Below are 288,358 nucleotides of genomic sequence, written 5' to 3' on the forward strand. Positions count from 1 at the left end.
ACACTGGGCAGCCCTGTCTGCTGTGCTTCCAGTAAGACATTCTGTCCAGAGAGTGGCCAGGCAGTCAGGCCACTGTCTGTCAACAGAGCAGATCGCTCCATTGATCTGCTTGGCAGTCTGGCCACAATCTGTCGACAGAAGTTTTGTTGGAAGATATCTTCCAACAGAATCTTCTGTCAACAGATCAGCTAGTGTAGACATGGCCTGTGAATCTACACTTACTATGCATTGCAAGCTGAGAGAAAAATGTGGGTAAAGTCTCTACATGTTATATTCTGTGATATCAGGAGTGAAATTCTGGCTGTACTGAAGGCAATGGAGTCATGCTTTCAGCCCAGTCGCTGGAAAGTTCTGTGGCCATAATACTTTTACTTCAAAGGCAGTTGATTTGACTTTTTTGTAATTTGAATTGTCCATAATGACAACATAATTATTCATGGTGTGCTGTGCTATTTTCCTTATGCAATTTCATAGGTAGTGTGAGCATAACTTTTTGGTTACATTGAAACCATACTTTTATTTCTAAACTGAACATTTAAATTTTCAGTTACTTTTGTTCAATTGTTTCACAATTAGTTGTCAGGATTATGTGTAAAAGGTATGTTACAACTTTAGAGATGAGCTAAGATATGAAAACAAAGTTCTTAATAAATATTGACAGATATTACTAAAATACACTGACTTTGTTAAACTCATATAAGCTTCAAAAGAATGCTGGGGAAGTGCTGGTAGTTTCTAGAACTGAAATTTGCTATTTTTTTTGCAGTCATAGGTTGAATTCTGGGAAATAAAATCATCCTAAGGTGAAGTAAATAACATATCTACACTTGTAGAGTCACACTACTACCATTGCTGTTGTCTGATTCCTGTGGTGAGTTTGACTATTATCAGACACCCATCAGACAAACTCTCCTTTCTTCTTATCAGCTCAGTGTAGCGAACAAAAATGAAAATGATCAATCTGATACCTCCTGAATTGGTATGAAAGGACTGATATGCATTAATAGTTAGTGGGAAACCAAACGTATAAAGATGATTTAAGAAATGTGAACTTTGTGCTTTTTGATATTGTCCAGGCACAAGAGCTTATATTGCTCTTTCTGCATATCTGTCCATCTAATTGCCTCTGTTATTCATCCATGTCTCCTGTTGTGCAGATGAACAGGAAACTGTTTGTTCTGTGTCTAGGTCATGTATTAAACTAACCTGAGCACAATTTATGGCACTTGCTGGGCTTGCCAATTTACAGACATCACTGACACCTACCAGTTCAATATTTTTCCATACACTTCAACAATTTACTGTCATGTGCATGCCTACCATTAGAATTGGTAGCAAATATGTTAGTCAGTGTATAAAAAGACTATATTCTGTAAGTGCTGGACTGACATGAAATATAGTGTACTAGCTATAATTTACAGGTAAAAAATAAAACTGCTTTGCTAAGAGGACAGTGTCTTTAAATCACTTCTCATATAAAGCAGGTGAATGAGGGCTAATTATCTGAATAGTTTTATTTTCTTTATAGGAAAGAGATTAAAAATCTAAAGCTGAAACATCATACAGTGAAGAAAGGAGAAATATAAAAGAATTAAATTAAAAACTACTAGAGATGTTCGATTTCCTTATGTCAGGCAAGTCCTTAAATTTCATCCCAACAACAATAGAATGGTCAAGCTGATGCACAGTAGAAAAGTTAATGGGAAGTTCAGCTTAAATAATTGTGTGAAGTTAGCACAAACTTCACAAGAAGAGACTCCAAAGAGACAGTGGAGTGCTTAAAGGTTGATTCATCATTGTAAATCTTCAATAACTCTGTGTTGGATTAGACCTTTCAATAGTGTAGTAAGCAAAATATTATGCAGTAAGCCAAAGACAATAATTCTGCACCAGGGACGAAAACTGCATATGATTCCTAATTGTTTAAGGTTCGATGAACACATGGTTGTAAGGCCCCTATAAGAGGGGCTTCATGAGAATTAAGATTAGCTTCCCACAGCAAACTTCCAGTGTACACTTAAAAGAAAACAAGCCATTGCAAAAGCTGGACTGGAGGTGTATGGCGTAGAGCTGAGCAAATACTGCAGTTTCCCATAAATGTTATTGTAGATGTTTAAAAGACTTCTGCCTCTATTATATTTACTCAGATAGACAATCCTTCCAGACACCCACGGACATTCTGAGATTATTTAAGTTTAAAGCAGCTGTTGCAGAATATGTTTGAAAAGTGATTTGAGCCTGACTTTGAATGTTTATGGGCAGGCATTTGTTATCAGTGAGTGTTCACCTTTGAAACCTCAACCTGTCACAAGGTTTGCTATTCACCACTGAAGTACCTCCTTGTGACTCATCAGGAATTAGCTCATAACCAGTCCAATGACCCCTCCTTTGGTTTCTCACTCCATGGCACTTCTCTTTGTCTTTCTCGTCAGGTAATTCCCTCTTCAACACCCAGTTCCTTTTCATGGATCAGTCCTCCAGTCTGGTCACTATTGGTCTCCTATTCCACGGTATCAAACTTCCATTGGACAACTATCTCAGGCAATCTTCTCATCCACTGCCCAGTCTGTGCCTCTTCCCTAGTGGCTGGTGAGGGAACCTGGGTGCACCCACTACTTATTTTTCCTGTCCAGTGATCCTACATCCAGCAACAAAAGTCTGCACACTCCCCGAAGTCTTGTTATTGTCACCCTGGACTACTTCAGACTCTACCAGGCTCTCTATCCTTATTTGGAAACACTCTACCCTAGATTCCAGGGCTTTCATTTCACCCTTTTTCTTGCTAAGCCGGACTGTCAACCTTCAGTGCTTCATCCCTCTTCTTATACATCACTTCCAAATTTTATACCACCTCAGTCTGTCCCTGCCCATGGGCTTCATTATCTCTTCTAGCTTACCAACCCTGACTCTTCCCCAAGGGTAGCCTGTCTGAGAGTTAACTGGTCCTTTATACCCACTCAGGTCTTGTGCAAGGTAGTTGCCCATCACACATCTGTTAGCCGAGGGTTGGGGTGAGATACCATGTGTGCCCTCACTTCATCTGAGTCTTTAACTGATAAAACAGACAGTCCCTTCGCAGCGGGCAGCCAGGGGTGGCTGACAGATGCCCCAAGGTTTTAACACCCAAGTCTTTAACTGCTAGGACAAAGTCTCTTCGCAGTGGGCAGCCAGGGAGGCTGACGGGTGCCCCAAGAGTCTGCTCTGTGGAGGCAGCACGACTCAGCGCTCAGCACTCAGTATGCCTCATCAGTGACCAGGCTAAAACAGCTGAAAAGCAGCTGAGTTCTTTGTTTTGTGTTCGGTTTGCACAGTAACAGGAAGAGTCAGGTTAAAAACTTAAACAGTTACTTATTTATTGACTAAGGAACTTAACTCTTATGATTACAAGGTTACAGGGTTTATACTTAGTTGCAAGATTACAAGGTTTGTACTTCCCTTCTTTAGCTACCAATAGCTAGCATATAACAATTCATAGATCTATTATTAAATGTGCACAAAAGCAAAAGCAATACACTGAACAGGTCTTATTTCTCACCCCCGCATTACCAAACATGGCATGACCAGTGTTTTTGCTCAATCCCTTGGGAAGAAGCAATATGAGGAAAAGGGCATCCCCTGGGACTTTGGGAGTCAAAGACCCTCCTGACCAGCAGGTAGAGGTAATTGGAGCTCAGTTAGAGGGGCTGCCAGGCCCTACTTTATACCCATTGGGTCAAGTACGCTCTTCCTTATCTCAAAAGATGCCAACTGAATTAGATCGTCTCATGACACTAGTTCTCACAGGGAGTTCAAGGATCTAGTTCACACCTGTGAGGTGGAGATAATTTTAGGACATTCTTTCTTTATGGGCCGGAGGTTTCCTTATCTGGGACATTTGTGTAGGTGGATCACCTGATGGTACTAGCCAAGGGCAGCCCAAGACCCCGGCTGTCTGTTAGCCCATTTGTCTCTTGTTGTCTGGTTTCGGCCCATTTATGGTCGTTATGTTCCTGTTTGCTCTGGAGCATCAAAACACTGTGCCTGAGATAAGCACATTTGCACTCCTGGGCATTCCAGGGCTGAGCTGTTTCTTTTAACCCTGTGGTGCTCTGAAAAACCTAGGAGAGACAAGATGGAGTAGAGCAAAAAGGGGGGACTCTGTCTGGCTACAACACCCTCACCCTCCATAGGGAAACAAATGTAGCATATGAACTATACACCACATTTTTTTATTATTGTAAAAGGGCACTGCTCCATTTACTTCAATGCTGTTCAATGGAGTATATTAACCAAAAACTTGACCCTATGGCTGGGTCTACTCTAACATCATCTTCTGGAAGAGCCGGGGCTTTTTTGGGAGATCCCATGGAGCATCTACACACAAAACTCATTCTTTTGAAAGTGAATCCAGATCAGGAAGAGCACATTTCAAAAGATCATTTCAAAAAAACACGTGTAGACACTCCATGGGCTGTTATTTAGAAATAGGAGTCCTCCATGGGGTCATCCATCTGGCAAGCAAAGATGCCCGGGCCAGCAGTAGCAGAGCTCTATGCTCCCTTCTTCCTGCCCCTGACACCACCTGACACCCTCCGCCAGCCCCTTTGGTGCCACCCTACTCCCCCGCCATCCTGTCTGCCCCTGCCAAACCTGAGTTCATCAAAGACCTCTCATGGCCCTACCTTCTAATGCCCTTGGCCCTATCCCAGCCCTGCTGGGGATGCTGAACCCAGAGTGGGAGGGGATCTCAGGGCCAATGGGGCTTGTGGCCCTCCACCTCCACCATGGACTAATGCTCCCCATCCCCTGCTCCCCTCCAGCTTGAGGTACCCCCCTCCCCAGAACCCACCAATGTGTATAGTTAGCCCCTGTTCCCCACTGTATATAGTTGGTTGCACATATTATAGTTTTCAACATGTTCATTAATTATACTAAACAGTTTTTTATTGTTTTATTATCTCTGTGCTCATGGTGGGGTGGTGGTGAGGAGTGGATGTGTTCGGGGTCATGGTGGGGGGAACAGTGAGGGGTGGGTGTGTGGGGGAGCCTGTGTGGGGTATCTGGGGGGAGGATCACTGGGGCTCATGAGCAACGATCTCATGGATGACCTCCCTAATGTGTACATGGTCCCAGTGGGCCTGGTGTCTTGGGGCAGTGGTGGGCTGTTCACAGCCAGGCCACAACAGGCCCCCACCCTCTGGGGGACACTGTGCAGCCCAACCTCCAGGCTTCTTAGTAGGCACCTAAACTGGCCCTTCAGGTGCCCCAGTGCATGCTCCACCATGTTGCAGACCTTGTTGCGCTGACTGTTAAATAGCTCCTGTGTGGGGTCCATGTGCCCAGTGTGGGGGTCCATGGGTGAGGCCAGCAGGGTGGGGGGTAGGCAGTGTCCACCACCATGCATAGAGACATAGTGACATCCCCAGCTGGTAGCTCCCACTGGGGGATATAGACTCCTGCCTCCCTGTGCCAGCAGAGGTCAGAATTCTAGAACACATGCACATTGTGAGCTCAGCCTGACCAGCCCACGTAGATGTCCATGAACCATCCTTTAGAGTCCACCAGGGCCTATGTACCAGCCTTTGCTGTGGTCCAGGGCATGGGTGGGGATGTGCATCCCATCCACGACACTGAAGCAGTTCAGAAATCTGACCATGGCAAATCCTGCAGTGGTTACATCCAGATCCCCCCATGTATATGGCACTGCTTTGATGGCCCTGGTGGCCTGCATGGGATGAACAGCACATGCACTCATGAGTGTGTGAAGGGGTGCACCCAGCCCCCTCCTTCTGTGCACCCTCCTGTCCCCCTCCCCTTCTTTTCCCCTGCCGGCGAGGATCCACCTTGCTGAGGAGCTCCCTCCCACCTCCCCATGGTGGGTGTCTGACCCGACCTGAGCATTCCTTACATCCTTCAGGACTGCCTTGATAGTGGCCTTGCCCACCCCGATCTGGTGCCCCATAGACCAGTTGTTGTTTGGGGTGACCAGCTTCCACACCACAATTGCGACCCACTTCTCTTGGAGGAGATTGAGCCACATATGGGTATCCTGGTGTCTGAAGGTGGCGGTGAGCCAGTTGCAGAGCTCCAGGAAGGCCTACTTACTCATCTGAAAATTGTGGCGCCATCTGGCATCTTCCCACTCCCCCATCATGAGCTGGTCCCACCAGTATGAGCTGCGGGGATGGCTCCAGAGGCACTGAGGCAGCTGGAGTAGGTGCCAGTGGGGTCCTGGGGAGAAGGGCTCCATGGCTTCACTGGGGGGCTCACCCACTGGAGGAAGTGGAGGGCAGCCATGACCACCTTGGTTGGCAGGCTGACTATGGTGGCAATGATGTCTAGGTCTGGGGATTCATGTGGCTGTGGCCATCTGGTTCCTGTACTGGCTCAGCTTTGCTGCAAATAGCTCAGCATGCCTCAGCAACGTGTGCAGGGAGGGCGTGTTTGGGCAGGGCCCTTTAAGGGAGTGGCTGACCAGGCCCCTGGATGGGCTTGCTGGCCACACAGCCCCATCTGTGGCATTTTCTGCTCTGTTCTTTCAAAAGAGCGGTCGGGGCTGTGTGGTTGCTCTATTTTGAAAGAACAGATAGATCTTGCAAAGGAGTGGATTGGTTTTTCAATCCACTTTTTATATGTGCAGGAGTATATCCTCTGGAAGAGCAGCTTTTGAAAAGTCACTGTAATGTGGATGCATCTTATGTGTTTAAACAAAATTCCTCAGTTTTTCAGTTAGAATATTGGCTACTTGCAATGACTTGCTGGTCAAGGCCAACAGAACAAGAATCATTTGTGAACATTACCTAAGAAATAATTTTGAATCAATAAATTTGAGAAATAAATCACTCTTTTACCAGGCAATTTAAAATAAAAAAGAAAAGGAATTTAATCTATCAAATATATGATTCATTAGAAATTATTGCCTTGGCTGCATTTGGAAACCATAGCTAGATATTCCAAATGCTGATCTGCATTAAATGTCCTGGAGGAAGGCATAGGCATTGAAGACTTGACAAAAAGGTAATTCAACAGGAATATATTGCTGAAGTATTAGTTTGTCAAATCTTCACTGCTGAAAAAGCTAGGTTAATCCATTTAATGTTCTCCATTCATGAATAAGACATCATCATAATATGAAACATTCCCTTGCAGGTGTAATCATAAACTGTTCAGATCTAGAAGCACGTTGAAATCAAGTATTTCCATCAAGTTTCAGTCTGCACTTACATATAGTTTATTATTTATTTTATCATAGGCTGCTAGCATGGTTAATATTAAAAATTTCAAACAAGAGAGGCTATTGCAAATGATGCAGACAGAAGTAGCCCTATCAAGGCAGACTAAAATATACTTCCATCAACTGACATCTTATGATTTTTTAAGGTCAAGGAACCCAGGTCACCAACAGGAGGAAATGAACCTGTGATCTTCAGAGCTAAAACCATTGTGCTTTACCACGTGAACTAAAGGCCAGCTGGCTTTCAACCAACTCTGTAGAGCAGAGACTTCACTGTCCCTTGTCAGTGATCTCAGTGACTCTGGGTTACACTTTGCACTTCAAAGCTCATGCTGTCACTGCACTTCATAGTACATATTTTTTACATATATTGTATTGCCTGTGAGAGGATACAGGCCAGTATTTTGTCTCAAAGGCCTTTCTCAGGGACGCTGGCACTTATTCTGGTGAAGACAATACAACATCTGTAAAAAGAAGAGACGTAAAAATGTCTTTTGGTCCATGAGGTACTGCATTGCAATGAATATATTTTGAAGACCAATGTCAATGAAGCTTTTATGTTTAATCCTCTGTGGGGTTTGAGTTGGTTCTAATTTGTTTTCCTTTATGTAGTCCATGTATAATAGCCGCAGAAAAACCTGGTAATTTATGACATGTTGCTTTCTCCTCTAAGTAGGTACTTAAAAGCCCCAGTCCACCACATTATTACCTGAGCACCTTTATGGACAAATACCATTTATATGCCCTTAGTTGGAAACAATAGCATCACCTCTTCTATGTGAATGTGGAGCTGAAATTTTATTAGTGGGTAGAGAAGATAAAATATATTTATATCTTGAGTCACAACATATAGGACATATAGTTTATCCATTACCAGCAGCAAATCATCCATGATTGACCCCATGTGCATTACCATACGCAGAAATGGTAGGTATCAGAATAGTTAGACTTGGAGAGAAACTCAAGAGTATAGGTCTTTATGTGCATTATCGATAATGTTCATCTACCGTGCTGCATTTCAAAGAGAGAATACTTCACTTTTAATGGTCTAACCTAGATATAGAACTAAGCTGGATGTTTATTTTAATTAATTTACTTTAACAATGGGGAAATAGGAATGTGGATCAAATTCAGAAGCCCATCATTCATGAGGTTCCAACTGATTTCACTTGAAGTTTCAAAGGTGGGAAGCTTGCAGGGCCAGACCATTGGTTGCTAACTGGCTACATTTTAATTTCTTCCCCTCATTCCATTTGTAAAAATCAATGGGGAATTAATAGTGTCACTATAATGTATTATATTAAACAAAAACACTAACTAATTTTTCTACTGAATTATTGTTGCTGAAAAGAAAATGTTTTAGGACATAAAGTCCTCATGTGAAATCTCAGTGCAGTGTGAGATTTTTGAGAACACTCCCAGAAGTCAAAAAAACATGACATTTCAGAAGTTGTTGTTAATGGTTTCTACTTCAACATTATGAACAGTTATTTCACATGTGATGAAAACCTTGGGAGGTGATGATGACTGTCAAGTTCTGAAATACTTAATTAAAATCGGATGCTTTCTCATTAACATTCTCCAGATCCTGTTATAAGACATATGGGTACAGAAAATATATATCATTTGAAGCTGACATGGAATTAAAGGATAGGGCTTGGAATTAATAGAAGTAAAAGCATAAACTCTTCTGCAGGAGATAATTGTGATATTATAGTTCAGATTATTTATGAAAATATGCTTCCGATATGGTTATGACATAACCACACGGGAATGTTAAACAAGATGGTTCACATAAAATATTCTTGGAAAGGTTTTGATTTACTGATTGTGATTATCCAATTTGTGCGCCTGTATTATTTCTCTGTCTGAAGTAAGGAATATTTGTCATGTATCTGTATTTCAAATGGTCTACTTTGGGTGTTACCAACGCTAGCCCTTCAGGTGCAACAATGAAAAAACCAGGAAGGGTTGAGGACCCACTAGCCCAGACAATGGACTAACCTAGTCTCCTTGTAGGTGCTCCAGTCATCCTGCAAATAATGGTTTCCGTAGGTCTGCAGATACAGGGGTTTGAGTTATCTGGTATTAGACACCTCCTTTTTGGAATGCCAGTGTTTTCACACTGAAATATGAAAGGGTTCAAACCTTACACAACAGCCAAAGCAGGCAGGGGAGTGACATCTCCATGATTCTCCTCTGCTTTCCCACAGACACTGGAAAACACCTGGAAGCAAGAGCTGAACTGGGGAGAAGAGCTGGGCCCTAGCTGGGCTGGCCTTCATCTTGAGGAATAATCCCGGCCGTTTCAAGATGAAGGCTAGTGCAGCTGCCTTTCAAGGCTTTCTGTAATTTGCCTGGAACACTATCAAGGGTGAGGAATTACTACTTGTAACGAATTTCTTTAGTGACTCAAGCTTCATTTGTGTGCTTTGTTCTATTTGCTTAGCAACCTCCTTTGTTCTGTGTGCTACTTCTTGAACCAATTAAAATCCACCTTTGTCATTGATAAAATTATTTCATGTTTATGTTATAACCCCATTTGTACCATTCATAATTGGGGTGTGGGATAAGAGGGAGTGCAGGCCTTCTTCTGTATTGATGGAGGGGGCAAATTTCATATAACTTTGGGGAAGTGGACACCTGAGCACTGGAGCAAATCACCTAAGATGAGCCTTCCCAGAGCTGATCTCAGTGTCTGTGTTGTTTAGCAGACAGATGCAGCTATAGGCAACATGTTGGGGTGCCCAGGAGGTCACATGCCCCCCCCCAGTGTTGTGCCATCCCACGGGAAGAGGTGGGTGCGGGTCTGAGCAGGAGCAGGGAAATTATGGGGCCTGGGTGGATCGGGGTGGGAGGGGGAAAGGGAGATGCATGAAAGGGGAAGGTTTGGGGTAGGGGAACTTAGCCAGTGTGTCCCCCCATCTCCATAATCCCTGCGTGTGCTAGAGGAGGTTTAAAAGCCTGGCTCAGCAAGATAGGGCGCTCAGGCCGGTAGAACAGGTGGGCTCCGTGTTATCTCAGTACATCAAGTGGCATTCCACGTGGAGCAGCCCATGTCATTAATAAGCTACATTTCCATGTAGAAGGATAGTTTATTACTTAAACAGTATGTACAAATTCTAAACATGAAAATACTGAGTGACAGAATGTCAGACTCTATTTACAATTACATTTTTTTACAAAATGTTTTTACAAGAAGTATTTTTGTTCTAAATAACATAACAGACACACACACAGACAAATCAACCCTTCTGTATTACATATATAAATAAATATTGACTTTAAATGACAGTTATAGGAACGTAATTTCTACAGCCAATTTGGGCAACAGATAAGTAGTTCTGTCATCTCTGCACTACAATATGATTAAGTACAAAGGAAAAATAATTTTACATATAGACCTCTGTTAATTACTTTGTAAATTATACCTTACTAATATATTCAGTAGAGGTAAGAGAGTCATTACACTTCATGCCGATAACTGAACAATGAGTTTGGGCATGCAAAACCATATATAATCATCATCCACTTCTGCAGGTATTCATTTACATTTTTAAATAAATTCTTATTTATTTATTTAAACTACATGCAATAGCTTATTAGCATCAGATTCTGGGTTACAATGCACAAATTTGTATAACAGTATTTAAAGTAATGGATGTTCACAAGTACCAATAATAAAAAAGTTGTCATATACTTGGCATACAGGGCAAGAAAAGGAATTAATAAATAAGTCAACGTCACAACAACCTTTACATATACATAGGACAAAAATAATTTTAAAGGGTGTTGTATAAGAGATTCAAAATGGTCTGGGACTTATGCTGACTTCTTTATGGAGCTGATTTAGGACAGCACTTAAAGGCGTGCTGAAGCCAATTCCTATTCAAGACAGAAGTTCAGCACATGTTTAACTTAAACATGTGCTTATGTTCTATTAACATGAAAACAGTTAAGCTTGTGCTGAATTTCTGTCCCGAAGAGCAATGCTTTCCTGAAGCAGGGCCTCTATATCCAAAACTCTCACTGATATCAGTCAGAGTCCTGAGTATGAAAGGAATTCAGATTTTAGGCCTATGGAGTATTTCAGCCTCTATCCTGCTTCCACTGAAGGCAATGGTAAAACTCCCATTCATGGTGCAAGAACACACAGTGGCTGTGTCTGCACTAGCCAAAAACTTCGCAATGGCCATGCAAATGGCTATTTTGAAGTTTACTAATGAAGCGCTGAAATACACATTCAGCGCCTCATTAGCATGCGGACGGCCATGCCACTTCAAAACTGTTGCGGCTCTCCGCTGCGCGGCTCATCCAGACAGGGCTCCTTTTCGAAAGGACCCCAGCTACTTCTAAGTCCCTTTATTCCCTAAGGGGACTTCGAAGTAGGTGGGGTCCTTTCGAAAAGGAGCCCTGTCTGGACGAGCCACGTGGCAGCAAACCACATCAATTTCAAAGTGCTGCAGCCGCCCGCATGCTAATGAGGCACTGAATATGTACTTCAGCACTTCATTAGTAAACTTCAAAATGGCCATTTGCATGGCCATTTTGAAGTTTTTGGCTCGTGTAGACATAGCCAGTGTATCTTTGATTTTATGTGTGATCTCGTCAGGTACTCATGCCATCTGCCAGTTCCTGCATAATACCCTCAACTCCAGATGAATGCCACTAATGTTGAGTGTGTTTAAAGGTCTTGCAGTTCAGCTCTTTAATATGTAAGAAATTCTTATTCCCTTCAGAAATATTCCCAGGCTGTGTCTACACTACAAAAATAACTTCAAAGTTGCAGACTTCGAAGCTGAACGTCCACAGACACCCTTCTACGAAGTTAAATTTCGAAATAGGACTCTACTCCATTCCCAGGAATAGGGTAAGGACTTTGAAGTTGGGCTCCCTTTTGAAGCAAAGAAAAATGTGTGTAGACTCTCTGCAGGCTACTTCGAAGTAGCGCCTAACTTCAAACTTAACTTTGAAGTTAGTTCCTAGTGTAGATGCACCCCCATTGAATACCATAATGCACCTATTAGTATGGCATGGCCCTTCTCATTTTAAGTTTAAAAATCAAAGTATTTTGTAGTCCTTATTCTGTTCTATGAAAGTCTCAACAATGAACTGTCATAAGAAAAACAAATCTCATTCTTAAACAGTATTCAGTGTAAAAATAGTTTAAAATGTGTTAAAAAATTTAGAGCAAAAATGGCATAATCCTACATTTTACCATTAAGAAAAAATACAACAAACAGCATGTTGTCCAGGATTTAACTGATCAATCAATCAGAATAGTCTGCTAAGTAACTTAGTAATATATAGGTGTGAATGTGCAGCATCCTTAGAAATATCCCACTACCTACATTAGATCTTTGTCAATGAGAAACTGAGAAAAACTGACAAAAATTATCTTTAACTAAAAATCTCAAGCAGTGATTTGAAACTGTACTGATGAACGTAAGGTAAGTATGATTTAACTGGTCAGATTAGGTTAATTGTAATATACCCTGTACGCTTCAGGAAATCAATATTTATGAATTATGCACTAGCTCCCTCCTCCTCAAGGTGCCTAACTCCCACTGAGTCTCAACAAAAAGTCTTTGAATAGATGATGTTAATTTCAAATAACCATATGAAAATGGCTTATATGTAAGAACAAATGAAATATAATCCATTGCTCCATTTGTTGATAGTTTGGTTGACTCTTATGACTTCACGATGATTTATTCCAATGACATTATTATATAGCTGAATGTCGAGTTGAGAAACTGAATATTTAAGACCAAGATTAAAGTGTTAATCCTCTCTTCATAAATCATATCTCCTAGACAGAGCCAAATCTTGCTCTCCTAATTCAGGCAAAATTCAATAACAGTCTTCATTGACAGGTTTGTCTGAGTTAGGCTGATTGATACTACAATAAATAATTTATTTTTATAAATACATAAAACCATCCAGACTATTTTACAAATGTTTTAACAAACCTTAGTCTGATCCTGAAATGTCCAATTAAGAAGAGGTACCGAATCAAACAAGCTGCTCAGACCATTTGGAGGAATATGGCACTCCACTCAACAATCAAATCCTAGTATAAAATAATCAAGAGCTGTTAGTTTCCAGGTTCTGACTTCTTGAACTAAGCTTTGTCATTGACACTGATATTGACATTCAGAGACAAATTCTGCATTCAGTTACAACAAAGTGAATTCAGCATAAATTCACTAGCATCAGTCAATTTATTCTCATTTTTTTCCAGAATTATTGAGAGTAGAGTATGGCCAAAAGATTTAGGCTGAAGTTTTCAAAGGAGTCTAAGGGAATGAGGTGCCACAATCTAACCCACGGAGCACTTTCTTAACCTTACTTATGTCCTCTGTCATTTACATGTATAAATGGTGCCGTGCATTTGGTACTATTCAAATTGCATAGACTTAGTAATTTCTTTCAGATATGCATACCGAGACTTCAGATGACTGAAAAGAGTCGACCTTCTGTCCTTTACAGTTCCCAGCAAAACTTTCATTCATTATGTAATAGGGAAGAGACGTAGTAAATGAGTTGTGATTTTCTGTACTCCCAGAGCACCAACAGCACTTATTACTATATGAAGTAGCTATCCAGCGCACAAGGCCTGTAGCCCTAAATACAAATTTGGGAAGTTACTTGCTCCATGCATATATGTATTTAAAAGATATCAAAAAATAGAAAAAGAATGGTGGAATTAATATAATAATTTGTGAGTTGTCTTTTCTCTACAAAAATTCAAGTGTTGCAAAAACTTAATGAACAAACTAGTCAGAAATTCTGATTTGGTTCTTGACTCTAGGTAGCATGTAGGTGTTTGAATTTCTTCTGTGCTTTGCTATGTTGAGAATAATAATACTCTTTCAATTTCAAGCACAGATTAAGTTAGCTTGTTAACTGGTTTTCTGCAGAATATTTATTGTCGTTGTTACACTCAGTATTTCCTGCGCTAGGGTATCTTGGGAAGAAGTGGCATACAGATTATCTGTAATCTGGTTTCTGTGGGTTGGTTTGTTTTTGAGGCACTTGCTGTTGGAGGATTCCATAAGGTGACATCTGTTTTATTTTTTTACAGAAATCATAAGATGTGGCTTCCTTTGTTAAAGATGTGCAATGTAATCTGCAACATGAGAATTCAGAGGCCGCAATTTTTTAGACAAGAGGGTGCATCAACAGAATTATTTGTATGGGCAGAGTGTATACAGAGCCCTCTCCAGCATTTTGATTGTAAATCCATGCTGTTTCTGTTTTCTATTAAAGGCTGTCTCTCTGTGTGGCAAATTACTCTGCCTGTTTATGTTTCACAATACGGTCATCTGCACTCCCATATGGTTTAAAAACAAGGTACCCTTCACGCCTGCATTTGAAAAATGCATTCAAATAAATTACAAGCCAATGACTTCCAGATACCAGTGTACTGTCACATAACTCAGGGTACTGTGCATATAGGCAGCACATCCATTCTGCTGTTCAAAAGATCCTTGGGGAAAACAGACAAGCACATCAAAGAAGCTCCGAAGTAGCACTACACCTAATCATATAACATGTGCCATGGAATTTCCAGGTCTAAAATTTGAACATTCACTACTACATAGTACTTTTAGAGTGATGATACAGGGTTTCCTTCAAAATAGAAAAAAAACAGTTGGGAATTTTTCAAAGGCATGTGTCCAGCTGCTACAGAACATCAGTGGAAGTTAGGCACCTATCTGCCATTTGTTCCTTTGCAAATGTGCCGTGTTAATGCAGTTTGTTGAGAAAAATTCATGGTACCATTTCCACACCAAATATAAACGTATGGGATAAGGAAATACATCAGCTACTATGACGTACATTTTTGTTGCTCAGTTAATAGTAGTTTCTGTTGTAAAGTGAATTGGGCATGTCCATTATTGTTACCTATTTGGTAGTACACTTATTTTAGGTAAGTAGGGATCTCCTCTAACGGAACACTGTATTACAATATGGGCTTAGCTAGTGTAAATTGTCACAAGTCTGCTGAGTTCTAATGAGAGATGTTAGTTTATCCCAGCAGAAGATCTGGCCTCTGGCTTTCAAAGCGAAATATGCATAAACAAATCTCATATTGTTGTAAAGGTTAGGAGAGCAAAACCCTCTGTTATTCATTGCATCTTTCCAATCTACATTAAATCTAGGAAACAATTATTACAACAAACATACATTTGATTTTTCTCAGCTGTATTGAATTGGATGCAATTTTCAGTTAGCAGAATAGGCGTCAGTACTGTCATGAGAACTGCTGCACATTTCATCCTGGCACTGGTACAAATACTATTCTTCACGCCTAAACGATGTCGAAATAGCTATAAATCATACAAGATGGTAACATCCACTGGAAATAAAATGATTCATTGCTCCCATAGATGTGAACTTTCCTGGTCTTCTGGTGGGAGCTCAGTTTTTCTCTCGGTTATTTGTTTAATTGTGTGAAGCAGTTTAGTATTTTAGTATTTTTCTGGGGCTGGCTTGTAGTGATGTGGATGGTGCTGTTTCAGATGAGGTCCTAAGTAAATAAGAAAGGAAATTCAGCACTTTTAACCTTTGGTGTGTGTGTGATACAATAATTAACCCCAATCCATGTAGTAGCTGAACCCCTCACAATCTGCAAATTTTATCCATCACAACATTCCTATAAGGCAAGACAAGGCTGTAATCCCCTTTTATGGGCAGGACATGAGAAACAAAGATGCTTGCAGCTTGCATAGAGTATTTAGGTAACACAGCAAGACTTGAATCTAGGCCTCTTATTAGCCAAGATGCCATTGTAACCACTGGACCTTACATCATCTCAGCTGAATAAGTGCATCAATTCAACAATTGCACACAAGGTCTTGAACCTGCAAAGAACTTGCTGGCACTGACAAAGGCTTTCACACAGCCCACTTGACTTCAAAAGCATTCTTCAAAGGTGAGAGCATCCAAATAGGTCAATTTATTTTGTCGATCAGGACTAATTTGTTGGACAGCTCTTGGTTTCCTGTAAACTTACTATTGTACTATTCCAAATGCCTAAAAATAGCATTTTGTTGTAATCAGCATCTTAAAACCTAACTGCATAGAAGTGTTAGCAAAAATAAATCTAGGCAGCATTTCCTGTCCAATGAATAACATAATTTAAAAAAAAAACAATGAGGGGTCCTGTGGCACCTTAAAGTCTAGCAAATTTATTTGGGCATAAGCTTTTCTGGGCTTTATCAGAATCATGAAGTCACCTGGTGCCACAGGACTCCTTGGTGTTTTTACTGAAGCAGATTAACATGGCCACCCCAATGAACCTTCTTATAATTTCTGTTTATATTGTGCAGTTAATTTTCAGTACTAACAGAAACGACTTGCAATGGTGAGAAGGAAATAGCCACAGTCATATATAACTTTGATAAATCAATATCAAATACCCTATTACTCAAGGCTTTGACTGGAAACATTGACAAGAGCTACTTATGCTCTGCTGTTAAGTTTTCTTGGCTCTGAAGCTCTAAAATTATTACTATGGGTAACTCTTGGGAACTAATGGGACTACATGACTTGGTTGATAGTTCATAGGATTCAGAATCTGTCACCTCTAGACATTATTATTTATTTATTAATCACATATGAGTATAGTCACATTAGCTCCTCTGTGGCGGGAGGAGATAAAAAAGCAATGCAGTTTTGCTAGAAGAGACATGAAATCCTTCTAGGCCAAGCAGGGTGCTCATGGAATTATATACTTTCAGCCTATCAGCCCTCCACAAACCTAACATGAAATATACCCCATAAAATTAACATTCTCTGAAGCACCAATATTTTTTTTTTGTTTTGTAGCTGTCCCTTTAGTGGGGTTCTGGACACACTAGGCAGCAGGAGAGTCCTTAACAGCATGGCTGTATGCCTGCATTGTACTGAGACACATATGTAAGCAGCAGAGCAGGATCAAGGTGATACATGATATGCAGGTGGACGCACTGGGCAGATCTTCCCTGGAGTGTCCCCAGCTCCAGCTCTGAGAACAATGTCTTGGAAACTGAAGGGAATTTCTTGGCACTTCCAGCCTGGACCTTGGAAATTACTTCACATTCTTTTTCTTCAAAGTGACTTTGATGCTCACACAAGGTTCTCGATTGATCACATTTATGATTGAAGATGGAAAGAATGAGCAGTCTGGAGCAAAATTCCCATGCTGTTTGAGTAGCACTCCTCAACTCTGTCTGTTCCATTGCTATGGGAGATCATTACATTTTCATTTCTGTTCAGCTTTTTGGTATCTGTAATGAGACTGACAATGGCCATGGGACCTTTTTTTGGGGTGGGGTGGGGTGGGAGCAGGAGTTGAGGGGAAATCTGGACACATAGAATTTATGCATATTAAGCCATCTCAAAGCCAGGACACTAAAAGGCTTTGGATCACTTCCAATCTAGGCTGGATTTCAACATAACAAAGATGTCAAGACACTCCATACTCTAAACCTCCTCTCACTCTAACACCCCTAATTCCTAAATCCAAATAATCATTCAGTATAGGTTGAAATTCTCTAATCTGAAACTTTCTCATCCAGCAACATCCATAATCCAGTATGATTTTAGGTAGACAATCACTTATCATAGGAGTAGCCAAGTTTCCTATGGTCCCATGAAGTTTGTTTATAGACACCAGTCCTGTCTCTCAGTGTTCTATGCTGTTATTTAGCTGTAATTCACCCCTAAATGTCTTCCAAGAGCCCAGTAAGCACTGGAAATGTTGGTAATATTCTAGAAAATCTTGACCTGCTGTGGTCCAGCAAATTCTCTCATCTGGTAACAGTTGGGTCTGAGGGTGCCGGATGAGAGCATTTCAACCTGTATTTGCATTTCTCTCTACAACACCTCTGTATCCCAGCTTTTTGTTATCCATAGATTTCTCAGAAAGCACTGCACTGGGTGTGCCACACGTGTAGTTTCTTTGCTACATTACTTTGCAGTGGCCTCAACATAACCCTGATGTCCAGCAACAATATCACCAGAAAACTTAAACTGTCTTTTTGCAGTTTCTTTTTTTCCCAAAGAGCCATCAGAATTACAAAGGTTTTGGAAACTGATAATCTTAGCCCATTACATCAAAAAGGACAGGTTGTTTGTTTTTTATCTCTACCGATATCTGCGTATCCAGTCATTAGACATCATACCAGGATATCTGCCAGTGTCCCTTTGTTAACAGTTTGTGGTTCTGAATTTTGTTTTAATTTTTTACCAATGTTTCTGCTAACTCTTGGTGCAAATTTGCAGTGTTACATTAGAGGAAAGAAAGTGATTATACGAAACATTATCACTACTTATGCACCAAATGTTCTAAAATTACTTGATTCACCTACCCTTCGTACGCATTTATACATATATGAGGGAAATACAGCAAAAACTACACAGTAAATATACAGTGGATAGAATAATAAATTCATTCTTGTTTCAGAGCTAATAAATGTCCCAGCAGATTTCTCCATTTTAATCAGGGGGAATCTATAGTATTACTAAACAGTTTAAACTGCTTACTGTATGGAAGCTTACTTCAATAGATCCTTATTGCTTTGTTTTAATTGTTTCAATAGACAATATTTTAACTGGCTTTCTCTGCACTTACATTATTCCAACTATTTTTACGTCAGATTACAATGCTTACTGCGGGGTGATGGTGGCAGCAGGTCAGGTGTTCGAAAAGATTTGATTGTAGCTGGCCCCTCCCCACCTGTAGTCAGCACTTGCACTTCTAGGCGGTAAAGTGTTGATGGCCTTAGGTTGGGAACTGTCAGCACATAATGATCCTAAAAATATATATGAATGAAATAATTTTTTACAGCAACCAGAAGTAATAGACACAATTGCTCCATCTAGAAATTGTACATTAAGCAGATAGTTTCCTTTTCACTTAGATACTTTTAAAAATTGTGTTACAACTCTCAAAGATTTCTTTCTTAGTTTTTTATTACAAAGATGTCATCCATTTATTAAGTTCACTATTCTTTTAGTTTGGTTAGCATGTTCCTAAAGGGTTGGTATGCATAAATATTTGGCAGAGCAAGAATTTGAAATAAAACCTGTTCTCGGGCCTGGTCTACACCTAAAATCTTAGGTCATTCTAATGTTATTGACACCGATGGGAGAGGTTAAATGAGTTTGGCCCCCTTTGTTGATACAGCTAGGTCAGTGGAAGAACCCCCTTGGTCACTGTTGTGTCAGTACTAACGTGCTGCAGCTGCATCCCTGAAGCTGTAATGTTTCTAGGGTAAGCATACCGATAGAGTCCCCCTCTCTCTCAAAATATAGCTTTCCCTATATTTAAAATTTCACTTGCACATATTTGTGTTGCCACTTCCTAGTATTTCCAACTTCAATTTTCTACTTGGTTTCTTGAAAGTGTCAGTGCCATGAATACAGTTTATTTCTAGGTTTTATTTATTTTTGTATTAACCAATTCAACTTATTTCTCATAAAATGTTTTAGAGAAGCCAATTTCTGTCTTTAGATACCACCGATTTGTAAACTGATGCCAATTTTGAGTCAAGAGCCAGAGCCTCAGCTGATGATCTGGACCTGAGTCTGAATCCCATTTTTGAAATGGTGACAGTTGGAATATTAATTAACTTGGGCCAGACTTTTCACTGCTTTGCACCTTGTGTTATCATTTACACATGGACCAATATGTGCAGAGTAGGTGTAAAATGCTTCCAAAATAGAATGCACACTTGCAAATGACTCAAGACAATGTTCAAGGCAGTAAAGAATCAGCCCTTCAGTTCATCTTCTTCCCATGTCCATTTGGGGCGTTGAATCAGCTATCCACTGGACTAGTCCTGGGACATTAAACAAAGGGCTACAAACTAATCACTGCACAAACACAAAGTAAGCTCCATTGGACAGCTCCACTGAGCATTCCAGGACTTGGTGTACCAACTTCTTCTGGCAAGCCGTGAACAGAGCATTTGAAGTACGCTGAGCAATGGGATCACTGCCCTGGTCTAGCTCTCTGAAGTCAATGGAAAGACCAATGTCTCTACTGAGCTTTGGATCAAGCTCAGGACGCTTCTGCCTCTGGTACAGGTGGCAACACCTCTTGAATGGTCTCCCTCCTTCCTCCTGGTGCCACTACAGAAAAGGCTCCCTGATGGGAAAATGGGGAACAGTGCAAATTAAACTTTCTCCTGCCTTTAATCTAGTTCTGTTTTAAGGTATTATTAATTAACTGCCCCTTTAAGAGGAGTTGGGAGCCCTCGAGTTCCATCCAGATCCTGTTTCAGGTCCTTGAAATGTCTTTCTCTCCCCACTGACAGGTGCTTACAGGATTCTTGGAGTACATAAAAAAGAAAATTGTCTTCCCCTCTTTCTTCCCTTCTGTGAGAGGGGAGTCTGTGGGAAATTGAAGAGAAGTAAGGGTGACTGGATAGGAAGTAGGTGACCCCCATGGCCTGGAGTGGCAAGCTGCTCCACCCTACCCCTCCCAGGCCCTCCAGAGCCCACCCTTCCCCACTGTGGCCACTGTTGATCCCTGCACATCTCCTACTCCATGTGGCCCCTGGCTCTTGTCCCTTCTCAACCGCAGGGCAGATCCCCCAGCTTGTCCTAGACACAAAGCTCTGGAGAGCTGGCAGGAGGGGCATGGCCCCTGCCTGCCTGGGTGCTCTGGATATCCAGTGGGTGGCACAGCAGCAGCCTGTCCTGCTGCAAAGCTCTGGAGAAGTGGCTGGTGGGCATGGACCAGGGAGGCTTGGTCTGCATTGTGTACACCCCTGCCCAGCAAGGTGCCCTCTGCAGCTGAGCCACCAGCCACGGATCTGGGCAGCCAGAGTGGCCCCAAGGCACGATGTGGCCCCAGCCTGCCTGCCTCAGCCTCTGGCACTACATCATCATGACTAGGTAGATGATCTGAAGGACTCTGATGGGTGGGGCCAGGTGAGTCATTCTGGGATACCATTGCCTTCCTTCAGAGTATTACACTCACTGCCCATGGCAACCTGCGTTTCACAAAGTATTCCTGGGCCTCCTAGTCTAAACAAGGTCCATTCCCAACCCCTCCATGTCAGGCATGATGCTCTGAGATGGGGTTGTGTAGTTTTACAGTGCGTCTTGTTGATGTCTCCATTTCAGCAAGGTGGGATAGGGCATGGAAGGGAAGTGAGGGCAGGGAAAGGAAAGGGATCCTTCTTCCTGATACCCCAGTCCTTCTTGTAGCAGTGTTTCTCTTTTAAGCTCCTCCATTCCTTTCCCTCTGCCCTGTGTCCCCGTCTCCCAGATGTATCTTGTTGGCATTGAACGGGCCCAGAGAAATGTGGTAGTCTCTTCTTTGTCAGTATGAGGGTGTGTCCCTTTATAGCCTGGCACAAGTTTGCAGAAAAGGGAAAAGTGCTTTATTTTCCACAAAACACACATCCAGATGGAGCAGGAGGCAGGTTAATACAAAGTACAGAGAATTCTTGCATTCAGGTTAACCCCACTTGTTTTCCCATCCCAGAGAGCAAAGTTTCAGCAAATCCTTACTATCCTGTGAACAGAGCAGACTGATTCTCAGAAGAAAAATATCTTCTGCTGCCCAGATGATCTTTGCCTTCATTAAGGTGAATTGCAAATATGGTTGCTAATTTGCCAGCTGCACACATTACAATCTCTGATGTGTCATCAAAATGAGTTGTACTGGAAATGTATCCCAAACAACCCACTTCCTGTTCACACACAGTATACCTGCAGCACCAGTAAACACTGTGATGTCTGGCTAGCAGCTAAATCATGATAAAAAAAATACAAAATTAGCCATGCACACAAAAATTCAATCCCCCAGCAAGGAAAAGAAAACAAACTTACTGCTGGCAGTATCTGTGATTGGGAAATGATGCTGTTGGGTAAGCTGTTTTGTCGGCTCTCTGTAGTAACCTCTGCCCAGGTGACTTGAAAACCTGTCATGGGCTGGTGAAGATTTGCCTTCAACACCTTCCATGAAAAGTGACCAGTAATGTTTACATCCTGAACAATGAAAGAGGCAGATAGATTCTCGGGTTTGGCCAGCACTTTAGGGAGAACTGCTGCTGTAAAAATTTGAGGTGAAAGGATGAGTTACATTTTGAGGAACAGCAGAAATAGTGTTAATATTGCTTAAGATTCCAGGGTCACTCTGTTTCTTCACGTATCTGTGATATTTGTTCACATGCCTATGGTATATCTAGTTCACTCACAACTTTGTCAACTCTTTGCCATCTCTTTTCTTAACGTGTTTATCAATGCCTAGCTTGCTTCAGTTGGAATTCTGGTGAAAATTCAAACTTCAGAGCAAGTTCCTCAGAGTTTGGTAACCTATGATATTGGGGATAACCTATGATATCGGGGGTGCTGACTCAAAATGCAGGCTTCTCATGGACAAGCAACCAGTATTGCTTCGCCAGGGTCCCAGAACACAAGCTTGTCTCTCCTTGGTTGGGATTTCAGGAAAACTCATGGAAGGCAGGAGAACACTTTTCGTAGGGTAAACATAAACTTGATACTAACCTTATGATACTTCTCAAAAGGGAACAGTATATAACCTGATTTAGGAGAGTTTCAAAATAACTTCTTTGTATTTCATCTGGTAAAAGGTATATTATAGTCCCATGGCTTGATTCTTAACTGACTTGCATTTATTTGGTCACTTACCTGTGCAAAGTTGTATACAATTTGCCAAATCAAAATGGAAGCATTTTAAACTCACTTTTTACAGGTGTAAATATCTACACAAGGTACAGGCAATTCAAACTCTTGGTCTTAAGACTTGTCAGCAAAGGAAAGTAGTTTTTGGATATATTCTAGAGTGTGAATTTAAAGTCATAGGCCATGTCTACACTAGCCCAAAACTTCAAAATGGCCATGCAAATTGCCATTTAGAAGTTTACTAATGAAGCGCTGAAATGCATATTTAGCCCCTCATTAGCATGCGGGCAGCTGCGTCACTTCGAAATTGACGAGGCTCACCGCTGTGCGGCTCGTCCAGTCGGGGCTCCTTTTCGAAATGACCCCGGCTACTTCAAACTCCCCTTATTCTCATCTGCCCATAGGAATAAGGGGACTTCGAAGCAGCCGGGGTCCTTTCGAAAAGGAGCCTCCTCTGGACGAACTGCGTGGCGGCGAGCCGGATCAATTTCGAAGTGCCACGGCCGCCCACATGCTAATGAGGAGCTGAATATGTATTTCAGTGCTTCATTAGCAAACTTCGAAGTTTTTGGCTAGTGTAGACACGCCATAGAGTTATTCCATTATAATCCTCTTATGGATACTTAGACTGGTATTACAGCCTTTTTTATTGTGGGGTATTTTGCTGTAGCTTATTTGGAAAGGAAGTTAAGTTAAACCACAACTGGCCACTCTTAGAATAAGAGTGTTCACAATGTGGGTTATAAAGATATAACTAATAGTTATATAATTTTCTCTGTATAACTGATAAAACTTTCCTGAACAAACAAGCCCTTAAAAGAGTAGCAATATCAAGCATGATCCTGCCACAATTCATAACTGAATAATTACCTGAAATTCTTATGTAAGGCAGTGTTTACACTGCACCGCCCTTCCAGAAGGGGTATGCTACTGAGCAAGACGGAAGTTCAAATGAGGCATGGATTTACATGTCTCGCACCTTATTTGAATACCCTTGAGCAATCAAGCTTCCTGAAGAGCTTTTTCCGGAAGTAAAAACAGCTGTGTAGAACCCTTATTCCTCAAATGCTCTACAAGTTCCTCAGATTTGACTTACCGCCTTCATCAGGACAACTAATGTGCTTGTGGCTTTTTCCTTTAAGAGCAGAGCAAGGTGGAGTGGTAAAGAAAATACTTTCAGCCTTCAAATGACCTTTAGCTCTTGCTGGCTGAACGGTCACTTTATATTTACATGAAAATGACAGGTCCTGAAGAATTATGTAGTTTTCCTGGAACAAGAAAACCAGTATATGTTGTGAATAAACCTTTTTTAAAAAACATAATATTGCCATAAGCTTAAATGTTTTTGTTCTACGAAAAGTGTTTTTTTCTGTATGTGACTAGCACATGCAAATGTGCTTTTATTCAAGAACAAAGCAAATACTGCCTATGTTATTACTAATTTATAATCTGAAAACATTATTGTGGTGGTCAGACACTTTCTCCACTCTTATGCTGCACCTATGTCTTGCTGCTCCAAAGCAGATAACTTTAAACACAAGGAACAATCCTGTGGCAGGAAGGTAGTGGGAATGGCAGTGTGAGGGTGAAAAATGCTAATCCAATTAAATAAATGCAAGGAAGCTGATTTAAATTGAGATGAAAGACTGGCTTAGTCTACTTTTAAGAACTCCTTTTAACATGCATACAAATCCCAAAAAGGCCTTATATATATGCTGATAGAAATAAAGGGATTTCGAAGTTGGCAGGGTCCTTTCGAAAAGGACCCCCATCTGGATGAGCCACGCAGGAGTGAAATGTGGCAATTTCGAAGAGCCGCAGCCGGTGGCATGCTAATGAGGTGCTGAATATGCATTTCAGCGCCTCATTAGTAATCTTCGAAATGGTCATTTGCATGTACATTTCGAAGTTTGTGCCAGTGTAGACACAGCTGTAGAGTGATATCTTTAAAGTAACAACTAAATAAGAGCCCTGACCCCTTCGAAAGTCCATATATGTTTTTGTGCCATCAAGTTTAATAAGACACGTACTAGCTTCTGGTAAAATGTCCAAAGGTCACCTATGTGACAGTATTAGAGAGGTAACCATGTTAGTCTGTATCCACAAAGATGAGAAGTGCTGCGGCACCTTATAGACTAACAGATTTTTTGTCGCATAAGATTTCGTGGGCAAAGACCCGCTTCCTCAGATGCATGTCATCTCAGGAACTGGGTGTTTGTCCACAAAAGTTTATGCTCCAATAAATTTGTTAGTCTATAAGGTGTCACAGGACTTGTGTCTAAGTGACTCAGGATCCCATGTCACAGTCATTTTCAGTTCTTTATGTTGTTTAGGTGCTTCTGAAAATATTATACAGTAAGCCCTCGAAATGCACGATTTTGAGTTGTGCTTAACTTACATTAATGTGAGTTAAGTGCAACTCAAAATTCCAGTCCCCTGGCCCTGGCTCAACCGCCCTAGCCCTCTGTTCAATCCCCACCCGGCCCCATGCGGCCCGGGTTCAACCACTGCTCCCCAGCTCCAACTCCCCATGTCTGCGCTGCTCCAGTTCAGCCCCCTCAGCTCTGGTTCAACTCCCCCCACCCTAGTTCTACCCCTACCATGTGTGGCTCCGGTTTACCCCCACTCCTGGTTCAACCCCCCTGGCACCAGTTTAAACCCCTGCAGCCTGGCTCTGGCTCCATCTCACCCCCCCACACACACAGCTCCAGATCAACTCCACCCCCACGCCTCAGCTGCGTCTACACGCTATTTCGATGTGTGCTACTTTGACGTGTAGACGTTCCCTCGCTGCGCCTATTTCGATGTTGGGCTGAGCAACGTCGAAGTTGAACATCGACGTTGCCGGCCCTGGAGGACGTGTAGACGTTATTCATCGAAATAGACTATTTCGATGTTGGCTGCACGTGTAGACGTAGCCCTCCTGTGCAGCCCTAATCCAGAGCAGGCTTAAGCTCCCTGCCCCCTCCCATGGCCCCAACCCAATGCCAGGCTTAACCCTCCCCAACTGCCCTGCAGCTCTGCCCCAGCCCAGGACTTACCTTTCAAAAGGAGCTCCAGGTGCTCCTGTTGCTTCCCAAGTGTGTGTTCCACTGGGGAAAAAAGCCCCCACCCCCTCACTTACATGAAATTCCAGTTATGCATGTGTGTGCAGGACCACAACCCTTGCGCAACTTGAGGGACTACTGGGCTCTGTGTCTCAAATAGCTGAAGAGTGTTAAAGCTACACTAGGTCAATTTGCTTATATCTGACATGGAAGGTGCATTAGAGAGACAAAGTGAGTGAAGTAATATTTATTGGACCAACTTCTGTTTGTGGGAGACAAGCTTATGCACTTACACAGAAGTCTTCTTCAAGTCTGGGAAAAGAACTCACATCGTGTCACTGCTAAATGAAACAGATTGTTTATCATCAGTAGTTAACACATATTTCCAACATATTTTAATGGGCCTCTTCACCTTGAATGGACCCTTTAATATATGCGTGCACTAACTACAACGCTCCACTTCGTATTTAGCAGTCACACTCTGAGTTCATTTACTAGACCTGAAGAAGAGCTCTGTGTAAGCTCCAAAGTTTGTCTTTCTCACCAACAGAAGTCAGTCCAATAACAGACATTACCTCAGTCACCTTACCTCTTTAATATCCTGGGTCCAGCACAGGCACAGCAACACTGCATACATGAATAGTTCATAACTAATACACTGCTGGAACATGCTGGTGCAGTCCCTTTAGAACAGTGCTTGTAAACAAATCACCACTTTGATGCTGAAATACTTATCGGCACGAGTATGGATTGTAGAGCTGGGCTCCGTTTTGTCAGAGCACATTGCGCAAGTTACATCTGAAGTAGAATATTATGCTATCAGAAGCTGCATTTCCTGCTGAAGATTATTCAAGGGTCAAGTTGTGAACCTAGTAAACTCGAGGGGAGTTTTGCCATTGACGTCACTAAAAGCAGGATCAGACCAAAAGGAGTAAGTATTTTAATATCAGGCCCTTTGTAATCGTGTTTATTCAAGGTAGCTTCTTAACTATGATAGAATGATATTCTGGATCTCATTGTATTGATTGGTACTTCCTAATCAGCACAGGGTTTGCAAAATCAGATTAGATCATTCTGAAATAATTTATAGGAAAACCAAAGGATAAAAAAACAATACATAATGCAACAGCCAGTTGTGCAATGTTGTTCATGGAGGGGAAAAATATCTTCCCATACCACTTTTGGAAACAAATTTATTTAATTATTTTAGCTTTCCTTGACCTTAGCATGCACAACTCCACATGTGGTTTACTAGCACAAAATTATCTACCCTTTTTTTGAATCCATCTGACAGCAGTAAATTCCAACTATTCACTTTGATTTAGTCTAACTTTATTCGCTGTTGACTTCAGTGAGTTGTCGTCTTAGAATGGAACAGGGTAAAATAGAAAGGCAAATCAAGTTTTCTTACACTGAAGTTTCCTTCATTGTTCACTGACCAGAGTGTGGGGTGTCCATTTCAGTAATGTAATGTTTATATAGCATGTGACTTGAGCAGAGTAGCACTTGAGTGAATGATCCATTCAGTAGGAAGACATGGCACTTTTAAAATATAATTGGGATGAAGTATTTATTTACACAGAATCATTAATTTAGAAACTTTCTCTCTTTTACTGAGGTTCTTATACTTCACCACTTAAGGACTGTAGGGCCAGAATGGACCACTGTGAACATCTACTGTGATTTATGGCATACTACAGGCCAGAAGACTTCCTCAGATTTAATTTCAGCTTGCACTAGAACATATCTTTTTTCTCTCCAATCTTGATTTTAAAATTGCCAGTGATGGAGAATCAGTGTGATACCTTTGCATCTTCCAGAATTAGATGACCCATGCTCCAATCTGAGTACAAGGGTTTAAGTAGCTGTAAGTATCTTTCCTTGGAGGCGCTTTTCTTCTATTCTTAATCTCCTCAGGGGAAGCCTGGCATGTGGATCTTCTCTTTGTTTGAAAACAAATCTACCTGCTTATTTTATGGGATACTCAGCATTTGTATTGTGGTGGTTCTGAGCTGCTAATCATGGATCAGGTCCCATTTGTAGAAGATACTGTGTAAGCCCATATGCATTGTGCAAGCAGGTTTGCCTTGCAGTGTAATATGACCACTTCACATATTCATGTAAAGCATTTGAAAGCAGGACATTCATTTAGAACACCTTTCATGTTTGCTTAAATTAATAAATCCAAATATATCACTATTCTGCAGTGAAACAAGGAAAGCCCACTCCTACTCTACCTATGGCAGGTACACCACATGCTGCATTCTGTTACATACCACTTTCCTCTTCCTTTCCCCTCTTCCCCTGATCTTTGATGACTAAACCACCGCACATTAAGCAAGGGAGTGAATTTCAACTCACGTAGGTCAGGCCAGTTGCTTTTTCAGCCCCTTTAGTTTCATTGTGCACACAGGATTCTGGGAACCACTGGACGTGATATCGACTCAAGCTAGTGTCTAAACAAACAAAATAGCAATACAAAAAGGAAGAAAAAAACACACATTACAGTTATGCTTGAGCCTTCTGCAACTTTTTTGGATTTTCTGGATAGAAAACCAAGGGCTTTTAAGAACTTTGGAAAAGTCAGTTTTTTGCTGCTCATAAGCATTTAAAGTTCGCATGGATTTAGGTAACATTATACTTGTCAATAACTTAATCCACGTGTTAGCACAGTAAGGATGAGCTAAAATAATAACATGCAATTTTGCAGAACTGTGAATGTTAACAAGAGGGAGAAAAATTCCCCTAGGTTTATGGTGCCAAACATCTTGGAAATGATAGAAGTGAGTCAGTACCAACCGTCTGTAACTGTCAGAACGTTGCAGTGCTGCTGCATAGCGCTATTTGGTAAATTTGTGTATGGCCATGTCTGAAAATGTCTCTGAACCTTAAACTTTTAAAATGTATCATGAAATCACTTCCATATGTGGCTAAGTGAACGGCTAGTCACAGCTCTTAAGAACAACACTAAAGACTTGATCATGCTCCCATTGAAGCCAGTGGCAAATGTCCCATGACTTCAATAGTGCCGACTCTACAGCAGCAATTCCATAATTATCACAGTTTTTTTCCAGTATAAATTCCCTGACAGCTCCATGCAGAATTGTAGTGGCAAGCATAAAATTTATAACCACTCCCCTCAGTCCAGACTGCATGATAAAACAGATTAGAGTTAAACAAAAAACAATGAAGAATTAAACCAAGAAGCTCAACATGGTGGTACAAATATATCTTGTTGTTTTTCTGGAGTTTGTATTCATATTTCCATGTACAGCAAATATGCAATTAAACATCTATTATAGTAATTAACATGATGTGCCCGAGTTGCTCATGCCAACTGCATGATTATGGTTTACAGGAAGCGAAAAGAAATAGCTTTGATGGTTTTAGGGTTGATATGGCAATAGACTATTATGAGCAATTTGGAAGCGCAACGGAGGGATTACAAATTAAAAAACAATTTCTAAAGCAAGCACAAAAAGTATTTGTTAAGAAGACTGATTGGAAGTTTGCTCAAAATGGATTTGTGTAGCTGTTGTCTTCATAGAAACTATTATGCTGATGATTTTCATGATGGCTCTCAAAGCCCAAAGTTTTTCAGTAAGAAATAAATGAAGGTACATCCAACTGTGTTTTAATTATTTTCTGTCACATTCTTAAAAAATTGTAGGTGTTCTCACTTTCTTCTGTTGTGTCTTTGGCACTGCATGGCTCTGTCAGAGTTAGATACAAGCTCACATGGCCTCTTGCAAGGTCTCATCTGATTTCATCTGTAATGATTCATTCAATTATTGCCGATTCTCTGTTTGCTCCTGCTCCTGAGACAAACACATATGACATGCAGTCCATCACCTGGCACCCAAAGACCTGAAAACTCATTACGGCTACGTCTACACGTGCATGCTACATCGAAATAAGCTATTTCAATGTAGTGACGTCGAAATAGTCTATTTCGATGAATAACGTCTACACATCCTCCAGGGCTGGCAATGTCGACGTTCAACTTCGATGTTGGGCAGCACCACATCGAAATAGGCGCTGCGATGGAACGTCTACACACCAAAGTAGCACACATCGAAATAAGGGTGCCAGGAACAGCTGCAGACAGGGTCACAGGGCGGACTCAACAGCAAGCCACTCCCTTAAAGGGCCCCTCCCAGACACAGTTGCACTAAACAACACAAGATCCACAGAGCCGACAACTGGTTGCAGACCCTGTGCATGCAGCATGGATCCCCAGCTGCCGCAGCAGCAGCCAGAAGCCCTGGGCTAAGGGCTGCTGCACACGGTGACCATAGAGCCCCGCAGGGGCTGGAGAGAGAGTGTCTCTCAACCCCTCAGTTGATGGCCGCCATGACGGACCCTGCTATTTCAACGTTGCGGGATGCGGATCATCTACACGTGCCCTACTTCGACGTTCAACTTCGAAGTAGGGCGCTATTCCCATCCCCTCATGGGGTTAGCGACTTCGACGTCTCGCCGCCTAACGTCGATTTCAACTTCGAAATAGCGCCCAACACGTGTAGCCATGATGGGTGCTATTTCAAAGTTGGCTCCGCTACTTCGAAGTAGCGTGCACGTGTAGAGGCAGCCTACAAGTCCATTAACTATCTGAAGTTTCTGCTAAATAACTCTGTAGGGAATCTTCTTATTGGGCTTTGCTTATCTGAAAATCAGCAATTTATTCTTCTAAAGCATGGTTTTCCAAACTGGGGGGCATGCTTCCCTGGGGGATCATGAAGAAATTCTGGGGGCGGGGGGTGAGGTGACCCAGTCACCCCCACTTCATTCTCCCTACTCGAAGAAAGTGCCAGCCTTTGCTTCCAACTCTCAGCCCCTGCTATTTTGCGTGGGTGACCCAGTGCAGCTGCTATAAAAAGCAGGCTGCCAGCAAAGACCCACATGGAGCTAGCTGCCTCCTGCAAAGGAGTGTGGGTTGTGGGGGGAAGGAGGAGCATGAGGAGGGGTTAGATTGGAGGATGGGGAGCCTGGCTTGGGGGAGGGGAGGGAGATCGGGTAAGAGCAGAGGAGATGGTGGTGCCTGTCTTTGCGGGAGGGTAGGGGCATGGGCAGGCAGCTTGTGGGTCTCAGGCAGCTGGCCCTGGCTAGGACTGGTGGGTGGGCAGCTGGCCCCCGCAGCACAGGGGTCAGGCAGCTGACCTGCTGTTTTGGTGGGCAGCTCAGGCAGCTGGAGGGCGGGTGGCTGGCCCTAGCAGCTGGTGGGCGGGGTGGCTGGCTCTGGCAATGCAGGGATCAGGTGGGTGAGAGGCTGGATTGGGTGGCTCTGGTGGCTGGCCCATGGCTGAGGCAGCTGGCCAGCAGGGGCTGCACCAGGCACCCACAAGGAGCTGGGCCATTAGCCTGTCCGGTCCATAGTCAGTCTCCAGGCTGGGATGGGCAGGCACAGTGTCCAGCACCCCAGCCAGGGCTGCAGATGGTCTCTGCAGGGCCTGAGCCACACCTGCATCTCTAGGGCCACGCCAGTAGTCCATTCAGGATGGAGCTGGTGCCCATGGGGCCCATGCCATGTCCAGCATGGGGCTGGAACCAGCTGTCACAGCCTGTAGCTGGGCTGGTGTCAGTCCAGCAGGGGTCAAGGTCCAGCAGGGAGTAAGGGGGCCCCAGGTATGCAGGTAGTTGGCATGCAGCTCGGGGCGGGGTGGCCCAGCTCCATTGAGTCTGCTATCCACTATTTTCCAGAGAATTTTTCTGGCATCCTCATTCATAAATTGGTAGTCAATCCATTCAATGTTGATGTCGATACATTGCCAGCAGTATTGCAAGAACAAGCACTCGAAATAAAATATGATTCAAGTGCAACTCAAGCTTCAAGGAATTTTTGTATAAAATATTTCCCAATGTACTTGAAAGTTGGGGAAGAAGTGCTATGTATTATTCTTCCATTTTTGTAAACATACCCCTGTCAAAAAGGCTTTTCAAGTTAACTCATTGTAAAAGTGAAAAAAGAAATCGACTGGATATCAAAAACTATTTGTGTTGGGCACTTTCATCTTTCAAATCTAGGATTTGCCAACTTGTGAAGAAAATTCAGTGTCATCCTTCACATTAAATTCATTTGTTTCTGCTGTTCCTGAGGTTAAATTACATTTTTGTTAAATTTTGGGGGCAAAAAAAACTATTTGTGCTTTTTGTTAATTTTAAATAACATTTTTATATCGAGATTTTGTGTTTATCTTAAATTATTAATTGAATTTTTTGTTACGGGGGGGTTGGATGATGATAAAGAAGAGGAAGGGAGGTGTGAGGGTTTCTCAAAAATCCAAAGGGGGACATGATGCTGAAAAGTTTAGGAATCCCTGTTCTAAAGTATACCTTAGTCAAGGCAGACCACTTACAGATCCAGGCAAACTTTAAATTCAATGCATATCAAAGTATTGCTGTAGGCTCTGTCACAGACCGGCAGAGGCCAGGTTACTTGTTCACCGAGAACTGGAGAAGACCAGTGATACTTCAGATAGGCCACTCAACACCTCCATATGAACAACCAGTGAAAGATGGAGCTGGACTTGATTACTTCTCAAAGTCTCTGTTACCTCTACATTTCTATGTGTCTAGGATGCTTTTTTTAAGTATGCTAACTGGAACCAGGTTGGGGTTTAGCTAATCTTCAGCCTGAAAAAAAATCACATGAAATTAGGCTTTTAAAATAGTGTTTTCATGTATTTCCAGGTTTTGGCCAGGTAGGAGATTCTGTGGTAACGGTGGGGCTCCATCCCCACCTGTTATCTGATCTTTATACATACTCCGTCCAGAACCTTGTTCATTTCTTCCTTCCTGTTTATCCATGCAGGCAGTGTCAATCTTTTTTGTCACTCATTGGTAAGCTTCTGATGGTTGCACTACATGAGTCAGGAAGCTAAGAAGTGAACTGAAAGGACAGCCTTCCAAGAGGTCTCCTGCTGCTGGAGTCAAATGAGACTTTCGATTCGCTAGTGTGAAGAAAGTCTGTAATATCTTGAATTACTGCTCATATATTCTGTTGTTGCTGTTTTGCTTTGTTTTTTTTTTCACAACCCAGCAACAACCTGAACACTGAACCTTTAGACATAACTGCCACATCAAAACCCCAGTCCTTCATTTTTCATTTTTTTTATAAACAGGAAGTATTACTTCAAATACTTATTTTAACATACCTACAACCAGTCATTTTGTAACACATGAATAGTAATTTAAGGTTACTCACTTTATTTCAGTTTTAAAGGGTTTTTTCATTGAGCTGACTTTCTTAACTTTTTTCTCTTAGGGCTAAATGTTCTATGCCTTGTTTTTGGAGCATTTGTGGGGAAAAAAGAGGTCAGGCATTTTGACTACCAATACTGAAAGGAAATAAAAATAATAACAAATAATAATAAAAATAATAATAAGACGCAGCTACTTCGGAATAGCATTTCCAGGTCCAAAGCACAAGTTCAAAATAGTGCCATTGTAGCCCACTATGGCTTATTTTGAAATAGCACTATTCCATATTTTAGAGCCTATTTCGAAATAGGCATTATTCCTGGTAGAATGAGATTTGCCAGAATTGGAAAAATGCGCCTGCTATTTTGATTTTATTTCAAAATAGCATGTGCAATACTTGGTTGCTTGCAAAATTATTTTGAAATAAAAGATGTTATTTTGAAAAAAAAACTGCAGTATAGAAACAGCTTAAGTATCCATTGTTTGGGGTAGAAAACTGAAACATGGGAGGGTAAAACAGTTGCTGGGATAGCAATGCACTTATTCATATTTGGATGAATATTGTTGATTTGGCAGTGAAACAGATATAAAATATTATAGGATACATGCTTAGTAGCAACATCCCTTTTAAAATAACTACACCCCAATGAACATGAAAAGAAATAGGGTCTAGTGTTTCTGAGGTCGGAAATCTAAATGTAGTGAGAAACTTGTAAACTTTGAAAAAGTGCATTTACTTTTTATTTATTAGGGTGCTAACTGTGAGTGTAAATTTGGTAACTCTGAATTTTATCTGTAGGATGTGTGAGATTTGAAAACTTATTTCAAAATAAGCCAACCGCTATTTCGAAGTTATTTCAAAATAGTGGTTGTGTTGCTTTGTGTAGATGCTAGCAAAGTTCTTTAGAAATAAGGGCTATTATTTTGAAATAAATTTGCTGTGTAGACATACCCTGACTCTATCATTACCACAGATAATTTTTGCAAAAAGCCTATGTGTTATAACTTTTGAAATTAAAGAGAATAATAAAAAGACCACTGCCTTGCTACCTTGAATTGGGATGGATTTAAGCATGTGCTTCAGTGCTTTCCTAAATCAGTGTTCCACGCCCGTATCTAGGTACCTGAATAAAAGTGAGTTGACTTTCAGAGGTACAAAGCATTACAGCTCTCTGAAAACAAAAATATTTAAAAGTAATTTATGTCTTTTTTAAAAAAACAACAAAAAACAAAAATTAAAGACATATTTTTCTGGCAGGTGGTGGTCTATATATATCTGATACAATAACCAATGTTAACCCAAAAAGTTCATTTCTTTTAATTAAAAACCCAAACAAAAAATAGAAAATGATGAATGGAAAAAAAGATTTTTTTTTCTAATTTAAATTCCCAGTGCCAAATAACTAATATTTTTTCACATGGCTTACCAACCACCCTTAAACTCTACCAAAATTTGAGGCTGCATCAACTTCATTCAGTAGCATCAATATGGATTTATAGAATCTGAACATTAAGCCCTTGAGTTTGGAATGTTTTGCTTAAAGCACTAAAATCTTGTTGAAATAAGGCTAGAAGTGGGTAACTACAGACATAGCATACAGGAAACTCTCTAGTCCGGCCCTCTCTTGTCTAGCAAACTCAATAATGCGGCATGATTTTAGTTAGCTGGATGACCACTTTCATGTGTGTGGCCAAGTTTCCCACAATCCCATAAAGTTTACTTACAGCCACCAGTCCTGGTTCTCAGTGTTCTGTGCTATTGTTTAGCTGCAATTTACCACTAAATGGCTACGTCTACACGTGAAGCCTACTTCGAAGTAGCCTATTTCGATGTGGAGACAGAATAATGTCTACACGTCCTCCAGGGCTGGCGACGTTGATGTTGAACATCGACGTTGCGCAGCACCACATCGAAATAGGCGCAGCGAAGGAACGTCTACACGCCACAGTAGCACACATTGAAATAAGGTGCCAGGCACAGCTGCAGACAGGGTCACAGGGCGGACTCAACAGCAAGCCGCTCCCTTAAAGGGCCCCTCCCAGACGCACTTGCACTAAACAGCACAAGATACACAGAGCCGACAACGAGTTGCAGACCCTGTGCATGCAGCATGAATCCCCAGCTGCAGCAGCAGCAAGCAGAAGCCCTGGGCTAAGGGCTGCTGCACACGGTGACCACAGAGCCCCGCATGGGCTGGAGAGACAGCGTCTCTCAACCCCCCAGCTGATGGCCGCCATGGAGGACCCCACAATTTCGATGTTGCGGGACACGCAACGACTACACGGTCCCTACTTCGACGTTGAATGTCGAAGTAGGGCGCTATTCCTATCCCCCCATGGGGTTAGCGGCTTCAACGTCTCGCCGCCTAACGTCGATGTTAACATCGAAATAGCGCCCAACACGTGTAGCCGTGACGGGCACTATTTCGAAGTTAGTGCCGCTACTTCGAAGTAGCGTGCACGTGTAGACACAGCCAATGTCTTCTAAGAGCCCAGTAAACAGTGGAATTGTTGGTAACGTGCTAGACAATATTAACCTCCCATCGTCCAGCAAATTGTCTTTTCCGGCACCAGTATACGTATATTCTGCATCTGCTAAATCTCGTCATTTCCAAATAGTGTTTGATGCTCTTAGTTCAGTTTTGAAATGCTCGAAAAGCATTTTAGTTGATACTATACGATTACTTCTCAGCTGGGATTTTTTTGTTGCAATTATTCTCGAGTTTATTGTAAAATAAACAAAATAATAAGAAACCTTAACAAAATAAGTAATCTCTACCCCTTTGCTCTGCCAAGATACTTCCCATTTCTGTCCTGCTCAAAGTTTTCCTCCGGATGCCAGCTACGTGAACAATCTACTGAATGTGGTTTATTTTTTCTATCATGTTGTCACAGACGACTTCTTTCTTTTCCTCAAATCCTTTTTTTCCCATGGTACAGTGATTTTTTCACCTCTGAAGGCTGCCACTATGTTAATCTAGGAAACCAAAGTCCTCTGCATAGCTAGAATAGGTACTGGTAAGTAGCGGCAATATCACAGTCTCACCCTACCAAGCTAATGCACCTCACTCTTGTTCTGAGAGATCACCTATAAAGTTAAAAGAGTATTTATATTTAGTTCCTAGTACTTGACCTAGTGTGACCTGGTGGATAGAGCATTGGACAATTGGATAGAGCACTGACTTGCAAATACTGGCTTCTGCTACCAGCTGTGCTGTGGGACTGCTAGGTGACCTTGGGCAAATCAGTTCATTGTTATGTCCTCTAGCTTACCCGTCTATAAAAATAGGCTTAATGATACTAACTTCCTAGGTAGGGAACTTAGAGCTGTGTAGCTGAAAAGCATTATATATGAGGTTTATTATTATTATTACTATTACTAGTATTATTATTATTACTCTGTTTTGGGGATGTTTGTAGACACACACTGGTGCAAGAGTATCAATGAGTATCAACCATGAAACTGTAGCTCTCCATATGAGGACATTTATTTATGAGCAAATGGACTGTTCAACTTATTTAAAAGAGTGCAACCAACAAGACTTGACTACCACAATGAAGTTAGTGACAAGCTATGACTCATAGGGCTAGCCTCTTCTAAACTTTTACGTGAAGGTTACAGTTTCAGGAAAGTCAGTTTTGATGCTGGGGGAGAATTTGACCCATTATATAGTTCAAAGCAGATTTTTTTTAATGAGAAGAGGACAATCTAGGATTTAATTGCAATGAAAACTTTAGCTTCAGTTACAGGTGCCCATCCTCCCCTTCTACAGTAACACTGAACTGACTTCTGGCTGTGTCTACACACTACCAGTTAAATTTGAATTTAAGGCAGTTAGGTCGATATTACTAGGTGACTGTCTTCACTGAAAATACCATTAGCTTGATTTCAGGTGCAATAATCTTGAGATTACAAAATTGCAGTTACCTGACGGGTATAGCGTCAAACTGGAATTCAAAAGGTTGACTAAAGGCGTGAGTGGAAGTGCCACATCTTAAAATTGAATTTATTAGCCTCCAGACGTGTCCCATATGTAACCCACAATGTCCCACACTGCTCTGCTCTGGCTGCTGCTCTCCGGGTGCTCAGAAATTAGGTATCAGGAAGACCATGAATTTCAAAGCAGGAATCCTGTGGCTGTGAATTGATGTTTGTTTCAGAACCTGAGAAATGTTTCCTATGTGTCCTACAAAGCTATGCTTGCTGTACCTGGCTCCCAACTCCCTGCTATTAGCGGGAGCTGGGAAACTGACCAGGCCGATGGACTTCTGCCACTGGACTGCTCGAGCCGCACAGTGCCAGATGCCCATGGGTAGGCACCTACCCCCCAGGCGCCCTTGGTCACCTGCGACCAGGTGCGACCATCAGCAGGCTCCAGCAGCTTTTTCACCAAAGCCGGTGAGTGGCAGAGGTTAGGGTTTTCTTTGAAGAGAGTTGTTTTGGTTGGTTTGTTTTTTTTGAAGCGGGGAGTGCTTTGGGTATTTTGTGGGGATTGTTTTCAGGAGGTTGTTTTTTGGGGGAAGTTGTGGTAGGACTGGGCTGGGGGAGTCTGTTGGGAGGGGAGTAAACCCTCATATTTAAGGGACTATGGGGAAGAACGGACAGCCCTATTAGTCCAGTAAATGGAGGGTTTGCTGTAGTAGTGGCAGCTGGGAAATTGACCAGGACTGCTGTGCTATCAGTTTCTGAGATCCCCCAAACTGCTGGACCTGGGAAACTGACAGCTCTGCTGCTCCTGGCTCAGAATGAGAGACTGAGGTAAGGCTGCATCTACACTACCAGACAAATCTGATATTTAATAAATTTGAATATTTAACCTCAATACTATGAATTCAAATAAAGTGTCCACAAAACTTCTTGAAATTTGACCCACTTTTTCTCTATGTTGAATCTCCGTGTCCCCATTGCCCCATGCAAGTTAACCATGTGAGCAGTGCATTGTGGGTACCTATCCCACAGTGCCTTAGCCCTGGTTGCTTGTGGGTGTTTCATGTTGGAATCCCAGAATTCCAAGCACTATCCCAGAATTCACTGCATCACTAACCAAGTAAAAAAAGAACTGGAGATTGCACCATTTCCTGCTGCAGCATTCCAGCGCAAGCATGGATGCAAGACTGGGTCCAGTTCACAGCACAGATCATTTCAGCAACCACAGTGGCTGTCACACAATTTCTCCTTTAATTCCAGAGCTCAGTGATGCTTGTCTATCCTAGTGCTACTGCTGCTGCTGACGATGATGATGAGGAGGAGGAGGATTTGGAAGAGTTATTGTCCCAACTGCAGTCCAAGAACTCAGAGCTGGTGGCTGCCATGACTGTATTGCTGACAGTTGAGCAGCAGTTTTGGAGTCAAGAGACCAGCAAGCACTGGTGGGATCACATTGTTTTGGAGTCCTAGGATGACCAATAGTAGGTGCAGAACTTTCGCATGCACAAGTCCATCTTTATGGAACTTTGTGATGTGCTGGCACCTGCCCTGGAGCACAGCAATACCACAATGAGGCCAGCTTTAACGGTTCATAAGCTAGTGGCAATTGCACTGTGGAAGTCTGCAACCCCCAACAGTTACCAGTCAGTGGCAAAACCTACACAGAAGCCCTGGACCCCAGCAAGGAAAACTTTAATCACAGATTGAGCAGGCGCAGAATGATCATGGAATGCATCTTTAGACGTCTGAAAGTGAGGTTCAAGTTTAGTTGTTTATTGACCTGATTTGATGTTTTGAAGCTAATGTTCCCGCCATTATTAGAGCATGAATCAAGGCAGGACACTTTCCTGTCTATCTAGAATTCTGAAGCAGAGGCAATAGGCAGGACTTACTCTCAGATGTCTATACTGCCATCAACCAATAGCCATGCTCAGGCTGCAGCAATAAGGGACTCTTTAAGAAACAGCTTTATGACTGATCTGTAACACACATGCTACCTATCTATGTCTCTGCCTTAATGCCAATAAATCATACCATGCTGTAATGAATGAACGCTCTTACTTGGTGGGAGGGGTTAAGTTGCAGTAACTGGAATGCATACGGCGGACAGCTGTGCTTTCAGAGTGCCCCCCCCACCCCCGGCTCAACCAGCCCGGTTCCCTCAGCCTCACACCTGCTGTGGACCAAGGAGTTTCACTGGCCATCTGTGCCTTAGGCAGCACTCACCCTCATCTGATCCACCCAGTTAGCTCAGACGTGTGTCTGCTGCAGATCAAGGAGTTGCACTGGCCAACTGTGCCTTAGGCAGTGCTCACACTCCCCCCACCCATTTTGATTTCTATTCCCCCCCCACTCCTGCAGGACAAGAAATCACAGTGAGCTCAAAGGTATGATTTTATTTTGGGGGTAAGAGATGTTTAAGTGTCTGGGAAAAGGAGTCTTTTCAAGGGTGCTTGAAGAGCCTTTTGGAGTGGCCCTTGCGGCTGGAATGGCAAGGTAGTCTTGCCCTCCCTCCCTGTGTGTGGGGACCGCGATGATGGAGGGTGGGCACCTTCTCCTCAGGGGCCTCCAGCCAGCAGGCATCAGCTGATGTCTTGCTGGGTTGGGAGTTTCTCTGCAGCTGCAGCAGGGAGGACAGGATCTCCGTCTGCTCAGTAAAGTCCACTATAAGCTTTGCCATGACATCAGCCTGCTTCTCTGTGGCCTCATTCATCTTTGACAACTGCTGCTGCTGGAGATCAGGCATTCTCTCATTAAAGTTTACTTGACTCTGATGCCACTCAGCTGTACTGTGACGCCACTGAGCAGTGTCCTTTGTCAGGTTCTTGTGTTCTTCCTCAGTGTTTTCCATGTGCACAGGATCAGATCTTGTTTGCATTTCTTGCGTCTTCTGGTTTTCTCTGAAATGCTGGGCACTGTGTCTGGAAAATAAAGGTCAAAATTAAGATACTATTCACATAACATGCTTTGAAGTTCAATGAATGGCTTTTTCTGTGTGTTATCACTGAACATATGCTTTCGAAGGACACATGGGTTATTAAGGACGGGACAGTAAGCATGCATTTCACAATACCTCACTTGCCATCACTTATCCAGCACATTGTTTTGTGGGCATGGTAAGTTATAAGCAATTGTCCTCTTTTGGTGGGAATGGGAAGATCTGCAAAGCAGGGGCAGCTGCCAGGTGTCCTGGCTGGGTGTCCTGTGGTAGTGAAAAATGGATGTCTGAGTGTGGGGCCTCGATGAACAATACAAATAATGTAAAGAAAAAAATATCCAAAGAAAGGCTGGATGTAAAGGGACATGGGAGGGGAAAAGCACAGCAGAGGAATCCCATGCATGGCATGGGGAATTCCTGAAAACTGAAAACAAATGGTGCTTGGAAAGAGACATGGGAGGGGAAATGCCCAGAAGATCCCAGCAGCTGCGAGGCACCAGGGAGTCCTGGAAAATCAAAAAAAACATTGGGGGAAGGGGGATTGAGAGAGGAAATGCCCAGCAGAGCCCAGCAGCCGCAGGGCACCATGGGGACCCAGAAAAATGCAAAGAAATGCTGGGGGAAAGGGACATGGGATGGGAACAGCACAGAAGAGCCTGACAGCAGCATGGCACAGGGAAGTCATGAAAAATTAAAAGAAATGCTGGTTGGAAAGGGACATGGGAAGGGGAATGCCTGCAGAACCTGCAAAGCGCCTGGTGGGGTGGAAAACAGAGTGTCCACCAGCTGCTGCAGGCCAATGTAAAAAGGTGAAAAGCACGTTAAAAAAACCCAACCCTATAGCTATACCCACCCGCAAACTGCTTCTAGAATGCAGAATACATACTCACTCAAACCACTTCCTCCAGGGGCTTCAGGGACCAGGACAGAGGTGCCCGTCATGGAGGGGACTCCTGTGGAGGGTCCTGGCTTGGACAGAACCAGTTCCAGGTCAATGGTGAAGAGCACTGGACTGTCTGGAACAACTTCCTCTGTCCGTTGCTTGTTGCTCCTTTCCTCCTTTCCATTGCCCTCTTCCTGCAGGCTGCCCTGCTCCTCTGGGCTCACCTCAAACTCCATAATAGGGTCTCCACAAGTGTTGTGATTCAGTCTGGGCTCTGTGGTGGGATCGCTCCCTGTAAGCATGTGGAGCTGTTGATAATAGTGGCAGGCCCGTGGAGCCATCCCTGACCAACTGGTTGGCTTCCCAGGCAGGCCTGACAGAGTTCTTTAACTTTCACCTGGCATTGCATAGAGTCCCAGGAGTAGCCTCAGGAGCCCATCTCATGTGCCATCTGATCAAAGATGGCCACATTTCTCTTGACCTCCCAAAGTCTCTTCACTACAGATTAGTGTCCCCAAATGGCAATGAGATCAAGAATCTACTGGTGAATCCAAGCTGGGGCTCTCTTGTGAACCTAAGAAGTGCTAGTCTGATCACTACCCTGAGTGCTCATGATTGCAGTACAAGGCTACCAGTAATTGCTACTGATGTGGTGCAATGGCTACTGATGCAGTGTGACAAAATGGGCAAAGGGATTTTTTCATAATGGACGCCCTTTTTATTTCCAGGGCTGGGCTGCTGAATTCCAATTCAAATTTTAATTGAAATTCAAATTAATTCAATCAAAACTTCTCGGGCTTACTTTGACATTCTTCCTGAATGCTTAACAGCAGTGCACAATGAAGCAGCCATATTTGGAGAGTCACCATGTAGCTTTTTGGGATACATACGGGACACTTCTGGAGGCCAACGAATTTGAATTAAGAACATAGTGTTTTCACACTTGCCTTGATTCAAGATTTTAAACTTCAGAATAGATGCTATACCCATCCCGTAATATCAATATTTTGTAATCAGTATTATGGTTCAGTAAATTGCATTAATAATATTACGTGTGAAGACAGTCACATTTTAATATCAAGCTAAAATCTTCAAATTTTAATTTATCTCGTAGTGTAGACACAGCCATTTGAGGGTTTACTGTATATGCGAGCGCCAGGAAATTGACTAGTGCTTCTGCCCTGTCAGTTTCCCAGGCCCCCCAAGGAGCTGGACCTGGGAAACTGACAACACTGCTGCTCCTGGCTCAGAATGTAGAGCTGCGGGAACTGTGGGATAGGTTCCCACAATGCTCTGCTGCACCAGTTGATGTTTGATGATTTCAGTGTGGAAGCAAAGTGTTAAATTTGTTGGGAGCCCGTGGGAAGTCAGGATACTCAAAACTGAATTTAGAAAAACCTGCATTACAAAATTAAAGTTAATCGATTTGAATTTATCGTCCAGTGTAGACGTAACCTCAGTGTTTAGCAGAGAATTTGGAACAGCATGGTGTGATAATTCTCACTGAAATGTGCCTACATGTGCTTAAGAGAAAGATCAAAAGAAGATTATAAAACTAGAAATAGCAAGGCTTTTATTGGGGTTGCATGAAAAGATCTATGAGGAAATGTTCCAAGTGCAAGTAACAGATTTAAGCCAAGTTAGTATTTTAGCATATGATAAAACTGTTCAATTACATATTGTGTCTTTCATCACAAATGACGCCTACAGGCTGGACAAATAGAACTAGCTAAATATACAAACTGTGCTGCTAACAGGACTTTTATCAAAACTGAGCTAATTATTTACAGTGAATAATGTTACTCATAAATTTGGTACTTTTGGAGACAACCAGAGTGTAATTTCCTTTCATTTATTCTGTATTCAGAATTACTCAAATCATTTATTGTGTGTGTACCTTGCTCTATAGATTGATGGCAAATAGTTTTCTTCAAGCATTCCATATAATTTGAGATGTGTTGATTAGCTACATAAATGTCACAGTTTAGTTTCTGTCCCATATATGTCTCTGAGCACTTTGGCTTTGATTCAGCAAAGCACTTAAGCACGTGAGCAGTCCTGTTGACTTCAATAGTTAAGCATGAGTTTAAGTGGATCTTAGCCAGAATGCTTGGCCTCTGGCCAGATCACGTCATGGATGTGAATGCATCTTATTAGCAGGAGAAGGGCTTAAATGTGTCTCTAGGGCATGGCGCTCTTAGGAAGAAGGTAGAAGATAAACAAGACATGGGAAGTTAAACAATTCCTTTTCTGAATCACGCAGAACTATTCCAAGTCATTATTTCTTGAAAAAATTAGATGACACCAGGATTTATTGCCTGGATTAAACTTTCAAATTTAACTTCACATCACAAAATCACATTCATAACAAGTAGATGAAGTCTTAGTTGAAAGAAGCATGTCCAGAGACTTCTCTGGCTTACTTAAATTGCCTCTGTGGCAAGTCCTATAGCAAGAGATTGGAGAGCTGAACACATACGCTGTGGTGAGCAGTATTTCACAATCCTACACAGAATATACCACTTTCACAGAACTAGATGCTCACATGGTGATCTGCCCGGCGCCAAGAGCAATGCAATGTTCTGCTGTCCAAGGGGCAACCTAGGAGGGTAATTCTGAATTTCCAGTTCATGGACTCTCTTGACTTTCTGCCATTTGAGGGAAGGAGAAAAACAATGTCGGGTCTATCTCCACACAATATACAACCTTTGGCAAGCAAAGGCAGCTACATTGGGCTGGAGGGCGGAGGGTGTAGAGCCAAGGTTCTTCTTGCTGTTCCCCCTTTCCTGCCCAGGCTATATTTGGAGCATGCTTCCGCTCCCATGCCACTACCCATGAGATCAATAACCACACATCTTTTATCTTTGTGCACCATGGTAGCTGGGCCCTGCTTCAGCCTGAGTGAATATCAAGACACGCAAGCTTAGCATATCTTTTTCATAAGCATTTGAATAAGTAACCCTCAACTGCTGCAATTTCCCTAGAAAGCAAATAGGAAAAAGAGGCACAAACATAGATAAAGTTCAACTAAATACATGGGATTTATGTTGCTTCTCTTCCTCGACCTTTTTCTCCACTGCTAAAAAGCAGCTAAAGCTATGATGACCCACAGTGTAGCAACTACTTGACAGAATACAGTAATGTGATAAAATGGCTTAAGAAAGAGAGTGAAGAAACTGCAAATAGGCTGAATGTAATTACTGGTTTCTGAATATGACTAGAGTCCTACTGAGGTTAACAACACTCTTTCTGTGGGACTGTTAGGTCACATCTGCAGAGATCCCTGCTGCTATGCTGCTGCCAGCAGCAAGATACAAATGAGGGCTCTCGAAAATGCAAATAGACACTCATTTGCATATTTGTGCAAATAAACACTCATTTGGGCAGTCCCGGGAGATTGCCCTGCCACCAGAGGCTGCTGCAGGCAGAAAACAAGTAGTGTAGATGTGGTCGTGCTGGCAAACCCCCTCCTTTGTCGACAGCCCCTTATCCTTCGGAAAAAAAATAGGCATTAGGGGCTGCTGACAAAGGGGGTTTTGCTGGCAGACCCATGGCTACACAGCTTGTTTTCTCTGGAAGCAGCCTCTGCTGGCAGGGAACTCTTGCGTGACTGCAAATTAGCCATGGGAATTTGCAAATGAGAGTCTATTTGCATTTTTGTGAGCCCTCATTTGCATTACACTGCTGGCAGCAGTGCAGTAGCAGAGCTTTGTGTAGGTGTGGCCTTATAGACAACAAGTAAACACTCCTTTTTATGTCTCTTGTGAAATGTGAAACTTTTGCAAACATTATAAACTCTACTCTGAAATAAAGAGTAGAGTGAGAGGAAAAAGTGAATTTGTTCTAGTCACTGGCTGCATTTTCAGTGGCATTCACTGTGGAACATATTTCAGGACGAGGTCCTGATCATAACATTCTAACAGCACAAACTCTTTTCCTTAGGTGAGTGCCCTATACTGTCCTAAGGTTTCAGTGAGTTTGTGGGGGGCTCTCCATAAATATATTTGCATCCCTGAAAAAGTTTTGCTACTCCTCTGAACTTTTTTTCACCTCCTGTGTTATCCTAGGTATGTTTGCTTCTGCACTAACATTTTCGTGACAGTTTAGCAGTTTGTTCCTTTTCCCATCCAATGGAATAAGAAGAAAAGATTCCATTCCAAGCACTGGATTTTTTAATAGTTACGATTCTCATGACAGCTCTAAAAAACACTATCTTTAATAATCACTCATTCATACTGCACAATCTTAATGAACACCACGAACATTTGGCTGGCTATTAAACTTTGTTCAAATAAGCAGTTCTTTCAAAAGGTGATCTCTATTGTTTCCTGCTCTAGTAGGCTATGGTTACACTATACCACTCTGTCAACAGAAGTCATTGTCGGAAGAGATTTCCCGACAAAACTTCTGTTGACAGAGTGCGGCCACACACAAAAGCAAATCAGGACAGCTCTCTGCGCTGTCGACAGAGCAGCCGGACTGCCTGGCTGCTCTCTTGACAAAACAGGCACCCGGAAGCACAGCAGACAGGGCTGCCCATTGCTGTGGATGCCCAGGGGGCATTTACACAGCTGTTTTGTCCACAGAAATCTGTCAATGAAGTCATTATGTCCCAAAGTTTTGAGGCAGAACACTTCTGGAGAACGTGCTGAGTTTTGTCAACGTGCTCTTGACAAACCCCATTTTATGTATAAATGCGTGGCATGTTTTGTTGACAAAACCTCTGTTTTGTCAACAAAACTCTCTAGTGTAACCATAACCATATTGAATATTAGTGGTTATGTTTAAATTGGTAAAAATTTGATTCTGAACGCTCCAGCAATTTCAACAAGCGCCTCCCCTCCTCTCTCTCTCATGCATCATTTGGATAATAGCATGGTAACTCCCTTCCAAGAATGACATTAACGGAAAGTGTGCAATTTGAAGATGGACCGAAGCCACAAAGTGCATGTCCACATCTGGATGCATATTTCTCCCTTGATTAAGGTTGTTTGCATCCAGGGGTTTGGTGTGAGCCCATTGGTAGAGTTCATAAAACAATACATTGTACTGGGAGTTTTCTTTGTCAGTAAACACCACAGGCACCCCGCATTTTGTAATGGAAATTTTGACTTTTGTAGAGATTTACATGAGTTATTCAGGGCAACATTTTCAAAGGTGCCTAAAGATACAGACGGATGCTTTTGAAACTGCACTAGGCACATAACCTATATTGTTCAGGTGATTTTGAAAATCCACTAGGGACCAACTGTATTTTTAAGTCACAAATACATTTTAAAAATCTGCTCCTTGATGAGGTGGTTAGTTAACTAGTATTGATATCCAAGTCTTCAAATAAGTGAAATGTTAACATCTCCATGTGTAGCTTAACGCTGATTAGAAGAAATCACTTCATAGAAAGATCTGATCACGGTTAATTAGGGAAGAAAGTATATGAAAAAGTGAAAAAAATGTGAACTGTACAAACAGATGTTACTGAAGCAAAAAAAAAAAAAAAGATGATGTTTTTGGAAACATCCCAGTCTTTCTTCAACAGTAAAAAGAAACAAAACCAAATTCAGACAAACAGTTTGTTCATTGGTTAGCCAACATACAGTTTTTTTAATCATTGTTTAAATGAGTCTTTTCTAGAAAATATTTCCCAACTAATTTCACATTGTACATCTTGTCAGCAATCTTATACAACTCCACAGGATTGTAAATACACCCTGCATTACATTCATGACTCCTTATTTTTTTTTTATTTTAAATTTGCCCTGGGTTGTCTAAAATAGTCATTTAAAGTACACCTGAAGGAAATTGTGCTGTTGAAACTTATACTCAAAACAAATTATACTCTTGAAGCTGGTAACAATAGAGATAATGTGTAAGTGAAGTCAACAAGAATACTACACACAGGGACACAGATGCCAACTCCATGGAGCTAACATAGGTGAAAATAAGTGGGTGGGTGTTCAGCATTCACCAGCCACAGCTGTTTTGCTTCCCCTGCTTATGAGCTGATCGGGCTGGTACCACTGCCAAACAGCTACTGGAGGCTCTGGGAGTGGTTGGGGGAGTGGCAGGCCTCTAGGAGAGAGGGGAGTGGGGCTGTGAAGTGGTGGAGTGAAGGTGAGGCCTTGGGGAAGTGGCCCAGTAGGGCCTGGGTTTCAGGACAGAGTAGGGTGGAGCTGGGGTGGAGAACTCCCAGGAAAAAAGAAAAGTTGGTGCCTATGCTCAGGAGGGAAGTTAAATATGGGCATAAGCTTTGAAGGCTCAAGACCTATGCTCCTTCCCAGCTCCTTATGTCTTGGGGTGAGGTTCAGCCTCATGGAGTGATAGAGTGGAGTCTACAACACTACTTGAACCCTGCAGTGAGACTGTACAAGGAAGTGGCAGGTGAAACAATCATGCATGGAGCCTCTATATTCATGCTGAATATGTAGGCCTGGATGGCAGATTTGCTATGTAGGAATGACGGGAGGTTTGGGACAGCATTATGTGCAAGAGGTGCTTTTTCCATCTGCAGACACTAGTCGAACCCATTGTGGCCGTGAAGAGATTTTTTCTGTGGTCCTCCCCCTGTTCGGTGGTACTGAAGCACTCTCTCTCTCTCTCCCACTCCCTCTTTCTCCTTCACGCATACACATATTCCACAGGCATGGGGCCCCAGGTTTGTATAATTTTTGGCACTGCTCAAAACAGGTCAAAATCTTCCCACGTACACCTGCCTTGTCAACAGAAAGAGAGAGAGAGAGAGAGAGAGAGAGAGAATGAGAGAGAGGGAGAGAGAGAAAATGCTTTTTGTGTGCTGGTACTTGCACCTCTGCAGCTCTGCTGCAGGATTGGTTGTGGGTGGGGGATGGGGATCTGTTCTTTTTTTTTTTCACAAACAACGCACTCTATGTATAGATACAAATATGTTTTTAAACCAAAGTAAAAATAGACTATGTTTATCAGTTTCTCTATATTGAACAATACTGCCAGTGTAAGAAAAAATATTTGACTAAGAATATCAGCTTTATTAAAACTACTTATGTACTGGCACCTCAGCAGCACCAGACTTGGGACTGGCTGGGAGTTTGGGCCAGGGAGCTGGCTGAGTACAGGGTTTAACAGTTTCTCTATATTAAACAATATGACTATTGTAAGAAAATATATCAACTTTATTACAACTGCTTATGTATGACACACTGAATTTGAGTACATTGTCCCTGGCTATACACAACAACAGCACAGCTCTTCTAAACACATAAACAATTGCGCACCCTTGGATCAATAACCTACAAAAGCATATACTTTGTAATACTAAAATAAACTGTAGCTTCTTTGGTGAAGTTTTTCTAATTGCTTTCAGGTAAAATGAAAGAGTTTTGTATCTGACTGCACTGACTATGCAAACTTTGTATTTAAATAATTAAATGAGAAGTTAAGTGCAAATCGATAAGAAGTATTAACAGTATTTAAACCAGCAGCAAAGACATAACATGAAATGAATTACGTGATATACAATAATGAATGACAGTGACAGTCACATAAATAAAAAGAATGAAAGTGATAAAACTAATAATATATGCATACATTAAATGATTCTCAGCAGCATCTAAGTGTGGCATATGATCAGATACAGCATGAAAATGTACGACAAAATAGTTTAACATCCACCCAGACAAAATTTAAACTACCAAATGTATGTTAATATTATAAAGCATATGAATAGGGCATATCTATTCCAGAAGAAGTGCAATTTAACACTTACCATTCAGGAGACAGCAAACATTTTTCATCATTATTCAGTTCTTTGAAAGGAAGTCATCCAGATTCTTACAATGTCCAGTTCAGAGCTAGAGTTCTTATGAATGTGCAGAAATGCCAAGTGATTTAGTTTTTGTCCCAGTGTCTTTCACAAATATTTTTTTCAGCCTGCAGAGGCATCTGAATGATTGCTCAGAGGTGCAAGCTGTGGTCAGAATTGTGTAGAACGATTTCAGGAGAATTGTAAATTCTGACAACACGTCACTCAAACCTTTGTTCCAGGAGTTGCTTCACTTTGCTCACTGAATTAAGCTGGCACTTTCTTAATCTGAAAATATTACTCGACATCTTTAAATTAAGAGATAGACTCTCCATGTTAATGTCACCATGGAAAGCTTCGCTTTTCAGGACATCTTGTTTCAAGCCATTTACTGAATCAGTTATATACTTCTCCAGCTTTATTGAGAACGTAAATGGCAGTTTGGTAGAACCCAGTAAACTCCTCATAAATCTCCCTGTCTTCCCTAGAAAGCAACCTTAATGAAAAACGTAAAAAATATAATCTGACTCTTTTCTTGACAGATAGATGGTCTCATCCATTACAATGGCATAAAACTTAGAAGGCTTTATTTTAGCAACCTCGTTGCCATCATTTGGTTTATTATGTCATACAATGGCCTCTTGCATTTTTTGTGAATAAGCCACAATCTTAGTCCCTCTGAATCTGTACTGCATGGCAGCAAGAGCTGCATCAGATTTGAATCACTCTTGTTCTGTCCATATTGTACTATTCCTTGTTGATCTAGACACTGAACACCAGTAAAAAATGTGTGCTGTGGATTCTTAGCTGAGTGTGATTCTTTTCTGTAAATGGACAACATGGGTGCAGAAACATTTACCTGCAACTTCAGAGCAGCAGACTGCCTCACCACTTCCTTGTGACTGGAGGGGTTTTTGTGGGTATGAAACCCATGCATTACATATCTCCAGTATTGAAATCCAGTTGAAATGAACATTGGTTAAGTCTTGGCAGAAAATATTCAGATTTTTTTTCTCAGGACAGTTTTTGCAGACCAAGCAAAAAAGATTCTAATTCTCTATCATACTCCAACTGCTTAAAACTGATAGCCAAGATTGCTGAACACTCCTTTTCTTATCTTGCAGATTTCCCACATCTTTCTTCAATTTGCAAGCTGGGTGTCAAACTCAGGCTGCCACTTGATGAATTACCCTTTTCTTCTTTTTCTCCGGGACACTTTACTAAGAATTTCTCCCTTGATAATTATTTTTATTGGTCTTAGAAATTGAGAATTTGTTTCAGGGGTAACAGATCCAGCCACTCTGACTCACATTCAATGGACCCATTAACTTAACAGAACTGCTTGTATAAAGAAGGGTTGCCTGAGTAGGGTCTATGCCTGTTAGAAGCATTCTGGAAAGCATACTGGGAAGCATTCACATTAGTTTTAACTCTGCAGGGTGAGAAAGAGTTGTTACCGTCTACTCAAACCATCCCTTCATGTACCCTCTTATGCTAAAGGGAGCTAATTTTGTTTTCTAGTGGTCTGTTTGTAAAAGCTCTTGTGGCAGCTTTCTATTTGTTTTGTCATGCCCTGTGCATTTTTCTTCTCTGTTATTTAATAGAGTCTTCCCATTGAGTTGATTTATCTAACAGTGCAGGATAGATTCTTTGCCCCTCCCTGCTTCAATCCCAATCTAAGACATTCTTTGTTTTGCATTTCTGGCAAGCAGTCCCGCCAATGGGGGGCTGTAGGGGGTAGTCTAAGGGTGCAGTTGCCTCGGGGCCTGGCATTTCAAAGGGGCCCAGAGCTTCAGCTCCCACTACCACCGAAGTAGAAGCAGCAGCAGCCAGAGCTCTGGGCCCCTTTGAAACGTCATGGCAGTGCCATACACTGCTCCACGCGCAGCTCAGAGGGAGTATGGGAGGCATGGGCTTACTGTCCTAAGCCACGCCCTTTCTGCCTTTAGCCCTGCCTCTTCCAGGGGTGTGGATCCACCTCCTTCTCCCACCTTGCCCCGGGGCCTGCAGTGGCTGTTGGCCCTGCTTCTGACAAGCATTAAAGCAAAGAATTAAATCTAAAGCCAAGCACAGGCATTTTTTAAACATCTGTACTTTGAAGCAAAAGCAAGGGGTAAACAATTTAGCACTAAGTGGAAACACTGAGGAATTTGATAAAAAAAAGTTTAATTTGGCCCAAATGCATGATTCAGGCGTAATACTGATTGATTGGGAATTTGCCTAAGTAAGAATACCTGTCTTATCCCTAACTAAGGCCGTGTCTACACTAGCCAAAAACTTCAAAATGGCCACGCAAATGACCATTTCGAAGTTTACTAATGAAGCGCTGAAATACATATTTAGCGCCTCATTAGCATGTGGGCGGCCACGGCACTTTGAAACTGATGCGGCTCACCGCTGCACGGCTCGTCCAGATGGGGCTCCTTTTCGAAAGGACCCGGGCTACTTCAAAGTCCCCTTATTCCTGTCTGCTCATAGGAATAAGGGGACTTCGAAGTAGCTGGGGTCCTTTCGAAAAGGAGCCCCGTCTGGACGAGCTGCATGGCGGCGAGCCGCATCAATTTTGAAGTGCTGCAGCTGCCTGTATGCTAATGAGGCGCTGAATATGTATTTCAGGGCTTCATTAGTAAACTTCGAAATGGCCATTTGCATGGCCATTTAGAAGTTTTTGGCTAGTGTAGACGTAATCTAAGAGTGGCAAAAACATCAACAGCATTGCAGCAATAGATTTAGGGCACAGTACTAAATTACCTTTTGTTATTCTCACAGATGAGAAGTACGACAATAAGAGATGTGAATTTCTGTCGTACATCCAGAGCGGGGATTCTAAGGCTGGGTCTCGTAAACTTCAGGGGGTCGCAAGGTGGTGAGCTATCATCTCTATGGTGCTGACAACTCCGAGCCCCCATTAAACTAAATTATCCCCTCCCCACTTTTAGTATAGAAGTAGCTGCTCAGAGATGTGCTCTGTGAAAGGGGTTACAATACAAAAAGTTAGAAACCCACTGTTCTATAGAGAATAAAGTTCCTCTTTTGATTCCATGGGAAATATCTCATTTAAAATCCCTGTGGGTAATTTATATTGGAGGAACTTGAAAGCTTTTCAGCCAAAGTCCCAAACCTCAGCTTCTTAGTCACCAAACTGCTATGGAGGAGGGGAAAAAATGAGAAAACTTTTACTTTTGCAGTTTCAGCCTCAATTACTGCACACCGTTTTTTAAGGATCTTAATTGTCATAAGCAACTAATTCCTTTAGGCTAGGTATTCGGAGTTTGCATCCGTTCCTGGCAACAGGCTTTACGCCACGATTCTCCAGTTCCCAGCGCCAATGAATTAAAAGTGATTTGTTTGACTTGGTTCCACTGCGTTACATAAATAGCACATAATTTCTAATTTCACACAGTCAAGATGGCCAGAAAAATTCAGCCATGAGCAAGTTCTTCTTTTCATTGACAAAAGTTTAATTCATTCTGCTTATGGAATGTACAGTTTTTCTTTAATCCCAGCCCCGTGTCCAGCGGAGCAAATGAAAGGCATGTTTTTAGTTCTAACAAGAAACCATTTTATCTCTCTAATTAGTGTATATGTTTTGTGATAATTATGCTGGGCAAAAATGATGTGGGTTTGCACAATTTGAGGTGTGGCATTATTCCCGTTAACACACAGCCTGCAGTGCATGTATAATTACCATCATATAAAGACATCCTCCTTGAACAATATTGGAAAAAAAAAATAAAAAAAGATTTCTTCCAACACAGAAGTCCAGATCCTACATTGTTTGCATGTACTAAGTACAGTGACATTAATGGAACATTCAGAATCAGGTGTATATAGAAGAGAGAGTCAAGCCCAGAGAAATTAATCTTATGGCATTCACTCACATGCATATGTACAGATTGAACCTCTCTAGTCCGGATGGATGTTTCCTGTGTGGTGTTATGGTGAGTGTGGGGTCTGTGGGGATAGCTGCAACAGCATCATTATATTTCCTTGAAATCGTCCAGATTTTTGCAGCAAATGAGAGGGTATCTCTGTACCTGTGCCTTCAGAAAATGTCATGACATTCATAAACAACTTTTCAATACAACACCTCCATCTAGCACTTTCCTGGGGGACAACAGAAACCACGAGAAATCCAAACTTCAAAGACAAAACAGAAAGACCTGAAACAACCAAATTTTACATAAAAGGTGCTCAGAAACCACAGTCCTGGGGACCAGTCAAAATTCTTTAGATAGATAGATAGATAGATAGATGAAGACTAAACCCAGTTTCCAGAGAGAAATGCAAGGAAATGTCACCTGTCTGAGCTGTGATTGCCCTGCATCTGCACAAAATGATCTTGCTCATTGTGACCACACATACACAACCATGTCTTAGTGATTATCTCTATAATATATGAACAATATTTCACTGAATTTTTGAGAGATTTAATGTAATTATTTATTAATGATAAATGATTTCTTACAGATAAAGATACTCCTTATACCAATATTTTACATTTTATATAATTTTCACTTTTTTTCCGGTTCAAAAGATCCACAAAGCACCTTTCATAGCAGTGACTTCATCCTTCATCAAAACAGAGTCGTTTCTGGTTTAGAGCATGAGAGCTGGTCGATATAGTGCAAGCAGCACTTCATAACGACCAATGACAGTAAGTAAAGAAGAATAACACAACCACTTGCAACCACAATGGTAGATTTCTTTTCTTGTTATCTGGCCAAGACACTGGTACTAAGAGCAAGATTCTTGTTTAAAAAGTTATGCGGCCTCTAGTTTAGTGAATTTGTCATGCTACTTGATTAAAATGAAATGTTAACTGTTGAATATTAAAAAAAAGGCTCACTGACACAATGTAGACTTTTCAGGGGGAGTACAAAACTTCTGCTGTACACTTAGCCTTTAACTTTTCATTCCACCATGTGTTACATTTCATGTCTTTTAAGTGTAGATTTGCACCTGCTTTCTACAATGCTTTTCATTGTTATTTGTAGGAAAGTAGCAGTGGCCATTTAAGATCAAGCCACTATCAGAGCAGGCTCTGTCTAACTGCAAAAAAAAAACAAAAACCACAAGTCCCCACTCCCAAGGAACTTTCAATCTTATTTTAAAAACAACGACAAGCTACAATTACCAGAGCAAGGGCAAGCCACATACAGTTCGATAATCTTTCTGTGGACAGAATAAAGTCATTATTTATTGATTTTAAATACTAAGGTAGAAGACCTGAGGCACCAACTACACAGGAAACTTGAATCTCCTGTGGTGAAGAAGAAGGAGCTGTGATCATACTCACAAGTCAGGTGGATGATTTTAAACATTGCATTTTGAGAACCTGAATGGGAGCAGTGAGGATATTGTACAGCCAGAGAAGAGTAGGCTGCCATAGTCAAGACAGAAGATGATGAACCTTTTAATCATGAGCACAGAGTGGAACAGATCTTTGCAATGTCATTCAGAAATAACCACCAATCTTTGAAAGGGCCTAAATGAGAGGGGATGAGAGGGTAGTTTCAATGATGAACAGAAGAATCTTCAGTGTTCCTAAAATTGCTGGCAAAAGTCAAGAGGAAAAAGGGATCATTCATTCAGCAGGATTTGAATTCAAATCCTATATTTATTTTAATGCATTTTACATGATTATTAACTTGAGAGGCACATTTATAGCTAGCTACAAGGCAAAACCATGAATACTGTTAGCACATATTCAAGTAAATGTGTGTGGGGATATTGATTATTGTAGTAAAATGAAACAATGTGTAACAATCCCTCCTTGGTTCTGTAAGGCAGTGAAGACTAATCCCTTTGTGGCTTCCAAAGCTAATTAGACAATTAAATTTCATGACATTTGTGTTTTAGTAATGATGAAAGCATTACAAAAGTTGTGAGGCACTATATTCACTGAAATATATAAGGGATCATAAATATAAGGGATCATAAAACACATGAAACCAGCCCAGTGTTGAGATTTTTCTTGCTGTCAGGATTTATTCTTCACCCACATTTACTCCAGTGCCTCTTCCAGCACCTGTTGATTTGGATCATGGTGCATTGCCCTTGTTGGCAATCAGCATACCCCCAAATTTAGGTGGATGCAGGCCAGAAAATTGGCATAGACAGGGCTGCCAGGAAGCCCTATTGCCTCTCCATTTACATCCATTCCCTCATTTTACTGTCTTATCCTAATGTTAGGCCCAGTAATACAGACAGGTTCAGCTGACTTCAGTGGGCATGTCACACACTGACTGACTTTTGGCCTCAGCCAAAACTACTACCTACTTCAACTGGAGTTTTGCATAAGGCCAGATTCTGCTCCCCTCCATAAAGCCTTACAGAGGGCACATTAAGGAAGTGTGAAATGCTCCCCCATCCTTCTGACAGGGAGTAAAGTGCCAGAACCTCAGTTTAAGCTGAGAGACCATCTCCACAGTCCTGCTTTTTAATCATCTTCATCTCCCTGGGACTCTGACATCTGGCCAGGATGGAAGTCAGTGCCTGGCAGGGGTAAGACCCACTTGGGAAGCCCTGTAGCCTCCATCTGCTGTAAGCAAGGGGACTGGAACCCAAAAGCAGTCTTCAGCCCATGTTCCCACCCCCTGTGGCAAGGACCCTGGGATAGAGGATGGTCCAGTGCTTCCCACAGGAGTCAAGAATCCCTGGGCAGCTCTTACCAATTGGCTAGGGGGTGGAATATTAGGAGAAAGAGAAGGAATGGATGACTCAGCCATGAGGCAGGGCCAGGAATCATTGTTAGGGTGAAGTAAAGCCCACCTCCACCCCCACACCAGGAATAAGCCAGCACTGCTGGGAGCGGCATCCTTTATAGTGGGGAAGAGGATCACCTTATCAGCTCCCCCTGGGGTGCTCACGTTGACCAGAGGGCATGACAATCCAATTCTAAAAGTACAGGTTTGGGAGCCCCTGAGTGCAGGTGTTCCATACTTGTACTCCAGTTCCCTTGCCATTACTCCCAGCAAGTTTTGGTCACTAGTTTTAAGTCATCACTTTTATTCTCACATTGCCTAGCCCCCCCACCCCACATCTGTACCCTAAAGCTCCTCCTTATATGCCACCCCAGAGCACTGAGCAACACACTGGAGATGTGCCTTTGCTCCAGTGTTCTCTTACCTTCTGGGCTCCCCCTGGAGAACAAATTAGCAGAGGTTCCTCTGTATTTGGGCTTGCTAAGCAAATAGAAGATTTGAGGGGCAGAGCTGGTTGATGAGGTTCACTGTAAATATATCAGTGCCAGAGCTTCTCCACCTCTAAGATACAGGTTGAGCCTCTCTTGTCTGGTTCCCTCAGGACCTGACCATTGCTGGATGAGACAATTTGCCAGACTACGGAAGTCCAATATTTTCGAGCACATTACAAATACTTCCACTGCTTACAAGGCTTGTAGAAGACATTCAGGGGTAAATTACTGCTAAATAACAGCACTCAGAACACTGGCAGCCAGGACTGGTGGCTGTAAACAAACTTTCTGGGATCACAGGAAACTTGGCCACACCCATCATAAATTATCATCTGGCTAACTAAAATCATGCTGGATTATGGAGTTTGCAGGATGAAAGAGTTCCATATTGGAGTGGTTCAACCTGTAAAAGGAGTCATGGTTGTTCCTACTTAAATAGAGAGCTTTCAACAAACCTTCTGTCTTCTTCCAGTAGACTTTGACCTGAAGCTGATTGTCGTGAAAGAAAGGAGCTCCAATTTCAAGAAGACGAGCTGGTCTTCTTCTTTGAAAGGGTGGAAGAGGATCAGTTAATCCTTTACGGGTTTTCCCAGCTGGAGAGGCCTGTTCTTCTGCAACATACAACACCATTAGGACATGTGTTGGTTTAATATAGTGCAGCGTAAACACTGAAACATTGTGCTAATAGTGTTTGAGAGTCAGCAAGTGAAACAAATCATTCCCATTTTATTGCCCAAACTGTGTGAAAGAACAGTATTTTGTTTCTTTTAATGTAAGAATATTACCTAATTTTATATTCCCTTCCTTGAATGTTATACTGTATTTATACTTAGATTTAATTTAATAAAAGTATTTAATACTCAGTCCTGCCATGAGTGTGGAGAACTGTACCAGATGACCTCTTAAGGTCCTTTCCAGTCATACATTTCTCTGACTCTATAATCCTAACAGCAAGAAATGCTGATATTTGATACTTGGAAATTGTAATGGGCATTATGTGTAGGTGTAGTTTTGTATCTTTTCATATAGTTGTTAAATACACACAGATGCACAAATACAGTATTCACTATAACCTACAGCTTCTATGTTGAAAGACATATGCCTTTGATACACTGACACAGCTTACTAGTATTTGTCAGAATTTAGGCATACACTTTGAATATTACTCAGGCATCTCTAGTTTAAAAAGAGTAGTACTGAATACAGAAATTGAATAAGCACTGTCAATACCTGAAAGTTGTAGATTACAATTTAATGGGACAATGTTCACATCTGATTATGATATATTTAATTGCAGTGTTTGTATAGAAACTAAAGAGGCAGATGATCAAGATGCTGCTGAGGAATCAACAGTTTATTGCAAAGAAAGAAGAGACACAACTTCGATTGATTCCTTAAAGTAATTGGGTAAATCTAAATCTGAAGTTTCTGCCCTATTTACAATTAGCTTTAAATAAAGCACCAGTTACTTTACGTTCATCAAATAAGTTTTAGGGTCTAATTCCTTTCTTTAACCAGCTTGTTCATTGTTACCTTGCTCCTTTTATGAAAAATCAGGCTATCTCCAAATGTGGATAATTTTCTGCTTTACATACACACACAGATTTTGACAGTGTGACTTCATCGTGACATATGATAAGCAGGTTGTAATAAACATGGGACACATAGGGTGTGTTTTGGTTTCCACATGCATGTTCTGTTCGCCCTCTGTTGGTCTGTCCATTCTTGGGAACAAAGAGAGCCTTGGACAAGATGATCCCTACATATCTATCCCTTCAGAAAGAGGTATTCATGTTGTATGTTTCACAAGAATGAATAGAAGCAATGTGGAATGATGAGGTAATGTGTTGCTGAGTGTGGACAAACTCCAGTGAAGTCCATGAGAGTCTTTCCACTAATTTTAGTTACTTTATGCTACTGGGCTGTGGATAAAGTCCTTTGCTTTCTGTGGCTGATTATATAGCTGAAACAGTGGAACCAACAGTGATTTTCTAGATTACGGGACATGCTTAAATATAAAACATAGGAGAAATTTGGTTTGTTGTCCTGGAAAAGTTGCTGACAGTGTTTGTTTCAGCTGTGTTGGTCCCAAGATGTTAGAAAGACAAGGTGGATGAGGTAATATATATTAAACCAATGTCTGCCAGTAAAAGAAAGGGATGACTGTGACCATTCTGACTTTCTGTATAACACAGGCCACAGAATTCCTCCCAAATAATTCCTAGAGAATATATTTTAGAAAAAAAAATCCAATCTTGACATCTCATTTACCTCCTCTGAGGGAATTTCGAGAAGAACACTAGCAAACAACAGGAAGGGGAAATAATGCTGATAACCACATTATAGAAGCTTTGACTACCATGTACTTTGGAGTGGGCTGCAGTATGAGAATAAATGGCCTGGAATAGATATCATTTTTGGCATTTTACTTACTGATTACTTCATACTCCACAGCAACTGTGATATATAGCCCAATCGATACATTATTTATACTCAGCAAAAATCTCTCAGCTAAATTCACATTTAATGCAAAGTGTTGTTGCTCCATTGATGTTACTAATGACTAAATAACAGCTAACACAATCATAATATTCATGCAATATTTAGCTGTCATGAATATCCTCAGACACATGTACAAGGAAGTTGTTTGCACAATTGCTCATGAAAAGATGAATAAAAAGTTGTGAATCAAAGTGAATTTCATTAATCTGCGGTCTTCATGAAACCATAGGCTTTAATTAATTAAGTGAATATTCTTGAATATTTGTGTGCAAATATAGAAAGGTCACCTCTACTAAAGACAATGGCAGAGATTTGACACCTACCAAAAGTATAGCTCTGCCATGTAATTGGATCTTTAAAAAATCCTTAAAAAAAACCAGTCAATGCAATAGCCTAAAAATTCACCAAAGTAATACAAAACATATCATGAGTAACAAGAAACCAAAGATAAGGTAAATAGCAGACTTCACAGAAATATAATCCAGTCTATTTTTGGAAGCTATAGAGGGTAAAAGAGTCAAGGAGAGATTGGACTCTCCGAAAGAAACTGCAGCAGAGAATTTGAAGTTAGTTAGGGTGATGAGTGTTGAAGTGAACAGAAACTGATGAAAACGCGAAACTCACATATGCTGTTTAAGATAACTGGGCCTCTGATGGCAAAGGCTTTGTAAGTCAGAAATGATCTCTGCATTGGAGTCAGGAAGCAGCAAAGTGTCAGACGGTTAAAAGAGAAAAGTGAAGCAAACATTCCTTCTTCCCTTCCAATCCCCCTTAGCAACTCGACCTGCTAGTGAACTCAGCAGTGAAATTGCAGAGGTTCAGTGCAACAAACTGCAGGCTAGGGTTGCCACAATTTTGGAAAACTTATATGGGACAGGCAGCCCCAGCTGCGGGATCCTACTTAAGATTTCCAAAAAATGAGGCGGGGGGGGCCCATAGCCCCATGGCTGAGAGCTATCTGGGGTGTGCTCCCCCACAAGCAGCCGCAGCCTAGGGATCCCTAGCAGGGGTCAGGGAACTTTGCTGACAAGGAAATGTCCAGCAGGACATTTTGTATAAATATGGGACCCAGGACTTTCCAGGGAAATTCAGGCCTGTCCCTCACATTGAGAGATATCTGGCAACCCTAATCCAAGGGCTCTTTTGAGTGCTGGTCATGAAACAACACAGTGCTCAAAACAGTGAGCTAGATTCAGACATTAATAAAACCAGAGAAACCACTAAACAAAAAGGAGATGCTCCAGATATACAGCAATAGGAGAGAGCTCACATTCTGGAAGTCTAAGAACATGGTAAATAGGATCTTGATAAGAAGAAAATGGGTAACATCAGTACAGCAGTGCTGAACTTTCCAAGGAGTGGATATAAACTCAGACCACAGTCTAGTGATCACAACATCAAGATGAAACTCAAGAGAAAGTGTAAGATACAGTTTAAGAGAAGAAGAGACATGGCGAGGCTAGGCAAGGAAGAAATAGGGAATGTGTACAGAGCAGTGCTCAAAGAGAAGATTAGGAATGTGGACACAGAGAAAGACCTAGATAAAAGAATCAAAGGGATAGCCACAGCAATAGAAGAGGCAATTGAGCAGACTGTTCCAGAAGAAGAGAAGATCAATAAGAAGTGGGTTACGCAGGAGACATTGAAGTTGGTCAAAGAGAAGAGAGCACTGAAGATCAGGAAGTATGTTTCTGAGAGGGCAGAACATCAATATAAGGTGAAATGCAATGAGGTAAGGAAAGAAGCCAGAAAGGATAAGGTGAAATGAATGGAGAACCAGTGTGAAGATATAGAGAGGCTTTACAGCAAAGGCAAGACCAGGGAGGTGTATAAGATGATGAGAAATATTAATAGGAAGTGGCAGCCGAAGCAGATGGAGATCAAAGACAAGAACAAAGAGGTGCTCATCAAAAAGGAGAAGATTATGGAGCAATGGATGAGATATTGCATCAATCTATACAATTCATTGTTGGACCCAAGTGTCTCAGAGAGACTGATCAAAGAACTGAAAGAGGTATCTCCACTGAACATCAAGAGTGAGACCAATATAGTGAAGGAGGAAGTAAAAAGAACAGTGAAATGACTAAAGAACAGCAAGACCCCTGGAAATTATAAGATTATGGGAGAGATGATTAAATATGGTGGAGAAAGTATGATTCAGGAAAGACTGATTATGTATATAGTATGGAAAGAAAGGAAAGCACCTAAGAAATGGACAAGATCTGTGTTAGTGACAATGCACAAGAAAGGAAGTGCATTGGAGAGCAAGAACTAAAGAATGAGTGCCCTAACAAGTCATGAGGGGAAGGTGCTGATAATGATACTGACAGAGGGACTAAGATCACAGATAGAAGAACATGTAGCAAATGAGCAAGTGGGGTTCAGGAAAGATGGAAGTACCATACAGCAGATATTGGCGGTAAGACTCATAGCAGAGAAAGCTTGATGAAAGAACAAGAACATCTACACTTTCTTCTTCAATTTTCAGAAGGCATTCAACAGTGTAGATCAGAAAGTGACTTGGGCGGTGTTGGCGTCCTACAAAGTGGATAGCAGACTGATATGGTTGTTGAAGGATATCAGTGACAATGTGGTGGCAGCAGTGAGAATACGCGGAGAGTTGGGAAGTTGGTTTACAACGAGTAGAAGTAAAAGACAAGGAGATCCAATATCACAGAGAATCTTCATCACACACCTACAGAGAGCAATGGATAAGATCAAGGTATAGTTAGAAGGGATATGGGTGCATGGATAAGAATTAATACCTTGAGGTTTGTGGATAATATAGTTATCATGGGGGAAGATGAGGAGAACCTAGTGAAAATGGTGCAGGTGCTAAACAAGGAAGGGAAGAAGAATGTATTGATTATGAACACTGATAAATTGAAAATAATGGTTTGGAGATAAGGAAATAAGAAGGAAGATCAGTATAGATGGGACTGAACTAGAGAAAATACAGAAGTTCACGTATGTGGGAAGCAACAAAATGTATGATCGAGACTGTAAGAAGGAAATAGTGACTAGAATAGTGAAATCAAAATCAAGTTTGAAGGCAATGGATAAGATCTGAAAAAGCAAAATGGTTAGCTTAGGAATGAAGCTGAGCATCTTAAAAATGTGTGTATCCAGCAGCATGTTGTATGGATGTGAGACTTGGGTGATAATGAAAGATTAGAAGAGAAGAATATTGGCTTTCAAGAAGAGTTACTATAGAAAGATCCTGAGACTAAGATGGATTCAGAAGGTCACCAACAAGGAATTACATAGGAAGATACAGCTGAAAGAGAATCTACTGCAGAAGGTTGTGCAACGCAAGTTACAGCTATTCTCATCTATTTGCAGAATGAACAACAAATGAAAAATCAAGACCCTGGTATTTGGCACAGTGGACGGTTCAAATAGGAGAGGCAAACCCCACAGAGAATGCATAGATGATACAGTAGATTGGTGCAAAGCTCGTCTACAGAAACAAAGCTGCTCCACCCTGGACAGGGAAAGATGGAAGGAAATAATGAGAGAGGCATCAGACACCAATGGGCACTGAGCTCATGGTTGTTGATGTTGATGACTGAGTCCAAGGGCACATGAGTATCACAGCTGGTCATTGCAGTGCAACCCACTCTAGTGAGTCTAGGTGCATACAAGGGGCCAGCTGTGAGACCTGATTAACCAGTACTCTCAGATGTGATCTGGTCGTGTGTGTGTGTGTGTGTGTGTGTGTGTGTGTGTGTGTGTGTTCATCTGATTCTAGGGAGGGGGGAGGAACCCATTCCTGAGGAACCTAGATCCTGTCAGAAAGCTCCAAGGGGTGGGAACTGGCAGAAGGGAGCTCCATATGTGAACACAAATAACAAAAACAGCACTCTGAGCAAATGATCAGTCCCTGCCTCAGAAATGTATCCCTAAGACATGGGCATACCGCAAAGTAACAGACAAATGTGGTCAGAGCATTAGGCCATTGCAGTCCTGCATTCATGCTTTTGCTTTGAGACAAGTAACAGCTCTTCTTACCTTTGAACTACTGGTTTATGATCTGTCACTATAATCTGAATTACCAGTGAAAGATTTTGTTGACAAATTGTGGTCTGATTCTGCTCACACTGAATTCAATGGGAGGAAGACTGAGGCCTTCATTTCCAGTGCTTTGCTAACTTCATCCAGAGTCAGCCTTAGCATCTGCATATGCTTCAGTTTTGCCTTTTCTCATAATTTTATGTCAAGGCTCACAATATTTGTTGATTTTCTTTAAAAAGCCTTAGAACCATAGTGCGATGTGAGAATCTCTGCTTCCATTTAGAAGAAAAAAAAAAACTAAATCCACAAAGGCATTGATTTCAATGGCAGTTAAGTACCTGAATGCCTCTGATGATCACAATTTAAGTTACTAACCCTCATGATTAGGAAAAATTTAAAATATAAATATTAACAGCTTAAAATCCAGAAGGTAAAGAACAACTCCCCTTCCAGAAAATAATTATGATTAATCTAATGATTTTAAAATTAGTCTTATAATTTTTTACAGCCTGGCAAATTTTTAAAAGCTTGGGACTAGCAGTTCTGGAGTGTGCTGAACAATTTCTCAACCCTTCCCCACACCAGTCTTTATACATACCAAGCACAACTTTCTCATACTCACAGTAATGATACTTCTATAAACAGATGTGGGCTGAAGTCTTGGGCAAAGGTAGAAAAATAATCCTATTATTTGAGTATATCCAAATGTAATTGATCCATTCATATAAAATTGTGCGTGTGTGTGTGTGTCTGTGTTGCAGGAGTTGGGGGGAGGAGAAGAAAACCTAGTATATGTTCGCAGAATGGTTCAGCTATCTTAGCAATCAGAATACTCAGTCCTGGAATGTACAGTGATATAAGAGTTAGGAAAACTGTTACAGTGAAGTATCATTTTGCTTGTAATATGAAAGGAAAAGTAAACTGAAATGAATGAAAGATGGGAATGGCAAATATGGGTGAAATGGCAAGCTCTGGAAAATATTTATGTTCTAATCCTGAAAACTATTACTCTCATAAGCATTAGGGATTGTATATGGTTAGTCAGATGACACATCAGCCATTGGAAGGGCAGATTAATCTTGACCTTAACCTTAAACAAATTATTATTGAAAGAGTATTTAAATAAGATTGAGTACCACCATACAGCCCCTTGGGATTGAAAGAATTTTTCCACTGCATAGTTTAACATTTGAGTTTAGTTTAAGAAAGAACTTAATACCTCAAGACTCTATCTTAAAGATAGGTGTCATACATATGACAGGTTCAGAATTAACTTCTTGCCAGACAGGGATGCTGTTTTATAGTTTATTTTCTTACTAGGAGAATCAATTATTTGTCTGACTCCATGGCATACATAAATTTAGGCTAAAATCTGAATTTACAGGATACATGAAGTTGCCAACCTTTTAAAAACTTTTGCAAGGAAAAATTGTATGGTTAAGCCAGTGATCTGAGATTTGCTTCTTCTCTATTTATTGGAAGGTTTAATGTGTGTTTGTGAAAATTTTAGCACTGATTTAACACTATGGCCGTGTCTACTCTAGCCAAAAACTTTGAAAAGGCCATTCAAATGGCCATTTCGAAGTTTACTAATGAAGCGCTGAAATACATATTCAGAGCTTCATTAGCTTGTGGGCGGCCGTGGCACTTCGAAATTGACGCGGCTCGCCGCCATGCGGCTCGTCCCAACGGGGCTCCTTTTCAAAAGGACCCCGCCTACTTCGAAGTCCCCTTATTATAGGAATAAGGGGACTTCGAAGTAGGCGGGGTCCTTTTGAAAAGGAGCCCCGTTGGGACGAGCCGCACGGCGGCGAGCCGCGTCAATTTCGAAGTGCCGCGGCCACCCACATGTTAACGAAGCGCTGAATATGTATTTCAGTGCTTCATTAGTAAACTTCAAAATGGCCATTTGCATGGCCATTTCAAAGTTTGGGGCTAGTGTAAACATAGCCTATGGGCTGCATCTTGCAAATATACAAGTTCGAAGTGTTTATTTTTCTGTAATTTTCAAAATCAGCAAGGTATATATGAATTATTGTCCTGAATTTACAGATGTGGAAATGAAGACAGAAAAGTTAAGAGACTAAACGAAGATCACAGAGACATGCTTCAAAAGAGCTATCTATAATGGATGATTTTTTGAAATTGGAGAAATTATGAATTAAACCAGAGGATGCAAATACTTACTATGAATAGTTGCCTGAGTTGAGCTGAAATAGAGAGACACCTTGGGACTTTTTAGTCGTACTTGCCCCCAGTATGTTACTGCCTGTAGTTCCACCATGTAGTTGCTGTTGGGTTGCAGTCCTTCCAGAACCACATAATTCTGGGACTATAATGAAAGAGAACACATGCAGAACAGGGATGGGATTACTGAAACACTGATTCTTATTAAATTAAAAGCAGGACTGTTGTCTTAGGCACACAAAACTCTTGTTGGAATGAGAAAGAATTATTTATAAATTTCACTGGAACTTGACTTGCCTTCTTCTCTAGCTTTTATTTTGTGTTATTTTTCATTTGGCCTTCGTTTTGCGGTATTGATTTTAAAATGCTAAACTTAGTGATGTCTGAAGAATGTGCCAGGCTTTAGTAACTACAGGCATCAGCTGTTTAGGCCAAGACGAAATATTTTTGTATAAGTTTTCTGATGCCAAAAAGAATTTGGCTAGTGAAAGCTAAATTTTATTTTCCATCTCCTAGACAGACTGGATTAGCTAAGCAAAAGGAAGATTTGTCTAGAGACAGTGTGAAGACAGAACACACTGTGCAGTATATGGAACAATATTTTTTCCTACTTCTTCCTGCTATTGCTAAAAAACCAACAATCCAGCTCTCCACTGTCACTGTTATGCCTCAATAAAAATTTAAATTGGTTAACACTCTACAAGGGGAAATTCCCTTCAATGGATATTCACGTCCCCCATCAGCCACATGGTATGGCAACAATCAACCTGACTGATCACCTGAATTTACAATGGATAGTAAATGCTTTCTTGAGAAGTAACATTCTGACATATTTACCCGCATTTGTATTTCCACTTCGGTTCATCTGATGAAGTAGGTTTTACCCACAAAAGCTTACGCCCTAATAAATACATTAGTTTCTAATGTGCTACCAGATTCCTCACTGTTTTTTCAGATGCAGATTAACATGGCTATCCCAGGTTAATAATAAAATTGTTAGTCTTTAAGATGATAATAGACTGATTTTTTTTCTTTTACGGATATTCTTATGAGACTTTACTGATAAAGAGGCACATGAACTGGATTTTCATTCTCTTGCTAACAATTCACAAAGTAAAGCAATCCCTAGGAAGCTGCAAATAAGAGACACAGCCTCTCCAATTATTTTCTTTATTTATATATTTATTCCTAAACTGCACCCATTGCTTAGTCTGCAAAGCACAAATTTTACTCTGTATTTTTACTCTTAACCACTTGCCTAGCTTTCTTATATCAGTCAGGAGTGAAGTGACATCCATATAGTGTTGTCTATTTTATATTACATAGTATGTTAGTACATCTAAATATATTCCAAATTAAAATCAACATTTGGTTTATTCCAAGATCACTTTATAAAATTGATAAATCCTTTTGATTTACAAAGTTTGTGTGATGGTACTGTCCGTTTTAAATATCGTAGCTCTCATTTTCTGCTGGCAACTACACTGACTTCATACAGATGTAATCAAGGAAGAGTATATCTAATTACTTCTAAAAGCAAAATTAGTTAAAAATTTTCTGAATGATCTTAACGGATAAGAGAAATAGACCCCTCTCTCCATGGAACTTGGGTTAATTTAGGACTGTGCAATTTTGGTTCTTAGAAAAGTTGTTCTAATATCCAATGGATCATTGCTTAGAACTGACTTCAGTGGAATTCTATCAGGGAATATTTTCCTTTATTACTGTCACTGTATAGCTTTCGCAGTATGGTGTAAAAGAACAAAGCACAATGAGAGGCATCTTCCTAGATGAAAAGGAAAATTATTCCAGGGGGCTATTCTCTGCTCTTGAATGTATGTACTTCGTCATCATAGGCTTCAATGAGAGCTGTGAACATATCTGAAGGCCTGAACTTGGACCTGCTAATATAAAAATGTGTTTGCTTGTATGATGGAAAACTGAGATAATGATATTTAATCCTTTGTAAAGTGCTTTCAGAGCTGCTGACGAAAAGTGCTATATAAGAGCCACATACTATTTACTACCTGTTCTGAACAGATCTTGATGCAATATACTTAATACTCTAAAATGATAGTAAAATAACACTAAGGATCCAGTTCTATTTCAAATTTCCTTTCTTTTATGATTTAAAGGACAGCTTCACTGAATACTTGGCTAGGGATCCATGGGACTAGGGCTTCTTTGCTTGAAGATCTCTGACCTATAGTACCTTGCCAGGGAACTGCAGACTTCATTACCTACCTTTTATATCAGCTCTACTACTGCGTTACCCAGTGGAACACACAGTGGTTCTGAGATAGCAGAGATAACATGAAATGCTACTCTCCCTTTCTAGGTTTTTTTTTTTCACCATGGGGCTTTGAAAGTGAATTTTTAATTGAAAATGAAAATACAACCAGAGTCTCTAATCCACTAAGTAAATTTTATGTCCTGTAAAACATGAATGGAGACATCCAGTGAACTCCCGTTGAACAGGGAAACTCTGTTGGTGTAACTCTGGTGCCTTCCAATCCACGCTCTGAGGTGAACAGGGCTTGTGTCACTGGTGTCCCTGGGTGTGATTCCAGAGAACAGAGGTCCACTATGCCTGATCCTCTCTCATAGTCCTAAAATGTTCACAGTTCATTTCGGTCAACTTCACAGTCATGGGATTTTAAAAATCATAAATGTCATGATTTCAGCTACTTAAATCTGAAATTTCATGGTGTTATCATTGTAGGGGTCCTCACACAAAAAGGAGTTGAGGGTGTGGCAAGGTTATTGTGGGTGTGGCAAGGGGATTGCAGTTCTGCACTACTGCTGATGGTAGTGGTGCCTTTAGAACTGGGCTGCTACAGAGCATTGACTGCTGGCTGGGAGCCCAGCTCTGTACGCAGAGCTACCACCAGCAGCAGTGCAGAAGAAAGGATTGCATGGTAAAGTATTGCTACCCTTATTTCTCCACTGCTGCCTATAAAGTTGAGCCCTCAGCTCTGCAGCTGCCCCGCTCTGAAGGTAGCAGCACAGAAGTAAGGATGACATGGTACGGTATTACCACCCTGACTTCTGTGCTGTTTTGAGAGCTGGGTGTTTGGCCAACAGCCACTGCTTTCTGGCTGTTCCACTCCTAAGGCAGCACAGAAGGCAGGGTGGCAATAACATGACCCTCCTAAAACCAGTGTTTCCTGTAAGCTCTGCACTTGTTCAGCCGCTCAGGAGAGATTCAAATGCTGCCCAGCTGATTGCAGAGCACCCACAGCTAAATTTTTGTTTCTGCTGGTGCCGCACATTCACACTAGCCTCCATGCACATAAAAATTTGATTCCGCACATGGATAGAAAAAAACTCCATAGATGGATCGAAAAGATTAGAAGGAGCATTGCTTGTGATCATTCCTTGCAATTCTCCCAGTTTGAGAAACACTGGTCTCACCCACAAAATCTGTATAATATAGGGTAAAGGCACAAAAGACCAGATTTCATGGGGAGAGACCAGATTTCCAAGTCCTTGGTACATTTTTCATGGTCATGAATTTGTTAGAGTCTTAGTCAGAGTGTAAATAGGGGTTAGCTCCCTACTGCTAGGACCAGGTGGCTGAGGATCAAAGAGCTGGATTCTCCTCCTTGTGGCCCAACATTGTGCATTACATTCTCAGATGCAGTGGAGGATCAGGACTGTAATATATTGCTACAATATTGTGCTTAATGTAACTGAAACAAGAGCATGGGTCAGGATCTATAATTCTTTCTATTTCTATTATCTATTGCAGGTTGAACCTCTCTAGTCCAGCAGCCTCGGGACCTAAGTGGTGCTGAACAAAAGAATTTGCAAGGCTTCAGGAGGTCACTATTGTCTAGCACGTTATTTTCATTTCTGCTGCTTACTGGGGTGTTCGAAGACATTTAGGCTGCATCTACACTGAGTCATAGTGTTGGCAGCTTGATGTAAATGATGTATCTCAAAAATGCAAATTGATGCTCATTTACATATTGTTGGCTCATTTGCATATTTGTGCTAGATAGCTTTGCTGGCAGAGGCTGCTGCAAGCAGAAAACAAGCAGTGTAAACATGGCTTTGCTGGCAAAGACCCCTTTTAATGGCAGCCCCTTATCCCTGATTTTTTCTAGGCGTAAGAGGCTGCTGACAAAAGGTTTTTTGCTGGCAGAACCACGTCTACATTGCTTGTTTTCGCAGGGTGATGTTGTGTTGATATGTAAATTAGCCACATGAATATGCAAATTAGTGTCCATTTGGATTTTCAAGACTGCTCATTTACATCAAGCTGCCAGCACTGTAGCTCAGTGTGGACACAGCTTTAGAGGTAAATTACAGCCTAATAACAGCACAGAACACTGAGAGCCAGGACTGGTGGCCATAAACAAATTTTATGGGACCAGGGGAAACTTGGCTGCACTCATGATAAGTGGTTGTCCAACTAATTAAAATCATGCTAAATTACAGATGTTGCCAGATGAGAAAGTGTCAGGCATGAGAGAGGTTAAACCCATACCTTTTAAGCTATTGTAAAAGTAAAATACAATGTGCCTAAGGTGATCAGGGCAGCTGGTTTTTCACTAAATCAATGCGGTACATAACAATTTAGAAGATGACATTAATTTTCTCCAATGGAAATATTTCATCACATTGGTACAGTAGGATTAAGAAGGATTGTGTTATTAACTAGGATCTACATTATAACTAAACCATCAAAAATTACTCTGATATGAACAAACAGCACTTCCAGAGATCATGTGATTTAATTAAAGTATTATGCCACAGATGACATTGAACTAAATGAACATTCCATTGTTTAAAGGTTCCAGTAAAATAAACCTTTTGTTAAAGAAATACTTTGTGTTGTATATTAATTGTCCGTCTACAGTAGGTTCCAATTTATCTGGATTTAGTAACTTAAAATATTTCTATCCACATATACGGTAAAAGCCATGTTATCTGCCACAAGAATAACCAGCACATTATGTTAACAGGTACTCAGGACCATCTGCCATAGGCTGGCTTCCAGCTGGCCCCAGCTTCCCATGCAGGAATGGCTGCCCTACCAGGGCCAGCATTCACCATCCTGGTTAGCTTTTCCTGGGCTGACTGCCTTGCTGGGGCAGGTAGAAGCGGACTGCCACCCCAGGCCCTGGGAGCAGGGCTGCCCCACCCTAGCCAGGGTCAGCTAAGTGGGGAAAATTTGATTATCCAGTAAACCCTATATCTGGATTCAGTTATGCTGTCACTCAATACTTTCTCCCCTCTGACTTCAATAAGTGTTTAAGGAATAATAGCAATGCTTATTTCTAAAAGCAAAACTGACTATGAAATTATCTGAATGATCTTCTTGTAAATTAAAAGGAATATACCTTCCCATCAGATTTATTTATGTCAGATCCTAATTCTTTGGTATAGCACACTTTTCTTTTTTTTTTAAACCAGAAATGCATGTTAGTCTACGATGACTGAGTAGGAACATTTTCCAGCATTTGCTCCTTACCCCATTAGTAGTCTTCCTTCTTTTCTTCTTAGCTGGGATGACAGACTTGCTGCTGACTGTCCAGCTCCAAAAGACTTTGTAGTGATGCACTGGGATATCAGGTTCTTCGGGAAGATCCCAAACAATCCTTACAGTCACACTTCCATCACTATTTGTAGTAGAGTTGGCAATTCTGAGATTAATTGGGGCTGGTGGAGCAGATGGATCTGGAGAGAAAAAAACAACAAAACAAAATATGAAGTAATATTGACTTAAGTAAAGATGACCTTTCTCAGCAATTCTTCTACAGATGTAACTGCTGAACTCATAACACCAGCTATCATCATCAAAGTTTGCTTCATTTGTAAGAAACACACTGAATATGTTTCATCAATTTTTGCAAATGACACCATTTGGAATTCAAACTCTTTTCAAATGTACATCCCAGGATTAGGTTTAGTCAAGCCATTTTTCTGTAAATCTTATTCAACATTTATGATGATGCTTAATAAAAAAAGTATTAAATTTCAAGTTTTACTTCTGGCTGAGATACAAAGCACACAAAAGGCACAGTATAAAACAAAAATGTTTTATAGATGGTCCAAAAGAAAAACTAACTTCCTTCCATGAATGAAGAGCAGAACAGTAGATATTTCTATTTAGTGCTAGACAAGAGAGTGCTGGACTAGAGAGGTTCAACCAGTAATACTTTACCAGTTCATTAATTACCAGTTAATTAATTAACGCATTCTATTTAAAATAAATTAAAGCAATGTACCACCCTTGCATCTTACAAACCTTTTTATTTTAATTCCTGGTAAGTAATGTGTATCCTACAACTCCTTCAGTAGCTGTGGCTCCATGAACCACCACAATGATTTATATAATTAGACAATACAATTCTACCATGATTGTCAACTTAGAAGCTAGGCGGCAGTAGCATCTTCATTCAAGGATCTCAAAGAGTTTTACTTATATAAACTCTCACAATACTTTGAAATAGTGGAGTAGACATTTTATAGATTTATTCGTTTGTTAGAGATTTATTTGGATTTATAATGTAAATAATTTAAAACAAAAGGATAATTTTTAAAAAGCAGACAGCAAAAAATAACCACAGAAATAGCTATAACATCCTTAAAATACTGTCAGCCCTTATCACATTCCTTTCTCTCCAAAGATAAAGAGGACATGCATCAAGATTCACCTGAAGCTCAATGTATCTTCCTTGCCACACAGGAGAGTGAATTGAAAAGCTGAGGACTCTCTCAAAGAATGCCCTACCAACAGTGTCTCTCTTTTGAGCAAGGGAGGCATCCAGGTTGGGTTTTTCTGCTGTCTGCAACTGGGACAATATGGCATAGACAGAATGACAAACTATCTCATAGGCCAGCAAGTGAGGATTAGAACCTGGAAAAGAATTAAGAGGAAGTCCTGATTATGAGGACTATATTTACTGGGGCTGGGAGAACCCATTATTATTAAGTTTGCTTGACTCTTCCCATTATAAGACCCTACTATTTAATTGCTTATAACCTTGCCAAACCATAAGTTCATTGGCTGAAATTTTCCATGTCTAATGTTGGCCTAAAGCTGAATAGTTTTGCAAAATTTCAGCCCCAATGATCCAGATGTTTCCAAAATTGAGACATGAGGAAACTAAATTGCTTAACCACTGTTAAACAATTCTGACATACTTTTCTTTGAAATGCCATAAAGCTTCTAATTTGGAGTAGGAACTTAACATTTTACCTTTGTATCCGAATGTGCATTGTGCCGACCCTGTAACAATATACCCACATTTGACCAAGACACCAACCTGTGAAAAATCACTATTTACATATGCTCAGTAAAGATTTGCTAGAGTTTAATTCTTATAGGCTGTGTCTACACGTGCCCCAAACTTCGAAATGGCCATGCAAATGGCCATTTCGAAGTTTACTAATGAAGCGCTGAAATGCATATTCAGCGCTTCATTAGCATGCGGGCGGCAGCCACGCTTCGAAAATGACGCTCCTTGCCGCCGCGTGGCGCGTCCAGACGGGGCTCCTTTTCGAAAGGACGCCGCCTACTTCGAAGTCCCCTTATTCCCATGAGCTCATGGGAATAAGGGGACTTCGAAGTAGGCAGCATCCTTTCGAAAAGGAGCCCCGTCTGGACGCGCCGCGCGGTGGCAAAGAGCGTCAATTTTGAAGCGCGGCTGCCGCCCGCATGCTAATGAAGCGCTGAATATGCATTTCAGCGCTTCATTAGTAAACTTCGAAATGGCCATTTGCATGGCCATTTCGAAGTTTGGGGCACGTGTAGACACAGCCATAATCTCCAGAAATTCCACACTCACTGAGTGTGTTTGAATCTCTCACAGAATCACAGAATCACAGGGTTGGAAGGGACCTCAGGAGGTCATCTAGTCCAGTCCCCTGCTTCAAGCAGGATCAACCCCCACTAAGTCATCCCAGCCAGGACCTTGTCCAGCCAGGACTTAAAAATCTCAAGGGATGGAGAATCCACCACCTTTCTAGGCAACACATTCCAACGCTTCACCACCTGCCTGGTGAAGTAGTTTTTCCTAATATCTAACCTACACCCCTCCCTCTTCAACTTCACACCTCTACTCCTTGTTCTGCCATCTGACACCACTGAGAACAGTTTTTCACCCTCCTTTTTAGAGCACTCCTTCAGGAAGTTGAAGGCTGCTATTAAATCACCTCTAAGTCTTCTCTTCTGTAAACTAAACAAGCCCAAATCCCTCAGCCTATCCTCATAGGTCTTGTGCTCCAGACCCTTAATCATTTTTGTTGCCCTTTGCTGAACCTGCTCCAGAAAATCCACACTCTTTTTATACTGGGGGGGCCCAAAACTGGACACAATATGCCAGATGTGGCCTCACCAGTGCCATTAAAGAGGAATAACTACTTCTCTAGAGCTGCTCGAAATGCTCCTCCTAATGCACCCTAGTATGCCATTAGCCCTCTTGGCTACAAGGGCACACTGATTACTCATATCTAGCCTTTCATCCACCATAACCCCTAGGTCCCTTTCCATTGTATTGCTGCTGAGCCAGTCGGCCCCCAGCCTGTAACAATGCTTGGGATTCTTCCGTCCCAGGTGCAGGACTCTACACTTCTCCTTATTGAACCGCATCAGATTTCTTTTGGCGCAGTCCTCCAATTTATCCAGGTCTCTCTGGATTCTCTCTCTACCCTCCAATGAATCTACCTCTCCCCCTAGTTTTGTGTCATCTGCAAACTTGCTGAGGGTGCAATCCAGTCCCTCTTCCACATCATTAATAAAGATGTTGAATAACACCGGCCCCAGAACCGAGCCTTGTGGCACTCTGCTTGAAACAGACTGCCAGATATTGAGCCATTGAGCACTACCTGTTGGGCCCAACCATCAAGACAGCATTCTATCCATCTTATAGTCCACGGCTCCAATCCATATTTCCTTAAATTATGGACAAGAATGTTGTGGGAGACCGTATCAAAAGCCTTGCTGAAGTCATGGTATATCACATCCACTGACTTTCCCATGTCCACAGAGCTTGTTACCTCATCATGGAAGCTAATCAGATTGGTCAGGCAGGACTTGCCCCTGGTGAATCCATGTTGACTACTTTGGATCACTTTCCCCTCTTCCAAGTGCTCCAAAATGGATTCCTTGAGGATTCCCTACATTATTTTCCCAGGGATTGAGGTAAGGCTGACATGTCTATAGTTCCCTGGACTGTCCCTCTTTCCTTTTTTAAAAATGGGCACTACGTTTGCCATCTTCCAGTCACCCAGTATCTCCCCTGATCTCCAAGAGTCTTCAAGGATAATGGCCAAAGATTCAGCAATGACATCTCCTACTAGTTCCCTGACAGCATATACAGCAACCCCAACAGATCAAGTGATCATGCTTAAGCCTTGGGTGCCAGTGGCTCAGAACTACATTCTCAATAAGGGCTGCCCCAACTGATGGGGAGCCAGCATAGGATCTGGCACTACAAATGAGAGGAGGGAACCTGTCTCTCCTGGCCTTCCAGTGACACTCCTGTTTGTGCCCATGCAGCTGGGATGGGGAAGTCATATGCTTTGAATTCAAAAGACAGGAAATGTCAGAATTAAGGTTACCTTGGCCCTCTTGTGTGGATGCATTACAAGCTAATATTTAATTACATGATCATACACTGTTGTTCCTGCAGGACTCTTGCCTCATTCAGTGCACATGATGGTTCTTCTCACAAATCCCTTATTGTTATTTCCCTTTTATTCTCTGAGGCACAGAGATTAAAGTCAAAAGTATCCAATCAGTTTGGGTGCCCAACTTGAGATACTTATGAACTATGTTTTTAGGATACTAAGCATTACACACCACTTTATAACTTCAAAGCACAACTCCCACTGATGTCAATTTCACTTGTGAATGTGCAGCACTTCTGTAAATTGGACACCGGGGTCTCAGGTCAGGCAGCCAGCAAATGAGGAACACACTGTTGGTGACCACTCATGAAAAGTTTGGTTTGAGTGACTCGCCCAGCATCACATAGATACTCTGAGATTGCAATCAGCTCCTTTAAGCCAGAGAACATCTTTTTTTTCACCCTACAATCCCATCTCAGCCACTACATGACTTCCAAATTCTGCAACAAATGAGGCTGGAGTCCTACACACAACACTCTCTTTCACTACATGCCTCAATTTATCTCCAGAGCAGGTTGATGCTAAACACTGAATGAGGCAGAGGAAAAATAATGTGTGATCATGTAATTAAAGACTGCATCATAATGCACAAGCATAAGGGGACTGAATTGAGATAAATGACATCACATTGAAAAAATTCATTTTATACCAGCAGTGAATCTGGCCCACAGTTTAAATTATTAATTCTTTAGTAAAACAAGACTTCTTTTTTCATTTTTATACTTGTTCTAGCCAAATATCATACGCATGAAAACACCATGTCACTGTGAAGAGAAATTCTTGAAATGGTGAAACAAGAAAGACTGACACTTAAAAGTATGTCAGCTAGAATAGTGGTTCTCAACCAAGGCTACTTGTAAGCCTGGGGGTATAAAGAGGTCTTCCAGGGGGTATATCAAGTCCCCTAGATCAGTGTTTCTCAGACTGGAATTGGGGGAGGAATTGATGGGAGGTGGGCACAAGTGCAGGGATGGCATTAGGGTGTGTCAGTTACCAGGGGTTCCGTGTCTCAGGGGACTCAGCAAAGCTAAGTTACATGCTTCAGACAGGGTTCACAAGTGAAATGTAAATACAGGATTTATATTCTGATCGAGTCAAGTTATAATTTTAGAGTAAAAAATGAAAAAATTGGCATTTTTTCAGCAGGCTGTGACACTTTCATATTTTTATGTCTCATTTTGTGAGCAAGTAATTTTTTCAGTGAGGTGAAACTGAGAGTATGCAAGATAATTCAGATTCCTGATAGGTTCAGTAGTCTGAAAAGACTGAGAACCACTGCTGTGCACTGAAATATAATATTTATATTCCAAATGAGAAAGTAAGCATTTTTTCAGTAATAGTATGCTGCGGCACTTTTGTATTTTTATGTCTGATTTTTAACTAGGTTTTAAGGAGAATGAAAGTTTGGGGTACTCAACACATATCAAATTCTTGAAAGGGGCACAATAGTCTGGAAAGGTTGAGAACCACTGATCTAGAATAACACATTTTGCCAAATATTAAGCTGTATTATTTGCTTATAACAAAAGAATATGGTTGAAAAGATTCATTTTGTGCTTGAATTGTAGTTCAAACTAACCACCACTTATTACCAGAAATAAAGCTGAAGGTGTGTAAAAGAGACACCAAACATTACTTTACTGCATGATTCACCTGAGAGTTTTTATAATGGTAAATGAGCTGTTAAATGAACTTTCCAGGCACAGAAAGTTCATCAGATAATCCTCATGATAAATGGTCTCACTGAAAAATTCCGTCAGTTAGGGGATGCAAACTGGCATGATCACAATTAATAAGGACAGCACCTCCTATTTAAGATTAGCAGATTTAAAATAACAAGCAATTTATAGATGTTACTAAAAAGAAATTCCAAATAATGATGGCTGCTCCTCACATAGTCTACACAACCTAATTTTTGGTCATAAAATTTACTAAGCTTACTTGAGTTTATTGGATTCTGGCCATTCAATCTGACTTTCTGTAGAAATAAGGATTCCTCACTTCTTCACATTTGCTCAAAATCTTTCAGCTCTCTTGGAAACCAGTTTCCTTTTTCTCCCTCAGGTAAAGTGTTGCCGCTATCGTCACTTCCCTATCTTAAAAATCCACTGCCTTCCTCTTAAGTACATAATTCATCTAGCTACTTGCACTGGGGGAGCTACGAGGTGTGATACATGTCCCTAGTTAATCTTAAACTAATATCAGGGCATGTGCTCTAATTTATTATCTACTTTCTACATTTGTTAAAACGACCTGTACATGACAAATGTCATATCTCAAGAAAAAGTATTGAAATTAATTTAAAATATATGGTTCATAAATTTATGTTTCATGATATGTGTCTTATGGGCTAAATTCTGAGTTTGTTATTCAGGAGAAATCTTTGATTGACTTCGAGTTTTAACTATCTATTTGTAACTACATATTGTGCAAGGACTTTGGGCTTACCATCAGCCTAAAGAAGACAAACGTACTCGGTCAGGATGTTGCTGAATCCCCATCAATCAGCATTGACAACTATACGTTAGAGGTCATCCACGAGTTCGTTTACCTTGGGTCCACCATCACTGACACCCTGTCATTGGACTTTGAGCTAAATAGGAGGATCGGAAAGGCGGCCACAACTCTGTCCAGACTCAGCAAGAGAGTGTGGAATAACAACAAGCTGTACACTCACACCAAAATGCAAGTCTACAGAGCCTGCATCCTCAGCACCCTCCTTTATGGCAGCGAGACTTGGACCCTGTATGCCCGCCAGGAAAAGAGGCTGAACGTCTTCCACTTGCGCTGCCTCAGGCGCATCCTTGGAATATCATGGAAGGACAGAGTGACCAACACCGCCGTCCTCGAGCAAGCTGGAATCCCAACCATGCACACCCTCCTCAGGCAGCGTCGACTCCGCTGGCTTGGCCACGTCCACAGGATGAACGATGGAAGGATTCCAAAAGACATCCTGTATGGTGAGCTAGCCTCTGGCAAAAGACCTCCTGGACGCCCCCAGTTGCGCTACAAAGATGTCTGCAAGAGAAACCTCAGAGAGGTAGACATCGAGCTGGACAACTGGGAAGAACTAGCAGATGACCGCAGCAGATGGAGGCAGGGGTTACACAAGGGCCTTCAGAAGGGCGAGATGAAGATCAGACAGCTAGCAGAGGAGAAGCGAGTGCACAGAAAGCACAATAAGGACTTGCCAGACACCCACCACATCTGCAAGAGATGCAGCAAGGACTGTCACTCTCGTGTGGGTCTTTATAGTCACAACGACGCTGCAAATGAAATCCTCAATTGAAACTATAAAGGGCGCGATCCATAGCCTATGCAGAATGAAGGATGCCTACTACATTTGTATATTGTGTGATTGTGTGAGAAGCAATAAATGTTTCATCAGCATGAGCCCTGGATGTGCTCCAAGGCCCAATGGCCGCATCTACACTACCAAGCTCTTTCAAAAGATTTTGCCAAAGAAAGGATTATTCTGAAAGCTCCCATGAAGCATCTACACACAAAATGTGCTCTTTCAAGAGAAAACTGAAAGAATGTGGCTCTTCTTTCATAGGGTCTTCCGCTCCTGGATCAGGAAGAGCATCTCCTTCTGAAAGGATCTTTCAGAAAAAAAAGTGTGTGTAGAAGCTCCGTGGGCTGCTCTTTTGAAAGAGCAGTCCTCCATGGTGCCAGCCAGCTGGCACACGGGGATGCCCTGTCCAACACTAGTGCAGCTCTATGCTCCCTGCGGCCAGCTGCTTTTAAAGCTGCAGGGACCCAGAAAACCTGTGGCAGGGAGCTGAGTGTGGAGGCAGCAAGGAGGGAAGTCCTGTAGCCCCACACCCTCACAGCCACTCCTGCAGGGACCAGAGACAGAATGTTGGCCAGCCAGCTGCCCCATAGGCCACAGGGATCCCCCAAGGTGCTAGCTGAAGGGGTCACAGAAGCCCGCCAGGGGCCCCAAATGTAGGGCTCCCTCCTGGACAGAGCAAGAGCTCTGGGACCTCCTGGGACTCTGGCATAAGGGGGAGGTCCTCCAGGTCACAACCGGCCAGCAGTGGAATGCCCCCCCATGCCCAGCTGGCCACCGGGCTGGCTGCCTCAGGCCACCCTGCCTGGACCTCTGACCAGGTCCAGTGGAAGGTCAAGGAGTTGAGGCAGGCCTACGTGCAGGCCTAGGACAACGCCAGGTGGGTGGGTCAGCCACCAACCAACTGCCTATATTAGCAGGATATGCATGGGCTCCTTGCTGGAGAGGACAGCTCCACACGCCTTGCCTTCCTGGGTACAACAGCCCTAGAGGAACCAGATCCAGGAACCGGATCTGGAGAGGGACCAGATGGGACCATCCAGACGGGCCAGCATGCCGGAGCCAGACCTGGAATACAAGGTCCCATCCAAAGATGACTCCGTGGATGGGACCCTTGTGACTGCGGTGCCCTCTGGATCTTCCAGCTGCGCACCCTCCAGCCAGACATCCCCTGGAATCCCCAGGGGACTCTCAGGTAAGTGCCTGGTGTGTTGCATTCTCCGGGGCAGTGGGAGTGGGGGAGCACCCCCCCGACATGTCCCAAGGTGGCCTGGAAGTGTGGGCACAGCTGCAAGTGAAAACCAGAATCCCCGCCCCCTGGACAGTGCTGTGACCTGCACACTTGTGTGCGGGGCAGCAGGAAGGGCCAGGCTGCACCTGGAACATCTGCCACACATTCAGAGACTCTCCCTGTGCCCGGATGACCCTCCCTCCCCACCTCATGCAAGCCGATTCCCTGAGAGGGCAGGGGGCTCTGCAACACTCAGCCCCATCCACGAGGTTGCATGAAAGCCATGTGTGGCATGGCCCATGAGGCAGGGAACATATGTCACCAGTCCTGGTACATCGATGTCCCTCAGCCCAGGGGTGGGGGTAGATGCCCATAGGCAGCAGGGGGCACAGCTCCCAGTGCTGGGCTGTGGGACTGACATGCTGCCTTTCTCCCCTCCTTCCTTTCCCGCTGCACCATCAAAGGGCAGGGTGAGCCCCGGCACAAGCCCGGGGCCAGCCAGCCTCATCTAGGAGGTGGTGCCTCCAAGTCTGAGAGGGCTGGTGGAGAGGGCCATGCCACCCGCACCACCAGCACCTGTGTGGGCCCACAGAGGGAAGGCACATCAGCGCGGGTGGGAGGATGAGGCTGCCACCGACATGGCCATTCTCCACCACCAGAACACCCTGGTGGAGTGGCAGATGGCACTGGAGGAGGCCAACCTGGCCTGGCGGAGGGAGATGTGGACAAATGTGATGGGCATGTTGCATACAGTGTGCATGGCCCTCATCAAGCTGCCCCCGCCAGCCCCGTGCTGCCCCTCCCACTGTCCCCACACCCATGATGCCCTCACTGCCCTGCTCCTGCCTGATCTCCCCCCTGCCACCTTACAGGGCCTCGCAGCCTGGATCATGGCCAGGCTGGGCCCCAACGAAGCAGCCCCTCACTCCTGACTGAGGCCGATCCTGCTGCTTCCCCCATACACATCCCTACCTCACTGTGACCACAGCCCATCCCAGCCCCAATGGGGACCCTGCACCTGGGGGAGAGGGGCTCCTGCTATGACTGTGTCTCATGGCCCTCCACCTCCTTGGAGGAGTGAAGCCCCCAGCCCCTGTCATGGCCCACACCCCCTGTCCCAACATGCTTATAGTTCCAAACTTTCCAGAGGTCTAGTGTTTCTGTTCTGTTACACAAAGTTCCATATAGTTTCTATGCATTCGTTTACCGTCCTGCAGGTTCTAGTGGTTTCATATACATTGGTTTTGGTTCTCTAAGTTCTAGGTGTCTTATATATATATACATACAATCCTTATTTTTGACAACACCCCTGTGTCCCTCATTATTTGGGGAGAACGGGGTGAAGGGTGAATGGGTGGGAGGGTTTGTGGTGAGGATGGGTGGGGCTGCGGGCGCCAAGGGAGCCTGCAGGGGATGCCCAGGGAGGGGTCACTCTGTTCCATGGGTGAATGCCTCCTGGAAAGCCTCCAGAATCAACAGCCTGTTGCGGGGCACCTGGCAGTCAGGGGCTGCAGCAGACTGCTCATAGCTCGAACCCTGGAAGACAGCTGAGCCAGGAGCCAATTGGAAGGAGGCTCAAGAAGGATCTGGCTGAGCTGCGTAAGATGGGGTGCAGGGCAGAGGGAGCTCAGTCTCTCCCCAGCTCTGGAGGGATAGAGAGAGGTACCACAAAGAGCTGGGGTAGCTCTGGTTTGACCAGCTCTCAGGCTGAGGCCCTGGTACAGGTACATGAGAGAGTACTAGGCTCATGAGAGGTGGCCGGAGCGTGGTGGGAGTGAAGAGTAGGCAGCAGAGCCACCCCACCCACCACCTGCCTGGCCAATGATGGAAGTGGCTCATTCAGATTGCAAAATGGCAGCAGTGGCACTTCAAGGGAGGGAAGGAAGGACCAGAATAATAACTGCAGTGAGTCACTGACATGAGTGGTGGACCTGGCAGGTAGCTGGTTCCCGAAGGGGAGGAACTCAGGAGTGGGCACTGTTAATGTGTGCTATCATCAGAAGGGACACTGTGGACATGGTGGAGGTAGATGCAGCAGGTAATGGCAGGTGAGACAACCCCAGAAAACGCAACTCCTGCGCTGGAAGAGCTTATTCCCAAGCAACCAACAGGAGGTGCTCTGGCAGGGGTGTGTGTCAACCTGTTACACTGCCCAGGATGCCAAAGCCAAGGGTGAATTATGCAGATGATATCATGGGAATGTCAGTTAAACAATACGACACCATTGTGTATATTTTTCAGAAGAATCATTTTAAATAGCATGTCTTTGCAAGTTCCAGGGTACAAAAACAAATTATTGAGGCTATTTTTATCCATTTATCTGTTAATATAGTTGGCTTCATTTTGTAATGCAACTGTAGAGGACTCATTTGTGTCTCTACGGCTGTGTCTACACTAGCCGCCCCCCCCTTTTGAAAGTGGGATGCTAATGAGACACTTTGGGATATGCTAATGAGGCACTGCAATGAATATGCAGCACCTCATTAGCATAATAGTGGCCATGGCACTTCAAAAGTGACACTTTCAATCGCGCACGGCTCCTGTACATGGGGTCCTTTTCAAAATGACCCTGCACACTTCAAAATCCCCTTATTCCCTTCAAAGTGTGAGAGGTCCTTTTCAAAAGGACCCCATGTAGCTGAGCCACGTGCGATTGAAAGCAATACTTTCAAAGTGCCACTGCTGCCATTATGCTAATGAGATGCTGAGTAGTCTTTGCCATGCCTCATTAGCATATCCCAAAGTGTCTCATTAGTATCCCCCTTTTGAAAAGCGGGGGGCTAGGGTAGATATAACCCAGATGTTAAATGCTGACAGTTCTAAAATCTGTTACTATATGATCATTAAGGGCTAGAAGCAAGTGCTGTGTCCCTCTTTGGGAAGATGTGACTTTCCCTTCCCAGTTGGATAAAGTTGCTTCTTCTAGCCGGGTGAAGACTGCAGGTAATGTACAGAAAAGTGCCTGGTACCTGGAACTGAACATGCTCCAGCCTGTAAAGTGACTGTGTATCTTTCTTCTCATGAAACCTACTAGTGTGGTGGAAACTTTTTTCAGGAAACCTGGATATGTCTCTATTGTTTTTTTCATTTCATCATTGAAAACATATAGGGTGATCCTGAGGCCCCCACTGATGCAGATGAATAAGTCAGGATTTCATGCAAGTTATTTTTGTTTTAACAGTATGTTGGCGGACAATTCTGCTATTCCATGTAACAATTGCTCTGACTTTACCAGAAACCAGCAGTCCAACAGTTCATTCATTGTGATAAAAAAGTGTTTGACAAGGAGTGAGGAGCTGAATGAGAATAGATGTTACCAGAGCTGTTCTCTAGCTAAAGTGGAATGTGAACACCATTCCTCAGATTTCCATAAAAACTCATTCAGAATGCTGAGGCTTAGCTGCAGTGACTAAACTCCTTTGAGGATCTTGGCCCCTGTTCTCAGAAAAAAAAAATTTTTCCTAAGGAATTTGTCACCTTGCTTAATCAGCAACCACAATTAATGACACCACCACATATTTTTTCAACATATTTTCTCTTTTGTGTATCTAATTTGTCATCTTGAAAAAATCACCATAAATGTGTCCTGTTTTCATTCCAATCATCCTGTTCTCAAAGGGTGATTATTTTGGGGGTGGGAGGGAAGAGATTTCACTTTTGAGGGAGAAAGAAATAACATTTTTTCTAGACTGGTGACTTTTTCAAATATATAGCACTGTTTGAACTTGTTTAAAAGTTTGGAATGCAGTGGGGACTCAACACTCGTGAACCTAAGGTTCAGGAATTCAATGATATGAGAGTGACCATGAGCGGTGGGGCTCTAGGGCATGGACCACTGGCAGCCAAGACTTCCCTGGGACCACAGGCAGGAGCACTGGCAGCTGCCACTTCCCTGGGGCCCTGGGCAGGAGCACTGGCAGCTGTAGCTTCCCCAGGGCTCCAGGCAGGGCGTGCTGGCAGCCATGTCTTCCCAGGGCTCCAGGCAGGAGCCCCAGCAGCTGGAATCCAGGCAGAAGCTATTCATGAAATTCAACATTTGCGAGGGTTCTCAACACGGAACCCTCGCGAATGTTGAGACTCCACTGCACTAGAATAAACCCTGGGAAGACAGATTAGCAGGCTGAAAGCAATATGACTACTGTCTGTTTGGAGAAAAGCCATAAAATATTGCCTAGAGGTGGGGAATATTTATTGAGATTGTGATGTAGGGGCACAATTCCAGATGGTACAAATGGGCATCATTCCAGTGACTTAAATGACGCTATGACAATTTACATCACCAGAGGATTTGTTCCATTTTATCTAAAGTTTACGTATCATTCCTTAGTGTCATATCTTTACATGCAAATACTAGTACACAATTTTATTTATAGATATTTCTATGCATTGCTTTTTGTAAAAGAGAGAGAGAGAGAGAGAGGTGGTGCTGGTACTCAGCCAGATCCCCAGCCCTACCCCCAAACAACCCCATGGCTGGGACTGCAGAGGTTCCAGTAGTCAGTGCTGGCAAGTACTGACACTAAAGAAGCACTGTTTCTATGACTCTCATCACCACTACAACTAATAAAACTACCTCTATGAAACTCCACATATGAGGGACTCTCCCACTTTTCTCTGACTTAAAATGTTTTTATCTCACAGAAAAATGTCACAACTCAGAACCAAGAGAGGATAAACCAGACACAGGATGCTGGGAACAGAAATAAATTGTTATGTAAAACAAACTTCTTATACATCAATAAAGACAGAGGTGACTAGTGCAGGGATTCTGGTGGGGGGACCACCAGCCCCACTGCACCTATGTCCCATCCCCTCACCATCCATTGCCCTCTCCCTCACATCCCTGCTCCACTGATGTCTCACCCTCTTCCCAGCCCTGCTCCGCCTCCTCTGCTGATCCGCCTCTAATCTTGGACCACTCCGCTCTAGGGAAGTACAGGCACAGGAAGTAGTGAGGTGCTGATGGTGAGCATGGGGGCGGGTGGTAGGTGCTGAGGAGTGCATGTGGCTCTCTGTAAACTCCCCATGTGTTACCTCTGATTATACAGAATTAAGATTGAAATAGTCCCACCAGAATGTTCTCTAATAATTTGTTCCTCAATTATTTGATAATACTTTCCTTTTAAAATTATTTCTTTTGCTGTTTACTACATCATTGTGTGTGCGTCTACAGGTTGCTAGTTAGTGAATCAAAGTGAATGCTCGTGGAAGAGAAATTTTGTATGAAAATTCTTCAAAAGCTTGAGAGAACTGTTGCTGCCTTATATAGGCCTATGGAAACAAATCACGGATTAATATAACTACAGTGCTGATAACCTATTACCTTACTGTTACATTTCATAAACCTCTTTTACCAATCACCTTCAATATAATTAGATGGGTGCATTTCTCTTGATACCTTTTTGGAAGATGAAGCTATTTTATAATTCTAGTTTTGCAATAGAGGCTGCTGCTGCTGCTATTTTCTCAAATGCACACCTTTGTTATTGTTACTATTGTTTCATAGTCATGTGCTCATTTGAGGGCACAATCAAATATTCTGGCTGCAGAAAGACTGATATCACTGTTTGCAACTCTTTCTTTTGTGGTTGATACTGTAGCTCAAGTAATATATATATATATATATACACACATATATATATATATGCAGTACTTGAATTTGGCCTACAGACCTGTCCTCAGACTGGAAATAGTTGTGGGCTAAACAACCTGACAAGTAAATCACTTCTCACTCCTAGAAATGAGAGCTTCATTAGGTCAAGGTTGATGTCACTGTCACAACATGTTGAACAAATACTGCATTTCTCTGCACCATATCTGGCCTGTGTAATCCCAAAGGAATTAAATTCCTGTGTTGTTGGTTATTCTGCCTTCACATGCAAATCTTCGTCCCTACATCCTCTCCAAAGCAGTCCTTACTGTTTAAATCCTCACCACCACACTCCCCAATGTACTGGATAATTTAAACCAAGTGAATTGCTGCATGAACTGTATTTAATATAGTGAAAAAAAAATCTTGCATCCAAAAGCACTTTACAAACCTTCACAAACCAATATACAAACTACGCATAGGGATCCATTTATTCATTACCAAAATATAACCATTTCTTCATCACAAGCTGGCAACTGCTTAACGTTAAGGAGTATAATGAATACATGAATTGTACTGTGTGCCAGAGGAAAAAAAACAACACTAGAACCTGGAATTTTCCTTTTGAATTATGACAGAGCAAGTTTGGTTGTAATTTAAGATCCTTTTTCATTTTACATAAACATAACTTCACTTTACACACTAGAACTTCAATTTTTTTCCCTTTGAATTGTGATAGAGCACGTTTGGTTGCAATTTAAGATCCTTTTTCTCTTTACACACACATAAATATATAATGGATCACCAAACACTGTCTTTCAAACATTATGTCTAAGTCTTTACAAAACTGTTGAAGCTGCATCACAGACAAGTTTCTAGCTATTAAACAGTTCCAAAGCATATGCAGAGGATCAGCTTTGCCCATTAGAAATGGCACACACAAACCAGCTGTGCAACAGTGTATAAAATCATTGGTCTCATAGGAGCAACAGAAAGAGTTTTATTGCTGGGAGTGGGTGTCTGTTCTGGTTTTACTAACACTCAGTAATGTATGCATGAAATCACATCCAGCATGGTACTAATGTGCTGTGAAAACAATGTTGTCTGCTTCCTTTTTCGTGGTAATTTATGCCGTGCACACAAGTAACTGCCATCTTGCTGAAGACAAAAAAACTCTAGCGGGGTTAGGTGTTCAGTTGTCTGTGTGAGTGTTTGATGACCCCCAGATAGTCTTTTTCTTCTTAGAAAATGGCACATTAATCTGGGAATAGGCTTAAAAAATAAATATAGTACTTCTCAATGTTTAATGTTGATCACTCCAGTCAAGTGCAGCCCCTCTTCTTCAGAGGCTAAACCTCCATTAGGTAAAAAGCTGGATTAGGTTAATAGTGCAGGCAGAACCTCCAAATGATGACCCATATGCACTTTTGTTACTTCTGTGTAAGCGAATTGCAAACTGAGTCACAGACAAGCAAGTCACAGCACCAGCCACCTTTCAGCCAGGCAACTGAATATTCACATGAGCTGGGCTGGGCACAAATAGCTTCTGCAATCTCCTGCTCCCTGCACGCACTCAATAATGGAGCACATGGATTTCTGCTTCCCAAGGAGGCTTTCTCCTTCCCATTCCAGAGCCTAGTGGCACAGACTGGTGAGCAGAAAAAAAAGTGGCTTTTTTGTGAATAAAATGTATTTGTAACACCAATAGGCCCAGCTCATGAGCAGGAAGAAATGAAGCTGTAACCATAAGGGTTAAAGCCCTGTGCTCTACCACATGAGATAAAGATGAGCTGCCTCTTGGCCAATGCTGTACAGCAGAGACTTTTCTCTCCCTAGTACATGGTCCCATTGCCTCTGGAGCTACAGATTGTAAAGTTTTGGGGCATTTTAGTTGCTCCGATGAGCAAAAGATGGCAAAAAAGTTCAAAAATTCAAAGTTTCTAAATCAGCTCTACAGGGGATCATCATTCTGATAGTTATTTGTATTTTACTAACCCAGTGATGACCCCAGGACCCCACGGTGCTAAGTGCTGGGTAAAGTGTCCTTGTGCCAAAGAGCTGGGCATTCTCTTCTCCAGAACACCGGTACTTCAGGAACGATTTTTTTTTAAAGTTCTGTGGCACAATCCCTTAAGGTGTTCACATTGGCCACACCTGAACTCTTTAACTGAAAAAACAATTGCACGCACACATGCACACACACAGACACACACACACACAAAACAGGTAGTACTTATAAAAACAGGCAGGTGGGGGAGGGACTTAGAAGGCTGGGGAGAGTCATAAAGCCATGCTAAGTAGTAGACTGCAGCCTGGTAAAGATGGAGTAGGGGGTAGCAGCAACTGAAGCTACTGTGTAAGGTAAATTAATCCCAGGTGGGGGCCTGCAAGGGATTTAATCCTGAGAGCAGGTTTGGGGCTGAGAGGGACAAAGCCTGGGCAGTGGGTTAGGGGGCTATTTTGTGTTTGGCCCCCAGAACATGTAAAAAAATTGCCACGTGCCCCTGATGAAAAAAGGTTGTTGGACACCCCTGGCCTAGAGCATCGATTGTGCAATTCCTGAAGTTTACCAAGAAGGAGTTTATCATGCAGAAATCCAGAGGAAAAAGGAGCTCTTGTGAGGGGAGGCAGCGATTAAAGTACTGCTTTCTCACGATTATGCCTGTAATGTGGTAACAAGGAGGCCAGCTTTTTCACCAAACAAAGCCATTAGCCAGAAAGTTGGACGTGAAGTATTTTATTAAATACATGAATACACTCCATATTAACAGTGGTAAGAACACATTACCATTTATTTCCTCTCAGGAAGCAGGGGAGACATCTATGGAATGATCCAACTATACAGAATTCATGTATTGCCCTGTGAGATCTTATGTCGCTGCTCTAAAAAGTTGATAGGCACTGGTTCACATTAATGTTAGGGCTTGTCTTTTTTTTTTTTTATTTTTTTCCTCTCATGCTCAAGTTGAAAGGCGAAAGAATTATGATCAATTTACTTTGTAGTACTTTAATTCATGGGAAAGGAATTTCAACAGAAAGTCTAATCTAATCTAATCTAACATTGTTGCTTTATAAAATGGTGCTTCTTTGTGGACTAATTGATAAGGAGTCTATTGATAATAGGTGATTATTGTAGTAACATTTCCTAGAGGTAGGAGGATGGTCCAGCATAATCTGCAGGTTGTGTGTATTTCTGAGTTGTTTAAACAGATTCTTTTATCTCTGTTGTACTGTGACAGTGTGGTTGCCCTGTGCTAAATATGGAGATATGCTTACCTCATAGGATTAGAAGAAGCCTTAAAACATCATTAAGGGCAGTCCCCTGCACTCACAACAGGACCTATATTACCATTCCTGGCAGATTCTTTTACTTTGCTCCAGACCCCTAAATGCCCCCCTCTGCAATCAAGCTCATAACCCTGGGGTCACAAGGGCAATGCTTGAACTGACAAACTGTCCCTCCCTCTCTTGGTGGGAAAGAATTAAAAACAGTGCCAGGAGAAGGCTGTCCTGGGAGCCAAGCAGGGGGAAGGATTGCGGCAGCCAATCAGATCCCAGGAGGGCTGTATAGAAAAGATGGTAGGCCAAGGCAAATACAAACACTTGCTCCAGTCCTGGAGGGAGAGGGATCTAGCTGCCTGCTGGAGCTGGGGACCACACACAGAACCATGCTGGGGAAAGGCAAGGTAAGCTAGGGGAGCTCTAGCTACACAAGCCCCAGACTGCACGGCTTCAGACAAGGCCTGAGGATAGTAGGGCAGTAGAGACGCAGCCAGGGCAATGGAAGGCAGGAGGTCCAACCCCTTGCCAATGATAGTGACTATTTCAGGCTGCAGTTTGTCCCTGAGGTAAGGGGCCAGATGAAGACTGGCAGTGGGTCACTGATGCAATGGGGGTATTGTGGGCTTGGGTTTACCCTGTGACCGTTAGGAGGCACCACAGTGGTGAGTCATGCCTGCCCCATTCAGGAACTGATGTGTATTTCTCTTTCCGCTATCTTTTCCATACTATTTCACTTACTTAATTTCTCTTTCCACTGCCATACAATTCATGTCTCATACTAGAAATTTCATTCCATCTCTTGTAGAATAGGTACTGTGGAGGGACACCTTAGTCCTTTATTATAAATATTGTGCTGCTTAGAGGTGTCTGCCACTCAAGAAATTGTGCTGTATATGTTACCCAGTAAATTTTAACAGTGATGGCTCTAATAATTAAATGTGTTCTCCTGGAATATAAAGGATTTTAGCAACCCAATTAAAAGGGAAAGATACCAAAAAATACTCAGTGCTCTAAAAAGAGAATGATCCCATTGTCAGGCTGCAGAAGACACATCTGACATAACATGAAGCTTGTAAACTGAATGAAGATTGGGTAGGCCTCTCAGCTTCTTGTTTCCTTTTAAACTAAAGCTCTGAGCACTGCCAGACTATTATTGTAGTTGGAGAGTCAATTACACTCTAGATCCAGTCCTCGGTAAATCTTCTCCATCTTCATATGATACCACTAATAGTCATCATATACTTATAGGTATGTACATATAGGATGTGATAAGACTGGGAATCCTACAGTCAGAGACTATGGAGGGCAGGGGGTGGTGGTTGTTTTGGGTGTGTGTTTATTCTTTCCCTGCAGCTCACTCAATATTGAATTATTTCCTAGTGGCACAAAAACTGATGAATTCTGTCACTGACTGTGGCATTGGTACTATTGTTGTATCTGATCATGGTGCTATACGTTTGTCTTTCTTGTAGAAGGAGACCTCAAATATTTCAGAATAAATACCCAATAGCTGAACATCTCATTGGACACAAAGATTATGTAACAAGTATTCCATTCTAGACATGTTTCATCTTGCTGGACTTGTAAATATAGCACAGATGTTGTCACAGCCACAGAAAGAGCAAACAGCTCCCTAAAATAATTGTATAAACTCCTGAAGAGAGCTGAATTTGGCTATGGAGTTGATTATCTACTTTCTAGAGGCTGAACCTCACTAGTCCAGCACCCTTCAGACCAGACAAATGCCAAACGAAAGAATTTGCCACACCATGGGAGGTCGGTATTGTCTAGCAGCATTACCAACACTTCCACTCCTTATGGACTCTTAGAAGAAATTTAAGGGTAAATTGCAACTAAATAACAGCATAGAACACTGGGAGCCAGAACTGTTGGCTGTAAATAAACTTTTTGGAAACAAAACAAAAATCCTGCAGGATTATGGATGCTGCCAGATGAGAGAGTGCTGCCTTAGAGAGGTTTAGCCTGTACTTTTTGCCTGGCAGTTAACAGTCATTTTTAAGGGCTACAATTTAGCTTTGAAAACTGTTACTTGTGATGGTTACAGTATCCTTTTCAACGAGGTTGTTTATACTTTTTGTTGTTATAAACATGCCAGTTATTTAGTGTTAGTTTCCTCTATAACAGAATATAAAAATTGCTCCAGGCTTTAGTTGTTTCTGTCACAGAATTCTGAAGACTTTCTGTCAGCAAAGCATTCATGGATAGTAGGTTGTACATGCAAGTACCACGGAGAGGCAGATGGATAGTCTGCAGAAAATAGGAAGCTCCAACTATCTAAAATGTGGTCATTTTCAATGTGGGCATTTAGGGCCAGATGTTCCTGGGGTTACCACACAATGGAGTGAAGAAACATATTAAAACTTACTACAAATTGTTCATGAAAACGCCATGCAATGTATCTACACCATTACAGCTTCAAACTGCATGCACAGAGAGTACTTGCCTCACACTACCAAAATCCAAACATATCATTGAAGTGTGGTGTGAGGAAATGTGAACATACTCAGAGAAAAGTCAACATGTTATATCTGCTGTTCCAGAGGAAAAAAATTCCTTCGGTGACCAGACCAAGATACTGCTGCCCTGCCCACTAGTAATTTGCTGCTGACAGACATTTGCATCTTGCCCTAACATAAATACTCCTGTGGATGAGATGGCATGACTGTGAGACCTAGTCTACACTAGATAAGGTCTCTTGGTACAACTACACCGTTATAGCTCCACAGAAAAATCCTATTGCAGAGGCAGTTATGCCAGAAAACATGCCCATAGCAGTATAGTTTATTGCAGTTCCACAAGGAAAATAAACTATAGCGGCACTTTTGTGACAGTGCATATACCTCTGCACTAGGAAATTTGCTGATGTAGAAATGTTGCAAAAAATATGTCCTCAGCCAACACTACAATACTACCAAAAGTTTCTAGCATATACCTTGGCCTTACTAGCATGTCAGTAAAACCTCTGCAGCATATTTATGTTTTTGAGGGTAGCAAAGACCTTATGATCCCTGCTGGAAGGTGAAAAGGCATGCACAGAGAAGCAGAACTAAGTCAAAATACTGGTGGTGTAATTGCTTGAACACAGACAACAAAAGTATGGGATACTGTTTGTCCATCAAAAGGCAGGAATATATCACCTATGACAAGAGCAAATATTGAAACTGCTTGCAACAGCATATGTTGAAAGCACAATTCTTCAGTGTTTTTCATTCAGTATAATGTGATCAGGAGAACTTCTGTTCTTATATCCGCAGTGTTAAATGAATCTGAAAGATGGTTCATTAATTCAGAGATAAAAGAATAACCGTGTTGTTAACTTTTAACTTATCCAATAACTGCAATGAAATCCGGGCCATTGTTTAAGCTCATGACTAAGTACAGAGAACCCACTCATTAAGAATTTCCCATGTATAGCCAAGATGAGGGTGAGATGAAGGAAATGATCACAAACCTTTAGAGGAGCGGAAGTGCTTGCTGGGTGCTGTGAAGCCTCTTGTCCCATGCACATTAACAGCAGCCACGCGGAACTGGTACCACCTGCTGGGTCTTATGTCAGACAGTTGTACTCTCTCATCTGTAGTCTGGTGGAAAAAAAATGTCACAATGAACTGAGTCCTTTTATTCTGGAATGTTAATCTTGCTATCTCACATCTTCTGCCACAATTCTCAGCTTGTTCAGTGGGTTTTTGAGATTGGAGTAATTAGCGAAACTGTGCACATAAAACTGTGAAAACGTTAAGTGCTGGAGGGTTCCATGCAAATTACTTCATGCTGCTCTGCCAGCACACCTCAGTCCCAAACAGCAACACACCTGCAGTTTTGAGCAAAGGCTCCTTACCATGCTAACCTGTATAGAGCAGTATGGGTTTCTTCTTATTATTTTTTTAAACCAGCTTAAATGACAAAGCTTACTTTCACTTGTGACTTGCATGGACAAGATTCTGGTCACTGCCACATCTGTATAAATTCAGGGGAACTGAAAGGAAATGCTTTCCAGGTATAATTACTGTGGAAATCAATTCAGGGAGATGATCTCTTTGTAGAGACATAGGAATTTATTCTAGCAGAATAAACATCAAGGTCTATCCAAAACCACTACAGAACTTTTCCATGTGGAAATGTAGCCATTCACCTGGTTCCTGAAAGTGAAGCCGTCCTTTAGCCACCCTACCTGCCCCAGCCATGGCTGCATCCTGACTCTTTTTTAAAAGTGATCTTAATGGAATCCCAGGTTATAAAGTCAGAATGGACAACTGCAGTCATCTAGGCCAGGGGTTCTCAAACTTTCAGTACACTCTGATTCCCTCTTCTGACGACAAAAACTACTACATGATTCCAGAAGGGGGAACTGAAGCATGAACCCATCCAAGCCTCTCTACCTGGGGTTATGAGAGGCAAAGCTCAAAAGTTTCAGCCCCAAGCCAGGGGCATGTAATCTGACCCTCACAATCCAGGCTGAAGCTCTCAGGATTCAGTTTTGACCCCAGGGGTTGTGAGGCTCACCCTTTGGTTTCAGCAAGTCTAAATCAGCCCTGCTGACTCCATTTAATGGGGTTGCAACCTGCTATGAGGTCTTGACCCACCATTTGAGAACTGCTGATCTAGTCTGACCCCCTGCTTACTGAAAACCACAGGAATTCCTTGAGCTAGTCCTTGTTTGAATGGCCCACACCCTTTAAAAATCCAATCTCAAATTAGAAATTTTCAGTGATGGCAAATTCACCCACAATCCTTCAAGTTGTTCAAATTTATGGAGATGCACATATCAAATAGAGCTGGAGGGAGCTCAAGAGGTCATTGAGTCCAGTCCCCTGCCCTCTAGCACCATCCCTCACATTTTTTTAATGTTTTTATCTATTTGCCCCAGACTCCTAAATGGCCTCCTTGAGGAGTTAGCTCACAACCCTTGGTTTACAAAGCCAATGCTGAAACCACAGAGCTATCCCCACTCACCAAATGATCACCCTTAAAATACTCCTTTACTCTTCAAAAACTTGCACCTTATTACAAGCCTAGCTCCAACTTCCAGCCATTGCATCTTTTCGTATCTTAGTCTCCTACAGTGAAAAAACCTCTACAAACACATTTTTATTCAGCATATTGGCCTTTTTATTGTGATCAAGTCACCCCTTAACATCTTCAATAAGATAAATAGATTGATCTCCTTGTGTCTTTCTTGACAGGGTATGTTTCCCAACCCTTTAATCATTCTCCTGGCTGCATTCTGAACCTTTTATAATTTTTCAACAATTGTGAACACCAAAACTGGACGCAGTTATTCCAGCAGCAGTTGCACTAGTGCAAAGTAGAAAAGTAAAATAACTCTTTTATTCCTACTGAATATGCCCCTGTTTATCCCACTCAAGGATCGCGTTAGTCCTTTTGGACACAGTGTACCACTGGAAGCTCATATTCAGTTGATTTGTCCACTATGACTACCATGTCTTTTTCAGCGTGACTCTCTCTGGGCAGTCTCCCTCCATGTAAGTATGGCCTGCATTCTCTGTGCCCAGATCTATGGCTACATCTATGCTGGAAGCACCTATCTACAGAAGTTATTGTCAGAAGAGATGTTCCAACACAACTTCTGTTGAAAATGCAGATCGATCTTTTGATCCACTCTGTTGACAAAAGGGCCCTCTGGAGTGTCTACACAGCTTTTTTTACTGACAGTTTCTGTTAACAAAATGCATTTCGTGTGTAGGTGCTCTATGAAAACCCCCGTTTTGTCTACAAAACTCTCTAGTGGAAACATACGCAGAATTATTTTTAGGGTACTGATCATTAAAGTTTAAAGGAGGAGCCAGCACTTAAGGTGTCTATCTGCTAACCACACCTGGTAAGAGGCTACAATCAGGGAAATGGAGATATTTGATGTGGGAGTGTGGGAGGGACTACTTTCTCTACTCTCTTGCCTCACTGCCAACCTTTCCCATTTCTATTGTAAGCTATTGTAGTTAAGGTATGTGCCAAGCCCAGCCAACTGCTGTTGTCACCAGCTCCTCTTTCTCCCATCACAAATCTAGGACTCCCTTATTCACTTCTGCAGCCTCTGGAGAGGGTCTAAATACCTTTCCCTTCATAGCTTCCCTCTACATATTCTTCCCTCTATGATCTGCTTCTTTATTATGTATAAAGGGACTGAATTATTCAACCAAATGAACCACCTCAGGGCTAGAACATAGTTGAATCAGGTTTTAATATTATTTTCATTTTATACAGCCCAAAGGAGACAGAGGAAGACAGTTACTGACCCAAAAAAACTTAGAATCTCAATTAGTGGTACAGTGAACAAGAACAGTAGGAAAGAGAGTGAGTTACAACACTTGTAGAGTTTTTGCGCTGTTTCACAGGTGACAGAACTAGTAAAAGAAAAGCACTCATCTGTGTTCTTACACAGGTGTCATACCATGTTCTCAGTTGAAACACTTTGATCACTGAGGAGAGTAGCATATTGAGGACAGCTATCCTACAGTGCATCTCTCTCCATTCTTAGGATAGGTCTTGTGGCAAGTGTGTGAGTGTGTGATAGCAGAGCATCCTGGGTCCCTGCACAGCCTCCCGACATACTGATCAGCTCCAGTGGCTCAGCATTGCTCCAAGCAGAGGGCCATTTATTCTGTGGAGCAGCCCTTGTCATCTGGCCAGATGATGAGAGAGCATTTGCCCAGGAAACAGAAAGAGGATTTCATAGCTCTCAGGGCTTTACAGCAGGGTGGGCAGATGTCTATTTACCCGGCATCACAGCAGCAGAGCTGCTGGCCAGAGTGGTCATCTAGGCTCTGTGGGATATTCACTGGAAGGCAAAAGCTGTGTCACAGGAGAAATGTATCTTCACTATCACTTCACCGCAAAAATACTATTTGTAAGAACAGTATGCCTTTCATGGAGATGGCTTTCTGTTTGCAGTGAAACTTCTGAGTTTGACCACAAAAAGTCATTGGCAAGTGGAGGTTATCCCTACCCATGATGATTGGTTTTGTGCAAAAAAGGGATTTTTTGAACTTTAAAATGGCAGGTGTAGATGTGCTCTTCAACTGATGTAACAGGGATCAGAGATTGGACTAGTGTCTCTAGGGCTACGTCTACACGTGAAGCCTACATCGAAGTAGCCTATTTCGATGTCGCCACATCGAAATAGGCTATTTCGATGAGTAACGTCTACACGTCCTCCAGGGCTGGCAACGTCAATGTTCAACATCGACGTTGCGCAGCACCACATCAAAATAGGCGCTGCGAGGGAACGTCTACACGCCACAGTAGCACACATCGAAATAAGGGTGCCAGGCACAGCTGCAGACAGGGTCACAGGGCGGACTCAACAGCCAGCCGCTCCCTTAAAGGGCCCCTCCCAGACACACTTGCACTAAACAGCACAAGATACACAGAGCCGACAACGAGTTTCTTGCTTATGCACATTAGCCTTGTCTACACTAGCAGGCTATTTTGAAGTTGAAATTGACGTAAGGCGGTGAGACGTCAAAATCGCTATCCCCATCAGAAGATAAGAATAGCGCTCTACTTTGACATCCAACGTCAAAGTAGGGCATGTGCAGATGATCCGCGTCCTGCTATGTCGAAATAGGGGGGTCCTCCATGGCGGTCATCAGCTGAGGGGTTGAGAGATGCTCTGTCCAGCCCCTGAGCTCTATGATTGCCATGTGCAGCAGCCTCTTAAAGCTCCACGCCCCCTGATTTCCTGTGGCAGGAAGCTGAGAGTGTACAGGCAGCAGCACAGACATGTGCACAGCCTGCACACCCTCCAGACTCCCCAGTCCCCCACCCAGTGCCTATGGTAGCCAGCCAGCCCCCCGAGCACCTGCAGGGCACCCCCCTAGGGCACCCAGGGGTCACAGCTGTCCAGCTGGTGGGGGGAAGAGGCAGCGGGGCTCCTCTTGGTCAGACACAGAGATCTGGGAGCTGCTGGTGCTTTGGGGCGAGGAGGTGGTGCTCCAGATAATAGGGAGCAAGTGACGGAATGCAGACGCATTCACCTGGCTGGCCGAGGGCCTGGCTGCCCAGGGTCATCCTGTCTGCGCTCCTGACCATGTCAGGAGTAAGGTCAAGGAGCTACGGCAGGGTTACGCCAGGGCCCGGGACACGGCCAGCAGGTCTGGGGTTGCTCCTGACACTTTTCCCTTTTACAGGGAGCTCAGGGAGATCCTGGGCCCCCAGTACACCTCCTCTTCCCCGGCCACCCTTGACACCTCGGCTGACGAGCCCCAGTAGGCCCTGGAGCCGAAGTCTGGCCTGGAGGCCAGCCCTGCACCCCAGGGACCCTCAGAGGAGCCTACCCCTGGGACAGTGGAGGAGGAGGAGGAGGAGGGCTCCAGCAACAGAGGGCTCCTGATCAACCTCCCCTCCTGCAGCTCCAGCAGGGCGTCCACACACTGGGTGTCCCCTGACCATGGGAGCGGACCATTACGTATGTACCCCAGGTGCACACCCCGGGTTAAGGGGTGGGGGCAAGGGACATGACCAGGGCCCTCCACACACCCAGCTGACCCTGGCCCACCATGGACCAGCCAAACCACAGCCCCAGGACAGCAGTGGCACATCCCTCAGAGCCCGTCAGCACCTGCCCCCCAGGACTGTGCCACGCCCCATCCCTGGGGATGGGGGGAGCAGAAAAGAGGTCACCTATGGGGGGGAACCACACCCATCATCATCCCTGGGGGACAGGGAATGGGGAACCAGCAGCAGAGGGGTGGGGCGGAGTGGGCCACGGGTCAGGGCCAAGTTTAACGGCTGTCTCCGCTCTTCCCTGCTCTATTCCGCAGCCACACCATCTGAAGGCCTCGAAAGCACGGGCGCCATGTCTGTTGTGCCAGACAGCCCACTGGGGCCATTGCACTGGGGCAGCCAGGCAGCGGAGCAGGGACCAGACCCGGGATGAACCCGCCACCGCTGGAGCCAGCCGCGGGTGGCCACTGACCCCCAGGTCCTCGCCACCCTCCGGCATCAGGTAGAGGTTTCAGAATGCTGCCTGCAAGTGGAGGAGCACCAGCTCCACTTGCAGGAGAGAGCGCTGGCCTAGTGCCAGGAGGCTTGGGGTCGTTCATGAGGACCTTCGTGCATCTCACCGAGCAGATGGCACCTCCCTCCCCGACTCCAGCTGCCTTGTCCCATCCCCCTTTAGTAGCTATCCCCCCCTCAAATTACATAGTTCCCCCATTCACGTTAAAGTTCATTGTTTTTGGTTTCAAGAATGGTCTGTTTATTTAAAACAAAACAAGTGTGTGTTGTGTGCTCTTTGGTGCACAGTGGCGTGGGTGTGGGGGCAGTGTAGTATGTTGTGGGCAGTGGGGGGGCAGTGGGTGGTCCCCAGGCTGGTCCTGCTGGCGCTTACCATGCAGCCTGGTCAAAATGGGCCAGCAGGGCCTCCCAGACCTGGATCCCCTCGTGGTTGGCTTGGCGACTCGGGACGGTGGGTGGCTGGGGGTAGGCCGTGCCAGCCTCCACAGCCCAGCCCTGCACAAAGCCTCCCCCTTTCTCTCCACCAGATTGTTGAGTGCGCAGCACATGCTTATAACCTGTGGGATATTGGGGAGCCCCACATCCAGGCAAGTGAGGAGGCACCTCCAGCGGCCTTTGAGGCGGCTGAAAGTCCTCTCAACCACCTGGCGTGCATGCTTCAGGCAGGTGTTGAACCCCTTTTGGCTGGTGCTGAGGTGGCCTGTGTAGTGGGACATGAGCCAGGGCTGGAGGGGGTAGGCAGCATCCGCCACAAAGCAGAGGGGCATGGTGGTGTCCACCAGAGGGATTTCCCACTGGGGGATGTAGGTCCCCACCTCCAGTTGGCAGCACAGGCCCGGGTTCCTAAAAACCCAGGCATCATGGGTGCTGCCAGGCCAGCCAACAAGTATGTCCAGGAAGCAGCCCCAGCTGTCCACCATGGCCTGGAAGACCACCGAACGGTAGCCCTTCCTGTTCAGGAAGTGTCCTCCGCTGTACTCTGGGGCACGGATGGGGATGTGGATCCCGTCCAGTGCCCTGAAGCAGTTAGGGAACCCCATGCCAGCAAACCCCACAATGGCCGCATCCAATTCCCGAGCTGCATGAGACTGTGGAGCAGCAGAGTGTTCAGCGTGCAAACCACCTGCGGGGTTGGGGGGAGGACATGAGCACCTGTGAGGTGTGTGCAGGGTGTGCCTGGCCCTTCCCCCAGGATCCCCTCTTCCCCTGGGCTCCCCCCAGAATCCACCTGGGCTCCCCCCCTCCCCCTTCCCCCCGTCTCTTCCCCTCCCCCTGGGGTCCCCTTACCTCCATGATGACAACCCCGATGGTGGCCTTGCCCACACCCAACTCCTGTCCTAAGGGTTGGTAGCTGTCTGAAGCGGCCAGCTTTCTGACAGCGATGCCGACCCATTTCTTGATGGTGAGGGCGAGCCACATGGGGTGTCTTGGTGCCACAGGGTAGGGGGGAGCCACTGGCAGAGCTCGAGGAACGTCTGCCTGCTCATCCGGAAATTCTGGAGCCAGTGGTTGTCATCCCACTCCCCAAGCACCAGCTGCTCCCACCACTCTGTGCTGGTGGGGTACCTCCATAGCCATCAGCGTGCCCAGCAGGGGGAGGCCAGAAGGGCTACATGGTGGTCTGTGACACCTCCTTCATCCTCCAAGGAGGACAGCTCATCTTCCAGGAGATGCTGGGCAGCCTCCTCCATGGCACTGAGCAGGGCGGCCACTGCCCCGGGGGTGGCCATGTGGGCTGCTGGCTGCTGCTGCTGCAGGTCCATGCTGCGTGCATGGGGTCTGAGAGTGGTTGGTCTCTGCAGACCTATGTTGTGCAGGCTGAGTGTGCCTGGGAGGGGCCCTTTAAGGGAGCGGCTTGCTGTTGCCCCGGAAAGGCTAGTCCGCCCTGTGACCCTGTCCGCAGGCTTTCCTAGACCCCTTATTCCAATTGGGGATGCTTTTGTGTGTAGGCGCTCCCCTGTGGGGCCTATTTCGATTTAGTGTTTTCCTACATTGACGTTGAACATCGATGGCACTAGCCCTGGATCATGTGTGGATGCTATGCATCAACATAGCTTATTTTGATTTTGCTACCTCGAAATAAGCTATTTCGATATAGTGTCCCAGTGTAGACATAGTTATTGTGTGCTAATGGTTTGTGAAATACAGTTTTCTAAAAGAGTAAGTTTTTAAAAATTTCTCTCACAGTTAGAACCGAAAGACCTTTGTTTACCATTGGTCCGCTAGTAATATGACAATAAACTATATTTTTAATTCGCCCAAATAAATATTATGAAACTGTAAGAATGTAGCAGTCATCCCACACATTTTATCCCCACAGGCATATATGAGTCCAGATCACTGACTGTGGTCTCAGTGTACTTCCATGTGCTTATCTTCCTCACCCCACCAAGTCTGAGCTCCAGAAAAGGAAATATTGACAAGCAGCAGCTTCCCCACCCCATCATCATCAACAACAACAGAAATGGGCTCAGCGCTCGTTGGTGTCTGATGCCTCCTTCACTATTTCCTTCCATCTATCCCTGTCCAGTGTGGTTTGGCTTAATTTCTCTAGACTAGCTCCACACCAATCTACTATATCATCTACCCAAACTCTGTGGGGTCTGCCTCTCCTATTTGATCAGTCCATATGCCGAATACGAGGGTCTTGATTTTTCATTTGTCGTTCATTCTGCAAATATGCCCAAATTGCTGTAACTTCCCTTGTATAACCTTCTGCAGTAGGTTCTCTTTCAGCTGTATCTTTTTATATAATTCCTTTCTGGTGACCTTCTGCATCCATGCTATTCTCAGGATCTTCCTATAACAACTCCTCTTGAATGCCAATATTTTTCTCTTCCAGTCATTCATTATCACCTATGTTATGGTGTTCCCCAGATACATGAACTTCTCTATGTTCTCTAGTTCAATCCCATCTACACTGATTTTCCTTCCTATTTCCTTATCTCCAAATGCCCTTGTTTACATTTTATCAGTGTTCATAATCAGTCCATACCACTTCCTTTCCTCGTTTAGCACCTGCACCATTCTTGCTAGCTTCTCTTCATCTTCCCTGATGATAACCATATCATCCACAAACCTTAAGTTGTTAATTCTCATCCCATGCACCAATATCCCTTCTACCTCTTCCTTGATCTTGTCCATTGCTCTCTCTAGGTGTGTGATGAAGATTCTCGGTGATATCGGATCTCCTTGTCTCATATATCTACTCGTTCTAAACCAACTTCCCAACTCTTCGCATGCTCTCACCCCTGCCTCCGCATTGTCATTGATATGCCTCAACAACCGTATTAGTCTGCTATCCACTCTGTAGGACTTCAACACCGCCCAAGACACTTTCAGATCTATACTGTCAAATGCCTTCTGAAAATCGATGAAGCAATTATAGATGTTCTTTGGTCGAGCTTTCTCGGCTATCAATCTGAGTGCTAATATCTGCTGTATAGAACTTCTGTCTTTCCTGAATCCTGCTTTCTCATCCACTAGATGTTCTTCTATCTGCAATCTCAGTGTCTCTGTCAGAATCATCATCAGCACCTTGCCTAGGTGACTTGTTAGGACAATTGTTCTGTAGCTCTTTCACTCCAATGCATTTCCTATCCTGTGTATTGTTACTAGCACAGATTTTGTCACCCCACATACTCCCCACACAAAACTTTGGACTAGAGGAAGATGTCCTGGACTGGAAGCCAGGAAGAGACTACAAATTCTGAGCTTTTCCATTGACTTGTGTAAATAATTCTGTTCACTTCACACCCTGATTATTGATCAAGTTAGGAGACAGACATATAGGCTCGTCTGCACTAGCACACTACGTCGAAGTAGCCTATTTCGAAGTAAGAACATCAAAATAGGCTACTTTGACGCATATCATCTACATGTCCTCCAGGGCTGGTACCATCTACGTTCAACATTGAAGTAGCGATGGTGAACATCAAAAGGAGCTGCCCCAGAAGGAAATGCAGAGCATCCACACACACAAGTGCTCCCCATCAAAATAAGGGACCAGCAAAGTCCCAAGCCACTCCCTTAAAGGGCCCCTTCCAGACACACTTGGCCTGCACAGCACAAGATCCACAGAGCCAACAACTGGTTGCAGACCCTGTGCACGCAGCATGGACCCCCAGCTTCAGCAGCAGCAGCATCCAGAAGCCCTTGGCTAAGGGCTGCTGTATGCGGTGACCATAGAGCCCCACAGGGGCTGGACAGAGCGTCTCTCGACCCCTCAGCTGATGGCCGCCATGGAGAACCCCCCTATTTCGAAGTAGAGGGATGCGGATCATCTATATATGCCCTACTTCAACAATGAGCATCGAAGTAGGGCGCTATTCCCATCTTCAGATGGGAATAGCAATTTTGACCTCTCGCCGCCTAATGTTGATTTCAACATCGAAATAGCACACGGCGCGTGTAGACGCGACATGTTCCATTTCGACTTTGAGCCAGCTTCTTCGAAGTAGCCAGCTAATGTAGACGCACCCATATAGTTATTCCTTTTTACATCTGGGATAATCCCATGGCTACACATAGTCACTTCATGTAGGATTAGGAATCTAACACCGTCTCTAACAAACTACACTCCCATCTGCTCAGTTACATAGCTTTTCAGAACAAATATGTCAAACGTGTGCTGGTGCTATCTGTAACTACTAGCCCACGTTCTCCTCCAGAGTCAGTCAGTCTGGCACTCAGTATTCCACTGTGATGTAAAAAACAGTTACATAAATTGCATGCCATGTGGTTCATGTAGGATGATAGGCCGTGATCCTCTCAGTTACACTTCCAGGTCAAATGGTAGAGATCCACACTGTATATATGGAAGCTCTAGGATCTATATGTTTACACATCACAGAATTTCAGGGTTTTGACACTGTTAAAATAAACCACATACACATATGTAGCTAGGAAATTACATATCAAACTATATTAAAAGAATGTTAATATTATAAAGTTAGTAATTATTCACATAGTCAATCTTAATTCCATCAACTCTTTCATATGCAATATGATATAGGTTTTAGTAACAAGTTAACATACTGTTTGTTCTACAGCACCCCAGTGTCATTCCTTTCACCAGATTAACAGTAAATGAAGCTGAAAGTTGTAAGAAGAGGAGGGAAGTTGCTTTGTTAAAGTACTACATAAGGATTGAGATTAGCTGGATTCTACTCCTGGGTCTGCCACAAACTTTTGTATGACTCTGGGCAAAGCTCTGTATGAGGGAACATGCACAAAACACCAGATTAAGGCTGTGCAGGAAGGGTTTATTCTGGTATATGCTAATTTTTTAGTGCTTGACTGTCCCAATGTTCATTTACTGTAGGATTATTTGTATGTAATCTCTGTGGAAAAAACTCTGGTCATCACAGAACCTAAATTCCTAGCTCTACTTTGAGGCATTTAGTTTTTATACCTCTTAGTTACCTGCTGCAAAAATATTTTCATGCTCTTTTAAAAATCAATGTTTTGTTCTCCTTCTCTGGAAAGATGTGGATACAGGAGTTAAGAAAAAACTGCTGGAGTTTTGATATACAGGTGGGTCTGTTAAAAAACAGACTGAAGAGGGAAGGAATTAAATGAAAATTTATTTTCTACTGGTTGCTTTTCATTAAAAAAACACTTGTAAGTGAATCGTACATATGGTATGGATTGCTGTGAGTGATAACAGCATGACATCATAGAGTTTGCTGAACTGACAGATAAATGCTGGGGAAAATACAATTTAAAGTGAGCCAACCAAAATTGTTTTATTCTTTTTTCCATCTTGCTTTTTTTATTTTATTTTTAAAGACAATCGGCTTTTATACCAACTGATTTTCTACTGTTTTGACTAGAGGCAACCTCCAGCTCTGGATATGGGCCCTGCTGACTTTAGAAAGTCATATGTCATATGCATCTAGTGGCAAAAATTGGTACCTAAGTTTGGATACCTTTGTTTTTAAACACCAAATTTAACATACGCTAAGGAGACCTGAATTCTAGACAATGCTGAAACCCACACGGTGAAAATTAAGAACTTGTTACGTATTGCAAAATGAGTACCTAAATATTGAGACTCTCAAAATTACTCATTTTTTTTGAAAATATGGTCAAAAATGTTTTTCTAGGAGAAGCCTTTACATCTTGGCTGGCATACTTATGCTAACAGCTTTTTCACCACTTTGTCACTTCTACTGATAAAAAATACTAAAACTGTAGCATTTTGTATTATTTTATTAATGTTAGAAGTAATGTAACTCAGGAAAATGAGGTTATGCTCACATGGAAAAAATGATGGAAAATCACCTCTTACAAGACACAAAGAATTCAACTAGGCCTCAAAAGACCTGCATTATCTTCCCTGTTTCGCATCTTGCATGCTGGTGACCTTGTGCAAGTCTCTTAAACTCTCTGTGCCTATACCTCCCCATCCATAAAATGGGACTAATGACACTAACCTCCTCTGTAAAAGCACTTTCTGATCTACTCATAAACTTGCTATACAAGAACTAGGGATTATTATAGAAACAACTGACCTGTGCCACCATTTGCCAGCTGGTAGCATCATCCTCACTGGGATGAATTCCATAATTCCATCTCCGCTGCACAACATAGATGACAGGCTCAATTGAAATATTGAATTTGGAAGACCACTTAACCTCCAGCTGTCCAGACTGAAGTTCTGTGAATCTTAATTCTTTCCTGGGTTTCAGTGGAACACCTGAAATTGGAGAATACAGACAAAATGTTCAGACATTTATTAAAAAAAAAGGGTGTGTAAGTGTGAGCAGATGTGGGAAGTGTTGTGGGATGATTAAGAGGGAAATGGTTGTTTAGACTGAAAAAAATTAAGGAGTTTAATGTGCATGAGGAGTGGAATTTTCCACAAAGTTCAGAGTTGCCATAACTCTGTTCCCACTGAAGTCAGTGGTAAAAACTCATATTGAACTTCAGAGTAAAGTTAATGCTCAGTGCACACTCTACTTCATTATTTGCTTTAGCCACCCCTATACTACAATCTACTGAGATTGCCTTTTAAAAGTTTATAGCAACAACACACCACATGCTGATAGAGTATTATGTTCACTCTGCTATTTTGTCATCATGATTATAACACCTCTGTCCAACATTTACAACAGGCTGGGGGAAAAAACTACTTTCTAGAACTGGTCTATTTCAATTAAATTGTACTTTTGTACTATTGTACTATTTTCAATTAAATCAGCAAATCAAATAGGTAATTGCATTTCTGTGAATACTCTTTTGGAAATTATCTATTTCAATATCTAGTGTTCTCTTATTTCAGATAATGTCACAAATAAAACTGCTGTGGTGACATTTAAACCCTCCTGTGAGTTTTGTTGTATGTATTTTAATTATGCAGTGGCTTTAATAAGGCTCTGCACAGGTGCCAGAGTTCACTATGTGGATTGGTGCCACAAGTTGTAGTTTAAATATGCTTCTGCCCTAAATATTCCTGCACAGATGACTCCAAGAACTGACAAACAGTTTTAATATTGAGTTCAATACTTTCACATTAGAGTTGAAACAATTGAGGGCTGTAAATTGGAGTTTCACCACCGACATCAAGGGGACAAGGATTTAGTTCAAAGAGCATTTATAAACCAGGCCTCTGATTTTTTCCTCTGGATTCTTAACTGACATTGCCATAGAATGGAAGCATCTGTATCTTCTTAACAAATCTCAGACTGTCAATGTGTAAACATAAATTATCAGAACTTTGATCCACTTGTCTCTGTTTACCAAAGATTAAATGAGGAATATCTGAGGTTTATATTTCCCAACCCTTTACTTCCTTGGATCAAAAAACTGTCTTTTTGCAGTCCTTTCCCAATTATATAATCTGTTGAAGTAAATAAAGACATATAATGTAGCACTGGAGAAATTTAAAGTTACTATGAGGAAAATTCAGCATCCATATCCTGTTACTACATAGGTTGAAATCTTGGATATCTTTCAACAGCCAGAAGTCATAATCTAATGCAATGAGCATCATGAACAATGTCAGTTCAAATTTCTACATTTTCAAATCCTCTTTAATTATCATGTACAATAATCCCACAATTTGCATGTCAAGAAATCTTCCATCTGTTTTGCATTAGGGTCAGTTGGATTCACTTGATTGGAAGTAACTCAACCTCTCTGGTGTATGTAATTGTGTGCAGATGGATCTCAGCAGCACAGACAACTAGAGCATAGCACAAGTGCATTGTAGAATACTTTTGTAGAACCAGCATCATCAGTTCCACGCCCAGATGTGTGGATGCAATCATTTCTCAACTTGCTTTTTATTATATAAATGGTCGTTCTCTTTAACCATTCCTGAACAAGTTGGTGTTCCAAAATCCAGTGTTCCAGTGAGGAATTTGAATCATGTCTTGTTTTATATGTGGAATATCAGAGTCCAGGAAATGTGTTACAAAAGGTGATTTTCAACTAGTAAGTATTTATCTGTCCCATGCAAGCAAATATATCAAGATCCAACATAGCCAAATATATTTATAACTCAAATGTAAGAGTAACCTAATACCTTGATGCTGGGGCCAGGGGTATTCAGAATATATGGACATTGTGTGACTAGAATAATTCCGTACAACGCAATTAAATTTGTGATTATCCCATTTGATTTGATGGCTCATAGGAAATTTACAAAGAATTCTTATGAACATGGGATGGACACAGAAAATAAACTCAGTATCTTCTAAAAATGCATGCACTTACAATTTTCTAAAGCAGGAAAAGAGTAACTTTTAATGGCTATGTGCATCACATATGTATATGTAAAATGGAACTTCCCATGTCCCAAACATATATCTTTTAGTCTCTTAGATTTTATAATGCCCTGTCCCAAATAGCTAGGACCATAGACTGAGACCAAAAAATTGGTTGAAAATAACAGTCAACAGACAAGTGGAGGGGGAGGGGAACACAAGACTACATACCCTAACTATGACAAAAATTTGAAGGCACATAGAATCATAGAACTGGAAGAAACTTCAAGAGGTTATCAAGTTCAGCCTCCTGCACTTGTGGCAAGACCAAGCCACCAGCTACATTACTGACAGGTGTTTGCCTAACCTGCTCTTAAAAAATCTCCAATGATGATGAAACCACAACCTCCCAAGGCAATTTATTCCGGTGCTTAACAACACTGATAGCGAGGAAGCTTTTTCCTAACATCCAACCTAAACCTTTCTTGCTGCAATTTAAGCCCATTGGCTCTTGTTCTATCTTCAGAAATTAAGGAGAATATTTTTATCCCTCTTCCTGGCAACAAAATTTTAGTTACTTGAAAACTGGTGTTGTGTTCCCTCTTAGTCTTTACTTTTCCAGACTAAACTAGCCTCGTTTTTTCAAGTATCAGAGAGGTAGATGTGTTAGTCTGTATCTTCAAAAACAACAAGAAGTCCTGTGGCAACTTATAGACTAACAGAAATATCTAAAATTTAAAATATATCTAAAATATACCTAAATTTTGTTGCAAGGAAGAGGGATAAAAAATATTCTCCTTAATCTCTTAATATCATCCACAAACTTCGTAGGTGTGTCCTCTGTGCCATTATTGAAATAACTGTTGGAGATATTGAACAGAACTAGACCCAGAACTGATCTCTAATGAACCCCAGTTGTTATGCCCTTCCAGCATAATTCTGAATCATTAATAACTAGAATGGTTAGCCAACCTTTTATGCATCCACCTCCTAGTAGCTACATCTAGGTTGTATTTCCTTAGTTTGTCAATGAGAAGGTCATGTTTGGCTGCATCAAAAGCATTACTCACATCTAGATCAGGGATTCCCAACCTATGGCCGTGACCCAAGCATGGGTCATCATTAGATTTGTTAAGAGTCACCAGTTGGGCAGCTCCAAGCTGCATGTGCCTCTTAAAGAAACCATTTGCAGTTTCCTAATGCTGCTGCCTCTGGTAACTCTCTGTCAGTAGAGATAGTTGTTGGAGACGGCAGCTATCTCTATCAAAAGAGATATCAATTAGTTTATGCCTGTGTGCTGAAAGCTTAACACTTGAATTAACCGGTTTAAAGACCACTATTTTGTGTTCAGCCCCTGGAACATTTAAAAAATTGCCATGTGGCCCCCAGCAAAAAAACATTGGATACCCCTGCTTTACTCATTACAAAGATAGCTTCCCCCTCTTTGATATTTGTAGTGATCCCAGGAAAGCCACTTTATAGACTCTTGCAGTAATTTTCAACCCCTCCGGACTCCCCACCTTTCCCCTCTTCTTTTCTATGTAGCTAATTTCTCAGTTTTCATCTTTTGTTTGTGACTCCCCACCCAGCCCCTCCAGCCTCAGAGTGTGGGATTTAAGCCGGGGCAGGGGGAAGTGGCTTGAGGATGAGTCTTTCACCCACCACAACACCGATTAACTATAATAATAAAATAATAAACTATAATAAATAGTGTTATTATTTAATGCATTTTCCCTTTTTCTGTGAAATAACTACTATTAATATGTAAATGTGCAGGGGCACAATTTTATATTCTTGCCTCAGGCACAAAATTAGTTTGCTATAGCACTGCTTCCCTCTCCCCCTACATTTTTGAATTGCTTTGGGTCACAAATAATTTCTGAATTTCAAAATGGGTCCCTGACTGGAAAAGGTTGGGAACTGCTGGTCAAGCCATACCACATCTATTGCTTTCTCCAACCTTTAAAAGTTGTTACCCTGTCATAGAAAGCTATTAGTTTGACTACCATGTCAATGATTAATAATACTGTGACAGAAAGGATAGGTTTAGTGTTAAATACAGTTGGCCACAAGTTCTGCTGACCTAACTCCACTCATTTCAGTAACATCAGCAGAGTCTTTGACCCACTGCCTACAAATTCTATGGGCAGTTTTATGCCAAACGTAACAAAAGAAAAGAGAAAAATATACAAATTCACAACATAACCATTCTAGAGGTTTTAATCCTGCAGGCAGTTTTGACAATATGTCATACAATGATATGTTTGATGGTACTCATGGGAATACCTGCACATTGGGCTTTTTAATTTCATTAACGCCAAAGAACATTAGTAACAGATGAGCCAGTGTCCTGCCATATCACAGGGAGGTCTTACTGTATTACGTTTACATAACATTGTGAGAGTGGGATTGTACATAATTACATGAAGGAGGGTGACCACAGCCCACTAGGAACTAATGAAAATTAGGGTGATTAGACAAATTAACTCACCACCACCACTTGGAGAAGCTTGCATGCACTGGTGCAAACTGGATTCTCCAGAGACCAACATGCAGAAAAGGTCTGGGATGAATTTAAAATGACTCAGCACCTTCATCTTGATCCAATAAATGGGCAGGTCTTTCTGTCCAAAGCATAGGAGAGGGCAATCCTTCAGGAAGGGTTGGAAGGACTGAGGCATACCAGTCCCAAAGATGGAGTTGGGATGATCCCTTTTAAGCATTGTATCATGTGTATAGGTTCCTCTGTTGTTTTTGGTGTTCTCTCTATTGCTTTCTTCATAAAGGCAGATGTACGCTACAAGGACAGCTTACTCTGAACTATGCAATTAGTGTTACGTTAGTAGAGTAACTCAGATCAATGTAGCTTAGATCTACTTACTGCAGGGTCCACACTCCAGGGAGGTTGACAGAAAAAGCTTTCCTGTTGACTCCCATAACTCCTCTTGTTCTGCTGGAGTTGACAGGAAAGTGATCGGTGTTTAATTGAGTGGGTCTTTACTAGATCTGCTAAATTTGTCCACTAATTAATTGATTGCTTCAGTGTCAATCCACACCATAGTGGAAACAAGCCCTAAGAACAATGTTTCTTCCTTAGAAAGGGCAGTATGCTGATCATTATGCAGCTTGAGAAACTTAGAAGACTAACGGAAGGGCAGATGCTATCCCTTGCAGGCAGTTTTGTTTAGTTGAAATAACACAGTGTGAACAGGAAAGTATGTAGCCTGGATATACCCCCGTCAGCAGGGAGAGAAAGGTGAATCTCTGCCCAGGACAGGTAATAGAGGGGCCAGAAGTGCAAAAGTGGGTTCTGCGGCTGGACCATGAAGTGGAAATACAGATGCAGTTCCCCTGAACCGTGACAGCATATTAATGAAAAGTTCTCAGCAGATTTTTCTGTGTATTACAATCTCCAAAGCTTAAACAATAGTGAAACTATAGCAACTTGCACAGGGCGAGTCTACTATAGCAGATGCTCTATGGATGCCAACAGAAGAGAGCTGTCCTATCAGCATAAAAAATCCACCTCCGTGAGTGGTGCTAGCTACCTCAGCAAAACCTCCTCCACCAATACAGCTCCTTACACCCTGGCACTTAGATTAATTATACTGATACAACCTACAATGTAGAAAAGCCCATAGATTTTCTTACTTTCAATTGGAGTTCAATTTCTGGCTATGAGTGCTGTCAAAAAGATTAGTGTGAGTTTTAGATTTGTTCACTTGATGTTAGTCATGCTTGCAGTTGCTCTCCCCAGTGGCAGGGAGGTCATTTGCCCTTGAAGAAAGCGAAAAGCAAGCCTGACCAGTTTCATCCCGTTCTTTGTTGTAGGAAGACAATTTGAAGGGCTAATTAGCTGAATTCATCTGCTAGGAAAGCAGAAGAGCACTGGTTCTGCCCCTCCTATGTAACACTTCTGTGTGCTTCCAAGCAAATACTTATTGAAGCTAACTGATAAGATGTTGGAGCCAAATGTTCATACTACAACTTTAGAGTTACATCGCACTTTTCCTTTTACGGTCAGTGTATCATACCTTGTGTAAGCTTTGTCTCCTACATAAATCCCATTAATTTCATCCCACCTCCATGCACATCTCAATTATGAAATGCATTGGAATTCCCTCTATGTGCCTTCATGTTTGAGGTTTGGTCCTACAAACCTGTGCTCCAATACAATACAGATACTATATTATGTTAGCACCACTTTTTGGTGATTTGTATCAAAAGAAAATGAAAGATGTAATGACATGATTCATTTTTAAAGATCTTTTGCATATTAACACGTGTTGTTATCATAATGTTTTAAAGGGTTGTGTTTATATAAGGCCTGATTCAGCAGCTACTGAAACTAAGTCTTTCCATTGACTTTAATGACCTGTGGGTCAAGGTCTGAGCAGGTCATCCCAAAAGCACTTTACATATCGTGCTGTTGAGAGTTCCAGGTTTATTGTGCGTCAGTAACTTTCTGACCAAATTTGCTCCATTTATGTAAGAAAATAAAAATGTTTCCTAACTATTAACCCTGTCTGAGTAGAGAAAATCGGGCTAGGTAGACTTCACTAGGAGGGGTTTTATTTGGTCCAGTTCCATTGATGATGCCTTTGATTGACTGTGCTAACAGAAATATAACTGCTAGAATCTTATTTTCACACTAACGCAAGGAGAACTGACATTTAACACACACGCAAACCAAACCTGTGGAGTGAGAAAGCACCTCTTTTTAATTATGTATTAAAACTTCAAGAATATTTAAGTGACTAAAAGTTATTTACTACAAATTAAAATCTGGAGTCATCCTTAGAGCCACTCATTTTTGCAAATTATAACAGCTCATTGTTGCATAATGAGGAAAATTTTCTTATCAGAATTTCAAGGTTCCAATCAAACAAATTGAAAACAATTTCACAGAACTCATTTCATCAGCTTCTTCCAGAACTGAAATAGTGCCTATATGGGTTTTGGTTTTATTTTCTAACTGTTGTATCCGTGAGCTGTCAAGGCCATCGATATTGAATATAGCACTTATTTGCTCTCCAACTGGATTATTTCATGGTATGTACTTGGCACTGCTATCTGCTTGATTCATGCTAACAAAAATTAGCTCTCTGATTTAAGTGACTTGAACTGTTTATTTTCACTGTTGAAATTGTTTTATTAGATTATAGGAGGGGGAGGGATAGCTCTGTGGCCTGAGCATTGGCCTGCTTAAACCCAGACCTGTGAGTTCAATCCTTGAGGAGACCAACATTTAGGGATCTGGGGCAAATAGATCATTTTTTTTTTTTAAAAAAAAGGGATGGTTGTTGGTCCAGCTAAGAGGGCAGGGGACTGGACTCAATGACCTCTCAAGGTCCCTTCCAGCTCTATGGCTGAGTCTACACGTGTCCCAAACTTCAAAATGGCCACGCAAATGGCCATTTTGAAGTTTACTAATGAAGCGCTGAAATGCATATTCAGCGCTTCATTAGCATGCGGGCGGCCGCGGTACTTCGAAATTGACGCGGCTTGCCGCCGCGCGTCTCATCCAGACGGGGCTCCTTTTCGAAAGGACCCCGCCTACTTCGAAGTCCCCTTATTCTCATCAGCTCAAGGGGGTTTGTGTTTGGGTGTTCTGGGCTTGTGTTTGTTTGTTTGTTTGGAGTGCTGAGCTGAGTGTTTGTTTGAAAGGCCGTGTGCTCAGGCAGGCAGTTGGAAACTGTGAATCTTCATTAGGTTTGAATCGAAACACCGTATGCTGATTGGCTGAGCTGTAGGCAGAGGGAGGAGCTATCAGGGAGGCCGAGCACTTAAACCCCGCTAGTAAGCGACCAGGGAGCTTTGCAACCGGGTGCTTGCAAACAGGGTGAGTGCTAACAGGAGGGAGTTTTGAGAGGGGAGTTGAGAGAGGGAGCTTGGAGGAAGCCAGTGACTTCTATTGCCCTTAAACTTAAATCCTTTATAACAACCTCTATCTGAAACATTTAATTAAACCCTCATATATAATTAGAGTAGGAAATGGAGGCAGAAGCAAAGCAGCAGAGTGGGGGCTATCCTGTTTATTGTTTCGAATGCAATATGTATGACTAACTACCCTGTGGGCGGGTGGCATATGTGTGCGCTCGATGCAAGGAGCCCCTGGCCCTCAGAGACTGAATTCGTGCTTTGGAGGCCAGGGTGGCTGAACTGGAGGAGCTAAGGAAGGCAGAGGTGTTTGTTGATAAGACTTTCCGGGACATAGTAGGGCTGTCCCACCTCCAATCTGACAGTCCTGATGCTGTTACAGAGGATGAAAGGCTCAGGGAAGGAGAGCAGTCAATGGGAGCAGAGGGAAACCATCCCATAGTTGGGACCCTCCTTCCAGAGGGTGCTATGGTATCCTCTCACGCCAAGGATACTTCTCCGGTGAAGGGAGCACCAGCTGCTAGGAAGAAGCAGGTTTTAGTAGTGGGGGATTCGATCATTAGAAATATAGATAACTGGGTTTGTGATGACCAGGAGAACCGTATGGTGACTTGCCTGCCTGGTGCAAAGGTTGCGGATCTCTCAAGGCATCTAGACAGACTTATGGGCAGTGCTGGGGAGGAGCCGGTGGTCGTGGTACATGTCGGTACCAATGACATAGGGAAGGGTAGAAGAGATGTTCTGGAGGCCAAATTTAGGTTACTAGGAAGGAGACTGAAATCCAGAACATCTATGGTGGCATTCTCTGAAATGCTTCCAGTTCCATGCGCAGGGCCAGATAGATAGGCAGAACTTCAGGGTCTCAATGCATGGATGAAACGATGGTGGAGGGAAGAGGGGTTTAGATTTATTAGGAACTGGGGACACTTTTGGGGTAGGAGGAGCCTATACAGGAATGATGGGCTCCACCTAAATCAAGGTGGATCCAGACTGCTGGCATTAAACATTAAAAAGTTCGTAGAGCAGTTTTTAAAGTAAGAGGTAGAGGAAAGCCGATTGGTGCGGGGGAGCACCTGGATCGGATGGAGACTTCTCTTACACAAGGCTCCATAGATAGGGATCCCCTAGAAGTTAGTCAGATAGGGAACGTGGGAAATAATATATGGGCAAGATCAGATGTGAAACAATCGCATATAAAAAAATCCAACACGTCTGTGAAAGGCGGACATATAAATAGTGGTAGTTTTTTAAAGTGCTTTTACACAAATGCTAGGAGTCTGTCTAATAAGACGGGTGAACTGGAGTACCTCATATCAAAGGAGGAAGTTGACATAATAGGCATCACAGAAACATGGTGGAATGAGGACAATCAGTGGGACACTAACATACCGGGATATAAATTATATCGGAAAGACAGAACAGGTCATGCGGGTGGTGGAGTGGTACTATATGTGAAGGATAATATAGAATCAAATGAAGCAAAAATCCTAAAGGAATCAAAATGTTCCATAGAATCATTATGGATAACAATTCATTCCTCTAATATGAATATGGCATTAGGAATATATTACCGAGCACCTAACCAGGACAGTGATAGTGATGCTGAAATGTTAAGAGAGATTAGAGAGGCTATCAAACAAAAAACACAGTAATAATAGGAGATTTCAATTATCCCCATATTGATTGGGTACGTCACCTCAGGACGGGATCCAGAGATTAAATTTCTTGATGCCTTAAATGACTGGTTCTTGGAGCAGCTAGTACAGGAACCCACAAGGGGAGAGTCAATTCTCGATCTAGTCCTGACTGGAACGCAGGGTCTGGTCCAAGAGGTAACTGTTACTGGACCGCTTGGAAATAGTGACCACAATATAATAACTTTTAACATTCCTGTGTTGGGAAGAACACCGCAGTGGTCAAACGCTCCGGCATTTAATTTCAAAAAGGGGAATTACACTAAAATGAGGAAGCTAGTTAAACAGAAACTAAAAGGTAGAGTAACTAAACTAAAATCCCTGGAAGCTGCATGGAAACTGTTTAAAGGCACCATACTACAGGCCCAACTTAAATGTATACCCCAAATAAAAAAACACAGTAAGAGACCTAACAAAGAACCACCATGGCTTAACAGCCATGTTAAAAAGGCAGTGAGAGAGAAAAGGGCAGCTTTTAAAAAGTGGAAGTCAAATCCTAGTGAGGAAAATAGAAAGGAACACAAACACTCCCAAATTAAGTGTCATAATGTAGTAAGAAAAGCCAAAAAAGATTTTGAGGAACAGCTAGCCAAAAATTAAAAAAATGATAGTAAAATGTTTTTTAAATACATTAGAAGCAGGAAGCCTGCTAAAAAGGCAGTGGGGCCCTTGGACAATAAAGACATAAAAGGAGCAATCAAGGAAGACAGTGCCATTGCAGAGCGATTAAATGATTTCTTTGGTTCAGTCTTCACGGCTGAGGATGTTACAGAGGTTCCTAAATCTGAGCCAGCCTTTTTAGGTGACAAATCTGAAGAACTCTCCCAGATTGAAGTGACATCAGAGGAGGTTTTGGAGTTAATTGATAAGCTGAATAGTAACAAGTGTCCAGGACCAGACGGTATTCACCCAAGGGTTCTGAAAGAACTCAAATGCGAAATTGCGGAGTTATTAACAGTGGTTTGTAACCTATCCTTTAAATCTGCTTCGGTACCCAGGGACTGGAAGATGGCCAATATAACGCCAACATTTAAAAAAGGCTCTAGAGGAGACCCTGGCAATTATAGACCGATAAGTCTAACATCAGTACCAGGCAAACTAGTAGAAACAATAGTAAAGAATAAAATTGCAAGGCACGTAGAAGAGCACAAATTATTGGGCAAAAGTCAGCATGGTTTCTCCAGAGGGAAGTCATGTCTAACTAATCTATTAGAATTCTTTGAAGGGGTTAATAAACATGCGGACAAGGGGCACCCAGTGGACATAATATACCTAGATTTCCAGAAAGCCTTTGACACGGTCCCACACCAAAGGCTTTTATGTAAATTAGGTGGTCATGGGATAGGAGGAGAGATCCTTTCATGGATAGGGAATTGGTTAAAAGACAGAAAACAAAGGGTTGGAATAAATGGTAAATTTTCACAATGGAGGGGGGTAACTAGTGGTGTTCCCCAGGGGTCAGTCCTGGGACCGATCCTGTTCAACTTGTTCATCAATGATCTAGAAAATGAGGTAAGCAGTGAGGTAGCAAAGTTTGCAGATGACACCAAGTTGCTCAGGACAGTCAAAACCAAAAGGGATTGTGAAGAACTACAAAAAGATCTCAGCAAACTGAGTGATTGGGCAGCAAAATGGCAAATGAAATTTAATGTGGGTAAGTGTAAGGTAATGCACATTGGAAAAAATAACCCAAATTACACGTACAACATGATGGGGTCAAATTTAGCTACGACAGATCAGGAAAGGGATCTTGGAGTTATAGTGGATAGTCCTCTGAAGACATCCACGCAGTGTGCAGCGGCAGTTAGTAAAGCAAATAGGATGTTAGGAATTATTAAAAAAGGGATCGATAATAAGACAAAAGATATCATACTTCCCCTATATAAAACTATGGTACGCCCACATCTTGAGTACTGCATGCAGATGTGGTCTCCTCACCTCAAAAAAGATATATTGGCATTAGAAAAGGTTCAGAAAAGGGCAACTAAGATGATTAGGGGTTTGGAACAGGTCCCATATGGGGAGACGCTAGAGAGACTGGGACTTTTCAGTCTGGAAAAGAGGCGATTGAGGGGCGATATGATAGAGATATATAAAATCATGAATGGTGTGGAGAAAGTGAACATAGAAAAATTATTTACCTTTTCCCATAATACAAGAACTAGGGGACACCGAATGAAATTGATGGGTAGTAGGTTCAAAACTAATAAAAGGAAATTTTTCTTCACACAGCGCACAGTCAACCTGTGGAACTCCTTGCCGGAGGAGGCTGTGAAGGCCAGGACTCTATTAGGGTTTAAAAAAGAGCTCGATAAATTTTTGCAGGTTAGGTCCATAAATAGCTATTAGCCAGGGGTAAAGTATGGTGCCCTAGCCTTCAGTACAAGGGCAGGAGATGGATGGCAGGAGATAAATCACTTGATCATTATATTCTGTTCTCCTTCTCTGGGGCACCTGGCATTGGCCACTGTTGGAAGACGGGTTGCTGGGCTGGATGGACCTTTGATCTGACCCAGTATGGCCATTCTTATGTTCTTACATTCTTATGTAGGCGGGGTAATTTCGAAAAGGAGCCCCGTCTGGACGAGACGCGCGGCGGCAAGCTGCGTCAATTTCGAAGTGCCGCAGCCGCCCGCATGCTAATGAAGTGCTGAATATGGGGCAGCTTATTCAGCTGAAGCACTGAATATGGGGCACATGTAGACACAGCCTATGAGATGCATACCTCCACATAGTCTAAATGACACTTCACATAGACTGGCCAGTTCTGCTTATGATTCAAATTCTTTAGGGCCTCCTCTCTGTTGTTTAGTGATATCTTGTTAGAGAATTATAGAAGTTTAGGACAGGAAGGGACCGCAATAGGTCATCTAATACAGACACCCTCCCCTGCCCTCAAAGGCAGGACTACCTAATAACTTGACCAGAAGCTCTCAACCTTTTCAGACTCCTGTACTCCCTTCAGGAGTCTGATTCAGCTTGCATACCCCAAGGTTCACCTCACTTAAAAACTTCTTGCTTACAAAATTTGCTTACATATCAGAGGGGTATCCATGTTAGTCTGTATCTGCAAAAAGACCCAAGAAGTCCTGTGGCAACTTATAGACTAACAGATGTTTTGGAGCATAAGCTTTCATGCACTCGCTTAGATGCATTACTTTTTTATATTTACCCATATAAATTGAAACATAAATCAAATGGAATATAAATGTTGAACTTACATTTCAGCATACAGCATACAGCATGTACAGCAGTACAAACAAGTCATAGAATGAAATTTTAGTTTATACTGACTTTGCTAATGCTTTTCATGTAGCCATTTGTAAAACTAGGGAAATAGTTAGATGGTTGAGAACCACAGAGCTGATGTTTGTCTAACCTGTTCTCAGAAACATCCAATGACAGAGATTCTACAACCTCTTTATGTTTTCTAAGAACAAATGCAGCCGTTTAACTATATGAAACTCTTTTTGTCACCTCTACTTCCATTTACACCTCACAATAACTCCCCACCATGCTCCCCCCCCCTCTCTCTCTCACACACACACACACACACACACACACGCTCTCTCTCTCTTTCTCTCTCTTCCATATGAATTAAAAGGTCTCGTTTTTTTACGGCAGCATCATTATAAGCTAAAATACTTAGCACATTCGAAGTGCTTCCTAAAGATCCCTACCTTTGTACAGATTTTTTGGTACTTGACACGTATGTCCACATCCATTGGAACAGCATTTCTTTACCCCAGAACATTCACTGTCAGCCTCACAGCTTTCAACGCAGGCAGCCGCAAAACCACTGGCCTTCTCAGGTGCTGGGCAGTCTCCTTGCTTCACAGACAGAATGTATTTGAGGAATTCACAGCTAGTTAGGCATTCATAGTTCTTCTTGGGGAAAAGAGGCTAAAGGGAACATAAAACAATTGTAGAAGTCTTCAGTGTGAAAAAAATGCTGGAAGATTTCCAAGACCTTTTGAAATAAAATTCAAATATTCAGCTATTGCAAAACTTCCCCTCAGGATTTGAATATCCATGTAGCTTCTAAACAAAGCATGTAAAGTACAAAATAGTGAATTCCCTGAAGCAAAACCACTGTCTTTTATGGAATTATGTTGTTTTTTTTTATCCACTAGCCTTTCTTTTGTTTACTCTTATATATCCTAACTAAGTTACTTAATGATAGATTGAAAACATTCATAAAACAAAGGAAAAGGACTGTCTAGACTTTCCTTTTTGAGACTATTCTGCATTTTTTCTTTCCTATTTCATGGCACATTACTCATAGTATATTGTATAGCAGTGCTGGATCTAGGGTTTATGGGGTTCTGTCATACCCTTCTGCCTTGAAGTAGTAATAATAAACACCAAATATAAGGTTTCCATCGTTAGCATCTGTGCTATAAAAATCATTCCAGCACCCTTGGTGCACAGTGCCAGCCCAAATTACACTGCCCAAATGTACTAGTAATATTTTCATTTAGTTGCTTGAATCACATTGATATGATAAGACTTACGTCATCTTTATGCTTACATAATTTACTAAAGAGAGAGATTTTTCGATGATCAGTTCATTCTACTTTTGTAAAAAATTTAGATTCAATTTGTATGAAAAGCTGCAAAATTTTAAGAGGCACATATCTCTTTTGATCCAATAGTGGGCTTATGGAGCTCATTTCAAATTGCTTCAAAATGTATGATGAATTTTCTCAGCAAAAGATTTTGAACCCCTAGTCCAAAACCCACTACTCTTGTAAGTAAACCTTGCTCCCACAGCTACTCGTACTGACTTCAGTGGATTCCTCACATGCCTAAGAAATGTTGAATCAGGCCCCTTATTTCTCAGTAGAGACACTGTGAACTTTGAAGCTAAATTTTTATTCCAAATTTTATCCTGGATAAATAGAAATTGACAGATATCCCCTGGAAATGAGAAAGGCCTGGAGTAATTCAATCAAAATGACATCCTCTGCTGCGAGGTTGTAGGTGACAATGAGTGTATATATATGTGAGAAAGAGAGAGAGGCTAATTTCAAATCTTAAAACATAACAAATTTGCAGCTAGTTAATTAAAAAAATTTTATAGCCCCTTGAGGCATAATATGTCCTCCGGGTTTCTCTTCCGCACCGTTTCACAGCTCATTTTTCAGCTAGCTACTAAATGTGCTGTTCTTCATTACTGGCCTTTGAGGTTCTAAATTTAGCTTCAATCATAAAATCACTAATCAAAAAGGGATGCTAGAACATTTTAAATACAATAAAGCAGTGTTCTACTAATGTTTTTCTTTTAAACCAAAATGTGTGCATTCAAATTTTAGACATGTAAAGCCACAATGAAAATTGGGGATGAGATGATGCAAGTTATATCTCCTTTATACTACTTTAGTTCTCCTCTACATGAGAAAGTGGCACAAATGTAAACCAGTTAAGGCTATGTCTACACTATAGACCTTATAGGGGCATAGGTGTATGGCAGCAGCTGCACTGCTGCAAGGTCTCCCTTGCAGCCACTCTTCTCTGATGGGAGAGAGTTCTCCTGCCAGCATATCTAAACCACACCCAATGAGCAGTGGTAAATGCATCTTCAGGAGAGCATTTCATGCAGACTAAGGCTTTGTCTAGACTGTCTAGACTACAGGATTCTGCTGGGAGCCCAGAGGTCTCCTGACAGCAGTTTACCATGCCAAGAGCCTTCTGCTGACATCCTGGTCATCCTCATTACATGAGGAAGAGGAATATGTGTGGAGATGGGGTTTTCCCAACATTTGGCCATGTGTGGATGGGCAAAATATCAAGAAAGCCTCTCCCAGCATGAGTGCATTGTACAGTTTGTTTATCTTCTGCTGACAATTCTTGGCAATCTAGACATAGCCATTGTGCTGTCCTTTGCAGCACTTTTGTTAGTGAAACTTATGTCATTCAGGGATATATTTTTTGACAACCCAGACCAACAGAAGTTTTACCAACAAAAATGGTAGTGTAGACAAGGTCTTAATAAAAGGAAATCTACGGAGTGCTTTAAATAGGGAAGTTTTATCAGTTATGCAAACATATTTATATATGCATAGCTACACCGGTACAACCTGTCCTCGTGCAGACAAATTTATTCTGGTATAAAAATGCTTTTCTGAAGTTAGTTTAAACGTCTTCTCAAGAGACATAGACTAAGTCAAAAATGTATTGTATCAGAATAAAAGAGGAGAGGGAGGTCAAAATGGCATAACTTTATCCATTAAATTAACATGTCAGATTAAACAAAAAATATTTCTCAATGAGACAAAACAACTACCTAAATGCCTTTCATTAATTTCACTGAAGGATGTTTTAGTACCGAGTTACATGAACCAGCGAAAACCCTAGTGTAGAAATTCTAATTTTGGGGTAAATTCAGTTTAGTTTAAACCTGCAAGGCACTAATAAAATAAATTTACATGAACCACTCTCAAGTCAAGTAGGATAATCTACACAACATTTTGCATGGTTTAACTAATCTATGTTAGAAAGACTTTGCCAAGGCATCTCTATGGATATAGCAATAGTGACAAAGCTCCCCAGTGGATACACACTTTTATTTGTCAAAAAGGCATGCCTAGGTAGCAAAACCACTGGTCCCCAAACAATATACGTTATACCAGAGAAAGGATTCTTGACAGCATAGCTGTGTCATTTGGAGGTGTGGGTTTTTTCACTTCCCTAACCAACATAGTTATGCAAACAAAAGTTTGTACGATAGATCTGCCCTAAATTAGAGTTTGTCTACATATTAAATTATTCCAGAATACAAAATCCCAAATGACTTTTCCTGATCAACTCCACATTTGAACATTCTTGTTCTGGAATAAGACTTTCTCCTATTTAATGTAATTTACTTTGGAAATGGATTAATGCAAACCAGAAAAAAGGCTTTCTTATTCTGGAATAAGAGTGTCCGTATACAGGTAATCAGGAATAATTAATCTGCACTCAGTTCTCAAGCTATGCCTACACTACAAGATAATATGGATTTTAAGTCGTTTAGCCCAATTTTATCAAGTGTGTGTTTTCACTGTAAATTCCACTATCTCAATTTATGGTGCACAAAATTGACATAATATCGATATTGCAATATCATAGTAACCTGATGGGTGTAGCACTCATCTTGAATTTAAAATTACAAATGAAGGGTAGTGAGGAAGCACCAGGTCTTTAAGTGGACTTCATTAGCCTCCAGTGATGTCCTGCATATAACCCACAATGCTCCACAGTTCTCCACTCAGCACATGGAAGCCTGTGGCTCTAGGGTCACGACAGGTTGAAAAATCTTCTTTCTTTCTATGTTATTAGTATGACTGCAGGGTCTGTGGTTCTGCGTATATCCCTGCTAGCTGTCTTTTATTTTCATGCTCCCTGGTGCCAGCTACTGCCCCCCTGCACCATGTGGCAGCTAGGCTGTGGGTGGGGGGGCCGCGCTTGTATGATGGGATGAAAAACTTTTCTGCCGTTTACATTTTCTCCTGCCCTCCACATCCCCTCCCTTCCCTCCCTGAGCGTCACTGTGAATTCTGGAACTTACGTGACAGCTAGTCTGTGGGTGGGAGTCGTGCTTGGGTGAGAAACTTCTTTTCAGCCATTTACATTTTGTCCTGACCCTCACAACTCCTTCCTTCCCTCCCCCCAGAGGTGCCACACAGTCTGCAACTTTCATGCACCCAGCCACATCATGTGGCGGTCACAATGTTCAGGGCTGGCTATAGTCAGGCATCTTTTAGCCACCTGGGGGAAGTCTCCCTTAGCGGTCATGATTTTTGGGCAACAGAAGAAAATATGTTGTCATTGGAGTGGCTATCCTCTGAGAGCAAATTCTTGTATGAGCTTCATTCAAAGGCTGGAGGCTGGCTATATTCAGGGGTCTTTAGGCCACCCCAGAGAAGTGTCCCTCAGCAGTCACAATTTTCAGGGCTGGCAATAGTCAGGCGTCTTTAGCCACATGGGGAAAGTCCCCTCAGTGGTCACAATTTTAGGGGCTGGGTATAGTTGGGGGTCTTTTAGCTGTTGTGAGGGAGTCTCCCTTGGTGGACACAACTTTTGGAGCTGGCTGTAGTCAGAGCAAATTTTTTATGGGGTTTATTCAAAAGCCACTGAACACAATTAAGCAGTTATACAATTACCACTGTTGTCCAAATTAGGCTTGCACGACCAACCGAGCCATAACTGATTTTCTGATACACTACATTTTCAGAGTTGTGCTTGAGTCTACTATGTAGAGTTGCATTTCCAGGTTTTGCAATGATTGCAAGGATGAAAATTCTTGCTCTGAGGGTCTCCTTTGCAAGGTCTAAACCTAGCACTAAGCCTGCTCCCACTGGTAATAGGGGCAGGTGGTAGGTCCTGCCCCAGCGTGTTGGCAAGCAACCAAAGCAGCTATAACTGATTCAGTTATCCATTGCATTTTCAGTGTAGCACCCAAGTCTACTTAAACAAATTCTTGTTCTGAAGGTCTTCTTTGCCAGGTCTAAACCTAGATCCAAGCCTGGTAATAGGGGCAGGTGGTGGGTCCTGCCCCGAAGCGTCAGACAGCATACTGGGTCCAGATGTAGCCCTGCTGGAGCTCCTTCACCTTCACCTGGACTTCCTCCATGCTGTAATAGAGGGTGGCCTTGTTCCACCAGGGCGGTGGCCACCTAGCGTAGGATTGGGCATTATGGTCTTTTACCTTGGGGTCTTGGGAGTAGATCCTCCTCATCCCACAGGTCCAGAAGGGTCTGCACCTTCTGCACAGTCCAGGAGGGACCCTCCTTTTGGTGCCCTGTGCTGGTTCTTGGGCCTTTGAGACAAAATTATTGATCTGAGGATCTTCTTTGCTTGGAGATCTAAATCCAGATCCAAGGCTCCAAAGATCCAATGCTTTCGCATCCCCTTTGGAAAACCTGTTGGTTGGGAAACCCGAAATCTTTTTTCTAACCTTTCCTATGTGCTTTACTAATCCTCCCCTCCCCTCAGTTATAAATATCACATCTCTCGCACAAGCAAGCCAGATCCCATCTGGAAAAAGGTATATTTGGTTAACATGGCAGGGGAATGAGGGAAATGAAATGTAGGAAATGAAATGTGGAAATGTTGTCAGACACCCACAGCCACATGCGGCGCATTTTTTTTCCCATGCTGCACCAGAGAAAACAGCCAGTCTGCTACAGGGCTTAGGAAACTGTGGAATAGGTTTGATTTTGGTGACTTGTGTGTGGCAGCAATAAGTTGATCTTATGGGGCGCATGTGGGAAGGTTAGGATGCTCAAAATTGAATTGATAAAATCCAGCATTAATAAATTGATTTTTAAAAAACTGATTTTAGCTTATAGTGTAGACGCAGCCTTGGTATATTTTATTCCGGAATAATTTTCATGGGATAACAAAGCCCTACTTTTGCTTCATCTACCTTCAAATTTAAAAGCATTAGCTCATATGTGCTTCAAACACACTTTTCCCAATCCAGAGACTGAAAGGAAACAAGGGAGTGTAGCATGCATAGCAAGTAGCAAAAGGGATTTAACAAACCTTCTTATACGTGTAAAGATAAGTATTTTCAAGATGGGGGACTAATATTTCAACACTAGGAAAACACTTGGTTGGTATAAAAAACTCAGTAGCAAATACTGACCATAATGTTTATTACTCCAATTTAAAAATGTTATACTCTCATCCTATCAAATATAGGAGACTGTAGCATACATAGATTGTCTGTGTTAGCTACGACCTTAAAATGTAAACATCCAGAGGAGTACAAATGAAAGAGACAGCCAGAACAAAATGAGAGAGAGAAAGCCTCAGGGCTGCCCTACCTCACAGAAACTTTGGCAGTGGATTTTTTTCAAGTCCCACGATTCTTTGCAGGGCTCCAGGCACTGAGGAAAAATCATAAAAAAGAGAAAAAGGACATGTCAGTGAAAGAAAAGAAGTAACATTCATTGCTGACCGTATGCCTTTATTGTTTGTTTGACCCATAGGAAGTTAATTCAAGGTTTCTTTAAGCCACTTCTTCCAAGGAAAAATAGTGCAATCGTCTCCGGTCATTTAGAGCCACTGTTAAGTTACAGGGACATTTTTCCAATATTTCTCCTAGTACTAGACAATATCGTTGGTTGTGTATGTGCTATCCCCTCAGCTGCTTTATTGAATGTGGATGCAGCTGACAGTTAACCCCATACTACCGGATGACTCCATGGAGTTCTTGCAAAGTAACCCTCACCTCCAGCGCTTAACCTAATAAGTCATCTCACACATGGGCTCTGACAGGCTAGGAGGAGGAAGAATCCTACTTCCTGAGGCTATGGAATTAGTGGTAGCAAACTTTCACTACTCCTCTTAGACTCTATGAGGGACAAAGCCAAACTGTCACATCATAATTGGTCCTAAACCACTGCTTCCTCTTTGCCAGACTCTACTACACAGGAGTATACAGTGAGCTTTTTAATATGGAGATACACGTCATGTGACTGGAAAAGACCTCAGGAGGTCAGCACACCCAGCCCACTCCCCTGCCCTCTTAGCAGGACCAAGCATCCTCCTTGCTTGTTTGGATCCCTAAATGACCCCCTCAAGGGGTGAATTTACAACCTGGTGTTTAGCAGGCCAATGCACAAACCACTGAGCTATACGTCCCCACCTACAGTAAGTTTCCTATCATGGTATGTCAGATATGCAGAACACAAGAACAACATTTTAAAACATGATCCTTGTAAGCTGCACAGAATAGCAAACCCAGCACCGTCCTTTCTAGGGTTCCCTATTGCCATGGAAAAGGGAAAAGATTTGTCCTATAGTAAACCAGGTGCCACTTGTCTCTTTCTTATTTGAGCAGGAGGGTGGGGAAGAGGAACAGATAATGTTTTTGTTTTATAAGGCCGAATATATTGGAAAACATAGAGCTGAAAGAAAATGCCATATACTATCCCTGGCTACAGGGGAAATCTGCTTGTCTACATGGGGAAAACAAGGTCCTTACTGTTCAGTTTAGCATTAACATCATCTGTACTCCTTGCCTTTTGTTTCAGAATCAAGTATTTAACATAGAAACATAAGAATGGCCATCTTGGCTCAGAGGGTGAACAGTGCCAGATGCTTCAGAGGGACTGAACAGAATGGCTCTCACAGAACCCTGTGTGTGTCTACAAAGTTTAGAACAAAAACTTATAGCTAAGCAGAATTATCCCTGTATGCCATGAGAAAACACCTAAATTCACTGTAACTGGATGTGACTTTGTTCCTACTAGTGAACGAAAGCCATGCATTGGGTGGGAAAAATCACAAAAATACTAGTCACAGGGTAGAATATGAAATATAGCCATCTTCCATTTCCTATTTTGGTGTTTTAATTTCAGCTTCTGTCAGTTTAATAACCACAAGATACGCTTTAGCACAATTTGACTGCTATTTTTTACAATCTTTCACTAAATTCTGTCAGTTTAATAAACTCCAGAGTTTTCTTGCTTCTGTGCAATAAGTACCATACATCTGAGCCTGATTCTGCTCTCACACCAATTTTACAACCCTCAACTGCCTTTGATCAAATGAGTCTTGATTGACAGTGGTATACAATGCAAGACACTGTGGATGAAATCCTAACTCCATAGGAACACTACCATTGACTTCAGTGACCCTATGCCTTTTTCCAGCTCTGGAAGAATCACATAAGGCTTTCATTAGTAAATAACACCAGACCTGACTAAAGCCCTCAACTAAACATGTGCCTCCTATTCTTCTCATATGCACAGAAGGCACTGCTGCCTCCATGGCTGTCCCCCTCCATTAAGCCTGAAGATCTGGGGCAGATGGAGCAGTGACAAGCAACAGGCTGGGAGACCAGTCAGTCCCTCTCAGACATGGAGATCAACCTATGAAGAAAGTACCTGATGGCACAAGAAGCCACGACTCTTCAGCTTCCATGGAGCTGTGTTGCTTGGGTCCTGGGAGAGGAGTCACCAGGAACACAGAGACAAAGTGCAGATAGGCCCGGACTACTGCTGACAACGCAGGGCTTAGGATACTTTCTAAAGGCAGGGGTTTATCCCCGATCTCCAAAGTAAAGAAAGTTCTCATTCACATTAATGAGTGTGTATTTAACCTCGCCATATGATGAAGTAAGGAAATCTTGAGACAGTGAGCAGCTGAGGCATAGAGATCAAAGTCAGATGACAAAATGTGGAGCCAAAGCCAGCTCTCTTGTACTTCAGTCCAGGGAGGCCATTAACCACAGATACCATTGCTGAAAACTCATGTGTTATATGTAGATAGGGCAAATCTTAACCTCTTAGGCTATGGCTATACTACAGTGCTCTGTCAACATCAGTAGCTGTCAGAAGTGATTTCCTGACAAAGCTTCTGTCACCAGCGTGCAGCCAAACACAAAAGCCAACTGGGGAGTGCTCTGCTCTGTCGACAGAGCAGCCAGGCTGCCCAGCTGCTTCCCTGACAAAACAGGCACCCAGAAGCACAGCAGACAGGGCTGCATGTTGTTCTGGATGCCCTGGCTGTCGAGAGAAGGCCCCCACCCCAGAGCATCCACACAGCTATTTTTGTTGACAGAATCTGTTGACAGCAGAGTTATGCCTCATGGCTGAGAGGCAGAACGCTGCCAGCAAAAGTGCTGAGTTTTGTCGGCAAAACATAGTTTGGGTGTGCACGTGCCATGAGTTTTGGCAATGTTCAATCACAAATTTTGGGGAGGAGAACGGTGCAGGTTTTCTCTCTGTTTAGTTTTTTCCTGTGGATTTTCTGATGCACGGGAGCAATATCTCTCATAGTGGACAGCCTAGGAAGGCATTCTGTTCTAGTTTAAATCACATATACTTTTCTGAAGTACATTTTATCTTTTATATTTAAATAAAGTCACACACACACACTTACCCCCTCCTTGAGAAAATAAATTTCATGTTGAAAATTTAAATACCACTGCCACTACCAGTGGCAGGCAATATTTGCTTTTTATATAAAACTTTCCAGAAATTACCTGGAAAATATGTGCGTGCCTTGAAATTGAAAGTCTGGATGACATATTACAAAGCCTTTGATGAAAGTCTTCAAGGGCCGATCCAAAGTGCACTGAACTCCGTTGGAGTCTTCCCGTTAATTTCAACAGGCATGAGATCAGACCTCATGATGGGGAGGAAAACATAATATTCTTCAATTAAAAATAATCAAAGTCCTACAACACTTGTGGGACAAGTGCCCTAAGTTTGCCCATTTTCCCGACCAGATGGATTGCATGCCATTGCCTCGTATGGCATCCAGTTGGGAAAGATGGCAACCCTAGAAACACTTCCTGGTTGTCCAGATTATTGTCTATAAAGGGATGCTGACAATCCTTCTTCCAGGGTAATGCAGTAAATATGCCAGGAAGCAGTTTTCTGCTGCTTTTGACTCTATTTTACTTAACAAAGGGACGTCTCTCTGCAGCTAAGCTAAGTGCAATACTTGGAGGCCAGACCTTCAACATACTTCAGGGTGCTGCAAGCTGTGGTTCTGATGATTCAACCAGTAGATGGCACTGTTCCCTCTGTGTTACTACTGAACCAATTTTCCAGTCTGGTGGTGTGCTGCAGCAGGGAGATGTTTTGGATGAGCGCTAAAACTGAGGCCCTAAGCACCTGCGATCTCTGCAGGAGGAAGGGTGTTAACCCACCTGGCTTTGGCAAATTCCATTCGAAATAACTACATTATGCCTACGTAAAAATCTGCAGTAGTTTAATTCGGCCATTGTATGCTTCCTTTACTGTTCTATTCTGTTTTATAGTGCTGCTGTGCACTGTCATATAATTTCCAAGTTTCAGCATAGCACCAGATTTAAAATGGTAACTGAAATGATCCCAGTATTTCTGTCCTTCAAAACCAATATAAGTATAAACTAGGTCAGTAATGACTAGATATAATCAAGAATAATATTCAGTTGTTGGTGTTATTTGAGTTGTAAGAATTACTGCTTCTTTCATCGATTTTGTTCTGCAATCCTTTTATTTATTTATTTATTTAATGAAGGTAGGGGACAATATTAGCTGTGGAAGGAATTTCTTTGATGTGAAGTTTTTAAATATAAATATGAATATGCAAAAAATATGGGATAACCACACAGCCTACAATGTTAGCAATAGTTAGGGAAAGGATTTTCAAAAAAGTTTAATGTTGGCTTACGTCTTTGTTTTACTAGAGCTGGTTGAAAACCTTCTAACTAAATGTTTTTGGATGGAAAATGGGAAATTGTTGAAAATGGTCAGAATTAATCACTCAGTTTTTAAAAGATTCTGAAATTGTTGAAACATCTCATTTTGACGTTGGCAAAACTTAGTTTCATTTTTTAATTCAAAAACATTTTGCTTTACAATTGCAATTACATTATACTAAAAAGAGTCTTAAAATCTTTTTCAAAGTCTAAATGAAAACATTTCAAAGTTATCAAAACGTTTGAATTGGCCCAATCTGATTTTTTCCCCTTATTTTCTATTCCTAAAAAAATTCAAGATTTTTACTTTTCATTTGTTTCGGCATAGGGAAAAAATTGAAATCCCAAAAGTTCTCATGGGACAGATAAACTGTTTCTCACACAATTCTTTGCCTTCAGTGGAAATACAATTAAGCCAACAGAGAGCTTTTGCAACTATTACATTTCGTTCATTGTGAATATATTCTGATATACTCTTTGACAGCATTCTCGGCATGCCTGCAGTTACCTCCACAGGACAGTAAACAGTATTTGTCAATTTATACAAAATTAAGGCTTCTCCTCCCTCTGAGTTACTAATAGACTGTCATATATGTCTACTAGTTACTTCAAGGGAGGAGAAGCCTTTATTTTGTATTTATTCACGGAAGCTCTTTACCGTCCTGCAGAAGTAACTGCAGTCATGCCGAGAATGCTGCCAAAGAGCTGCTGGTGAAACATAAATCTCTTCTCTAGCATCTGTTACCACACCCATTTTCATTCCTCTAGGATATGGTATTACAAATATTGAAATTTACAGTTTTTAATGTGTACTCTGCCACCTTAAGGCATTGAATGAACTAGGACCTAAACAACACAAGAACAGTCTTCTACCAGTACAACACCTGCATTCCACAAGGACAAAGTGTCCAGAAAGATGTAGGTTGTGACTGTCCAGCACTAATAGAATCCAAACTACGGAACTCCTTGCCAGAGTGATCAGACTCAGCCAAAGATGACAGTGTTCAACAAGGTGTACAACACATCTTTTCAGTGAAGCCATCACCTAGAATGGATACTCTTAAAAATAGAAAAAAGAAACCTTACACCATAGGTCAAGGAAAAGCAAAAAAAAAAAAAAAAAAAGTACTTTTTAATCTGGCTTTTGTGCACTTAGTTTGTGTAATACTTGGTTCACTGATTATAAATACCATCTAATTACCTAAATGATATTAGAGAGGGACAAGATGATTAGGTGTTCTGTGGACAATCTCCAATTATAAATTGGAATACAAATTGCTATACTGTGTATCAAAAAGTTTGCCATGGCTTGCAAGAATAAGGCAGTCTTTTGACTTCAGGACAGGAGAAGCTCACCCAGTCCAAATCCAGAAACGCACAGTATGACCATCTAGTGCAACAATATATGTACAAAAAATTCATATTACAAATCCTATTTTTTCATGGATGCTTTTGTTCTTTACTAGGTACGAGTTATGATATTCAGGCTACATACACCAAAACTGTATTTTTCATGGTACAACTGAGCACAGACATCAGCAGCTACTTAAACTGGAAACATAAGATGACATTTTGCAGTATGCTTAAGGAAACAAGACATCTTGCTGCTGCTTTTTTTTTTTTTTTCTTGGCACATTATTCCAAATGACCCACCCACACAGACAATAACCCTTACCCTTTCGCACTCCAGGAGGAGTTGTAAGTGCCAAAAAAACTACTTTTTTAATCTTAACACTTTATTTAAAAAAAATAAAATAGTTTCCTCACATTGACAGCACTGTTGTATTTCAGACACCAGAAGTCCACACTGGTCCCTTTCCAGTTAGGAAATGGATTGGTACTTTAAGAAGTATAATGGTCAGAGTACAGACACCCCAAAGAAAGCACAGAAGGTTTTAGTCCCAGAAAATAAAAAGTTAAACCTACTAGTTTTACATTGTGTTACCTTACTGTAAAAATATCAAGTAAGAGATTTATATGAAAGTTTATAATGCATCAAGCTTAGTTGTTAACATTTTATACATATATATATATATATATATATATATATATATATATATATATATATGTATGTATGTATGTATGTATGTATGTTATATTAAATGTTAACATGAAATATATATATTCATGCTTAAAGCCAGCTATCAATGATATAACTATAATGACAAATAATACAACAGTCAGAGTACAGGCACCCCAAAGAAAGCATGTTAACAATTAAGCTTGGTGCATTACTCTGTACTTTGACTGTTGTCCTATTTATCTCAGAGAGGTAGCCGTGTTAATCCGTAGCTTCGAGAACAATGAGAAGTCTTGTGGCACCTTATAGACTAACAGATATTTTGGAGCATAAGCTTTTGTGGGTAAAGACCCACTTCACCAGATGCATGAGTGGGGGCGGGGGTGGTTTCAGAGGGGTATTTAAAGAGGGGGGTCCCAGAAAAAGGGAGAGCCAGAGCTGACAAGGTCTATTCAGCAAGGTGGAAATGGCCCATTATTAATAGCAGGTATCAAAAGAGGAAAAAAACAAGTCAGATCAGACAGGGGGATATGAGCCATTGTCAGAGTCTAATAGGGAGATCTTAACACCCAGGGCAGAGAAGCTGCCTTTGTAAGCTGTGAGCCACTCCCAGTCTCTGTTTAATCCTTGGTTAATGGAGTCAAATTTGCAAATACATTGCAGCTCAGTGATTTCTCTCTCCATTTGATTTCTGAAATTTCTTTGTTTCAGGACTGCCACCCTTAAATCTGCCGCTGAGTGTCCAGGAAGTTTGAAGTGTTCCCCCACAGGCTTCTGTACATTACCATTCCGAACGTCTGATTTATGTCCATTTATTCTTTTACGTAGAGACTATCAGTTTGGCCAATGTAAATTGCAGTGGGGAATTGCTGGCACATGTTGTTCTCTTTGTAATCATGACTGTAGTGCATCTTCAGCATCCCTTCACAAGAGGGTGCTGAAACTAGTGGGGAGAGAGGGACCACCTCTGCAGCAAAACTGGCTTCAAGCATCTAGCCTTTGTCCAGCCCAGGAAAAACAATACCATGAGGACTGATCGAAGCAAATGGGAACCATTTGAAATGGAAAAGAAAACTGCAGTCGTTGAATACTGAGAAATACTGAGAACATGTGTGCACTGCAGTGTAAACCCAGGGCAAGCAGAACTTGAGTAAGCAGACCTAGCACTTCAACACATGCCTGCATTTGTAACCCCTATTTAAGAACTGTGAGAGCCTGGGTCCCACCCTGCAGGTTCAGCATGTACACTGAATTATGTGAGTCCAACAACCCATATCCCGGCCTGCCGAAATGTGGCCACTGCTCACAGTGCAATGTGGGAAAACTGAACTATCCATCAAACTTAACCTAGGAGAGAAAAAAGAAAGTCAACATTTGGGATGTGGAATATTTTTGGTGCACTCTTGGAGCATTAAACCAGTGGAATTGTGTCTGTGCTGCCAAGCAATTCAAAGTCTGTCTTCCTGTTTAACTCTGGGTCTGACCAATTCCCCACAGGGGTATTGCCACCGTGGCCAAAGCCCCAGGTTAACGCAGTTTGGCAAAGTCTATACTGAAGGCCTCCCAACAGAAATCTGCCTTATTGAGAGCCTTCTGCTGACATCCTGGTCTCCTCATTCCACAAGGAAGAAGGGATATGTTGGCAGAGGGGGTTTTCCCTTCATTTGGCCCATCCACGCAGGGTCAAGTGTCAGGAAAGCCTCTCCTGACAGAACTGTTGGCAGGAGATATGCAAAAGCACTGCACGATTTGCATATCTTTGGCTGACAATTCTCAACAATCTAGCCATATCCTTTGTGTATAGAAGGAAGATTGGGCTTGAGCCTGCGATCAAACACTGGGATAGCATTGCAGTGTAGACATACCCAGAAAGATGGCTTATCTTCCCTTTCTATTGCTATAGTGAATGTCTATATTGAAAGCATACAGTGGCACAGCTGCAGGTCTGCAGCTTTAGCATTTCAAGTGTGGACGAGCCCCTCTCAGGACCCCCGGAAGGTCAATGTAGGTAGAGGGAAACTCTTAGGCTACGTATATGTGAGAGAGTTCTGTTGATAAAAATGGCATTTTGTCAATGAAACCCACAGAGCGTCTACATTACCAAGGCATTCTGTCAACAATGAATTGACAGAACATGGCACTTCCGTCAACAGCATTCTGCCATTCCCCCATGAGGCAGAACATCTCTCTCAATAGATCTGTCAACAGAAAGCCAGTCTGGATGTTTCAGGGGGCCTACTGTTGACAGAAAAGCCTTCCGTGGCTCCAGGCAGCTGCCCCAGGGCATGCCCTCTCCACAGCAATCAAAGCTCTATGGTACCTGCCTCCAGCCACTCTTAAAGGCAAGGAAGCCCTAGAAACCCCATGGCAGGAAGCTGAGAGCATGGAAACAGCCCAGCAGCATGATGTCTAAATCCACACCCTCAAAGCCACTCCTGACAACACATCTGGGTGAGACGGCAGAGACCCAGGCCCCTGGTGACCCGCCAACCTCCCCCACACTTCCAAGGAACAGTCTGAGGGGTCCCATGAGCCACCCCAGGACACAAAATATCAGGCCCCTCCTGGACCAAGCCGGAGATCCAGGAACTCCTGGCCATGTGGGTCCAAGAAGACACCTTCCTCAACCCCTTGGCCAATAGGAGGAATATTCTCACCTACACCTAGCTGGTCACTGCCCTTGTGGCAAGGGGCCAGGCTGCCTACACCATGGAGCAGGTCAAGGCCAAAATTAAAGATCTGAAGAAGGGCTACAACTGGGCCTGTGATGCTAAGTGGATGTTAGGGGCAGGACTGGACACCTGCCCCTACCCCCAGGAACTCCACCACCTCCTGGGGGGTGATGACACCTCCCCTCCACCACTGCCCATGAAACCACAGAAGAGGCCCACACCCTACAGCTGGAACCTGAGGAGGAGGAGGACCAGGGGCACCCCAGGACACAACCCCCACCAGAACTGGAGGCAGACACAGGGTCTGAGGCCAGCAACAGCACCCTGGTCATCACCCTGGACTTGGGCCCCTCCAGCCAGGACACCTCCAGGGTGTCCCTGGAGCGCTTCAAGGGTCCCTCCATAAGTGCCTCCTGTGTCACACACCCTGGGGCATACAGGGTGGAAGCAGATGGGGCATGCTGTGTGCCTCGCCAGGCTGGCTCAGATAGGACCTTGCGCTGAGGGCCTGGCATGTGGAAATATGTGCAAGGCAGTGTGCCCCATCCGGACCCAGCAGACAGCTCTTGGGCATGGATGCCAGCCCACTGCCAGCCTCATGGGAGACCGGATGAGTCCCAGGCCCCAGGGGAGGGGTGACCCACCAGCCCCTGCTACGGCTGAAAGCAGGCTGTAGCCACATGATGCCTTCCTGACCCTAGACACGTGGAGGAGTGCGGCTCCTGGCACAGGTGCATGCCCTCAGGCAAAAGTCAGCACCTGCTCCCGCGGACAGTGCTGTGAGCTGCACATGTGTGATGGAACCCTGGGGAGGGCCAGGCTTTGCCTGGCTCACCTGCCACCCATGCAAGGACCCCATGTGGCCAGACACTCCCCCATTGGCTGTTAGCCCACTGACCAGGGGTGAGCCTGCAATGGTGAGCCTGGTCCCTGAGGTACTGTAGAGTCCCATGTGACAGGGTCCACTGTGCAGGTCAAACATGCCTGTGCTCCCAGGACATTCTCATTCCTTGGGCTGGAGAGGGTGTTCGTGGCTGCTCAAGGTAGGGGGCAGGGCCTTAAGGGCTGCATTGTTATGAATGACTCATTGTTCCCCCTCCTTGCCTTCCTTACAGTTAAACCCACATTGAGTGAGGGCTGAATCACCTCCCCACCAGGGCCAGCCAGCGCCATTCCGTCACTGGAGTGATCCAGCCCCAGGCGGCACAAGGGCAAGATGGCATCCCACCAGCAAGAGAGTGGGCCTGCATCCAGAGGGGACATCAATGGGCTGGAGACAATGTCCAGAAGACACACACTGCTGCCCTCTCGAGGCTAACTGACCTCCTTGAGCGGTGGCTGTGGGACAACTGGGAGTGGTGGTCATGGGCCTGGGTCCAACTGATGTCCTGCTTTGATACCTGCACCTGTGTCTCACGGCACCTGTTGGCCCAGCCACCCATGGCTGTCACAACCACTTCCTCCTCTGCCCCCACTCCCTCCACTGCCACCACTCCTCCTGCCTCTGCTCCCACCGGCCATCGCACAGGCTGTGCTGGACCTGCTGCAGTGGGTCATGGACAAGGCCACCCTCACACAATGCCCGTCCTCCTGCCACGCCTGTCCCCCCTGCTTCCCTGTCAACCTAGACCTTGCTGCAGCCTCACCCCCTACATACCTCCCCATGTTTCTGTCCACAACCCAGCCCTGATGGGGACCTTGCACTCATGGTGGGAGGGGATCCCAAGGCTGCCACCATTCTGGGTCCTGCTCCCCTGTAGGATTGTGGGCCCCCACCCCCTCCACAGATTGATGCCCTCCAACCCCTTGTCCCAACACCCCCACTGTATGTAGTTCACTGTTCTTGCACCTTGTACATAGTTTTTTCTTACAACATTTATTTTCAAAATGTTTATCTTGGTTCAAGTTAAAAAGTTGTTCGCTCCCCACCCCTGTATCCCTCTTTATTGGGGAACAGTCAGACAGGAGTGAGGGGATGGTGGGAGGGGTTATCATGGGGATGGGGTAGGGCTGCAGGCCCAAGGATGCTGCTGGGGGTGTCTTGGGATGGGTCACTGGGGGCCACGGGCAAAGCTCTCTCTTAGGGCTTCATGGATCCATAGCCCATCCCTATGGGGTTGGCAGATGGGAGCTGCTCGTAGCCATGGCTGGCATCTACTTTCCATCCCAGAAGGAAGGCCTCTCATTTCCCCTCCACAATGCTGTGGAGGGCACAACACACAATCACAACTTTGGGGATGTTGTGCTCCCCCACATCCAGGCAGGTGAGGAGGCAACTGAAGCATGTCTTGAGGTGACCGAAGGTGCACTTGGTCTGCATCTGTGCCTGGCTGAGTCAGGCATTGAAAAGTTCTTGGCTTGGGGGCAGCTGTCCAGTGTTATGAAGGCACGAGTGGGTAGGCGGCATCCCCCACAATGCACAATAGCATGTGCACATCTCTACTATCAGCTTGTGGTAAGGGATGAAGATGCCCACTTCTATCCTATGGCACAGGCCAGAATTGTGGAACACCCACACGTTATGTACCCAGCCCAAACATTTGATGTACATGTCGAGGAACTGTCCACAGTGGTCGATCAGGTCCTGCAGCACAATGGAGAAATATCCCTTTTGGTTGATATACTTGGCCATGCTGTGTTCCAGGGTATAGATGGGGATGTGGGTACCATCGATAGCCCCAAAGCAGTTGGGGAACCCCAAGGCAGCAAATCCAGCCACAACTGCGTCCATGTCTGCCAGACAGATGACCCCCTACAGAAGGTACGTGTTGATGGCTGTCACAACCTGCAAGGGGAGACCAAACACATCTCTCAGGGACTGAGGGGGATCCTCTGCCTCCTCCCATACTCTCCCCTGAACTCCTTTGGAGCTCTCTGTTTGAGGGTGCCCCCATCAGCACCAGGGTTCTGTGAAGGTGGGACAGTGCAGAGCTTCCCCCCACCCCCTACCCCATTTCTTGCATCCTGATCCCTCTCCCCAAAGACCCCCCTTGAGCAGGACAACCCCCTCTCTCCGTGCAGGTCCTGCAGCCCAAGAGTGCCTTACCTGCAAAAGGATGGCCCCTGTGGTGTACTTCCCTGTGCCCAACTGGTTCCCGATGGAGCAGTAACTGTCAGAAGTGGAGAGCTTCCACAGGACAATGGTGACCCACTTCTCCACAGGTATGTCAGGGCGCACCTGGGTGTCCTGTCTACAGAGGGCGGGGGCAAGCCAGGCACAGAGCTCCAGAAATGTGTCCTTCTGCATGCAGAAATTCTGGAGCCACTGCTGGTCGTCTCCCTGCCCCATGATGTCCCACCATTTGGAAGTGATGCTGTATCTCCAGATCTGCCTGAACACTCATGGAGGGGGGCGAGCGCAGGTGGGCCCATTCGGCAACAAGGGAGTGCTCGTCAAAGGTGGTGTCTGAGTTATCCTCCCAGGGGAGGAGGAGGAGAATGACTGTGATGAGGTTCAGCAGAAGCTGAAGCACTTGTGGGTGGGACCAGTAACAGCCCAGGGGCTGCTCCGGCACCATGGCTATCCTGAAAGCACTGTGTCTCTCTCAGAAAGTGTGTGAGCCCTGCTGTGGCAGCTGTGCTGTCTCTTGTGGAGGTAAGCATGCCTCTGCATGGGCAGGGAATGACAGCCAGGGGGACGCCTTTAAGGGCATGCCTCAATGGGGCTCCCAGAAAGAATTCCTGACCATGCGACCCTGTCTGATGGGGTTCTGGGAGTTGTTCTTCCTAGAGAGTGGTGGGCAGTCTGGCTGCTCTCTGTCGACAGAGCATATCTCTGTTTTGTTCTGCTTTGCAGTCTGGATGAAATCTGTCAACAGAGATTTTGTCTGAAGATACATTCTGACAGTAACTTCAGTTGACAGATTGCTCTAGTGTAGACATAGCCTGTGAGCCAAGAGCTTTCTTTCTTTCTTTCTATTTGATTTAAGCAACCGTTGCCAGGTCGGGAACTGACTCAGGCCCCGTGAACTGAAGATTTGCACATGGTGGTGTCAATCACTGCTCATGTACCCCATTAACATTTCTTTTCCGCACTTTAAATAAATACTTCTGTGTCTGTCTGGTGTGTTCTGGGGCTTCATAAATGTGAACATACTTTACTGTTATGTCTGAGGGTCAGAATCCAATACTGGTATATGCACTGATTAGCACCTTACTCCAGAAGCGAGCCAATTGACTTCATTGCACGCTTTTTTGTGATGGATGGCACAATTCAATATCAGTAAAAGGAATGGAAGCTGGTCCTGACTATCTGTATCAAAGTAAGTGCTATATTTTTTGTTCAGAAGGGCAGTATATATTTAGTTTGAAGTTTTGTGCTGTTTTATCGTTCTCCTGAGTAGATAAACCCTGGGATGCGAGGAATAGCATTATTAACAGTCTTCTTTTGTAAAGAATGAGATGTTCGAATCAGGATCGCATCTCCAGAGTTTTTCTTCTCACCTTGTTGTATATCAGGATTTCTATAAAGGGGCAGTGGGTGAATATTGAGGAGGTTGGATTGCACAACCATAAGCTAATGGAACAAAATGGATTTTAGCTTCAGCTTTACACACCCAATGGTACTATCATTAGAGAATGAAGATAATAAACATGTTGGGTGATTATTTCAGTCAGAATCCAACTAATGATCCTGAAGTACTTTAAAAGTGCCAAAACAATCTATTCATCATTTCATCTACAAATTTAGTGACCATTCAAAATCTGAAACCTGGCTTTCATTCAAAACCAGCTCTTCAATTAGCAAGCACTTTCAGCCAGTGTCAGCTGGGTTCCCAACCAGAATGATAGTGTCACAGAGTTATCTTAAGTGAAACTAATTTAATTAAGACTCAAACACAAAACCGTCCCTCTTTACAAAATGGTTGTGTTCACTGACCTACAGTAGCGAGAAAACTGACAACACAGACTGGGAACACTTTATGTCATTTAGTCCTGTTGTTTTTCCAGGTCCCAGGGGAAGTATTACTCAGTTTATGTCTCCCTCGGGAAGCTCTTTAATGGGGATGCAAAAAGAACACGAAGGCAGCCGTGCAAAGCTGATGTTTTGTACCTAATAGTGAACTTTATATCTGTCATTGTCAACAGATGTATTCAGTATTTTAAAGATATTTAATAATCTCTCTCAGTTTAGAGCATCAGTGATTGTGGTTTAGGAGCTAGAAAGCCAGATTTAATTTGTAGGAGATGACCACTGAAGCCACTGGCTCATTGGCCTATGTTAGGGTTGGGAACGTAAAACAGAGAGTGAGCACATCTCAGTTTAGGATGGATCACACACGGCTCAGTGGAATCGCAGGCAATGTATTGACATGGAATGGCCTGACAGCTGCTGCCTCCATGGTTTAGTGTCCCTCACTGGGTCTTGTGAGATCTTTGAATAAGGAGCTAAATAGTTCACTGATGCATCTCTGTGTCTAGTATTTTATTTGTTGCATGGTTTTTGTTTTGGTGTTTGGTTTTTTTGGTTTTTGGGGTTTTTTTCAGAAGCAATATGTGTTTGAGTTTTCCATTTCATTACACTGGTTGGATGTACTGGATCACACCAGTGTATATCAGCTAAGAATCTGCTCACTTGCATTCGTATTGGACAAAAACTAAAAATAGCAACAAATAGCACAGAGACCTTTTAAATAACATGAGACTACTGTGCCACTGTCTATAACCATGGTTTGATGAACACACATTTTTTACATTGCAATATATACAATTCAAGCCAGGTAGTTTGTATGGATAGTGGCAACAGAGCTAAAGGGGGATGATACTTTGAAGCCTAGCAGAGAGGAGTGATGGTTCATTGCCTGATAACATGCTAATCCATTTCTTGAAGTGACATTGTAATGAGCCAATTGGAAGCAGGCTAATGAGGCGCTAATGTGCATATTCAGCTCCTCATTAGCATAATGGCAGCCACATGAATTTCGAAGTGCAGACTTCATTGGAGTAGGGAAACGTTGAAGTGGGCTGCTTATTGCAAAGCTGCCCCCATCTACACTGTCAGTGTGCAATTTGAAGTCTGTACTTTGAAATTCGCACAACTGTCATTATGCTAATGAGGTGCTGGATATGCATGTTAGCGCCTCATTAGCCTGCTTCCAATTGCCTCATTACCATGCCACCTCTGATGGGAGAGTGAGAATGTAGAAGCAGCCTGAATGTCTGACAGCTCAAATCAAAAGGATTGGTTTTACTGTTTGCAGGCAGGGACCAGTCTTAAACCTTTCCTGACACTGTTTGGTGGGGGACTCCGTCATAGAAAGGGATTTACCAGAACGGCTTAGGGGCATAAGACTTGTACTCCTAAACCTAGAGCTGGCTAGAAAAAGGGAAAAGGGAAGTTCCACTTAAAACAAAACAGAAAAACCTGAAAAGTAAGGTTGTCTATCAATTAGTTTACATGATTGACTCAAAACAGATTAACTCAGTTAAAAATTAATCATGCTTAATGGCAGTTTTAATTTCACTGTCCATAACAGAATACCGTTAACAGAATATGAATTTAAATTTATTATAAATATTTTGAATGTTTTTCTATATTTTCCAATATACTAATAACAGAATACAAAATTTATAGTACTCATTTTATATGATTAGTTTTATTAAACTATTTCCACTGTAAAAAGACAAACAAAATAAATAACATTTTTCAGTTCATTTCATACAAGTACTATACAGCAATCTCTTTATTATGAATGTGCAACGTACAAATGTAAATCTTATTTGTTACATAACTACACATAAAAAGCAAAATAATGTAAGATGTTAGAACCTACAAGTTCGCTCAGTCCTGCTTCTTTTTCAGATAATCATTAAAACAAAAGTTTATTTATATTTACAGGAGATAATGCTGGCCACTTTTTATTTACAATGTCACCTGAAACTGAAAACAGGTGTATGCATGGCACTTAGCCAGCATTGCAAGGTTTTTATGTTTCAGATAAGCTAAACATATTTGCATGCCCCTTGTTGAGGGAATTGTTCTGGCCAGGTGGGTGGGCTTGTGTGAGGATGTGAAACATGTCTTGCTAGAGTGCAGTGCATACATGAAACTAGCAGATGCTCAGAGGAAGGGAAAGAAACTGAAGCCAACCAAGAGCCTGTAAACACATAGGCCGCAATCCTTAGACACCTAAGTCCCAGTTTTAAGTTCCACTTCTATCCAGAAACTGCCTGCTGAATGCCGTAGGTGTTTTCAAACTTACTTGGTACCCACATTTTCAAGGACAAAAAATATCCCTAGGAACCTATGTTTCTGCTTCTGGACATGTGCTCTATTGCTTCTTTCTGGGTGTCCAGGCTCCTGTCTTCTGCTAAAGTCCTAGCATGATCCATGTGCCAGGGAAAGATAGAAAGGTCCATGCCTACCCCCATGTGGGGTTCAATCCAATGAGTGAGCTCAAAGGCTCCTTACTAGATCAGACACCATGCCAAGTCTGGCAGGAGGAAGAACTGATGGTGGCCCAAGATGTTTCACTATGTATAAATAATTAAATAGTAATTGGAGCACTGAGATTGCATTTCCTAGGGGGTGTGCTAAGTACCAGTCTAACAGAGTCATTTCACAATCTCTACTCCAATGACTTTCTCTGGTCCAATGACTTCACATGTAAATAGTAGAAGAGCTTCAAGATATGAATTGAGGGAGCTCCTCAGCTCATTGGTTACATTTTCCTGAGCAGTAAGGGTATGTCTACATAGCAATGTTATTTTGAAATAACTATCCTAGCATTTACATAATGCAACCGCTATTTTGAAATTGGTATACCTCATTCTGGCTATGTCTACGCTAGCCCTTTCTTTTTGAAAGGGGCATGGCAATGAAAAAGGTCAGAAGATGCTAATGAGGTGCTGCTATGAATATGAAGTGCCTCATTAGCATAATGGCAGACGCATCAATTTGAAAGTGCTGCTTTTGAATTGTGTGCCACCCATGTAGATGGGGGCCTTTTGAAAGGACTCCCCAATCTTTGAAAGCCCCTTATTCCTCTTTAGTTTTAGGAATAAGGGGCTTTTGAAGACTGGGCGGGGGGGTCCTTTCCAAAGGTCCCTGTCCACATGGGCAGCGTGCAATTAAAAAATGGCACTTTTAAATTTCCGTGGCTGCAATTATGCTAATGAGGTGCTGCATATTCATAGCAGCAACTCGTTAGCATCTTCCAGCCTCGTTCATGACCATATCCCTTTCTAAAGAAGGGGCTAGTGTAGATGTAGTCTCTATGAGGAATAATGCCTATTCTGAAATAGCTATTTCTATATAGGTGCTGTTAAGACAGGGGCTGCGTCTACACTGCCCCTCTCTTTTGGAAAGGGCATGTAAATGCAGAGGATCGAAAATGCTAATGAGGTGCTGATATGAATATTCAGCGCCTCATTTGCAAAATGGTAGCCACTCACTGTGTCAAAAGTGCCACTTTCAAAATGCAAACTAGGTGTATAGGAAGCCCCACTTTCTAAAGCACCTTTCCTCCTGAAAAGAACTGGCAAGAAGGGTTCTTGTCAAAAATACATGCTCTAGGAATTATTTTAGAGCTGTTCTAGAGCCGTTGTTATGTAGAAGGCCAACATGCTTCCTTCTGGCCTCAGAATCTAGGTATCCTCTGGCTGTTTTTTCTGGAGTGAGGCAGACATCTGTCTTAATTTTCACAAGAAATGACTTAGGTATCTAAACAACCTGACTTCGGAAAAGACATTCTTGTTTATGGATTACTAGCAGAAATAGGCACAAAAAGGTTGGGGCTTAAAGACAAACCCTCTCTTTGCAAAGCTTAATTTCCTTTGTGGATCTGTGTTTATTTGACCCTCGGAGAAACCTGGAGAATATTTGAGTGTTTGTCACTAACTTGGGACTATAGTCAAAGAAATCCTGTTTCTTGTTCCTGCAACAGTGGGAAAAGTAGGACTTTGTACAGATAAGGTCGCATCAAAGAAAATATGTCTCCCTCTATTATCAATTTCAGCTACCAACTGGAACACCCTAAGGACTCTGAACTTTTACTAGCTACTTGGATTTTAAAGGGGACAACAATTACAAACCTGTTCTCTAGTTCAGGGGGTTGGCAACCCCCAGAACACATGCCAAGAGTGGCACACGAGCCATTTCTCATTGGCATGTGTGACAGCCGAGGCCAGCCAAGCCCCTGCTGGGAGGGGCAGGCACGCTCTTGGGGCTCCAGGGGGTGGGGTTCTGGGGGTTGCAGAGCCCAGCTTGGCACTTCCACATCTGGTTACTCGCTGTGGGGTGGGGCCTTGCCAGCCCCTTCCACCTGTTGCCTCAGCCCTGTGGCCCACTGACCGCAGGGGAGGGATCATCACCAGCCCTACCAGGAGGGAGGGATCTGAGTCCGGTGGCTCCATGACTCTTTCTTTGCTTTGTTGCAGCGGGCAGCTCTGGGGAGGCGGTGGTGCCCAGGGCAGGGAGGGAGGGAGGGAGAGAGATACATCATTCTCAGCCCATCTGGCAGTATGAGCAGGAATCAAAACACACACATTGCTCAAGTGGGAGGTATGTGGAGTCCAGAGAGTGCCCACCCCACCACCCAGGCTCTGCCCGTCACACCCCACTGGGCTAAGCCTGGCGTCTCCTTAACTCTTGTCCTACCCTGCTGGGCGACAGGCAGTTCTGGGGATACAGTAGCGTCCAGGGTGGGGAGGAGGCTTTAGAAAATGAGCCACTCTTGGCCCCACCCAGGTGACAGAAGTAGCAAGGTAAGAAGCATGGGAGATATGTGGGGTCTGAGGAGTGACCCCCCTGCTGCCCAGGCTCTGTCCCCCATACATCACTGGGAGCACCAGGCATGCACTGTGTGCAGTGTGCCAGGGAAGAGGGAGCCTGGCACCCAGCCCAGGGATACAGCACCCCATCCCCAAGCCAGTCACAGCCTGGCTCCCCTGGGGAGGGGAAGGAACCAGTCTCCTGGCCAGGGAAGGAGGGGTGCAGCCTTCTGTCTGCAGGGGGAAGTGGGCTCAGACCCGCCCCCACAAGGGAAGGTAGGGCGCACCCCCTGCACCCAAAGGGGGAGTTGGGAGGAGAGAAGCAGCAGGTCCCTTGGAGAGTGAAGGAAAAGGGCAGTGTGTTCCAAGCACAAGGCTAAGGGGCTCAGTGTGCTGCCCAAGAGGTGATCTTATGCTGGCTGCACCCAACCACCAGCAGGAGATGACACAAAAGCAGCATCTCTGTGAAGAGAAGAGAAATGCAATTTCTCGTTCCCAAGAAAGTGCTGGTCCTACCCAATCCTCAGTGTGACTAGTCTCCCTCACCACCAGGAAGAAGGAAAGGACCTGGTTCAAACCAAGCTTGCTGTGGCCTTATGGGAGTGGGCAAACTGTGTCCATCCAATGACTTCTGCAGCACAGAAACATCTCACCTTCTTTTCTATTCCTTTAAAGAGCAAGATTCCCTAGAGTCCAACCAATAAAGTTCTGCACCTTAATTTATTTATTAACAAAGCTGTTCTAAGTAGGACTATTAGGGACTTTAAAAAGTATCACCGGCACTCGGACCGTACATAGAAGTTGAAAGGTTAAATTTTGGCACTCTGCCTTGGAAAGGTTGCTGACCCCTGCTCTAGGTTGTGAGAAGGCAGGATCTTTGTTAAGCACACCAGAATCGTAATCAGTACCCTACTGTTCACAAGGGACTGAATAAACAAGCAGACTGTAGGAACAGATGCAAACTTACGTCTGTGATGCCCACAGGCAGTGAGTTAACAATAATATTATTAGTTTTAAATCCTAGTAATACCCATTTATGGGACCCCCAACTAACAGTCTATTCTACAGCTATACATCTACCCCTAGACTGTAAACTCTTTGGGGAAGAGATTGTCTAACACACAGAACTGGAAAGGACCTTCAGAGGTCAAGTCCAGGTCCCTGCCCTCTCAGCAGGACCAAGCACCGTTCCTGAGCTTTTTTTTTTTTTTTAAATCCCATAATCTTAAGTTGCCACCTCAAGGACTGATGCTGGACTTAGCAAGTCAATGCTCAAACCAGTGAGCATTCCTTCCCCTGCTCTTTGGGTTCTATTGATATGACAATATTTAACATCTGAAGAAAAGATCATTAGTAAAGCAATAGTAGAACTTTCTCTGAGGTCATTCCCTCTTATTTATTTATTTATACCTAATAAAACATACAATTTTTTTTACCATGGTTAATACAAAAAATGAAATGTGAATGCTAAGTAGATTGTAGTTAACTTTTACTTTACTAAACCACAGACCAATAATTTCTACTAGGCTGAGATCCTCACCCCATTTCTCCCTCCACCAATATTTAATATCATGTAGTAAAGCTTTATATAAGCGAGGATATAATTATGACACTGATGAGCAGATGGTGTTATGAGGGAAGATACACAGTCAAGCAATGGTTATTGAAGGTGTCAAGTCTGTGTAGGGGAAAGGCAGGTATAATGAGGATCATATATCCTGGCAGCACTTGCTATACCCCTAAAAGTAAGGTTGCAAACACTTCCTTACCAGAACTGTTGAATATTTACTTTGATTCAATACGCAACAAATACTTTTTCTTTGCTTGCTTAAGTGATACTTGGTTTTAAGCAAGGCTTTGCATGGCCGTGTCTACACGTGACCCAAACTTCGAAATGGCCATGCAAATGGCCATTTCGAAGTTTCCTAATGAAGCGCTGAAATGCATATTCAGAGCTTCATTAGCATGCGGGCAGCAGCGGCGCTTCGAAATTGATGCGCCTTGCCGCTGCGCAGCACGTCCAGACGGGGCTCCTTTTCGAAAGGGCCCCGCCTACTTCGAAGTCCCCTTATTCCCATGAGCTCATGGGAATAAGGGGACTTCGAAGAAGGTGGCGTCCTTTCGAAAAGGAGCCCCGTCTGGACGTGCCGCGCGGCTGCAAGGCGCATCAATTTTGAAGCGCCGCTGCCGCCCACATGCTAATGAAGCGCTGAATATGCTTTTCAGCGCTTCATTAATAAACTTCGAAATGGCCATTTGCATGGCCATTTCGAAGTTTGGGGCACGTGTAGACGTAGCCCATAAGTCCAGTTCTGCAAATGAAGAATATGACTTATGATTCCCTCCTTGCTGCAATCTCTGCTCAAAAAACCCCCATCAGTTTTCCTTTGAAAAGAGACTGCAAAAAATCCCCCTAATATGAACTGAGAAGAAACCAGTAAAGTGATGCTTTCCACTATCTGCTTAGAATCTCAAACAATAGCTTTGAGAAGTATGAACTACCCCATTCATCTCAGTGTGGTACTAAATCTGATAATGCACATTTTCTTCTAAAATGGTAGTAGCTATTTCATTATTGATCATTTTAACTTCCAAACAGTTTGATTGTTCCACAAATGCAATCTGCTTTTTTACTCCTAGATATCAAAACAAGCAAAACCTCCAGCTTTGCATAACGCTTTCAATAACATAGTTATAAAAAGATGCAGTAAAAAGTTCTTCTGCATATTGGAAATTTAACATATACTGGCAACATCCTATAATTTGAATGTAATATTAACTTAAGTAGCAGAGGACTATTGTACTGCATTGTTTTCTTAAGTTATTATGCTCCTGTGAGGTAGAAATTAGCTGAGGCACATGTACATACTCCTGCACTGGTGTCCAGATTGCCTTTTCTTTCTTGCTTTCTTTTGCTGTTGTGTTGGTGATTTTTTTTCTCCAGAAATTAACTACTGAATCTATCTGATGCACAGAAGTCTGCCTAAATTTCCAATATGTCTCAGCCATTAGCTCTCAGGTCTGAATTGTCCCATTCATTTGAAAGAGTGCTTACTTGGGTGCCAATTAGGATATTTAAAATGTCAAAATTGTGAACTATTTCTCTGCTCATAAAAGCATGTAAAAAAAGAGAGAGAGAAAATATAAATACCTGAAAATCTACTACACTATAATGCACAATGAAGGACGTGTGTGGGGTGATCATAAAATGAATCCCAGGTCATTAATAACACATGATAGTGTTTTAGAGGGAGTCTGTCAATTGCTCTCCAACCTTTGTAAACACAAGATTACATTCGGAATTTAAGTGCAACCCAGGAACTACCTCAAACTCAAACATCCTTGCCCCACCTCTGGCCTCACCCATTCTCTTAGGCCCCCTCCCTGCCCAACTCTTTTCTGAGCAACCACTCCACTCTCTCCTCCCCCTCTATTCTCACTCACTTTCACCAGGCTGGGACATGGGGTTGGGGGCAAGTTCTGGTCTCGGGCCCTGGGGTTTGCTATGTGGTAGGAGCTCCAAGCTGAGTCTGGGGCAGGAGGTTAGCCTGTAGGAGAGGACTCTGGATGGGGGATCTGGGAGGGAGTTTCGGTGCAGGAGGGACTTAGAGCTCAGGCAGGGAGTTGAGATGCAGAAAGGAGTTCAAGGCTGGGGCAGAGGTTCAGGATGTGGTCTCCAGCTTGACACCACTTGTCTCAGGCAGCTCCCTGGCCCTGCAACAATTACAAAAGCAGCCAATGAATGCTGTTGGTACCTGCAGGAAAGGGTAGTAGATGAACAACCCCCCCGCCCTACATCTCCCAGGGGCTGCAGGTGCAAGCCTTTCATTTTCAGGAGTGATGCTAGTCCAGGGCAGGGGGGAGTCCACCTTAGCTCCACTGTGCTGCTGAACTGTGAGCCACCAATCTCGTGATTTGGAACAAACACACATTGAACCTCTCTAACTCGCAAATCTCTCATCCAGCAACATTCATAATCCAGCATGATTTTAGTTAGCCAGATGACCACTTATCACTGGTGTGGCCTAGTTTCCCATGGTCCCAAAAGGTTTGTTTACAGCCACCAGTCTTGGCTCTCAGTGTTCTGTGCTGTTATTTAGCTGTAATTCAGCCCCAAATGTCTTCTAAGAACCCAGTAAGCGGTGGAAGTGTTGATAATGTTTACAGCAAGAATAACACTGACATTTCAATGTCTGTCTGTATAGGTTAGTAATTTGCTATGTCAAACTTTCCCAGTAGCTCTATGTGTTTGAAAGAACAGAACAACTTTGAAGAGTGTTTCCAGTCTCTGTTGCCAAATTAAATCATGCCCAGCTATGTCAGCACAAAATCGGCTCCTAAAATACCAATGGATCCCTAACCAATACCAATAAATTAATCCGTGGAGACTGTGGTAGGCTTGTTGACAAATGAGGAGACTGGATCTAATATTCCTATAGTTTCTTCAAGTTCAAAAGATAATGACGATATTTTGAGCTGCCCTTGCATAAAGATCTGTTGATCTATAATTCTGGGGGGATACAAGCTGTGGCGGGGTGGGGCAGAGTGGGGAGACAGGAGTAAAAACAGAGCGGAGACAGAGCTGACAATCAAAGTGGGAGCAGCTGAGGAGTAGGCTGCCCTAAATCAGTTAGTTCCAGCTGATCCTCCTCAGGGCTAACTTTGTAAGCCCTTCTCCACACAGGGCAAGAGGAGGGTAGCTAAGGAGAGTTTGGGAGGCATGTTAGGAGAAGAAATGAGACTTAGAGGAAAACGGAAGAAGGAGAGGATCCTCAGCAACCTGGGATGGAGACTGGACTGGCTGGCTGGCTGACAAAAGCCAGGCCATCTTTGCTTGGGCCTCCTCGTGAGGCACCTTCAGGTAGGATTGGGTGTTGGGCACCCTGGGATTTTGGGAATGGGGGAGGTCCCCATCACTGCTGGCACAAGGCCAGGCACATGGCCAGCAACTACAGGCCAGGGGCCCTGGGACAGCTGTGGTAGCTGTCAGGGAGGGGCCTGCTTGGCAGGATCCCCACAAGGGCCATGGACAGCCATGCAGAACATGTGGCATAGGAGGACAGGTGGTGGGGAGGGTGGCAAAGAGCCCCACAAAGGGCCCAGTGTGGATGGACCCCACAGCAGCAAGCTGATTCCCTAAAATATTTAATAGTTTACAGGTGCTGCTGCCATATAATGAGTCATAAACAGCCAATTTGTTATATACCAAGTCAAATTTTCTTGAAAAAACATTTTAAGGTTTTTGTGGCATTTTTCAATATTTGCTTTATAATTCTGAAATCATAAAAACTTTAAGTTTTTGATGACTTTATTGCATGACAGGTAAGTTTCTGCAAGGTTTTATAAAGCTTGAGTATAAATATTACTATCAAACCATGATGCCATGGTCTCAACTACCAGCATTATATGTATATCTATTTCTTTACCTCTGATGAAAATAACACTCTCCCATGTATTCCCCCTGCACTGTGTAACATAAGCACTTGGATGAAAACAGCTGGTTGAGGCTAGATTTGGGAAAGAGGTAGGTAATATAAGTGAGTAAATGGGGGTGGGGGACCTTAGTCCCAGCAACCACCATCATCTTTCCCTCCACCAAAGGTGTCTGTCTCAAGATTGGTTAGGTCATGTAGGAACAGACTCTGTCAGTGAAGGGCAATCTGTGGCCTTGATATCTTGCTGCTGGACACAAAGCTAGTCACAGGTGCTACAAATACTTTTGTCTGTATTTTTAGCCAACAGATAGAGTCCCAACCCTAACATGGACCTGGCCACAGTGATCTATGCTTTTGTGACCTCCAGGCTGAAGTATTGCCAGTTACTTAACCTAGATATGAGCACTCCAACATCAAAACAACTTCTGTTAGTCATGAATAGAACAATCTGCCTCTTCTGTGACACCACCTTCTGAGAGCATACCACCCTGGAGCTCCAACCATACCCTGGCTTACCACATAACAGAGGTTCACATTCAAGTTCTCAGTATTAACCCTCAAGAACTTCCACTGAATTGGTCCAATATACCTCAGTGAGCTCCTCACAATGACTTCCCCCAACATCTATAGTCCTTATGAACGATATTGAGGTTGGCAACTAAAATAGAAAGAAGAGCCATTTTTTTGCAATTGGTAAACTCAATAATTCAAGAGCCACAGTGTATGTGAATACAAGACAGTCCTTAATAAATAACATCAAATAATACTTTTTGTAACCCCTATTTTAGAAACCGTGCAGACAAAATGATTTGTAATGTGGTACATGTTTACTGCAGGACTTTCACAAACTTTTTACTTACTCTATTTCCTCACTCTTTACATGTGTGTTTGTACCACTGCTTTCCTGACTTTCACTCCTGAACCTTCTCTCTCTCTTTCTGGAGGATGCTAGTGGGAGTTATCCACCATTTCAAGATCACGTATGGTTTGCTATTTAGATAGTTGTTTATTTTCAACCTAGAAGCCCCAAAATTATCAGGACGGTGAACTTTTTTCATTTGTTTTTTGTTACTTTGCAATTATAGCATTGGAAGTCACAAAGAAGTCCTTAAAGTGCTTCATGCAGCTCCAGAGATGCAAGTTGCAGACCCCTGAACTATATGAATCATCCTCAAGGATGCAACTTGAGACCAAGAAGTACAGCATTCTCCACATCAGGGCCAAATCTCTGGAGTCCTTTACTGGAGGAGAGCAGGAGGACCACAAAACTCACTGTCTTCAGGATATCTCATTTCTTTTATTTAACTTTGGCATTTTAACAGTTGCATTAGAAACAGCAAAGGAGAGAGGAGGCAGAATAGGAGGAAAAAGAGGTGCAGGCAAAAACAAACAGTGAAGAAATGGAGTAAAAGGACAGAAGGAAAGAAAAAAAACAGCAATTAAATCTAAAATACACTATTATACTCTTGATAGCCTCAGTAGGATCTCAGATGTGCCTGTGATTGCTGCAATTGCCATCTTGCTACTTGTTCAAGATTGTCGTGAGATGGCATGGCATCCCTCTGACCCTGAGGGGGAAGAATCGCCTTCCATGCTCAGATGGGTGAAACCAGGCCTGCTTCATCCTTTCCATTAGAAGCACACATTCATACAGGAAGTACAAAGGGCAGAGCCTTCTTGCCAGTTGCAGCTGAGAACCCTAGGGAGGCGGACAGACCCTGCTTGCTTCTGGCTGCTGCCCCTGCAGGTTTCACCAGTGACAACCTTCCTGCCAAGGAGCTTGCTTTTGCCATGGATGTGCCAGAGCTGCCCCAAGCCACTACCCAGGGCTGGTGGAGGACACCCTGCTTTTCCAGGTACACCCCAAGGGAAGGAAAAGAAGTGGGCTGGGGCAACCAAACTTAGTCTGGCTGCAGCTTGCCTGAGGTCCAGTCAGCATGTTGCAGATGGAATCCCCACTGGCCCTGTATTGAACCACTCCACCACTTTTAGAGCCCTAGATGAGGGTCCAGTAGAATAGGGTGGGCCTGGACCCCATCCATCACCCCACCTCTTGGGTTGTAGTCTCTGATCTCCAGGCCCAGTGGCCTGTGCCCGTCATTTGTCAGCAGGAGTTAGAACACCACACCGCTGGTCTTTGCTCTGCCTCTGCCTCTGCAACCAGAGACCAGGGAACAAGTAGTTGTTTACTATGTCAAATTTTCCCAGTAGCTCTAATGAGAACCCACACAGGATATCTCTGTCTCTACAGCAAGGGCTGGATTAACTCCTGGATTTGCTCTAGCTCTTCAACAAGACACCAGCACAAACTGACAAGCACACTGCTTTGCCCCTGCAGCAAGGGATCAGAGCTTGGTTTGTTTTGTCTCTCTCTGCCTCCCGAGGCCAAAGCTAATAGATTCATGGGTTGAATAGATTAGGGTCCTAGAAGGCTGGCTGCTCAACCTTCTAGACTGGTCAGTGCACTAATGCTTATGTTAATTTCTCTGATATTGTGTGGCTGATTTGATGATGAAGTGAAGCTATGTGCCCTCCCCACGACCCGGAAGTGGAGGGACAATTGCTCCACCAGTACAAAGAGGAAACAAGCTTCACCATTTTTGTAAGCGATTTAAACCAAACACAAGTGCTGTGGCACCTTATAGACTAACCGATATTTTGGAGCATAAGCTTTCGTGGGCAAAGACACACTTCCTCAGATGCATGAGTCATCATGATGCATGAAGCGGGTCTTTGCCCATGAAAGCTTATGCTCCAAAATATCGGTTAGTCTATAAGGTGCCACAGGACTTCTTGTTGTTCTCAAAGATACAGGCTAACATGGCTACCTCTCTGATACTTAAACCAAGCAGTCTCTTGAAGAGCTCAACATGGTTAAATCTCTCAGTTTTTATATCCAAATTCAACAGCCTCTTTCTTTCTCAGTCAATGTAGACAACCCCTCACCCTCCATCACCAAGACCCATAACAAAGGCATTGTCTTCAACTCTGCCTTTTTATGTAGATCCTCATATCCACACTGTCCAAATCCTGCCAGTCTTTCAGCACAATACAATAGAGCTTTTCCTATCCTTTCGCACAGCAAAAATTCTTGGCCAGGTTCTCATAATCTCATATCTTGACAACGACTACCTTCTCTCCAACCTTGACAACAACAATTGTGCCCCACTCATATCTACTGCTGCAAAAACCATTTTCTGCATGGTATAAGACACAAACTATTCTCTTTTCAAGCCATTCACAGATTATTGCTGCTGTACCTATAATCTCTACAGGGTATGAATGGCTCCTTCTGGCCAGTGATGTTGACCTTCAATTGTCCATGTGTTATGTTTCTGAACAAGCACCTTGTGCTTTCTTTCATATCACCCTTAACGTATGTAGGGAGTTTCAGTACATAACTGCAAAGCCATCTCATTGTCATTCTCCAAATCCCTCTGTAAGATCTGCTTTACTGTCATGCCTACAAAGAACTGGACAATGGGTTAGGTGGCTAGTGTACTCTCACTGGTGTTTGTCATGCCAACCAGTATTGATTCACTTTTTCCTTGTACTCCTTCCATCTATCTTCTGTATTCATCTGTTCTCTTCCTTAGATTGTAAGTTCTGTGGGACGGGGCCATCTTTCTGTTCATGTGCTTTTCACTGCACCTAGCACAATGGAACCCTAAGCCAGGGCTGGGGCTTCTAGGTTCTAAAATAATATAAATAATATTAATAATAAAGTGAGTTAAGTAACAGCAGCTCCTCTCTTGGGTTCTAGTCTTCGTTCTGCTAATATAATGTGTGTGTGTGTAAGCAAGGTAATTTTCCTCTCTTCCTACCACGTCTCATTCTATTGTAAACTTCTCCAGGCCTGACTGTCTTGTATTATAAATCTGTACAATTTTTATAAACTTATAAGTTTGTACAGTCTTTGGAACAATGGGGCCTCTGGGAACTACTATAATAAAAACAAACAATCTTTACTGTTAACTATATAAGCCTGTACAAGAGAGGGTTTCAGAGGTTGGTTTACACTGTTTATGATTATTTAGAGTGATTATTATTAGCTCCCAATAGTGCCAATATGGTAGATTGTGGACAAATTTAAAAGATGACACAAACCCTAATTTAATAAATATAAATTGTAAAACACCATTGTGGGCTATTTTTTTAATCTGCTGTTCCCAGTTCATAATGGTTTACTGTTTGTATTAGTAATTAAAGGCCATTTTAAAATCAAAATCACTCCTAAATATTTTGACACTTTTGCATCTACATATAATTTTCATCAAGAAAATATTGTTGTTTTAATCTCAAAAGAAAGCAAGGAAGAAAAAAATCCACAAGTTGGCACATTCTCCATCCAGTCTGTTGTAAGACAGCTTCAGATAACCATGGATAGCCCCATTGTAAGCACCGTCTTGCTATGGTACTTAAAAGTGTCTGTCAGATTAGTACTGCTCTCAACACAAAGTCAAGGTTTCTGTTATTGTTCTTTTAGAAATGAGCTAAACTAGTGAACTCTTCAGATAACAGATGAATCTCCTTGTGCATCCCTCTTCAAATTCACAAATACATGTCTGAATGATGGAGCCACAACAAAACGCTCTTTTGCCTCGTAACCACCTCAGTGCTATGGTTTTACAGACCACCAAACAATCAGAGATGGGGGAAGAGGGAGAAGGCTTCTTTGTCTAAACTGCTACTTTGTTTCTCTTCTCTGGCTCTGCAATTCCCTCCCAGCACTACCATTGCCATCAGAAACGACATATTCCGCATTACTAAATAGCAAGAGCCATAGGGCTTTTCACTTCTAATTTCACGCCATAATAAAATGCAGTGGTTGTTTCAGTGGGGGATCTGAAAAGCCTTTCTTTGTGAGGCCCATTTGATGGTCAGGTTAAGTACCACATTCTGGCAGCAGGCATCTGAGCTTCTTCATGCAGTCATGGTAATCGGGGAGGGAAAAGAGAAGAAAAGTCCAGGGGTGGGGGAGGAGTTCATCAAAATTTATCCCCTTTTAAAAGCAAATTACATTCTACTACTTGACCAAAATATTTAGGAAACTGGTGCCTGACTCACTGATGACCTAGTGGATTGATTTCATTATACTGTAAAAGAAAACAAGGCCTGCCTAGACTGGGTTGTTTGTTTCTTATATGTGCTATGTGTGAAACTTGCTGCTCTAATGGAAACAAAACAGAATGATGTCCATGGCTCAGAGGAAGATTAAGATTGTATGAATTTGCTTGGGCAAGAGAAAACAAAAAATACTGAAAAACTTGACTTTACAATTCTATTATGTTTCCCTTTTTGGAGTAAGCACATTTGCAGATCAGGGATAGAAAAGGAGCACACACCGTTCCTAAACAGCACTAACTTCCAATCGGCTGAAGGTGATGGAGCCCAACTACGATCTAAACAAGAGATCTTCTAGCAGCACAGCTGTACTAATGCAACCATGCTGCCATAAGAGCTCTTGTATAGCCACTCTAGAGCAATGGGAGAGAACTCTCCTGTCAGCATAATTCCACCACTTCTAATAAGTAGTGGAAGAAGCTCACCTGATGACCCAGAACTGTGCATACTACCACTCATGCAAGTAAAACTTACATTACTTGTGGGGGAAGGGGACATCACATCCGTGAATGACGTAAGTTTTGTTTCAGAGAGGTAGCTGAGTTAGTCTGTATCTTCAAAAACAACAAGAAGTCCTGTGGCATCTTACAGACTAACAGATATTCTGAAGCATAAGCTTTTTATGGGCAAAGACCTGCTTCATCAGATGTAACAATTTTTGCTGAGAAAAGTTTTGTTTTGTTTTGTTGAAAGAAGTGATATTGTCGGGGCCTCAGTATCACTACTGTTTCTTTCCATAAGGCTGGAGCTTCGTTCCAGATGATCACAGTTACACTAGCAGCAGAGAATAATACATTATACTGCCTTGAAGTAAACAACTCATTAAATGTTTTATGCTTAGCTAAGTCTCTCACAGTTAGTCTTCAAGCGTGAATGATGTTTTTCATTTGAGCCCTGATCCTGCCAATCATCCTGCAGGCAGAATTCTCACTGAGTCCACCAGATGTTTGTATGCCAAACACTTATAGGATTGAGCCGAGGGTTCCATCTTCATCCATATTCTATTTGCCTCATGCACAAATGCCAAATGATAAATAATGGATCTACTTAAATAATAGATCTAGTAATAAAGGGCATTGAATAATATTTTGTGATCCTTTCTATGATAGTTACTGTATGCCCTGTGGAAGGCAAGAGGACCATTTATTACCAGAAAATTACAAGATTAATGGACATAAAACCATAGCTATGGTTTTCCCCTTTTGTTTACTACATTGCAAAATGTGCTACACCCTAACAAGCATGTACATTCACACTAGCCTTTGGGGGAGTGGGGTAAGGGACATCTAATCTTTGTAAAGACATTGTTTCTAAACACCACATACTGATCACAAGCCAGTAACAAGGCTTTGTGCAAGTTAGTACTATGGTGGTAGGGGGTGCATGTGCATCAATGGATGGAAAGAAGAAATCCTCCTTACAAACTGGCAGCTTTTTGCAGCTAGCAGCAGAGTGAACAGACAGTTATGTACTACACTACTATGGGATGGCATTTCAGCTGGGTCATCTCCTGCCTCTCCCCCCATATTGGGAGCTTTGAGTCTGTGGATCCATAAGATGACTATCTGTCTCATATTGGCTGCGTCTACACGTGCTGGCTACTTCGAAGTAGCCACGCCAACTTCGAAATAGCACCCGTCACGGCTACACGTGGCGGGCGCTATTTCGAAGTTGACATCGACATAAGGCGGCGAGACGTCGAAGTCGCTATCCCCATCAGGAGATGGGAATAGCGCCCTACATCGACGTTCAACGTTGAAGTAGGGAACGTGTAGCCGTTGCGCGTCCTGCAACATCGAAATAGCGGGGTCCGCCATGGTGGCCATCAGCTGAGGGGTTGAGAGATGCTCTCTCCAGCCCCTGAGCTCGATGGTCACCGCGTGCAGTGGCCCCTTAAAGGTCCCCGCCCCCTGCCTTCCTGTGCAGGAAGCTGAGAGAGCTTGCAGGAGGCAGCCCAGCCACGCAGCCAGCCTGCACACTCCTCTGCAGCCACATCAACCCCCCACCGCTGCGATGGCCGCCCCCCCAGCCCCCTAAGCGCCCCCAGGGCACCACCCCCAAGGGGAGCCAGGGCTCCCAGACCGGCAGCCAGGCTGGGAAGCGGCAGCGGGGCCCCGCCTGGACGGAGGCCGAGCTGCGGGACCTGCTGGGGCTCTGGAGTGAGGAGGAGGTGCTCCAGGTAATGGAGAGCAAGAGGCGGAACGCAGATGTGTTCGCTCGGCTGGCCGAGGGCCTGGCCACCTGGGGTCACCCTGCCCGCACTCCTGACCACATCAGGAGTAAGGTGAAGGAGCTGCGGCAGGGTTATGCCCGGGCCCAGGATGCGGCTGGCCGATCTGGGGCCGCCCCCGTCACTTGCCCCTTTTACAGGGAGCTCAGGTCCATCCTGGGCCCCCGGCACACCTCCTCCCCTCCGGCCACTCTTGATACCTCGGCCGATGAGCCCCAGCAGGCCCCGGAGGCGGAGTCCGCCCCGGAGGTAAGCCCTGCACCCCAGGGGCCCCCCCAGGAGCCCACCCCTGGGGCACCGGAGGAGGAGGAGGAGGGGGAGTCCTCCTCCAGCGACACGGGGCTCCAAATAATCCTGCCATCACGGAGCTCCAGCAGGGCATCCACCCACCGGGTGTCCCCCGACCGTGGGAGTGGACCATCAGGTATGTACCTCCCCGGTGCACACCCCCGGGGTTGAGGGGCGGGAGTAACAGATATGACCAGGGCCGTCCACATGCCCGGATGACCATGGCCCCAAGGACAGCAGTGGCATGTCCCTCAGAAGAGTGCATCAGCCCCTGCCCCCCCCAGCACGACAGTGCCATGCCCCATCCCTGGGGATGGGGGGAGCAGAACCTAGGGTCCCCCAGGGGGAGGGGGCGGGACACCCATCAGCAGCAGCAGCAGCATCTCCCGGGGATGGGGATGGGGAACCAGCAGCAGAGGGGTGGGGGGACAAGGTCCACGGCTCGGGGCCCACACTAACAGCTGTCTCCACTCTTCTTCCCCCGTGTTCTGCAGCTGCACCATCGGAAAGACCGGAGAGCGCCGGCGAGGTGTCAGTGGTCCCAGAGAGCCCACCGGGGCCATCACTCCAGGCCAGCCCCTCGGCAGAGCACCGACCGGCCCCAGGGCGGGGACGACGGTGGAGCCAGCACCATCCACGGACGGTGACGGACCCCCAGCTGCTGGCCATCCTTCGTCAGCAGCTGGAGGTCTCTGAGCAGTGTCTGTGGGTGGAGGAGCGGCGCCTCCAGCTCCAACAGCAGGCGCTGGCCTGGTGCCAGGAGGCATGGGAGGCCTTTATGTGCACTTTTGAGTGCATAGCGGACTACCTGGGCCCCCATGCCACACTGGCCGCCGCTCTGCCTGCTCTGCCAGCTCCACCCGCCGCTCCACCCGCTGCTCCACCCGCCGTCGCACCACCGTCCGCCACCGAGGGGCCATCCGCCGAGGGGGACCTGGTGCCAGCTAATACCCGCCGGCCTTATCTCCCGGTCCACCTGGGCCCCAGCCAGCCCCGGCATGGGCTGCGGCCGAGGCGTGGGTCGCGGCTGCCAACCCCCAGCGCTGGACATTAGGGGGTGTGGGGCCCAGGACATGGCCTCCCCCTTTGTATATATCCCCCTCACCTATGTTTTGTAAATAGTTTGTATTAGACCCCTGTTCTGTTATGTTATGATGATACCTGCCCCCCCATGTAAATAGTTCTCCCCTTCCTTGTCTTCCCCTTTTTTTTCCTTTCATCTTATAATACGTATATATATATAATATTTATTTTGGCTGTACATAGTTATAATATAAGAAGAAGAGTTCAACATATATATTCTGGTTTGACGAAAAACATGTCTGTTTTTATTTACAAGAAAAGTGGGGGGGCGGTGTGCTGTTGGGTGCTCTGTGGTGTGGGCGTTGAGGCAGGGAGTGTTGTGGAGGATGTGGGGGGTGCAGTGGGGGGGCCTGCCAGCGTTCACCCTGCGGCCTCGTCGAACTGGGCCTCCAGGGCCTCCCGGACCCGGGTCCCTTCGGGGTCCACCTGGCGACTGGGGGCAGCGGGTGGCTGCACATTGGCCCTGCCGACCTCCACAGCCCAGCCCTGAAAGAAGGCCTCCCGCTTGCTCTCGATGAGGTTGTGGAGGGCGCTGCACGCACCCACAATCTGGGGCATGATGGTGGGGCCCGCATCGAGGCAGGTGAGGAGACACCTCCAGCGCCCCTTGAGGCGGCCAAATGTGCGCTCCACCACCTGGCACGCGTGGTTCAGGCGCATGTTGAAGCGCTCCTGGCTGGCTGAGAGGTGGCCCGTGTAAGGGTGCATGAGCCAGGGCTGGAGGGGGTATGCCGCGTCTGCGATGATGCAGAGGGGCATGGTGGTGTCCCCCACAGGGATCTCCCACTGGGGGATGTAGGTCCCCGCCTCCAGCCAGCGGCACAGGCCCGAGTTCCAGAATACCCGGGTGTCGTGGGTGCTGCCAGGCCAGACCACATATATGTCCAGGAAGCGGCCCCGGCTGTCCACCAAGGCCTGGAGGACTACTGAGTGGTAGCCCTTCCGGTTTAGGTAGCGTCCTCCACTGTGCTTCGGGGCGTGGATGGGGATGTGGGTCCCATCCACAGCCCCGAAGCAATTGGGGAAGCCCAGGGTGGCAAAGCCCATGATGGCGGCACCCGAGTCCCCAATCCTCACGAGCCTGTGGAGGAGCAGGGTGTTGATGGCACGGACGACCTGCAGGGGAAGCACATGGGAGAGCACCAGTGAGGGGTGTGCAGGGTGTGTGGCCCTCCCCTGCCAGGGCCCCCCTACCCTCCCCTGCCAGGGCTGCCTCCCCCTCCCCCTGTGGGTCCTCTTACATCCATGAGGACAGCCCCAACAGTGGCCTTGCCGACGCCAAACTGCTGGCCCACAGATCGGTAGCCGTCTGGAGTGGCCAGCTTCCAGACAGCGACGCCGACCTGTTTCTCCACACTGAGGGCACGCTGCATGAAGGTGTCCTGGTGCCTCAGTGCGGGGGTGAGCCACTGGCAGAGCTCCAGGAATGTCTGCCGGCTCATGCGAAAGTTCCTGAGCCAGCGGTCGTCGTCCCACTCTCCGAGCACCAGCCGCTTCCACAAGTCAGTGCTGGTGGGGTAGCTCCACAGCCGGAGGCGTGTGAGGCGGGGGGGCGGGGTGCTGCAGGGTTGGGGGTTGCTTCCTCCTCCCCTGCGGGCAGCTCCTCCTCTGTGGCTAGGATGTGATCAGCTGCCTCCTGCATGGCATTGAGCAGGGCGAGCACTGCTCCTGCAGGGGGGGCTGGGTGGACCTCTGGCTGCTGCTGCTGCTGCTGCTGCTGCTGCTGCTGGAGGTCTATGACTGCGTTGCTCGAGGTGTGCGTGCTTATGGCTCTGCAGACTACGTGCTGTGCAGGCTGCGTGTGTCTGGGAGGGGCCCTTTAAGGGAGCGGCTAGCTGTTGCCCCGGAAGCGCTACTCCGCCCTGTGACCCTGTCTGCAGCTGTTCCTGGCACCCTTATTTCAATGTCTGCTACTTTGGCATGTAGACGTTCCCTCTCAGTGCCAGCTTCGATGTGGTGCTGCCCAATGTCGATGCTGAACGTCAACGGCACCAGCCCTGGAGGACGTGTAGACGTTATTCATCGAAATAGCCTATTTCGATGTCGCTACATCAATAAATAAGTTATTTCGATGTAGCATACACGTGTAGACGTAGCCATTAGGTGGGACAGTCCTGTATTTGAGGTGCCAAAAAGTCATCCTTACTTTTACTTTTCAAAAGGGACTAATTGCCCCATATTTGGGCCCTCCCCCTCTGACTTTTTCCGCCAGCAGCTGCACAGGCGGCAGTCACTTCCCAAAGCCTCGGGGGATCATGGTCAGCTGCCATGACCCTGCTGTTTCACCATGGCTCCCGAGGCAGACTGGCAGCTGCCACCTCCTTCCCAGCTCCCCTGGGCTTGGTGGAGCTGGGAGGAGCCACCCTCCCACTCCTATATCTCCCTGTCCTGTATTTGGGACAGGGGGCTATGGTCAGCCTGTGGATCCATAGAGTGTTAGAGTAATTGACTATTTGTCTGCCTTCCCCACCAACTGCCCACAGTATCCTCTCTTCGCTGCCATGGAGGAAAACACTATATAAAACACAGAAGTGGATAAAGTCCTAAGTGGATAAAGTTCTTCTACCCACACGCTAAAGAAGCGTGTTCAGAACCATGAGCGGAAACAACACCCACTGCAGTTCCGCTATGTTTTGGATTCTCAGCACCAAAAGATAAGAGCAACATTTGGTTTCAAATAGCAAGTAGGCAGCAGTAGCCTAATGGCCCTCCACACACAATCTGAAACCCACACACTTACCATTTTATTTCAATATAATGAAAACAAATGAATGTATTTGCTGCTGGGCAGAGATATTATAAGCCAAGTAATTCAGCATGACATTTCATGGCAGAGTTAGGAAATCCTGAAAACTCATAGTTATCAGAGAATGACACCAAACTCATTTTTATAGATATGAAAAACTTGATTTTATCTTAGTTTATCTATTACTCTTCAGCTACGTCATGTTTTATAAGCACTTTTATGTAGTTGGATTAGCGTGGAGCTGCCCAGCCCTACAGGGCACTTCAGGAGCATGTTCTGCCTCTCAGAATGCCCAGAAAGCTAAGCTCTCCTATCACCACCTAAACGGTCTACAGGTTTGCTCAAGAAAAATACCCGGCTCTTCCCAGATGTTTAAGTGAGACCGTGTTCTCTGAAGAGAAAAACTGGAACAGGCGAGGGACAGATATTCACAGCTGCATATAAGCAGACTTCATTCAGTGGCCTGCAGTAGACTTATTGATCCCTAGGCCAGCAAGTAACATTGTGATAACGTAGTCTTATTTTCTCTACAATACAGGTTACGGAACTTCTAGAAGCACATAATTATTATAGTACATAGTATAGTAATATAAGAATGGACAAACTGGGTCGCACCAAAGGTCCATCTAGGCCAGTAGCTTGTCTTCTGACAGTGGTCAATTCCAGATGCTACACAAGGAGTGAACAGAACAGACTATATCTCCTGTGGTGCACAGGCCAGCATGAGTATTGTGTTTACCTGTCTTCTACCAATAAATTAATGAGCAGCTACACAATGACCAGTCATCTAGTCATTAGAAAATGGTACTTATTTAAGTAATGAATTTCTTCTCTTTCCTCAAGATATTATACCACCATTCCACTCAGCAGAGGCATGGATACCTGATCCTGATAGATGTAATAGAGATTGATTGGCTGATTTGAGCATTGGCCTGCTAAACCCAGGGTTGTGAGTTCAATTCCTGAGGAGGTCATTTAGGGGTCTGGGGCAAATAGAGTAAAACAAAAATTGTCAGAGATGGTGCTTGGTCCTACTGAGAGGGCAGGGGACTAGACTTGATGACCGCTCAAGGTCCCTTCCAGCTCTATGAGGTAGGTATCAAGTTCTGTACAAGGCCCCTGGAGGCTATGGAATGCACTCCTGCTCAGAAACACTACAGATTTGATTACTTCCAGGGCACACACTGGGCCCATTTGATTCCCTTGGCCTTCCAAGGTTTGCAGTAGTTGCCAATGTACTTTAAATATGCACTGCACGCTTGGTAAGAGAGGCAAGATGTTTCTCTACTTTTAAATAAATGAATGGGTTCACAGGCTATGGATAATGAGCTTTTTTATCTATTCTGCATAAATATAAATAAAACAATACAGAAAAGGCATACAACTACTGTGTCCATTCATACTAGCCAGGAATAAGGAAAATTTCAATGAAGACAGAAACAAATGCAATTTTTGTGCAAAGAAAGAAAACTGAATATTTTGTCTTTAGCCAAAACCCAGAAGTTTTGGCTTTCTATACAAAATGACTTCAAGTTTTCAGAGATTAATTGAAAAAATTATATTTTCCATGGAAAGCATATATTTTGAAAAAAAAAACCTCTTAGCTTGCTTTTTTGTTTTTAACTAGCCTTCTGTATGACTTCCAGAAAAAGTAAGACACAAAGCAATGCAGCTCAGTAAAAGATATGTTACTATGTTTTTTATCATCTGTATGTGCTGGTGTAGAAAATATATTTAGAATGTTTAGCACAAGTTGCAGCTCAGTCCTGGTGCTTTCTAGACTCAATTGGCCAATCAAAAAGCACTCACGTATTTCACTGAACTGGAAGGTATTACTTCTAAAAGAACCAGAGGATTATGGCAGAATGTGAAGAATTATACTTTAGCCAGTGAGATTAGCTTGGGACTTGAGTATTTTGATTAACTTGTTCACTGATTTTGAACATAATTAAAATTCATTGATCCTTCCAATCATGAAGTACATCCCATAAAAAGAAAGCTTGATAGTAACACTTTTATATTCATCATTACGTGAACTGGCATAACATGTACGTGGCAGGATGGGGTGATGAAATAGAACATAACTGACTGTTCTGTGGTGAAGGTGCTGCTGACGCACAGCAAAACTCTGAAGTGGGAGTTAGGAAAATGTAATGCTCCATCTCGTTTTCTGCCACTCATCGTAATAGGACAGACTAGTGAGCCCTCAGAGGGAACTAATATAGTGAAAATGTGGTTGAGTGTTGGTTTTAAAACCCCAGGGGGACAATTACTGTGGACTGATTACATTCCCACAGACCCTCATGTAACCCAAATTTCAAGTAAGTCGTGGGGTGTCATTTTCCCTGCTAGAATGCATGTTCTGCAGTTGGGAAAGCAGCAGGAGCACTGGTGCTCCTTTTTGGACGGTTAAGTCCTTGGGATGGTCAGAGGTGGGCAGCTGGGGATGATTAAGCCTGGTGGTGGGCTGGGGCTGTGGAGCTGAGGGGTTAAGTCTGTGGTGGGTTATGGCTGCAGGGGAGTGGGAGGGTTGAACTGCAGCTGCATGTTGGAGGGTTGAACCAGACCCGCATGCGGGGGGCGGGGTGGGGGAGTTGAACTGGAACGACAGGCAGAGGCTTTAACCGGGGCCAGGAGTGCCCTTGGCTGCTGCTTCCCCAGGGCTGGGAGTGCTTGCAGCTGCTACTTTCCAGGGACTTGGTGCAGCCAGGAGGAGCACCCCCCCATGGGGGTGAGCTGCAGCTGTGCGCAGGTGGTGAGCAGGGTTGGGGGGTGCTGAGCTGTGGTTGTGTGGGGCCTGGGCAGTTGAGCAAGGGCCGGGGGGAGCAGGATTTTGAGTTGCGCTTAACTCGTGGTAATGCGAGTTAGGCACAACTTGAAATTGCGCATTTTGAAGGTTTACTGTATCTGAAAATGGTGAATCTTTTATGTACTGCACTCCACAGACTGGCAGACTTGCCTTTATCTGTAAATATATGCAGGGAAACACGAGTTAATGAAGCCTAACCAAAGGGCCACACCCAGAAGTTCTATTCAAGGCTCAATCTTCAGGGGTGCTAAGAACCTGCAGCTGACCCTGACCAAACCAGAAGCAGCAGATGCCCAAAGTTCATGTTTGCTCTGTTCATAGCCAGGGACTCAGTAGGAAGTTAACCTGCTGACTAAACCTGCAGCCCACAAAGTACATTATGTCTCTCTGTGGGTATCATAGGGCACAGTTCATACTTAGAGCACTCTGTAAGGAAAAATAACTATAATTTAATAACTATAATTAAAATAAATACAAATACATGAAACCTAGCCACAGAGTTCAAGCCCCTGGCAAACTGCTACTGAGACACTTGGAGCTGAACAAATTGGACTCTGAGGACCAGACCTTGCTCCCACTGAAGTCAGTTTTGCCACTGATCGCAACTTGAGCAGGACTCGGCTTTACGAGGCCATTTAGAGGTGGTAGGAATACTTGGGGGAATTAGAAAAGGGGATAAGATCACAAGACAATGTGTCATGAAGAGGAAGAAAACAACCCTATGGAAGGGGAAGGGGAAAAAAAAAGACTATGAAAGTGGAAGGGAGAAAAAAGGAGGAATTCTCTATGGTGACTTTCAATTACAAAGTTTTAAAGTGGGTTTCCCCACGTCCCTGAATGGCATCAATCCACTGAACCAATATTTTTGTCTCTTTAACAGAAATGTTCTTAATTACTTTAGACTTTTCACAATAGTTCACTGAGTAAGAGACCAGCAAACAAAGAAACAGTCACTGTCTTTGTCTGAACAGACACACCACAGGTGCTCAGGCCTACCGACAGGTCAGGAGCAAAGGGGGCAGTTGTCCTGAGGCCTGGTGATACAAAAGGGCTCAGAGCTCCCTGCTGCTGCTGCTGCCGATACGGCAACGGCAGTCGCAGCCAGAATGCCAGGCTCTTTACAGTGCTGCCAGAGCAGTAAGTGACGCATTCCAGGTAGCTCTTAGGTCTGCCCAGGGAGGCAGAAGCACCAGGCTGAGAGCTCCAGGCAGCATTGAGAGCTAGAGGAGTGGGAATGTGCTGCAGTCTGGGTAGGGCGACCATATCTTCCTGTCCCAAATTTGGAACAGGGAAGTATGGGGGGAGGGGTGACCCCTCCCAGCTCCGTCAAGCCCCAGGTAGCTGGGAAGGAGGTGACAGCCGCTGACCCTCCCCCGGAGCCCAGAGGAAGCAGCAGCTGCCAGACCTCCCCCAGATTCCTGGGGAAGCAGCAGGGACATGGCAGCTGCCACTCTCTTCCTACTTCTCTGAGGATCAGGGAAGTGACTTCCACCAGCAGCAGCACCTGCCCAACCGCTGGCAGAAAAGGTGAGGGGGGAGGGCCAAAATACGGGACAATGAGTCCCTTTTAAAAATTAAGTTGGGACGCCTTTTTGGCATCCCAAATACAGGACTGTTTTGCCTAATACGGGATGGATGGTCTGGGTGGTGCTAAGGACTGGCTGTCACCAGACACTCCCCTTTCACCCAAGGCCCAACCTATTCCAGGGGCACAAAGCAAGGTGTTCACCCCCGCCTTGCGCAGGGGGCCCAGCAAAGCTGTTGGCTCCACTGCTGGGGCTTTATAAATAATCCCAAAATAATCACTTGTTGGAGATTTTCTTGAAAGGTTTGTTAGGTGTCCCCATCACAATGCAAACCTTTCATTGCCCATAGCCAGAACTGTTACTGTAACAAAACGAAACAGCAGTCCTGCAGCACTTTAATGACTAACAATATTATTTATGAGGTGATGAGCTTTCACGGGACAGACCCACGTTTCCAGATCTAGAAAATCCTGTCCCACGAAGGCTCATCACCTAATAAATTATATTGTTAGTCTTTAAAGGGCTGCAGGACTGCTGTTCTGTGTTGTGAAGATACAGATGAGCATGGCTACCTCCCTGAGACTGTTACTGTAATGCAGATGTTTGCAGAACGACATGTAATGGCTAGGCAAACTTTGCTGTGCATGACAGCTATAATTAAGGTGACCTCACTTCTCATTTTGCCTGGGATAGTCCTTTTTTTAAGATATGTCCTGGCCAGTGTTCTCTCTGTATTTTACTTCCATGGGTAGAATAAATTTTATTCTGTGCACCAAGTCATATGTGGCTGCGCACCACCAACAGAAACACATGCTGTCCACTGCAGGAGGCTGTGGGGACTCTGCTACTCAGCAAGGTGGCACCTGAAAGTCCACCCTAGTGCCCAGCTCACATGGAACACTGATCCCAACGCTTTTGGGCAAAACTGGGCATTTGTCCCATTTGCTTGTGCCAGTTGGTCATAAGGTGGCAGAAGCAATTGGACAAATGAACAGTTTTATCACAGAGTGAGGTGTGACCCCTAGAGCAGCTTGAAGGAACGTGTCAGTGGAGGGGGGCGTGAACAGCCAAGCCCAAAGCTTTGGCCTAGCCAGTTCTACACAGGTGTGCTGTGGAGAGAAGCCTCACGCTGGCCCAGTTACAGGTGAAAGAGGGAGGCCTTGGGCTGGCCCCACCATGGAGGTGGGAGGGGTAAGGCACAGGGGAAGAAAAGGAAGCCCCCAGCTGACCTTTGAAGTGTTCTGTTTTACCATTGGGGAAATATGGCCATGCTAGTTGCAATCAAATCTGGCTTTTGTTCCATTGCTCAGTGGTGTGGACAATGCTGATTTTCATTAAAAAACAGGACAAGGAATTTGGGGTATTTGGAAAACCTGAATAAGACATACTTTTGAAGAGATATACTACATTCCCTTTGCAGTTTGCTATTTCCCACAGTGAGACCCTTGCTGATGGAACTGTCTTATAGTTTGGGGGCATTTTATAAAATAAATAATTCAGTTACACTAAAATGCACTTACATATATACACAACATAATCACAGGCTTTCCGTTTTTGACGTCAGTGACTTGGGAATATTGGGCTGAATTCTGCCTTTGGGTGAGTATGTCTAACTCTCACGGAAGTCAAATGGAGCCACCCGTGCAACAATGTGGGCAGAGCTCACGGTGCCTTCACAATAACTCCTGCATTTGGAACAATTTTTGCCAAGCCTTTTTCATAAGTGATGCTCCTGCTCATATTATTTAAAAAGGCAGGAATAACAGCAGCATCCCATTGTCTTTATATTTATTTTTCACTTATTTTTCACCTAATCCAGTCTAAGCCAACTGGATTTGTAAGACATAAAAGTTAGTGGCTCCCTTAATACAACTGAATTCATCTTTCACTGTGGTTGAGTGGTATTTGTCCTTGATAGGTGCATTTCAGAAATAAACCGAGTTAATATACATTTAAACTGTTGCATTCTAGTTAGCTTTGGGCTTCTCTACACTTACAGCACTGCTGTAGCTAAATGCTACCTATCCAGATGGGCAAGTTTCTCCCATTGGGCTAAGGATTCCACATTGCCAAGAGGTGGTAACTATGTTGATGGGAGAAGCTTTCCCCTCCACTTTGGACTCACCTTTCCCATCAACATGGTTCTGTCTACAGTGGAAGGTTATGTCAGGGTAACTGTGTCGCTTGGGGTGTAGATTTTCCCTCTTCCCCTTGACACAGTCTTCCTTGCTAAATGTAACTGCTGAAATCCTTGGTTATTATTCGTGACCAAGAAAGATGCTTACAACAACAAATACTCCAACAACTATTTTTTTTATTAAAAAAAAAGAGAATTTGGTACTCAGCTGGCTCCCTGCCCCTGCCATCCCCTCCTCTCTCAATCCCGCAGCTGTGCTGCCGAGGTGCCAGTACTCAGTACCAACAAGGACTGGCACGAAACAAGTACTGCCGACTACACACATACAGAAACACACACAATATGCAAAGCACAGTTTTGCAAATTTTATAAGATCCTGCTACCAAATTTAGGCTTAGTCTACACTTAAGTTTTTCCAATATAGGCAAAAGACTGAAAGTGTAGATAAGGCTTCTGCCAGCAAAAAAGTGTTTTTGCCACTATAGTTTACCATAGAATCATAGAAGAGTAGGACTGGAAGGGACCTCGAGAGGCCATCGAGTCCAGCCCCCTGCCCTCATGGCAGGACCAAGCATTTTCTAGACCATCCCTGAAAGCCATCTATCTAACCTCTTCTTAAATAGCTCCAGTGATGGAGATTCTACCACCTCCCTTGGCAATTCGTTCCAGACCAAAATAACTGAAGCTTGCAAAAGCACTATTATCACTACATCTACACTAGTACTTCTGCTAATATAGAAATATAACAAAAATCACATCCCTAATCCACATTGCTATACAAACAAATGTTTCTGAGCTAAACCTTACCTAGTTTTATATTTTTTATTAGTTGAAGTTGACATCAAAATGATGGAACCATGGCATGACATCATTAAAATTGAGGTGTTTAAGAAATGAGGGAACATGTTCTAGCTAATGTCAGAGAGAACTGCTTTCGTGAAAAAAATCTCAACACCCCTCAAAGCAGAAATACAAACTAAGAGCAATAAAGTACATTTTTTGCACTTAATTTCCCATACATAATGTTTTCAACTCATTCAATGCCTCTAGCTTTGCTTTTATTTGTTTTATATGTTGCATTGATGCATTCTTTTATTTTCCATTGCTTAAGCATGTCAAAATTTGAAGCACTGCAAAAGCCTTCATATAGCACCACAGAGAAAACAAACAAACCATAGAGTTTACTTACAACATTAACAGCTGAAACCTTCCCCATTTCTCCCTCCAAAACCAACTAAACATGCAATTTGTCTTGTGTAGGTCAGGAATTTTGCTCATTTGTTTTGTTTTGTTTTCCTCCTTGAAAAATCCTTTGTTAATTTTTTGTAAAAGACATGAGTTTAGCATCAGAATTACTTTAGGCAAGAGAAGAAAGGCAGCTTTAAAAGGAACATCGATTTAATTAACTTCTTCAAAGCCACATGCCAATTCAAGCCCAGAGCTGGACTTGATACTCCACTGCTATGCACCTGGAATAGTTATTTACAAGTAGGTGTAAAATGCTGCCAAATTAGAAAGATTGTGTTTTACTACACTTTGGACTCACTTTTCCCTGATATAAACTAATACAAGAGAGACAGAACATCAGAGAAAAAGAGTCTTTACAAAGCAGCAATGAAATTGACACGAGTCACATGACTGATTAAGACTAATACACAAACTCTCCAAAAGTATCAAATGAAGTGGCATTTCATTCTTGATTAAAGTGTGAGATCTGATTCTCCTCTCCATTGTAAATGGAGTAAATCAGGAGATTGTAAATTAATTGTAAATCATTTTAAATTTAAATTTTTAATTGGTTAAGTTACCCATGGTGTAAAATTGGGGTAAGTGAGAAGAGAAGCAGGACGCAGGGCTTGTTTTAATGTATGATTGCTCTCAGGCAGGGAATTGAGCTTTAACTTCTTTATATCCATCCCCTATTACGCAGGTATTCATTCTCCCACAAGACAGAAAAAAATGTCTTTGGAAAAAGAGTCCTTTATTTTACCATATCAGATAAGTCAAACCTCATCTTCCTTTGTCTCTGTTGGAGCTGTCACTTAGCTGAGCCCAGGATGCAAACTGGGAATGATCTGAGAGCTCCCTGGTGGCATTCACCCAGCTTCTAAACCAGAGGTCTGCCTTTGGAACTCAAGAATCACCCATTCAGTTCCGGATTTCACCTTTGATTCAGTGAGTAGTAATCTGGTACTGATCTGTCAGAGACACAAGGACGGTGAGATAATGTCTTTTACTGGACCAACTTCCTGGAGTTCATAAAGTTTATCCAGTAAAAGACATTACCTCACCCACCTTGTCTCTCTCATAGCCTGGGACTCCAATGGCTGCAACTACACTGCCTAGTGATTTGGCAGTCATACACTTCCAAGCCAGAGTGTCCCATTGTTATCCTCATTGGTTCTGACCTTCCTACATCACCCTCTGCACTGGAAGGCACGTCTGGGGGAGTAAAATCAAGGCTCAGCCCACTTCCTGCTTTTGATCATCATTTCCCAATCTCCTGTGGAGAACAGTAAGTAAGAAGAGTAGCAGCTCCTGTTAACATACGGTGGCCTGTCCCCAGCTGTCTATGTGCTGCAGCACAATCCATAGTCACAACACCACATGCTATAGGCCCACTATCTCCCATGGGTCCTTCCTGTCCTACCCTACCACCAAATAACCTGCCTACCTGGAGGTTTCAAAGGGTCTTGTGTGGTGTTCTACAGTAACCCTACTCACTGATTGTACCAGGGAAATTTTCCCCTGGCCAGCCAAGTTATTTTCCTGTTCCCCCTCTTAACATGCAGGATCCAAGCGAGGGCAGTGCCAATACATCTCCTTGTTCCTGAACCTGTTGTTATTGCTAACTTCAGCCAGACAGGTAAACAAAGGGAGATATCCTACACGCCTACAAAACTAAATACACAGCAAGGTGTAACAATGGCCCATTTGAGAGCAATGACAAAATGGTTTTGAGTGGGGGAAGGAGGATTGCATTCTCAAGTTTCTATCAAGAGAAAGAAGAGTTAAAAATGAAAACTATACTCAGTTGTGTTCTCAAACCAAAGCTCAATGGAATCCTTGTATTTCTGTACTTCTGTATTTCTGTACTGTAAGTGAGGCCAAAATTGTTTTAATCTGGTCTTGAAAGATAACCACTGCTTATGTGCACTGTAGTAGCCACAAATGGTTGAAAAATTGGGATGTTCTTCACAAAAGTTCTGGGTTTGTATTTTTTAAATCTAAAAATGTAATTCAAAAATTTTGAGCAAGTGCAAAACTGATTGAAAAAGAGGATGAATTTTTGTAAAGATTTTGAAGAAAAAAAATGTCCTTGTTTTTCAGCACAAACTTTCAGAATCTGAAAAAATTTGACCAGCTCTAGTTTCAATTGCTTGAAATAGAGTAAGGATGAAATACACAGACAGCACATTTCAGGGTGTGATGAAAGGTTCCCAGTACAGCAGAACTGCTGTGCTTCCACAGTGTTGATAGGGAGCTGCTATAGAACAGGCATACTGGGCAATGCCCTACACACTTCCTGGCAGAGGAAACATCAGTGCTAACTTTGGGTATACCAGCCTTGGCAATATATAAGGCTTTGGTCAGCTGGAGTCAGATCCCACGTGGAGTTCTACAAGGGATGAAGTGCTACTGCAAGTCTGAGATGAGAGCCTTCTGCCCCCATCCCTGAATTACTCCCATATGCAAAACCTATTTCCTGCTTGTCTTCTGAAGGTAACCCTCAGTATGGTTTCCATTTATGCAAGAATTAAAGGTGGACTAGCTTCTTTCAGTGTAATTTTAAGAAAAAATTACATTTGTGATGAAACATTTATTCCAGTACAAGTAAAGAAAAATGACAGACTGACTACTGTGTCCAATTCTGGGCATGTTTACAAAGCAGTGTCAAAACAAAGAGGTACCTGTAGCTTACATTTATCAAATTTCAGAAATTGTATGGCAATAAACTTTTTATTTGACTATTTCAATATTTTTTTGATAGAGCAGCAATGGTATTGGGGTGAATATATTAGTGTCCCCTAACAGTTATTGAATGCTGCTATGAATTGGCAGCTGTGCTATTTGCACTGAAGGATAAATAGCAAAAGTCCTCTCTCCTAAATTTCTTCTAATACAAAATCATTAGTTAGATTAGGTTCCATGCAGGGATACCGTTGTACCAGTTTGCTAGCCAATGCTTCAGTTTCAAGAATATTGTATCTAATTATTAAAGTTGTCCTTTGACAAGTTGTATAACTTCAACAATCCAACATATAAATGATGTGTTCAAATATATGTTATGAAGAGTTATTCAAAGGAAATGTGGATTGCTCCATCTACATTTCTTAATTGCTCAAGCAGGACCAAATTAGCATTCACAGCCTGTATTTCCCTAACAACAGGCTTTCAAGCAACAAATAATTTGTAATTCAAAAAGACTTTTAGTAAATAGATTCTGAGCATGAAAAACATGTTTGGTGCTTAAAAATTCCAAGACCAGTTGAACACAACTTATTAGTTTATATTTTTTTTTATTTCCTCTAATAGTTCAGAGCAATATTATAGAAAGGCTGTGTGATTTGATAAAGTGGGAATTTTAACTAGAAATTTAGCACTGAGTAGTTCTGTTGCTATTATTATCTGATGCTAATATTATCTAAGTTCCCCACAACCCTTACTTTGGCAAATAATCAAACATACTTATGGTTTAAATAGGGGAAGATCTTAAAAAATAATTTCATATGTAGATTTGGAAAAGGCCAATCACTGCTGAAGTTTTTTAAAGTCTGTCTTTAAAATGGTCTGTAGGAATAATTATTGTAATATTTATACTTCAGTAATTGATACATGATTCAGGCTGATTTACTCATTATCTACATTTTGGGTGCATCTACACTAGCTGGCTACTTCGAAGTAGCTGGCACAACGTCAAAATAGTACGCGTCGCATGTACATGCACTGTGCACTATTTCGACATTGACATCGACATTAGGCGGCAAGACATCAAAATCGCTATTCTTATCCGAAGATGGGAATAGCGCCCTACTTCGACGTTCAATGTCGAAGTAGGGCATGTGTAGATGATTTGCGTCCTGCTACATTGAAATAGCAGTGTCCTCCAGGGCAGCCATCAGCTGAGGGGTTGAGAGACGCTCTGTCAAGCCCCTTCGGGGCCCTATGGTCGCCGCATGCAGCAGCCCTTAGCCCAGGGCTGCTGCTGCTGCTGCTGCTGCTGCTGCTGCTGCTGCAGCTGGGGGTCCATGCTGTGTGCATGGGGTCTGCACCCAGTTGTTGGCTCTGTGAATCTCGTGCTGTGCAGGCTGAGTGTGTCTGGGAGGGGCCCTTTAAGGGAGTAACTTGGGGCTTTGCTGGTCCCTTATTTCGATAGGGAGCACTTGTGTGTGTGGACGCTCTGCATTTCCTTCTGGGGTGGCTCCTTTCAACATTCTCCGTCGCTACTTCAATGTTGAACGTTGATGGCACCAGCCCTGGAGGTTGTGTAGATGATACGCATCGAAGTAGCCTACTTTGACGTTCTTACGCTCTTTTCAACGTTCTTACGTCAAAATAGGCTACTTCGACCTAGTGTGCTAGTGTAGACGTAGCCTTTACATCATTGTTGGATAACACTGAATTATTAAACTTGACTCCATTCCTTTAAAATACGCCTTTTTATGTGTATTTGATAGCAAATAACAAATCATTAATTCAAAATAAACTATGCTCATTTCTTGTTATTTTTAAAAAACAAAGGATCAATAAAACTATCATTTTTTCTTTTTAGTTATGCTTCCAATTTATTTATTTATTTATTTTTACTTTTTTAGGATAAAAGACTTCTCTACATATGTTTTGATGAGGGTAATGTAAGTGCTTCATTGTTAGTTTGTCTGCACTTACTCTAGTTTCCTAAGGAGAAAGATTTGGGGAAAAAAAACTTCAAAGAAACTTCCAATAAAAGGAAAAATACACTTCCTCTCCTCAGCCTACACAGTACCTGCTTTTCTGTTAAAGACAGGCAAAGGGACAGGGGAAGGAGGGTAGGACTGTAGAAAGAGGAGGTAGAGGGCAGGGGGATGACAGGATATATGGAAAAGGATAAAGTGAATGTTTCAAAGACAATAAGATCAAAGGGCATTAATAAACTCCTAACACATGACAGAAAGATCTGCAGGAACTGAGTACAGGACATATTCATGTCAAGTTTGCTGTACATTAAATATTCATGTAAACAAGCCCCTAAATTGATCCAATCCCTGACTTCCCACTGATATAAATGGGTTACTCTTGATTTTCCAGGGTATACTTAAAGTCACTACTAGCCTCTAGTGTGGGTTTCTAATTTAGAGGCTGATTCTGCTACCACACAAGTATGTAGGAAATAGCATAGCCATATGTCCTTAAAAGCCAAGAATCTCCTCATTTTCAGGGCCCGTTCCATTGTCCCCATCAGTGTTTTGCCTCAACTTTTGTAAACCCCCAAAGCTCCCGAAACCCTTATGTGCCTCAACACAGCACAACATTAACCACAAAATTGCAAAATTTTCCTTGCAAAGGAGACACTTGTGAAAAACATTGTGTTGAAAATGCAATTCTCAGTCAAAAATGGTTCCATAGATGCTGGAACTGGAGTGCTGGACATATTGCTGCACACCATTGTTTGAAATGGTTTCTTTTGCATAAAGTTGGTTCAGTGGCTCTCAGAACCCCCACTATAAACACTGTTCCAGAACTGCTGAGTGGTTCTGACCAGCCTTAGCGGACACCTTTTATCGCCTCTCTTCACCTTGTTAATGAATCTCACTGACAATCACAGATTCATACAAGTGTAGGACTGGAATGGAAGGGACGTTAATGCATCACTGAGTCCAGATGCATACAGTGAGGTAGGACCAAGTACCATTTAGACCAGTAGCTCTTAATCTTTACTGCAGCCTACGCCCCTTTGGTTCTCAAAATACGTTCTTGCACCCCTTACCAAAAATCAAAAATGCAACTAGGGGGTCTATACACTCTAAAATACATATTACATATATGTAAAAATAGTTTTATGTTATTACTCACCACAAATAATAGTACAGTAGGCATACAAAAATACACAAGTATTAGCCAGAGACATTGTGGAGTTTTGCTTTAGAAGTAAACTGTAACCGACACGTTAACAGTTAGCAGCTAACTGAATTCAAACAAAGCTGCTGCACTGCCACATCATCATCTGCACATGTGTCAAAAACTACCACACAGCATGGCGGTACACGGTATTTTGTAGCAAGATAATTTCACCGCAATTTGTTTAAAAAACTTGAAAATAAATTTTTGTTTCTATATTACGGTAATTGTTAAAAAAATTGTAGTATTAATAAACACACAGGTTTGATTAAACAAAGTAGTTATATTTATGTGCCTGTGCTTAATTTGTGTTTTCGATGATTTACCTTCTAAAAAACTGTGCCATGTCTCACACCTCCAGAGAGGGCATCACACATCCCCCAGGTGTGCATGCACTCCAGGTAAAGAACCATTGATTTAGACCATGCCTGAAAGGTGTTTGTCTAACAATTTCTTAAAAACCTCTAGTGATAGAGATTATACAATCTCCCAAAGCCATCCTCTGTAGGCCTGGTGTTATGGTTGTTCAGTTTGAAAATCTGGTCATCGTAAATCAATATCAACCCCCGAAACCCTAATGCTATCCAGAGCAGGTCCAAGCCCTTCATTCTTTCAACAGAAATTGAGACTTGAAATTTGGAAAACAAGGAAACAACTGCAGTGGGAATGAACCTTTTCATTGTGAAATGTACCATGTCTTAGGGCCTGGAAGAGTTTTTCTGAATTTAATAAATTCTGCCGTTGGTGGTCATAAAAGGGAAGAAAAAGCCTCATATTAAATTACAAACATCCACGTCTCTCATTGACCTTCCATTGCCATCCCGCCATCTCAGTTACTCTGTCTTCTCTCCCCCTACTTCCAAGGTCCGTGTGACACCTCTTATTAGCACATCTCAATAGAAAAGTCAGTGTGAACTTGGGAATAAAGTCACAACCAACTTGCACCTGACACTCCATGGGTGCTCTGGACTCACTGCACTATTAATACTTAGAATACTGCTATCCCATTGTTTCTACTACTAATGGTTCAGTTATCTAGACTATAGAGGATCAGCAACTCTACACAATGCATTATGTAATGCTTCCAGAGGTACCCAGGCTTGTGAAGGACTTGCTACCACCAGTTCTTAGAGTAAGGGAGTCATAGAATCATAGACAACTATGGTTGGAAGAGACCTCAAGGGGTCATCTAGTCCAACCTACTGATCAAAGAAGGACCAATCCCAGCTAAATCATTCCAGCCAAGGCTTTGTCAAGTCTAGCTTTAAAAAGTCTAAGGATGGGGAATCTTTGTCTATTCCTGATGTAGATAATTTCTCTGAATTCACCAGCCTGTGGCAACACAAGCTCTGTCTTCCAGGTCTCCATAGGCCTCAGTGTGTCTTACAAAGTAGGAATCCATATGAACACAAATCCAGTAGTCCTTCAAGCACCTCTTTTAAATAGTCAGCTGTTCCACTGGACACCTCCAAAATTTCAGATTCTCTACTCCCAAAGATAGATAGATAAATCAAGAATCAGGTTATTGTCACAGAACAGATTCAAGTGATAGAAAAGAAGAAAACTAGAAACAGATACATATAAAACAAAGTGCACTTTCTAGAACCAAAACTGAACTCATAAGTCACCTCTGTATCTCTTGAAAAATACCTTATCACAAGTCGTTTTCCCAGCATATTCAGCCAGGTTGGCTGAGATCCCTGTTTTCATAAGACCATGCCCTCTTTTCATACAATCATGCCCTCTGGCACCTTGTCCTCCCAGGTTGAAGGATAACTGAGGGTTCATTTACATCCCCTATATACTTCAAAAAATTCATTGTCTTATTCCTAAAGAAGATGCCCCTGTTGGTTTTGTTTGTTCCAGCAACTCACAAAATCTACTGAGTAGTATTTTTCTCAGGGTGTAAATGGGTTTCCACTCTGAAACACACAATACCCAATTTGCACATAACCAGCCATAAGTTAGCGTCTCTTCCATTCTGCCTGATAGCAGCATGCAGAGCAGCTTTTGGTGACCTGCCTTAATTTGAAGACCTAGAGAACATGTTTTTAGTATATGTATGTAACTCTTCACACTAAATGTGCAATGACTGTGGCTACCAACGTGACAGGCTTTCAGCAGAGATCTCAGATGTCATTCTTTGGTCGACTAGTATGCTTATAGCAGACTTAGTGGATCCTATACCCTGATGTGCCCCTGTGTCCTTTGCCAGCTGGCATCAAAAGATCCAGGGTTCATATATTGTTGTTCTTGTTATAGTACAAAGAAATTGCATTTAACTAAATTATTTTTTATTTAAGCATCACATAATAGCAACTAGAACAGGCTGTGCGCAGCAGCCTATCATGATTTGTTCCATGTCCTGCAGTCTAGTCCCTGCTTTCCAAAACAGGAAGACTTTTACCCAGCATGCCCCATATTCTTAGAGATCAATAACAGCACAAGACTGAACTGTCTGGCTATAGAAGACTGACAGAAGATTGTTTTGGAATTTGTTAATTTTCTCCCATGTGAAAATCTTTTGATGAAGAACAGGAAGACTTCAAATCAGTTGCAAATCAGGTAATAATAGACTATTTCATGAAGCTGTAGGATTTAGCAAAGCCAATAGAAAAAAATGAAATATCCTAAATATCCTGATCCATCTGGCTCTTGGGATATATTCATATTAAAGTTCATATTTGACTGCTGTAATTGACTTCGTGAACTAATGAATTGAACTGGTTCATCTCTCTTCTTATTTATTTTTCCTCTTATATATTGTATTTTGACCTCTAGGCTATAGATATTTAGGTTGTTTGCTTTTATTGTGTGCAAAGAGACAAAATGTAGGATGTGGAAAACAGGAATGTCTGGAATACTTACACGTATTGAAGGTTATTCTAAAGTACAGTTCAGTTCTCATGTACCTTTTAAAAATATACATCACATTTTTTCATGAAATGTTAAAAGCAAATCAGATTTGTTGTGCTTCCAAATCAGTTAATTCTATTTCATCTTATCTATTATCTGTTTTAATCATATAAACTCATTCTGCTTGTATCAGAAATAAAGTTTGATTTGAAAATTAAGGCTCATTTAAAATCTACATTTCAGTGCAATATAGATATTTTCTTTTAGCCGTTTCTTTGGAAACTGCAACACTATTTAAATGTATTCTATTACTAATTTTCTAATCTAGACAATGTGTTTTATAAACTGTCATGATTTCAACAGACATAGCATCTACATTTAAGTAAATACATCAGTCAATGAGTTGGCAGCCAACATTACCCACTATTTCATCACATAACCTCCTTTATATACTACTTTTAAAAGTACAATGGCCTCCACAGATGGCTTTTGATGACAATTATTTCCTCATTCCCACTGTCATAAGAAGTGTTAGAATTGAGCTAACCACTGATGGAACATCTCCCCAGACCAGTTTTCATTTCAGACAGGTTTACAAATGAAGTCATGAAGAGTTAACAACAGCAAAAGCCAAAAGCTTTTGTGCAGGCATTGCTTTCCTTATTTACTCACCAGACTGAAGGTATTGGCATGGCCATTTTTCAATCAGAACAGGAAATCAAGTTTGTTCCTATTTGCTGGATGACACTTATAGGCTGTGTCTAGACTAGCCCCCAACTTGGAAGACGGTATAGTAAACAGGGTGTTGGGAGATTACTAATGAAGTGCTGCAGTGCATATGCAGCACTTCATTAGGCTAAATCTCCCGCACGGCGACTTCGAAGTGCTGGCTTGCCTGTAGCTGCGAGTCAGCCTCGGGTACTTTGAAGTGCCCGCACTACTTCAAAGTCAGTTTACTCCTCAAAATTTTGCCAACAGAAGTCCGCCACTCAAGGAGCCTTCTGTTGACATCTCGGTCATCTTTGTTTCTCGAGGAAGAAGGGAGGTGTCAGCAGAGGGGGTTCTCCTGACATTTGGCCCTGTGTAGACAAGCCAAATGTTGGGAAAGCCTCTCCCAACAGGCCTGTCTGCAGGAGATCTGCTAGTACATTGTGCAATTTGCATACCTTTTGCAGACAGATCTTTTCAATTTATACATAGCCCCTGTGTAGACAGGCTTCCACTCCACCAGAGGATAAAGGTTAAATGTCAGTTTCCAGTGCATAGAAATGAAAAGTTAGGTCTAATCTAACTCTGTACAACAGCATCAGATCCCTGATCTTCCAGTGCTAGGGTTAATGCAACCAAAGCAAACAAGGAGACGGGCCTAGCACAGTGGAGAGTGTTTCAAATTAACCCTTACTGGAACACCATTGAAATCAGCAGCATTATGTCCTGACAGAAAGGGACACAATGTTATTTTTTCAAAAATAATAAATTTCAGGAGATGCACAAGCATTGCCCTGCTGATTGTCCAAAGCTCCCTTGTCAGTCACTGCTGCAACGAGGCCAATTAACTCATCATTCCTATCTGCAAGACTCTTGATTGATGGAGCTCAAGAAATAGCCAGTACACAGGTTTAAAATTAATATAAAATTCTTCCCCAAAACCCTATCTTATGTGTTAAAAAAATCAAAAATAAGTGCCACTTCTCCACTGGTTTTTATTCTGTTAAAAATTTGCATTTCAAAGGAAACAGAAAATCTTGTGTCAGATAATGAAAATAGCTGACAGGGTTTTGCTCATGTTTCATGATTTTTTACCCTTTCAGCACTGAGTATTAAGATATGAACCTTATTTCAGTTTTGTTGATAAAAAGCACATCACCAAACCAATATAATCCACAACAATGAGAGGTGTCTAATCTTTAAACTATGTTTACCAAGGCAAAGAATCCTTTGAATATGCCTGGTTGCCTTTGGCTTTAGTTATGGTTTTGCTTGTTTGTTTGTTTTACAATTATTTTATTAGTTATATGCATTTATTGGTATTATTATAATAGCCAATAAGATACAGCCCCTGATGTGAAAAGTTTACAGTATAATTTAAAGCAAAGATGCAACAAATTAGTGTAAAACAAAAAGAGAAGTGAGGGTAACAGTAAATAAGCACACTCTTTACCTTGCAGCAGAAAAGCAGGGTGGGAGGGGGGCAATTTGCCACATTGAAACGAAATTTCTGAATAGAGGAGATGGTTAAAAAAATAAGAGGAGCATCTGGAAAGTTTTACCTTTGAATCTTTATTTTCTGTACTGTGGACTACACTCATACCCCTTTCAGTTTATTTTTAAATATACACAATACTGTATTCTCTTTGCTAAATGATTAAGAAATGACTTACCACTTTCAGGATGTAGAAAGCTTTAAAATAACAACAACAACAACAATAGAAGTATTTCAACACTTTCTGAACAATGAATTGGTAATTTCTAAGTTACCACCATCAGCTTCTCAGTGAACATTATTAACTATATAAGTTCTCCAAGTATATACTATATTTTAGGAAATAACTTTTTTTTGACAGACCTGACTACAGGCTGCATAGTCCTGCAGTAAGAGAACCCAATAAGGAGGGTAAGATTGTGTTAAGTATCTCGTTTTGTTTTTCTGGAGGAGGAGGGCATGGAGGAAGGATTTTATAAAATGTATGCTTTTTCCTCTGTTTTGTTTTTTCCCCTCCCTTTTGTAAGAAAACCTCTTCATTCTCAGAACTAATTTCTCTTTGCAATACTTTGTCATTTTCCTCTAAACCATTCTTTGCAACATAGGCTTTCGTTAAAGTCAGGCAGAAGAATATGTTTGTTTTTGCAATGAAGAACAAGTTAAATGTCTCTTTAGCATTCTCTGTGTGGACCCATTCTAGTACTAAATTCCAAATACTAATGTCTGAATCTGTGTCTGGGAAATCAAATTGTTTGACAGCCTTTGAGTTATATTTCATGCTATGAAAATTAATCTGTAGTTTATACTCCATTCAATTTCTAGAATTAAACTTAGTTTCTCACAGTACTAAAGTTGATAACAAAGGAGCTTTCTTACCTCTCCCAATCTGTTCATCTTCCTCTTTCTGTGCATAGGTATGAGACAGAGAAAAAATGTACCTGTATTGATATATATATTTATTCAGAATCTGATTTCTTTCAACAAACTCTAACCTGACTGTACAAGCCTCATTTCTGAGCCTCTCTTATTGAGCCAATTGGAATTTTGTCTGAGTAGGCCTCACTGAACTGGATCCATACAACTATTTTACCTATTTCAGTCAAGCTGACTGGGTTTTACCAAGCCACATTTATAACAGAAAAATGTCCTGTTCTTAGTGGTTAGACCATTTGAACTAACTCTTGTGTCCTAAAGTGAAGAAACCCTGCTGCTAATGCCCATATTTGTGCATATAAATCTCCAGTCTGTCAGTCCAGTTCCCCATGAATAGTCTATTTACGCTGGGTTTAAAGCAGTGGGAAGTTGACCTAAGCGGGAGAGTTCTCTTGTAAAATGACCGGAGGTCAGTGTTATTATCTCTGTAGGCTACCAATGGTGCATTTGTTCCACCCTATGTATGAGTCATTCATTTATAACAAGCTGCACTGCGCTTTGAAAGTGCTGGGAGGGATGCGTATGGGAGCTTATCTCCTGTCAATTGGCTGAAGCATAAGACGACTCAAAAAGAGATGTTCTCAGTATTTAACTGATCAACTAGAAAATAATTAATTTACTTATAAATGAATTAAAGAGAGACCTTAAACCTGAATAGTGAACACTGTACTATAGATAACCACAATTTCTATTTTGGCTGCCACTCTGCTGTAGTCCTATATCTTTTCCATTTGACATTCTTTTTTAATAAAGTAAGATTTTTACCATCAACAATTCTGTTTATCTTTAATATTTTAAAAGCTAATTAAATCAAAAGCATTAGCAATTAGCTACAGTATCAACGTATGTTTTTGTACCTCATTCTGTTACCTATTCCATGCATAAAATTCTGTAACAAAGCATTGTTTATCGTCAGACAGTGAAATAATTCAAAGCAAATTAAATTGCTTTGTATTGATTTAAGCTAGAACCTTTAAAGGCATCGAAAGGGGGTGCATGCCAGGAGGAGCTGAGCACCTCGCTTCCTTTGGCTTCTTAGAAAATTCATTCTCAGTCATTTCAAGGGTTTTGTCATGAATTATTTGCATTAACTGGCCTTTCCACTTACTTCAACCATACATCTGCCTAGGAGAGTCATACACAATTATTTATATATTATAGTAATACAGGTTGAACCTCTAAAATCCTGAACTCTCTGGTCTGGCAACATCCCTGGTTGGCAGGACCACAGATGTTGCTGGACTTGAGACCCTCAATGGCCAGGAGCTGGGGCTAGCACTAAGCCCTGAGATGGGAACCCTGGACTGGATCGGGAAACATGCTTTGGCCGGGGAAATGCAGCAGGGGCTGGGAAGCTGCTGGTGAGGACTGAGAATCCATGGCCAGGGCTGAACTACCAGTGGCAGGGGCTGAGGAGCTGTAGCCAAGGTTGAGACAGTGCAACAGGCGCAGGGAAGCTGACATCAGGGGACAGGTAGCCATCCAGGAGCAGGTTAAGTGCCTAGAGGGGAGCCTGGGAATTGGGGCAACAGCCAGCAGCAGAATGCTAACCTGCCCTGTCTAGCAAAATACCATGTTCGGGACCTCTCAGTTCCCTACGGTGCTGGATGAGGGAGGTACAAAATGTAAAATATTCTTTAAATGTTTGCATATGTGACAATGTTTACATGAGCAACAAGAAGTCCTGTGGCACCTTATAGACTAACAAATATTTTGGAGCATAAGCTCTCATGGACAAAAAACCCACTCTGTCAGATTTACTTTTACACGACAACCTTATCAATCTCAGATATTACTCTGGAGGTCTTAACATGAAAAAAAAAGGCTGTAGCTACTGTAGTACCTTAAAGACTAACCATATTATTTATTAGGTGATGAGCTTTCACGGGACAGACCCACTTCTTCAGATCAGAAGAATACTGATAACTGAGAGGAAAGGAATTTTTAAAAAAAAAGGAAAAAAAAGGAAGAAAAAATGATGTATCAGCTAGATAGAGCAGCAGGGAAGGTGGGGAGGGAGGAAGGGTCTTAGCTGCCTTTCTCTTCCTTACTTATTTCAGGTTTCAGAGGTAGCTGTGTTAGTCTGTTTCAGTGAAAACAGCAAGGAGTCTGATGAAGTGAGTTGTAACTCACAAAAACTCATGCCATAATAAATTTTTTAGTCTTTAAGGTGGTACTGGACTCCTTGTTTTAACTTCATCCAACTTCTTTGTTTTCTTCCACCTTGCTAGGTTATCTTCTGTAAAAGTCTTTTGACCTGTTCTCTTCACCGTATGTCGCATTTTCAGATGGCAGAGTATAAAACAAAACAGAATTTAGCTAAAACTTTCTTAATACAAGAGAAAAAGATGTCAAGAGAGATAAAATTATGTGGCATTGCCTTGAAAAGATACAGAACAATACAACTCGGCGGCTTGACAGTTCTCCCAGGCTTTGTTTACAGTTCTTGCAACAATCACAGTAAATGAGATCCCCAATCAGACAAGGTCAGAGTGTCACATTATCTGAATGCTGGGGATAAAATACAGTGCAGAGTGAGCAAAGTGAATTTGGTGAATTACTATATCAAAGCTCAAGTTACTGCAGGCACACAGAATGCCACGTCAATGGTATTAGAGTCTTATGCATGGATTCTCATTTAGAAAGACCTCCAACCTCAATTTCACATTAAATAAATATGGATAAGATGACAATGAGCACACATATAGCGGTTTAAAGACTAACAAAATAATTTATTAGCTTTTGTGGGGCAGCTCTACTTCTTCAGCTCTAAAGAAGTGGGTCTGCCCCGTGAAAGCTCATCACCTAACAAATTATTTTGTTAGTCTTCAAAGTGCTACATGATTGCTGTTTCGTTTTGTGAAGATACTGACTAACTCGGCTACCTCTCTGTGTCTATGACAGTTAGCATAGTTCTAATATTTAGAGGCTATTTATGGAAAATACAGTCTATTTTCTTGAGCTAAAATACAGGAAAATGCAACTGCAAATATTTTAAAAAGGATAAATTGTTGTGGATGATAAACACTTCACAGACATGTTTATTTTCCAGGACATGTGACATTTACTTTCAAGTCAGATTAAAATGTCAAATGTGAAGTCACTTGCAAAACTGAAACAGTGGGATGTAAAAAGAGGCAAAATAGGTCAGAATGGACTTAACACCTTAATAGGTTTGTGGTCTAAATCAGCGTTTCTCAACCATTTTTTTCTGTAAAGTACCCCTTTTTCAAAAAAAAAAAGTAGCTGCAGATAACTATAGATATAAATATATAATTTATAAATTGATTTTATATATCTATATAAGATAGATAAATATAGAGAGAAATAAATATATAAATATATAATACATTAGGTGAGCTTTGGTGGGACAGACCCACTTCTTCAGACCATAGCCTGACCAGAACAGACTCAATATTGATCTGTCCCAGCAAAGCTCACCTAATAAACTATTTTGCTAGTCTTTAAAGTGCTACTTGACTGCTTTTTGTTTTGATAGTGTATTGACTAGCACGGCTTCCTCTCTGTTACTATATAATATATGTGTCAATGCCCTCCCCCAAAGCCAGGCTGGTCTAGACCAATCCCCCTTCTAGTCACCTGCTCCAGCCCAATCTCCCTCCCCTCCTCCAGAGCCACTCACTCCCTGATCTAACCCATTCCCTCACCCCTCTTTCAGAGCCACGGACTCCCAGACCCTCCCCCTAACCCAATAGTGGTGAACACTCCCGGCACAAGGCTCTGAGCAGGAGCTGCATTTCATTGCTCAAAGAGCTGCATGCAGCTCAAGAGCAAACATTTCCAGAAGGAGGGTCTCCTGGAAGGGAGATTTCCTTCGGAACAACCCCCATGTCTTTCTGAGGGAGCCTTGTCTACACAGCAGCTTTGCTTCCGGAATTGGATCTTCTGGAAGTGAGATTTTGCAGGGATACGCTAATCGGGCACGAGATAGTCTAAAATCAACTACTTTCTCCCATGCATCAGCAATCTATATTATTTTTGATCTGCTTATCCATCTCATGTCAAAAGCATAGGTACTTACAGAGTCATAAAATATGTAGAAATATACTTTTTTACTAAACCAAACCTACCTCCCAGCTAGCGGTCATTAATGCAAACTCCCTGTGGGAGGCAAAGATTTAAAGGGAAATAAAGACTGAATTATCTGCTTACCCTTTGAAGCTGTCTCTCCTGATCAGCAGAAGGATATCAGTGTGCCAGTGTGGGGAAGCTTATATTGTGAATCCACACTGTAAACTTCTTCAGTCAATTAAGGTTCAAAACCTCCTCAATTCCCATTAATTTCAGAGGTAGCAGGAACAGGGCAATGTAAGTTCCCAGCTTGTTAATGTGGGAGCTTTCACCGACATTATAGGTCCAAACTCAAAAGCCTACTGCATGCAAATGGCCTGAACTCACATGCATAAGGACCACTTCTTTAGTAAGGTTTTCAGGGTCAGGTTTTAATCTACTTCAAAAATGGGAAGAGAAATTGAAAGACTTTAATATATAAATAATGTTTTCTAAATTCTGATACACTGTCTGTTGATATGGAGCTGGTCTGACAACCCTAACACAATGGGCCAGCTCTTCACGCAGACCCTGCACTCTAAAGCAAAAGGCTGCTGAGAGACAAGCTGGCCTCAATGCAAAAAAAAAAAAGACTGAGGGTGTATCTATGCTTACAGGAAGAGCATCATGCCGCGATCAATCTTCTGGAGTTTGATTTTGCCATGTGTGTGAAGACGCAGCAAAATCAATCTCTCTGGGCTCGTCCATCGACACTGGTACTCAACACTGTCAAGTAGAGTAAGGGATGTCGGCATAAGCTCAAAGAGCCCTGATCTACACAAGGGCAGAAAGTCAGTTCTGATACATGGATTCTAGCTACACCACTTCCCCAGCTAGAATTGTGTATCTGGGATTGACTTAGTTCTCTTGTGTAGACCAGACCTGAAGCTGCTCTTACTTGCATTTGCAGATAATAGTTTCCAAGGAGCTGTTCGCCAGTCATACCATACTTCCACATAACCCACTGTCACCCACTTACCTCAGAAACTGACTCTGGAATAAGCCCTTGAAAGGGTCCATGAGCCAGACCTATGCTACTTAAAGATTGCTCTGTTTTAAGACAATCCTCATAAGTGGTCTGAAGGCAGCTTTAAGCTCCCTTTTTACTACAGATGTAGCACGAAGGGGGAGTAAGGAGGGCTCAGTATCTGAGCCTGTTAGGCTACCTGAGTGATGTCCTTTAGGCTGCCAAAATATTCATACACATGAATAGTTATCGGAAATGTCTTTTATCATCAACAGTTGTCCAAAAGGAAAAGACTGCATGGATTTCCTCATGGTGCTTTATTTATTTAACCATTTTCAAATCTATTATGTAAATAGTATGTGTAATGCTGGACCAAGAAACAATGAGCAAATATATCAGTCTTTCTCTGAGGAAGACATACTTATTTTAACCACGTAAGGGACTAACTCCCTTCTATCTAATACTTTCAAAATGCCATTCACACTAGCAAACATGAAAGTCAGATGACTTCTCTAGCCATGAGTTACTTTGAGTAAGGTAAATATAACTTTCATGCAGCAATGCTATCAATTGTTCAGAGAAAGAAAGTAATAGTCTCATGAAATAAAACTACACTTTGTAGCTTTGCAGATTTCACTTTCATGAAAATTTGTTAGAAAGTTAAAAGGTGATAATCATTTATTTTTCTTTTAATCACTATAAACTCCAGATTAATTTTAAAATGCTGAGGTATAAACATCAAAAGGGACAAAAAGACCTGGCGAGTCTCATAGAAAACTTTGAAAACTTGAGAGCTAATTTTTTTCCCTTGTCCATTCATAGATAAGGAGTATTTTCGTGACAGAGGCTCATTTGCTCACCTAGGTCTGTGCTACGAGAAATTCTAATGTTCTCTGTCTCACATCACATTCTGATAGGATGGATGATAACCTCGGATGCGATAATATATGGAGGGGATAGCTAAATTCTTAGGCTGGGTTTACATGGTGCTCTGCCCAGCGCTGCTGCTGGCAGAGCTATGAAAACTGAACTTCTTGGAATTGCAAATGCCTGCCATTTGCATACTCTTTAAGATAATTACCATAGCCACATGACAGTTTGGTGCCAGCAGAAGGTGATGCTGGCACTGCGGAGGCCATGTGGATGTACCTCTGCTGGCTAAACCCCCTTCTGTCGCCAGTCCCTTATGCCTCAAACATAGGGTTTGGGGAGTAAAGGCACTTTGAAGTGCCCATGGCCACACACATGTTGACACTTTGAAGTCTGACACTTCAAAGTTGCCACAGGGGAGAATTAGCCTAATGAAGTGCTGTATATTTACCACAGCACTTCATTCGTAATCTCCTATCACCTTGATTAACACGCCCCCTTCAAAGTTGAGGGCAAGTATAGACAAGTCTATACAGATATCAGTCAAAGGAATAGCCCAGAACCAAACAGAAATTAACAGCCATAACCAGGCCTAGCCCCTCCTGCTGGGTCTAGCTAAACCTTACCCAAGTGCTCTTGCCACCCAGAAGCAACCATGGGTAATTTTTAGTTGAGCAGTAACTGAGTGAACCAGGTTTGTTTTTTAGATATAACAACATTGTGATACGTTTTATACTCTATGGTTTGTTCTCAGGCTCTGTAAAGACAGTTCTAGGAGTCCTGATATTGGTAAGTGTATAGCAGCATACATAAATCCCCTTGTCAGTAGGGCTTGGCTTCAGTTATTTGCAAGTAGACAAACAAGTTATATGCACTGAATATAGCTCCACGGGTACAAGTGGGAGCCATTGCCTAATTATTATCTCAATTGTTACTTTTTTAAATTAATATCTAATGATCTGTTTGCATATATTTAAGACAGAAAAAAATCAGTTCCCTCCTTTAGCAGTTTTTAGTCAAAACACTGACCAGACAATGGAAAACTTTAAACAACTTTAACATCTAGGGAATTCTCAATTATGCAGTGCCTGGCTTTCTGAATTTCTTTTAGGAACTGATCCTGCAATCCGAGTTCTTGATGAACTCCTCTTATTTTAAAGGGTGTAATTTGGCCTGGGGAAAAACAAAAAAGAAAAGGATTTGCCAGTACTCAGCCAGCTTCTGGGTGCACACCCTCAGCTAATTCTGTGGCTGGGGCTTCGGAGGTGCCAGTACTCAGCACAGGCAATTACTGGCACAAAAAAAGCACTGTTCTTGAGGTTGTTTTTTTTTTTAAATTTCTGTTAGTATTTCTGAGGTTACATTTAGCCTATAGAACCTATGTTGACACCGGCCCCTAGAGCAGATGCAGCCTACAAAAGAAGTTTTTTCTCCCCAAACAACATTAGCTGCTTTGAACAAAATCTCTCCTCCATTGTGCTAGCTGCAGCTACACAAGGGATTTTGTTGGCATAGATCTATTGGCTGTGTGTGGGTGTTTCTTCCACGTCCCTGACTGACATTATGATGCCAATATACCTTTTAATACCAAGCCTTTGTCTTCTATGGATGGTAGCCATTTAATTTCCTGATTTGTTGCATAATACACAGTAAACCAACACTTGTATAATAGTTGGAGCTGCCAGACATTAAAAGGCAGCAATAACAAGCAAAGCAGAAGATGGAAAATACCTATGTGCATTTCTATCCACACCTTGCTGCTGTAGGAAATTGTCATAGACTATGATCCATTTCATCTGATCCTCATCATTGCTTAACCCTCCTGGCAACATGATCTGTGGTGGAAATTTCTTCCCAGTCCCAAGCATGGAGATATGTTCAATCCTAAGCACATGATTAATGAGCATTCTAGTTAAGTGGCTATTCTCATTAATGATGAGGCATCAGTAATTGTTGTCCCTTGTTTTCTTAAATTCCAGCAACATGGATCTTACCAGTATCTCCTAGAGCTGGAGGTGCCATAGGTTGAGAATGTCCAAAAAGCAACATATATAATCTAAACATTCAACAGATGTCAATGTACCAGATTCTCCACTGAATTGCCCTTGGTCTGATCATTTACCCTGTGCAAAGGGGATGTATCATCATCATCATCATCATCAATAACCGTGGACTCAGCGCCTGTTGGTGTCTGTTGCCTCTCTCACTAGTTCCTTCCATCTTGCCCTGTGCTGTGCAGAGTGGCTTAGTTTCTGTAAACTAGTGCCACACGAATCTACAATATCAGCTCTCCATTCTCTCTGGGGTCTTCTGGATGTAGCACAATAGCAAATCAGAACTCCCACCTGGAATTCAGGGAAACTGTTTCACATCTGTTTTGCACAAGTTTCAGTGGCTATGAAATGCTTAAGACAGTGGGGAAAATGATCAGAAATGTCATATTTTTGATTTAGCTGTATGCGGCTTAGTGGATGTAGGCACCTGATAAAGGAGGGATAGTGTGACCATCAATCCCACTTTCACCAGGACAATTTGTATTTTAGGCAGAAGTCCCACCTTTTTTATAACAAAAAGGCTATTTGTCCCATGTATTCATTCCCCTGTGCAGGTGCCCTTCCTCCAAATCAGAGCAACTGCAGGTAAAATCAATCAGGAGCTGGCTCGACAGCATGTGCAGCACATACTGACTGGCCAGTACGTGCAGTAGCAGGAAAGGGAGCCATGTGTCCTGCCATAGAGGTAAGGCAGGGTGTGTTGGTGGTGGGGAATAGTATGTTTTGTCGCCCTCTCTAAGGTTTTAAGGGAAACCTAGGCTACGTCTACACGTGCAGCCAACATTGAAATTGCTTATTTCGATGTTGCGACATCGAAATAGGCTATTTCGATGAATAACGTCTACACGTCCTCCAGGGCCGGCAACGTCGATGTTCAACTTCGACGTTGCTCAGCCCAACATCGAAATAGGCGCAGCGAGGGAACGTCTACACGCCCAAGTAGCACACATCGAAATAGGGATGCCAGGCACAGCTGCAGACAGGGTCAACGGGCGGACTAGCGCTTCCGGGTCAACAGCTAGCCGCTCCCTTAAAGGGCCCCTCCCACATACACTCAGCCTGCACAGCACGCGGTCTGAGGAGCCATATAGGCACACAGACCCCGGGCGCCGCAGTCATGGACCCCCAGCAGCAGCAGCAGCAGCAGCAGCAGCAGCAGCAGCTGGTAGAGGTCCACCCAGCCCTCCCAGCAGGAGCAGGGCTTGCCCTGGCTCATGCCATGTGGGAGGCAGCTGAGCATCTTCTTGCCCCAGGGGAGGAGATGCCGCCAGGGCAGCAGGGCTCAGCCCCTACCCCTGCAGCACCCCACTCCACCCCCCGCCTCACACGCCGGCGGCTGTGGAGCTACCCCACCAGCACCGACTGGTGGTAGCGGCTGGTGCTTGGGGAGTGGGACGACGACCAGTGGCTCAGGAATTTCAGGATGACCCACCAGACATTCCTGGAGCTGTGCCAGTGGCTCACCCCCGCACTCAGGCACCGGGACACTGCCACGCGGTGTGCCCTCCCTGTGGAGAAACGGGTCGGCATCGCTGTCTGGAAGCTGGCCACTCCGGACAGCTACCGATCCGTGGGCCAGCAGTTTGGTGTCGGAAAGGCCACCGTCGGGGCTGTCTTCATGGAGATAAGAGAACCCACAGGGGGAGGCCAGGGCAGGGCAGGGGGGCCAGGGCAGGCCAGGGCAGGGCAGGGCAGGGCACGGGGGCCAGGGCAGGCCAGGGCAGGGCAGGCCAGGGCAGGCCAGGGCGGCCAGGGCAGGGCCGGGCCATGCACACCCTGCTCACCCCTCATTGGGGCTGTCCCATGTGCTTTCTCTGCAGGTCGTGCTTGCCATCAACGCCATTTTCCTGCACAGGCTCGTGAGGCTGGGGGATCCACATGCCACTGTCGCCGCCTTTGCCACCCTGGGCTTCCCCAACTGCTTCGGGGCTCTGGATGGGACTCACATCCCCATCCGCGCCCCGCACCACAGCGGAGGCCGATACCTCAATCGGAAGGGCTACCATTCAGTCGTCCTGCAGGCCTTGGTGGACAGCCGGGGACGGTTCCAGGACATTTACGTGGGCTGGCCTGGCAGCACCCACGACGCCCGGGTTTTCCGGAACTCGGGCCTGTGCCGCCGGCTGGAGGCGGGGACCTACATCCCCCAGCGGGAGATCCCTCTGGGGGACACCACCATGCCCTTCTGCCTCATCGCAGATGCGGCCTACCCCCTCTGGCCGTGGCTCATGCGCCCCTACACGGGCCACCTCTCCGCCAGCCAGGAGCGCTTCAACGAGCGCCTGAACCGTGCGCGCCAGGTGGTGGAGCACTCATTTGGCCGCCTCAAGGGACACTGGCGATGTCTCCTGACCAGCCTGGATGCCAGCCCCAACAACATCCCCCAGATTGTGGGTGCCTGCTGCGCCCTGCACAACCTCGTGGAGAGCAAGGGGGAGAGCTTTCTTCAGGGCTGGGCCGCGGAGGCCGCCAGGGCACACGTGCAGCCACCTGCTGCCCCCAGTCGGCAGGTGGACCCAGAGGGGACCCGGGTCCGGGAGGCCCTGCGGGCCCACTTCGACCAACAGGCCGCGGGGTGAACTCTGCCCAGGCCCCCTACTGCCCGCCCCTTCCTCCCCCACACTCCTGCCCCAACGCCCACACCATGGAGCACCCCACCGCCCCCCCCCCCACTTGTCCAGGAGAAATGACAGCATGAACTTGTGGGTGAACGTAAACGTTTTTTTTGTCTTAACGAATTTTTTTTTTTAAATAAATAAATATCTGACACAGAAACCAAAAAGAAGGAGGGACAAACGTTCAAGCAAATCAAGATGGGCACAAATAAAACAATACAACCACAAAGCAAATAAAAAAGTGTGCACCATCAACAAAAAAGCAAAGCAGGGAGGAGAACGGGGCGAAATATTTACAGAGGGGGGACGGGGCAAACAGGGGCACCAAAATAAAGCAATCCAACAAAAGTATGTCCAACAAGGGGGGGGGCCACGTCCCGGGCCCCTCGCCCCTACAGCCCAGCACTGGGCGTGCCCGGCCGGGAGCTCCGCCAGGCCTGTAGTCTGGTCCGCGGCTGGGTGGGAGCGGGCTGAACCGGAAGGTACCGGAGCCGGCGAGTCTCGGCTGGCTCCAGGGGTCCCTCGGCGCGGTGGCCTTCTCGGGGAGGTGGTGGCGCGACGGCGGACGGCCCGGCGACGGCTGGATCAGCTGGTGGTGCGGCTGCAGGAGCGGGCAGGGCGGGCGGTGGCTCGGCCGGCACGGCATGGGGGGCCAAGTAGTCAACCAGCCGGTTGAATGTCTGCATATAGGCCTCCCATGCCTCCTTGCGCCAGGCCAGCGCCTGCTCCTGCAGCCGGAGGTGCTGCTCCGACACCTCCAGCTGCCGGCGGAGGATGGCCAGCAGCTGGGGGTCCGTTGCCGCCGCCGGTAGCAGGCGCGGGGTCCGCCGCCTTGCCCTACGCGGGGCCGGTCGTTCCTCCACCGAGGGGCTGCCCTGGAGCGATGGTCCCGGAGGGCTCTCCGGGACAACTGAGGCCTCGCCGGCGCTCTCTTCCGGTCCTTCGGATGGTGCAGGTGCAGGTGCAGGACACAGGAGAGGAGGGGGGAAAGAAGAATGGAGACAGGCGTTAGTGTGGGCCCCGAGCCGTGGCCTTTGTCCCCCCCGCCCTGTGCTGCAGGTTCCCCATCCCCGTCCCCGGGAGATGCTGCTGTGATGGATGGGGTTCAGGGGTCCCCCTGCCCTGCACCCCATCCCCTGGTGGGAGCGACTCTCACTTCACCCCGCAGGGTCTGAGAGCAGGAGAGGTTTCTTAGGCCACAGGTGGCCACTTTCTGGCAGGAGTGACAGCACCAGCTGTCGGAAGAGACAGTCCTTCCAACCCGTCGTGGGGAGAAGACCCCAAGGGGGGCCCCTCTGGGATGCAGCTTTCCCCCTCCTCTGGCTGGCTGCGTACCAGCTCTCCCTTCCCCTAGCCTCTACCTGTGGCCCCCACCCTCGACCCCAATTCCAAGCCAGCTCGACTCCTCCCTCCTGTTTGCTCAGGGCAGAGGTTTCACCTGCCAGCTGTAGCGCCAGGATCCTCCTTTGGCCCTGGGAGCTCCTCGGCTCTGGTGGCTCATATGTAGCCTGAGTCTCCCTTTGGCACTCCCCCCACTCCATCACATGCTGCTGCTGCGGGGTGTCCCACCCCCTCCGCCCGGGGGCCCCTCGAGGTTCCGCTCCCCCCCTGGCCCGGGGATGGGGCATGGCACTGTCATGCAGGGTGGTGGGGGGCAGGGGCTGATGGCTGCAGTGCTGTGAGGGCCATGGCCCTGGTGTCCTTGGGGCCATGGCCATGTGAGCGTGTGGGGGGCCCTGGACACATCTCTGTTACCCCCGCCCCTCAAGCCCAGGGGTGTCCACCAGAGAGGGGTACCTACCTGTGGGTCCGCTCCCACGGTCCGGAGATCCCCGGGGGTCGGAGGCCCTGCTGCTGCTCCGGGATGGCAGGAGGAGGATCTGCAGGCTGGATTCTGCGGAGGAGGAGCCCCACTCCTCCTCCTCCTCCTCCTCCTCCTGCCGCGATGTCCCGGGGATGGCCTCCGGGGGGGGCCCCCGGGGTGCGGGGCTTGCCTCTGGGTCGGACTCCGGCTGCAGGGCCTGCTGGGGCTCGTTAGCCGAGGTGTCAAGGGTGGCCGGAGGGGAGGAGGTGTGCCGGGAGCCCAGGATGTCCCTGAGCTCCCTGTAAAAGGGGCAAGTGACGGGGGCGGCCCCAGATCGGCTGGCCGCATCCTGGGCCCGGGCATAACCCTGCCGCAGCTCCTTGACCTTACTGCGGACATGGTCAGGAGTGCGGGCAGGGTGACCCCGGGCAGCCAGGCCGTCGGCCAGCCGAGCGAATGCATCCGCGTTCCGCCTCTTGCTCCCCATTACCTGGAGCACCTCCTCCTCGCTCCAGAGCCCCAGCAGGTCCCGCAGCTCGGCCTCCGTCCAGAAGGGGCCCCGCTGCCGCTTCCCAGACTGGCTGGTCCTCTGGCTGCCCTGGCTGCTCTGGATCCCCTTGGGGGGGGTCCCCTGGGGGCGCTGGGGGGGCTGCTGGGCAGCCATAGCCGGTGTCAGGGGCTGAGGGCTGTGCAGGCTCGCCGCGTGTGCAGGCAGGAGCCTGCACGTTGCCTCAGCTTCCTGCAGTCAGGGCGGGGGAGGGGACCTTTAAGGGGCCGCTCCACGCGGCCACCAGTGAGCTGAGGGGCTGGAGAGAGCGTCTCTCAACCCCCCAGCTGATGGCCGCCATGGAGGACCCGGCAATTTCGACGTTGCGGGACGCGGATCGTCTACACTGTCCCTACTTCGACGTTGAACGTCGAAGTAGGGCACTATTCCTATCTCCTCATGAGGTTAGCGACTTCGACGTCTCGCAGCCTAACGTCGAAGTTAACTTCGAAATAGCGCCCGACGCGTGTAGCCGCAACGGGCGCTATTTCAAAGTTAGTGCCGCTACTTCGAAGTAGCGTGCACATGTAGACGCAGCTCTAGTGTCCCAGCTGTACTGAGCAGCACCTCCCAGTACAGCTGCACCTGCAGCCAGAGTGACCACTGCAGGAAAGCAGTCCAATCCCTACTGCAGGACAACCTCTCGTGTAGCAGCCCCAGGCCAGGTAGGGAGCCCCCGCAGTCAGGGTGCTATCCTATGGGGCAACAGCACTGTTGCTGGCATCCCAAGGCATGGAGCAGCCAAGGAGCTCTCCTGCGAAGTGGCAGCCCCATCAACAGCACCCAAAGGTGTGGGGGAGCTGGGGAGCTGCACCCATGGGTCAGACACCCTCTGCAGCTGGGGACCAGCCCCCTGGAGGGCAGCAGCCTTATTGCTGGGGCCTTAAGGTATAGGGCAGCCATGGAGGTCCCCTCAGGGTGGCAGCTCTGTTCCTGGTGCTCCAAGGCATGCAGCAGCAGGGGAGGTCCCCACAGGGCAGCAGCCCCATTCCTGGCACCCAGAGGCACGGGGAAGCCAAGAACCACAACCACTCCCCACAGCCAAGGAGTGCTCTCCCCGTGGGGCAGCAACCCCCACAGGGCAGCCATTACTAGAGCCTGGTGGCATTGGGCAGCTGGCAAACCCTCCTCTCCTTTTGCACAGTAACTGACCATACAAGTAGGGAGCTCGCCCGTGGGACTGCAGCTCCGTTCTGGCACCCCATGACAGGAAGCAGCCAGGGAGCTGCACTTTCTTGGCACCGGCAGCTGGGGAGCCACCTGCCCCTGGCCGCCCCTCCATGGAGGCATAGGGAAATATGGTCAGCCAAAGGATGGGGGCTATTAGGAAACTATCACTGAATTCCTGTATCAGCCAGCTGGAGTGGGGAGTGCAACTTCTCTCATAACAGATGGTGCAGTGGTCCCAACCCACTATATGCCTGAGAATCCCTACAGCCCCTGTGCTTGCTCTGTGCACAATAGCAATATTTCATTTCTCCCTGTTTTCATACCCCATCTATTAACATTGTGTAAGAGCTCTTCTGTGGTGAGCTATCTGAAGCTCACTTAAAAATACAATTCTACCCTGAAGTCAGCATTTATTCAGGCAAAATGTCAATGAAAGCCAAAGCTAAGGTACAGGAATGTCTGGGTTTCAAGTTCTGTCCTTATACAATGGCTTGAACTTGCTTTAGGAAACTATTATGAACTGGGTCAATTCAGTCATATTTCAACTTTGCTGCTCAATGGTGGATATGTGCAACCTAGGCTTCCAGTTCTTTCCCACAAGAGGAAGGCAGAATCGGCACTTAGACCAGAACACCCTGTCCTGTATTAGATCAATTGATTAATTAGTTTAAAACTTACACCTAAGTTTAGTAAGATAAATGTAAGACTCTGATCTTAATTTCAAAGAAGTAGCTCTAGGATAATTTTACCGCCTTCAGTGAAGTTATTAATATTCCAGATTCACATCAAACAGTTTGCTGAACTAAGAATATTGTTGGAAAATTAAAGTCCCAAGGAGAAAATTATTGAAGAATGAATGCTACATACTAAGTGAGAGAGACCTGGCTAATCAGAGACCTGGGAAGACTGTCTGAAGATGTAAAGTGATAAATTTGTTACTTACTTTGAAGCAGACTTATTGCTAATTTGCTCTGGGTCTCAGAGACACTGTCTGTTTTTAAAGCATCTGATCTACTCTGCTTCACTGATGATTGGGCTACGGTTAGATGCTACTTAATCAACTGCTTTCTAGATGGCAAAGATTTACAGTTGATTAGTTTGCTTAGTTCAGTTGCTTTTTCAAAAGGTTCTAGTAAGGATTATTTTTGTGCCCAAATAGCTTGAAATAAAGGACTTGCTCAGGGTCTGCAGTGTGAATATCCCAAGTTCTGAACACAATGTTCACTGAAGCAGACAAAGCTAAGTTAAAGAAGTGTTTAGTGTTTCACAATGCCAGCTTTAATAAGTATCTTTTTGTGAGGGAAAGGTTATACAAAAATGTACTGCACATATTATTTTTTTCCACTGATCAGGAACACTCAAATAAAGCTGGATATATAAGTCAAGATTCAAATGTTTCTTAAGGAAAGTTGCTCACTCTGCTCAAAGGTACACAGTGGAACAATTCAGCCGGTAGTGACAACACTGTGTCCTTTCCCTGGGAAAGAGGGCTAGTTCATCTTTGGCAGGCTGAGTTCAGCAATTCAACTGTGTAAATTTAGAACAACACAGCAATCAAACTCACTCCTGTTCATTAACAAGTAGAACCGATACCAGTATCGAGGAGAGCAAGATCTTTGGGATTCAAGACTCTGTACAGTCTGATCCAGTCCCATGAGAAACTGCAGAAGTCTGAATCAGTAAATCTGGGGAGGCGGCAGCACCCTCACTGTTATTCTTTCCTAGCCACATAAACAGTTTCTCTTTTGTGCCATAGGCATTAGCCATTTACAAGGAGAAAAATGTTAAATTAGTGGCAGGGGCATTATACGTAACTGACTCGGCTATAATCACTTGTCACACGGTGGATACAAATGATTTAATAAAGACAATTTAGTGTTATTCCTAAAGGAAAATACCTGTCTCCCCAAAGTTAATTCTGTGCTTGAAATTACAAGTATTTTAATATAGGCATTTATAAACATAAAAGAAACACATTAAGTTATAGCAGTAGGGATTTTTTAAAAAATTCAAAACCAGAAGTTTGGAAGGGATATAATCCTGCATGTCTCACAACATAAAACAACCTCGGTCTAATGGAGCATAAGAAAAAAAAAAGTCCCTGATGGCAAGTTATTCCATAACTGAATGCTTCCCATATTTGCCTCTGACAAGTCAAATAACGTCCCATTAGATACTAGATTGTAAGGGCACTGGACAGATCCAATATGGCAGTTCCCGTGTTCCTAGTCCAACCATTCTTGCCTTTGCTTTTTGATACCAGAAATATTGACATTTACAAATCTGATAGCGTTATCAACAAGTTGTGAGAATAACCCACATTTAAGCCCTCTTTTCAAGGGCTGGCTAAAGCACTAACTCCTTTGTTCTGTTGTTTGCCTGATGGCTGGCATCACAGCACTGTTATGTACTAATGTCTACAGGGAAACAAAAGTTAAGAAAAACAAACAAACAAACAAAAAACATTCCATTACAAAGCATGCTCTGTTATTTCCAAATTATAAACAAAATCAGAAACTTCAGTGAACTTATTTCTATTAATCAATTTAGTACTAATCTTAAAACCACTAATGCTCTACCAGCCCTATCTACATTATTGTGGATAAACCCATTACACCTGTCAGGATACAATCACTACATAATGTATTTACTGCTACCTTTTTTCATATGGACAGTATTGCTTCATGCACTTTATATCAGTGCAAGAAAACTTTTTACTCTGGGCCCTACTTTTCATCTCAGCAATTAGCAGCCCTCCACCCCCGTCTAATGCAATCGAAACTGATGGAAAAAAAACACTTTTGGCACATGTAAGAAAATAAGTACATAGAATGTAAACACTTCATTATTTGGTATATAAATGTAAATACACATACATAAAAACAGTAACATATTTCAACATTTTTAATGAGATGTATGAGCCAGAGACCCAGCAGCCAATAGTGTTGCAGCCCTCCCTTAGGAAATTTCATGCCCTCCCAAGGGGGCCCGACTTCCACTTTGTGCATTCCTGTTTTATAACATTATCTGTGCAAATGCCATCAACTCTGACTATACTGTACTGAAAGGCATTTCTTAATCTCTCACCAGATGACAGAAAACTCCTTGTATAGGAAAGCGAAACCAGAAGTTTTCGCACTTTCCTCCTAATCACCCCATCTCACCCCCACTCTTACAAGCCTAATATCAAATGCACAGTATCTGGATTTCTAACAGGTTGCACCTAAATCACGATAGATTTACAGCATTAGTTCACACCATTTCTTTTAAATCTTACAAAGCAACCCCTCTGTGTGTTAAGCTTATACTGCACATAACAGTTGCTGAGCCTGCTTTCCAGCAGAGAAATTAGTTTCTAGGCTAAGAAACCAGGAATGTTCCTGCTACTGCAGACTAATGATCCTTCAAATGCACACTAATATGTCTGATAAAAGTTTCCCAGCATGAGTGCACAGAATGCTTACCATAAGAATGACAGTACTGTGGGCAGGGCAAATCACTGACATCATTTCAGGCTGAGTTAGATGCTGGAGGCACAAATTAAAACTGTGAGATTTCATTTCAGGGGGCTTTGACAGATGGAAGAGTGCATCAAATCTCTAATTGTTTAAGCCATTAACTCATCTTTCCACCTGCATTATCTCTGGCCAGGACTCTGTTGGAAGCCTTGAACAAGTGCTCACAGAGAGAATTTTGGAGTGTGTGCTATTCTGAAGAGAAATCAGTCTTTCCTTTTGAGGCAGAATGTTTATTTGGCTGAAGTATTTATAAAAACTTTTTTTTTTTAAAACCTTGTCTTTCACATAGCCTCCTATTCTCAAAACACCGTTTCACCTTCATCATTGAATCAGTCCATCAAAGGCCTCTGTTAGTCCCTTGGCTGCAGAGAAGTAAGTCAGATTGAGATTCACAGTGCATTATGATGATTCCCATTTATTTCCAGGCCTTGTAAATGTCACTGCACACACAGCATTAAATTAAGCCTGCTGGTCTTTTGACTTTCAACTGCTGCTGAATTGTGAAACTTGTAGAGTAACCAAAGTGACCTGTACTTAAAGCACCCTTTTAAAGTGATCTTCCACTGTTGTATAAGATGGTCAGCAGGGCAAATTCTGCTTTCCATTAAAAAATTATAAATCTGCAGCACTTCACCATTTCAGTGACTCACTCTTTATTTGCACTGGTGTCGATTATCATTAGGGCTCTTTCCTTGCCAGTTTGTTTGTATATTATAATGCACACGAACACTCACCAAATATTCAAGACTTTCCCAATACCCAACAAAGACCATCTTTGCTCTGAGAGCCTGAAAATACAAGAGTAACTGAGAGGTAGCCATGATAGAATATAGACTCTCACAATACAAGACAGAGGTTAGGGGAAAGGGAGCTGTAACAACAGGCAAATAATATGCAAGGTATATAGAATTCAGTCTGATTCATTGTAAGCAGCACAGCAGAAGGTGGGTGTTAAGGTCGGGGGGCGCGTTATGTAGGGGCTTATGTGGATGAGCTCATGGAGGTTATACCATGCATAGTCAGGGATGTGACTGTGTGAGCTACAGGCAAATGGGCTCTGAGCAGTGGCAGAGCAAAGGAGGCAGGTGAGACTAGCACAAAGGTCCTGAAAGCACAATAAGGAGAAAAACTTACAAGTGCTATGTGATGCTGCCTCTAAACTCAATACGATAGCAGTTAGGGATAAGGGGCATAAGGGGCTGGCAAGAGACGGGGTTTTGCTGGCAGAGGCACATCTATATGGCCTATTTCCTGCTGGTAGCAGCTTCTGCTGGCAGCGAGATCTCAGGAGGTTAGGCTAATTAGCCAGGTGAGTCAGCTAATGAGTGGCCATTTGCAATCGCGAGACTGCGAGCATGAAGCTGCCAGCAATAGCGCTCTGTGTAGACCCATCCATTGAGAGGCTCATATTCCACAACTAGCTTCATTTGGTCAGATTCTGATAAACACCTTATTCCATAAATAGTTCCATTTATTTCACCAGGGCTGTCTGTTCTGGACTGCGTCAGTTGACAAAAGTAAGGTATCAGAATCTGGCCCTTTGTGTTCAGTGCAATTACACAAGGAGTATGGCACTAACCAACATAAATAAATGTGGCAGAACTGGGTCCTTTGTTTGCAATAGATCAGAGTTGGCAAGGCAAGCAAAATTACCCTTCAGTTTCAGGCAATGGGTTAACATGTATCACAGCAGATTTCAGTCATGAAATGGAGGAGAATATTTTCTCCTTTCCTCCCACATCCTTGAAGCAACCTGTATTTCCTTCTGAGGATGCATATAATGGAATTGCCAGATGAGAACAGCTATTCAAAGAATAAAGTCATGCATTTTGTTTCCCACTGTCAAAACCACTGGGGAATTACAAGTGAAGATGGAGAAAAATGGCTTAAGAAAAAAACATGTATACGGTAATTACTATAAGTGGGCAATGTTCTTTCTATGTTGCAGATTTCTACTGAAGACTCTGTATGTAAACTGCCCATTGATGTCAGTGGGAATTCTGCTGACAAAAGGACAGCAGGAATTCACATCTGAGATCAACACTTCAGGTAACAGATCCTGAGCATGGGACTTCTGTTCCTGAAGTCTAATTTAAGAAATATGAAAAAGAACTCACAGAACATTGATAACTAGAAGGTGTTGCTTTTAAGACAGTCTTCTCCATGACGCTTTAAGGGACATGTTCAGGAGAAAAATACAAGATCATTACACTTAACAGGAAAGATATAATGACCTTGTACACAGTACCCAGTTGTTTTCATCAACCAAAAATATCTAAACCGCTATGGACAGGACTATGCAAATGCAATGTACCACCACCAGTAGGGAAAAAAGCATAAACAGCAGATGGTAAATGTGCAGTTAATATACAGCTTGTGACAAAGTCTTGAGATGTACTAAAATAATATCTATATGAGGGAGAAAAAAGGCACTGCTGCTTGGAGTTAAAACTGTAAACACCACCCCCACGCTCCCATGTCCCCACTCTCTCCCCAGGAATCTCTACTTGTGACAGGCAACATGTTGGAAGGCAGGGCTGGCAAAACTGAGGATCACTGAGATCAGATTTAACACTACTGCAGGGATAAGTTCTAATGACTTTGGTCTGGTAATATACCTTTTATGTTCTGTGCTGACTAACCATTCATCAATAAACTAAGGCCAGCCTGGTTATTGACACCTTTTTAAATTATTGAATCAATTTGAATCTGTATATTTGGTATGTTTTTATGATTGATTATGGGTTACAAAAACTGCTTCTCTAAAAACTGTAAATATAATAACAAATAAAAAACAACATCTCATACAAAATAGTACAAATGCCTGACCTAACAATGCTGGGTATTCTGTTATCTATACATTCCAATGAATAGGATTGTTAACAAGCAGCTTTTCTGTAAACGTCATCATAAGAATAGATAAAAAATGAATTATTTGGTATTTATAGATGATGAAGATTATTATTCTTAGAGGGTTATGAGAGCTATGACCACACATCAAAAAGAAAAGTAAACCTTACTGTTGGGCATGTGTTGAAACTTGTAGAATCAAGGTAACAGTACAGTTATTTTAAGCTCCACTGTAGCTACATAACTAATTAATTCAAAATGCCTATATCTTTCCTTGGCTATATCCAACTTGCATAACAGTGTCTTGTCAATCTGAATCTCCCCGGCAATTGCGTTTGAATATTATATTATTCTTTACAGGTATTTCCTGTCTTAAAATGCATGTTTAACATTTGTGACAAGAAGTCTTGTGGCACCATATGGACTAATAGATATTTTGGAGCATAAGCTTTCGTGGGCAAAGACCCGCGTTAGACTCTGACAAAGGCTCCCCATTAGACTCTCCCCATTAGACTCTGACAAAGGCTCACATCCCCCAGTCTGATCTGACTTGTTTTTTCCTCTTTTGATAAGTACTATTGATATTGGGCCATTTCCACCTTGCTGAATAGACCTTGTCAGCTCTGGCCGTCCCTCTTACTGGGACCCCACTCTTTAAATACCCCTCTGAAACCACCCCCCCCACTCACGCATCTGATGAAGCGGGTCTTTGCCCAAGAAAGCGCATGCTCCAAAATATCTGTTAGTCTATAAGGTGCCACAAGACTTCTTTCTGTTCTCCAGGCTACAGATTAACACGGCTAACTCTCTGATACTTGTCACTCATGTGGCAGTGACTGGAAGCCAAATAGCTCAGTACCCTGCTCTGTTAGGTGCTGTACAAATAGGTAGCAAGTGACAGCCACTGCCCAATAACTTCTATGCCCAATATAATGTATTTATTACACACAAAATCAGGAAGCTAAATGAACATTTATCTAGGCTGCAAAATGAAGCATTCAAAAGTCAGAAGTGCCAGTATTGCCGCTTTAATTCTGACTCTCTGTGCTCCAGTCAGATCACTGCATGAGTATATGGCAGGTGATGACAGCCGTCTCATGGTCTGCCCTGCTACACGCCCAAGCCCAGTCAGTGCCATCAAATCAAATCATGCACACACTCAGTTATGTCTTGGATTGAACAGCCATAGAAATCATTAATGTGCAAAGAGGGTTCCTCCCAGAGTCACTTCAGAAAACCATAGGTCCCAGTCTATGAACTTGCCAGCTGATTATTCAACTTATGGCCTGATTTAGGAGCAATGACCTAGCTTGCGTCATTCAAGACACAATTGATATCACCCTGGAAGAGATACATATCAAAGATGATGCCCCAGAATCACACTGCCATATTGTGGGCTACAATTTCTTCACCCCGCTCCATTACCTGAAACACAGACTTCCCACACACAACAATCAGGGAATCAAAAATTATGGCATAGTAGATGCCAGGAGCAACTTCAGAACCTCCAACATCTCAATAAGAATTAGCAAGATAATGCTGGTTAGTGTGTATAAGCTATCAAATACAAATTGGCCTCCCCCATTATCAACAGCCTGTCACTCAGTTAGATGGGTGATGTTTTCTATAGTCAATGTGGGGCTAGAACAGCAGTGATGTTGCAGAATGGGCATCAGACCAAGATACACACCTTTATGATGTGAAGGGTAAAGGCCCTTTTCATTCTGCCACTTCAAACAGAAATTTGTCTCTGCATCCTCAAAGACTACTTTGGAATCCCTCAGAATGCCTCCAGAGCTATTCTTAACAACTTCCCATGCAGACAGCATTGACTCACATTGTAATCATTGCTAGAGTTCACTGTAATAAGTGAGGCCACCATAGGCACAAGCCCACCCTGCAATATACATATTTTGTTATTCTATATATATTGCAGGATGGTTTCGTGTCTATGGTAGCCTTACTTACACTTTTCAATACCCATGTATATATCTTACAGGTATTGAAATGTATAATCCCCACACTGGGAACCAGAAACAAAAGAGCTATTAAAGGAATAGCAAATATCTGGTGATTCAGACACTGCAACATCCCTATTAGAGTCACGGAATTCAGCATACCAGCAACAGTGAATTGAGCTCTTTGGAGATCTGGACTTTACTCACGCCAGCTGTAAAGCTTGGCTGTTGGTACTTCAGCTTGCAGCCGACTTGAGCACTCCCCTGTGCTGCAGCACTTTTCACAAGCTGGAGGGTCATGGTGGACTGCAGGGAAATGTTTGGCAGGCTGAATTTGTCTCCTGTGCTGTACATTGCCCACTCCTGTGATATGTGTATATATAAACTCTGAAGTCCTTGTGTGTATGTGATTTCTTTGCCATTTTACTACTTTCTTGCCATAAAGAGAAGTGACAATAATATATTGGGAATACTTGCTAACTTGGACAACAAAAATGTGGAAAATTAAATAGAAATTGTAACAGGAAATTAAAATAATCTGATTCTAAGCCTGCTCCCATAGAAGCCAATGAAAAATAAAACTCCCATTGACTTCAGTGCTAGAAAGTCCAGGCCCTTATTAATTGCTGTATTGGACTTACAAAGAGCTTCCTTACAAAAGAAAAACAGAAGTATTAAAAGCATATGCAAAATTTCCCCACAATGGCAATAAGCTGAATTATCATTTGGATGCTATATATATGCATAAAATTATTCAGAAGGTTTAGGGACTTGATCTTCAGCTGTGACATGTTATTATGAGAAGGAACTCAAAAGAGGCAGGGGGGCAATCATAGGCCAAAAAGAGGCCAAAGCAGCAATCCATTGCCTTTTCAGTGCGGTGAAAACTGACGTTCCCCCTTGACAGAGTGATCTGAGAGGAGAAGGGGCATTTTCTTCCCTAATGTTCCCATATGTAGGTTTTACCACACGATAGCCGCGTCTGCACGTGCCAGCTACTTCGAAGAAGCCGCACCAACTTCGAAATAGCGCCCGCCATGTCTACACGTGGTGAGCGCTATTTCGAAGTTGAAATCGACATAAGGCAGAGAGATGTCGAAGTCACTATCCTCATGAGGAGATGGGAATAGCGCCCTACTTCAATGTTGAACGTCGAAGTAGGGCACGTGTAGCCGATCCGCGTCCCACAACATCGAAATAGCGGGGTCCGCCATGGCGGCCATCAGCTGAGGGGTTGAGAGACGCTCTCTCCAGCCCCTGCAGGGCTGTATGGTCACCGTGTGCAGCAGCCCTTAGCCCAGGGCTTCTGGCTGCTGCTGCTGCAGCTGAGGATCCATGCTGCATGCACAGGGTCTGCAACCAGTTGTCGGCTCTGTGGATCTTGTGCTGTTTAGTGCAAGTGTGTCTGGGAGGGGCCCTTTAAGGGAGTGGCTTGCTGTTGAGTCCGCCCTGTGACCCTGTCTGCAGCTGTTTCTGGCACCTTTATTTCCATGTGGGCCGCTTTGGTGTGTAGACACTCCCCTGCAGCACCTACTTCGATGTAGTGCTGCCCAACGTCGACGTTGAACGTCGACAGCACCAGCCCTGGAGGACGTGTAGACGTTATTCATCGAAATAGCTTATTTCGATGTCGCTACATCAAGGTTATTTCGATGTAGCATTCACATGTAGACGTAGCTGATACCATGATCTGTCCTTACAATGGCAAAAACTCTAGAAAAAAATATCAGAAAACAGAATTGGATGATGACAAAGCAGAATGACCTAACTGGCTTCTTTTCTCTTATTTTTCTCATCCTATAGAATGGATTTTAAATTGTTAGGAAATTGAAAGTTGAGTATTTGAAACCATCTAGGCAGTAGGAGTGCACAGGTTCAAAACACAAGGGACGTGCCCGATCATGCCAAGGCCTTTCAAATATATTTACTACACGATTTCCTTTTTCTCCAAAACTGTCTACAGACTGGATGAAAAAACTTTTACTAATTTAAATAACAGAATGTAAAAATAAATCAGTGTCTCTCAGAGACAAGTCATGTGCTCCTGTCATGATTTCTTGACAAACTTGTCTGTCACACATACAGCACAAGTAATGGTGGCAAAAGATATTACTTCAGTGTTTAACTACCTGAGTGCATTTGCTAACAAGGTCAAATGTAACGTCTCCTGCCATCATTTGCACCTATAATTATTTACCCAACAAATATGTGTCCATAAGGACTGTAGGAGAAACACTGAAAGATGGGTGGCACCCTTTTGAAAATTTGTTCTGAAATGTTAAAAAATTGTCTTCACTTTATACCCTTTGGTTGAGCTTACCAGAGCAGTGAAGGGGATAGAGGCAGAAGATGTGTGGCAAAATCCTCTTCAGTGCTTTGAAACCTCAGATTTTACGACTTAACTTGGCTTAAACCCTTTTATTCCAGTTGACGTATAGGTGATCTACAAGTCTCCTCCACTTCACTCTGTCTCGGGACAAGATTTCTAGCTGACACCAGGAGTACCCCATTTGTTGTGCCACCCATTTATTCAATTATAAAATATGATGGGGGTAAACCCCATTGAACTGGAACCACAAAGACTACAATTTAATACACATTTACTTATTTTCCTTATAAATGGCAAAATTATTGTTATAAATTATTGTTATGCAAACTATTTATGTTACTTTCCTACCTGTTGGTGAACAATAAGACAAACTCTCATGTGCATACTAGAAATTCAGCAAAACAAGAATTGAATAATGACCGTGTTCTCAGGTTTTTATTTTTTAATCTGAATTTGGAATATTCATTCTTTTATTCTTTTCAAGACAGTAATTCAATCTAAAATTTGCCCTCAAATCCTAGGCAAGATACATGTTGCATAGCTTCTACTCACTTGGCAGTGACTCAAATGGATGTTCATTTGACCCCTGCCCCGCTTTTAAAAGTTGGGCCACAATTTTGTTTGTTTCCTTCTTCCTTTCATGCAGACTAAACTCATTCAGTGAGTTTCTTTCAAAGATCAGTAGAGGTACAGTATCAGCCTCAATAATAGAAAGGGAAAGTGACACCAAGATCATTGAAAATCCTTGCATATTCTTAAGGGAGTGATTCAATTACAACGTATCACATATCTGAATGAACCTTTTTTTATGGGTGATGATGTTTCTTTGTAACAATGTCAGCAGCAGAACCTGTTTCCCTGAGTAAGAAGTTGGGCAAACTAGGAGGAATATTTATCATCCTTTCCTCTGATACCAGCAGTGAATGTAGCTTGTACATATAGCATATCACATTTTTATCACTGATAAGACAGATTGTCTTCCTACCATGTATTTTGATTCTTTGAGCAACAGCATACTCAATAAGGAATTGATCGTCAAGCATCATGAATTGGAAAAAATGTTTTGTCTTCAAATGGGGCTAGATTAGACCCTACATAATCTAAAATTCTTACTGCAGATATGTTAATACAATATATACCAAGATCACCAATATGCTAGAACTATTATTAGGATCAGTATTTAAGCAGGTTACTTTAAAACAATAATGACAAACCTTTTTCATGTTTGGGAAGTCTGGATTTCATAAAACAGAATAAACTCAGCTACCTCAAGTAAACAATGCACCTCTTTAGTAAATGATCTATTCCATTATAATGCTACTCTGGTCTGTCTCCAGTTATAGTAAATCTATCAGGGAGCAACCAGTGAGTATAGATCAGTACATGATACAATGCCTAAGTTATTGTAGGCCTACATTATCACGAAGATTTAAGATCTGTAGCCTTTTTCCCCCCCACTGTATTGCCCACTCTTCAGTTTTCAGGTGCATTCCCTAAGGCAGGAAATGGATTCATCTAACATTGTGTGTTTCTGGAAAGGGCAGACCCTGTAGTTCCACTTTAACACGCTAATGCTGGTGAAGCATTGTTGCTTCTCTCCAGGCAACTCTCTTGTCTAGCAAAATCAGTTGGTTATCAGCTCATTTACCCCCTAAGCTTTTGGGGTCAAAGAGTCAGATGGAGAAAGAGAACAGTAGAGCCACTGGGATTTGTGAAAGAATTTTGTCCAAGAAATTCAGCCTGTGCTGTCTCTATATTAAGCACCCAGATGAAAGACCCGTTTAATGTTAAAGGTCCCTCCGAGTTATTGGATGTGCACTTTGACAAGACTGGCTGCTTCAGACACATCTCTACAACGTAGTTTTCAAACAGAGAGAATAGGTCAGATATGCCACTTGGTGTTCACTGGCAGAATTCCTCTGACTGCCACAGGCTTTCCCATTTCCACCCACAAGTGTACTGTTCCCTGGGTGCTTTATCTGCTAATAAAGATCACAGGACTCTGTTTCAACATAGAGGTTGTGTTTCAGAAGAAATCTTTATCAGCTCCTTCAGAAGGCAAGTGTTTTAAAGTCAAGTCTCACTTCTAAACACTAGACTGGATAGTTAAAGAAGCACATACCTTTGAACACTGTTTGTGATTCTGGCACCAAACCAGGGAACCATTGTTCTGCCAAAGAAAAAATAATAGATATATTAATATTTCATATGAAATTAAAATTGCCCAGATTGTGTCCTCAGTTTTTAAATAGATCCGCTCTTCCAATTCTATTTAGAAACGGATGTTATTATATAAGCCCAGTGTCAGTAACTATTCTGATCATTGCTCAGTTCCGGGGTCAGCAATCCTCAGCACAGGTGCCAAGAGTGACATGCAAGCCAATTTTCATCTGCACATGAGGCAGGAGCTCAGCCCCACCCCTCTTCCTCCAAGGAGCTGGGAGCTTCCTCAAAGCCATATGGCCTGTGTACTAACAAAAGACCAGCTAATGCAACCAACCAACACCTAAATGGTAAAGCTCTGCATCTTATTTTATTTATTATTAATTAAGCTGTTGTAAGTAGGACTATTAGTGACTTTAAAATATATTACCGGCACTTGGATCATACATAGAAGTCAAAAGGTCGAATTTTGGCACTGCCTCAGAAAGGTTGCCGACCACTGATTTAGTTGTTATTGGGTGAGGTCCTCATCTCTGCCTTGACCCCTTTACATCGGGTAAAAGGCCTAGAATGGCAGAAAGGTTGCTTAAAAGCCCTACTTAAAACTGAAAGTTCTTCCAACTTAGGTACGGCCTGCCCTCATAAGGTTGGTGTATGAGGACCTCCCCTGACCTAAGTACTGACTGCAGAGGCATACTGAGGGGCATAACTGAGAACAGGAGGGAGGTGTCGGAGTGCATCAGGCAGCACTGTGGAAATGCTAGGCAGCACTGGCTCACAGGGCAGCCTGTGGAGGATGGTCTAACTGACACGCTCTTAGGGCAATGAGAGGCGTTGCCTACCCCACCAAGTTTTGTCCGCAAAATTTGTGTCAATGCCCAAAAGTCAATGCAGCAAAAATCTCCAAAACGTGTTCCTACTTCCTCCCTTTGTTGACAGATCAGAGACATCCCGTCTGTGGCGGCCACCCCAGCCATCCTATGGACAGGAGGAGGGAGGATTACCTGGGGCAGGGTGAGGGCACGGGGGGGAAGGCGGTAGCAGCAGCAGGGGGTTGCCTCCCCTCACCCTGCTTCTCCCACTCACCACACAGTGCAAGTGGATGCCTACTCCACTCCACTTTGTGACAGCCTCCTGGAGCTCTGAGACCTGCTCCTCCATGGTGGAGGCAAATGGCCTTCACTCCAAGCCACCTACAGAGAAGTAGGGCTCAGAGGGCCAGGAGGGCAGGTGTAGTGGAGGGGAGCGGAAGAGGCTGCCACTCGCGTCACGTGGTGAGTGCAGGGGGGCGAGGACGGCTGAGGGGAAGCAAACCCCTGCTGCTGCTGCTGCTGCTTGCCGAGGTAAACCCTAGCCAGGCTGGTCAAGGATGGGGTAAGAGGGCAGGGTGAAGGTGGGGCGGGAAAGGGGTAGGGCCTGCAGCATGAAGTGGGAGGTGCCCAGGGCCCCACTCTGGGGCACTGGGGAGCGGTTGCTGCAGGTGCCACCCCCTCAGGATAGCCCTGCAACAGGTCACGTCAGTGTGAGCAATGCACTGTGGGTATGTATCCCAAGGTGCAGTGTTGTGAGAAGGCAGACGTGATACCTGTGCATCTTGGAGTTCCCTCTGATGTCTTCCACAGCCTCCTCAGCTCCTGGGAGCTGCATCACAAGTAGCACTGTGAGCTCTCCGTGCTGAGGAATATCGAGGCAGCCCAGCAGTCTTTTTCACTCCCTGCCCCCACCTGCCTGCCTGCTACTGAGTTCCTAGTGCAGAGTAGAACAGTAGCACTCAGGAGCTACATATGGTGGGGTGCATGGGGGTTATGTGAGCTTCCAGTGTGCTGCCCCACTCCTTCCCCCCGTGCTCATTGTCAGCACTGAGCCATGTCCAGTGACTGCAGGGTTGTTTCCATACTGTCCCCAGAGCAGGGTGACCAGAGAGCGGCACAAGCTACAGCCACCTTGATCTAGCTCACATTACCCTTGGGATGCACCATTCTGGGGAGGGGCAGGATCAACCCCACACCCATTAGATGCAGCGTGGCACTTCTGGAGGAAGAAGCTGGTGTGGGCAGGGTGGCAGTGGCACCAGGGTGGGGAGAGGCAGAGCTTGGTGTGGAGTGGGGGGCTTGTTCTGGCCCTTCCCTAGGCTGAGGGGGAGCACATGGCTGGAACACCCCTCACCAGTCACCACTGGGAGCATTCTAATGATGTACTATTTGTTCCCCAAATGGAGCAGCAGCTTCTTTCCAGAGCTTTGAAAGGGGAATGGCACGTGCCCTCAGAGGCAACAGAGATCCAAAGAGTGAGCAGAGGGAGCAGGAAAGGAAGCCATTTCTGTCAGCAAAGCAGCCATGTTTGCACTGGCCCTTTGTCAGTAATAAAGGGAGGAGGAAGATAAGTCTCATGGGGTAGAAGTTTTTGTTGCTGGAGCTGGGCATTTTCTCCCACAAAAGTCGCAATGCAGTGTGTACTCATTTGCTGTATTGTCACCAAACGGCAATTTGTGGTGGCAAAAGTTGGTAGTACAGACAAGGCTAGAGTCACCAGAGGGGTCGTACATCCCCAGAAAAGTACTGACTAGTGTAAAAGGTGGATTAAAACCACTCTCATCCTTCATCCCCTTGGGATGCACATTTACCCAAAATTGCAAAATCTCATCCATTATTTTTCACCTGCGCTATACAGTCGGGTCTGTGGATAAAAACATAGCAAAGAAAATAACAGCACCTTACAGACACTAAAGCCCTGACACAGTACAGTAGTTAAACAAGTGTTTAAACATATGAATAGTCCCAGATATCACCAGAAAATCTTGAATGCTGGAAGCTAAGCAGACACTCAGATTCTTCTGAGCTAGAGACAGAATTACAAAATATGATTTCCACATTGCTGTAATTATAATAGAAAGTTGATACTCATATGCCTTAATACATATGCTTCATGAATCAGAAACAAGGGGTGCTGAAGGTGCAGCCACGCACCCTGACTTAAACAGGTTTCCGTCATAGGCTATACAGTCTGGTTCAGAGGTTGTCAGCCTCCCCGCCACACATGTTGCTTCTGCATTGCTCCTGCATCCCTGTTTGGGTCTAAATACTGGACCTTATCCAAAGACAACTGACACCTGTTTAAGTCTGTCCTTTGATTTCTATAGGCCTTGGATCAGGCCATTTCTGAAGTACAGGGATGGACATTAAAAATAATGAATTAACAAGAATTACTGTTCCACAAGCTCAAACAATCTAGTTAAAATTATGTACTGTGCATATTCATTGAAGATGAATGTGTTAGAGGACAGGACCTGTCATCCAAAGCTCAGTAACTTCTCTTTAGCTCAAAAAATGAATTCTAGTTCAGTTTATTTATATGGTGGAATATATGTTTTCAGCATCACAGCTATTTTCTGAAATATATATAAAGATAAGCAACGGGTACAATAGTGACTCGAGTTATGCAAGGTTACAGTCCCAGACACCCTCGCATAATTCAAATTTTGCATAAGTCGGGGGCGGCTTTTTTCCCTGGCAGAGCTCCTTTTGAAAGGTAAGTCCTGGGGTTGGGAGGGCAATTGGGGAGGGTTAAGTCTGGCAGTGACTTGGAGCCATGGGAGGTGGACAGAGGAGTTAAGCCTGGGGAGGGTTAGGACTGTAATGTGGGTCAGGGGGTGGAGTTCAGCCAGAGCTACATGGCCCTGGGGGGGGTTGAGCCAGAGCCTTGCAGGGATGGTGAGCTGGAGCTGCATGGGGGAGGAGGGGTGAACTGGTCCCACAGGGGGTTGAACCATGGCAGGGGGTGTTAGAACTGGGGCCCCACAGGGGGGTTAGAACTTGGGCCATGTGGGGGGTGCAGTTAGAACTGGGGCCACCCGGGGCTGGGGGGGGCAGTGTTGAGCCAGGGCCAGGGAGCAGGATTTTGAGTTGTGCTTAACTCACGTTAAAGCGAGTTCACAGCAACTTGAAATCGCACACTGTGCTCTGCTTTGTTAAAGCACATGTCCATAGGAGTCTTAAAAGGCCCTTGATTCATATAACTTCACTTAAACATTTTGTGCACTTGCCTTTTCAGCTTCCAAATTAGCAGCTACAAAACCATTGTTTTGTACTTCCAATCTTGGATTTAGTTGTGATTATTTCAGAATTTTACTAGCTACAGTAACAGGCCAGTCAGCCGGCATTTGGATAACTGGCCCATTTGGTTAACTATAAGCTGTGCCCAGTCTGGGGACAGCGGCCCACTGTCCGGTCGGGGTGGAGGGTAGAGCAGCACTGGCTGCCCATTGCCTGAGCTAGGGGGTGGGGCGGAGCAGGGCCAGCTTCCAGCCCCAACTCTAGCGACTGGCACATTTAATTATCCATCATCCCTGGGGAGCCAGGAATGTCAGATCATAAAGTTTGTGCTGTATAATGTTTGTAGCCACAAGAATAATTAAAGATGAAAACAGAAGTCACACATAACACCTTAAAAAGATATAAACAGATTAACTAAAACATTAGGATCCCTTTTATAACACACGCACACACTAGTGGGGATGCTTTAGTATTTTCCTCAATATCTCTAGAATATATTGTTTCCCTTTACAAATTTAGCCAATGGAAATGTTAAAGCAACATTTTACCTATTACTTTTATTTTTTCCCCCTTCCTTTCTCACGTAAAAAGGTAGCTGAAATAACAATGACTTCCATAACAGATCAGCAGCAACTTTGTTGTTTAATTTCCTAGTTAGGAACCCTCTTTGTCTGAGTCAAAAAAAGCATTTGTGTTTCCTAATTGTATCAGTTACCTGGAGCAATACCTCCATAAATATCCAGATTTGTGGCTTCCCTTCTTTTTAATGTTTTATATGTACAAACATTTCCATTTTCCTATTGTAAACTAGGGGCACTGGAAGAGTTTTTATAGGGGGGTGCTGAGATCCATTTAACCAAACCACTAGCCCTGTATAAAATGGAAACCCCTTCAGGACAGAGGGTGCTGCAGCACCCCCTATACGCCTAATTCTGGCACCTATGCTGTAAACTAGTCTGTATTCAGTTAAATACAGTTCCAAGCTCAGAGCTACATAAAATCATGTCTCTGCAGAGCCAGTGGCAAACAAAGTAACACGAACTGAATGCTGTACTGTACAAGATGAAAAAACAAATCTTCAAAGCTTTATTTGGAAACTACAGTTCTAAACCCTGATTTCCCTCCCGTTGCAAATGGATGATATACAAATACTTATGTTCAAGAAGTGATTTTTTTTTATTTAAATGCAGAACCATCTGGATAGAAGTTTGTGTTTCAAAATATCTGAACTGCTGAATTTTATCCTGGACATTTTATCACCTACATTCTCTTGCATTATCTTTCTTCCTATGGCGGCGAATCGAGATCCCACTTAACTTGATAGGTGTTCTACCATTTATTTTAATGAGACCATGATCTGACTATTGCATTTAGTGCAGTTGCTCAGATTAGATAAACATCTCTCGGGGACCACATAGGCAGTGTTAGATCCTGCTGTGAGTGCAGGGGACTGAATCTGATGACCTCTCAAGGTCCCTTCCACTTCTATGACACCATTCTATTTGACCTTCATATAAGGCTAGATTCCCTATAAAATTTCCTTGTGAATTTTGAAAAAAAATGAAGCCAGTATGCAAAAGCAAGTGATTAGAAAGTGACAGATGACAAAGCCATTTGCCCTGGAAATATTCCAAGTACATAATTCAACCTTTTGATGAATGCATAAACAACAAATATTTAGAAAGAAACTAACAGATATTTGGATGCTTTGTTTTTGACAGGTGTGAATGCACACATTGCACTATCCAATTGTCCAGCCACTAATGTCACCGGGCATAAACCTGCAAGATGCAAATGGCAAGAGTTCTGGGACTTCTGCCCATAGTAAGTAGAAACAGAGGAAATCCAGCAGTGCACAGCAAGTTTTCAGCACTAGAGTCCTGTGCTGATACAAACATGATATCCACATCTGCAAAAACTACCAGCGGATATCCATGCCCACATCCATGCGTGAGGATAGCCACAGACATAAAGCTGATATCCACAGATCTTCAGGGGGTCTAAAAAAACCCCATGTATCCACAGACACAAAAGTGAGCCACAGAGATTCACCCACATTGGCAGATGTGGATACCCGTCGATATAAAGCGGATACTCCTGGATTTGCAGGGCTCTATTGAACATCTTGCCAGATCAGATGATCTCTAAGGATGCAAAGCAGTGAAAAGTTCAAGAACCTCATCTATGCACAGGGTCTGAAACAAGGAAGTACTTCCAGTAAGTGTTATCACAATACCCTTCCAAAACAATAGGAAACTGCCAGTTGTGGGGCAAGCCACAACAAAAATAATTTCTCTTATTCGCATCTTAGTCCATGATTTTCTAATATGAGGCTTCTTGAACCTTCTTATGAAGTATCTGGAGTCCTGACACTATTAGAGATAAGAGGCTGGGCTAGAAGAACCATTCAGCTGATCTGTTATGGCAAACCCTATGTACTTATTGTAGGGAATGTGGCAGAAGGAATGCAGTGCTGCTGAAGGCTGGGAGGAATGAGTCTCCCAGAGGTCATCTGCATGAGAATGCAAAAGGTGTGCATGTGTGATACCTTTTCAGGCAAAGCCTAACGGGTAGCAAGTAAGCCATGAGATTTGGTCTACTGTAAACATGTAGTTGTAAAATCACAATTTAAGCTGACATTTAAGGTGGGAGTTGTGAGATCTCACCAATGCTCTGGGTTGTTGTGGGGGGACAGGGCAGTCGCCTTAGCTGTGTAAGACATTGATTACACAGGGCTCCCTGGTTTAAAGCATTGTGTGAGACAAGGGGAGGGGTATGGGTTGAGCCAGCTTGCTGAGTGCCTTGGCCCTGCCTATGTCTTGGCCATATAGCTATAAGCCTGGCTTGACTAACCCTCCCCACCTGTTAAAAGATAGAGCTGGATACTAGGGTGTTTGTGAAACCCCACACTAGAGATACCAAGAGCTGAAATCACAGAGTGGCAGCTGAGGCCACACAGAGCTGAAATCACTGGGTTCTGCCTTAGGGCAGTCCCAAGCAGTGGGGTTAGGACTGGTGGACAACAGCAGGACCAGCGGGCAGCCAGTAGGAGCGGCGGAGGCAGACGACGGCGACCAGCAGGCGGCCGGTAGGAGCGGCGGCGGCAGACGACGGCGACCGGCGGGTGGCCGGTAGGAGCGGCGGCGGCGGCAGACGACGGCGGCGGGTGGCTGGTAGGAGCGGCGGCGGCGGCAGACGACGGCGGCGACCGGCGGGCGGCCGGTGACAGCAAGGGGAGGCTACAGACAAGTGGACAGCTAGTATTGCCCTGGTGATGTATCTGTGGGCTTTGAGTTTGGGACTGTACCGCAGAGGGTACACCCTGTAACTGTGTGTGTGTGGAAAAGGGCCAAGAGCCCCAGCAAGAGACTGGGTTCTACTGCATATGGGGATGGTATCTGGGTGAAAGGGGTTTTGTCTCTTTTGTGCTGCGATATACTGCACCTGTCGCTGTAACCTTGGGGTAGGTTACGGTCATTAAACAAGCCATTTCTATCTCAGACTCTGTGCTTGCGAGGGGGGGGAGAACCGCCTTACAGGCACCCAGCACGGGGGTGAAATTGTCCCAGGCCACTGGGTGGGGGCTCGAGCCGGTTGATTGTATCCTTGATAGGAAAACCTCACAAGAGTTGAACCCGGCCCTTCTGGCAGGCATCTGGCATTAACAGAAGGGTTACATAAGTGGGGGCTCGTCCGGGATATCTTTTGCTGGGTAGTACCCCTCGCAAGCACACATATATATATATAACATTGTAAGAAGCAGTTGTTGTTGCGGGATAAGTTAGAGTTTATACCATGGCTGGCCGTATGCTAGAAGAGTGGTGTGAGGAGTTTGGTATTGACCCTAGAAATTGTCTATTAGTTTTAGGGATACCTGAGGGTATGGAAGATGGCCCGATTGAGGCCCTTCTAACAAAAGCCATTGATTCTCTAACGAGGTGTCGCATACGGGGGCGTAGACCTCAAGTAGATGACAAAGCATTTGTGGTGATATGTGAATTGCCAGTAGCTGTGGACTCTTTGCATATCCCAAGTGAGATAAAGATTCCCACTGGCACTTTGAAAGTTGTGATCACCAAGGCCTTTGCAACAGGCCCCGCTTCACATGCTGTATTTGAGGAGAAGATGACAGCCTTTTTGGCACAGGAAGGAAAGACTATGGCTGACGTGTCAAGTCTACTGAGTGCTGAACCATTGGCCCCTGGCCCTTCTATGGATATATGGGCCAAAGCTTTGGGACAAGCATTGGAGAAGGTCCTGCAACCTCATCATGAATCTAGTTCATACCATAAGTTACGCTTATTTTCGGGTGGTGCGGTCCCAATACCCGGAGAAGAAGCGTTTGAACCCTGGTTAGAACATACCACTGAAATGCTCCGAGAGTGGGCAGTACCTGAAGCTGAGAAAAGAAGGCGACTGATAGAGAGTCTCCGGGGTCCCGCGCTGGATGTCATTCGGACATTGAAGCTGGGTAATCCGGAGGCTAGTGCAAATGACTGCTTGGAAGCTCTCAATCATGCCTTTGGGAGGACTGAAGATTTGGAGGAAGTTTATTGCAAATTCTTGAGCACCAGACAACCGAGAGGCGAAAAGTTATCAACCTATGTTCAGAGGTTGGAGAAACTACTGCAGAGAGTTGTCTTGCATGGAGCCATCACAGCGGAGCAAATGGATCGAACTCGAGTGTCACAAATTGTGAGGGGAGCGCAATACCAGCACCCAATCCTACTCCACCTTCGGTTAAGGGAACGACTGGCGGCCCCACCCAGCTATTCGCGATTGATTAAAGAGATCCGAGAAGAGGAAGAAAGGCAGGCCACCAGTGAGAGCGGGGACACTCAACCATCCAAACATGGCAGCACGGCCCCCTCGCAACTCCCCAAAACATTGATGGTGAATGGTGGAGAGGAGCTTGCCCAAAGAGTGCAAGACCTGATGGTGCAGGTGGACGAACTGAGGGGTGCTGTAGGTTCAGCCCGGGCACCAGGGAGTGGTGAACAGCTAGCAGCAGCGGTCCATAAGATTGGGCTCAGGACAGCTACTTCTGCAGGCTGGCCAACTAAAGGATCCTTCTTCTGCTACAAATGTGGTCAGGAAGGACACACTGCAGCAAGATGTCGAAATAAGGAAAATCCAACACTGGTGTACCAAAAGCTGAGGGCCACCTGGGAAAAGTCGGGAAACGGCTACAGGGTCTGGGAAAGGAACCGCCCACACCCTCGGGAAGCGAGGGCTCCCCTAAAAGAGACAAAACCCCTTTTACCCAGAGACCATCCCCATATGCAGTAGAACCCAGTCTCTTGCTGGGGCTCTTGGCCCTTTTCCACACACACACAGTTACAGGGTGTACCCTCTGCGGTACAGTCCCAAACTCAAAGCCTACAGATACATCACCAGGGCAATACTAGCTGTCCACTTGTCTGTAGCCTCCCCTTGCTGTCACCGGCCGCCCGCTGGTCGCCGCCGTCGTCTGCCACCGCCGCCGCTCCTACCGGCCGCCCGCCGGTCGCTGTCGTCTGCCTCCGCCGCTCCTACCGGCCGCCCGCTGGTCCTGCTGTTGTCCACCAGTCCTAACCCCACTGCTTGGGACTGCCCTAAGGCAGAACCCAGTGATTTCAGCTCTGTGTGGCCTCAGCTGCCACTCTGTGATTTCAGCTCTTGGTATCTCTAGTGTGGGGTTTCACAAACACCCTAGTATCCAGCTCTATCTTTTAACAGGTGGGGAGGGTTAGTCAAGCCAGGCTTATAGCTATATGGCCAAGGCATAGGCAGGGCCAAGGCACTCAGCAAGCTGGCTCAACCCATACCCCTCCCCTTGTCTCTCACAATGCTTTAAACCAGGGAGCCCTGTGTAATCAATGTCTTACACAGCTAAGGCGACTGCCCTGTCCCCCCACAACAACCCAGAGCATTGGTGAGATCTCACAACTCCCACCTTAAGTGTCAGCTGAAATTGTGATTTTACAACTACATGTTTACAATAGACCAAATCTCATGGCTTACTTGCTACCCATTAGGCTTTGCCTGAAAAGGTATCACACATGCACACCTTTTGCATTCTCATGCAGATGACCTCTGGGAGACTCATTCCTCCCAGCCTTCAGCAGCACTGCATTCCTTCTGCCACATTCCCTACATCTTATCGTTTTTTGGAAGTCGGTTCCTTCCTGCTATCTTTGATTCACTGTTGATTTAAACGCCTACCCTTCAAAAAGCATACTTCTGTCAAAACAAAAAAACTCACAAATAAAGAGAGAAACATAGAAATAAGTCCTTCCTTTGACATCATCTGCATGAAAAGGAGCTAATCAGCAGGCAGATCAGTAGCTGCTGCAGAGGCAGACATCAAGGGGATGACATGAGTTAACAACTACAAATTCAGCTCATACAGGCATTTTATTCACAAAGTTTTTCTTTAACCTATCAGCAATATCTGCCGCACAAACATTATATGCTGTGAAACAGCACTTTCTTCTAACAATATAACACTCTCCCACTAATGAAGTGTATTTATGGTGTTTGCATACATATATGTGTGCGCATGCACACAGCATAAATAAATGATTAAGAATTTCTTTCAGGGTCTTGGGGATTCCTTTTTAGCTAACCAAAAATGACAGGCAACTCATCTGCAGGAACAGGAAAATGATTGCATTTGAACAGAGAATAGCATTCTCCATAACCCTTTAACTTCCTGTAATTTGCAGAGGCTGGGATTTAAATTGCATAGGCAAGGATTTAACTATCCAGGCCTGTAATGGACATTTGACTTTATCAGCTTAGTTTCTCAAAGTTTATGGATTCGCTGAAAGCCAAGGCATCTCCAGGAACAGTGTTTCCTGACTCCGCAGGCTTTTTTATTCTCTGCTGAACTTCCTCTGTTAGTCTCCATCTCTGGATGACAAGTATCAGAGAGGTAGCCGTGTTCATCTGTAGCTTCGAGAACAACAAGTCTTGTGGCACTTTATAGACTAACAGATATTTTGGAGCATAAGCTTTCATGGGCAAAGACCCACTTCATCAGATGCTCTGGGTGAATCATTCTTCTTCCTGTTCACTGCTCCTTCCTGTGGTGTTTCCCCTTTCAGGGTCCTTCTCCTCCAAGTTCAACAAGTCTTGCAGATGCACCTTGTTAGCACACCACAGGCCCAAAACAGCTCATTACCCTCATCATGCCCAGTGCGAGGGCATGTCCCTTCATATATCCCTCCCCTCAAGAGGAAAGGCCATTCACAGAGAGGAGGGTCACCTTCATCCCTGAGCTCTGGTGAAAAGGGATCAGGGTTTGTGCCATCCCATGTGCTCAGAAACTAGGATTTAATGGAAGATATTATCTCATTAAAAGAGTGTGTTTATCCCTCATGGTCTGAATCCAGCATAGGGCCATACAGTCAGCGATTAGGGAAAAGTGGCTACACATCAAAGAATAACCTGAAGGCATCCACTGCCCATTTCACTATTAATGTCTCCTATCAATAATAGAGTATGGCTTTTCACTTAGGCATAGGACTTAGCATTCTTCTCCTCCAAAAACCTGTGAAAAGACAGTGCCAAGACTGATGTCCAAAGCACCTGTATGTAGTATGAATTCCTGGGGAAAAACTGGGGTTGAAGTGCACAGGTGCCTGGCATAGTGCCTGGACACTTCCTTGCACTTCCCATCCCAATGGGTCTTTTTAGGCTTGCTGCCTTCGCCAAATTCTCCCCAGTGAACATCCCTGTATTTCTGTTACTCCCTTACCTAAGATATATCAGGGCATGCGTAAGGCCCCTACATCTTGCATTTCCCACCCTTCTTGTAGCAAGTCAACAATGCCTTGAAATTGACAGCCATACAACAACTTGAATGGGAACAGGCCTGTAGAGGGTTGTGGGATCTCCCTAATGGCAAATAGTACAAGTGGAAGTAGCCAGTCATACTGCTTGGGGTTATCATTGACAAAGTGTTTTAATGTTCTCTTCAAGGTATTATTAAACCTCTCTGCTAGAATATGAGTCTGTGGGTTATATACCAAGCACTTCAGAGACTTGACTTTCAGAAAGGAAGCATAACTCCCACATCAGTTGGCAGCAGTGGTCCCTGTAAGCTAAGAATGTGCAGGTAAAGGAGCCCCTGATGGTGTAGTTGATGTTAGGTCCTGCACATCTACTAACATAATATAATATATGCCATCATGTGCCAGCAATGCCCCACTGCAATTTACATTGGCCAAACTGGACAGTCTCTGCGTAAAAAGAATAAATGGACATAAATCAGACATCAGGAATGGTAATGTACAGAAGCCTGTGGGAGAGCACTTCAATCTCCCTGGACACTCAATGGCAGATTTAAGGATGACACTTCTGAAGCAAAAAAATTTCAGAAATCAAATGGAGAGCGAAATCTCTGAGCTGCAATTTATTTGCAAATTTGACTCCATTAACCATGGATTAAACAGAGACTGGGAGTGGCTCGCAGCTTACAAAGACAGTTTCTTTGCTTTGGGTGTTGATAGCTCCCCATTAGACTCTGACAATAGCTCACATCCCCTTGTCTGATCTGACTTGTTTTTTCCTCTTTTGATAAGTACTGCTGATACTGGGCCATTTCCACCTTGCTGAATAGACCTTGTCAGCTCTGGCCTTCCCTCTTACTGGGACCCCACTCTTTAAATACCCCTCTGAAACCGCCCCCCAACTCATGCATCTGATGAAGCAGGTCTTTGCCCACAAAAGCTTATGTTCCAAAATATCTGTTAGTCTATAAGGTGCCACAAGACTTTTTGTTGTTCCAGAATGTGCACAGACACCCACAGTGGGCGGCACATCTTTCTATTGGTGGTGTACATCCACATATACCTTGGTGCACGTAAAATTTATTCTGCTCTTGAATGGAAATAATAGGGGGAACACTGGGAGGTAAAGTTACTTATTTGTTGGTTAGTAACAGAGAGGAAGCTGTGCTAGTCTATACACTATCAAAACAAAAAGCAAGAAGTGGGTCTGTCCCACGAAAGCTCACCTAATAAACTATTTTGCTAGTCTTTAAAGTGCTACTTCACTGCTTTTTGTTTTGATTTGTTAGTTAATATCTTGTTGTGAAACCCTAAGCACCACAAGAGCTTGAAGAGTTCTGCAGCAACAGCTGTCACTTTCTGGGAATAAAAAGGAGCAACTTCTGGAAAGCTACTCAACAATCACTAATATATATACAATGCCTTGCTGAAGTGTTTGTAGAGGCCTGAACATACCTACCCCCGTTACAGACGACTTAAGGGTGTACTGGTGGGAAATCACTCTGTTGCTAGTTGACATTTGGGGCAGAAGAAACAGTGCTCTCTCACTTCATGGTTTATGCCAAGCCAGTAGTGTCAGAATAATATTTAAGCCAATGACTTCTCTCTCCCCAGCTGTCCAGTAAAGGGAAAACCATGCACTAACTGCAGCACAACCTTTACCTCTTTCAGTAGACACAATGGCTGGGTTAACACTAGCAAGTTTTTTTGAGATATTTTTCAAGAGAAGGAGTTCTTTCGGAATATCCAGCAGAGCATCTACACATAAAAAGCGTTCTTTCTACATTAAATCAAAATAACATGGTGCTTCTTTCAAAAGTGCTCTTACACTCCCATTTCAGGAGAAGCACTTCCTTTCAAAAGCTTCTTTCAAAAGAAAATGTGAGTAGATGCTCCGTGGGCCCTTTTTTCCAAAAGAGCAGTCCTCATGGCGCCTGATTTTTCGACCCCTGGCCCGTTCTTTCGAAAGAGCTGGGGCTGTGTGGATGCTTTCTTTTGAAAGAGCAGAGCACCCTTTTGATCTGCTTTTTTGTGTGTGTATGCACGTTTCAGAAGCCGTTATTTTGCAAGAGATCTTCTGGAAGGATTTCTTTTGAAAGATTGCTGTAGTGTAGATGGAGCCAATGCTATGGATAAAACAAATGACAAGAGCTGCCTTTGAATTAAATAAGTCATGTAATAGACCCAAACCCACAAGGCCAGATACTAGAGTCCTGCTTTGGGTCCCATGTCCCCTTCCACCTATGTGCATGGAGGGGAGTCTGGCACATTCCTAATCTACAGGCTCCAGCCCTGTGAAAGCTATATGCCTGGAAAGAAAGGGAGAGTGCGGTCAGGGTCCAGCAGCGCACATTTGGAGATGGCAAAGAGGGAGTGGGAGAACAACATGGACTCCTCACCTAACAGAGGCCAGTGACACAGACTTAGCTTCTATTTGCCTGTCCCTTTTGAATGGAGGTCTCAGGGCAGCACTGGGAAAAGCCAGAATGAGGTACAAAGCTTAAATATGGTGGTCTGCCAAAGTACAGACCCATCCAGGGTAGGCTCAGATCCCATGGATCTGCTGCTTTGAGGAATGGGTCCACTGGCATCTGCCATGGTGATGGTGGAAGAACACCCAAGAGAATGGCTAGAAAACTCCACCAATTGCTACCCACAGACCTTTTTCTTTTTTACATAGGTGGTACTTTTACCATGAGTTTTGCCTCAGATAATAGCTGATCAACTGTAAAGTCTCTGTATTTGGCCTACCGTTATTTATTCTAATAAGTAAAAGAAGTAATAAATATAACTGTTACAGTTTAGTGACTTGTTAAGTTGCAATGTGAGAGGGCAAATGATAATGAGCACTAATTTTAAGTATGATTTGTGTGAGGAAAGTGGAATGGTTGTTCTTGATGTTTAGGCAAAGAGGAATGAGGTTTGTAAAGTAAAATAATCACAGCTGGCTTTCCCTGGCATTTCCACTAGCATCCTTTAAGTAAACAAAAAGGAGGAACTAGTTGTTTATGTATTGCAGGCAATTTGGCTGAGGTTCCCTGGGAAGAAAGCCAAAATGGTAGTCCATATTTTGGAAGGCATATTGGGGTGCATCTATTGCTTTGAGTAGGAGAACTCTGTATGCTATGTGATCCTTCATAGCAAAATGAAGTATGCATATGTCTGAGCAAAACTCACAGCTATATCATAATTACCCAGGCTACAGAAAAGTAAACCTGCATTTCCAGCTAACTCAGTAAAGCAAAACTATAAGGATCACTGTTCACCATAAGAAATTATAAAGCTTTGACATGTCTAATATAGGTTCTACCTCCCTCACCCAGCAACCTTGGGACCTGACTTGTCCCAGATAGAGGAATTTGCTGAAAGAAGGGCAGTCCGTTGCTTTGGCCACCTAGTGTGCTGCTGCCTCCTCTTTTGGCCCTCACCCCACAACTCCAGCCACATGGCCCCCTTACCTTCTCCCTGGACCTCAGCACCTGCTAGGTTGATGCTAACCTGGCCACCTCAGTCTGCCAGCCATAGAGATTGCTTCAGCCCCAGCCAGACTGCCAAAAATGGCCCAGGCCCTGCAGGTGCCGGTCCACTGAACTAAATTCCCACCCCAGCATCTCTGGTGCAATTACATCACATTCCTTCTGGACGATGGATGTTGCTAGACAAGAGAATGCTGGTTTGGGAAGTTTCAACCCATAATCTGTTTTGAAGGCTTAATTGCATCCCTATAAACACAAACCAAAATTCAATTATGATGGTGTGGTAGAGTCAGTCTCATTCCTGGGCCCAAGTTCCTTTGTTTAGTCTGCTGGCCCCACCATATGAACCCTGTTACCTTTGCTGGCAGGGGGCAGTCTGGGTGGGAACCTGGTCCCCACCCACTCACTCTGGGTTCCATCCCAGGGACCCTGGATGGCCACTACCCACAAGGGCTGACTCCTGTTGCCCTTGCCCCTGCAGCTCCTCTCCATGGGCTACTTTCCCCAGACACTTCCCCCTGGTACGTCCTTCCTCTAGCGGTAGCCATGGCTGCAAGTCCCCTCCTTTGTTTGGCTCCTTCAGTTGACCAGTTTCTCAAAGTCTCTGATGGAGGCCCAGGCCCCCTGGGTTGGGACAGTACAGCTCCCCCATGTTGCTGAGGCTCCTCTCTTCTTTTGTGGTCCCAGGTGTCTGTCTGTCTGTCTGTCTGTCTTCCTCATCTCCCAGACACTCCTTCACTTCCCCCACCCCACCCTGCCTTGAGAAGGGCTTATAAAGGTAGCCCTGAGGAGGATCAGCTGGCCCTAATCGATTTAGGGCAGCCTACTCCTCAGCGGCTCCCACTTTTGATTGTCAGCTCTGTCTCCGCTCTGTTTTAACTCCTGTCTCCCCTCTCCTGGCCCCACCCCGCCACAGATGGATAATATACAGCCAAACAAGAAAAATGGAATTTAATTATCTAGATCAGCCACAATAGTATGCTGGGAAAAGGTATATCCCAAATTATTAATCAATGTCAAATTATGAACCAATTCTGTTACGCGAAGAAAATATCAGCCTAATTTCCCTGTGACTTACATAACTTACAGACTAGTGCACAGTAAGCCAAATCTTGATTGCCTTGTTCATGCAAGTAGATCTATTGACTTCAATGGGATTATGCATCTGAGTAAAGCAATTTTATACCAGTGCAACTCTGTGGACTTCAGTGCAACACTGGTATCTTTGTTTCACTTTTATATACAGATGGGAAATTAAATGATAATAAAGTATCTTCTCCATGACATTTTACTGATCTTTACACAATCATTTTACGGTATGTAATTCCTATGAATAATCTCAAAGATTAATATTAATTTCCCTAGCAGACTATGTTTATTGAAGTTTATAGTGAAATTTGTACAGTTACTATCCATAACACAATGAAAAGATATGAGCCAGCAAAATAAATTTCATGAATATTTTTCTGAGATACTTTTTTAAAAAGTCAAGATCAGTGCTACTGAAACTCCAGACTGACGTGTTCCTTGACTGGCCATCATAATTTATAATCTCCCTGACAGACAGCTGTCAAAATCTAAACTTCATTAACAGAACAATGAGGAGGAGATCTGTAGTCTTAACATTGTACATCAGACATTGCTATGGTTTACTACAACCTTTAATGAAGGCTACATTTCTTCTTTCTACCACAGGGTCTATTACAAATGGACCTAAAAACTACTAGATAAACAAAGCTGTATAAATAAATGAGCACAGGCAATCTTTCCGATTTCTGCAGCACTTGTGAGTTATGATTTCCTTCTTGTGGTTTTATGAACTTTTCTGCCACACTTTCTAGAAGTCATCCCCCCCACAATGAAATTTAAATTATTCAGTTGCAATTTCAGTCACATTAGCTACATCTACACTAGAGAGTTTTGTAGACAAATCTAGGGTTTTGTTAACAAAATTCGTGGAGCATCTACACACAAAATGTATTTTGTTGACAGAAACTGTTGACAAAAAAGCCGTGTAGATGTTCTGGGGGCCCTTTTGTCAATAGAACTAATCAAAAGATAGATCCACTTTTATGTGTAGATGTGATCTGTTAACATAAGTTTTGTGAGAACATCTCTTCTGACACTAAGTTCTGTAGACAGATGCTTCTCATGTAGATGTAGCCATTGTGAAAGAAAACTTAAGATGTAAAATAAACTTCAGTAAAGAGTCTAAGACAATGAGCTGAGTGATAATGATGATAACTTAAAGGTAGAATATGGAATCTTGCACTCAAAAGTATTTAATATGCTTTGGGACAAATCCTGCTTGCTTTACTCAGGTGCGTAGTCCCACTTAAGTCAATGGATTTACTTGCATGGTTAAGACAACCAACATTTGGCTTACTGTACAGTAATCCCTTGAAATGCGAGATTTTGAGTTGTGCTTAAGTCTCATTAATGCGAGTTAAGCACAACTCAAAATCCCACTGCCCCCAGCCCTAGCTAAACTCCCCTGCCCCTGAGCAGCCTCAGTTCAAACCCCCTGCAGCCCCAGTTCAACACCCCCTGTCCTGCGCAGCCCCGGTTGAAACACCCCACGCCCTCAGTTTAATGCCCCCGTGGCCCCAGTTCAACCCAACCATCACACCCCAGTTCAACACCCCTGCCCCATGTGACCCTGGCTCAACATCGCTCCCTCACCCCAAATGGCCCAAGTTCAAACCCCTCATGGACATGGTTCACCACCCTTCATGGCCCTGGCTCACCACCCCCCATGTCCAGCTCCAGTTCAACTCCACTGCCCCCTGCACAGCTGCAGCTCAACTCCCTGCAGGACTGTGTGGCCCTGGCTCAACTCCACTCCTCTGCCCCTCCTGTAGCCCTAACCCACCCCAGGATTAACCCCCTAGCCCCCTCCCACGTCCCCAACCTACCGCCAGGCTTAACCATCCCCAGCTGCCCGGCCCAGGACTTACCTTTCAAAAGGAGCTCCAGGTGCTCCTGCTGCTTCCCCACCTGCAGAACATGTGTTCTGCCAGGGGCAAAAAGCCACCCCCCGACTTACATGAAATTTGAGTTATGCAAGCGCATGTGGGACCACAACCCTTATGTAAACTGAGGGACTGCTGTACGCTTGCCTTTGAACTAGGTTACCTCAGCATACAGAATGCTTTCCCTGCAGCTCTTCTATCAAGCTGCACAGGTAAGATTACTGGATCTAAATGAAGACTCTAGCAAGGTAACATTCTTCTAGAATCTGCCAGGATGTAACCTCTTTGAACAATATTTTGTAACAGAAGTCAAGTGTATGTATTTCATAAAATATAGACACCGTATTTGTACTGTATTAGTAATCACATTAAAGTCTAACTGAATCACAAACTAAAAACTCAAAAACTAAAAAGGTAACAACTAAAAACTCAGCAATGTGCCAGGTCTAGGCAATATTTTTGTGTGACATATGTTACAAATTAATTTGATTTTGTATAACAAGACAGGATACTATGTATTAAACTTCTATTGTACTGCTGCAATATATAATATATATAATATCACTAATTATGGATGTGGCACTTACAAAGATACCTAGTGAAAAGTGTATTTATTATGTAGGACACTCTCTTGTCCTCTGCCCACTGAACTGTCTCTCACAAAACTCCTTCCAACCCTCCAAACAGCACAGTAGCTTCTAACACATACCTCCATGCATGAGAGATTCCCATTGTTCAAACAGACCGTGGCTACGTCTACATGGCTGTGTCTACACTGACCAAAAACTTCAAAATGGCCATGCTAACGGACAGATCGAAGAACACTAATGAGGCACTGAATATGCATTTCAGTGCCTTGTTAGTATTCTTCGATCTGGCCTTTAGCATGGCCATTTTGAAGTTTTTGATCAGTGTAGATGTAGCCAGTGAGACGCTTTCCATGGCAAAACCAGGCTTTTGTTGTAAAAAACCATGGAGCAGCTATACAAAAATGCACTTCGTTGACAGTTTGTCGACAAAACCCAGCACATCCATGGGCAGTGTTGTACCTCTCCCCGTTCAGTTATAACGCCTCTCTCAACAGGGTTCTGTGAACAGAACAGCTATGTAGATGCTCCAGGACCTCTTTTGCTGATAGAGGGGTCCTGTAGAGTGTCAGCCAGCTGGAGCCAGCAGGCGCCCTCCCCATTGCAATCGCAGCTCTACGGTCTGTGCCTCCAGCTGCTGCTAAAGGCACAGGGAAGCCCAGAAACCCCATGCAGGCAGCTGGAGGTGTGTCCACATGCTGGCAGCATGCTGCCAGCGCCACTCCCTGGCAAATGAAACCCATAGGCTGCCTGACACTCCCCTGGCCTCTCACAGCATGCTGGAGAGCAGTCTCAGGATCCTCCCGAGGGCACCAGGAAGTGGGCCCCCTCATGGTATGGCCCTGAGCTTTGGGACCCACTATCCCTCTGGGGCGATGACCCGGTCCTGCTGGACCCCACTGCGGAGCACCACAATGTCCCAGGATATGCTCACCTTGCTGGAAGGCTGGAGAACCATGGCCATCCCACCTGTGCCCTGGAGCAGGTGCGGTCCAAGCTGAAAGAGTTCTGCCAGGGCTATGTGCATGCCTGGGATGCACAGTGGAAGGCAGGAGCAGGGATGGCCACCTGCCCCTATTGCAAGAAGCTGGACTATCTTCTCAGGAGCAACAACAGTGCACCCAACCAGGAGACTGTTTACACCTGGGAGGAGGTCCCCAATGCAGACGGTGCCCCAGGACTATGGAACACCACCAGAGCCATCCCAGGACCCATCCTCAGACCCCAAGTCCAGCCTGGGGACTCTAACTATCTTCCTGGACTCAGGCCGCTCTAGTAGCATGATATCATCATAGGCATCTCTAGACCTGCTTGCAGGACTGTCTGGTGAGGTGTTGCACACCCCCAGGCTCGGGGGGCATGGTGAGGTGTGCCACAGGCCTAGTGTGCCAATGAACATGGCAGTACGTCCCACCTGGACCCAGCAGGCAGTCCCTGGGCATGAGTTCCAACCCCTGTGTACCCCTCAGGAGGCGTGCATGAGCCTCAGGATCCTGGGGGGGAAGCCACCTACCCCTCCCGTGGCTGAGAGCTGGTCAGACACGAGTGATGGGCTGATCCCATGTGCACCACCAAGAACAGTGGCTGTCTGCTCACTGGCATGCTCACAGCTGACAGGCAGCATTGGCCCTCCTGGACAGTGCTGTGTGCTGCACACATGGTGGGGGAAGGGGGCCGTGGGGATGGCCAGGCTGTGCCCAGCTTGGTACCATCCATGCGGGGACCCCTCTGTGGCTATCCCGCCTGGCCACTAGCCTGTCAGGCCGGGGGGACTGTGGTGAGGGTGGTCTCCATTATACTACAGGGTCCCCACCATGCAGGGGGGACATGGGCATGCATAGATGAGACAGCAACACCTCATGGCCCAGGGGTGGGGGCTGTTGCTCATGGGGGGTGAGGTTGGGGCTTTGAGGGTTGTGCTGTGGAAAGGACTCACTGCCTCTCACTCTCTCCTTACAACTGCACCACCCAAAGGCCAGGCCAGCCCCTCCTCCTCCCCTCGCACAGCCAGGAAGCCCCAGGAAGGAGCTGGAGCTGGCAAAACACAGAGCGGCTCCCATGAGAGACGGCACCCCCCACCCCCACCAGGACAGTGACAGCCTTTGGACCTACACGGTCACCCTCCAGTGGCAAAATGACATCCTGGAGACCTGAGTGGTTCAGTCTGCCACATCCAGGGGCCCTGCCACTCCCCTTCCCTGCCATCTTTGTTCCCTCTTCCCCCCCGTCCCTCCTGACCCTTCTCCCCCGGCCCCCGGCCCCAAGTGTTGCTACAGGCTCTGAAGTGGGCTATGGACATGGCCAGTGCCCCTAAACCCAGGCTCTTCCCGCCCCTACCCCCAGACCTTCCCTGCCCCCAAGCCCCGCTTGCTCTCCTCATTATTCCCAACCCCACCAAACTTCTCCCACTGCCACACCTCTTCATGATCCCAGCCCCAACCTAGACCTAGAAGACTCAATCAAAGCCAAACCAGTTTTCACCAGAACACTTAAAAACACTTTTTTCTGATGGAGGGCTTTTTCCATGACAAATTTTAATTGTTACACTCTTTCTTCCTACCCAGCCATTTAATTGCCTTGATTGTTTTTAAATGGCCACATCATTTTTTGGCCATGAGAACATGTTTCTTTTCTCATTTTGATGCTCTTCTCATGCCAATATAGCTGAAATATTTTGCTGAAACCATACAGGAAAAAATCAATCCTAGACATAAAATCAGAGACCAACCCCGGAAAAAATGTAACCCATTAAAACAAAGGAACAGAATGGTAACTGTCACTCAAGCCTGAAGGACAGGGGAGTTACCAAATCCTTCTATAATGATGATTTTCAGTGGCAGAAAATGGGGGAAGAATTAAGCTGGTATTTTTCGCTATCATATTCTGCTAATGCTAGCTAGAAAGCCTTTCATGTATCTGTTGCTCAGAGGACAGTCTAACAACTGGTTAATGAGGATGTACTATAAAAAAAAAACATCTATCCCTTCAGGACAAGACTGAAATATTTGACACTACCGCATGGCTGGTCATCAGAGGTGTAACTGGTATGCAGTGGAATCATTTACTGACAAGTCGTGTTTCAAATGTTTTTGGCACCATGTAGAGGAAGGAAAAAATAAACAACTCATTTGTGCGTCAATTGTTCAAAGCTTTGTCCTGTGTTAGATCTTAAAGCCATCTCTGAGTATAGACCTCTCCATGACCCATCATGTTTTAATGGCTTCCAAAAAATGCAGAGTAGCAGATGGAATTCTTTGAACTAGCTCTGAAGTCTGCGACTGTATTATTTCTTCTTTCTACATTCTCAACCCAAACTTTTTAACACAAATACAATAAAACTTGTGCTGAAACACAGAATTTAAATCAACTCAACTTCCTTTTCTCTAGAATATTGCACCTCTTGATATCATCAGTCTTTGATACCACAAACCAGTACTCTTTCCTTAAATCATCCATCCCTGTAGCATTATATAATGCTACAATGGCTCCATCTTTGGAAGGTCCCAGGTATTGCTATTAGAAGACTTCTTATGTGCCCGGGAACTTTCATTCCATTCCATTCAGATAATTATTCCATGCTCATCCCTGTGGTATCTGAGCACCTTTCAGTAGTGCATTAAGCTATATGACTAACATTCATAGGCTATGTCTACACTTGTCCCCTTTGAAGAAGGGGGCATGGTAATCAGGGTGATAGGAGATTGTAACAAAGTGCTGGAATGCATATGTAGGACTTCATTAGGCAAATTCTCCCCCACGGCAACTTTGAAGCATCAGACTTTGAAGTACCGACTTGCCATGTAGCCGCGGGCTATTGGAAGTGCCCATGGCTACACAGTATGCCAGCACTTTGAAGTTTGACACTTTGAAGTTGCCACAGGGGAGAATTTGCCTAATGAAGTGCTGCATATGCATTGCAGCACTTCATTATAATCTCCCATCGCTCTGATTACCATGCCCCCTTCTTCAAAGGGAGCAAGTGTAGACTTTGCCTATGAATGTTAGCTGATAGGAATAAAGGGATTTCAATGTTGCCAAAATCCTTTCGAAAAGGACCCCTGTGTAGACGAGCCATGGGAGAGTGAACTGTGGCACTTTTGAAGTGCCGCAGCCAGCAGCATGCTAATGAGGCTCTGAATATTCATTTCAGTGCCTCATTAGTATTCTTTGATTTGGCCATTAGCATGGCCATTTTTGAAGTTTTTGTAAATGTAGACATGGCCTAATTGTCCACACCACAAAAGTGACATAAAACATTCCCTGATGGGCTGGTTTTCTCCCTCCTTGTTGGGTTACTTTCTCCCTATTCAGTATCTCGTTCTCTCATCTTTTTATTGAATTCCTCCAAGACTCCCTTTTCTATGGAGGAAAGGTCCAGTCAAATGACAGCCATGACCTGAATGTGAACTGGGGTCCAAGCAGGAGAGGTCATGGTTGATGTGCCAGTCATAGCATGCACTCATAATTAACCAGCAGCCCAGCGTTCAGAAAACATCAACAAAGCCATTTTTCACCCTTCTTTTGTATGGTACTTCTCCTCAAACTTGTGTCTGTTTGTTTGTCAAATAACAGGATATATGAATGCCCTTCACTCATCAGGACTAAGAATAAAATCAACCCTTTCCATTTCATCGAAGCAAGGTTACTAATAACAAAAAAGACTGATGTTTCAATGCCAAAAGGAGAAAGAAACTTTGGTAGGCTCTGACTAAATTTGATTTGCATAATCACTAGATTTCAGTTTCAGTATACGTTTCTTACATTTCTTTACTGTGTTTAATCAATAAATGTTCAGTTTTAGCATGGGTGCTTCGCAGTGATTGCCAAGAAACCAAGTAAACCAAGGTATCTACAGTAAAAGAAAAACAGACCTCTCTGTGTCACGGTTTTTATGTTGGTTTATAACACCTTTAGTTCTCTTGACTCTTCAAATTAATACAACACTCATAATGGAATTTCCTATAGTAGTCATCTTTGGTTTAAGTCTACTCCAACTAAAATCAATGGGAGTTTTCCATTGACTTCAAAAGGACCACAGCTGGAAAACACTAAACTCTTTCGAAAATACCACCATGAGAATTTTAATGAGGGGGAATTTTGTAATATGAAAATTAATGAATAAAAGTAAGAAAACACACTGAAAGTCCAGAAACTGTAGAAGAGCTACTGACTGTCGATACACAACATTGTAGAGTTGGTCATATTTTTTTAAACTGCTACATGTAAATTTATTTGTAAGCAATGGTTTCCATCCCTGAGCAGCAAGTATGAATTTCACAAATTATAAATACTGTACTTCTTCCTTCTGTGATTAAGAAAATGGCTGAAGTTTATTGTTGTAGCTTGCAGGTGTGAGCCACATTGCTGCTTTTTTGCCAAGTAAAAACTAAAGGGCAGTAAGATTTCCAAAATTATGGAAAACAGTTAAACTGTGGGTTTTTTGTTTTTTTTTTTGGTTTTTTTGGTTTTTTGTTTTAATTAAAAATAGCTGTCTAGGGTTTGGTAACCAGTAAGAATTTTTCTCCAGTGCTTCTCAATGCTAAAGGGGTGTGTGTGTGTGTGTGTGTGAGAATGAGAGAGAGAGAGAGAGAGAGAGAGAGAGATTAAAATGAAACTTTATAACATAAGCTAATATGCTGGGTACATAACATCCAACAGCACACATAACACTCCCTGTTCATCAAGAATTCATTGGTGACTGGATGGAAGATGTGTTTACACAGCTGACCTGCAAATAGCCTGTTGTTTCCTGCTGTTTAAAAATTCAAAAGAAATATCAATTATGAAGATCCAACTGAGGCTGCCACCTGCCACTAGAATGCAACAAAAAAAAAAATCCTCCTTCCTTACCTAGTCTGTAGAATGTATCCTGTAGCTGATATTCAGCACTGTGTAAAGAGACAGAGGAATACAATCTCTTCATCAAAAAAGTGTTTCAACCTGCTTCTGTCAATTTACCTAACCCCATATGCGTCTTTCACCAGCTGCAGATCTAGAGTGATCAAAGGACTGCTAGTTAGTGCATGATCTATTAGCGAAGAGTGGCACGGAAATAAATCACAAAACTGAAAAGAAAATGAGACAGCTCAAGGTTACTATGTGCAGTTCTCTTGACAGACTTACTATGTATGGATCAAAAGTAAACACATTAGATGTACACCTTGTGACTGATTAAAATGGAGGAAAACAGATCCATGGAGTGATTCACTACTCTGTTACTTCAGTTTTACACCAGAAAAATTCATTGCAGGGGTACATCAAAGCCTGCGTTTACACTAGCAAGTTCTTCTGAAAGATTTTTTGAAAGAAAGGGGCTCTTTCAGAAGATTCCATGGAGCATCTTTTGGAAGTAAATTGAAAGAACACAGCACTCTTTTTGAAATCGCTCTTCCTTTCCTATTTTAGGATGCACGCCCACTTTCAAAAGTTTCTTTCAAAAGAAAATGTGTGTAGACACTCCGCAGGCCTTTTTTTCAAAAGAGCAGTCCTCATGGGGTCTGATTTTTTGATCCCTGGCCCATTTTTCGAAAGAGCAGGGGCTGTGTGAAAGATCTCTTTAAAAAGAGCAGGTCACTGTTTAGATTAACTTTGTTGTGTGTGGATGCACTCTTTTGAAAGAAGGTTTTTCAGAAAAGATCTTCCACAAGGGCTTCTTTTGAAAGATCTCTGTAGTGTAGATGTAGCCAAACTGTTTATCAGATCTTAAATTCTAAAAAGTCCATGACGGAATCTCATTCTTCTATGTACTGGATTTACTGTTACCTCATCTTCCTCAGCTTTCTTCCCATCCCTGTCTAGCTTGTTCCATTCACTTGATGATGTCTGTTCATAGAATCATAGAATAGTAGGACTGGAAGGGACCTCGAGAGGCCATCGAGTCCAGCCCCTGCCCCCACGGCAGGACCAAGCACTTTCTAGACCATCCCTGAAAGCCATCTATCTAACCTCTTCTTAAATAACTCCAGTGATGGAGATTCTACCACCTCCCTTGGCAATTTGTTCCAGTGTTTGATCACCCTGACAGTTAGGAACTTTTTCTTAATGTCCAGCCTGAACCTCCCCTGCTGCAATTTAAGTCCATCGCCTCTTGTTCTATCCTCAGAGGTAAGGAAGAACAAGTTCCCTCCCTCTGCCTTATGACACCCTTTTAGATACCTGAAAACTGCTATTATGTTCCCTCTCAATCTTCTCTTACCCAAACTAAACAAGCCCGATTCTCTCAGCTTTTCTTCATAGGTCATGTTCTCTAGACCTTTGATCATTCTCATTGCTCTCCTCTGGACCCTCTCCAATTTCCCCACATCCTTCTGGAACTGCGGTGCCCAGAACTGGACACAATACTCCAGCTGAGGCCTAACCAGTGCACAGTAGAGTGGGAGAATGACTTTTCGTGTTTTGTTCACAACACACCTGTTTATGCATTCTAGAATCATGTTTGCTTTTTTTGCGACAGCATCACACTGTTGACTCATATTTAGCTTGTCGTCCACTATAACCCCTAGATCCCTTTCTACTGTACTCATTCCTCAGCAGTCCTTTCCCATTCTGTATGTGTGACATTGATGGTTCCTTCCTAAGTGGAGCACTTTGCATTTGTCCTTATTAAACTTCATCCTGTTTACCTCAGCCCATTTCTCCAGTTTATCTAGATTCTTTTGAATTATGACCCTATCCTCCAAAGAAGTTGCAACCCCTCCCAGCTTGGTATCATCTGCAAACTTAATAAGTGTACTTTCTATGTCAATATCTAAATCATTAATGAAGATATTGAACAGAACCGGTCCTAAAACAGACCCCTGTGGAACCCCACTAGTTATACTTTTCCAGCAGGATTGAAAACCATTAATAACTACTCTCTGGGTACGGTTATCCAGCCACTTGTTCACCCACCTTATAGTAGCCCCATCTAAGTTGTATTTGAGTAGTTTATTGATAAGTATATTATGTGAGACCTGTTGTAATCTGTTATAAGATCTTGGGGCAGAAACTTTTCAGTAAGTGGTCGTATAGGTTCTAGCACATTGGGATCTTGATTTTAGGTGCTACAGTAGTACAAATAAACAATAATAAAAATAGTAACAGATAAGTGTAAATTACAGACCTCTGTCTCAGGAGAGGACTGGCAATGCCAAATCACAGGAGTGTCCCAAGTGTAATTATTTGTGAAAGTAAAGACTTAAAATGCAAAAAATGTAATTTTGGTGTTATTCTGTAATAAGACTGAGGGGAGAGTCCAGGAAAAAAGAAACAGAGACAAAGAGCTACACAGCGAGAGAAAAATAGGGAAGGAGAGAGCAGTCAATTGTTGCACTAGCTAAAGGTCAGAGGAGATTCCCACCCTGTTCTTGTTAGCAAGCTTAACCTTTGTTTCACTTGGGAATATAAACAGCAGAAATCTATTTCCAGGAATTCCAATATCTGCCCTTTTATCCATGTTTCATGGATACACCTGAAAACTTGGCATCTGGATTGTAATATCAGCTACCTAAACTAGCATGGGTGGAAAGCATGTGAAAGGATGAGGTTTTCACACTGAAGTAGACTTTCATCAATAAGCTGCTGGTATAACATCACTTCATTGCATCATAAGGGCCAGAAGATGTCGCACCTGAAACTTGCAAGATGTTTTTGTACTGTGTAACAAAAGGGTTAATAGTAATCCCCATAGATTTTAATGCATTAAACCACTACCATGTCTGGTACCCCCACAACTACCTCTTTTCCTGGAAGACTTATGACTAATTTTCTATATTATTACGGTTCAATGAATTACAAACATTCTGTGCTCCTACTGCAATCCAAATATTCCATGGGCCTATTGAAATCAATGCGGGCTTTTCTACTCAAGTCAGAGGGGTGAGAATTTCACTCAGTATCTAGGAAAATTTTGGGGGAAGGAAGGAAGTGGTGATCATTGTGTTGATCTTCACCTACTCAAAATACAGCTGGTTCTTCTGTATTGTTGGGGGGGTTGTTTTGTTTTTATCAGGGATACAACTGTGCTTGGGACAGAAGGTTCATGGCGCTCTTCTTGATTGACAAAACAAGTAGTAGTGCTGCTTGCTGCATGGTCCTAAAGCTCATATGGAAGTCTAACCCAACTGAAATCAGTGAAAACCTTTCCATTCACTACAGGGAACTTTATAATAGGACCATACAGCACAGAATCAATAGAATCATAGGACTGGAAAGGACCTCCAGAGGTCATCAAAAACAGTCTCCTTCACTCGTGGTTGAACTAAGTATTATCTACACCAAGGATCTCAAACTCACAGGCAATGGGACATTTTACTGGCAAGCACATATTCACAATCCATTCTGGTGGCCCGGGGGTGTGTGCTCATGCCCACCACCCAATTCCTGGTTCTTCCTTTCACCACCCTGCCCTCTTCTCCCAATCCACCCCATCCCCCAACGGATGCAGCCAATGGGATTAACTGGGAGGCCTGGTGTGGGGTGGAGGCAGTGGTCAGGCCTCCCCCCAACACTCTGGTGGTGGTGGTGGCTGCAGAAAACCAGAATGGGAGGTGCAAGAGGGCATTACCACTGCTGCCACCCTGCATCAGGTTCCTCAGGTAATTGCCGAGACCATATCCCTCAGGGGACGGGGTGTAGTGGAGGGAAAAGGTGGAGTGGTGGCAGGCATGGTCAGAGATGGGGGCTTATGAGACAAGGGTGTGAACGTTCTCTCCAGTCCCCAAGCTGCCGCAACTCCCAGGATGGATTGTGGATATGCCTCGACCCATAGATGGCCTGAGGGCCATGCGTCTGAGACCCCTGATCTAGACCATCCCCGATAGGTGTTTGTCTCTGGTGACAGAAAGTCCACAACCTCCCTAGGCAATTTATGACAGTGCTTAAGCACCCTGACAGCTAAGAAGTTTCTCCTAATGTCCAACCTAAACCACCATTGCTGTTATTTAACTTCATGGTTTCTTTTCCTATCCTCAGGAGTTAAGGAGAACATCTTTTCTCCCTCCACCTTGCAACATCTTGTATGTACTTGAAAACAGTCATTATGTCACCTCTTACTCTTCTCTTCTTCAGACTAAATAAAACTCACTTTTTTCAATCTTCCCTCACAGGTCATGTTTTCAGATCTTTAGTCATTTTTGTTGCTCTTCTCTGGACTTTCTCCAATTTGTTCACATTTCTCCTGAAAAGCAGCACCTAGAACTGGACACAGTACTCCAGATGAGGCCTCATCAACATGGAAAAGAGTGGAAGAATTCCCTCTCACATCTTGTAACGTTCCTGCTAATGCATCCCAGAATGATGTATGCTTTTTATATTATTATTATTTTATTTTTTTAACTACAGTGCTACTCTATTGATTCATATTTAGCTTGTGGCCCACTATGACACCCCCAGTTCCCTTTTTGCAGTACTTCTTCCTAGCCAGTCATTTCTTATTTTGTATATATGCAACTGATTGCTTCTTCCTAAGCGCATTTGTCCTAATTGAATTTCATCCTGTTTATCTCAGACCATTTCTCTGGCTTGTCCAAATAATTTTGAATTTTAATCTTATCCTCCAAAGCACTTGCTACCCTTACCAGCTTAATATCGTCCTCAAACTTTATAACTGTATTCTCTATGCCATTATCTCAATCACTGATGAAGCTATTGTACAGATTTGAAGCTCCCCTCTATGGCGCACTTTCAGCTTGGCTATGGATCACCGATGACTACTCTTTGGGAACTGTTTTCCAGCCAGTAAGCACTCACCTTCTAGTAGCTGCATTTAAATTGTTCTTTCCTAGTTTGTTAATAAGAATGTCATGAGAGACAAAAAACCTTATTTATATTAAGATGTACCACATCTACCACTTGTCCCCTATTCTCCAGGCTCTTTACCCTGTCAAAAAAGCTATAAGGTTGCTTTGTTGTAGTTTATTCTTGACAAATCCATGTAGAATGCTTCTTATTGGATTATGTTCTGGGTAGTCACAAATTGATTGCTTTGTTATTTGCTCCATTACCTTTTGGGGTACTGAAATTAAGCTGACTGGTCTATAATTACCTGAGTTGACCTTATTTAGCTTTTATATGCTTTTTTATACACTCTATTTGCACTTTGCTTGAGTCCTCTGGACTCTGTCTTCCATGGCTTTTCTATGATAATCACTAATGGCTCAGATATCTTTTCTATCAGCTCCTTGTGTATTTTAGGATGTGTGTCCTCAAGTCATGGTGACTTAGACATCTGACTTGTCTAAGTAACTTTTAACTTGTTCTTTCCCTATTTTAGTGTCTAATTCTACCTCATTTTCACTTGTACTCAGTATGTTGCTATCAACCTGTTTGATTTAAAACAAAAAAGTCATTTAGCACTTCTGCCATTTCTACATTTTGTCTTATTGTTTTCTTACCCACTACTCCCATTTAATAATGGGTCTGTCATGTCCTTGGTCTTCCTCTTCCTTCTAATATATTTACAGAACATTTTCTAATTAACCATTACGTCTCTAGCTAGTTTAATCTCATGTTTATGCCTTGGTCTTTCTAATTTTGTCCCTACGTACTTGTGTTATTCATTCATATTCATTCTTCATAATTTGCCTAGTTTCAACCTTTTGTAGGTCTCTTGTGTGAGTTTGAGATCATTGATTATCTCCTGGTTAAGCCAGAATGGTCTCTTGCCATACTTCCTTTCTTTCCTACTCCTGCTGGCACTGGTGCTGTATACACACTTCCACTGCCTGCACACCCCCACTCACTACTTCCTGCTCAACATCAGCCTCCACTGCTGCTGGGAGAGGTCTAGGTTGAATATTAGGAAATATTCTCTGGTAGGGTGATGAAGCATTGGAATGGGTACCTAGGAAGGTGTTGGAATCGCCATCTGTAGAGGTTTTTTAAGGTCAGGCTTAACAAAACCCTGGCTGGAATGATTTAGTTGGGTTTGCTCCTGCTTTGAGCAGGCGTTGGACTAGATGGCCACCTGAGGTCTCATCCTACCCTAATCTTCTGAGTCTGTGATTCCAAGATATCTGATAATGAGTGCATCCTATAAAACCACCCATCCTCCCATCTTTCATTAAAAGACAATAAGCTTAACTTTTATAAACAAGGTATTTTCTTCTAAACAATACAGTTATTTCTTATCTAAAGGAGCTTAATCCCCCATAATTTAGATTAATTTCATTGTGTTTTACCCAATTAGGGTTAACACTCCAAGCTTTGCAAATGATCACAAAAAAGCAGCCAGTTATTAAGTCCTAACTGGGTAATTTGCAGCTTATTTCACCCTAGCTAATTAAAATGTAATCAGTATTGTTTGGCAATGCACATTCTGTCAGCAGTTTTATTTTGAAAAAGAAATCCTGCCAAGAAAAAAACAAAAAAAGCTTTTCACTAGGAATTGGCGTGTTCTAAACTCCAGCTTTAACCACTGAAACTGTAAAACAAATAAGTTACAACCGACTGACAGTGCAATAAAATATACTAAGCCCACTCCAATATAAAAAGCTGTTTTTCATGTTTTTCCTGCTTTCCAGACATTTTCTGAAACAGAGACATTTCCATAGCAAGCACTTGGCTGTTCCAAAATCGAGGACACCTTCAGGTAAAACCTTGGGGCTGCACGTGCTCTTTGTCACATAAGCCAATAGGCAGGTTCAAACAGTTTCCCCTTCCCTTTCTTATACGGACAGCCAATATAGTGCTCCAGCATCAGAGAGGTAGCCGTGTTAGTCTGTAGCTTCGAGAACAACAAGAAGTCGTGTGGCACCTTATAGACTAACAGACGTTTTGGAGCATAAGCTTTCGTGGGCAAAGACTCGCTTCGTCAGATGCTCCAAGCTCTCCAGCCTCTTCTTAAGAGGGGCTGCTTTGCATTCCCGGACTTTTCATTTTTAAATCCCAGCTACAGACACCAGACGGCTCCTGCTCCAGTGGAAACGTCAGAGCAGTTGGGCTTTCTTTTCCGATGAAACTGATCTGTGATCGGGTTTCTAAACAGCCAGCGCTCGGGACGCACTCCTTTGCTCTGGGTCAGCCAAGCGGCTTTACGCAGATCTTTCTCCAGCACGTTGTGTCTGTTTCAATGCGCTCTACGGCGCAGAGAAGGGAGAAACACGATCGCTTCCCTCTCACCTCACCCTCTTCTGTGTTCTGGGACATGGCTCTGGAAAGCTAATGATCCATAGACGGGAAGCCGGTTTCTTAAGGGGAGCGGGGTTTGCACCATTTCCTTCTGGGCGGTGGACCAGGCGGAAGGTGGGGATGGAGGCTGGGAGAGGTACTAGGGAGGGAAGGTGTGAACACAGCCTGCTGGAGACACGATTTCCTAATACGGTCTCTCCCCCCATGTTCTCTCGGGTTTTTGACCCACCTAGTGAGGGAAGGTTCATTTTCCTCCTGCCGGGTCTGGACTTCTCGACCTGTCCTCCAAAACGTGCCCCGTTCCTCCCCCGCCTTCAGCATCAGCACCCCGACGGGGAAATGTGCCCTGCGGGCCTGTCGCAGAGTGCGGAGCTGTATCCCAACCCCCGCCTCCCCGTGCGCCCTTCCCTGGCCGATGGGAACAGAGGCTCCAGCCAGCGCCCGTTGGCGAGCGGAGCAGAAGAGAACTCCGGTGGAGCTGCCCCGGTGCTGAACCCCAGAGCCAGCCAAGCGCAGACCAGCCGCCCCCAGGCTTGCCTGGGCGCCTGACAGCCACACACCCACCCCAGGGCCCGACCGGCCGGGTTTGCCGCCGCTCTGAAGTCAAACCCCGCCAGGTGCGCGCGTAAGGACTGTGCCTGGCCAGGAACCCCGAGCGGCCCCGGGCGCACAGTCCTGCGCGGCTGCAGAAGCTCTCCAAGCGCAGAGCGCACCGGGCAGCTGGGACCGCCGGGGAACCGCCTCCTCCGCCCAAGTCCCCGTCTTCCCCCGGCCTCTCCGCCAGCCAGCCCGGTCACAGCGGGGCGAGGACGCTGCCACATGCGGGGCACCCAGCGCGGGAGAGCCGGGAGCCACCCCTGATCTGCCCGGGCGAGAACCACAGCGATCTGCCCCGGCGGGAGAGGGGCGGCTGGGGGATGCCAGGCGCGGTGCCCTGCGTGGGGGGGTTAGGGCGACGCCTGCCCCCCCCCCCCGAGGCGATGGCGGGACGCGGGGCCGTACGGGGGTGCACAGCCAGCGACACTGGCAGCGCTTCAGCACAGCCTGCAGGAGGCGATTGCCCAGCGGAGGTGAAGCCCCAGCCGCCCCCATGGGCGCTCCGACCCCGGGGCGCGCACCCCCAGCTCCGGGCAGCCTCCCCAGGTCCCGGCTTGCGGGCGTGGCGAGGCGAGGCGAGGTGGGTCCCCTACCTGGAACTGCTTGAAGAAGGCAGAGATGCGCGTGATCTGCAGGCTCAAGCACCTGGAGGTGCATCTGGCTCGGTAGACGCTGCCGGCGGCAAAAGCCTCGTCCTGCTTGCGAGCCGCGGCAGCCCGGCAGCCCCAGGCGGCCGTAATCCAAAGGAAGAGGGTCAGCGAGGCGGCGGGATCCTGAAGCCCCATGGCGCTACGGGGAGCAAGAGAGGCCCGGTGAGCTCGCGCGCCCCGAGCCGGTGCGGGGCTGGACTGGGGGGGGACCGCCGCGCTGCAGAAACTACACAAGAAAGTTCAATCATTCAACTCTCTTTCCCCCCTCCCCGCCCCGCTACACATCCCTCCCCTCACTCCCTGGAGGGGGTGGGGTGAGGGTGACAGGAGGCTGTGCCATTGGCTGCAAGAAAGGGGAGTGACAGCAGAGCCGGGCTGGCTGGCCGCGGGCAGGGGACAGGGAGCTGGGGAACTTCCTCGAGGTGCGCTAGACACATGCTGCAAGACACTGGCCCAGATCCGCCTCCAGACCCCGCGTGGCTTGGCTGGCGCTCAGCCCTGCCTGTGCGACCCGCCAGCGGCTCCTAAGTGGGCATCCCGAGCGCACAAACACTCCTCGTGCGCGCGCGCACACACACACACACACACACACACACACACACACACAAACAGGGCCAGGTGCTGAGCCCCGTCGGCTCCCGCCGGCATGACAGGGGAGTGAAGACGCAGCAACCTGCCGGATCTGGCTCTTTAAACAGGTACATCTATTTAGCCTCAGACACAAACATGCCTCATACACCTAGGCAAACACAAACACAGACCCACAGACCGACTGAGGCATAGAGAATTAGATGGACACACCCTCTATGTAAACAGACAGGCGCCTCTTGCACACCCTGGAATCTGTTGATTTTTCACTGTCAAGCCATATTTATTTCACTCTATTGTTCATAATATTACTGCATCCTTTGCCTTGTTTTTCACTTATGACCTCAGATACTCATTCATAAAGGTGCATTCAGTTAATGAACAATTCTTCTAAATCTTCTCATTGCTAACTTCTAAAAATGAAATTGCAGCTTGCTGTTGATGACTGTGACTTTTCCCATAATAAAATTGCAAATCAGTACTAAACATTTGTTCCAGATTGGAGCGTGCATAAAATCTCATCCTAGTGTGTTATTTAACAATTAATTATTAAGTAATTAGTCCCCTGCCTTTAGATAATAAGTGAAAAATTAAGTTTTTAACATCTTGGCTTTTTAAAAATAAAATAGCTAAATACACTTACAAGAACTACTCTGTTTTGTGTTTGTGTGTAGACTGCAGGCACACAGTACAAAGCACTTTGGTTACCTTATGCATTCATTTTAAAACACTGCATGTAAACTAGTATTCCTGAGATAAACCATACAAACACAAGGAGGAAATACATACTTTCGCAACTGTAGTCTGTGTATTAAATCTCCCAAGCGAGATGATCACAAGCTTGTATCGCATGGCAGAGATGAGAGCTGGGGCTCTTACAGGAGGTGTAAATATGTCCACTGTCAAAATAATTTATAGATTATTATGACAGGCTGTTGTAGTCTCTTTTGCTCACTATGTTTTACAATACAGCTGAATGCATATTGGAAAAATCTCCACCAAGGACTGTGACAGATCTCACTTATACAAGTTTTACACCAGTGTAACACTGTGCTCCTCATCCCTACACTGACACCAGCATGATTTAAGCAAGAAGCCCAAGCAAGTTATTCTCCCTGAACTCATGTAAGCAATGTCCATTGACCACATCAGCCAACACAGAAGTATATCAGGGGAGAATCAAACCCTAAAGACTTATTAAGCTTATAAACCAAGGACCTTGTTAAGCCAAAAGCAAGGATATTTATATCTATGCTATAATTAAATTTAATGCTAGGGCATGACAAAAGAAATTAAATAGATGAAAACAGAACTGGGACTAAGTGTTACAATCTACAGGAATAAGATATCATCAAGACATCAGTTTCAGTCACACACTTGCAATAAATGTAGCTGCAATAGAGATGGAAGAAATTCTTCACTTTTAATTATTGTTTAGTGGCTAGAAGTACTTTTGGATCAAATCCTGACCTGGGGATACCTACAGAAATCTGGATAACTTAACAGAAGTCCATGGCCATATTCACCTGGCGGGTGGCTGGGGAATTGTGATGATGAAGAACAACTTCCTGAGCCTGAGGGAGCAACTGTGGCAGAAGGAGACTGGTGGGAAGGCGGTTCTACCACAACCTACCGAGAGAGTTCTGTGAGGGAGGGGAAGTTTAAAAACTAAGCAGTGGAGTGTGCCATTGGAGTACATGGCAATAAAAAAACCTGTGGCACCATGCTTCAGAGCCCATTGATTCAGTCTCATGGGTCTCTGGCTGTGGGATTAAAAATTGTGATGTAGGCTTTCAGGCTCAGGCTAGAGGCCTGGGTCTGAAACCCTCTATCTTTACAGAGTTCCAGGGCTCAGGATACAGCCAGACCCCAAACTTCTAAACAGTAATTATTCACCTCACCTCATCAGTTTTCAGAGTCTAGGCTACAGCCAGAGCCTGAATGTTTACAATGCATTTGTTTTTTCAGCTCAGCAGCCCAAACCTCACAAGACCAAGATACTGTACTCAGGACAGCCGCAGGAGTGTGGATACAAAAACATAGTGCAAGGAAGGTTTCTTTGGAGATGCATGATTATGCCCTGGAACTGTCCCAACTACCTCTCCAGAAGGCTTCATGCACTTTGCATGCTATGATAGGCAGCTATGAACCCCTCGGGTGACTGAAGGCTGTTGGTGGCCTGTAAACTGTGCCCCACGTCTAGTAGATTTTGTGTCATTGGAGGTCCATAGCCTGGGATCTACTAGTAACAATTGGTGGGATCCATTGAATCAGCATGCCCAATGGAATCTGGCCCAATCTGGTACCTCAGATCATCCTAATTATGGAAATTATGGTATAGCCCTAACAAGGCTGCTAGTAGTCTTGGTCAGGCTTGGTAGTCAGAAGTGGCCTGAGTATGCCTATCCAGTTCAGGAAATGACTGTTTCTGACCCATTGTCTGTTTTGGGTTTTATGAAACCTTGACTAAGAATTCTGCAATTCATCCATGACATCATAATGCTCAAAGGAAACAGAAAGTTGAACACACATTACCCTTGACTGATTCATTAAGTTTACGAGCACACCAAATGCTTTCACCTGTTGCCACAACTTTATAAAACAATACTACCCATCTGAAAAAATCTACAGCCATCTTTAATAAATGTATTTGGTGCTCAAAAAGTATGGAGGATAGACAGATTTATTCCCAGTGTTACTGGTATTGTACTAACCCAACCTGTGTTGCATACTAAACTAAAAAAAACTAAATTAAAAGTCGATGAATTGTGCTGTTTCTTTGGTTTTATGAAGACTGGCAGCAAGTGGCACACAGTCCTTAATTACTAAAAAAGTTTGTGGATACACTTTATTCTGTTGCTTGTGTTTGAAAGGCCATGGTTACAGAGATCATCAATGTAGCCTTTGAATTCCATTAGAGCAAGGCTTAATTTGTTAGCACACAAAATGTTGGCTGTTCAGTGCCACGAAAACCAAATTTGCACTGGACATGTGCCCTTACAAGGAGAATAAGAAAGTAAAGAAACTCAGGCACTGTAGCACAAGCACTTGGTAAACAAGGTTGGCAGTCGAATACCTCAGAGGGGTAGCCATGGGAGTCTGCAACCACAGGACTGCTTGTAGTCAAAAATCTCTAGGGACTAAAATGTATACCTGACTGATAGAGATTACTTACACATATACATATAAACATATGAATCTATGTGTTTGAGTCATAGGGAGAGATTTCACTACAATTTCCATGGAACATGAGGTTTAGAAACAAGTAGGATGCACAAAGTAGCATGCTATTTTTCAAACTTCTAAAGCAAACAAGAGAGCATTTTAATTTATTAGACATACACACCTTATGAGCATTTTGTAGGATAAAATGAGTACTTTGCTAAAGAAAATAAGATTTTTTCCTTTGGGGATTTTTTTTCTGCTGATTAGTGCTACCCACTCTTAAATTCCTGCTCTTAAAAATGCTTTCTGTTGTGACTCATGTAGCTTTGTTACAATACACCTCTTTTCCTCTTCCACATTCTAAAATATACGTATCTGGTTTGGGGCTTTTTGTTTATTTTTGTTTTGTTCTGGTTACTTTATTCTCATAATTGTTGACTCCACCCCCAACTTTAAAAAGGTCATCACTCAGTATTACAAACTTTGAAAACTCAAGTAAATATAATCTGTTCCTTAAAAACATAAAGCGTTGACCTCATGCTACTATAAAAATACAATTAGTCCTTCTGAGTGTTGTGCAGTGACATTTGCAGCTGGCAATGTAAACATTAGCTATACGGAAGATCAGCTTTGTGAAAGTCAGGGCTGTTTTTCTACAGGAAACAGCGCCACATACTGGTTATGTGCAATAAACTCTGCAAGTGACTAATAGAACATATTGTAGAGAGTTAATCTGATATTATGATTTGCTTCTTATCAGTTTCAAACCTCAATGCCTCTTACTAACTATCCCCGTTAAATACCTAGCCCAGATGGGCAAATAAAGATGTTATTGTTTATTTTAACAGCATTTCCTGTTTAAATATAGAGTACCAGAATTCCCTGGTTTGATTTATTATATTAAAAGATCCTGATTGTTCAGTCTTTACTTACATAAAATTCCCATTATCTTCACTGACATCACAAACAGAAGATTATGACTGAAGGTCAGATAAACAGAACACACTGTAGAAGTTCTTAGAACAGCTTATTTACAACCACAGTACAACACCACAGAAGCCGTGTCTACACGTGCACGCTACTTCGAAGTAGTGGCACTAACTTCGAAATAGCGCCCGTCACGGCTACACGTGTTGGGCGCTATTTCGATGTTAACATCGACGTTAAGCGGCGAGACGTCAAAGCCGCTAACCCCATGAGGGGATAGGAATAGCGCCCTACTTTGACGTTGAACGTCGAAGTAGGGACCGTGTAGTCGTTGCACATCCCGCAACATCGAAATTGTGGGGTCCTCCATGGTGGCCATCACCTGAGGGGTTGAGAGACGCTCTCTCTCCAGCCCCTGCAGGGCTCTATGGTCACCGCGTGCAGCAGCCCTTAGCCCAGGGCTTCTGGCTGCTGCTGCTGCAGCTGGGGATCCATGCTGCATGCACAGGGTCTGCAACCAGTTGTCGGCTCTGTGGATCTTGTGTTGTTTAGTGCAACTGTGTCTGGGAGGGGCCCTTTAAGGGAGCGGCTTGCTGTTGAGTCCGCCCTGTGACCCTGTCTGCAGCTGTGCCTGGCACCCTTATTTCGATGTGTGCTACTGTGGCGTGTAGACGTTCACTCGCAGCGCCTATTTCGATGTGGTGCTGTGCAACGTCGATGTTGAACATCGACGTTGCCAGCCCTGGAGGACGTGTAGACGTTATTCATCGAAATAGCCTATTTCGATGTCACTACATAGAAATAAGCTATTTCGATGTAGCGTTCACGTGTAGACGTAGCCAGAGAAAGCAAAGTGAAAACTATAATATATATGTAGTCAGTATCACTTCAAAACAAAATGTTTACTATAGTTTCCCCTACAGTTGCCACAAGATCTTTCTCAGATATAAACAACTATCTATTTAACATAATAACAAAATTGTGTCTATTTAATCTCCTTTTCAAAGTGGCAAGCTGCTTATAATTGTTCATAAGGAACTGAGAATGAATTAGTGAAGAGAACCTTCTTTTCCATTTTTTTCACTTGTTTTACCTCCAATAGTTGTTTGATAGCCTTCTGTCCTGAGTCCTATATAACCTGTTCCACATATTTCCTTTACTGGAATGCCAGCATATTCATGTGTCATTCGTGGTGCCAATAATTTAAAGTACATTAGGCAATTTTGTGTTTTGAAGAGTTAGGAAGAGAAAATCCCCAGACACCACCACAGATAGAAGTGTTTAAAAAGTTCACTGCACGGCAGAACAAGGTGACAATTTCTTTAGGAAATATTTGTGAGTTTTGTATGAGGTCTCACTTATCTCAGATATCTTAGAATCATAGAATAGTAGGACTGGAAGGGACCTCGAGAGGCCATCGAGTCCAGCCCCCTGCCCCCACGGCAGGACCAAGCACTTTCTAGACCATCCCTGAAAGCCATCTATCTAACCTCTTCTTAAATATCTCCAGTGATGGAGATTCTACCACCTCCCTTGGCAATTCGTTCCAGTGTTTGATCACCCTAACAGTTAGGAACTTTTTCCTAATGTCCAACCTGAACCTCCCCTGCTGCAATTTAAGTCCATTGCCTCTTGTTCTATCCTCAGAGGCAAGGAAGAACAAGTTTCCTCCCTCTGCCTTATGACACCCTTTTAGATACCTGAAAAGTGCTATCATGTCCCCCCTCAATCTTCTCTTTTCCAAATTAAACAAACCCAGTTCTCTCAGCCTTTCTTCATAGGTCATGTTCTCTAGACCTTTGATCATTCTCGTTGCTCTCCTCTGGACCCTCTCCAATTTCTCCATATCCTTCCGGAACTGCGGTGCCCAGAACTGGACACAATACTCCAGCTGAGGCCTAACCAGTGCAGTGTAAAGCGGGAGAATGACTTCTCGTGTCTTGTTCACCACACACCTGTTAATGCGTCCTAGAATCACGTTTGCTTTTTTTGCAACAGCATCACACTGTTGACTCATATTTAACTTGTGGTCCACTATAACCCCTAGATCCCTTTCTGCTGTACTCATTCCTCAGCAGTCCTTTCCCATTCTGTATGTGTGACACTGATTGTTCCTTCCTAAGTGGAGCACTTTGCATTTGTCCTTATTAAACTTCATCCTGTTTACCTGAGCCCATTTTTCCAGTTTATCCAGATCCTTTTGAATTATGACCCTATCCTCCAAAGAAGTTGCAACCCCTCCCAGCTTGGTATCATCTGCAAACTTAATAAGTGTACTTTCTATGTCAATATCTAAATCATTAATGAAGATATTGAACAGAACCGGTCCTAAAACAGACCCCTGTGGAACCCCACTAGTTATACTTTTCCAGGAGGATTGAAAGCCAGTAATAACTACTCTCTGGGTACAGTTATCCAGCCACTTGTTCACCCACCTTATAGTAGCCCCATCTAAGTTGTATTTGAGTAGTTTATTGATAAGTATATTATGTGAGACTGTGTCAAATGCTTTACTGAAGTCTAGGTATATCACATCCACCGCTTCTCCCTTATCCACAAGGCTCGTTATTCTATCAAAGAAAGCTATTAGATTGGTTTGACATGATCTGTTTTTAACAAAACCATGCTGGCTGTTCCCTCGCACCTTACCACTTTCCAATTGCTTGCAGATGATTTCTTTAATGACCTGCTCCATTATCTTTCCTGGCACAGAAGTTAAGCTGACTGGCCTGTAGTTTCCCAGGTTATTCTTGCTCCACTTTTTATAAATGGGTACTATATTTGCCCTTTTCCAGTCTTCTGGAATCTCTCCCGTCTCCCATGATTTTCCAAAAATGATTGCTAAAGGCTCAGATACCTCTTCTATCAGCTCCTTGAGGATTCTAGGATGCATTTCATCAGTCCCCGGTGATTTGCAGGCATTCAATTTTTCTAAGTAAATTTTAATTTGTTCTTTTCGTATTTCAACTTCTAAACCTACCCCTTTTTCACTAGCATTCTCTATGTCAGGCATTCCTTCCGATTTCTCAGTGAAGACCAAAACAAAGAAATCATTAGTCATCTCTGCCATTTCCAAATTCCCTGTTACTGTTTCTCCCTCGTCACTGACCAATGGCCCTACCCTCTCCTTGGTCTTCCTCTTGTTACCAATATATTTGTAAAAAGGCTTCTTGTTTCCCTTTATGCTTGTAGCTAGCTTGAGCTCATTTTGTGCCTTAGCCTTTCTAATCTTGCTCCTGCACGTTCGTGTTGTTTGCCTATATTCATCCTTTGTAATTTGTCCTAGTTTCCATTTCTTATACGATTCCTTTTTTAGTTTGAGATCATGCAAGATCTCCTGGTTAAGCCAAGGCAGTCTTTTGCCATGTTTTCTATCTTTCCTACGCAGCAGGATAGCTTGATTTTGGGCCCTTAATAATGTCCCTTTGAAAAACTGCCAACTCTCCTCAGCCGTTTTTCCCGTTCTTCTTATGTCTATTCTTGACTGTGATTTTCTATCAGTAGCAATGTCACTGAAGGCAAAAAAAAAAGTAAACAAAAAGGAATAGATGTTGGTCCTTAATTTACTATCAGAGTTCTAAGTAGACATTTGTGTCTATTTGGAAAATGAAAAAGAAGTCCAGTAGTACTTTAAAGACTAAAGGTGCATCCACACCTGCAAAAATCTTCAAAAAAGGCCCTTTTTCGAAAGAGCGGGAGGAACGTCTACACTCATAAACCCGTCTTTTGAAAGAAAATCAAAAGTATGGGGTTTGGAAATCGAAATCCGAACCCCGATCCCGTATCAGGAAGATCTCTCCCTCTTGAAATAATAAATCGAAAGAGTACACATGTAGGTGCTCCACAGCCCACTCTTTCGAAATACTGGTCTGCCATGGTGCCGATCAGCTGGAGCACAGGACTGCTCCAGCTGGCAGCAGAGGGACTCTCTGGTCCCTGTGTTCGGCTGCCTTAAAGCCGCATGCACACAGAAAACCAGTGGCAGGAAGCTGAGAGCGTGCTAGGAGCAGTGTGCGCACAAGCTCCAGCCCCACGCTCCAGCCATGGCCAGCAGCCAGCCCCCCTGCGAGCCCCACGGCTCCCCGTCCGAGCCCTCTCCAGCCTCCCAGGGCTCCCAGGGGGAGAAAAAAAATGAACCCCCTTCCTGGATGGAGCAGGAGCTCAAGGACCTCCTCAGCCTCTGGCAGGACGAGGAGGTCCTGCTCCACATGGGGGTCAAGCGGCGGAATGCCACAGCCTTTGGCCGCCTGGCAATGGGCCTCTGCACCAGGGGCCACCTGGAGCATACCCCAGACCAGGTACACTACAAGGTGAAGGAGCTGTGCCAGGGATATGCCCGGGCCAGGGACCAGGCCGGACGCTCCGGGGCAGGTCCGGTGACCTGCCCCTTCTACCAGGAGCTCTGGAGCATCCTGGGACCCCAGGAGAGTTCCCCCTCCATGGCCTTCCTGGACACCTCCAGGGAGGAGCTGCAGGCAGAGGAGGTGGAGGAGCAGCCTGTACTGGGGACCCAGGAGGGAGAGGGGACCATCAATTGGTCAGGCGAGGAGGGGGAGCTCACCATCCTCATCCGCTCCTGCTCCTCCAGCCAGGCGACTGAGGGCTGGCCATCCCCGGCCATCGCTGAGGGATCCTCTGGTACGTACAGGGAGGGGTGCACACCTACTCCAAGGGTGGGGGCAACGCAAGGGCTAGCCACCTGCACATGGGACCGGTGGTCCCAGGCCGTACACAGGCCAGCCCCCAAATGGGATGTGGCACCCCACAGTGGCTCATCAGTGATGACCAGCACCCACCCTCAGTGGACAGCACCGTAAGCCACGCAGGGGTGGCAGCTGGTCGGTGCCAGATGGCGCCGGGGGCCCGTGCACTGCAGGCTGGGAAGGGCCACCTGCGGGCGAGACCCCTGGAATCACACCCAGGCTGGGAGGCCCAGTCTCGGGAGGAGGGAAGTGGGTTGGTGCTCCCTGGGGGGGTCAGTGTCCCTTGTGGGGGCGGGGGCCCCATGGGGTGGGCTCAGGCAGGTAGGCCACAGCCGGGTCCCCTCCGTTCGGGGCACACTACTGACATGCTCTCCTCCTCTCCACACAGCCGCACCTTCCGGGGGCTGGGAGAGCCCTGCACCATCCCTCATGCCGGACAGCCCACCAGCTGCAGCTGTCCGGACGCCGCCCCAGGCAGGGCACCATCAGGGCTGTGGCCGGAGGGCCCTGTGACGGGCTGAGGAAGACCAGGCCAGCCAGTGTCAGGCCGAGGTGGCTGAGGAGCACCTCCAGCTCGCCCGGGGGGATATGGAGTGGTGGAGGGCGGCCTGGGAAAGGATGCTGGACACGCTCCAAGGCATTGGCCGGGCTGTGCACACACAGCCACTATGGCCCGCCTCCTGGCCCCCCTGGCGACTCCTCCTGCTGGCCCTGCCCCTGCTGCCCCAACTGAGCCTGCCTCCGCCGCCCCTACTGGGCCTTCCCCCTCTGCCCCCACCAGGCCCACCCGCCGGCAATATTTGCTGGTGGTACCGGCACCCTCCCCTCCCTGCCGGGGACCCACCACCCGGGGGGGCAGGGGCTCCAGGGTGCGATGGGGTTCGCGGCCCACCACCCCTTCCCTGCAATGAGCACCTCGGCTCGCTCCAAGTTGGTTCCCTCCGCCCCCCTCCGAGTTAGGTTCCTCCCTCCAAGTTAGGTTTCCCCCATACATATTATTCCAAACACCCAAGTTATAAAAACGTTTCTTTATTATTCACCACTCCGTGCTGTGCTACTTGGTGGCTGGTGGGTGGTGGATGTGTGGGTGCAGTGCTGGTGGGGGTGGGGGTGGCAGGGATGGTGGGTGACGGATGTGCATGGGATGTGGGCATGCATGCAAGTCAGAGGTGGCCATCAACAAAGGCCTGCCCTAGGGCCTCCCGGATGCAGTGGCTGTCCCGGTGGGCCTGGCGGATGGGGGCGGCACCCAGCTGCTCATAGACAGTGCCAGCTGGAGGGCCCCCCTTGGGGACAGAGGCGTCCCCCTTTCCCTCCACAAAGTTGTGGAGGACGCAACTGGCACCCACTACCTGGGGCACGTTGGGGACCCTGACCTCCAGCCGGGTGAGGAGACACCTCCAGCGCCCCTTTAGACGCCCAAAGGCCGCTCCACCACGTTGCGGGCATGGTTGAGTCACTCATTGAATGCTTCCCGGGTGGGGTCGATATGTCCCGTGTAGGGCCTCATGAGCCACGGCTGCAGGGGGTACGCCACATCTGCCACCATGCAGAGTGGCATGGTGACATCCTCCACCATGGGGATCTCCCTCTGGGGGATGAAGATGCCAGCCCCCATGTGGCAGCAGAGGCTGGAGTTCCAAAAGACCCGGGCATCGTGGGTGCGGCCAGCCCAGCCCATGTAGAGGTCAGTGAACCGGCCCCTCGTGTCCACTAAGGCTTGCAGCACCACTGAATGGTAGCCCTTCCTGCTGATGTACTGGCCAGCGCTGTGTGGCGGGGCATGGATGCAGATGTGTGTGCCGTCCAAAGCACCGATGCAGTTCGGGAAGCCCAGGTCCTGGAAGCCGGCAATGGTGTTGTCCACATCCCCCAGGTGGATGACCCTATGCAGCAGCATCGCGTTGATGGCCCTGACAACCTGCAGAGGGGGGAGGGGAACATGTGCTCTAGTGCGGGTGTGGCGGCCGTGGCCCCCTGCCTTGGGCCCATTCTGCCCCCCCTCCCATCTGGCCCCTGGCACGTGCAGCCCCCGCCCCCTCCCGTCCAGCCCTTGTCCCATCCAGCCCCTTGCAGGGGAGGGTTCCCCTTGCCCCAGCCCCCCCGCCCCGCCCGATCCTCCCTTATCTCCATAAGGACAGCCCTGACGGTGACCTTGCACACCCTGAACTGCTGTCCCATGGAGCGTTAGGGGTCCAGGGTGGCCAGCTTCCAAATGGCGACTGCGACCCGTTTCTCCAGGGTGAGGGCTGGCCTCATGCAGGTGTGGTGGTGCTGGAGTGCAGGGGTGAGCCAGTGGCAGATCTCGTTGAAGTTCTGCCTCGACATGAGGAAGTTCCGCAGCCAACTTTCCTCGCCCCACTCCTCCCAGCACCACGCGCTCCCACCAGTCGGTGCTGCTGGGGTGGGTCCAGAGGTGTCGGGGCACCCGGGGGGGTGCCCGGTGGTGCCCCGTGGGGGGGGAGCCCCACAGCCCTGGGGGCACCTTGCAGCCACCCGATGAGCTTGGGTGCAGCTGCGGCGAGGGTGCACAGCACTGCCAGCAGGGCGTCCATAATGAGGGCGTCCGCCTGCAGGAGCTGTCGCTGTGCTTCCATGGGCACAAGTGGGCTCTGCTGGGCACGAACAGGCTGCGCAGCACTCGGCTTGTGCGGAGAGAGGGGCCGTTTAAAGGAGGTGGCTGGCTATGGCCCCAGAAGTGCTTGTCAGCCATGGGACCCCATCTGCGGAGTTTCCTGCCTCCCTTCTTTCGAAAGAGAGCTTGGAGCCGTGTGGATGCTCTCTTTTGAAAGACCAGGGCGGCACTTCGAAAAAGCAGATCGGAACGCTGATCTGAAAAATGGTGGTGGATGCTCTCTTTTGATGGTCACTTTTTCGAAAGCCGAACTTCGATTTTGCCCTTTCAAAAGGGTGCTTATGTGTAGACGCAGCTTAACAGAATAATTTATTAGGTGATGAGCTTTCGTGGGACTGACCCACTTCTTCAGATCATAGCCACACCAGAACAGACTCAATATTTAAGGCACAGAGAACCAAAAATAGTAATGAAGGTTGACAAATCAGAAAAATATTATCAAAGTGAGAAAATCAGAGAGTAGAGGGGCAGAAGGTCGGGTGTGGGGAGTCAAGAATTAGATTAAGTCAAGTATGCAAAAAAGCCCCTGCAATGACCTAAAAAATTCCCATCCCGGTTCAAACCACGTGTTAATGTGTCGAATTTGAATATAAAAGAGAGTTCAGCAGCCTCTCTTTCCAAAGTAGTGTGAAAATTTCTCTTCAGTAAAACACAAACTTTCAGGTCATTAACAGAATGGTCCACTTCATTAAAATGCTGGCTGACCAGTTTGTGAATCAGGAGTGTTTTTATGTCTGTTTCATGCCCATGAATTCTTTGTGAATAAGTCAGACCAAGAACAGGAGGCAGCCAGACAACTCTCCAACACCAAATTTTACAGACCTCTCTCCACTGATCCCACTTTGGAATTCCAAAAGAAATTACAACAACTACTTAAGGAACTCTCTGCTGCTATTCGGGACCTTATTCACTCAGACACACTATCTCAGCCCCAACCTGGATTATTCTATATACTTCCCAAACTCCACAAACCTGGAAACCACAGACACCCTATCATTTCAGGTATTGGCACCCTTACCACCAGACTATCCAGTTACATGGACTTCCTCCTCAAACCGTATGCCACCAACAGTCTCAGCTATCTCTGAGATACCACTGACTTCCTGAGGAAATTACAAAACATCGGAAAAGTCCCTGGCAACACCATCCTTGCCACCATGGATGTAGAGGCTCTGTATACTAATATTCCACACAAAAACAGATTACAAGCGATCAGGATTACCATCCCTGATGTCATCACAGCCAATCTGGTGTCTGATCTCTGTAACTTTGTTCTCATGCACAATATTTCTGATTTGGGGAAAATCTATACCTTCAGATTAGTGGAACTGCTATGGGCACCCGCAAGGCCCCACAATATGCTAATATATTTATGGCTGACCTGGAACAATGATTCCTCAGGTCTCATCCACTGTTATACCTCCTCTAATTACAATACATTAATGATATCTTTATGATTTGGACCCATGGTTTAGAGACTCTAGAAGAATGCCACAGAGACTTTAACAATCTACACCCCACCATCAACTTATGCCTCAACTACTCCATGCAAGAGGTACATTTCCTGGACACTACAGTACAAATCAAGGATGGCCTGATTGGTACCACACTTTACCGGAAACCTGCTGATCACTATACTTACCTACACGCTTCTTGCTTCCATCATGCACACACAACTAGATCCATTGTTTATAGTCCAGCCCTTAGGTACAATCACATTTGCTCTGATCCTACTAACAGAGACCGAAAACTACAAGATCTTTACCAAATATTCATAAACCTGAATTACTCACTGGGAGAAATAAAAAAACAAATTGACAAGGCCAGACGCATACCCAGAGACCAGCTACTCCAAGACAGGCCCAAAAAAGCCAAGAACAGAACACCACTAGTCATTACCTACAGCCCCCAACTCAAACCACTGCAATGTATTATTAAAGACCTACAACCTCCCCTTAATCAGGATGCCACACTCCAGAAGGCCCTAGGTGACAGGCCTGTTCTCTCCTACAGACAACCTCCCAACCTTATGAGGATTCTCACTAGCAACAACAGGCTATACTGCAATACTACTAATCCTGGAACTTTTTCTTGCAACAAACCCCATTGCCAACTTTGTCCTGGAGATACTATCACTGGACCTAACCATATTAACTAGAGAATCATGGGCACCTTCTCCTGTTCCTCAAATAATATCATATGTGCCATCATGTACCAACAATGCCCACATGCCATGTTTATAGGACAGACTGCAAAACACTCTTTGCCAAAGAATGAATGGACACAAAACAGACATCAAAAAACTCCAAACACACAAACCCGTCAGCCAGCACTTTAATGGAGTGGGCCATTCTGCTACTGACCCGAAAGTCTGTGTTTTACTGAAAAGGAACTTTAACAACCATCTACAGAGGGAATGCTCAGAACTGTCATTTATATTCAAATTCAACACATTAACACGTGGTTTGAACTGGGACAGGAATTACCTGGCCCATTATAAGGACTCTTTTACTCATATCTAATAATAGTCATACTTTCTCAATGTAATTTTTAGGGTAGAAGCAAAGACTGAGGGAAGACATGATAACAGTCCTCAAGAACATAAAAGATTGTTATGAAGAGATTGTTGATAAATTGTTCTTTTGAACTGTTTGTCATACTGTCTGGAATGACTCGTGGCTGTTAATGGCTACCTTAGAGCAGACTGTCAAGAAGCGGGGTGGACGCTCCAGAATAGTGATGTGTCCTAGAATTAGATTTCAGAATCAGATGTGATCTCCTCCATCACTCTCACAGTGAACCCTGTGATAAACTAAGCACGAGCTTATTAACGAGGAAAAAGAAAAGAGAGTTATTTACAGGTTGTAGTAAACAAGCATATACATAAAAACGAGATACCATCAATGGTTCCTACAGATGGCAGAGATGTAGAAATCTGTTAATTCAAAATGTCTTTCAAGACAGACCCTCGCATAGCCCCTGGGGGATATCTCCCTTAATTTAATGTCTCTGTTCTCTCTTAATTTAGTGTTAGCATTCAAACAGTGAATAAATGAAAAAAATGCATTCTGTTCTTTTGTGTTTATCCTTATACTACACGAGCCAAACTCCCTACATAGCATTTCCAAGGCATGACAGGCCCCTTCTCCAATTATTTGAATCAATATTTTTATTATGGTGTTTAATCTTGATATGCCTCCTGAATGAGCAGGGAGGGTGAGCCCGGACCTGGGGTCACAAGTTCAGAGCAAACATTAGTTATCCATCAAAAGTAATACAGCAAAACTTACATGTTTCCTTATGTAGACTATTGATAGTACAAGAGAAATTAATGCATTAAGCACCTTACAAGCATTTCAGAAACTCTAAACAGTAGTGACTGGCTTGAACAAAACGAACATACAGGTAAGCAGGTTTGACCTCCAGCTATGAGTTTGTCAGTTCTTAGCTAATACCGATGAAGGATGGAGCTCAATCCTGCAGAAGGAATTTGAGGAATGTGTCCTTTGGAGCTCATTTGCATGAAAATGCAAAAGTGTGCACATGTAATGCCTTGCAAACAAAGCCTGGTGGGTAGCAGGTGAAGGAGTGGGGTTTTGTCTACTGTAAACAACATTCTGTCGTAAAGTCACGAGTTATGCTATCAGTGTAAGAACTGTGGAGTCACAACAATGCTAGAAGTTGTTGTGGGGGTACAGGGCAGTCATCATCACTGTGTAAGATATGAATCGCACAGTGCTCCCCTCACCTGAGCATTGTGAAGTGCATGCATGCACCTACTCACCAGGTGGATGGGTGCCTTTGGCCATCTAGCCCTACCCTGCTTTCGACAGGTCCTTTCTCCCCATAGTTCAAAGATAGAGCTAAAAGCTGGATGCTGGAGTCAGTGTTTTTTAGTGTGAGACTCCACCCTAGTCAATACTGAGATTAGTGAAGAACTCACTTGGGGCCAGGCTCAGAGCTGACTCCATGAAGATCTGGAATCACCCAATTTTGCCCAGAGTAAAACCCACAATGCAGGAGGCAGGGCAGCCAGCAGGAGATGTGGCAGGAGCAAGTAGACCACGGACCAGCACAAAGTTGGCATTGCCTCAGGCTCAATGGGGGAAGTCATTGTTGTGATGTGTCAGGGTCTGCACTGGCTGGACAGAGTTCTAAATGGAGCATTTGAAGTGAAGTACGGCGAAAGTATGGGTATGTGAATAGGACCCTTACATTGTTGGACTGGTGAGCCTCAGAGGCAAAGGACACTGCTCAATCCATTTGAGCTGGCATGGTTACTTGGGGGTTGGTTATGAACTCTGGGGCCGTGTCTACACTAGCCAAAAACTTCGAAATAGCCATGCAAATGGCCATTTCGAAGTTTACTAATGAAGCACTGAAATACATATTCAGCACCTCATTAGCATGTGGGTGGCCACGGCACTTCGAAATTGACGCAGCTCGCCGCCACGTGGCTCATCCAGACGGGGCTCCTTTTCGAAAGGACCCCGGCTACTTTGAAGTCTCCTTATTCCTATCTGCTCATTTTGAAGTTTTTGGCTAGTGTAGACATAGCCATGGGTGTGGTATTTTCCCAAGCTAATGCCATGTGACTTCTCTGCCTCTTTCATTAAAAGTTTCTTTTCTCCACTCAGACTCTGTGCTTGCGAGTGAGGAAGCATTGCCTCTCTGAGGCACCCAGGGGTGTGTGAATTTCCCAAGGTACTGGGAGGGGGCTTGAGCTTGTTCTGTGTGAGATGGATAAAAGGAACTCCTAGATATGGAACCTGGCCCTGGCTGTTGCTGACTGCTATGAGCAGAAGAGTTACATCTATGTCCTTGGCTAGAAATGGCATTTGGGTACTAGCATCACACCATGCACAACAGAATAAGAAGTAAGGAGTTTAGGTTGCAGCAAGGGAGGTTTAGCTTGACCATTAGGAAAACCTTCCTAAGAGAAGGGTAGTTAAGAACTGGAGCAAATTACCTAGGGACATTGTAGAATGCCAGTCACTGGAGATTTTAAAGAACAAATTAAACAAACACTTGTCAGGGCTAATCTGGATAATAGTTAGTCCAGAAGAGCCGGGGACTGGACTGGATGACCTCTTGAGGTCCCTAGTATTCTGTGATGTTATCATAACTGCTGTATCCCAGGAGTAACCGATGGGAGAGGATTTTGGTGTCATAGTTCCTTTCCAGTTGCCCCTATCTTGCTCCAGGGGAAGCGAGAAGTACTTCAGGCTTTGAATGAATGCAAGTACCTGAGACTCTACTCCTTTCACCACATGGGGGAGGAAGTCAAGGCTCCATTAACTCTACATCTTTCTTGACACTTGTTTATTGGAAGGACATATCTGAGATCAGAGACTGTTCTCCAAACCAGCCCGTGACCCAAGATCCATGTAAACCATGCAAAAGGAACGCAGAGGAGTTATTGGCCATTTTGGCTCAGGAAGACAAGAACACAGTCTGGCCCTTCATTATTTAGGGCCTAAATTTGACACAAATCTGTTAATCTGTACCTGAATCTGTGTGCAATCCCCTTGAAATCAATGGGAATATTTATGAAACAAATAAGAAAGAGAGAATACCCTATTTATTTAATTTATATAATGTGTCTATACCAGGTGTGAGCTTTTTTCATCTACAAATTTTACACAAAATTGCCTTCCAAAAATATCACTCCAGACTGAATCTCTTCATAAGCTCTCTGCTCAGAAAGGTGATTACAATGTCATTTTGAGCTTGCCTATTATTTTTTCTCTAAGGGACAGATTGTGACTTTCATTACAGCCTTGAGAAAGGGGTAATGCATAAGCTGTACTCCCCCAGGATTTCTCCAAGGAAATGCTGTGAATAATAAACAGTCTTCTAAGTCTGAATTTCCCTCCTGCTTCACCTTTGCTTTGGAAACGCTCATAGATTCAGATTTTGAAGCCAAAAGGAACCATTAATATCATCTAATTTGTCCTCTAGCATAACACAACATGCCATAGAACTTCAGCCAGGATTTCTGGATGAAGGCCATAGAGCCATCTGATTTATATATCCAGTTTCACTCTCTTCTGTAAACTATATAGGCTCAAATCCCTCAGCGTCTCCTCATAGGTCATGTGCTCCAGCCCCTTAATCATTTTTGATGCCCTCCGTTGAATCTGCTCCAGCACATCTATATCCTTTCTATACTGGGGGCCCAAAACTGGACACAACATTCCAAATGTGGCCTCACCAGTGCCGAATAGAAGGGAACAACCACTTCTCTAGATCTACTTCCAACGCTCTTCCTGAATCATCCAAATATGCCATTAGCTTTCTTGGCTACAAGGGCACACTGTATACTCATATCCAGCCTTTCATCCACCATACCTCCTAGGTCCTTTTCCTCTGTATTACTGCTTAGCCAGTCGGTCCCCAGTCTATAACAATGCCTGGGATTCTTCCATCCCAAGTGCAGGACTCTACATTTCTCCTTGTTGAACCGCATCAGATTTCTTTTGGCCCAATCCTCCAATTTATCAGGTCACTCTAGATCCTATCTCTACCCTCCAGTGAATCTACCTCTCCCACAGCTTAGTGTCATCTGCAAACTTGCTGAGGATGCAATCCAGTCCTTCATCCAGGTCGTTAATAAAGATGTTGAATAACACGGGCCCCAGAACCAAGCCTTGGGACACTGCTTGAAACCACCTGCCATCCAGATATTGAGCCATTGACCTCTACCCATTGGGCTTCACTGTCATGCCAGCTTTCTATACATCTTATAGTCCCCGATTCCAATCCATACTTCCTCAACTTATGGGCAAGAATGTTGTGGGTGACAGTATTAAAAGCTTTGCTGAAGTCAATGTATATCACATCCACTGATTTCCCCATGTCCACAGAGCCTGTTATCTTGTCATAAAAGTTAATCAGAATGGTCAGGTAGGACTTGGCCTTGGTGAATCCCTGTTGACTACTTTTGACCACTTTCCCCTTTTCCAAGTGCTCCAAAATGAATTCCTTGAGGAACCCCTCCACTATTTTCCCAGGTATTGAGGCAAGGCTGACTGGTCTATAATTCCCTGGATTGTCCTTTGTCTTTTTTGTCTTTTTCCAGTCACCTGGGATCTCTCCCATTCTCCAAGAGTCTTCAAAGATAATGGCCAAAGGCTCAGCAACGACATCTGCCAATTCCCTCAGTACCCTTAGGTGCATTAGATCCAGACCCATGGATTTGTATACATCTAGTTTTTCTAGGTAGCACTCAACTCGTTCCTTCCCCACTGATGGCTGCCCTCTACCTTCCCATACTGCATTGTCTAACACCATAGTGTAGGAGCTGTCCTTCTCTGTGAAGACTGAGGCAAAAAAAGCATTGAGTACTTCAGCTTTTCTCCTATCATCTGTTACTACATTACCTCTTTCATTCAGTAACAGCCCCACACCTTCCTTGATAACACTCTTATTATTAACATGCCTGTAGAAACCCTTCACATCCTTTGCCAGCTACAGTACAAATTGGCTACGTCTACAAGTGCACGCTACATCAAAATAGCTTTTTTCGATGTAGCGACATTGAAATAGGCTATTTCGATGAATAACGTCTACACGTCCTCCAGGGCTGGCAACGTCGATGTTGAACGTCGACGTTGGGCAGCACCACATCGAAATAGGCGCTGCGAGGGAACGTCTACATGCCAAAATAGCACACATCAAAATAAGGGTGCCGGGAACAGCTGCAGACAGGGTCACAGGGTGGACTAGCGCTTCCAGGGCAACAGCTAGCTGCTCCCTTAAAGGGCCCCTCCCAGACACACGCAGCCTGCACAGCACGTGGTCTACAGAGCCATACGCATGCACACCTCGAGCAACGCAGGCATGGACCCCCAGCAGCAGCAGCAGCAGCCAGAGGTCCACACAGCCGCCCCTGCAGCAGCAGTGCTCACCCTGCTCCATGCCATGCAGGAGGCAGCTGAGCACATCCTTGCCACAGAGGAGGAGCTGCCCGCAGGGGAGGAGGACGCAACCCTCAACCCTGCAGCACCCCGCCCTCCCCCCCCCCGCCGCACATGCCCCCGGCTCTGGAGCTACCCCACGAGCACCGACTTGTGGGAGCGTCTGGTGCTCGGAGAGTGGGACGACGACCGCTGGCTCCAGAACTTTCGCATGAGCCGGCAGACATTTCTGGAGCTATGCCAGTGGCTCACCCCCGCACTGAGGCACCAGGACACCGCCATGCGGTGTGCCCTCAGTGTCGAGAAACGGGTCGGCATCGCTGTCTGGAAGCTGGCCACTCTAGACATCTACCGATCCATGGGCCAGCAGTTTGGCGTCGGCAAGGCCACCATCGGGGCTGTCCTCATGGAGGTAAGAGGACCCACGGGGGGGTGAGGGGGAGGCAGCCCTGGCAGGGGAGGGGAGGAGAGGGGGGCCCTGGCAGGGGAGGGCCACACACACCCTGCATACCCCTCATTGGTGCTCTCCCATGTGCTTCCCCTGCAGGTCATCCGCGCCATCAATGCCCTGCTCCTCCACAGGCTCGTGAGGCTTGGGGACCCGGATGCCGCCATCATGGGCTTCGCCACCCTGGGCTTCCCCAATTGCTTCGGGGCTCTGGATGGGACTCACATCCCCATCCGCACCCCGGAACACAGTGGAGGACGCTACTTAAACAGGAAGGGCTACCACTCAGTGGTCCTCCAGGCCTTGGTGGACAGCCAGGGCTGTTTCCTGGACATTTATGTGGTCTGGCCTGGCAGCACCCACGACTCCCGGGTATTTCGGAACTCGGGCCTGTGCTGCCGGCTGGAGGTGGGGACCTACACCCCCAGCAGGAGATCCCTGTGGGGGACACCACCATGCCCCTCTGCGTCATCGCAGATGCGGCATACCCCCTCTGGCCCTGGCTCATGCACCCTTACACGGGCCATCTGTCAGCCAGCCAGGAGTGCTTCAACCTGCACCTGAACCACATGCGCCAGGTGGTGGAGCGCACATTTGGGCGCCTCAAAAGGCGCTGGAGGTGTTTCCTCACCCGCCTCGATGCGGGCCCCACCAACATCCCCCAGATTGTGGGTGCGTGCAGCACCCTACACAATGTGGTGGAGAGCAAGGGGGAGGCCTTCTTTCAGGAGCTGGGCTGTGGAGGCCAGCAGGGCCGATGTGCAGCCACCTGCTGCCCCCAGTCACAAGGTAGACCCCGAAGGGACCCGGGTCTGGGATGCCCTGCGGGTCCAGTTTGATGAGGCCGCGGGGTGAATGCTGGCAGGCCCCCCACTGCCCTCCCCATCCTCCACAACACTCCCTGCCCCTACGCCCACACCACAGAGCACCCAAGAGCACCCCCCCCACACTTTTCTCGTACATAAAAGCAGACAGTTGTTCGTCAAATCAAATATCTGTAGAACTCTTATTATTATTATCAAGACTAACTATTTACAGGCAAAATCAAACTTACATATATATATGTATTATAAATAAGGATAAGATAAAAGGGGAAGACAAGGAAGGCGAGAACTATGTACATGGGGTGGCAAGGATCAGCATAGGAACAGGGGTCTAATATAAACACTATTTACAAAATAACATTAACCTGTGGGGAATATATACAAAGGGGTGCGGGCCACGTCCTGGGCCCCATACCCCCTAATGTCCAGTGCTGGGGGTGGGCGGCTGCGACCCACGCCTTGGCCTCAGCCCTGGCCGGGGCTGGCTGGGGGCCAGGTGACCGGTAGATATGGCCGGCGGGTGTCAGCTGGCCCCAGGTCCCCCTCGGCAGAAGGGCCCTCAGTGGTGGGTGGTGGTGCGACGGCGGATGGCGCAGTGGGTGGCGCAGCGGGTGGAGCAGGCAGGGCGGGTGCAGCTGCAGCCGGCGCGGCATGGGGGGCCAGGTAGTCCATGATATGATTGAAGGTCCGCATGAAGGCCCCCCATGCCTCCTGGCTCCAGGCCAGCACCCGCTCCTGCAGCTGGAGGCGGTGCTTCTCCACCCGCAGCCGCTTCTCGGCGACCTCCAGCTGCCGACGGTGGATGGCCAGAAGCTGGGGGGGTCCATCGCCGTTGGGTGGTGGTGCTGGGTCCTCCGTCTTCCCCGCCGTGGGGCTGTTCGGTCCTCCACCGAGGGGCTGGCCTGGAGTGATGGCCCCGGTCGGCTGTCCGGGACCACTGACACCTCGCCGGCGCTCTCCGGTCCTTCCGATGGTGCAGCTGCGGAACACAGGAGCGGGGAGAAGAAGAGTGCAGACAGCCGAGGGGGGCCCCGAGCTGTGGCCCTTGTCCCCCCACCCCTCTGCTGCAGGTTCCCCATCCCCGTCCCTGGGAGATGCTGCTGCTGCTGCTGCTGCTGCTGGGTGTCCCACCTCCTCCCCCCAGGGGACCCTAGAGGTTCCGCTCCCCCCAGCCCCGGGGATGGGGCATGGCACTGTCGTGCTGGGGGGCAGGGGCTGATGCACTCTTCTGAGGGACATGCCACTGCTGTCCCTGGGGCCATAGTCATCTGGGCATGTGGAGGGCCCTGGTCATATCTATTACCCCCACCCCTCAACCCCGGGGGTGTGCACCGGGGGGGTACATACCTGATGGTCCACTCCCACGGTCGGGGGACACCCGGGGGGCGGACGCCTGGCTGGAGCTCCTCGAGGGCAGCACGATCCTCAGGCCGGCGTCGCTGGAGGAGGACTCCCCCTCCTCCTCCTCCTCCGGTGCCCCGGGTGTGGGGCTTGCCTCCGGGGCGGACTCCGTCTCCGGGGCCTGCTGGGGCTCGTCAGTCGATGTATCAAGCGTGGCCGGAGGGGAGGAGGTGTCCCGGGGGCCCAGGATGTCCCTGAGCTCCCTGTAAAAGAGGCAAGTGATGGGGGCCGGCCCCAGATCGGCCGGCCACATCCCGGGCCCGGGCGTAACCCTGCCGCAGCTCCTTCACTTTACTCCAGACGTGATCCGGAGTGCGGGCAGGGTGACCCCGGGCAGCCAGGCCCTCGGCCAGCCGAGCGAACGCATCCGCGTTCCACCTCTTGCTCCCCATTACCTGGAGCACCTCCTCCTCACTCCAGAGCCCCAGCAGGTCCCGAAGCTCAGCCTCCGTCCAGGAGGGGCCCCGCTGCCGCTTCCCCACCCAGCTGCTGGGCTGGGATCCCTGGCTCCCCTTGGGGGGGGGTCCCCTGGGGGCGCTTGGGGGGCGGCCATCGTGTTGGGTGTGGGTGTCTGTGGCTGCGGAGGAGCGTGCAGGCTAGCCGCGTGGCAATGCTGCTGCCTGCATGCTCTCTCAGCTTCCTGCACAGGAAGGCAGGGGGCAGGGAGCTTTAAGGGGCCGCTGCACACGGCCACCATCGAGCTCAGGGGCTGGAGAGAGCATCTCTCAACCCCTCAGCTGATGGCTGCCATGGAGGACCCCGCTATTTCGATGATGCGGGACGCACAACGACTACACGTTCCCTACTTCAAACGTTGAACGTCGAAGTAGGGCGCTATTCCCATCTCCTCATGGGGTTAGCGACTTCAACGTCTCGCCGCCTAATGTTGATGTTAACTTCGAAATAGCGCCCAACACGTGTAGCCGTGACGGGCGCTATTTTGAAGTTGGCGCCACTACTTTGAAGTAGGCGGCATGTGTAGACACTGCCATTGCGTCCTCACTTTCCTGTCTACTGATCGTCATTCTCCAGCTATATATTTATACTCCTCCTTAGTCAACTGCCCATGTTTCTGTTTCTTATACTCATCCTTTTTGAGTTTAAGCTGACCAAGGATTTCCCTGTTAAGCCAAGCTGGTTGCCTACCATATTTGCATTTCTTACTATGCAGCTGGATGGTTTGTTCCTATGACTTCAGTAACACTTCTTTAAAATACTGCCAGTTCTCTTGAACTCTTTTCCCCTTCACCTTTGTTTCCCAAGGGATCCTGCCCATCAGCTTTCTCAGGGAGTCAAAGTCTGCTGTTTTGAAATCAAGGGTCTGAATTTTACTGCTCACCTTTCTTCCTTTTGTCAGGATCCTGAAATCTACCATCTCTTGATCACTGTAGCTCAGGTTGCCATGAACTTCTATTTCTCCTACTAGTTCTTTCCTTCTTGTGAGGAGCAAGTCAAGTAGTGCATGGTCCCTGGGTGGTTCCTTCAGCACTTGTACCAAGAAGTTATCCCCAACGTTCTCCAAAAACTTCCTGGATTGCCTGTGTGCTGATGTATTGGTCTCCCAAAAAAGGTCTGGATGATTAAAGTCTCCCTTGAGAACCAGGGCCTGTGATCTGGAAGCTTCACTTAGCTGCCTGAAGAAAACCTCATCTATCTCATCTCCCTGATCTGGTGGTCTATAGCAGATACCAACTACAACATCACCTCCGTTACTTCCGCCTCTAAGTTTAACCCAAAGACACTGAACTGGATTTTGTCCTTCCTCATATTGGAGCTCTGAGCAATCATACTGAACCCTCACATAGAGCACAACTCCTCCTCCTTTTCTCCCGTCTGTCCTTCCTAAACAGTTTATACCCTTCCATGACCGTGCTCCAGTCATGTGAATTGTCCCACCAAGTCACTGTTACTCCACCCACCTCATACTTGTGTGACTGTGCCAGGGCCTCTAATTCTTCCTGTTTGTTCCCCAGGCTTCTGGCATTAGTGTACAAGCATTTTAGAGAAGGGACTGATTGACCCACTTTCTCCTCTTCGCCCAGGAAACCACTTGATTCTTCCCTCCTCGTTCCTCACTTACCTCAGGGCTTGTGTCACCTTCCCCGATGAACACTAAATAGTTAGCCCCTCCCTCTGTAAACAGTTAGCCCCCAGGTAAATAATTGGACGTTATGTTATTCTTAGCGCACATTATCCACATGTTCTTTTCATGCACAGTATAACCCTTTATTTTTCCAAAGCTCCTGTGTGCTGAGTGCTCGGGATGTGGGCGCAGTGTGTGGGAGGTGGTGACACAGGGTGAGCAGGATTGGGGGGAGTGTGGGGGAGACCCTGTGCGGGGGTGGCCACTGCAGCACTCAGTGGGGCATCTTGTTGAAGTACTGGCACAGGGGATCCTGGATGCAGATCCCATCGTGGTGGGTCTGGTGGCTGGGGCAGCAGCTGGCTGGGGGTAGCCCTCGCCAGCCTTGGATGCCCACCCCTGCATGAAGTACTCCCCCTTACTCTCCACAATGTTGTGGGTGCGGAGGAGGCTCCCACCACCTGGGGAACATTGAGGAGGTCCACCTCCAGGCGGGCCAGTAGGCAGCGCTATTGCCTCTTCAAGCGACTGAAGGTTCGCTCAACCATCTGGGAGGTGTGGTTGAGCTGCTTGCTGAAGTGCTCTTGGCTGGGAGTGGGGTGGCCCTCATAGGGCCTCATGAGCCAGTGCTGGAGTGGGTATTCTGCATTGGACACCAGGCAGAGGGTCATTGTGGTGTCCCCCAACAGGATCTCCCTCTGTGAGATATAGGTCCCTGCCTCCAGCCAGCAGAAAAGGCCTGAGTTGTGGAAAACTCACGCATCATGGGTGGAGCCAGCCCAGCCCATATACATGTCCTGGACTTGGACCCAGCTACCCACCATGGCCTTCTTGATCCCTGAGTGGTAGCCTTCCCTATTTTTGAACTGTCCTCTGCTGTGCTCTGGGGCACAGATGGGTATGTGCGTCCCATCAAGATCCCCAAAGCAATTCGGGAACCCAGTGTGGCGAATCCCATGATGACCGTGTCCAGACCCCCAATGCGGATGATACTCTACAGAAACATGGCTTTTAGGGTGCACACCACCTATGTGTGGGGGTGACATAGGTACCCATAAGAGTATGCAGGGTGTACCAGGCCCCACCTCGGGGCCCTCCTTGGTCCTCCTGGCACCCCTGGTCTCACCCTGGCCCCATCCTGGGCCCCTCACCCCCTCGGTGGTATGTGCCTGGGCCTCCTTGCCTCCATCATGAAGGTCCCAGCTGTGGCCTTGTCCACACCAAATTGGTGTCCCACGGAGCAATAGCTGTCTAGAGTAGCCAGCTTCCAGACAGTTATTGCGACCCTCCTCTCCATGGGGAGGGCACCCTACAGCCAGGTGTCCTGGTGTCTCAGGGTGGGGACCAGCCACTGGCAGAGCTCCAGGAAGGTCTGCCACCACATCCTGAAATTCCAGAGCCACAGGTTGTTGTCCCATTCCTCCATGACCAGTTGCTCCCAATACTCTGAGCTGGTGGGCTAGCTCCAGAGCTGGTGGAGCACCCGGGGGTGGGTGGGCTCAGAGGACCTCATGATCTGGGACATCCCCTTCTGCCCCTGGAGGTAGTTCACCTGACAGGAACTGCAGGGTAGCCAACACTGCTGAGGCCAGCAGGACGACCACTCTGCTGGGTGTCAAGGGCTGCTGCTCAATGGCTCTCCCTGTGGGCACTGTGTCTGCTGGGCTTGTGGCAGCTCCATAGGCCTTGTGCTGTGCAGGCTGAGGGTGTTGGGGAGGGGCCTTTAAAGGAGCAGCTTGCTGTGGCTGCAGAAGGGCTTGGACACCATGTGACCCCATCTGCTGTGTTTCCTGCCCCGTTCTTTCGAAAGAGGGTGTTGGTGAATGTAGATGCTCTCTTTTGATGGCCTGGACAGCCCCTTTCGATGTTGCAAATGGCCCTTTTGACAGTGGTCATCGACGGCACTGGCCCCAGCCTGTGTGTACTTGCTTCTGGGTGTCTGTTTTGTGAAAAGAGCAGCCGGGAGTTTGGCTGCTCTCTTGACAAAGGAGAGCACTCTTTTGATACACTTTTAGCATGTGGTCGCACTCTGTCAACAAGCTTTGTCAGGATATCTCTTCCAACAGTGACTTCTGTTGACAGAGTATTATAGTGTAACTGTAGCCCTTATGTTTTCAGGGGCAACAATGCACAAAACCAATGGAAGCATAGGGCCTTTTAATTTAACATTTAATGATAGCTATAACTAAAATAAAAAGAAAATGTTTCTATTGCTCCAAACTGTGTAATACATCAAAAATACCTACAAATCTACAGTGAGATAACAGTAATGGCTTTCTTTTTCATTTGGCAGTTCTTAAAACCCGTTCAATGCCTCACTCCTCTCAGGATATAGTGTATTTTGAACTACACATCAAAACAAAAAGCAGCCTTTCTTTGTACCACTGAGTATGTAAATCTTCAGTGGGTGTACTCTGATAGATAAAGCTAAATTTTCAAGATCTCCTCCAATCCTTGGTTAAAACACACATTGCTCTTAGCCTTTAAAAGCCCCTGTGATTCTTTGACTCAAATGCTATTAATTTGTAAAAGGCTACCATTCCCCAGGATTGCTTCGTTAATGGATGCAGTCATCTTGCTTCTCTGTTTCCTTTTGATCACCACCAGCAAACTAAGCTAACAGACCATTCAGCCTCTTAAAATAAAAGTTAAGGACTTTGATGAAATAAGGTCATTTCTAATGAGTGAATACATTGTGACAATGTGCTTCATGAAGTTTGAAATTCTTTCTCACACAAAGGCCATGTCTACACTAGCCCCAAACTTCGAAATGGCCATTCAAATGGCCATTTCGAAGTTTACTAATGAAGCGCTGAAATGCATATTCAGCGCTTCATTAGCATGCGGGCGGCCGCGGTGCTTCGAAATTGACGCGGCTAGTCCCGACGGGGCTCCTTTTCGAAAGGACCCCACCTACATCGAAGTCCCCTTATTCCCATCAGCTCACAGGAATAAGGGGACTTCGAAGTAGGCGGGGTACTTTCGAAAAGGATCCCTGTTGGGACGAGCCGCGCGGCGGCGAGCCACATCAATTTTAAAGTGCCGCAGCCACCCGCATGCTAATGAAGCGCTGAATATGCATTTCAGCACTTCATTAGTAAACTTCAAAATGGCCATCTGAATGGTCATTTCAAAGTTTGGGGCTAGTGTAGACGTAGCCAGAGAACTATTATCTCCTTAGCAATCAACTAACAGCAGCTTGCAGACACTTTTCTCATGGCATTGATACTCAAAATAGTCTAAGACAGCATTTGTTAGTGTCTGGCCTGTGGACAAGCATCTGTACCTGTAATCTCCCAGACACGTTTTAAGAAGGCAACAAGATGACCCCTAGCATGAAAAACCTTTGAGAAACATTGGTCTGTGGGATCCAGACAAAAACCTCTACAAGAAAACTACGCACAGAGTAAGGTACTATTCATTTAGAATATTTGTAGAAGGATGAAGCCATGAAAATAAAAGCCTCTTTCCATTTTCTCACCTTTTTCCATAAAGACAAGAGGTATGTCAACACTTGAGCTGGAGGTGTAATTTCCAGCTCAGGTAGACATATTTCTGGCTGGTGTCAAACTAGCACACTAAAAATAATTGGAGCCACAGTGATGTAAGTGTCAGGATGGGCTAGTCACCCAAGCATATAGCTAAGGTCCCTGACAGGACTGTACGCAGGGAAGCTAGCCTGCCCTACTCTCCATGATACTCCTGCTACACTACTACAGGTTAAACCTCTGTAGCCCAGCAACCTCAGAACCTGACTGATGCCCAACAAGAGAATTTCCTGAACCACAAGAGGTTAATATTGTCTAGCAACATTACCAACACTTCCACTGCTTACTGAGCTCTTAGAAGATATTTAGGGGAAAATTAGAGCTAAATAACAGCACAGAACAGTAAACCCCAGGACTGGTGGCTTTAAACAAACTTTATGGGCCCACAGGAAATTTGGCACACTCATGATAAGTGGTCATCTGGCTAACTAAAATCATGTTGGGCCATGTATATTGCCAACCACAGAATGCCGGTGTGGAGAGGTTCAACGTGTATTTTGAGTACATCGCCTAGATGACGGTTGACAGGCTTCCATCCCTCCAGGTTGGGAACTGCAGGTCCAGCTCTGGGATAGGTGTACTGAAAAGGTTTAGTTGAAAGGAATCAAACCTAGATGGCTTATTCCTTAGCATCCTCAACCAGGACACTTTGACACCTAACCGATCTGTGCATCTGCTTTCCCATCTCCTAAGTGTGTTTTGAATTCTATAGATGAAATAGTTGATACAAATGTAAAGTAATATTATTATTGCTGCAAGAGAAGGGTGTCAAGTCTCAAGTTCAACTTATTTAGGATAAAGGAGAGTGAAATGGAGATGCCCTAAGCGCAAACCTGGACTCTGTCAGACATATGTTATGTTTACACTACAAACTTTGGTCAGTGTAAATTACAATGGTATAAAGCCACCACACCGATCATATCACTTATGCACATGCGTAATTGTCTCTTTGCTTTAGTGCTGCGTGTGTTTATCAGGACTGCTTGGGTTGATGCACAGTAGTTCACCATAGGTAGGTATCACAATCTGCAATCCATCACCATCCAGTGTACTGTCTTTTGGGAAGTTTTAGCAGCACATGGTGTAATTGAAACAAGTTGCACTGCACAGGAGTGACTGGGAGCAAGTAGTGAACTTCCCAGTGTGCACTTGTCCCCATCCCAGGTGTTTAATGTCACACCTATTTCCTATAATTCCGCACCTTTTTTAGAAAGTCCCACAAAGCTGAATGAATCTTCTTGCTACCCACCATCTCTGACAGCAGCATGGAGTCTGAAGAGTTCTGCCATATTGTCATAAGCATCACATACAAAGGATGTACAGTCCTTCATCCACAAGCATAACTAAATCATCAGGGAACATGACAATTCTTGGATCGCAGAATGTTGTAGGACATTAGAGTGAACCAGATCAAGGTGGTGTTCACAGAGCTGCTTTAGATAGGAAAGTGCAGCTTCTGGGCATGGGAAATGAACCCTGACTGATGGGATGACAGTTGGTGGCTCCAGAACTTTTCAATGCACAAGGCAACACTTCTGGATTTGCGTGCTGAGCTTGACCCAGATCTCGGATCAGGAGCACCAGCATAGTAGCTGTACTGACAGTGGAGAAGTGAGAAGCAATCATGCTGTAGAAACTTGCAACATCAGATTGATGCCAGGTGGGAAAACATTCTGGAGTTGGAAAATCCACGGTGGGGGCTTTATCATGCAAGCTTCCAAGGCCATTCATTGCCTCCTGCCATGCAGGACTGTGACTGTTGGCAGTGTATGGGACATACTGGACAGATTTGCAGAAAATGAGTTCCTTAACTGTGGTGGAGCCATAGACAGAATTCATGTCCCTTTTTTGGCACCAGACCACTTTGCCACAGAGTGGATCATCAGGTTGGTAAATTGAAGGAATTCTGGCATTGTTTACTTCCAATTAAGCCTCAATTAGAAAATTAGGGCAATGGTTATAGCTGCCTTCCATGTCCTGCGTAATAGCCGCGAAGAAAAGTGGTGAGGTTTCTGCTGGGGCAGAGCACAATGTGGCTCTCTGTTGAGTTTGAACAGCCAGACACAAAAGCAGCTATATAACTATGAGAAACTTTCAAAGGGCACTTCAACAAAGAGTTGTGATGCACTGTGCTGTACCTGGCCCTGCTATTTTGGAGCTTATTAGGAATTGTGCAGTGTATGAGTGGAATACTGTCATCTTGCCTATTCATTGTGTGTTAATTGCTGTACATTGGATTATTGCCCTGCATTTGTCACTGATCCTATGAGATGTGTCACACTATACAGTAACAACTAAGTGGGTGCTTCTAGAACTGCTAATGAAAGCATGTTTTGAACTAATGAAGATTAGTTGAAGTCCAAAAATAGAATTTTACTCAGTAACAAAATCCATGAAAAGAAAAATCCATGTCATGTAAAAGCAATTACATTAAAAGAACAGCACCCACGCCGGGGAAAGAAGATGCATGTCTATTTCAGCCAAATATCCAGCTACTTTGGCTTTCATAAAAGTCAAATACATGTGAAGCTGCCATTGAAGTCCTCAGGGCCGAGTGGTAAGACTGGAGCTGTGACCCCAATCCAATGTGGAATGCTGGGGATGGAGTATAGGGAGGTGCTGCAATGGAGTTCTCCATGGACTGACCAGGGAGAAGAGTTCGGGACTGTTGAATCTGTAGGACCACAAGAGTCTGCAGCATCTATGCTTGTTGCTAGAGAAGCCCATTATGTGCTGATGTATCTCCCTCTCCTTTTCCTGCTGGAACACTTAGGCCTTTCTCCTCTCTCCATTTTTAATTCTCCAGGTTGTCTGCAGTGTTCATTCTCCAGTCCTGTGCTAGTGACCTGGTTTTCAGGTTCTCATTGAACACATTGTCCTGAAGTGTCTTTTTTTCCCCCTCACCTGGCACAAGCATTCTGTAGGCCCTCATGGCAGCAGCTTCCGATAAAACACACATTGTCAATAGAGTCACAACAGAGAGCAAAACAGAAGAGTCAAATCTCCCTTCTGCTTCTCCACTAACATTTTAAACGAAGACTTGCCGATTGATATTTCTTCATCAAAGTGTTAGTGCACTCAATGTGGTAAGTATGGCCTGCCAAGAAAGGAGAAAGGAGAAAGGAATTGCTCTGGTGAATGAAACGGTGTATAGTGCAATGGTACTGAATAACAGCACTATTTTCCACAGCCAGTGGTGATTTTAGATAATATCTCTTCTGGAGGCTAATGTCGATGGAGAAACAACAGCTGGTGGTGTCCAAAAGTAAGCAACTTCAAAGTTATTTTTGTAGTGTAGACACAGCCAAAGAGACACAATTGAAGTCTTCTGGGCAACTTTAATTCTGACACATTTTTATTTCAGAGTACTGGATTTATCATCTTAATAGTACCCTTTCAAAGCAGGGTTTTTGAATGTAATGCACACACAAAAATAACCACATCAAGCACCTTTCATAACCACACTTTGATAAATATTGTGAGGCACAGATGTTGCATGAAGCACGTGGCAACAAATGGGACATATGTGGATTTGTTTATTAACATCGTAACTCCTTCAGAAAAAAGTCTTGCTTTAATATTATGTGGAAATCAACTTCCACCCCGTGACTTATATGTGGGCTTTTTCCCCCACTCTGAAAAGACAATAATTCCATGAGTTTCAGCTGGATAGCTAGAACATTTGGAGTATTCTATCACAGTAATGACCTGAGTATATGCATTTTTCCCCAAAACATTCTAAGAATAAACATTCAGAAATGAGCAGTAAAGTTTTTTATAAATCATTCTGATATGGTTGTACCAACTTCACACTGGATGATTAAATATAATGAGACATATTCCCACCTGTGCAGTACAGAGCAGTGCATACTAAACAAATTCAGGGCATCTGAGTACAGTAAAAGTTCAGCTATTCTGAAGGACGGAGGGAAGCTTTTTAGAAATTTATTTGAAAACTCAGTGCTTTGTACAGCTTAAGCTTAATTTATTTACAATGTCATTTATTGGGTTAATACATTTGCAGTAATACATTGCAGTCATAAGATTCCCATTTGTGAAATATTTAATAGCAACTTGTTTGCTTTATAAAGATTTATTGTATGATTAACAAATGTCACTAAACACTTTGGCATATTATATTTGAGATAGTACAAGTAATATGACATTTCACATAAGAACATAAGAACAGCCATACCGGGTTAGACCAAAGGTCCATCTAGCCCAGTATCCTGTCTGCTGACAGTAGCCAATGCCTGGTGCCCCAGAGGAGGTGAACAGAAGACAATGATCAAGCGATTTGTCTCCTGCCATCCATCTCCCGCCTTCGACAAAAGGCTAGGGCACCATACCTTACCTCTTGCTAATAGCCGTCTATGGACCTAACCTCCAAATATTTATCGAGCTCTTCTTTAAACTCTGTTAGAGTCCTGGCCTTCACAGCGTCCTCTGGTAAGGAGTTCCACAGGTTGACTGTGCGCTGTGTGAAGAAAAACTTTCTTTTATTAGTTTTGAACCTGCTACCTATTAATTTCATTTGGTGTCCTCTAGTTCTTATATTATGGGAACAAGTAAATAACTTTTCTATATTCGCTTTCTCCACATCATTCATGATTTTATATACCTCTATCATATCTCCCCTCAGTCTCCTCTTTTCTAGACTGAAAAGTCCCAGTCTCTCTAGCCTCTCCTCATATGGGACCCGTTCCAAACCCTTAATCATTTTAGTTGCCCTTTTCTGAACATTTTCTAATACCAATATATCTTTTTTGAGGTGAGGAGACCACATCTGCATGCGGTACTCAAGATGTGGGCGTACCATAGTTTTATATAGTGGAAGTAAGATATTCTTTGTCTTATTTTCTATCCCTTTTTTAATTATTCCTAGCATCCTATTTGCTTTACGGACTGCCGCTGCACACTGCGTGGATATTTTCAGAGAACTATCCACTATAATTCCAAGATCCCTTTCCTGATCTGTTGTACCTAAATTTGCCCCCACCATATTATATGTATAATTAGGGTTATTTTTCCCAATGTGCATTACCTTACACTTACCCACATCAAATTTCATTTGCCATTTTGCTGCCCAATCACTCAGTTTGCTGAGATCTTTTTGAAGTTCTTCACAGTCTGCTTTGGTTTTGACTATCCTGAACAGTTTGGTGTCATCTGCAAACTTTGCCACCTCACTGCTTACCCCTTTCCCTAGATCATTGATGAATAAGTTGAACAAGATTGGTCCCAGGACTGACCTTTGGGGAACGCCACTAGTCACCCCCTTCCATTGTGAAAATTTACCATTTATTCCTACACTTTGTTTCCTGTCTTTCAACCAGTTCCCAATCCATGGAAGGATCTTTCCTCCTATCCCATGACCACCTAATTTACATAAGAGCCTTTGGTGAGGGACCGTGTCAAAGGCTTTCCGGAAATCTAAATATACTATGTCTACTGGATCCCCCCGTCCGCATGCTTGTTAACCCTTCAAAGAACTCTAATAGATTAGTAAGACACGACTTCCCTTTACAGAAACCATGTTGACTTTTGCTCAACAAATCATGTTCCTCTATGTGTCCGACAATTTTATTCTTTACTATTGTTTCTACTTACTGGATAACCTGTATATAGTAACGAGAAGGCCAGTGGCACCTTATAAACTAATAGATGTATTGGAGCATAAGCTTTCATGGGCAAATCTCTGTGTATACCTGTGAAATGGTTGTTCCAATACTACTGTACGCATGTGAAACCTGGACAACGCACAAGTACCATTTGAAAGCACTTGAACAAGATCATCAATGCTGCCTCAGGAGAATCCTAAATATCTCTTGGGAGGCTAGGAGCCTGAACACGAGCATCCTCAAAGAGTTGAACATGACCACCATTGAAGCTATTATCATTCATCAGCAACTTTGTTGGACTTGTCACATGGTTTGGATGTCTGATCAGCGTCTCCCAAAACAGATTCTGTTTTCTGTGTTGGAAAAAGGACAGAGGAGCATTGGGGGCCAGCAGAAGTGGTTTAAGGACATGCTGAAGACACACATGAAAAAGTGCAGCATTGGTGTCAACACTTGGGAGAACCTTGCCTGGAACCATCCCCAGTGGAGAATAGTGATCGGTGAGATAGTGGCAGAATTTGAGAGGTTCTGCCGCAGTGCAGATGAGGAGAGCTGGGATAGAAGAAAAGAGCGGTAAAAACTGTTCCATGCCCCTCCAACAGCTGTCAACACCTGCCCCTTCTGTGATAAGACCTGCAGCTCCAGAATCAGGCTGATCAGCTGTCACTAGACTGACAAGTAGGAGGGTGAAATGAAGATGTCCTATTTGTTATTGAGTGACCACCAAGGCAAGAGGAAGAATATATGAATTGTAAACAACATATTTAGACCTGGTCCTGCAACTATTCAGACATTTGTTTACTCACAGACTACATCTACATGACAGCCTAAACTCGAAATAAGCTATGCAAATTGCACTACACAAATTACGTAGCTTACTTTGAGTGTAGTTCAAAACAGGCTATTTCAGCATTTGGAGCTGTCTAAACAGTGCCAAATTGTCAAAATAAAGTGCTGTTTGAAGCATCGCTTACTCCTCCTGCAATGAGGTCTACAAGGATGATGAAATACCTTGCCCATTATTTTGGAAAAATATTTTAAAAAAATGGGTGTGTTTCAAAGACACAGAGTAGCTATTTTGGGATATGGAGGTATCCTGAAATAGGTCTGTTGTGTAGACATAGCCACAGTGAGTTATACCATTTCCTTCAGAGGGGCAACTCGTGTCTGATTCAGCACCTATTAGAGCATTTGCAGGATTGCAGTTTTAGTAAAGTGGGGAATTGCAAAGAGCCAACAACACGGCGGAAGTCTCAGCTGAACTAAAATTTATTTTTATCATCATCATCATCATCAAACTTTGTCACTACAGTCAGGAACCTGGACCTTCTTGTGGTAGGGGCTGTACCAACACAGAAACAAACAAATAAATAAATAAATAAATAAATAAATAAAAACCCAGTTCCTGCTGGTAGGAGCTGATAATGAATTTTTTGCACCTCTTCAGCGTCCAGGAAGGCTGAGCTGATAATAACTAATACCAACCTTTCTTCCACTGTGGTTTCTTGATCAAACCCTCACAGTCCAGAGAAGAGCCCTGATCTTCCTTTTTGGAGATCTCTACTCTTACCTGTTAATCCCATTCACCTTCTAGGTGCTGTACAAACAGAACTCCTTACCACGTCAGCCCCACAGATGTCAGTGAACCAGGTCTCTGTGTGAGTGCTCTTTGCAGCAAATAGCTGGGGCATTTGCCCCGACACAGTATAAATGCCACCAGTACACTCCATATGCTGAGGGCTCTTGTGGTGGGGAGGTCCAAAGAGCTGGCTGGAGTGCACTGAGTAAAGAAGTACGTATCACACAAATAATGTTTTCCAGTTAGCTTTGGAGTTGCTCTGAATCAATTTTGAACTGTCTTAGTTGGCGAAAAGAGGCAATGAGATATCAAGCTTTGGAGTCCTGATTGTCACTGCTTTGTACATGGTATGGCCATTTAAGCCTGCTCAAAGTAGATGTGAAATGCTACCCAATCCAAATTTTCTAGTCCCTTGGCCCAGTGATGCTGTGATGTACCCACTTTGTGTGGTGCAAGGAGTAGGGGGAGCATACTTCCAAAAGTGTTCAGACCAAACCATGCTCCCTCCAGTGGGAGCAGAGTGTAGCATGCTGAATGCTTCTGAAAATCCCTCCCTAAATTATCATATTGGTGCCAGGCCACAGAGAAGAGGTTCAGTTGTATGCCATGTCGCTGAGTCCATTCATGGTGGACATGAAGTACTTAATTCCAAGACATAAAACTGAGGAAAGTCTTATGAAGAGGTTTTAATGAGGAAAATCTCTTTTTCCGGATGTATCATGCACAAGTCATGTATAGAGATAAAGTGATTTGCATATGAATAGGGATTTCCAATGTTTTATGAACCAAATTTTCCATATTTTTTCTTGCTCTGAAAAGGTTATTTCATTCCCATATGCCTTTTACTTTCTTTTCACTTTCTTCTTCCATCTCACTATGATGATCATATTCATATTATAGACATTCTCCGATCTCCAATGTGACTCTGATTTCATCCCAAGTGTTCTTGGCAAACCTTTAGACACCTAATTCATAGGAATATTGTCACCTGTCCTACCACCCTAGCAGGAGCTAGAACATGCTTTCTACCAATGGGAATAAGATATTTTATCACATGGTATTGGAGAAGGGCACTCCTGGTGGCTTGGTGTAGTATTGCAGTCTTTTTCTCACCTCCTTCATGCCTCTACTGGCTGACTGGAAGGGTCTTCCAATGCTTGGCCCTCCATTGATGTCACAATGTCCAAATGAAACCCTGATGTGGTAGTAAGGAAAGAACAAACCCATTGCCCTTGATAGGGTCTCCAACTTTGGGCCCTTTAAGTACAATGTTTTGTTCAGCCTTATCCCCTTTCTTGGGGTTTGTCCCACTTATGTCAATGGAGAAACCCAGGCCCACCTATTACTTTTGGGTTCCAGCCGAAGAACCCTATAAAGAGCAGCTACACAGTGCTCAATTTCAGTTTGTTGGTGCTTCTTCCCTGTGACTTTTCCTACCTGGCCCTTTTAGCATTTCCCTTCTTTCAAGCTTTAAGGTCTTAAGTCTTCTCTCTTCCCCCTGCAAATTTTGTTTCAGTAAAAATTGATAAACCCAACATTTATCAAGCCCTTAATGTACTTTGGCCAGAGAAGAGCTTTCTCCCTTGCCTTACAACTCTGTTCCCAGACAGAAACTGTCCTCTTTGGGACCAGCAGCTCCTTTTAGCTAAGCCTGCTAAGCTAAGAGCATACCTCTTCAGGCATGCCCCTTTCTCTGCTCCTTTCCACAACTTCACTGCTTGTTCGGTGTATGGGAGGGTGAGAAGTTCTTGTACATGGATCCACAAAAGCCAGGTACACCCCTTCACAAACCTCCTACAGCATGTCAAGTATTCAAAGCTTTTAATATTTTTAACGTTTATTACTGGTACCACACCACTATTGTATTGACTGAGCTGCAGTCCCAACAGTGTACCACCCTAATGAAGGCTTTTTTTCCCCACAAAGAAATCTGTTAATTTTGAAAATCAGAAAACTCCTTCGCAATATGGATATTTGGCAAGATTGCCCTCCTATTTACAGATATGGCTATGACAGTGCTTTCCCAAATACATTGTCCCTCTGTTGCCAGGTAATTTTCTGTTTCAGTGTTCCTAAGAATGTGTTGCAACATTGTAATTAGCAAACTCTCTCCCTCCCTGCCAAACTAATCTCTCTCTCTCCCCCTCATTTAATAAACTGCCTGAGGAAATTAGTGTTTATTATAGGGACAAAGCCAAGATTAACAGCATGTACTGACATCTACCTTGGCAACATGTATTCTAAAAATTGCTTCAGAGGTACTGGACGGACCTGAATGACCCTGCCCAGCCTTACACGGGTTTTGTTTTGCCTTACACCACAAACACCCACTGCTGTCACTGGAAATATTCGTGGAATGAAATGCTACCTGACATGAATAAGGGGAAGCAAATCTGACCTTTTTCTTACAAAACTTAAATTTCTATTACCTTTTTGCAGCTTTTAGGACTTTGGTTTCATTATGGCCTGGCAAGAGGGAACATCAACCTCACTTGGCTAAAATAGAGGAGCTCGTATCACCTATAACTTGGTCTTGCTTGAGGTGTTACAGTATTCCTAATGACTCACAAGAGAAAAACATTCATATGCACTGCAGAGTTCACAAGGACAATCCCAGTCATGTGCCATGTCTCTGCAGAAGTTCTGAAGAGCTGGAACCCCCAGGAAGTTGGACTATCAGCAGGTGCGTAGGAAAAGTCCCTCATATAGCCACAAGCTGCTAACCATTTTCAGCTAGCTGGGTCTTGAGCCAATTAAACTGAAATGTATCAGCAGAGCAGTGAACAAAAGATTCACCGCACAGTACTCCATTGTTCTCCCGATCACAGAATCAGAGTTTTGTTAGTTTCGGTATTTTTTAACATTTTGCTGTTTCATTTAAAAAAAATCCTGCTTCTCTCCTTTATTCTACCTTCTCCCTCCAACAAGACAATTTTGCCTATGGAAACCGTTTCTGACAACTCTAATCTTGAAACTAAATGTGGCTTTCAGCTGAGTAAAATATCATAAGCCCAACGGTATGTCTACACTACAAAATTAGGTCACATTTGCTAAGGTTGATTTTTCAGCACCCAATTTCATAAAGTCCAGGGTGCGTGTCCACACTGGCACATAAAGTCAATGGAGGGTGTCCCCATTAGCGATGTCAGTTTTGAGTTTGTCAGCAGTGCACTGTGGGCACTGGATGAGAGAGGGAACGTATCCAGACATTTATTTCCCCAATTTGAATGCTGTTTAAAATATAAATTTACCATAGGATTCTTGAGCCTTATATTACTTGAAACATGTTAGTTTCCAGGGTCTGGGAAAAGGTAATAACCGAGACTTATCCTCATTTTTTATCCTCTCCATTGATGATGATGATGATGATGATGATGATGACAGTAATTAGCCTGTTGTTTAACATTTCTGTTGGTTCTTTATCCTAGTGCAACATCCATTAAAACACAAACAGGCAACCTGGTGCTTGCAGAAAGATTATGACTACTCAAAAAAATGGGTTACAGGTGCTCTCCTCGCACATTTCAGAGTATAGAATTGATTACAGTGATGGGAGGGTTTCTTCTGTCGCTGTGATTAACTCACCTCCCTGAGAGGTAGTAGATAGGACTTCTTCCACCAAGCTAGCACTGTCTACCTTAGAGGTTAGGTCAGGTTAACTACATTGTTCAGGAGTGTGGATTTTTCACACACATCCACTAAAAGTGACATGTCAGGATTGATCTAACTTTTTAGTGTAGAGCTGGCCATAGAAATACTCACTTTCGAACCTAAAGATCTGATCGTGCTCACTCTGAAATCTTTCATTTACTTCTTGGGAGTTAGATTCTCCCTTTCATCATGGAAAATATCAGTTGATGACATACAATAGAAAAAAAGTACTAGTTATTCAGTATAAAGGATGCTGTAATGGCAGAATGATGATAGGCACCTATCTGTCTCACAGAATTATTTTTACTTTTGTAAAAACAATGAAGAAAAGTTTCACATAAAAGTTCTTTATTAGTTGTTTATTTATTATCTACCTGATTAGAGCTTCAGCAGCAGTTAGACACATTTGAAAGGATTTGACTCAGATGAGGTCTCAGTTTAGGAAGAAGCAAGGAAGAACTGTAGAGCCTTTCAAAATAATAAAGTTTCTATAGCTCAAGAATGGATTTTGATTTCATATGTGCCACATGTAGGAGGTCTAACTAAATACAAATGCTTTTTTATAATTCTGGCAACTGACTCCCAATTCTGAATAATCCTTTAGATGCATACACTTTGCTTCAGCTTTTCTAATGTGTTTTAACTAATTAAAATGAAGAATGAATCAACAAATGAATTGCAATATCTGTCATACAAGTTCCTTCACAACCCTTTTAATTCTCTTCTAATATCACAACTTGTTAACTGCAGAGCCAGCACAAGGGTATCTTAAGTAGTTAAACTCACTAGATACTTCTACATAAGAGAGTTTCGTTGACAAAACTCAGGGAGCATCCTCGTAAATATGTATTCTGTTGACATACAGTAAACCCTCAAAATGTGAGATTTCGAGTTGCACTTCACTCGCATTAATGCGAGTGAAGCACAACTCAAAATCCTGCTCCCCCCGAGCCCTGGCTCAACCCCTCCCCCGGCCCCACGTGGCCCTGGTTCAGCCACCCCTCAGCACCACTCACCACCTGTGCACGGCTCTGGCTCACCATCCCTAACATCGGTCTCTGGCTCAACCCCCCCGTCTGGTTCAAACCCCCTGCTGGCTCACCACCCGTGGGCCGCTCCTGCTCACCACCCCATGTGTGGCCTATTTCAACCCCTGCCGCCCTTGTTCAAACCCCTGTGCATGGCTTCAGCTTACCACCCCCACGTGCATCTCTGGTTCAACCTCCCCCATGGGTGGGAGGTAGGCTCAGTGGGGGTGGAGGGTGCGGGCTCAGTGGTAGGAGCTACTGGGGGGGGCAGGAGGCAGGCAACGGGGGCCACATGGTCCCAGAGAGTGTGGCCAATGCCCTCAAATGTGGTCAGCAGCTTGTCCCAGGCTGCCCTCCACCACTCCACCTCAGCCTGGGTGAGCCACAAGTGCTGTTTGGCCACCTCGGCCTCGTGCTGACTGGCTGAGTCCTTCTTGGCCTGGTGGGGGCTCTCTGGCCACGGCCTTGATGGCACACAGCATAGGGTGGTGTCCGAGCACCTCCAAGGGCTCTCGGGGACAAAGGATGGCACTGGGCTCTCCCAGCCCATGGATGAGGCGGCTGCATGGAGGGGAGGAGAGCATGTCAGTAATGTGCCCCGGATGGAGGGGACCTGGTTGTGTCCCACCCTCCTGAGCCCACCCCATGGGGCCCCCACTCCCCCAAGGGAAACTGATCCCCCAAGGGGCACCGACGCGCCCCCCCATGGGCTGGGCCTCCCGGCCTGGGGATGCATCCAGGGGTCTGTCATGCAGGTGGCCCTTCCCAGCATGCAGCGTGCAGGCCCCAGGTGCTGTCCGGCACTGACTGGCCGCCGGCCCTGTGCGGCTTGCAGTGCTGTTACAGAGGGCAGGTGCTGGGTGTTGCTGGTGCGCCACTGAAGGGTGCCACATCCCATGTGGGGCTGGCCTGTGTGTGGCCTGGGACCATCAGCCCTGTGTGCGGGCGACTAGCCGTTGCGTCATCCCCACCCTGTGGAGCAGGTGTGCGCCCCTCCCTGTATGTACCAGAGGGTCCCTCAGTGACATCCGGGGATGTCAGCTCCCGGTCGCCCAGCTGGAGGAGCGGGGAGGGGATGACAATCATGATGTCCCCCTCCTCACTCAACCACTCCATGGTCCTGTTGGCCTCCTGGGTCCCCAGTCCAGGCTGCTCCTCCTCCTCTGGCTGCAGCTCCTCAACCGAGGTGTCCAGGAACGACAGGGTGGGGAGCTGTCCTGGGACCCCAGGATGCCCCAGAGCTCGTGAAAGAAGGGGCATGTGGCTGGAGCTGCCCCGGAGTGGACAGCCTGGTCCCTGTCCTGGGCATAGCCCGGCCGCAGCTCCTTGACCTTGGAGCGTACCTGCTCCGTGGTACACTCCGGGTGGCCCCTGGTCTGGAGGCCTGAGCCAGGCAGCCAAGGACAGCGGCATTGCGCTGCTTGACCCCCCTCTCATGCAGGACCTCCTCCTCCTTCCACAGGCCGAGGAGTTCCCCCAGCCCCCGCTCTGCATAGGAGGGGGCCCTTTTTTTTCTCCCCTTGGGAGCCCTGCGGGGGCTCAGAGGGGGATTTGTTGGGCTCGTGGTGGGTCTGGTTGCTGGCCATGTTGCAGCGCTGGAGTGTGGGTCTGGAGCACATGTAGAGGCTGCTCCTAGCATGCTCTCAGCTTCCTGCCACGAGCTTCCTGCGTGCATGCAGCTTTAAGGCAGCCGAACGCAGGGACCACAGATCCCCACTGCTACCAGCTGAAGCGGCCCCGCGCTCCAGCTGACTGGCACCATGGCAGGTCCGTATTTCGAAAAAGTGGACTGTGGAGCGTCTCCACGTGTACTCTTTCGATTTAGTATTTTGAAAGGGGCCGACCTTCCTGATCTGGGATCGGGGTCCGGATTTCGACATCTGCGCCCCGTTCTTTCGATTTCCTTTCGAAAGGCGGCGTTACACATGTGGATGCTCCTCCCGCTCTTTCGAAAAAGGGCTGCTTATTTTGATGTTTTGTGCATATGTAGACACAGCTTCTGTCAACAGAGCAGATCAGCAGAGTAATCCACTTTCGTGTGTGGCTGAGATCTGTCGATAGATCATTGTAGTGTAACCATAGCTACTGAGTTTCTTACCTATAACATAAACAGATGATGTGATCTTCTAAAACCTCAAATGTCATTCAAATAATCATCTATACAAGCCTACAAAATAATGTAATTTATTTTATTTTACAAATGAACTTTAACTGAAACAATGCATTAAAATAATCCTGCCCACACTCCTTCTGTTTCTGTTTCCAGTGAATGATGATCATACACAAGTGTCAGATAATGAATCATAGAATCAAAGGACTGGAAGGGACTTCAGGAGGTCATCTAGTCCAGCCCCCTGCTTCAAGCATGATCAACCCCAACTAAGTCATTCCAGCCAGGATCATGTCAAGCCAGGACTTAAAAACCCCTGGGGATGGAGAATCCAATGCCTCTCTTGGCAATATGTTGTTTGGCCTTCGTAATGAGCTGAGAAAGTGTAAAACAGCAGGAGTTTTATATTCTGTTTATTATTTTATTAGTAGTTTATAAAATGCTGTATTAAAGCCAAAATTATTTGTTTTGGTTACTTATAATAGTAAAGCCATTAAGCAAATAACGTTCTGACTTCACTCACGTGTCCTTCAATGTGACTACAGATTCTGAGATGATGCCTTAAATACTGAGGTTGTTTTAAGCATTTTCTCTAGGAAACAAAATGAAATCATATGCCACAAATAGGGCATCAAGTCAATTACCAGCTTTCAAAATCTGCATTCTTCATATGAAATTACTGCCTTTTTTATTATGTATGCCACAAAGTATGCCACAACCCTTCACAATGTGAAATACCTCATTCCATGACTTTCCCCCTTGGTTTCCATAGGAGAACTTGCAAAGTATAATACTCACAGATGAAGTCTTTGCTCCACTGGCTGCAGCTTAGGATCTTGAGAAAACAGTGCAGACTTGGGTTCCAAGAGAGAAAAATGGAATACTATTTTTACAAGGTATTTATGGCATTCTGATTAGGGCTAAGGGCTAGATTCTGGTCTTTGGAAGGCCAGTGAAATTAAGCCAGGAAATATAACAGGTGGGAGCAGCAGGACTTCTGCAAGACTAGGACCGCTTCTAAACATGCATGATCTTCCAGAAGAGTGCCGGCTTCCTCTGAAAGATCCGTGGAGTGTCTACACATTAAAGGTGCTCTTCCAGAAGGAATCCAGAAGAACAAGCCGCATTTGCCAGATTCCATACTCCACTCCCAAATCAAGAAGAATGCCTTCTTCCAGAAGACACTTCCAGAAGAAAGCATGGGTAGACACTCCCCAGCCGCTTCTTCTAAGAGTGGTCTGCCACGGTGGCAGCCAGTTGGTGTGCAGAGACACTCCAGGCAGCCTCAGTGGGGCTCTATGGCCTCTGACTCTGTCTGCTTTTGGAGCTGCAAGGACCCAGAAACCCCATGGCAGGAAGCTGAGAGTGTGGAGACAGGCAGCACATGCTGGGCTGCCAGGCACACTGTTCAGAAGCCCCTGCAGCAATAGCTGAGCCCCAAGCCCAGCTGATGGCCAGCGGGCAGACACCCCGTGCTGCCCAGGACAGCCCCAGGCAGCCAGCCGAGGGCACCCAGGACCCAGATTAGGCTCCAAAAAGGAGGGCCCCATCCTGGACAGAGCCTGAGCTCCAGGACCTCCTGGGGCTGTGGGGGGATGAAGAGGTGCTGCAGGATACCACGAGGCACCAGAGGAATGTCCCCACCTCTGTGCACTTTGCAAATGGCCTGACTACCTGAGGCCACCCTCCCCGGATCCCCACGCAGGACCAGTGTAAGATGAAAGAAATTGAAGCAGGGCTACATGAGGGCCCAGGACAGCGCCTGCTCATCCAGCCAGACCCCAGCCAGGTGTCCCTACTTCAGGGAGCTGTGAGACCCACTGCTGGGGGCAACACTGCCCCACCTTGCACCACTGTTGAGATGGCCACACCAGAGCCCCCTGCTACCCAGGAAGGAGAGGCAGGTCCAGCCAAAGATCAGCCTGGACCTGCAAGAGTGTCCAGCGCCCAGAATGATATGGTCCCCTCTGGGGAAGAGTCCTTGGAGGGCTCCCTCATGACTGAGGTGCCCTCTGCCTCCAGCATCCAGGCCATCTCCAGCCGGGCATCACTCAACCACTCAAGCCTTGGCACATCCCTCAGGGGCACACCTGGGCCCCCATGAGATAGCCCAACCTCAGATGACCTACTCTGGAGAGCCCCACGAGCCACACACGTGCACTGGGGGACACTCAGGCTGCACAGCTGTGCCCAGCCCACCTGCTACCCAGGCAAGATCTACGCCATGTCCGAAGACTGTCCCCCTCGCCTGTTACCCTGCTCCTGAGGGGAGGGCATCACAGGCAGCACCATCACCAAGGCAACATGCTGCATGGGCCAGTGTGCCAGGAACATAGGACACCACTCCGGGGGTATCCCCAGGACATGGTTGTCTTTTGGGTCAGAGGGGGTGGATAGCTGCCGAAGCGGGGCAGGAGCTTGGCACCCAGGACCAGAATGTAGTCCTGAATCCCCTCCCTCTCCTTCCCCCGTGTCTTGCAGCAGCTCCATCTGAGGGCTGGGAGAGCTGGACGAGGAGCCTCGGGACCACTAGCCCCGTCCAGGTTGGAGGGCCCAGCAGTCCTGCAGCCAGGCCTGGACCAGCCCCAGCACCTGCAGCCCAGTGGCCATGTGTCCAGAGGGCCCAACACCAACACTGCAGTGAGCAGGCCACAGCTATACAGCCGCCTCCAGCACCTGAATACATTGTCTGAGAGGCAGCTGGCCCTGGGCAATGCCAAACTTAACTGGTGGAGGGACACACGGGGGGAGGTTGTAGGAATGCTCTGCACCGTGTGCGGGGGAATCATGGAGCTGTCCCCAGCTGCTCTTGCCCCAGTCTCCCCATCTGCTTCTGCTGCTGTCCCCCAGGTGCTCCCGCCCCAGCTGATGCCCCTGAGGGCCTAGCTGCTCTACTTCCCCCAGGCATTTCCACGGCTGCTCTCAGGAGACTCAGAGCCTGGATTGTGGCCATGGTGTGCCCTGTGGAGGGTCCCCACCCCATGAATCTGCTATTTTGCACTCCACCCACTGAGGCCAAGCCTGCGGCTTACCACCACTGCTTCCCTGTGCTCCCGGCTGCATCAGTGTGCCAATGGGGACCACACACCTGGGATGGGAGTCCCACCCACAGGCACTGGGGAGCATGGCCCTCCACCACATCTCTTGAGTAGGCCCCCTCCATCCCTGTCCTGCTCCCATCCAAGTTGGTATGCCAACATTTCCTGACCCCCTGCCCCACGAAAATAGCTGCACAAGTTTCAGTTCAAACATATATGTTATTTATTTTTTAAATAATGTTGTTTATTGTTTGCCAGTTCCAGGTAAATACAGTTTTATAGTTTCTAACCCCCCACACTCCTGTGTCTCTGATTATTGAGGGGGTTGAGTGATGATGGGTGGAGTAGGGGCCTTTGGGGAGGGCTCAGGCATGGGTCAGTACTCCCTGTGGGCGAATGCCTCCCTGAGTGCCTTCTGGAAGTGGACCCTGTTGTGGATGAGCTGCCAGTTAGGGACCATGGCAGGCTGCTCATATCTGGGGGCAGGCTCAGCTATCCAGCCCTGGGACAGGGTCCCCTCACATGCATTGATGAGATTGTGCTGTATAGGCAGCAGGTACTACAGTCTGGGAGATGTTCTCCACCCCTACATTGAGGTGCATGAGGAGACATCTAAACCTCACCTTCTAAAGGTCAAAGGCACACTCCACAAGGTTCCAGGCCCATCTCAGCTGGGCACTGAACAGCTCCTAGGAGGGGGTGATGCGGCCCGTGTATGGGCACATTAAGCAGGGCTACAGAGGGCAGGATGGGTCACCCACAAGGTGGAGTAGCATGGTGACCTCCCTGATGGTGCACTCCTGCTTGGGGATATGGGTGCCAGCCTCCATCCAGTGGTACAGGATGGAGTTGCGAAGGACACGAGCATCGTGTGCCTGGCATGGCCAGCCCACAGAGGTGTCAGTGAACTGCCCCCGAGAGTCCATCACCACCTGGAGCACAATTGAATAGTATGTCTTGCAGTTCACATAGCGACCAGCACTGTGGTCTGGGACCCAGATGGGGATGTGAGTCCCATCAATTGCCCCAAAGCACTGGAAGAACCCAAGCTTGGTGACGCTCTCGATGGCTGTGTCCAGGTCCCAGATGCCCATGAGCCTCCACACCAGCACATTGTTGAATGCTCTCATGACCTGCACTGGACAGAGAGCAAGTATACTTGTAGGTGTGCACAGGGGTGTCCCTGCCCTCTCCCCAGTCTCCCCTCCTTCCCTACAGAGCTCTCCCCAACCCCATGCTGGGGCACCCCTCCGTCAGTGGGGCTGTTTAGGTCCCCCCAGGGCTAGGCCTCCCTGGTCTAAGCCTGGTCCAAGCCCTGACCCCCTGGTTCCCAAGGTTCCCCCTTGCACACAGTCCCCTTCCTGCTCCCCTAGTCAGGCTGGGCCTGGAGCATGGCTTACCTTAAGGATGACAGCCTTGAAGGTGGACTTGTCCACCCTGAATTGCTGCCCAAGGGACTGGTAGCTGTCCAGGGTGGAAGGTTTCTGTATGGCAATGGCATATTCTCGACAGACAGGGCTGGCCACGTCCAGGTGTTCTACCATCAAAGGATGGGGATAAACAAGCTTCAGATCTCCAGAAAGGTCTCCTTCCTCCTTCGAGATTCTGCAGCCAGCGCACATTGTTCCACTCGGTCATGACCACCCTGTCCCACCAGTTAGTGCTGATGGTTGGGTCCAGACATGTGAGATGGGCTGAGAGGGGGCCCTGCAGTGGTAGTGTTAAGTTGGAACCCACGGGGATGGGTCTCCTTCTCCACAGGAAGCCAAGGAGGGGGCCCAGGAGAATGGCCAGCATCTGGGTCAGGGCAACTCTGCAGGTCTGCAGCTGCTGGGGGTCCATGACTGGTGGTTGGGAAAGTCAGGACCAGAGACAGGCTCAGTCTTGCTGAGAGCAGCACAGTACGCCTCATCAGTTTGTGCAGGGCAGGGCTGTTGGGGAGGGACCCTTTAATGCACCGGGTGGCTGGCAGCCCAGCCCCTGAAGAGCTTCCCAGCCATGTGACCCCATCCGTCGCATTTCCTGTCCCATTCTTCCAGAAGAGCATCTGTGCATGTGTAGACACAATCTTCCAGAAGGAGGGGTGGCTCTTTCAGACCACATTTTACGTGTGCACACAATCTTCCAGAAGATGATCCTCCGGAAGCTGTCTTCTGGAGGATCCTCTTGCAGAAGATCATTCATGTGTAGATACAGCCTCAAAGTTCTCATGGAAATAGGTGGAGATAAGGACCTGAGTGAAACAAACAAGGATACAAGTTTTATCTAGATCTAAAATATCTTTCATGTTATTAAGGGAATGAAATCAGTAAAGCCTATTGAAATTAAACCAAGATCAGATGTTGAAGGACCTGAGTATTGTCTGACAATGATATAGATCATGGAATCATAGAAACCTAGTCCAGTCCCCTGCACTAGGACCACAGTATTATCTAGACCATTATATCAGACGATTTCTCCAGTATTATTGACCGGGTTATTTGCTTTTGTTTTTTGTTTGTTTGTTTTTTGTTTGGTTTTGTTTTTTTTAAAGAACACGTTAAATAACCTCCAAAACCACTACCTAGCTACCTACCAATTCCACTACCTAGCTAGGTAATTTTTTTCCAGTGTTTAACTCAGAAGTGAATTAAATTAAATTAAATTTCTTACCAATACTGTTATATTGCAGCCTCTCCCCTAACCCAGTGGGGAGACTCAGGACAGAGGGATAGAAGGGATGGAAAGGGTTAAAAGTGCTGACTCCCTGAGAGAACTGATGGGCACAATCCCTTGGGAAACTGATATGAAGGGGAAAGGCATTCAGGAGAACTGTCAGTATTTTAAAGAAGTCTTATTGAAGGCACATGAACAAATCATCCCAATGCACAGTAAGAAAAGCAAACACGGAAGGCAACCAGCTTAGTTTAACAGGGAAATCCTTGGTCAGTTTAAACTCAAAAAGGATGTGTATAAAAAATGGAAATGTGGACAGTTGACTCAGAAGGAGAGTAACTATATGGCTGGAGAATGCCAGGGAGTAATCAGGAAAGCGACAGCACAATTGGAACTGCAGCTGGCAAGGGATGTGATAGGTAACAAGAAGGGTTTCTACAGGCATGTTAACAATAAGAGGGTGATCAGAGAGGGTATGGGGCTGTTACTGGATGAGAGAGGTAACCTAGTGACAGATGATGCAGGAAAAGCTGAACTACTCAGTGCTTCTTTTGCTTCAGTCTTCACAGACAAGATCGGTTCCCAGCCTACAGCACTAGGCAATGCAGTATGGGAAGGAGGTGGCAGCCTTCAGTGGGGAAGGAACAGGTTAAGAGCTACTTAGAAAAGCTAGTGATATACAAATCCATGGGTCCGGATTTAATGCATCAAAGGTTGCTGAGGGAATTGGCAGATGTCATTGCAGAGCCTTTGGCTATTATCTCTGAAAACTCATGGAGATCAGGAGAGCTCGGATGACTGGGAAAAGGCAAATATTGTGCCCATCTTTAAAAATGGAAAGAAGGACAATCCAGTGAACTATAGACTGGTCATCCTTACCTCAATCCCCAGAAAAAGCATGGAGCGGATCCTCAAGGAATCCATTTTGGGGCAGTTGGAAGAGAGGAAAGTGATCAAGAGTAGTCAGCATGGATTCACCGGGCAAGTCATACCTGATCAATTTGATTAGCTTCTGTGATGAGGTAACTGGCTCTGTGGACATGGGGAAGTCAATGGATGTGATACACCTTGACTTTAGCAAAGCTGTTGATACAGTCTCCCACAACATTCTTGCCCATAAGTTAAGGTAGTATGGATTGGATACATGGACTGTGAGATGGATAGAAAGCTGGCTTGATGGATAGGCCCAAAGGGTAGTGATCAATGGCTCAGTGTCTGTTTGGCAGTTGGTTTCAAGTGGACTGCCCTGAGGATCGGTTCTAGGGCCAGTACTGTTCAACATCTTTAGTAAAGATCTGGATAAGGGAATGGATTGCACCCTCAGCAAATTTGCGGATGACACTAAGCTAGGGGGACAGGTAGATACACTGGAGGATAGGGATAGGGTTCAGAGTGACCTAGACAAATTGTAGGATTGGGCTAAAAGAAATTTGATGCGGTTCAACAAGGAGAAGTGCAGAGTCCTGCATTTGGGATGGAAGAATCCAAAACATTTTTACAGCCTGGGAACCAATTGGCTAAGCAGCAGTGCAGCAGAAAAGGACCTAGGGATTATTGTGTATGAGAGGCTGGATATGAATTAACAGTATGTCCTTGAAGCCAAAAAGGCTAATGGAATATTGGGGTGCATTAGGAGAAGCATTTCCAGGAGATCTGGAGAAGTGGTTATTCCCCTCTACTCAGCACTGGTGAGACCACATCTGGAGTGCTGCATGCAGTTCTAGGCCCTCCCGTATAGAAAGGATGTTGACACTTTGGAGCAGGTTCAGCAGAGGGCAATGAAAATGATTAAGGGGCTGGGGCAAATGACTTATGAGGAGAAGCTTAGATATGTGGGCTTATTTAGCTTGCAGAAGAGAAGATGAAGGGGCGATTTGTTAGCAGCCTTCAACTTCCTGAACAGGAGCTCTAGAGAGGATGGAGAGAGATTGTTCTCAGTTGTGACAGATGGCAGAATAAAGAGCAAAGGTCTAAAGTTATAGAGGGAGAGGTGTAGGTTGGATATTAGTAAAAACTACTTCACCAGGAGGATGGTGATGCACTGGAATGTGTTACCGAGACAGGTGATGGAATCTCCATCCCTGGAGTTTTTTAAGTCCTGACTTGACATAGTCCTGGCTGGGATGATTTAGTTGGGTATGATCCTGCTTTAGGCTGGGGTCTGGACTAGATGACCTCCTGAGGTCCCTTCCAGCCTTAGGATTCTATGAAACATGACAGTAAATGTAGGAAATATAAGTGCAGGTACTGTGTGGGGGACTTCGTGCAAGGGGGTGGAGTGGGTATGGATGTAGGGGGGGCTCTGTGCAGGGGATAAGGATATGGGGATGCAAGAGTCAGGGGTGAGGTGTGTAAGGAAGGGCTCAGGACAGGCAGTTGGTGTGTGTGGGTGT

The 288,358-nt window shown here is 44.6% G+C and overlaps 1 protein-coding gene across 2 annotated transcripts; it reads right to left on the reverse strand.

The window, feature by feature from the left end:
• Positions 1-11,733: 11,733 nt before the first annotated feature.
• Positions 11,734-238,177, reverse strand: ANOS1 (anosmin 1). Of its 2 annotated transcripts, XM_074983338.1 has the most exons (14): positions 237,986-238,177; positions 204,786-204,833; positions 122,667-122,729; positions 116,535-116,757; positions 103,085-103,269; positions 91,045-91,174; positions 70,015-70,220; positions 64,536-64,680; positions 56,288-56,443; positions 28,273-28,367; positions 23,961-24,132; positions 22,049-22,266; positions 18,876-19,017; positions 11,734-15,749 (listed from the first exon to the last, which is right to left on the reverse strand). In XM_074983338.1, exons 1-14 carry the CDS (start codon positions 238,175-238,177, stop codon positions 15,691-15,693), a joined length of 2,034 nt encoding a protein of 677 aa, XP_074839439.1. In that variant the 3' UTR covers positions 11,734-15,690. The 2 variants fall into 2 exon arrangements, with proteins under 2 accessions (XP_074839439.1, XP_074839440.1); XM_074983339.1 differs by lacking the exon at positions 22,049-22,266.
• Positions 238,178-288,358: the final 50,181 nt, after the last annotated feature.

The sequence above is a fragment of the Carettochelys insculpta genome, chromosome 1 (genome assembly GCF_033958435.1).
Source record: "Carettochelys insculpta isolate YL-2023 chromosome 1, ASM3395843v1, whole genome shotgun sequence".
Lineage (NCBI taxonomy): Eukaryota > Metazoa > Chordata > Testudines > Carettochelyidae > Carettochelys > Carettochelys insculpta.

What these genes read in the sequence shown, in the direction of transcription:
- ANOS1 (XM_074983338.1), bottom strand. Translation starts at nt 238,177, where the DNA reads ATGGGGCTTCAGGATCCCGCCGCCTCGCTGACCCTCTTCCTTTGGATT. An exon ending in CCTTCTTCAAGCAGTTCCAG is followed by an intron (nt 204,834 to 237,985) that starts GTAGGGGACCCA and finishes TTTCTTTGGCAG; the next exon opens with AACAATGGTTCCCTGGTTTG. An exon ending in TAGTTGTCCTGATGAAGGCG is followed by an intron (nt 22,267 to 23,960) that starts GTAAGTCAAATC and finishes TTTTTACAGCAG; the next exon opens with CAGTTCTCCCTAAAGTGCTG.